The sequence below is a fragment of the Equus caballus genome, chromosome 26, assembly GCF_041296265.1.
Source record: "Equus caballus isolate H_3958 breed thoroughbred chromosome 26, TB-T2T, whole genome shotgun sequence".
Classification (NCBI taxonomy): domain Eukaryota; kingdom Metazoa; phylum Chordata; class Mammalia; order Perissodactyla; family Equidae; genus Equus; species Equus caballus.
In genome coordinates, this window is record NC_091709.1 from 47,151,501 (window position 1) to 47,414,556 (window position 263,056).

General features: G+C 52.0%; 2 protein-coding genes across 13 annotated transcripts; one reads left to right on the forward strand and one right to left on the reverse strand.

Moving 5' to 3' along the window:
• The first annotated feature begins 58,434 nt into the window (after positions 1-58,434).
• On the forward strand, positions 58,435-195,611 carry ADARB1 (adenosine deaminase RNA specific B1). 9 transcript variants are annotated; one of them, XM_023630298.2, is made up of 11 exons: positions 58,435-58,573; positions 112,126-112,268; positions 148,991-149,065; positions 152,749-153,680; positions 157,694-157,808; positions 158,662-158,830; positions 159,484-159,632; positions 160,726-160,894; positions 170,868-171,049; positions 190,242-190,420; positions 191,391-195,611. In XM_023630298.2, the coding sequence occupies exons 3-11, from the start codon at positions 149,038-149,040 to the stop codon at positions 191,568-191,570; spliced, it is 2,103 nt and encodes a 700-aa protein (XP_023486066.1). In that variant the 5' UTR covers positions 58,435-58,573; positions 112,126-112,268; positions 148,991-149,037; the 3' UTR covers positions 191,571-195,611. The 9 variants fall into 9 exon arrangements, with proteins under 9 accessions (XP_023486066.1, XP_070108565.1, XP_023486067.1 ...); XM_070252464.1 differs by having other exon boundaries at positions 190,242-190,376; XM_023630299.2 differs by having other exon boundaries at positions 58,482-58,621.
• A 32,191-nt stretch (positions 195,612-227,802) lies between these two features.
• POFUT2 (protein O-fucosyltransferase 2) lies at positions 227,803-243,063 on the reverse strand. 4 transcript variants are annotated; one of them, XM_023630300.2, is made up of 9 exons: positions 242,874-243,063; positions 241,393-241,643; positions 239,017-239,161; positions 238,199-238,309; positions 234,210-234,276; positions 232,131-232,256; positions 230,807-230,987; positions 230,434-230,557; positions 227,803-229,207 (listed from the first exon to the last, which is right to left on the reverse strand). In XM_023630300.2, the coding sequence occupies exons 1-9, from the start codon at positions 243,002-243,004 to the stop codon at positions 229,054-229,056; spliced, it is 1,290 nt and encodes a 429-aa protein (XP_023486068.1). In that variant the 5' UTR covers positions 243,005-243,063; the 3' UTR covers positions 227,803-229,053. The 4 variants fall into 4 exon arrangements, with proteins under 4 accessions (XP_023486068.1, XP_070108694.1, XP_070108696.1 ...); XM_070252593.1 differs by having other exon boundaries at positions 230,215-230,557; positions 242,874-243,050; XM_070252595.1 differs by lacking the exon at positions 238,199-238,309 and having other exon boundaries at positions 242,874-243,050.
• Positions 243,064-263,056: the final 19,993 nt, after the last annotated feature.

Genomic DNA, 263,056 nt, shown 5'->3' on the forward strand with positions numbered 1-263,056 from the left:
ATGAAGAGACCATGCGAGTACGTGCATTTCATGAAGCAAAGCTGGCTTTGCACTATGCACTTGCCATGTGACAGATGGCTTCATTTTCTCATGCGGCAATAGATAGAGCGTTTCTCCCAGGATCATCCTTGATTTCACCTGCCTCCTGGGCACTGGTGCAGAGGTCATCTGCAGGCAGCAGAGGCAGCCCCTTGCCTTCCCCCACTCACACCCAGGGGCTCTTTTAGCACCAGGGGTGTTAAACACATACAGAGAGAACTTCTATTTCTGGCAGCTCCGGGGACCTGGTTCCCTGCCCATCACTGCCACTCGAAGCAAAAGCTCTGAATAAAACATGAACAGTGTTTTCTCAGACACTTGAGCAAGCTGGCAGGTGAGGAATGAACACTTGGAGACTGAACCTGGAGTGTGTGCAGGAGCCTGGAGCTGAGCAGAGCTCCGTGCCTCGTGGGGGAAGCGGCATTTGCTGACTGCAGACTTGGACTTGAGCTTGTCCTGGAGGCCCAGGTGGAAGAGGACACAGCTCAGGACCGACTGGAGGCGTGCAGCCTGGTGGGAGACCCCTACGCCCTCTCTACAGGGATGAACCAGAACAGCGCCCAACCCCTGCCACCCTCTGGGGCTGCCTGTCTTAAATTTTGACCCTGAGCGGAGGAGAAAGCCTCTCCCCCGAGGTTTGTGACCACAAGAAGACCCTCATGGGGTTGGCAACCCAAATTCACACTGCCGGAGGGATCCAAAGCCCAGAATTTGACTGAAGCAGTTTCCGATGGGTGGTGACTGTGGGAGACCCAATCTCAACCTGACCTCAAGGGGCCCCTATAAGTAAAAGTCCAAGATGCATGAAATTGTAGTAAAAAACCACACAGACAGGCAGCAGGACACCACAATGAGCCAGACAGACCACAGGCAGCAGAGGGTGACTCACGGATACCCCAAATGCAGAATTTCAAGGCAGAGCATCCAATAGGTCAGGTATGCTAGGTAAATAAAAAGGAGATTTATTGTGAATAAAGAGCTTGTGACCATAAAAAAGTGATCAAGCCAAACTGAAAAACCAAATAGAATTTCTAGAAATGAAAAATATAATAAAGGGAGACAAAACTCCATAGATTAAAAAATAAATAAAATCTTAAAGATTTGGTAATCAGTGGATCAATTCATTGCAGTTAGATATGGTTAAAGAGCAAGCTAGTGGATTGGAAGGTGGAGCTGAAGAAATTACCACTAATTCAGCAGAAACAAAAGCTTGGAAAATGCAAAGAGTACATGATTAAGAGTAAAAAAATGTGGCAAATGTGTACAGTCAAACCTGAAAAAGGAGACTATCTGACACATCACATTCATTGTCTGTTGACCAAGACAAAACTAAAATAGAACACGAGTGTGCATAGAGCAGGGTGACGCTGACTTCCGGCCACGGTGAGTTGAGGAGACTAGTCACTAACCCATCAGACACCAGATGCAGGCGCTCAGCATCCACACTTGTTAAGGGAAAGGGTCAGCAGGGAGGGAGTGAGGACAGTAGAGTCTGTGCAGAGACGGCAAGAAAAAGAAACACAGAGACAGGGAGCAAATATCCAGTTTAAAACAAATGAGCAGTGGGGGATCAACAATGCCAAAAGCTGAGTCTGCAGATGCCTGTGAGATGGACGACCCCCTGGTAATCCTGATCGAGATATAAGAAGAGACAAAAATAAGTAGTGTTAGGAGAGAGGGCAGCAGACAAGCCACAGAAGCTCCAGTGACTGCAGAGGGGATGTTACGAATAATTTTATGCCGATATGTTTGAAAACTGGGATGAAGTGGACAAAATTCTACAAAAGTCTAACTTAAAAGCAAACCGAAAAGAAATAGCCTGAATAGCCCTATAAACATTAATTAAATTGGATCAGTAGATAAAAATCTTTCACAGAAAACCAGGTCTAGACGGTTTTACTGGCAAGTTTTACCAACATTTAAGAAAGAAATAATTCTAATGTAAAAGCAATTATTTCAGGGTATATAAAAAGGATATTTTTTTTTAAAGCTTGTATCATATGTCATATCTTAATAGTGAACTTTTAAAAACATTCCCTTTGAGATCAGGAACAAGGCAGAGATGCCCACGGTCACCCTTCTAGTCAACATTCTATGAGCCCTAGGAAAGGTTTGTAGGGAAGATAAGAAAAGACACAAAAGGTGACAAACAGGTGGAATTTTCATTTTCTCATGTAAATGTAGGCATTCCAAGGCTGAGATTGGGGCTCCATCCTTTTTTCATTCTGCTGCACAGTCATCCTCAACACTAGGTTGCTAACTCATAGTCCAAGATGGCTGCCCAAGTGCCAATCATCATATCTGTATTCCAGCCAACCAGAGAGAGGTGAGAAGGAAGTATGCCTGCTCTCTGGACAATACTTGAGAGGCATATCGACCACTTCCACTTCCACTCCACTGGCCAGAATATGTTGTCAGACTTAGCTGTCACCTTGATTCTGGATGGGTGTGAGTCCAGAATGACTGGAGAATGGGATGGGGGGCCCAGGGACAAACACTCAGAACTGGGAGGAAAGCCCAGGAAGGGGCCAGACAGGTGGCCCAGGCCAAGACCAAGACCCCCTCCACCCCCCACCAGGAGCCATGCCACACCACCACCATCCACAGCCTGCCCAGCCTCCAGCCCCTTTGGGAGATGAGGGAAAGAGGCAGGGGTGGCTGTTGGTCCTCCATGGCATCTGGAACAACGTGGGACAGAGTTCATGGGTGCAGGACCCTGGCCCTGTTTGCAAGACACCGAGTGACCTTGCTCTGTTCGATGTTTCTGAAGGAGAAGACGCTTCGAGCAGCTGTTTTGCTGCCTGGATCCGTGGATTGGCAGGAGTGCTTTTAGCAAATTTGCAGAGCACCATCGCGTTTGTCAGAATTTCAGCAAGCATTATTTTTAGCTTGAGGACTCAGGGGCAACCTGACTGTGCAGCCCCGGAGCCCAGGAGGTGCCGTCAGAGCCCGGCCCCAGCTGCAGGTCCCTCTCTGTCCAGACAGCAACACGCCAGGAGCGCCAAGACTAAAGGTCGTCCAGGTCACACACACTCTAGAGTGTTTTAAATGCCTGCCAGACAAGGGAACCGCCGAGTCACGCTGGAGTGCCGGCACTGCATTTAAGCAGGGAGCATGTGGCAGAAGGGCCGAGGGGCCCCGAGGTGCCATGTGGGGACTGGGGCTGCTCAGAGTGAAAGGGGCAGGCAGAGGGCAGAGGGGTGAGGTCCGGGCACTACGTGAGCCCCAGGTTTCATCATCTTTCATCCCCACTGCGGCTCCAGCTGGAAGGGCCTCTGCGACAGGGGAGCCCGTAGGTCCCGGCCTTGCCGATTCCTCCTCGAGGTCATTTCTAAGGACAGGTAGCTCTGAGGACGGGGACGCTTGTCAAGGTGTGATAAATGGGCAGCGTGTGCTAAGGGGAAAGTGGGGCCCCGTCAGCAAGACCCCACGAAGGCCTGGGTCTGAGTCACCTCTGCAGGTTGGGTCTGGGAGGGGCGTGAATGCCCCGCGGGCTGCTTGGTGTAGACTGGGGTGCTGGGGTGGCGGATTTGCGCTCCCTTCCACTGGATGCTCTGCAGGGCCGTCCCCTCCTGGTCCTTCTGGAAGGGGCCCAGCACCACCAGCCTGGCAAACAAGCCGGGGATACAGCATGAAGGCCCAAAGCCCAGAAGGTTAAAATAAGACCAGACGGGCACAGAGACAATCAGGTTGCTCAGAGCGTGAGTCTGACCGAGGCGGGAGGAGCCCGGCTCCTATTTCTGCCCCATCACCCATGGCCCGGCTCTCAGCCTCCCAGTGGGCACGGGGCAGCCCCCCACCTGCATTCATGGGTTGGCGAGACCAGAGTCCACCAGGGCCCACCAGCAGGACAGCCAGGGCGTGGGGACCATGGGTCTCACCGGGCAGGTGTGCCAGAATCCCCTGGGAGCCTCTTCAATTCGGGGGTCCCCCTCCCCCAGCAGGGCATATTAGATGAGGGGGCGGGGCCTGGGTGGGCCCTTGTTCAAGGCCCCCCAACTCCCCCACCCACGTTAGGATTTGCTCACGTGGATGGGGACTCTTCTTCCAGACACTGTCCTGGAGTCCTTATCCAGTAAGAAACGTGTCCCCAAGGACAGGTCCACCTTATGCCATCCTGGTGGAGGTCTCTGCCCGTCTCACGGGGGGGTGGGTCCCGTGGGGGATGGGGCTGGGCAGGTGGGTGCTCTGCCCACATTCTAGGCAGGTCCCTGCACCCAGCTCTGGGTGCTGACCCTTCTCCCCGTTAGCTGTTCAACAAGCCTGGAGACCATGGGGCACTACTGGCCTTGGGGGACCCCTGTGGCCCCTTCAATGCCCCGCCTCCGTCTTCCATCAGAGGCCCCGTCTCTGACCCTCAACCTCAGAGGGCTCGGTCCCCGTGGCAGGGCCCCGGGTCTGGAGGGAAGAGACCCCTGCACTCGCCGAGGGCAGCGTGGAGCCTCCGCAGTTCCGGGTGCTGGGTGTTTAGGGGGTGCACTGATTTCCCAGTGTCAGGACTTATATCAGAAAAGAGTCCAAGATTGACCAGCACAAGGTCGTGATGCCCTGCTGGCCAGGCTGCGTGTGGTTCCCTGTCGGGAACGCAGCTCTTGACCCCATGAATGGGTATGATGGGCAGCCCCTCATTGCAGAGTGCCACCTGGCGTGGGGCCCTCTTCATCACCGGCCCCCGAGCCCCTCTCTCCTGAATGGACGCGTTGAGTGTGTGCCCAGGCGGGGAGCTCGCCTCTGGCTTCCCTCGTCCCCACGGGGGTAATGAGGCCCCAGACGGGCAGAGAGTGGCTTGTATGACAGCTCAGAAAATGGAACTAATGAGCCGGCGTTGGCAGACAGAGGTGGCATTCAGCACGTCCTGGGACACCAGAGCCTTATCGGCCGCCCGGGGCAGGCAGTCCAGAGTCCCCAGCTTTGCGAGGTGGCCCGCCCTCCCCAAGCTTGCGTTTAATAAGTGGCTCCTCTGCGAGGGGCCACGTGGGCTCCTCCGCGGGCTCCTCACCGCCACCCGACCCAGGCTTGGCGGAGCTGGGCCCATTGTCTGAAGTCGCAGTTCCCATGAGGCTGTAAGCCCCAACCTGGCTGCGCCCCGGGGCCTCCCACTGCGGCAAAAGTTCCTCTTCTTTGTCTTTTCCTCATAAACTGGCCAAAGCTGGTAACTGGTGGGCTTCTGCGGGTTTCCAAGCTGCTGCTCCGTTTGAAGCAGTTTATGTGGCTGAGAACAGACTCAGAGGGTGAAACTGAAGTCAGTGTACAAACAGCGCGTACTTTCCAGTCAGTGCACGAACCGCGACAGTATTACGAGTAAAGCAGAGTGTGCGCCACACGATTCTATGTCCAGGGACTAACAGAGCTTCTTGTCCCCCGACGGCCTGCAGATCCCCCTGTTCCACGCCTGGTGTAACCGTGCACGTTCTCTGGCGAGGAGACGTGTGGGTGCCACAACTTCTCCCACTCTAGTGAGTGTACGAGCCTCTGCGATCCTGTCAAAATGCAGATTCTGATTCTCGGCCAGGGGCCCCGCGCTTCTGAGCCGCTCCCAGGGGCGCTGGTGCAGAGGAGTCTACAGCCAGGGACCTGACGCCCGCCCGCGCACCGTCGGCTCACAGGCGTTGGCGGGGTGGTCTGGAGGGCGGAGGAAGAAATCTGGGTGGAGAAGCTGCAGGCTGCCCGTGCAGGGGTGGTGTCCAGAGGTGAGGAGGCAGCAGGCAGGACCTGGGCAGGAGCGACGAGGCAGGACGCAGGAAACCGGGGTGTTCCTTCTATAGATTGTAAATATGGACGCTTGCTGCAGAAAAGATGGGAAATCCGTGTAAAGGTGAAAAAGGAGAAGTCACGCACACAGTTACCAGCCTTTATTTTCTTTGTGGCCTGATGCTTCCCAGTAGCGAGCCCACAACTTGTGCATGCTTACATAAACATGTTCCCAATTTATTTAACGTTCTGTCTGGGAGTTGGGGTCCTGCCTCAGCAGGTGCACCTGCAGCGGCTGGAGTGGGCCGAGTGTTCCCTGGGGTCAGCAACCCGGAGAGGCAGTGTTGGTGGAGGGGACCAGGGAGAGGAGTGGACAGGAAACAGCTGTTTCTCTGAACCCCTACAATAGGGGCCCCAAAAGACTGGCTCCTCAGTGTCCTCTGAACTCTGCAGGAAGCTCATCTGAGCACGAGCCCATAAAATCTGGGGTTCCTGCTGCCCCGAGACCCTGAAGGAGATGGGACCTGAAAACCAGGCTCCGCCCACCTCATAGTTATCAGCCACCTCAGAGGTCAGGGGTCAGAGGTCGGAGGTCAAGGATTCCCACGGAACCACTCCTTGTTACTGGACATCCTGGGGCTCCATTGTATTCTAGAGCTTGGAGGAAGGAGGAAGGGACAGGAAGGAAAGACCATGGTGGGGCGGGGTGGAGGGCCAAGGCCAGCTCAGTCCAGGCGGCCATCTGGGGTCTTGGCTGCAGCCTCCTGGAGATGGGCCTGCCACACTTCGTGTCCGATGGGCTTCTGATGGTGGGACCAAGACGCATCAAGACTCAACTGGTTTTTGTTGGAAGAACTTGATATTTGGAGGCAGGAAGGAAGGAAGCCGGGAGCAGACACCGGGGCCTCCAGGGGCCCACAGCTGGCTGTGCAGGGTCCTCTCTGGGAGACACGGCCCCGTGATGCTGGCCACCCCAGCCCTCTCAGTCCCAGCCAGGGTCGGGGAGCCCCAGTCCATAGGGCATGTGGTTCCCCTTGCCAGCCTGGTGGGAGCAAGAAGCAGAAATCCTTCGTTTGATAATTGTTCTCCATCTAAACTTCAAGTTGGCCTGGAAAGTAGGCCGCGGCCTGGCGGGGAAGGGGGCGGGGTGGGAGCGGGGTGGCGCCTGGACCCTCAGCCGGGCTGTGCAGAGCCGCCGGCAGGAAAGGCCAGCTGCCCGGCTGGAAGCTCTTTCTTTTCTGACTCACATAGATATTTATAGCAGAAGAGAGATGCTCCAAGGCCCAGCGCACGGGGTCGGAGTCGAGAGTGATTCAGTCTCGGCTCGCATCGCCTGGCCGTCTGTCCTCTTTGTCCGGCCAGGGTCTGGCAGCCTCTGATGAAGGGCAGTCATGGCAGCTTCCCGCCACTCGTTCCTGACACCACGCACCTGCCCGTCGCTGTGGCACGAGGATGCCAACCCCAAAGGGAGAAAACCAGTGTCAAGAAACCGAGCTGCCTGGACAAGGGGAGGCCGTCCTGTCTGCGCCCACCCCACGGCGATTAAACCTTGAGGCTCCCCCTCCCCACTTGCAGCAGGAGCTACAGCCCCTCGATGAGCGTCGCCTGGTACACCCCTAGGCTCAGAGGGACGTGTCCCACCAGGGGCCGTGTGTGTCCTGGGTAGAGCGGGCATGAGCGCCCCCGGGAAGGGCCCCTGGCCACAGTGGGGACGGACGGGAGTGGACGGCGGCCCAAGGAAGGGTTCTCTGGGCTCAGCTCTGGAAAGGAAGGAAGCCTGAGGAGGGGGTGACTGGTGTCACAGGTGTCACCAAGCCTGTAGGGACAGCGAAGTCTCAGTTTCTCCCCCACCCCCTGGGGTCTGGCTAGTTATAGACAAAGAGCAAAGAGCCGGCCAATGAGCTGAGGGCCCAGGAGTGTCCTGCTGTGCTGGAGAAGGACAGCCAAACTCCGGGCTCCCAGTCCCCCGTACAGCCTCCCCTCGCCCTCAGAGGGGCCGGGCCCCCACCTGCCCCACATCCTGCCAGAGAGAGAAGCTTCTGGGATGGGTCTGCTCCCCACCACACCCCGCAGCTCTGGTTCTCTCCCCATTAGGCTTGGGGTCAGCTGGCACCTGCCACCCGTGTTGGGGGGACCAGCCTCCAGCAGGACAGCCCTGCCCCCTTGGCGAGGCTGCCCCATCCCCAAGGCAGGAAGTCGTGGAGGGCGTGGGGCCTCCTTGATCTGATGAGAGTCTGAACTTTCTCTAGAGCAAAGGATTTAATACTGTCATCGGAAGGCAGTGTCGGCGGGGAGTGGGGTCACCCCATCTTTCCGCGGAGCTGCTGCTGAGCTGGGGGAGCCTCCTTTCCTGGGTCACCTGACTCGGCCCGGCTGGGGACGGCTCTGGGCTGTCCTCCCTCCATTTCCCAGGGGAGCTATTCGCAGGATTTTTCCTCATCAGGCTCGTCTGCAAGCTGCTGTGTGGGGACGGGCAGGAGGACCCCGCGCCTCCTCCCAAGTCCCTGCAGCAGCTCCCCAGGTCAGCTGGCACGGCCCTCTGGGGCTCGAGGAGAGCGGCTTCATCCTTTCTAACCAATCTCCATCACCGGCAACGTGCTTCTGGGTTTGTTCTGCACCTTAAGTCCTTAAAATAAAAATCTCTCTTCCTCTGTCTGTCTGTCTCTCCTCATTTTTCATAATCAGCTTTCCTGTGCACACAAGCCCTTCCAATCTAGAGACGTGTCTTTCTCTGACTTGCAGGAAAGGCCCCCTGTGTCTCTGTTCTTCTTCTCCTCTGCCCGCTCTGTTCCCTTCGCTCACGTCACGGTGTGTGCCCGGCCGTCCTGGTGCCGTCTCTAGGTCTGCAGCCCCCTCCGGCCACATCCATCTCTTTACCTCTGTCTTTTTAGTCCTGGGACGATTCCTGAACTCCTCTTCAAATTCCTGGGTGTGTTTTTCTGGGGGGCCAAGCTGCCCTTGGCTGTCCCTGCTGTGTTTCAGAGCCGGCAGCCCACATTTCTCTCCAGGACCCTGGCCTGCTCTCAGAGCCACTCCTGCCCACGGCCGTCGGCACTCGCTGTGTAGACGTGAGGCCCCTTTGGGATGTGTTGGGTGCACAGGTGGGATTCCAAGCCCGGGCCCCTCCTCTTCCACGCGAGGTTCTCTTGCCCACCACCCTCTCAAGAGGGGATGGCTCTCACAGAGTCCGTTCCTCGGGCAGGAGTTGGGATGTCAGACCCTTTAGGGCCCGTTGTTGGCTGGCCCTGCCACGGAGGGGGGACTCAACCTCCCGCCATTGGATGGCAGGGCAGGAGCTTCCCGGAAGATTCCTGTCTGCCTCTGGAGGTGGTGGTTGGGGTCAGCCATGGCTCCTCTGTGGGGCGACATCCCCCAGCACCTGCTGGGCCAAGGAAAGGGCTGGGACTATCTGTGGGAAGCGCCTCACCGCCTCCTAGTCCTCCCCACGGAGAGTGAACCTGGGGGCCTCCACTGGACCCCCTGCATCCCCGTGTGCGAGCAATTGTGGGGTCGTTTGTCGCGCTCCCTCCATTGCTCTGGGCCATCCACGTATTCTAGAAACTCTGGATACTTTCTCCCACGGGGGACGCACGGAGGTTCCTGTTCCTTGGGGCCATTTCCCTAAGACCCAGGAGAGGGTGGGAGGGTAGAGCCGAGGCAGGCGAGGCAGGCTGCACCCATTGGGAGCTGGAAGTCCTGTCTGTGTTTCCTGCTTCCGTGGTGAGGTTTGCACATGCTCTCCCCCGTGTGCAGGAGTCTCCCAGTTCCCGGGCTCAGGGTGGCCCGGGGCCTGCAGTGGGCGAGGACGGGACTCGGGTCCAGCCCAGGCTGGCCCAAGGCCTGAGCAGAGGAGCCTGCAGTGGCGGCCGTGGCCGCGTCCGGGACGTCCTGGCTGCGGAAGCGCTGTGAAGGGGAGCGGCTGGGTTTATGAGAGGTCACCGGCCCGTCTGCTCAGGAGCCCGGAGATTTATTTTCCCGTCTGAGTCTTGCTTTGCAGTGGGATTTGCAGCCACGAATGTTCTTGGCCAGGACATTTGTGTCTTAGGAAATGTTGGGTTGCACTTTTATTTTTAGCTTCAGGAATGCGATGCTTGATACTATTTGGCTTTTTTAAGATGGGCCAACTTTAAGATGAGAATTATGTGCCTGAAGCCCACACCAGTCCCGAACACTCTTGTCTAAAAGAAGGGGTCGGTGTGCACACTGGAGCACGCGAGCTGCCCGTGCCCGGTTACTGCAGGGAAGCGTCTGCGGAGGTCCCCCCCATGGGCGGGCCTGTAGCCCCGCGCCTCTGGCCAGGAGGAACCGGGCTCTGCTGCATCCAGGACTCTGCAGGCTGAGTGGGTGCCACGAGGGTGGGGGACCACAAGTTGGAGCCAGCACATCTCTTCCACATTCTGAATCGAGTTCCTGAGTCTCTGAGCATTTGCTCCTATAACAGCTTCATTTTTTTTCCATTTCACAGGGATTTTTTTTTTAATGGGAAGCAAAGACTTTTCCAACATTAAGTGGAGTGTGCGAGTCACGCCGGGCTCACGGAGGGACCCAGTGGGCTGGACAGGGAGGGTCTTCCCAGGCCCCAGCCCCGGCCCGAGCCCTGCAGAAACCATGGCCCTCTCTGTGACCTGCTATTCTCGTGCGTCAGTGGGCACCATCATCCCCACCAGGATGTCACATTGGTGTCACACGTCACATGTCACATTCCTCTCTGAGTCCCCATGCCTGGCGCAGGAGAAGTCTCATAAACACTGGTGAAATTGAGTGTGTGATGAGCTAATGAGCCAGTGAAACCCTGAGGTGCTCCAGGGGCAGGGGCTCAGCCCATGGAATCTGACCCCACTGGGGAGGACCTGCCTGATTCTCCAATGCTTCAGCTGCTGCCCGGGGAGGGCACGGCAGTGGGAGGCTGGGCCGCCTCGGGCACGGGGCAGTTTTAAGGGCATCAGACGGACTTCTCTCTGTTGAACAAGCTGCCGAGCCCAGGCAGCGGGTGCTCTGCTCCACGTCCCGGGCACTGGCGGGGCACCCCTTGGTCTTGAGGTGCTTTGAAAGCCAGCTGCTGCTTTTGGGGGGTAAGGCGAAGTTTGGGGATATTCTTCCTCTTCTTTCTACTCTTCTTTCTATTTCTCTGGGTTTTCCACATTTTCTATAACTTTTCCATAATTTAGAAAACTAATTTTTAAATGTCTGCAGTAATTTTGAAAGATTAGCGTTTCTAGGCTTGGATGTTGCTCCAGAAGGAGCCACAGTACACTTGGCGATGTGCTCCCCTCCCCAAGTGTCACGCCGGGACACGTGCTCGGTCGGAACTCAACCATCCCCTGTCCGTCGTAGGTCAGATGTCACCATGGCCACAAGCTCCCCTTCAAGGCCCCACCCTGGCCCCGAGTCCTCCCTCGCTCTCTGCCAGGCTCATCTTGGGCATTTCCCGTCCCCAACGTGAAGCAGCCATTTCTCTCGGAAGCCCCGGTTTCTCAGAGTGAGGAGGGTCTTTAGAGAACAAAGTTTGGGGCTGGGTATGCTCACTGCTACTGGATCACCATGGTTTCTAAGCCTTTTCAGTGGGCAGATTTAGGAAATATGCATATTTTTAAGAGGAATGAAAGCATCAGTCCTTACTACTATTTATTCAAATTTATTATTAAAGAGTTTATACTTGACTTCATTGACGATGTGTGGGCGTCTCTGGGTATCTCTCGTGTCTTATGCTCAAAGTCGTGGTTGTTAAAGCGCACTGAATTCTTCATTCGCTTACTCCTACAGTTTGTCTGCAATCGTTTCAAAATAACAGCACTAATAATACGGCCAACAACGTGACCGAATGCACGTTAAAGTTTCTACATGATTCTCTGAGCCCTTAGAATATTTCCCACTGAGGACGTACAGTCAAAATACTGGATTTTAGAGTCTCTTGAAATAATATATTTTGGAGTCATTTAATAGCCATAAATTTGTTTGCAGTTGTTTATATTTTTAGAGATTGATTTTCATTTTTAATTGCTTTAAAAACCCATGAGAGCCCATTGCGTGGCCCCAAGTCAATGCCACGGAACCAGGCACAGCAGAGTCTCGCTTCCATCCTCACGGCCCCTCCCTCTCCCTCCTCATCCCTCAGGAAACGTTCTGACTACGGTTTGGTTGACCTCCCATTGTTTCTTTTGGAAAATACAAGCAGAGACATGTATTCACACGCCCCCCTCCTTACCCCAAAGAGAGCGCCACGTGGACCCTGCTTTCCTCTTGTCTCTCCACCTCACAACGCAGGTGGACGTGCTTCTGGCTGGGCCCCGAGGTCCTCTCCTCCTTCCCAGCAGCTCCGCGGGTCTCTCCGGTGTCCACCATGAGCACACAGAGCCGCTGCCCTTTGGGATAGCCCCACAGCTGCCCCAGACCCTCTGAACAGGGCTTTTCCTTCCCTCGCAGCACTGGGTTCTAACCTCTGCAGGCCCAACCCCGTACGCACCCTTTGATTCTTACCCAATTTTAACATTTTTGGTCTACACTCCCAGGTCACCAAAAATCCTGCTGTCATCAGCAAGCAGGCCCAGGCTGCGGCTGCTCCAGGCCCCAAGCTGGGCCCCAGGCCCTACATTCTTTGGGGAAGTGGCCTTCAGCTGACTGCTCGATTCAGCCACGTGGGAGCCAGGGTCTCCTTGTGGAGAACAGAATTTGGGACACAAGCAGCCAGCCTTGTCTGATCAACCAAGACCCAATGTGGACACTGGAGTCACAGAAGGCAAGGCAGGTGCCAGTGCTGGCTCACTGGGACCCTGAGGGCAGCCAAGGTTGGTAATTGGACAGGGCACCTGAGAGGTGACCTCCAAGCCGGAGCCCGGGAGGGCCCTGTGACCTCACACTGGGGGGAGTGTGGTACCTCTCTGTCATGGAGGTTGGTTCCCTCCCACTCACTGGGACTGCTTCACATGTCCACACCGGGTAACTCAGGACACGCCTTAGTAACCTGCAACTCGCTCCCTGGGAGAAAGAGAGCATCCCACATCTCTGCGTCCATTCATTCTTTCATTCATTCGTTCATTCCACACGTGGGCCTGCCCTCCCTTCAACACTGACTATAAATGATGAACTTCTGAGTTTTCTCTGCCAATGCCCTCCTTAGCCCAGCAGACCCCAGGTCTCAGGCCACACCCTTCATCCAATCCAGGCCATTGGACAGTGACTCACAGAGTTCCCGTTGGGTGGGCAATGGTCTAGGTATCGGGGTCTCACGAGGCTTACAGTCTGGCGGACAGAGGACAAGCTCAGCAAATTGTACAGCAAAGTCGGGCTGGCTGGCGACAGGTGCGTGGGAGGAGTGAGGGGGGCTTTGACTGGGGTGGAGTGCTGAGGGGGGTGTGGCCGTGCCCAGCCAGGAGAGCACTGCAGGGCGGGCCGAGGGGCTGAGGGGACAAGGAGATGAGGGGACAAGGGGGCGAGGGGGCGAGGGGACTGAGGAACAGCAGGGAGGGCTGAGGGGAGAGCAGGAGCAGAGGGAATGCACAGGGCCCCATCTCTCTTCCTGTGCAGAGCACAGGCCCCAGGGAGGCAGGTGCAGGAGGGGCATCACAGGGTCCAGGTGGGTGTGGAGGGGGCCCTGAGGACGTGGGTCCCGGACACTTTGAAAGTAGAAGTGGGAGGATTTGCTGAGATTAGATGTGGTGTGTGAGAGAAAGAGACGGGTGGAGAGGGGCTCCAGGGATGTTGGCCTGAGTTACCGGGAGGATGGAGGGTCCTGAGCTGAGGTGGGAAGACGTGGGGAAGATGCAGACTGATCAGGGAGAGGTTCAGCCCCCTAGCACAGCCCGCAACACAGCCCCCCAACACAGCCCCCCAACAAAGCCCCCAACACAGCCCCCCAACACAACCCCCCCAACACAGCCCTGCAACACAGCCCCCAACACAGCCCCCCAACACAACCCCCCCAACAACAGCTCCCCAATGCAGCCCCCCAACACAGCCCCCCAATGCAGCCCCCCAACACAGCTCCCCAACACAGCCCCCCGACACAGACCCCCCAACAACAGCCCCCTAACACAGCCCCCTGACACAGTGCCCCAGGCCTTGTCCTCTGTGAGTTGTGGTCTTTGTGCACCTAGCACAGAGGCGGGCACGTAACAGGACCTCAGCACACGAGGAGAAGATTGCACAAGCTTAGCAAGAGGAAGGACCAGCTGTCTACGAAGGGACAGGAGCACACTGGCCTCAGCGTCACTGATTGCTGTGGAAGGGGCTTGGCGCTTCTGAGCCACAATGATTTGGAAGCTAGAATTCGATACCCAGCCAAACAGTCCATCAAGACGGACAGCGAAGCAGACACGTTCAGATGAGCAAGAGCTCAGCACACGCACTTCCCGTCTGACTTGAAACAAACCTTGAAAGAAGGAGGAAGACCTGGGATCTGAGAAAAAGTAGCCCCACCCCAAGAATACGAAGAGAGAGATCCGGGTGGTGGATGTGGCCCAGACGGCCACTGTCCGAGTCAGCAGGAGTCAGAGGCCCCTCAAAGCCATGTCTCATAACGCAGGTGGGGTCCTTTCAACAACAGAATAATTAAGAAGCAGATGAGCTGGGGGTGAAGACACATATTTCTGTCATCAAGAAAAAAGAAATATAATTAGAAACTGCAGGATAAACAGAACTTGTCCTAACGAGTCCACATCCAACTACGAAGGCCGGGGCGTGTGGCAAGAGTCTGCAGGCTGAGGAAGTGTGAGCCGAGGGAGCCCGTCTGCTCCGGGCCAGGAGCTCACGACTCGTGCTCCTCTGGTGGGCTTCCTCCCTTCTCTGCGACCCCAGTCAAAGCAGGACAGGGAGTGAGCCTACGTTTCGGCTGAGAGAAGACTGGAACCAGCCGTCTCTTTGACAGTGGAAATAGGACCCCAGAAATGCCAGCCCACTTTCAGAAGGCAGACGGCTTTAATTAAAGAAAAACTTGGAACGGATCCATTGGGTCTGGCGGCACTTTTGCTTTTTTCATTATTAAGTTGTGAATCTCTTTTCTGCGCTGAGCAGAGAAGCTAGAGGTTAGGTGACACTTTTGGCCCAGGAGCTACATACAGAACCCCTGAGAGAGGCGGCCGGCCCGCGAGGCTCTGATGGAATCTGAGATGCCGGCCTCCGCTCTCCATCGTGAGCCGCTCCCGGCAGTGCTCTCCCAGCTCCAGTTGCCCCCACAGGCTCCTGTCACAGGGCCACCTCCCTGTTGGTGACCCACTGGGGCAGGAGGTGCTGACTTCGGAGTCCTCCAGGTGCGACTGGTAAGAACGGGGTGTCTGTGTTGCATTCCCACACACCCTCCTTCTTGGCCTCGAGTCTACACTCGCTGTAGAAACCCTGGCACGCCTTTGGGCTCAGGACAGGGGCTGCTTTTCGTCTCCTGCCTGCCACAGCCGTTCGCACCGAGCTCTGAGCAGTAAAGATGCTGCTGGCAGCTCCCAAACCTGAACACAAAGCAGAGGTTTGTCACTCCTTGACATAAAAGGGAATGTGAGCAGTGTAGACCTCGGAAATGTAAAGTAACGCTGTAGTTAATGGAGAGGGGGCAGGAAGAGAGGGACAGGAGGAAGAGAGGGAGGAGGAAGAGAAAGGAGGAAGGAGAGAGGGAAGAGGAGGATGAGGAAGCTGGGGGGAGGAAGGGGAGAGGGAAGAGGCGGAGAGGGAGGAGGAAGCAGGGGGAGGAAGGGGAGGGGAGGAGGCGGAGAGGGAGGGGAGAGGAAGGAAGTGCAGTGAGCCGTTTCCTCCTTCAGCGCACCAGGAGCCAAGAAGACGTCCACAGTTGGCTGGATCTAGTCCCCCAGGTCCCACAGGGCTGGCAAAGCCAGTGTGTCCTTTTTCTCTTCCTAGACGTCACCCAAAAGGAACAAGGAGGAGAAACAAATACGCAAGCTCCAATTTCTGGAAACTGAGGAACAGGGAATCGCCCAGACCTCCCGATGGCTGGAAGCAAGGGTTGCTGAGTCATAGCGATGAGAAGGCGGGAGAGAAGACTGAGGAGCTGAAGGTGGCAGAGAGGGCCACACCTCACTGCTGGATGGCATCGTGGGCATCAGAGGACAGCGGGGTGGCTGAAAGCGAGGACCCACGTACAGGCGCGGCCCACGCTGAGGCAGGGAAGAGAGGAGCCTGCATTACCTGGGGCATTGGGAAAAAGGAATGTGCAGGAATGGCCAGGATAGTTCCTCAAAAGGAGAGTGTTCAAAACGCCTCATATAGGCTCAAGGTGCATGGTAGCACCGCTTGGTGCAACAGAACAGAAGGTCCAGAAGCAGAGCCAGCTCCAAATGGGAGCGTTGTCTGTGCTAAGATGGTACCTCACATCTACAGGGGAGATTAGTAAGTGAGGTGGGTCACCCGGTGGCTACCTGGAAAAAAAATGAGTTGGGTTTATACACCAGCCCATTGAGCAGGATAAATCCCAAATGGCTCAAATATTTCATAGTCAAAAAGTAAAATCTTAAAAGTGTTGTTTAAAGATGAGAAAATTCTTTAAAACTTCAGAAAGGGAGAAGGCTTTTTAAACGGTGACACGAAACCCAGAAGCTATGAACAGCTGAAAAATTCGACCACATAAAAATAAAACAATTTCTGCATCACCAAAGCTCTCGTAACCGAAGTCAAAAGACAAACTGGGTCGTGCAGCTGTAATATAGAAACAGCTCCTAGGAATCAAGAAGAAAAAGACTAACAATAGAAAAAGTGAGAAAGAAAATGTCAGAGAATTTGCACACACGCACAAAGTAAAATACACGGGTTCTAAACCCATGAAAAATGTGCTCCAGGAGAGAAATGCAGACGAGCCAGACGTGGGACCCCCTTGTTCGACCGACAGTTTGCTGACTCTGTGCTGTGGGCTGTGAGCTGGGCCTGTCACAGGGAGGTCATTCCACACCACAGGCCCTTGGACCTCACCTGTCCACTTGTAGGAGTTTTTCCTGTGGATACACTGGCGTCTGTATGCGAGGCTTCCCCTGCGGGGCCGTCGGTCAGATGCAAAGGCTGGAAACCACCTACCACCCACCAGGGGCAGCCGGGCTGAGGCCTGCCCCAGGCTGTTCATACAGCAGGTCGCCACCACACAGACACAAGGCAGGCAGACGCTCTTTCTGATCAGTGAGGTCCTGGTTCCTGAAAGAGACAGGACAAGGGCAGGTCCGTGGGCACAGCATCCATGAGAAGGAGGGAAGGGGTACCTGCTCACAACGTGCCTGGAAAGACGACAAAATCCTGTGATTGCTTGCAGGCCGCGGGCGGTGGGGAGGGGAGGAGAGGAAACCCCCGTGCTCCTTTATTTTGAACCTGTAAATGTATTCTCTATTCTAAAATGGAGCTATTATTTATTTAAAGAAATGGAAGGGCAAAGCTCTGAGTGGTGGGTGCCGCCAGAGCAGCGAGGCTGAGCTGCCCGCATCCCTCCCGGGCGGTGGACCTGAGGACGCGGGAGCGAGGGAGACGGTCCCCTTACATGCTGGTGTTCTTACAGTCTGAATGTTTACGATTACCTTTATAATTTTTAACCTCTCATTCTGGCTCTTATGTTTGTGATTTTAGAAAGTAAAAGAGGGAGAGCTAAACGTGGTGGAAGTAAGTTGCATCAGAAAATGGAGGTTTAGGAAAAGCATTTGAAATACTGTTGATGAACAGAAGAACTGAAAATAACAGCTGACAACCAAAACTTCCTAAGACAGAGAGGAGGAGTGGAAAACACTAAAATTTTCATCTTTTAGTGAAGGGGCTGAAGTAAGGGGAAAAAAATGTACACTTCACCAAAAGAAAACAAGAACAGAAAACAAATCTCTGCTTATTTTAAAGATTATTATTATTGTTTAAAATCACAACTTTCTTTTTTTAATTTAAGAGAGGATAAAAAGGGAGACCAGCCACTCAGGAGGGTCCTTCTCTGGCAGCCTTGTCAACCTGCCCCCAGGCAGCCCACCACCGGGACTCAAACCCTGTGCCCTCACCCGTGCCCGTGCCCGTGTCCCACTGACCCCTGCCCCCCCCCACCCCCGCAGGGCCGCCGCCTCCTGGGAGCCCTCCGGCCTGGGTCAAGTGGTGCTCGTGGAGGTTCCCAAGGCTCCAGGATACTGAGGTCACCTGTGCTTTAGGGGACAGGTGACCCAGGGGCCCTTCATGTGGGAGGAGGCCTACCAGAGAAGTTTCCTCTTACCTGATTTATATGTTGGGGTAAGATTTATTTGGGGTAAAAGAGATCCTGCCACTAAACGTAAAAAGGTTGAAACCCACTGTGTTCAGGGCAGTGAGTGAACCGGGCGCAAACAGCCCCGATGGACCCGGGAGAGTTCCCGGATTTTTGTTTTGAGGGTGAAGCCGTGGGGAGCGCGCCTGTGGCCTGTGCTCCGCGCCAGCACAGAGGTCTCTCTATTTATGGACGTGAAAGTGGTGATTAAGGTGGAAACCAGCCCTGGCTGCGCTGGCTCTTATTCTGAGGCTCTTCTACAAAGGTCTGTGTTCAGCCTGAAGTTTTCTGTCTAAATTCACATTTTACAGTTTAGCAGAATAACTTTCATGCGCTTGAAAATTTACATAAGGTGATGAATTCCCTGCTTGCCGCTTTGAAAGTGTTTTCAAGGGTTTTGTTATTTTGCCCACAGATAAATCAAAAACCGCTGAAACTTAAAAGTTGAGAAATTTCGTTTGTCTGGTCTTCTCTGAGAGTCCCCCGGGGTGATTCTGGGAAGAGAAAGAAAAAATAACAACATCATAAGAAATTGAAAAAATCTCTTGGCCCGGTGAGTCTGGATCCCAGCAGCATTCAGGGCTATTTTGCCAGAGAAGTTGGGTGGCGACTGTTGAGGCTCCTTCTGGAGGGTTACGTAAGGGTCCGGGCCGTCTCCCCGGTGACGGAGGAGAGGGTGGCATAACTTCAGGAGAAAGAAATGAGGAGAATTAGACCCTGCCCTGGGCCCCATTGAGATGCTGGACCGGCCGGGGCTGTTGTGGCCACTGTCTCAGCAGCCCTGAGGGACTGTGACGGCAGCATCTTGTCACCCAGAAATGAGCGGTGCAGAAGGCCGGGACCCAAGCCAGAGGTCACCACTCCTGCCTTTGTCTACCTGTTGGTCTTTTATTCATCACGGAGTCTTTACATCCGATCTGGTCTTGTAAAATATTGCATTAAATATTATTTATCCTGACGCCTACGTTGTTTGCTGCCCCCCCCCCCCCCCAGCATTTTGGGCCTTTGCCTCAGCCTAGTGTCGGCCCTAGTGGGTCAGGAGGCTGCACAGTGAACTTGCGTGTGTGCACAGTGTGTGTGGGGGGTGGTACGTGTGTGTGTGATGTGTGCATGTGTGTGTGTGTGGTGGCCACAGCTTTGGGGTGCGGAGGGGCTGGAAGTGTCAAAAGACAAAATCCGGAAAAACAGCCTGAGTCTGGCCTCTGTTTCCATGTCACCCTCACCAGCTGGGGCCTCAGACCCGGGGCAGGGTCCTGGGGAGCCCAGTGCACAGACGCCCCATGCGGGGCAGGCGTGCAGACAAACAGGGGGCTTGCCTGGCCCTTGGCATTCGCTTCCCCAGCTCCACCCTGAGGCCCCGGGCCGGAGAGTGGGTGAGGATGTCGGGGTGCCTGCTCAGGCCTGCTTCCAGTCCAAGGAGGAAAGGCGCCCTGAGGAAGAGGAAAGACAGCAGGGAGAGTGCAGCCCGTGTTGCTTCTGCATGTGGATGTAGAACCTTCAGTCCTGTTCCAGCCAACCCAGTCCAGCAGTGCGTCCAACGCTGGGCGCGCAGGGCAGCCATGGTGGGCGCTGCTGGGCTTCTGGTGGGAGGGCGCCCGGGTGAGGATGTGGAGTGTCTTGAGGGGGTGGCGGCCGCGGCTCTGCAGCACACATCTTTGCTCTCTGGGGACACACACTGTCGCCCCGAGAGGGAGTGTCACACTGTCTGCCTCTGACTTTGAAATAGTTTGCCAAACAAAAGGGGTGTGTGTGTGTGTGTGTGCATGTAGGAGAGAGAGAGAGCAAAATAGACAAAAATGTCTAAAACTGGTGAACCTAGGTGCAGTGTATACAGTTGTTCATTGTACTATTTTTTCAACTTTTCTGTGTTTGAAATTTTTTGAAGTAAAAAATTTATTAAAAAAAAATCCAACTAGGGGCTGGCCCCGTGGCCGAGTGGTTAAGTTCGCGCGCTCCGCTGCAGGCGACCCAGTGTTTCGTCAGTTCGAATCCTGGGCGCGGACATGGCACTGCTCGTCAGACCACGCTGAGGCAGCGTCCCACATGCCACAACTAGAAGAACCCACAACGAAGAATACACAACTATGTACCAGGGGGCTTTGGGGAGAAAAAGGAAAAAAAAAAAAAAAAAAAAAAAAAAAATCCAACTAAATTAAACCATATTTTTACTAATGTGATTCTAATGACCCCTAATTGGAAAAGGAAAGACAGTTTCCCTTCCTATTGTAGGAATACCGGTGACCCACGAGCTTCCTGGTCCACAGCTGAGTGCAAACTGCTGTCAGTGGGGAGCCCTGTCTCCGTCTGGGTGATGTCAGAACGTCCTGCCTCCGGGACCTGGAACCCAGGCTCCAAAGGCAACACAGTGATGTTGTCTGACCCATGGCTTTGAGCTCCTTTGTGTTATCCGGCAGGGCAGTTGCTAACTCCGGGACCTATAACAAGTCATTCTCCTTTTTGAATGGTCGTTTTTCCATCTGCATTTTAAAAATGAAAACATTATTACTTGCTTTGCCTATATCACAGATATTTTGTAAGACCACCAAAACTATATAATATACATAATGTTTTTATATGCATTGCATGTAGATGTATGTATGTACATACAATGTATGTAAAGAATGCACAGATTTTATCATTATTTTCATAGTCATCCATACATTTGTTATTCTGAAGAGTCAACCATAAAAAAAGATGATTTGTTTTTAGAAGAAGAGAGAGAGTCAATACTAAACACCTACTTTGTGTGTTAATGTATAAAAATAAATCTAGACCGTACTTTCATTTTTATTCAACATTATTATGATTTGAAAAAGTGTTTCTGCTGCTATCATCGTGGTCTGGGGAAATAAACAAAAGCCAAAATATCTAATGAGATTTACCATAGGAGTTCAAGGATGGTTCAACATCAGGAAAATGTACCAATATAATATCAACATGGCTTTCATAGACTAAAGGAGAAAAATCACATTATCATCCTAATAGTAACACAGCAGCATTTGACGAGGTCTCAGTGCCTGTTCATGATCAACGTTATTGTAAACTGGAAGCAGAAAGAAACTTTCTAACCTGATCAAGCGTACCTGCCTAACACCCACAGCAAATATTAAGCTAATGAGGAAACGCCTTCCCTCTCAGCCTGAGAAAAAGACAGGGATGCCCAAGGTCGCTGCTTCTGCGTCACAGGGTGCTAGAAGTCCTGGACAGCACTTGAAGAAAAAGAAAAGGAATTGAGATACGTAGGGATTGGGAAGTGAGGAATAAAACTCATTGTTCACAAGCAAATGGATCATCTCCAGTGGGAAACTGACAGAACAAATATATGACTATTAGAGCTAATAAGGGACTATAGCAAAGTTACCGGATATAAGATCAACTTGCAAAACTCAGTAGAATTTCTATCCACTAATGAACTGGAAGACACCCTAGGTAGGAAGGAATAAACTAGAAAATACAAGTTAGGAGATACCATTCAAAATAGCGGCAAAAATGATGATGACTCTAGGATCTACCTTGACGAAGAACACACAAGCCTTCGAAGGAGAAAAGAATTTTAATTTATTAATAAAAGACAGGAAAGATGTGAAGAAATGGAGTCATTTTACGCCCTCGCGTGGGGCGTTTAATAGTGTAATGCTGTCAATTCTCTGCAAATTGATCTATAGATGTCATGAATCCCAATCAGATTCTAGCTGAATTTCTTTTGGATAAAATGAGAGAGTAGAGATCTGTGCACACTGAAGTCGAGTTTGAAAGAGAAGAGCGAAGAGGGAAGACTCGCCCTGGCCGACACCGAGAAATAACGAGGGTCGCATCAGAAGGACATGGGGGTAAAACAGAAGACAAACCCAAACTGAGAGACGTCCTACACGACGCCTGCCGGTCCTCCTCAAACTGTCAAGGTCATCTAAAAGCAGGAAAGTCTGCCAAACTGTCACAGCCAAGAGGAGCCTAAGGAGGCGTAATGACAAAATGGAAGGTGGTGTCATGGGTGGGATCCTGGGACAGAAAAGGGACATTAAGGAAATCTAACGACTGCATGAACTTGTTAATAATAATGCGATAATATTGGTTCATTAATTGTGACAGATGCCCTGTGGTAATATGTCAACAATGGGAGAAACTGAGTGGAGGGTAGGTGGACACTCTCTGTACTATCTTTGCAACTTTTCTGCAAATCCAAAAGCACTCTAAAATCAAAAATTTATTTAAAAAAAAAGACTCAGGAGCCCATTTGAAAGACACTTTGAGATGCAACAATGATCATAGCAATGGTCTTACACCCATGAAATGCGCGTAACTCCACAAATTCATAGTGATATTAAACAAAAGGACTAGTCGTCTACAGAGGGATTGGGAACCAATCCATTCTCTGGAAAACTGGAGAGGAAAGGGGGAGTCAAGCACGTATGCTGCCTTTCTTATACGTGCTGCCCCACCAGGCAACCAGATAATAGAAGAGAGAAGTGTCCCTTTATGATAGTACTACAAGCAAAAAATGGAAAAGAAATAGTAAAATGAGAATATCACCATCTTGTAAACGCAGTGAATTCAGAGATCTGTGTGTTAAGAGTCAATGGCTGCTGACATCCCAGAGAAAGACGTCCTTCCTGGAGTCCTGGCAAAGGACGGGACCTGAGTCTGTTCTTGTCCCTGATCCACCTGCCAACCCTCAGGAGACAGAGGACAGAGGAACGTGCTGAGCCGCACCGTGAGGGCACTCAGGCACCAGGCTTCAGGAGCCGCTGCAGGTCAGTTGGCCCAGAAAGGACAAGACGGGATGGAGGGAGGCCCTACAGATTCAAAGAGACCTGAACGACACACCAAATTATCTAGAAGCTTGGGCGAGACCCAATTACAGCATCTAGAGACACATTGGGTGATGAAGCGAGACAGAGACAGAGAGCACACAGTGATTCCTATGAACGTCTGGGTCGTGGTTACTGTGGGAGGAGGGCAGATGGAGCCTGCGTGGCACACAGAGGGCTGCAGGGGGAGGATGGGCAATGTTCTCCTTCTTGACAGGTGGCCGCTTTACAATTCCTTCAGCTGTGCTCTTTTTGCGTGACTTTCTTGATCTGCATTTTATGTTACAATAAAAAGATTTTACAAACTAAAACATTAAGAAAACCTAAAAAAAAGAGCAAAGGTTCAGCAAATAATTTTTTCACGTTAGTCCTTTTAACCAGAATATTTCATTCACGCAGACAGAAGCCCCATCTGAACAATTTAATAGGTGGCCCCTGGTAAGGCAAGAGAGGGCACAGGTCCCGGTGAGGTTCACCAGAGGCCTCGTTACCATCTAGACACACTTGCGCGTTCACAGGACTCGTCCTGGCCATAAAAGGAAGTCGTGAGCTGGCTCTCGGCTTTTCACATCTCCTCACTTTGTAAGCATCCGGGAGGCCCTTTGCGGTAGGATTGCGCCACTGTGTAATACGTGTGAAGTTGACTTAGCTCTTAATGTAAATTACCCACTCAGACGCTTCTCTGGCCTGGTTCATCTTTCAGGGACCCTGCGTAGCCAGGGCCCCAGCGCCCGCCCCGTGGGAAGCTAACAAGGCTGGCCTCCAGCACGTGGAACTGCCTGAGAATTCTTCAAGGCCCGCTCCCTCCCCCAAGACTCCCAGTCAACCCAAAGCCAACCCCAAATCCTTCCCTGCATCCCTGGACACAGCAGCACACTGTGACTTTCTGAAGCGGACGCCATCTCTTCGGCCTGGAGAGAAGGTGGGACCTGGGATAGGATGGCGGGGAGATGCCAAAGGCTCCGCCCACAGCGATGGGTTTAGCGCAGCCCCGTGCCAGTGAGTCTGGGAGAAGCAGGCAGGACCAGAATGTGGACCTGCGACCCACAGAGCCGGGGCTCTAGGATAAGCATGGCGACGCTGAAGGTGAAGATGTCCAGCTTTGGATTTTTGTTAGTGAATTTAACACCCATCCAAAGGAAAATGGAAAATAGCATGACAGATTCCATCCATCCCAACAGGGCACGTGAGGCCACAAAGGCAGGTGATTCCCAAACGCCCTTTCAGGTCCCAGCGGTGGCCTCCCTGGGAACCCTGAGCCCTGAGAGGATGTGACAGAGCCCGAGGGAACCTACCGGGGCACCCAACACTCAGGCTGCAGAAAGGACTTTACTGATGTTTGCATAAAGACAATTTAGTTGTCAGTCTAAATGCAAATCAGTAAACTGTTTTCAACATTAAAAATAAAACAGGAGCTGCTTATTTGCATCTGAAGAAATTTTAACGTGGAGTTGTAAAGATTTGATCAGGGAATATGATTCTTCTCTGAGAGATTTCAGAATATTACTGATTTTCAGACTATGGTGATTTTTCCCCTGCTGTTTTTACCTCAATGTTTTAACAATATTTTTGTTGTGATCTCCTTGTGAACAAATGAACGAAATTTAGCAGATTCTGCTCCTGGTCACAGCCAGGTAGCTCCTAACCAGAGCATCCCTTTCGCAGATGACAACTGTCAACTCTGAGTGACAGATGACAGCTCTGGGTGGTGACCCAAAGCAGGCAGATGTGGAGGCGGGTAGGGGACACTTAGCGGAGGGGATCACTGGGTGGGTTTCCTGTATTTTACGGCCCCCGCCTCAGGGCAGGCGCCAGGTCACACAGGAACTCAGATAGATCATGTTATTGATCACTTTTTTATGTGCTTATCCAATCAGAAGAACAGAGAGAAAAAGAAAAGATGTAGAAAATGAAATGAGACTCAAGGACCTGTAGATAATGTTGAAAAGTCTAGTACACATTTAATTATAGTCTGAGAAGGAGGGGTGAGAAATAACAGCTGAAAAATTCCCAATTTTAGTGGAAAACATAAATTTAAGAAGCTCAGAAAACCCCAAGATAAACACAAAGGAAATCACACCTAAGGACATCATGGTCAAAGCACTGAAAACTAAAGATCAATAGAAAATTGTGACTACGACCATAGGAACACAGCACACTGATAACAATGATGCAAATAATTGCCTAGAAAAATGGAGCCTCCATGAGGCAGAAAATCAGTAAGGTTGTAGTTGAACTCAACAACACTGTCAATCAACTGGATACGATTGACATCTATAGACTGCTTTATCCAACAACAGTAGGGTACACGTTCTTCTCTAGCTCACATGGAACATTCACTAAGATAGACCACAATCTGGGCCATAAATACACTTTAAAAATTTTAAAAGGATAGAAATCATATAAGATATGCTTTCAGACCACAACGGAATTAAACCAGAAATTAATAACAGAAAGATGCTGGAAAATCTCAAAATATGTAAAGTTGAAACAACAGACTTCTAAAGAACACGAGTCAAAGAGGAAAGCTCAAAAGGAATTTAAAAATATTTTGAAATAAATGAAAATGAAAACACAACTTATCAGAATTTGTGGGACGCAGTGAAGGCAGTGCTTAGAGGGACACTCAGAGCACTGGATGCACGTATTAGAAAAGAAGAAAGATCCAAAACCAATCATCCAGGCTTCCACCTTAGGAAACTAGAAAAAGAAGAGCAAGTTAAATCCAAAGTAAGCAGAAGAAAAGGAATCATAAAAATTAGAACAGAAATCAATGAAATTGAATACAAGAAATCAATAGATAAAATCAACGACACCAAAAGCTGGTTCTTTGAAAAAATCAATAAAATCAAGAGTCAGGCTAACTAAGAAAAAAGAGACACAAATGACTAACATCAGAAATGAGAGAGGGGACATCATTACAGATCCCATAGGTGTCAAAATGATAATAAAAGAATACTATGAACAATTCTATGTTCACAAATTTGATATCCTAGGTGAAAAAGACCAATTCCTTGAAAGACGCAATCTGCAAAAACTCACAAAAGAAGAAGAGACAATCTGTATAGGCCTGTATCTATTAAAGAAATTGAATCAAAAATTAATCACCTGCCAAAACAGAAAGCTCCAGGCCCAGATGGGTTCACTTGTGAATTCTATCAAACATTTAAGAAAGAAATTATGCCAGTTCTCTACAATCTCTTTCAGAAGGTAGAAGCAGAGGGAATACTTCTTAAATTTAGTTTAGGAAGCCAGCGTGACTCTAATATCAAAACCAGGCAAAAACATTACAAGAAAAGAAAACTGCAGTCCAATATCTCTCATGAATATAGATGCAAAAATCCTCAACAAAATTTTAGCAAATCAAAGCCAACAATGTATAAAAAGAATTATACATCATGACCAAGTGGGATTTATCCCAGGTATGCAAGGATGATTTAACATTCAAAAACCTATTAATGTAATCCATCATATCAACAGGCTAAAAAAGAAATATTGTATCATCATATCAATAGATGAAGAAAAAGCATTTGACAAAATCTAACACCTATTCATAATAAACGCCCTTAGTAAACCAGGAATAAGAGAACTTCCTTAACTTGATAAAGAGCATCTACAAAAAACCTACAGCTAGCATCATACTTAATGGTGAGAAACTTGAAGCTTCCCACTAAGATCAGAAACAAGGCAAGGATGTCCCCTCTCACCTCTCCTTTTCAATATCATACTAGACATCCAAGTTAATTCAACAAGACAAGAAAAAGGAAATAAAAGATTTAAAGATTGGGAAATAAGAAATAAAACTATCTGTTCACAGATGACATGAGTGTCTATGTAGAAAACTATTTTGTGAAATAATTGACAAAAAGACCCTGCAAAAACTCCTGGAACTGTTAAGTGATTATAGGAAAGTTGCAGGACACAAGATTAATATACAAATTTCAATTGTTTTCCTATACACCAGCAATGAACAAGTGGAATTTGAAGTTAAAAACACAATACCATCTACATTGGCACCCTCAAAATGAAATATCTAGGTATAAATCTAATAAAATATGTAAAAGATCTATATGAGGAAAACTACAAAGCTCTGATGAAAGAAATCAAAGAACTAAATAAATGAAGAGATGTTCCATGTTCATGGATAGGAAAACTCAATATTGCCAAGATGTCATTTCTTTAAGAATAAGACAAGGGTGCCCGCTCTCACCACTCCTATTCAACACAGTACTGGTGGTTTGGCCAGAGCAATTAGGCAAGAAAAAGAAATAAAAGGAATCCAAGTTGGAAAGCAAGAAGTGAAACTCTCGCTGTTTGCAGACAACATCATCTTATATATAGAAAACCCTAAAGAATCCACCAAAAAACTATTAGAAATAATCAACAACTACAGCAAAGTTGCAGGGTACAAAATCAACTCACAAAAATCAGTTGCATTTCTATACACTAATAATGAACTAGCAGAAAGAGAACTCAAGAATACAATCCCATTTACAATCACAAAAAGAATAAATATCTAGGAATAAATTTAACCAAAGAGGTGAAAGACTTATACACTGAAAACTATAAGACATTATTGAAAGAAATCAAAGATGACATAAAGAAATGGAAAGATATTCCATGCACATGGATTGGAAGAATAAACGTAGTTAAAATGTCCATACTACCTAAAGCAATCTACAGATTCAGTGCAATCCCGATCAGAATCTCAACGACATTTTTCACAGAAATAGAACAAAGAATCCTAAAATTTATACAGAACAACAAAAGACCCCAAATGGCTAAAGCAATCCTGAGAAAAAAGAACAAAGCTGGAGGCATCACAGTCCTTGACTTCAAGATATACTACAAAGCTATAGTAATCAAGACAGCATGGTACTGGTAGAAAAACACACACACAGATCAATGGAACAGAATTGAAATCCCAGAAATAAAACCACACATCTACGGACAGCTAATCTTTGACAAAGGAGCCAAGAACATATAATGGAGAAAGGAAAGTCTCTTCAATAAATGGTGCTGGGAAAACTGGACAACCACAGTGAAAGAATGAAAGTAGACCATTATCTTATGCCATACACAAAAATTAACTCAAAATGGCTTAAAGACTTGAGTGTAAGACCTGAAACCATAAAACTCCTAGAAGAAAATATAGGCGGTACACTCTTTGACGTTGTTCTTAGTAGCATCTTTTCAAATACCATGTCTACTCAGGCATGGAAAGCAAAAGAAAAAATAAACAAATGGGACTACATCAGACTAAAAAGCTTCTGCAAGGCAGAGGAAATCATGAACAAAGTGAAAAGGCAACCCACCAACTGGGAGAAAATATTTACAAATCATATATCTGATAAGAGGTTAATCTCAAGAATATATAAAGAACTCATACAACTCAACAACAAAAAAACATACAACCTGATCAAAAACTGGTCAGAGGATATGAACAGACATTTTCCCAAAGAAGATATACAGATGGCTAAGAGGCATGTTCTTAATCTTTAAGAAAAGATGTTCAACATCTCTAATTATTAGGGGAATGCAAACAAAACTACAATGAGAGATCACCTTACACCTGTTAGAATGGCCATAATTACCAAGACAAAAAATAACAAATGTTGGAGAGGTTGTGGAGAAAAGGGAACCCTCATACATTGTTGGTGGGAATGCAAACTGGTACAGCCACTATGGAAAACAGTAGGGAGATTCCTCAAAAAACTAAAAATAGAAGTACCATATGACCCAGCTATCCCACTACTGGGTATCGACACAAAGAACTTGAAATCAACAACTCAAAGAGACTTGTGCAGCCCTATGTTCACTGCAGCATTATTCACAACAGCCAAGACGTGGAAGCAACCCAAGTGCCCATTGACTGATGAATGGGTAAAGAAGATGTGGTGTATATATACAATGGAATACTACTCAGCCATAAAAAAGACAAAATCGTCCCATTTGCAACAACCTGGGTGGAACTTGAGGGTATTGTGCTAAGCAAGATAAGCCAGGCAGAGAAAGGTAAACACACATGATTTCACTCATATGTGGAAGATTAACACATGGACAAAGAGGACAGGTTGGTGGTTATCAGAGAGGAAAGGGATTGGGGGTGGGTGAAAGGGGTACAGGGGCACATATATATGGTGACAGATAAAAATTAGACTATTGGTGGTGAGCACGACGCAGTCTATACAGAAACTGATAAATAATAATGTGTAACTGAAGTGACACAATGTTATAAACCATTACAATCTCAATAAAATAATTGAAAAAAAAGATGTCAATTCTTCCCAGCATGATCTACAGATTCAGTGCAATCCCGATCAAAATCCCAGCAAGTACTTTGTGGGTATCGACAAGCTGATTCTAAAGTTTATATGGAGAACAATAAGACCCAGAACAGCCAACACAACATTGAAGAAGAACAAAGTTGGAGGACTGACGCTACTCAACTTCAAGACTTACTGTAAATCTACAGTAATCCAAACAGTGTGATATTGGTGAAAAAATAGAGAAATAGGTCCACAGAACAGAATAGACAACCCAGAAATAGATCTGCATGAATACTGTCAACTGACCTTTGACAAAGGAGCAAAGGCAATACAATGGAGCAAAGACAGTCTTTTCAACAAATGGTGCTGGAACGACTGGAAATCACATGCAAAAAAAAATGAATTTAGACACAGACTTTACACCCTTTTACAAAAATTAACTCACAATGGATCATAGACCTAAATGTAAAATGTAAAACTCTGAAACTCCTAGAGGGTGATATAGGAGAAAATCTAGATGACTTTGGCTTGGTAATGACTTTTTAGATACACCACCAAAGGCACAATGCATGAAAGAAATAAATGACAAGCCAGACTTCATTAAAATTAAAATTTTCTGCTCTGTGAAAGACACCGTCAAGAGAATAAAAGGAAAAGCCACAGATTTGGAGAAAATATTTGCAAAACACACATCTGATAGAGGACTCATCCACAACATACAAAGAACTCTTAAAACTCAACAATAAAAAAATGAACAACCTGATGAAAAAATGGGCCAAAGACCTTAATGGACACCTCACCAGAGAAGATATACAGATGGCAGATAAGCATATGAAAAGATGCTCCACATCGTATGGCATCAGGGAAATGCAAATTAAAGCAGCAATGAGATGCCACTACACACCTACGAGAATGGCCAAAATCCAGAACACTGACAACACCCAAGGCTGACGAGGCTGTGGAGCAACAGGAGCTCTCACTCACTGCTGGTGGGAATGCAAAATGGTACAGCCACTCTGGAAGACAGTTTGGCGGTTTCTTACAAACCTAAGCATGCTCTTTGCATACAACCCAGACATCATACTCTTTGCTATTTACCCAAAGGAGCTGAAAACTTATGTCCACGCCAAAACCTGCATGGAGATGTTTATAGCAGCTTTATTCATAATTGCCAAAACGTGGCAGCAACCACGATGTCCTATACTAGGTGGGTGGATAAAATGTGCTCCATTCAGACAATGGAGTATTATTCTGCCCTAAAAAGAAATGAACTATTGTGGAAAGTAATAGCAGAAACCTTAACTAAACTGGAGTTGGGAAGGCCTGCAGGGGGAGCTCTCACTCCCATTACATTGTCGACTACTCCAAACAGGAAGAGAGGGATGTTCCCATCTCAGACAGGAAGTACAGCTACTTTACTACTGAAGGAAGACTTCTCTCCCCACCTGCCAACAGCCCAGCCAATGAGAAACGCCACAGCTCAGCCAATGAGAAACACCGCAGCTCAGCCAATGAGAAACGCCTCAGCCCAGCCAATGAGAAATACCGCAGCTCAGCCAATGAGAAACACCGCAGCTCAGCCAATGAGAAACGCCTCAGCTCAGCCAATGAGAAATACCGCAGCTCAGCCAATGAGAAACACCGCAGCTCAGCCAATGAGAAATACCGCAGCTCAGCCAATGAGAAATACCGCAGCTCAGCCAATGAAAAACGCCTCAGCTCAGCCAATGAGAAATGTCACAGTTCAGCCAATGAGAAATGCCTCAGCTCAGCCAATGAGAAATGCCTCAGCTCAGCCAATGAGAAGTGCTGCAGCTCAGCCAATGAGAAACACCACAGCTCAGCCAATGAGTAACACTGCAGCTCAACCAATGAGAAATGCCTCAGCTCAGCCAATGAGAAATGCTGCAGCTCAGCCAATGAGAAGCCTCAGCAGCTCAGCCAATGAGAAACCCTTCAGCTCAACCAATGAGAAGCATTGCCACCCTGAACTACTACTTTCCCCCAATGGAAACAGAACAGCCCCTCGCTCTCCCCCTTTCTCTATAAAAGCGGCTCCCCTCCTTGTTCCCTGGATTTGCCTATTGTTTGCATAGCATGCACATCCTGATTGGCAATTCTTTTGGCTATTCTCAAATAAACTCATTCTGAGGATAAAATAACAGATGAATTTGTTTCTAAGTTGGCACTATCAAGCCATGAAAAGACACTGAGGAAACAAATGCATATTACGAAGTGAAAGAAGACAATGTGAAGAGGCTACATACTATATGATTCCAACTATATGACGGTCTGGAAAAGGAAAGACTATGGAGACAGTAAAAGGATCAGTGGTTTCCAGGAGTTAGGGGGAAGGCAGGAATGAAGAGGTGGAGCACAGAGGATTTTTAGGGCAGTGAAACAATTCTGTATGATACCATGATGGTAGAGAAATATCACTATACACCTGTCAAAACAAATAGAAGGCACAGCACCAAGAGTGAACCCAGTGTAAACTGTGGACTTGGGTGATGATGACATGTCAGTGTAGGTCCATCAACAATAACAAGTGCATCGTGCTGGTGGGGGATGCTGATAGTGGGGGAGGCTGTGCATGTGGGGGTATATGGGAACTCTATATTTGTCACTCAGTTTTGCTGTGAAACTAAAACTGCTCTAAAAATAAGTTAATTAAAAATTGTACAACTAAGTTCATGGATTTCAGTGTACATAAATTTACACAAAAGAATAAAATAGTAATAATAACTGAGTGAGGAGTGAGGAATAAGTGAAAATACAGACTACACGAGAATGGAAGAATGGTAATAAGTATTGAAGTGGTGGATACGTAGAAGTGTGTTACATAACTCCGTACACTCACACATGTTTCAAGTCTTTCATAACACAACGTTTTCTTTAAAAAAGTGATTGAAGGGGCTGGCCCAGTGGCATAGTGGTTAAGTCTGCATGCTCCACTTCGGTGGCCCGGGGTTCGTGGTTTTGGATCCCAGGCATGGACCTAGCACCACTCATCATGCCACGCTGTGGCAGCGTCCCACATAAAATAGAGGAGGATTGGCACAGATGTTAGCTCAGGGTCAATCTTCCTCACAGACACACACAAAAAGCAATTGAAGAGAAAATGTTCAACATAGAAGACAGTCAAAAGAGATTCAACACATGCGCAATTGAAGCCCCAGAAGAAGAAAATTACACTAATGGAGCAGAACAAATATTTATTTATTTATATTTTTATTATTTTTATTTATTTTTTTATTATGATAACATTGGTTTATAACATTATATCAATTTCAGGTGTACATTGTTATATATTTTGATTTCTGCGTAGATTACATCATGTTCACCACCCAAAGACTCATCACAGTCCATCACCACACACATGTGCCTAATCACCCCTTTTGCCCTCCTGCCTCCCCTCTTCCCCTCTGGTAAGCACTAATCCAATCTCTGTTTCTATATGTGTGTTTGTCATTTTTATCTTCTGCTTATGAGTGAGATTATATGGTATTTGACTTCCCCCCTCTGACTTATTTCATTTAGCATAATACCCTCAAGGTCCATCCATGTTGTCACAAATGGCTGGATTTCATCATTTCTTATGGCTGACAGTATTCCATTATATATATGCCACATCTTCTTTATCCATTTGTCTCTTGATGGGCACCTAGGTTGCTTCCAAGTCTTGGCTACTGTGAATAATGCTGCAATAAACATAGAGTGCATGTATCTTTATGCATTTGTGTTTCCAAGCAGAACAGAACAAATATTTAATCATATAATTCAAGAATATTCTTCATAACAAAAGAAGCTTTAAACATATACTAAAAAAAATCACATGGAATCTCAAGAAAAATCAACACTCTACAGCATTGTCAACACTAAGACACCCAGAAATTTGCTAGACTTCAAATAATTAAAATATAAATCTATTTTTAGCAGCATAGCAAGAATATCAAGTTAGTTATAAAGAGAAAATTCAGTCTGGCCTCATATTTCTTCACCACAAAAATTGATGTCAGAAAACAGCAGTGCAATGCCCGAGAGATCCTCAGGGAAAGGCAGTACAAACACCTTTTTATATCCAGCTAAACTGTCATAAGTTAAAGCAACCAGCACACACTTCAACGTGCAAAAGCCCAGGGGACGTTACTCCTATGACTGAGAGGGTAACTTCCGCCAACCAAGAAGTGAGTTTTAAAACAGTAGCAAAATAACTGGCAGTGGGCTGTGAATCCGTCTCAACTTGGGACTAAGGCTAGGCCAAATGTGGCAAGGACAAATTTGTAAGAAGGTAAGATAGTAGATTTCTGACCACAGAGAAATGGTTACCCCAACAATAAGTGCAAAGGGGCGAGAAGGTGGGAGACAGGGAAAATCTGCTGATCTCCTCGTCTTTCCTGCAGGGGCTACAAGATATTATTTAAAATTGATAACACATTTACTATGGAGGAACAAGTCTATGTAACAGTGAGTCAGCACTAAAAATGGTAACAGGTGGTGGAAGAGAGCAGAGAGGCAAGGGCCCCCTGTGTCGCTCTATGTACTGCTCATCGTGGCACTCAGTGCGTGTTGCTTAAAGATGGGAGAATAGACTACTACAAAATGCAAAAATTAATCATTTAAATTTTGGAAATAGAATCAACATTTCTAAAGTTGTTTTTAAAACAGTAGATGTTTATTTTACACAAACTTTGTTGAGTGTAGGAAATATTGCCAATACATATATTATCCCTTTCATGCTGGTTTTTCTTACTTTGTATCCAGAAGCTCTGGCGGTTAAGACTGGGTAGCCAGAAGCTGTAACAAAAAAGCCACTTCCGTCGTGTGGTTGTGTAATTACATTCTCAGTGGAGCACAATAAAACAGAATTTTAGAATTGCTTTTATATCTTTGCTAAAGATTAAGTTTCATAGGCCAACATGAGGCTGGATGGCTAACTTTTAAGATTTTTCTGCAGAATACATTTTAACATTTTTAAAATCCTAACACTGAGGAATTGGCTGTCTGTTACACTGAAACCATGGTCGGGCTTTCTCGATCTGGTTGTGACTCCAGGCGTTCTGCTGTAAAAAGAAAGTAAACCCCTAAAATAGATTCCCACCACCAGATGATAGATTCTTTCAGGAAGAAATAATTTGCATGGAAAATTCCATAGTCATTAGCTGCAGTTTTAAATTTTATTTTGGGTTCTCTATATTAAAAATATGTTGAGTAGAAATTGTTATCAATTAATAAGGCGATTCTTATGCTTACAAGCTAAGTTTATCTTCTTCTGATCACGCTTTCCCATCTAAATTCCGTGAACTAAAAAGCAATTTAGATAAGAAGGATGGCTTCCTCTCTTTCCTTCACAATCTCTCCGTTTCTAGCTGTTGGCAGCATGAGGCACATGATCCACCCATCTTGCCCCCGCTCAGTCCGTTTTCAGGAAATATCATGACCATCTGGCAGGATTCGGATGTGTTCTGTGGAGAACGCCAGACACCAGCCCATCTGGTGAACATTAGTCTAGGGACCTCTTGGTCGAGGTAACTTTCACATAGTTTTGGTACAAACTGAAAATACAGTATTCGATTACAAAAGAATTTAGAAAAATAAGTGTGGTCAGAGCAAAGTTGTACAGGGATCAAAAAAAAAATACTGAAAAAAAAGACTCTGGAAGAAAAACAGGAAAATTTGTTTTAAAAAATTAAAAGCCATTCAGAGATATGCAATGTTTGCCACAAAAGTTCTTTCTCGAAACTAAATATTCAATTCAACATTTTTATGGTATTTACATTAATTTTGGTTGAACAGAACCACATAGATAAATATTTTCAGTAACTTGTGAGTTTAAAATCATTATGTTTCTCTGTGTGCTCATAAAATAACTATTCTACATATATTTGCTAATTTAAAGGAAAAAAATAGTTTATAAATGCCAGACTTGTGAACCCAGAAGTTTCCTTGTTTTTTGCTTCCAATGGCAGAGTTAGTGACCCAGGGAGTCTGTACGAGAGCACTTCTTGTGAAATTACAGACGTCATTGCCAAATTCGAAGTTTTCTTAATCATTTTTGTTCTAGAAAGCACTGTAACTTGTCAAGTGTCCAAATAGTCGACTATTACTATTAATGCACGCAGATGCTGCCCACTGCTTCGCAGACCCTTTTCGTCCTCTCCCTGCTCCACCATCTGATGACGTCTCCCAGCGTCCTCGTGGGCGGTGGGCTGTGACTGGAGTTCTAGCCAGCAGAGCCTGAGCAGAAGTAACACCACTTCCAGAAGGACTCACACCCCGGCCCGCTCCCTTCCTGGAGGCAGGAAGTCCCTGTGGAAGACGGCAGAGCCCCCAGCAGCCCGGCCCCTGAATGGCTGAGCGGAGGATGGACCCTCTCTGGTATTCGGACCTCGCCGCCTCCCCCTCCCCACCCGCCCCACCCACTGGAACCTCTTTCCACTGTTTACATGAGCAGTAAACACACTTCTCTCGTGTTTGAGCCATTAAACATTTTTATGTCTATTTGTCACAACAGTTGGCCTAACCCAATACACCCAGTAAACTGTAAGATTTCCTTTCACTCCTTTCTCCTCAAATATCCCTAAACGTTTCTGTGTTTTCTCAGGATCTCAGCTTCTGTTCCGTAACTGGGACTGCCTGACGAATATTATTCCCAGACCCTGAGTTTTTGCTCCAAACACCATGTCGTTCTAGTTTTTCCCCCCAGCGGCAGACGATTTACACGGCCTCGCTCACACTTTCCATGTCGTGCATCCATCCTGGGATCTGGACAGTGGGTGTCTGGGCCGGAGCTCCCGTTCTGACCTGCTGCTGCTGTTCCAGAACATTCTGTCCCCGGGGGTGTCTGAGCACACAGCAGGTGCTCAATGGGGCTGAGTGACCAGCTCGGACTCAGTCGGATGTGCTCGGAGAGGAGCCTTTAATTAACTGGAGACTCTTCAGCACAGACAGCTTGAAGCCCTTTCCTTCCAGAAGGATCTTTAGTGGAGCTTGAGCAGGTGATGGATGGGCAGGAGCAAGACTGCAGAAGCTCTGCTGTTCCAACCTGTGTGTTCCAGGGAACTGAGGCCTGAAAAAGGGAATACAGATTCTGCTTAGCCAGAGGGAAAGAGTTTTTATCACTTCTGCTCTATGTCACACATATTCATTGCAGAAAAATATAAAATTAATAAGCCCGCCGGTTCCTATGAGCGTGTGACGTGTGCTCTGTCGTCGGCAACTTTTCCTGTGACAATTGTAGCACCGGCAGTTTTCAAGGTCAATCAGTGTAGATCTGCTGGCTCACTTACTATTTGCATAGAATGACATTGTTTGAATAAATACAATTTATTGACTAATCCTTTCTTGTTGACCATTTAAATTGTTCAGATATCAGCTACTATAAGAATGATGTGGAACACTGCTGTACATATATTTGGGGGCACATTTCCTATCATATCCTCAGGATAAATTCTAAGAATTGTACACATTTTTAAGGTTTTAGTAGCAAACAATCCCAGAGACACGAGTGACCAAAGCTTCCCCAGCCCCGGCTCCCTGCCTGCGGGGGACGACCTTCTGTTTGCTCATCTGATAACTGAACTGTGGCTATTGTCAGTCTTTTAATTTACAATTATCAGTGGTGTTGACCTATTTTCATGTAATTGGCCGTTTGCTGTTCCTCTTGTTAGCTACCTGCTATCCTTTCATCAGTTTTTTTTAAGTTTGTCTTTGTTAAAATGGATACATGAAGGTTCTTTGAACATCAAGATATTAACCCTTGTTTGCCGCATATGTTGCAAATGTTTCTCCCAGTTTGTCACATGCCTTGTCACTGTGTTGCTAGGGCTTCACTATTACTGTTGTTTCGTTTCAATCTATCAAGTTTTCTTCAGTTATGATTTATGCCTGTGCCCTCAGTTATTTCCATAAGGGTATGTTATTCTGTGCATGTGCATATTTGCTTTTCACACTCAGCTCTCTAAAACATTGGGCGCTTATTTTCGCGCACGGTGCGAGGTGAGTTCTCCGTCCACAGGTAACACGTGCCCGATCCTCCGAAGCGCGTAGACTCCGGAGAGCCTGTGATCCCTGCCCGTGAGGAGAGGGCACGTGCCCCGGCTGCAGTGACAGGACCAGTGCATGGTGCGTCCGCTGGCTGCGTGACCCCAGGTAAGACTGCCTCCCGGGACAATCTACTCACCCATGAGTGGGAATCGTCACCGTAGCAACCTCGTGGCTTGTTTCGAGCATCAAATAAACGAATATCTGTAAAGTTTCTTATATTAGCATCTGGCACTTAGTAAGCACTATAGAAATCTTATGGTTGTAGCGTTTGACCTTAATTTTATGAAGCAATATGGTTGTTTCAATACATACAATCACAAATTAACATTTTATAAACTCTCCTGAAAATTTCTCCAAGTCAGCAGATTCAAACAGGCTGTTCCAGACACAACTGGAAGCCACATTTGTTAACCACCCCTCCCAGGGGAGACCCTGGGCCTGGATTGCGGGTCCACAGGAGGGGGACGTGCTGAGCTGCAGGTGAGCGGGGCCCCTGGGACGAGCTGCCTCATGGTAGGAAAATGACTGGCAAAGATGGTGTCCCGAGGAAGGAGAAACCTAGAAGGAGGATTGGAGCCCTCCAGAGACTGTCCATTAAACAGAGAAAGATCCTTCAGACGCCAACTTGGCTCTGCGGCCCCGACGGCGATAGACGGAAGCCTTAAGCCACCGCATGACGCTGAGCTGGCGGGGCTCCAGGAGCCTTAATGCAGCCGCAGCTCATCGACCCAGGGAACACAGGCAGCTCCAGAAGTTGTTAGGTTGTAAGAGTTTGCTCAACTTGTAATCTTAAAAGAAGGCGCTGAACTCCTGTACAGAGCCGGCCGGTGCAGGTTCACTCACCGTCACGCCCTTCCCTCCGCACACCTGCCTCTGGACAAACAGGAGAAAGGGCGTGAGGTCCCAGGTAACTCTCCGTTGTGCTGTGTGTAGTGAAAGCACTGGAAACACGAGCCTTTACCAGGAGTGGGGAAGTGTCGCCGTGTGCCTGCCACAGAGGCCACACGGCTCCCAGCACAGCATCTCCCTACCGGCTGCCCTCACTGCCCCTCAGTCTGCCCTGACCCGTCTGTGCACCCATCTCTTCTCTTACAGCAGCTCCTGTAGGATCTCACCTTGTCTGTGGTGTTAAACCAACACTCAGGTTTGCTGCGTCCACCTCTCCCTGGCACTCGAGGCCAGCACGCCTGTATCCCTCAGGGCTCTTCAGAGAAGCAGGACCAACACATGTGTATAGAGAAAGAAAGAGATTTATTACAAGGAATGGGTCCCGTAGTTAAGGAGGCTGACAAGTCTCAGGACCTGTGGGTCAAGCCAGCAAGCTGGAGACTCAGGAGAGCTGATGGTTTAGTTCACGTCAAAGGCAGGAAAAAGGTGATGTCCCAGTTCAAAGGCCATCAGGCAGCAGAATCCCTTCTAATTTGGGGAGGTCAGTCTTTTTCTCTATTGCGACCTTCACCTGATTGGATGAGGCCCACCCACACTGGGGACAGTAACCTGCTTACTCAGTCTATCGATTTAAATGTTAACTCATCCAGAATTACCCTCACAGGAACACCCAGAATAATGCTGAGCCAAATATCTGGGTACACCGTGGCCCAGTGAAGTTGACACATAAAATTAACCATCACAGCACCCAGCTGCCCACAAGTCTTCTCCCTCTAGATGGCTAGCAGGCACCTCAAGACAGTTAAGTCCAAAATAAACTTCTGCCCTTCCTTCCCAAGGCCACTGGAGGAAGGAGCAATCCCACAGGCCCCTCACTCAGGGACAAGCCTGGGACCCACTCTCCATGCCTCTTTCTTGGACGCCCAGCAGCCAGTCCATCAACACGTCTTATTGGTTCTGCCTTGGAAGCACAGCCAGAATCTGGCCCCTGCAGGTGAGCAGAGCCTGCACGTGGAGCCCGGCGGCCTCAGGCTCCAGGACAGGGATGGGTGGGTGTGGTGTTGGGAAGGACAGACGGTTCTAAAGGAACAGGCTGCCAGGGAGCAGCCGTGTGGGGAGGGCAGCCTCGCTTCTCCCTTCTTCATCCGAACCCCGTCAGTGGGCCCCAGCGAGGGCGCCATGCTCTGCAAGTGCTGTGAGCCCAAGTTGGCCCTCGGGTTGGGCAGGAAAGTGCACCTGTCTGGACTGCCCCAGAGCATCTTCCCCAGCAATGTGGGTGCCCCGAGTTCCCGGGAGATGCAGGGCAGGCACGGTGTGGAGATGGGTCGGCGTGGCAGAGCCCACAGCTCTGAAAAAGGGAGCTGCTGCAGAACTAAAATGGTGTCTGAAGAAGAATCCTGGGAGCAGAGGGCGGACGGGGAGGCCCTGACTTCCCAGCACAAGCTGCAAGGGCAGGAGCAGCCGCTGCCACGCTACACGGGCGTGTCCAGCGTCCTGTGCCCTGCAACCACCATGCCACGTGGGGCACGTGCCTGCCTTCCTTACCCAGATGCCGCAGCCTGAGGGCTCTGTGGGTTTTATTGAAGAAGAGCCGTTGTGAAGGGGAGAGTATTTTTAGACTCTATTTTCTGCCGAGTGGCTTGAGCAGGATTAGCAGAGCCAGCATGAAAGGCCCACATCGCAGGCAGCAGTGAGGACCTGCTCCACACGCCGAGAGGCCGGGAGGGCCCTCCTCCATCCCAGGCTTGAGGTATCCGTGTCCATCTCTGGGCTCCTTAAATAACCAGATCTCAAGTTAGCCACAAGAAGAAACAAAACAAAAAGCCATTTCTTTACTGTAAAAAGGAAAACCAGACCCGAACGCTGACCCATGGGGCCGAGAGGCTCCCTTTGTCCACGTTTCTCTCTCTTCTGCGCCTTCTATTCCTCCCTGTCGCGGAAGGCGGGACCAGGCTGCGCAGAATGGAAGGAAACGCAGAGGAACGGGCGGCCGGGCAGTGCGGGGCCATCAGCTGCTCCAGAAATCCTGAAATAAAAATGGCTTTCCCATAAACCATTTGCTGGTCAGAGATGCAAATTAGGGGTATTTTTAGGAAATATTAATGCACTGAGAGCTCATTTGCAGACTGCCACTGACTTCTCCCTCCCACCCCCATCTGAGTGTGTGGCGCCTTCCTTTTTTAAAGTCTTTTTTAGAATAATGACTTGGCTGGTTTTTATAGGAGGCATGTGTGCACATTGTAAAGACTCAAACAATTGCAAAAGTCACAGAAAAGAAAACAATAACAAACCAAAAACTTCACTGCCAGTCCCATGGGCAGGAATGCCCCTCATTCAGGCCAGGTGAGGCGGGGGGCAGACCACCAACAGGCAGCGGGGGAGGGAGCGAGGACTCTCCTGGAATTTAACAGAAGAAAAAGAAGAGTGAATGGAGGACTGCTAAATTTCACATAAAGGAATCTTTGCCACAAGAAATAATTTCTGAGCTATCCTTCAAAGATAACCAAGGAAAGCCCAAGAAAAAGCATCTGGGTTGGGCCCAGACCCTCCCCAGGGCCCAGCGACCCGCGTGGTGCTCAAATAGACAATTGGACCCTGGAGGAGAGAGAAGCTGGACACAGGCCCGAGGACGCGGGGAGTCCGTACGTGACCCTGGGGCAAAATCGGACTTTTAATAAACAGTTGGGCACACGGCCTGGCCTTGGGAAGGAGAACAAGCAGATCAGCCCTCAGACCAGAGATGAGACAGACTTCCCAGGGACCCTGGGTGGAACAGGAACCCACGCGGTCCTAGAAAACGACAGGGGGCAGCTGTCTATCACCCGGATGTAGGGGAAAGCTTTCTACCAGGACTCAGGGGAAAGTTGACAAATATGGTCCAAGAAATAAAATTTTGCACGCAAGAAACAGCAAAGTCAGAGACAACTGAAAAACCAGGAGACAATATTTGCACCGTGCACCGCAGATGGACCAAGACCCCTAGTCTACGAGGAACTCCCACAAATTGAGGGACAGAGGACCAAAAACCAGAAAGAAAAACTGGCAAAGGACATAAAGAGACTACTGATTCAAATGGGCCTTTAACATCTGAAAAATGTTCCCACTCTTGCCCCTCGACACCATGTCGGGCGCCATTTCTCACCTGTCAGCTTGGCGAGCCCGCGGGTGACAGCGCAGGCCGAGGGTGGGAACGAAGCTCGGTTCTCCCTTCCAGAGGAAGCTTTGGCAGCAGCACGTGAGGAACGGCACAGGCGCCCACATCTGCCGGGCTCTCCTACTTCCGGAATGGACCCTGAAGACCCCGCCAACAGACGGAAGTGCCCGTGCACCCAAATTCACTCCACTGTTGTCCTGCCTGAAACTGCAAAACCCCAGAGAGCCCTGAGGACCCACAGGCAGGACAGGGCCAGACGGACCACGGCCACCCATCTGGAGCAGGGGGCAGGGGGGCAGAGGGCAGGGGGCAGGGGGCAGGGGCCCAGCTTTCTGTCAAGGCTGTTTAGAGCACCGGGGGTTTTGCAGTTGGGTGGGTGGAGGGGAGATGGGGTCAGAAGCAGCATTCAGGACCCTGTGATCTGGCCGCAGCTTCTTCCTCTGCTCACCTCCTCAGCCCTCCCCTGCTACCCTCGCCCCCCTTCCAGGAAGCCTTGATTTCCCTGGAGACTTCCTGGCTCTCCTGGCTTTGGTACACCGTGCACTTCTCTCGCACCTTTGCCTCCAAGTTCTCCAAAGAGAAGTGTGCTCTGGTGACCTGCTATCCCCCAGGCCTCTCCTGGACTTGGCAAATGACTATCAGGCCTTTCAGACTCAGCTCAAATGTTGCCTCCTCCAGGAAGCCTTCCCTGATCTGACCAAGCACAAGAACCAGTACAGTCACCTGTGTGCCCACGGCACCTCATACATCTGCTAAGGATCTGCCACCCTGGGCTGACCAATAGGGATGGGGAGATGGGACGAGCGCAGGCTGCCGTGTTCCGACCACAGTGCCATCTCTTCCCAGCTATGTGACCCAGGGCAAGTTATGTGAACTCTGTGAGCCTAGTTTCACGTGTGGGATGCCCGGCCTGTAGCAAGTGCTATGTCAGTGGGAGAGGCTGGGTCCAGGAGTGGGGGGATCACGCGGGTTCTAGACCCCCGAGCAGAGCACAGTTCAAGTGGTCTGTGGTGCCATCTTCAAATTTTAATAGTTTTCTTGTTGAATTTGTGCCTTGAAAATAAAGTCTGTGCTGGGTTTAGATCACGAGTGGTCACACCTCCCACCACCCGCCCACGCTCGCCCAGTGGCCACTGCCGCCTCTGCTCTGTTGGGGGCCTGGGCACAGGTGTGGGAAGAGGTGGAGACGGGCAGCTGTGCCCTGAACACCGAGCAGTGGGGTGGGGCCACTGGTGCCCGTGGGGTCTGTATTTGCCCTGAAAGTATTTCCATGCCCCAGGGAATATGAGACTAAATAGTAAATAAATAACACCATAACCAGGGGAGAGACAGAGACGGAGAGACACACAGAGACAGAGAGTCTGAACAGAGAGAGAGGAGGGGAGAAGGAGAGAGAGAGAGAAGCACAGACAGAGAGACAGAGACACGGACCTCAGAAGAAACGAAGAGCTTTTCTCCTGCTCTTTGAACCAGGCGCCCACATTTCCATTTGTCACTGGGCCCTGCAGGTTACATAGCGCCCCTGCTCTCGAGTGTCACATCAATATGAGATGTCCTGGCAGGGTTTGCTCGCTAATGAAAATGGGAAGGCAGCCAGGCCCAAAGGAGAGTCAAGGACCTACTCTTGGGTTTCTGGGACCCTGGAGCCATCTGTGTCCCGCAGCAGCTCAGTGCCCGTGTGCAGCACTGTGTCCCAGGTCCCGGCCGGTGCGATAAGGCAAGAAAAAGAACGAGCAGGCACACAGACAGGAGGGGAGAAAGGGAATCTGTGACATTCACCAACGACGTGATCTAGACATCGATGTAGAAAATCCTGAAGAACCTACACAAAAGTAGCAGAGTTCATAATGAGCACAGCAAGGCCACAGGATCCCAAGGCGGGACCCGGGATCAGGCACGCCTCCACGTGTGAGCAAGAAAACGAAATTTAAAAAGACCATTTACAGTAGCAGCAAAAACGTAAAATACTGAGGCGTGAACTTAACCAAAAGATGTACGGGGTCTCTACACTGAAAACTCCAAAACACTGCCCAGAGAAAGGAAAGACAACCGAGAAAACCGAGACGCAGTCCATGACCGTGGGTGGAAGACCTGGCGTTGCTGGGCATCATTCTCCCGGAAATGACCTACTTCCAGAGCATCCTCATCAACACCCCAGCAGGCTCGCTGCAGAAATTGACGAGCTGATTCTCAAAGCGTGATGGAGCCGCAAAGGGCTTCCAGCGGCCCCACAGTCTGGCAGACCCCGGGCATGCACAGCAGCTCCATCGGCTGCAGAGCAGTGGGAGGCAAGGCAGCCAGGGGGGTGGTGCAGACAACAAACAGATCAATGGACAGAATGAGCCAGAAATAGACAGAACGGGTCCGAGAGCGCAAGAAGGGTCTCCTCACGGCTTGATTTGAAAGGGGCTTTCTGGGGAGGGGTGTCTGATGTGACAGGGTCTCTGCTTACAGAGCATGTGGATCTGTCCCAGGTCAGCGGCTGTGCAGTGGAGGTACGTGCATTTTCCCGTGTGTAAACTGTCCATCAGTGCAATGGGCTGATAATTGATGTGAGAGGGTCCGAGGGGCAGTGGGGGGAGGGGCAGATGCCCACCAGACATTGCTGAGAGGGAGGGAGGGGCTCCATTTGCCGGTAAACTTACTGCAGGCTCTTTTTTGCGGGGGGGGGGGGGGGGGGGGGGGGGGGGGGGGTGTGGATGTGGAGTAATTGCTGTTTTAACGAACGTGTTAACAAGTTTCTGTGACTTTTTAGAAACATTTTTAATAACTAAGCTCAAATCCTCCTGCCAATTAACGTGTTGTGGTGGAGGCTGACACACTGGGGAGAGTGAGCCAAGCTGGGCACAGCCTCTGCTCACTGCCCAGCAGGACGGAGGCTGAGGGTGTTCTGAACCAGCCGTGAAACGCCTATCTCCTTTCCTGGCAGGGGCGCCGTGCCCACCACACACACCTTCAGGGCAGTGCAAGGAGAAGGTGGGACTGCCTCCCCCACTTCTCTGCCCGCTCCCTCCCCCTCTGCCTGCTCCCTTCTTCTCCCTTCCCCCCTCCTCTCATCTCCCTCCTCCCCTCCCCTTCCCTCCTTTCCTCTCTCTTCCCTCCTCCACCCCGCCCCCTCCCCTCCCCTCCCCCGTTCCCCTCCCCTCTCCCTCCCTTCCCCTTTGCCTCTCTCTCCTCCTCCCCCTCCTCCCCTCTTCCTCCCTCCCCCGTTCCCCTCTCCTCTCCCTCCTTTTCCCTTTGCCTCTCTCTCCTCCTCCCCTCTCCTCCCCCTCCCTCCCCATTCCCCTCTCTCTTCTCCTCCCCTCCTCCTGGCTTCACAGCAACCCTGGGGCAGGCCTGGGGCCGGTGGCCTGGAACCCTCACAGAGGGTTTCCCTGGGATTCTGTTGCAGAATGGCGGGCTCGTCTGACGCCTCCTCCAAATGCACCTGTTGGGAAATGTGTTAACACTGAAGCCTAGAAAACCAAGCTGCAGAAGAGCCGGGCGGGGAAAGCCGTCTGCGTGGGGCACTCAGCCAATTCCGCTCGGGGAGCCGGGAAGGGGCCCACGGGCGCCCGTCCAGACGGAATGCACTTATCTAACGGGCAACGGAGATATTACAAGACAGTCGGGGAGAAAAATGTGTTTTTCCACTTTGGGAAACAGTCAAAGCTTTCATATTCCACCAAAAATAGAAGTGGAATTCTAGAAAGCAAAAATAGGTGGGCTTGTACATGTATGCATTCAAATGGATCTACACAGACGACAGTGCTCTCATCTTTCTGGAATGCGAGCCTGCTCTCCACGAGGTCGTGGACCGGCCGGGACAGGCGGGAGGCTGGGACCTGCTCCCAGGCCTGCACCGGCTCCACCACCCCGGACGCCTCTCCAGAACCTCATTTCTTTCCCTCGTGGCCCCACTCTGACGCCCCTGGTGTGGGCCCCTGTACCTCTCATGGGAGTGCTGTCCCTGCCTTGGTCCCCCAGGGGATAATGATGAACGTGAGATGCTTTCCCGAGACTTTTTGTCACTTGAACCCCTGTCCCCCAAAAATAGACTTGCTGAATTACTGATCAGTAACTGTCACAAGTCCCCACTGTGGCCGGCACAGGTGGGGGCAGATATTCATCCCCTTTAGGACCCTGGGATGTTTTCAAACACTAAATGTCACATCTTGTGTGTGGGGGGGGGGGGGGGGTCTCTGGATATACCTCACTGCAGGCGGCAACAATCCTTACTCCTGAAGGAAGCTTTAGGGGATATTAAGTATGTTTAGCTTATGTCTCGTTTTTACATAGCTTGTTGTTGCATGACTTACAGACAACCTCTCTGAGGAGGCCGCTGAGGCCCGGAGAGGCCCGCATCCCGCCCGAGGAGTGCCTGTCCACACACCAACTCTCTATAGAAAGCGAGGCCCAAGAGCCTCTCTTCCTCCAGGCGGGTCAGGTTATTAGGATGCAGCAAACAGGCAGGGCAGCCTTGGCAGGGCCAGGGGGAGGCCCGGAGCCCCAGCTTCAGCACCGCTCCAACTTTCGTGCCTTCCGCTCTTGTCCTTGGACAAAGACACCTGAGCAAAGACTGTGGGGGAGGGGTGGAACAGACATGGGCTCCTGGAGGGATGCTGGGGTGTCGGGGAACCCCAGGAAGTGTTGGGCACGCAAATCACAGAGGCACAGGGAGCAGGGTGGGGCCAGGCCCTCGGGCACCATCTCCCTGATGAGTTTTTCCACCAAAATGAGCCACGTTCCAGGGATGTCCACCTGTGCGTGGGGCCAGGAAGGCTTTGGCCAACCAGCCCGAGACATCAAACAGCACATCCTCTCAGGGATGCTTAAACTTCTGGGCTTAACACTGGACACTGGCTCCCGGCCCTGGCTGCAGAGTCTGATGTGGTTGGCCTGGGGGTCCATGGTGTGCGTTTGTGAGCAGCAGCCCAGGCGACCGCAACGTAGCTGGTCTGGAGGCTGCACGTGGAGGAAAACTCACCTATTCCATCCAATCGTAGCAGGCAGAGGTGGAAATATTCAGAGCTGCTTCCTCCACCCCACCTGGGGCTGAATTCCACTGAGCAATGGGGACAAACAGAGGAAATAAAAAGATTGAGACTGATTTAATTAATCACAATGAAAGGGCAAGACAGACGCTCTCTGAGAAGAAAAGAGCTGATCCAGAAGGTGACTGGGCAGGGGTGAGCTGCTGGAGCTCAGGAGAGCGCGGGGGCAGCGGCCACGCTGGGATGGGGGGTCTCAGGGGAGGTGCGGGCGAGGGAGGTGCAACGCCCTCCCCCCTTTGGCTTTCTCTGCTGGACTGGCATCAAGATTTAAATTGCTTTCAATTCTCTTTGTGTATCAGACTGGCATTTCTTCCAAAGGCAACATCATGCCAGGGCAGGCAACCAACTCCACCGCACCTCCCTCCCTCCCTCGGCCGATCCTCCAGGACAGTGGGGATTGGGCTTAGCAAGACCAGACTTTGATTCGTGCTCGAGATAGAAAATCTTAATGGTCCTGTGTCTAGTGAAGAATTGAATCCGTAATTGAGAACTATCTTACAAAGCAAGCACCAGGCTCAGAAGACTTCTGAATTCAACAAAGTTTAAGGAAGAATTAACACCAGTCTTACATAAACTCCTGCAGAGAAGAACAAGAAAGGGGAAGAGTTCTTAACTCATTTTATGACGTCCGGGATAACTTTTGATATTAAAACCTGATAAGGACATCATGAGAAAGAAACAGTATAGCCTCTCTCTCTCATAAGCATACATACAAAAGTCCTAACCAATATATTAGTGAACCAAATCTAATAATATATAAAAAAGGTAACATGTCATGACTGAGTTGAGCTTATTCCAGAAATGCAAGGTTGGTTTAACATTTAAACTTCAGTCAGCTCAGTTCCTCATCTTAATAGGACAAAGAAGAAAAAGCATACTGTTACCTCAACAGGTGCAGAAGAAAACATTTGACAAAATTCAACACATATTCACAAAAAGAAACTCTTCACAAAGCAGTGGAAGGGAACTTCCTTAATGTCATGGAGGACATCTATCTAAAAAATGTCCCTACAACAAATGTCACACTTACTGCTGAAGTACAGAATGCTTTCCCTCCGAGTTCAGGAATAAGATAAGGGGGTCCAGTATTCACACTTCTCATCAGCACCAGCAGAAGTGAGCCAAGAAAAAACCTATGAAGGATAAAATGATGGGAAAGGAAGAAATAAAAAAGTCAATATTCACAGACAAAAATGATTGCGTATGTAGAAAACCCAGTAGAACTTACACATCACTCTTAAAATTAAGTGAATCTGGAAAGATTGCCGGATACAAGATCAATACACAAAAATCAATCACATTCATATCAACCAGAAACCAGTGGTTACCAAAATAAAAATAGAGAACATTTAAAAATATCATCTGAAGCATCAAACACCTAGGAATGAACCTAATGGAATACGTGTGAAATATCTGCAGAGAAGATTATAAGATAATGAGAGCAAATGAAGAGCACAAATCAATATGGGAATAAACATGAATTGGAGCCCTCAATATTATGAGAACACTCATTCTCACCAAATTGATCTATCATTTCAAAGCAATTCTAGTGAAAAATCTAGCAGGACTTTAGGAGAAATTGATAAGCCAATTCAAAAAGTTAAATGAGGTCCTGCCTGGTGGTGCAGCAGTTAAATTCGCAGGTTCCGCTTCTCGCCCGGGGTTCACCGGTTTGGATCCCAGGTGGGGACATGGCACTGCTTGTCACGCCATGCTGTGGTAGGCGTCCCACATATAAGGTAGAGGAAGATGAGCATGGATGTTAGCTCAAGGCCAGTCTTCCTCAGCAAAAAGAGGAGGACTGGCAGTAGTTAGCTCAGGGCTAATCTTCCTCAAAAAAAAAAAAAAAGTTAAATGAATGTGTAGAATAGCAAGGATAGACAGAACACCCTGAAGAACAAAACTGGAAGATGGCTTTCCAGATAACAAGACTTGTAATAAACTTCAGTGATTAAGACAGCATGTGTTGGTGCAAGGACAGGCACAGCACCTAACGAGATCGTGAGTCCAGTGTAAAAACAACCCACAGATACTGGATTTATGATAAAGGTAGCACAGAGAAGCTGCAGAAAAAAGGGCGATCTTCTCAATAAACAGTGCTGGGTCAACCAGACACCAAATGCAAACCACAGCAACAGCAACAACAACCCGAATCTGGATCCCTACCTCACACTGCACAGAAAAAACCACCCCAGGTCAGTTGTTGCTATAAATTTGAAAATGTCAACCACAAACCTTGTAGAAGATAACAGGAGCACATCTTCATGACCACGGAGTTGTCAAGGTTTTCCACACAGGACACAAACAGCACTAACCATAGGAAACAGTTGATAAATTGGATCACATTGAAATTAAGAACTGCTGTTTGTCAAAAGACGCCATTGACATTAGGGAAAGGCAAGCCACGGAGTGGGAGAAGGTACGTGCAACACATGCCACTGACAACGGAGTTTATGCCCAGAACACACCAAGAACTTCTATAAATAAATAAGACAGAACTTGAGTAGCTTCTTCACCATGAAGGACACGCACGTGGACAATAAGGACGTGGAAAGATACTCAACCTCACCAGGCATTGGTGCAAACAACCGAGGCTGCCACTGCGCACCCTCCAGAATGGCCGAAATGAAAAGACTGCTGACGCCAAGGGTTAGGAAGGAGGAGGGGCGGCTGGAACGCTCACGGACCGCTGGTGGGAACGGAAAGTGGCTCAACACTTTGGAAGATTGGCATTACCTACTGAAGTGGGCCATACGTGTCCCTGTGACTTGATATACACCCAACAGAGACATGCGCACACGTGTACCGAAAGGCATGTATGAGATTGTTCACTGAAGCATTATGCATACAGCAAAACGTAGGAAACAACCAAAATCTCCGTCAACAGCAGAATAAATAAATACCCTGTGGAATGGTAACATTCTGGACTACCACGTGGCAATGAAAGTGTGTTCATTAGTGCTGCTTACACGGCAGGATGGATCTCCCAAATGTGGTGTTGAGCAAAAGAGGCAAGACCCAAAAGAGTGTATGCTGTAGAATTTAATTTACGCCAAGCAAAAATAGGCATAACGAATCTTCGATGCTAGAAGTCAGGGCAGAGGTTAACTTGGGGGTCTTGGAGAGAGTGGAGATTGGGAACACATGCAAAGGGGACTTGGGGTGGGGGTCACATTCTGTTTCTTGCCCTTGGAGGAGGTTCCATGTCCATTTTGGGTGAACACATCAAGCTATACACTTATGATCTGGGTACTTTTCTGTACCCACGTTACACCTCAACATAGACGTTTAGAAACATGCGTAGGATGGTCCCTTTTCACGGCACCGTTGACAGCTGCTGCACACCCTAGTAACTCAAATATAGCGGTCATCTGGAGCCCCGAGAATTCTAGTTTAAAGCTGTAAACTGCAGGGATCTTGGCTATGTGTGAGTTGAAAGTCCCCTACAGAGAAGGTTTTAAATACCCACAAGAGCCGTCTAATTTGTCATTGACTAAACTTTCATCAGGCAGGTGTTCAGTCTCCAGCCCTCCCTGGAAGGGCTCCTGGAGGACAGAGAGGAGCGAGCAGGGGTCCCTCCCACGGTCTCCACCCTCCTCCCTCCCGGGCCTGCTTCAGTTCCTAATCGCCTTTCTGCTTCTCAAGAAAGACTGCTAATGTAATAATTAACAGATAATTCAGCAAAAAAGAGAAAAGAAAAGCTCCTTTCAGTGGTTCTTGTCATTATTTTGGAGTATGAGTTCCCAGGAGGCATAGTGTTTTTGCATCTGACTTATTAAAAAAAAAATCCACGACCATTCAAAAGAAGTTGGTGCAGCTGTAATTTTGTTCGGTTCACATATTTATGTATACCCCTTTGTCCCAGAAAGAATCGGGGGTGTTTGGCAATGCCAATCCCTAACATTCACAGTCCTGTAGAGCTTACAGAGACGTTCATTTTATTTAATCCTCACGACCACGTCTGGTGCCATCGCCCCAACCTCCCCACTGAGAACTGCCTCCTGGCTCTCCGTACCCCACAGCCACCCTCACGCACCCTGACATTGCACACTCTGCTGCGACTTGTCCCCTGGGGAAGGTGTGCAAGCTTCTTCAGGGCATACGCTTGGGAAAGGGACCGCAGGCTCTTTGGGGACGTACATCTCTTTGCACGAAGATTCCAAATCGTTCCCATAGTGGCTTAGCCTTTTGCTTCCCAGCGCACGCTGGTCAGGACACCAGCTTGGTCAGTCTTGAGGCCTTGGCGGGGGGACTTCTCCTGCCTGGGTCTTCTGTCTCGCCCATCTTTCTTCTTCTTTTAAAATTTACATTTAAAAGTACTCTTAATACACTATTTGCTTTACCAAAGGGTTAGAGGTAACATACATGTGAGTTATAGAGCGTCATCCGTGACCCCTCACTCCTCAGCTCGCCCACGACTCAGCCTCTTTCCAGCACCTTCACCTGCATGCTCTTACCCCATCTATTCGACCCCACTGTCCCCGTGCTGCAGGCAGGCTCCGCCTGAAACGCTGTGCTAGTCACCGCCTCGCTAGGAGATGTATTATGTGTATGTGTGTGTGTGTATATACAGGTGTGCACATAGTAAATTATAGATGTATACACACAACACAATATATAGACATACATGTTGTGTGTGAATCTGTGCCTAAATCCTCCAATGCCTCGTTTCCTTGTTTTTAGGCTCTATAAAACAGCATGTTTCCATCCACATTTTACTTCCAAGATCCACCCAGGTTGGGTGCTCTGTGGTTCAGTCATTGGCCGTGTCGCCATTTCACAGAGGTGCACAGTGTGAGGGCTGACCCCGATGTTTGCTGTCTTGCCCCAGTAAACAGACGGTTGGATATTGAGAACACGGCCACCGTGCACGTCCTGTTGCCTGTGTCCTGACCACATGTGGAAGGATTTTCCTGGGTGTATACTTAGGACTGAGATCATTGGCTAGCGGGGTGTACAAATATTCAATTTTATGAGACAAGTGTTTTCCAAAGTGATTGCAAACGGTATTCCCGCTAGCAATGTTTCAGTTGTAGCGATCCACATCCTCTCAACACTTGATCTCGTCAGCCTTTCTGATTTTTGCCCATATGATGGGTGTAAAACAGTATTATCGTGATCTGAATCTGCCCTTCCTTGTGACTGACGACGTCGGGCATCTTTTCATAGGCTTATTGGCCATACGTGTTTCTTCGTCTGTTCATATCTGTTGTCCATTTTTTATTGTTTGCCTTTCCATATTGGATTTTAGTTCTTTATATATCTTGGATCCAAATCCTCTGACAGTTATGCGTGTTGTAAACATTTTCTCCCTATTTGTTGTGTCTTTTTACTTCACTGCATCTTCTGATGAACATACATTCTTAATTTTAATATGATCAAATTTCTCAATCTTGCTTTTTACCGTCAGCACTTTTTGCACCTTAAGAAATTCTTCCTTCCCAAGGTCATAAAGCTATTTGCCCATATTTTAAAAGTTTTATTTTCCTCAATCCACCTGGAACTGAGTTTTGGGTAGGGTGTAAGGTACATATCTAATTCCAGCTTTTCCCCAAATGGACAGACAAGTGTCCGAGTGTCATTTATTGAAGCCGTTCCTTTCCCCCCGATCTGTAACACCTCTTCTGTCGTATATCGAAATATGTGTGGGTCTATTTCCGGACTTTCCATTTTCTTTCAGTGGTCAGTGTGCCCGTCCATGGGCCAATAACAAACGGCTTGATTTATTATAACTCAATAGTATGTCTTGACATTTGCTGGTCTAAAGCCCCGCCTGTGGCTCTTCTTTAGGGGTCTTGGCTGTTCCAGGCCCTTTGCCTCCCCGTCATCTATTTTAGAGTCAGTCAAGTTGCATAAAAATCCCTGTTGGAATATATATCAGAATTCCATCGAGTCTATGGGTAATTTCGGGGAGAAGTGACATCTTAATGTACTGAGGTCTTCTTATTTATTAAAAGGCTGTGTCTCCACACTCACCTGCTCTTTCAATACTTTTAAAAAATATTTTTTTCTCCTTAAAGGTCATATAATTCTTTTGTTAGACTTATTCTCAACTCATACTTTTGTTGCTACTGTAAACAGGATCATTTTTCTAAATTACATGTTGTTTGTTGCTGATTTACAGAAATTGGTTTTTTTGGGGGGGCGGGTGTATTGATTTTATCCTCTGTCATCTTGCTAGATTTTACTAAATCTAACAATTTAGCCATGGATTATCTTTTATTTTCTGCTATGTAATCATATTGCCCGTGATTAAGTTTCCCCTCTTCCTCGCCAGTCTTCGTACATTTCACTGCACTTGATGTCGTGCTCTGTGGTTCGGGCTCTGTTACGTGCTGAATGGCAGTGGAAGGAGCAAGCATCTGGCTTTTGTTCCTGATTTAAAGAGAGTGCTCCTCACCTGTCACCACGGGGTTGATGTTTGTCTCAGGTGTTCACAGGCACCCTTCATCCGGTTGGGGAAGTTCCTTCCATTCCTGGTTTTCTAAGAATCTGTTTTTCTGAACACGAGTGTTGCTGAGTTTTATTATAAGCCTTTTCTGCCTCTGTTGAGATGATCACACAAGTGTTCTCCTCTGATCTCCTGACGCGATGATTTACATTAAAAGGCTTTATAGTGTTAAACCAGAGTGACATTCTTGGGTAAACCCAGTTGGTCATAATGGTCTTGTTTTCATTTTCATATTACTGGATTTTGTCTTGCGAGTATTCTTTTTAGATTTTGTGATGATTTATTTAGATCTTATGAGTGAGGTTGGTCCACACTTTTTCTCCCTCAGACACTCTTCTTAGGTTCTGAAGTCAAGGTGATGCTGGCCTCATAACATGAGATGGGGCGTGTTCCTTCTTCCAGTCAGTTCTGTCCCCAACACTCCACTGAGTTTTCAAAGTCACTGTGACCTCTGTGTTGTCACAGCCAATGGGTTTTCTGTCCTCGCTGTATTTGGACTCATCATTTTTCTGACTTACCTTACGGTCTTTTCTGGATGGTTCCTTGCACCTGTAGGGGTTCCCCAGTCCCTTCTGCTCACCCCTGCTGTACCCCACTCCAATGGGTGAAGTCCTCCGGGTCTGGCCCAGGGCCCCTCCTTGTCTCTCCTCTCTCTTAGGTGTCGCTGCCGTCCTCATGGCTCTCAGCTTCTATCTCAGCACAGTTATCTTCTCTGGACACAAGCCTCGTGTCTTCCTAACACAGCACCTTGACCTCTGACAGGCATCGCAAACTCAACAGCCAGAAGGGACTCCCGGCTTCTTCCCCAGGTGTTTCTTTCGGTTGTCACCTATCTCGGTGTTGCACCATCACCCTCCAACACGTGCAGCCGGAATCCTGGGCATGGGTTTGGTCTGTCTTCTCCACTCCCTTTCTCCCAATCTGTCGTCAAGGCTTGTCCAGTCTACTTCCAAAAATGACCTAACTCTTTCCACTTGCACTGTTCCCACTGGATCTAGGCTCTCAGCGTCTCCCGCGCATAGGGCATTAGCTTTAAAGCAGATACCCTGGGGGCCTAACAACCCACTGTCCCCCACTAACGCTGCCCTGATTTCGGTTTGCCCTTCTTCCCCTCCCCCAGACGGTCTGTGTACTCGGACGTGAGCGGGTCTAAGTCCCAGGTCCAGGGATGGCCCTACTTGGCTTCAGCCAGGGGTCAGCACACTTTTCCTGTAAAGGACCAGATGGCAAATATTTTAGGTTTTGTGGGCCACATATGTCTCTGTCACATATTCCTCCTTTCCCCCCAACGCTTTAGAAATGTAAAATTCACTCTGAGCTTGTGACTGTACACAAACAGGCCACAGGCCTGGGGCTGCCCACCTCTGGTCTTCGCGCCTCTGTCTGAAGTTTTGCTGCTGGTATAGGGAGGGTGGGAGGTCCTAGTGGCCCCGTTCGGATGACTTCCCTGGCTGAAAAGCTGACAGAGAAGTCCTCACGGGGTATGGAAACCTCCTCCCTCTGGCTCGGGCACCCTCACCACCAACGCCTCCTCGTCCTTGAAGGTCAGCTCGAAGGCCGCTGCTCTCGAAGCTTGTCCTCTCCTGGGCGGGGCAGGTGGAGCCCTCACATGCCTCTCCCCCCGTTACAGCACCGCGTTCTTCACATGGGAGCCGTCCACTCGCGGGGCATGGGCCAGCCTGTGAGGTGGGTATACCTGTCTCCTCTCACGGATGGAGAACAGGCTCAGAGAGGCTGGACGGCTTGGTCCAGTCACGCTGTGTGGTAGAGCGGGGTGCGAGCCCCGCCCGACCCTAGTGCCTGGCTCCTCTCACTGGACTGTCTCCCAGTTACCACACGGCACCACACCCTTTCCCCATCCACCACTAGACTGCGAACAACTCGAAAGCAATTCATCGTCCTAATCGTCTGTGTTCACTGACGCGCAATGCACACGGCCGGAGGCACCGAAAAGCTGTCAGAGTGTTCTCAGCGTCCGTGTCTGCTTGTCTCCCCATAATTCCCACTTCGGGCTGGCTTCCCCCGATGGGGTGCACGGCAAGCAATGAAGACCATCCTAACTGCCCTGGTTTCAACGTTTCAGGTCTTGGCACAGAGACTCAGGGTTGTCTCAGCGCCACCTCCACGTTCCCGGTGAAATGGGCTGGAGCTGGGCAGTGGGCGGTGCGTGCATGCTCCAGAGCACAGACGGCTGGCTCCTGGTCCATCTCACAACCAGGGGGCTCCCTGTGGGGGTTGGGGCCCCAGAGAAGGAGGCAGCTCGTGAGCTGGGCAGACTCCATGCAAGGCGTCCGCTCCCGTAAGAGCTGATTGAAGGTTTAGTACCATCTGGTTTTGTCACTCCAGTCTCATGCTTTTTAAAAATATAGGACAAAAATATGATGTCTCAAATAAAGGTCTCACAGTGTACGGGTTACCTCCAATTAGCAGTTTTATCTTTCACTTTTTTAGAAACCAAGAAATCAATAAGCTACTTTTAGACAGCAATCTAAACGTATCCGTGAGTGTCCTTTCCCAAACGGACTGGGCAGAATTAAATAAAGCAGACGGTGCACATTTTCTCAGACACGTTTTCAGTTGTGCACAGGGACCACAGTGAAACGGGCTTCAAAAGACCAAGGAAAAGGCTGTCCCTGGAGTTAGATGATGGAGATCCCCACTCAAGGTGCACGGCATGACTGTGACCTGGGTGCAGTCTCAGCAGGACAGCTCGGGGGTATGCTCACCACGCGGAGGCAGTAATGGGATGATGCGGTCACCCTGTGTGAGCAGAAGGGGTGGCAGGGCTTAGAAAGGGGCCAGAGAGCCAGGCTGGGACAGCCGTCCGTGGCTCAAGGCCACCAGTCTGTGCTCAGGTCCTGTGGTTCACCCTCTGGCAGCCATGCTCTGCTGGGCAGTGGTAAATGAGTGGTTTCTGTACCCGTGAGGCTTGAACACATCCTTCGTCTGAAAGCCTAGGATGTAAGTGAAGGCAGAGCCACCCCATCGCAGGCAGGCTGGGCACCTCACCTCTCCTCCAGCAGTGCCCCAACTGGCTCCCGACACCACAGTCTGAAATCATCTCCTGGTCCGCAGGCGGTCTATGTCCTAAGGTCGCTACTTTCACACCGTTCTGTCCTGAGGCATTGGCAGTGTCCGGAGTAATTTCTAACTCTGTCTGTGGGCTCCAGCTGCGTGGTCACGCGACGTAATGCAGCTGAAGCAAAAACGCGAGCAAGGCGGTTTCCTGGTGTTCTGTAGATGGCGTCCCCCCAGCAGCTGAAGTTTCATACCCTTGTGTAAAACCTAAGACCCCATCACTGGGGCAGACACAGGGGAGCAGCAAGATTCCTACAGGCGAACATTTGCGCGTCCTGTTTGATTTCTGGGACTCAAAGTGATGCTTTATTTTCACACTTGGCGTGAGTGAGGTAAACAACAGAGCCAGCGTCTGGGGGCGGGGCAGGGGCTTAGGCCTGTAGGCTGCTCTTTGCTCTGAGGGCCAGCTTGTGGCTGGCCAGTGGGGTCACAGTTGCCAGCACCTCTGTGGAGACCCGGGGCCCATGTCAGGCACCCAGGAGTCTGACATTGAAGGTGGACAGAGGGTGGATGGGCCTTCCTCAGGAGGCTACAGGATCGCTCATGGAAGCACCTGACCTCATAGATACGTGAGTGGGGTACTGGTGCTCTCTGGCACCTGGTAACACCCCACATCTTGGCTCCACACCAGCATAAAGAGGCACATTCTGCGGGCCATCCTGCCAGGTCAGGGAGGATGCTGCCATGAGCCTGTCTCTGGAGAGGACGCGTCTGAGGTCAACTAATAGCAAGGGGCCACCCCGGGCTCCTCGCCCGGCTCCAGAGCAGCCCAAGGGGCCCGCCGGCCAGCAGGAGCAGATGAAGGTCCTGGTCATGGCTGCATCCACTCTGCCCACTGCTGCTGAGGGACAGAGGACGACACCTACACCACCAGCTCCAAAGGAAAGGCAGTCACCTTGTTTTCCCTGGTAAAAGATACTAAACGAAGGCCCGTGGACGACGGCCCCCGTGAATCACATGTCCCTCTACCTCGCCCCTGTGCGGTCCCCCTCACACGGACTCAGGGCCTGGCCCTCTGACTTTGGCCAATGGGACTTTAGCAAACACGGTGCAGAGGCTGGAAAACCCGCGTGCACTGAGTTCTGCCTCCCCTCTTGCTCCTGACAGTCATGCCACCATGAGAAGCCCCAGACAGCCTGCTGACCGTGGGTGACACGTGGCTGGGCCCCGCAGCCCAGATGAGCCGGCCCAGCTCACAACCCACACACCAAACAGAGATGAGCCGTCCCTGCTGCTGGCCCATAGGATCACAAGCAACTGAACGATTGCTTTAAGCCACTTGGTTTTGGGGTGGTTTGTTACACAGAAATAGACGTGAGGTCCTCCTGCGCATGTTTATTTATTAAGGATGAATCCCTAGAGGGCACCCCAGGAGTCTTGACTTTTACTTAGTTGCCAGTAAGTGCCCCTTTGGACCCTGTGCCTGGCACGCGGCCCATAGGCAGGCTGATGGGCTGGCCTTGTTGGCTGGCCAGCCTCACAGCCAGGTTTCTCCTTTCCCCCAGACAGTAACCTGAAGCAGGGAGCTGGCTGTGCAGCACCGCCCGTGGTTAATTCCTGCTCGGATTTCTCAGGGGTGTTCGGCACAGTCGTAGGCCTTCAGGACTAAGAGCATCAGCTAACAAGGACGGAGTGCTGACCACGGACCAGGCTCTGCCTGGGCTCTTCACCTGTCTTAGTCTCTCCTTCCCCATTTTATATATGAGGAAACAGGCAGAGATCCCAAGAGGCAACAAAGGCCTTGCAGCTGAGAAGTGGCTGCAGCTGAACTTGACCTTGGAGTCTGGCCTCTGCCTCCAGGCCCGGAACAGGTGGACCCCAGGATTGCCAGGCGCCACCACCCTCTGCACTGGGGTTGTTCTCCTAGTAAATAACCAACAACCAAGTGCGCAGCCTGGCTTGTCCCCGCTCCTCTGCTCTCAGCACCTGCGTTCAAGCAGTATCGAGTTTTTCCTTATTAAATCTTATTTTCTGTGCTGAATAGAATTGCAGGCTTGAGTTGGTTATTTTGGTCTTGGGAAATGTTGCATTTCTACATAGCTTACCGTCATGAGTGTAAGCATTTCCTGGGATAATCATTGAAGAGTCAGTAAATATGGACAGCCGAGTAACTTTATTGCATATGCTGTAAAAAAGCATTAAAATGCCTTTCCTCTCAAACCCACCAACCTCCCCCCCACCCCCGGCGCCTTAACTTTGGTTATCTGGGCTTGCTTCTGATCCCACCGAGAGTTCTAGGCAGGAACGGGGTTGGATAGGGGGGCCGCTCTGGAGTCTGGGGACCGGGACCCCACGTTCTCCTCCAAACAGGGCCCGACTTCCACCGCCCAGGCTGGGCCTCAGCTCCTCGCCGCTCCCCGGGAAGGCGGCCGGCCTGGGCGCCACAGCCCGCCTCGCACCGGCCTCCAGGCGGGTCTCGGCCCCGCGCCGCCCGCCTCCCCAGCCCGCGGCTGCAGGCCGAGGGGGCCTCACCGTCCCCGACCACGATCGCCCGGTCCCCGTCCCGGTCAGGGCGGTCCCCGGGCCGTCCGCTGCGCCCCCGGCCACCATCGCCGGGTCTCGTCCCCTGCACCCCCGAACGCCATCGGCGGGCCCCCGCCCCGGGGCCATCCCCTCCGCCCGGACTCCCGGCCCGCGGACCCCGGGGAGGTCGGCACGGCGAGCGTGCGCGCTCACGTGCTGCGTGGCGGCGTCCCCGGCGTGCGCGCGGCCGGGCGGGGGCGGGCGGCGCGGCTCGGGCTCGGGCTCGGGCTGGGGCTGAGCGCTCGGGGCTGCGGGCGAGGCGCGGGCTGGGCGTCTCGGGCGCGCTCGGGGCCGCGCTCGGGGCCGCGCCAGGACACGGCCAGCGCGCCGCAGCCGGCGGCCCAGGCAGCCCGCGGACCGGCGGCCCGAGCCGGCGCGGCGTGCGGGGCGGCCCGCGGAGGTGAGGCGGGCGGCGGACACACGCCGGGCAGCGCCGGGCCGCGTTTATGTAAGCGCCGCGGGGCAGGTGGGGAGGCCGCCGGCCGTGCGGCACCAGCGGGACCCGGGCTGCCGGCCGCTGTGTCCGGAGGGCTGTCCGGAGGGGCCGCGGGCCGCCTGGGGAGGGCAGGCTGCGCCCGGACGCCCGCGTGTCCTCCCCGGGCGCCGCGTCTGCGCGGGATGCTCTGCGCCGCGGGAGAGGAGGCTGCGCCCCGGGATGGAGGGGGACTGCGCCCCGGGATGAGGCTGCGCCCTGGGATGGAGGGGGGGACCGCGCCCCGGGATGAGGCTGCGCCCCGGGGAGGGAGACTGCGCCTCGGGATGAAGCTGCGCCCGGGGGAGGGAGACTGCGCCCCGGGATGGAGGAGGACTATGCCCCGGGATGAAGCTGCGCCCCAGAGTGGGAGACTGCGCCCCAGGATGGAGGGGGGACTATGCCCCGGGATGAAGCCGTGCCCCGGGGAGGGAGGCTGCGCCCCGAGGAGGGAGTCCGCACCCCGGGATGGATGGGGGACTATGCCCCGGGATGAAGCTGCGCCCCGGGGAGGGAGGCTGCGCCCCGGGGAGGGAGTCTGCTCCCTGGGATGTAGCTGCGCCCGAGGGGTGGGGGGACTGCGCCCCAGGGTGAAGCTGCGCCAGGGGAGTTGGGAGACTGCGCCCCGGGGTGAAGCTGCGCCTCCGGGGAGGGGAGACGACGTCGGGGACAGCCTCGTCCCTTCCCTCGGAGTGCTGCGTCTTCTCCGGATGCCTTCTGCCCCAGGAAGGGAAGGCTGCGCCCGGGGATGAGGCTGCGCCCCGGACGGCCCTGCGTACCCTTCGAGAGGGCAGCGTGTCCGCGCGGAAGGCTCTGCGATCGCTCGGTGGAGGAGAGAGTGCGCCCCCGCGATGAGGCTGCACCACCGGGAAGGGGAGGCTGCCCCAAGGATGAGGCTGCGGCGCTGGGGGACGAGAGGCTGCGCCCCCAGGATGAGACTGCGCCGGGACGGCCTCGCGTCCCCTCCCGAGGGCGCCGTGTCCGCGTGGGATGCTCTGCGCCGCGGGCGGCCCGGGGCGGGGAAGTTCCCGCGGGTGCCCGGCGTCTGGAGCGATCCGGAACAATCTGGGGCGATTGGGGGACCGAGGTGAATTCTGACGTGTTCAAATCTGCAGTAGGAAAATTACCGGGTTGTGGATGGGTCCGAGGGAGGGCGTCAAATTGGGCCGTGGACGCTCAAACGTGTTGGAGTCCGGATACACATGCCGAGAACCTCGGATGTGTTCCAGTCCCGATTTATATGTCGGACACCCGCACGGTTGTGTTGGGCTCGCAGTTGGTATTTTGAGCCAGCAGGTTTGGGTTGCTGCTTCTGATAAGGGCGGGCGTTTGGTTTCCTTCTTAACACAAACCATAATCGTTAGCGTTCTATTCTCCAAGTATAACAAAAAGTGGTTTGATACCAAACTTGCTTCTTTACTCAGTGCCCTGATTAAGATGCTCCATCAGTGACTTTTGGAATGGAAATATTTATGTAATCCTCTTTGTTCCTTCTTAAATTTACCCGTGTGTTTTATACCTTTGAAAGTGGCCGCCCAGAACTGCATTTTCTGAAACACTATGTTGTCTTCCGAGCAGTTCCTGGACCGTCTTTTGCTGACCATCTTTTCTTTGGGGCTGAGAGTACTTCCCCCCCTGCTGCTAAGGGCTCCCCAGAAGGGAAAGGGAGAAGGAAAAAAAGGCAAAAGGGTGGCTGGTACGTCTCCGCCCTGGGTAGGAGAATTTGCAGGGTTCCTCCAGAGGCGAGATCCTCTCAGTGTGGACACCCACAACAGGGCTGGATCAATATTTGATGAGACACTCTGAGCTGGGTGCGTGATCCTGCTGGAGCTGGAGGCAAGGGACTCCCAGGGCTTTGAAAGGAATGCATTGTCTGTGAGTAATGCCCCGCTAGACGTCTGGGGTTCCTGAGACTGAATATGTTCAGCCACATCTTCAACAAATTTGAAGCTATAATTGGAAGGGAAAAATGGAGGCCTTTCTGCAGGGGGCAGTGGTGAAAAGAAAATTGGTCCAGCTCCGAGAGGTTGATGACACATGTATCTGGAGGTGCCATGTGCTTGTGAAGTCGGTGCTGGGAGGTGAGGAGAGAACTGGCTAATAGCATCCAAGACAAAAACTTCTTGCCTCACAGGCTGATTCACTCCTTTGTGAATTTACATGTCATAAAAGCATTTCAACTGATCTTGGCTTTTTGGAATAAGAAAATTCTTTAAACTTACATTTGTCTGGTGAATGAATAAAGAAAACTTAATGCATTTGATAAATACCTATCTGTGGCCTGGTATGTCTGGCCCTCCCTGCTTGAGGCCTGGGGGACGCAGTGCTGAAGAAGATAGGCAGAATTCAAAACAGGTCAAAAGCTGGCAGTTTGTTTTGTTAATCACTTTTATAGCATTATTTTTTTTAAAATAAGCTTTATAATTTTAGTTGTAAAATTATAAAGTTTAAAAATGTATAGCGTCAAAATTTTTATTTATAGATTAAAAAATATAAGCATGCACACAGTACATTCAAAAAGTACCAAAAAAATGATAAAACCTCATCTTACTCCATCCCCAGCTGCTCATTTCCCGTCCAAGTGCTGTGACCAGTTGATTGTATTCTCCCAGCAGGGGTCAAAATACACACGTGGTTTATGTGTTTTAATATGGTTTTTAGTATTTGCTGTAATAAACAGTGCTGCAATGAATTTTTTTAATATATGGATTCAAGCAAAACCTATTGATAATTTTTTATTAATCATCGAAATTCTTTAGCTGTGAGGTTTATGTAAGAACTGAGTTTTATTCCCTTGAACTCCGTGATGAGCTATGTAAGGACTTAGGAGATAGTTAGAAAGTACGCTTTGGAAGTTAATAGGTGAACTCATAGCTTTCCCAGCTGTAAAACACTTAAGAAAAGTTATCAATCTTAATATGAAACTGAAAAGCTTAGAGAGGTCCAGTTTTATTGCAAAACTTGATGGTTTTTTTGGTGTCACTTTTCTAAAATGTGTATTTCCAAATCTATAATTGGATGTGTTGGAAATGCAGGGTGTTCAAAAAGATCTTTTAAAAAATACGTTCATAATGTGAGGTAGGAAAGGCAAATAGTGAGAATTTCATTTAAAAATTGTAAATTGAAGTCATTAAGGTTTCCTTAATTCCTTGAGTGACTTTTCTCTCCAGGGTGACCTTTCGTTTGGAGTGTAGACAGGGCACATGGCAGTGCCAGCAGGGGTCTTCTTGTGGTCTTGGTGCCTGGCTTGACAGCTGTTGGGCCCACACCATTAGTGTCAGAGTGTCACATTTGTTTGCAGTCTGGTTATTGCTGCTCGCCACTCTTCTCCACCTGTGTGTGAGGTGTTCTAGGAGTGGATGAAGAAAAAAGACTGCTTTTCGGTTTCATGTCTTTGTGGTGGATTTAAAATGAATAAGAGGGGGCGGGGGTCGGGGGGGGGGGGACAGAAGTGGCCCAGAGGTGCCAGGTATTTTTAGTGGAAGTGTCGTGAAACTCTGCTTGTCTCTGCATTCCTTCTGTTTCACTCACAAGGTCACCTCACAGGTATTTACCGTGTTCCAGTACTGTTCTAGGCTGGAGATGTGGAGGTGAGCACAGCAAGGACAGTTGCTGCCCTCAGGGGATGCACATTATGGAGGAGGAGGGGACAGTAAACCCCGGCTTAAGTGCCAAGTGCTGGGCAGGTGGGCGGGGGTCTGAGAGGGGGCTCAAAGGACGCTGGGAGCTGGGCACTGCCAGGCCGCGGGAACCCTGGAGTCAAGCGTTGGGCCCGAGCCGCCTGGTCCTGTGCTGGTAAGAGCAGCGAGGCCAGTGTGGCCCGGAGAGTGAGAGGGCGGCCGGGAGTGGGAGTGGGACTGGAGACGCTGGTGGCTGTGTCTTGCTGAGCAGGGGCTGTAGTAAGGAATTCAGTTGTTAATCTCAGTGAGTTGGGAAGCCTTCCCCCCTCCCTTGTTTCTTTTTTCTAGTTAACTTTAGAGAGTTTTGAACAAGGTCTGGTCTATCTTTGAAAAGCATCACTCTGGCTGTCACGTACTGGATGCTTATTAGGAGCTAGTGACGTGCCAGGCTATTTGAGCACTTTGCATATATTATTTAATTCTCATGAGAGTCTGAAAGGTCGGTGTTACTGCTCGTCTTCCCGTGTTACATGTGGGTAAAAGCAGGCACAGAGAGGCCACGGATTAGTGGCGCAGGCAGGACTGCCCTAGCGCCCGCACGGCAGGGGCCTGCGGTGACCAGGCTGGGCCCGCGGACCAGGCCAGGACCTGGGCGGAGGCGGTGCCATCTGATCCGGCTTGCTGTATCTCAGCACGTGGCAGACGCCATTGATTGTAAGGCACAGCTTTATTTTTTGTACTATTAACAGGAAAGCGTTGCCGGTTAGCCTGTGACATGCTTTCTTGTCACTTAGGTTTCAGTTGGACTCACTGAGAGAGCCTTTAGACTTGAAGCATGGACTTTGAAGGTCAAATCACTGTGTGCTTTCGTAAACAAGGAGAATATGAGTGAAATAAAGTAAAGTAATTCTAAAATCCTTCACCATCAGAATCCGGTTCTTCCAAGTCATCCTTTGACTCAGCGCTGATGTGATGCTGTGTGGTGCACGGCGTGGTCACCGAGTGTGGCTGAGGTGGCTTTTCTTGAGACCACACCCCTGCTGTCTCTGGGGTGTTGTCCAGGCTGCCGACACCCAGTCTGCAAGCTTGGGTGCCCTCTTGATCTTACTGGCGGGTGTTCAGGAGGGGTTTCCGGTCCTCGAGTGATTTGTTGACTGACCTGTTGGTGGGTTACCTCCAAGAGTGACAGCTGAGTTTGAGTGTGCCGGAGCAGGACTGACACACCTGCCTCCTGCCCGTGAGTGAGACGGCGTCGGAGCCACCACCGGTGCCAGGCGCTGCTGATGTCGTGGTTGTTAGGATGGGGGAAAGGGTGGGTCTGAGAACTGATGGACTGGGGCCCCTTTTGCTGACGGGCCCATCAGGATTGCCCTAGTCTCTCTGAGGGTCTGAGCAGCTGGCCGGCGCTGGTTTGAGAGTAGCAGGAGTCTGGGAGGCGCGGGAGGCTTCAGACTCTCCGGAAGGCGGTTCCTTAGCACTCAAGCCCCAGGTCGACCCCGGGCCTGCGGGTTTCGTGTCGTTCCACCGTGGACCAGACGTGTGATCTTGAGGAGGCTGTTTAGTCTTTCTGTGCTTTAGTTTTCTCCTCCATAAATTAAGAAGAATGGTAGCAACTTGTCTCCCAGTGTTGTTGGGTCGATAAACACAGCTAATGTGAAGTGCCTGAAATAGTACCTCGTTGACAGTAGTTAAGAGGGTTTACTTTGCTTGTTATTTTTGTGATTAATCATCTGAGTAGAGATGTTTGGATCCCCTTGGAAATTGTGGTTGGGTTCAAACAGAGGTTGGGGCCAAATATGTAAATTCGGAGTCATTTGCATATCGCTCGTGTTTGAAACCTTAGGCGGGGCAGTGGGTGTGGATGCGGAAGAGCTGGAGGGTGAGGACGGAGGCTGGGGCTTCTGGCAAGGGGTCTGCAAGGGGAGGGGGCAGGAGGAGGAAACCAGGAGGTCCGGCGGCCAGAACCCAGGGCTGAGGCACTGCTTGGCTCCCTCTCCTTCTGCCGGGGAACTCCTGGATTTGATAAGAGGCAGGTGGCCTTGTGGTGGCGAGAGGCGGCTGCAGGGAGAGAGGGAGTGGAAGTGAGGAGGCGGAGAACATCAAGTATGGTGGAATTTAGAGCAGTTTTGTTAAAAGGGCACGGAGTAACGGGACGGTAGCTGGAGGGGTCGTGGGTTCAGGGGAGTTTTTAATTTTTATTTTTTAAATGAGAGCGATTATAGCGTGTTTATGGGCTAATAGGAACCATGCAGTAGAGAAGGGCAAATTTGTAATGCGTGGGAAAGGGGATGATATGCAGGAGCAAAGTCTTTGAGAAGGTGGGGGCGGTGGCTGGAGGAGCAGGGACAGGTCAGCCCAGGAGCGAGGCAGGACTCCGGTGAGTGGGAACCTTGATTCACTTCAAAAGTATTTCTAAGACGCGCTGCCCTTGGAGCTGGTTTCTCATTAGCTCACAGTGCTAAGCACACCTTGGGGCATCCTCATAGAAAGATACATGTGGAAATGGCTTTTTGCTTTATTAAGAAAATTCATTTGTCTCTAAAAGTATTGTTAATTTGATTAGAAGTTGGCACCTTTATTTACCAAATTTGGTACTACTCAGGGGACTAGCAGGACTTGGCTCCTGATTTATGCCTTATTTGTCTTAAAGACCTAGAGGGAGAGTTTCGCATCCAGGACGGCTCTGGCCCCTGGAGAGGGCGGGTGTTGCTTTGGGCCAGTGGAGGCTTAAGTGCCTCTGGGGCAGCCGCATTCCCTTACAGTGGCTGTTAAAATATCCTTCTTGCGTGTCGATTTGTATTATTTGTGGTTATCTGGTTTTTTTAGGTCTGGAGTTTTGAAATATCAACCTTCTCAGTAGTTCAGCGAATGGGATGAAACGGGAAGCCCTCCGCCGACTCCCTCGCGTTCCGTCCGTGTACGGTGGAGGGCTGGTTCCCATTGCTCTGGGCTGCTCTCACCCCTCTTCCCTTGGCTGGAGGTTTCACTGAGGCCTTGTCTCTGTGTGAGTCATCGCGGAAGGACGCCCTGGGAGGGAGAAGGGCTCTGCTCCTGGAGCCAGCATTCCAGCAGGGGAGACTAACCAGAGCACAAGGCAGATAGGGTACCTGGACATGAATCTATCTCTGAATGGCAGGAGAAACGGGGCTGAGGTGGGTGCCCCTGCTTGAGATGTGGTCTCTAGGAAGGCCTCTCTGAATAGGGGTGCTGTGCTGAGGCCCGAGGGAGAATGAGCTCTTCCTGCCAAAAGAGGGGACAAGGACATTCCAGGTGGAAGGGACAGCCTGTCAGAGCCCTGTTTGTTGGAGTGGACGAGAGGGGCCGGTAGCCTTTGTCGGGTCCTTGATGGGGAGCGGGGTGGACGGTGAGGTTGGGAGACAGTGCGGCCTGGCTTCACAGGCTCCTATGGGCAGGAGAAAGCCTGAAGCAGGGAGAACCGGTGCCAGAATGAGACGGGAGGCCCGGGGGGAGCACAGAGGTGGTGGGGCTGGAGAAAAGAGAGCAGTGTGGACTGTGTGTTGGCAGTCGAGTCAGCAGGGTTTGGGGACGGATTGGGTCCAGGAGCTGAGGGCACCGGAGGGAGTGGGAACGGATCATTACCCTCTTTGAGTCGTGATGCTAAGTACCAGAAGGGTCCGTGGTGAAGACTCCTCGTTACAGACACCATCTGACGTTGGATTCTGTGTGAATCTGAAAATCTCTCCTCCCCTAGGGTGCGATGTGCAGGGTATTTGCATATCCTTACATATGGTCTGTAAGGTCTGTAACATGTTTGTAAAACAGACACGTATGTTTACAGTTACCAGGCAGAGCCCTTGTACTTCCATCACTGGTTCCTCACAAGTCTTACTTGGAGGTGTCATTGCCTCTTTTTCAGATCGGGCACTGACATAAGAGGTCGAGTGACTTCTTGGGAAGGCTGGATAATGTTTGCTGACGTTTGTGAAGCTCTTCCTGTGTGTCAGGCATGGGGGCCGAGTTTACCTGGCTACTCCCCAGTGTCTTATTTTAGGAGGTTACCATCATGCAGGACCACCGTCACCCTCTTGCTGACGAGGAGACTTCCCGGCTCATCTGCGTAGCCTCCTTGTGGTCTCCTTTCGGCTCCCCTTGGTCCCCTCCAATCTGTTCTTCACCAGCAGCCAGACCAGAGCCTCAGGTGCAGGACGGATCAGTCACCCTCCTGCCCAGAACCCTGCCACTGCCCGCATCTCCGAGTCCTCCCAGGGGCCTCCTCCCCTGCCGTCCCTCGGTCACCCCACCAGCCCCGGGGCTTCCCCTCCAGCTGTCTCCTGGGCGTCACTGCTCTGCACCCTCACCTCCTCACCCCCTGCGTGCCCTGCTGCCTCTCTGCTTATCCCTGCCCGCCGTGCCCGCCCTCCTCCCTCCTGTCAGCCTGCCTGGCAGTGGGGGAGCCTTGGGGAGGCAGGGGTCTTGCTCTGTCCCTGTCCGGGGCCTCAGAACGATGCCTGGCCGCAGCAGGCACTTACCAGTGTTTGTTGAACGAATGAGTAAATGGTAGAAGCAGAGTCGAGGCTAAGTTTGTCTGCGTCTGAGAACGTGTGCTTTTTCTGCCTCCCCACCCTCCCCCCCATGCTCCTATTGTACTTGGTGAATCAGTCGTATATTTACGCCCCATATGTCTGTGTTATCTCCAGATTTCCGTGCTTTTCTTTGTGGAACAGAAACATTTACAAAACATTCAGAATTGTTCTAAAACCATAAAGTGTGATATAGTAAATTAATCTGTTGAGAACAGGGAGTCCTCAACCTGAGAAAACAGCACGGTGCTCCCACCATCATTTTAACGCCTTTTGGGCAACGTATAATTGAAATGCACTCTCCTAAGTAATGACAGCATCCGTAATAGTCAGAGAGGTCATAGCTGTAACTACATCTTGACAAAAATGAGAAAACTTTGAATAATTCTGGGAAGTTTCAGAAAAGCAGCCAAATAAAATGGAAAATACTTGATTAAACCGTGGAGGCTTAAAGGATTTAAAAGTTGAAGAGAATATGGCTTATAAGCTGTTTGGTGGAGGAGCGAACAGAAGAGTTTACCGGAGTTTCGGAAACGGGGGTTTAACCCCAGCCCTGCCTTTGGACTTCACGGCTGTTCCCAACGTCTCTCCGTCTCGGGTTCCTCGGGCGTCAAACGGGACGGTCGAGTCGGTGATTTCCGAGGTTCATTCCATTCCTAGAAGACCGTTGTAAATGGGAGTAAAATAATACATTCTGCGTGTTTCAGGGGTCATTCAGTCTGTTGTTCAGCAAATCCTCGTAGTAGAACCTGTGTGAGCGTGAAGAGTGGGCTGCGCCTCGCCACGGCAGGCCTCCTTCAGGTCCACCCGAGTCCGGCACTCGCACAGGTGTCCTGTCACCTCCCTGTGGTCCCGGCGGCTCTGCTGGGAGAGGTGGGGTGCAGGAAGGAAGGGGGAGGGGGCAGGGTCTGGGGCCCGAGTGATGGGTTCTCACTCCATGAGGAAACACGAGATTCCGGGGGAGTGCAGATGACCCATTTTCTTAGTCTTGGGGGGCTCCAGACTATGTCGGTTGTCGTGAGTTAGATTGAGCAAGGATTGTTTTCAGCTTTGTAAGTCTGGAGCGTGTCTTAGCTGACTGAAGGTAATTCGGTAGCGGGTCGTGTTACCTAGCCCCCTCTCCTGACGTGACACTTAGAGGCCCTGGTTGTTGACGTGTGTCGGTCAGGCTGGGGGCAAGTTTGGAAGTTGCTTCGTGTTCCTGTGCCTTCAGTCGCGGGCGGCGCACGTGGACCCAGCTCGTCGTGTTTCTCTGGTCAGTGGCGGTACGCACAGATTCTCTCGCTCTCCGAGTGGTAACTTTCTCGGATGGTTGGACTTCCTTGAGAAAAGGAGTTTACTCAAGGACGTAAGGCAGCGTGTCATCATCTGTGTGAGGCTGAGAGTCAGCCGCAACACCCTGTCACCCAGTGGGACCACGCACGCTGAGCATGGGTGCTGCTCGCGCGCACTCTGCCCACTGTTGCCTGCGAGCACCCAGGTCTCCTTCATCTCAGTTTCTTCCCGTTTGGGAGTCGACTCTGCTGGCACCTGCTTCCTCGCGTTTCTCTCTCGGGGCAGGGTTTGTCTGTGTCAGATTGGTACCCCTGCCTCTTGTGTGTGCTGGGGCTGCGTGAGGACAGGGAATTCAGTTTCTGGCTTCTGCCTCGGGAAGGGGGACCCATCCAGGGAGATGTCTCCAAGTAGAGAATGGAGGTCGTGAGACGCTGTGTGGCCACAGATGCAGCCCCCAGCCGCTGCATGAAGAATGACGGAAGAGGCTTAGCGATCACTGAGACGCGGCACGCGGTATGAGCACAAACAGCTCAGAGTTGATCTAAACAGGGGTAGCAGCTTCAAGAGACTTGGGTGCTCGGGCCACAGTTTCAATAGCAATGATTTGACTGTTTATATCCACTGTATTCTAGACGTGAATGAAATTAATCACATCGAATAAATTAGTCTTGATCATTTTGAATTTGATTCCTTTTCAGAATAGGAATCTACCCAAAATAATAGTCAAACAGAATTATTATCCTGGCATCGGTCGCCTGCATTAGGTTTTACAGGATACCTGTTAGAAGACAGCGTTCTTGGGCAGGTGGCTTCAGAGGATTATCTTTTCCTTCTTGATACATTAAAACTTAATTTTCATTAAAAAGCTATCTCAAAGTTTAAAGAGGCTTCTGCAATAATTTTTCAACTTAACAGTTCCAGGCGAGTTGTGGCACAAGGAGTGAGCAGGGAACTGTTTGCTGCAGGTGGAAGCTGGTTTGGGAGTTGAGGCTGAAAATTCTTAATCCAGGAAGATGTGGCCTTCATAGGAATGAGTCACAGGATTCAGACCTGCCGTAATTTGGGGTCAGAGAGTTCAACCGAGATTTGACCATCACCGAAACCCTACGGAACAGTCACTCCCATCAGGTTCCGGCTGGTTTTGGAAGTGGTAAGGTGGAAGCCTGGGCCAGGACTGCTGGCTTGTTGTCCGTCTGAATGCGTGGTGCCCTGTCACCCAGTGTTGATCCGGGTTTGTCTCTGTCCTCTGACTCCTCCTCTGGGCTTTTGTCCTCTTCGTATTTCTTGGTGTCACGTAGTAGATGGTTTCACCCACGTGCACGTGAGTGAGTGACATGTTTGATCATTTCACTGTGACGCTTTCCGTACTCTGACGCCCTTCCTCCAATGACACTGTGAGGGAACTGACGCTATTTCCATGGGAAGAGCAGGTGTGGCGTAAACCTGCAGGATGTTACTGGGCACGGACCATCGCCCGTCCCGCCCAGCTCCCCTTCAGTTCTCCCTCTCTGGGTCGGCTCCGGGCGTCCCCCGCCCGGGCGGAAAGGAGAAATGTGTGATGAGTTTGAGCGTTTCTCACTGAAGCCCTTGCTGCAGGAAAAGGAGGATTTTTCCTCATAGTCAACCAAGACTTTGAGCCGTGATGTTGTATGGGATTCGTCGGTCAGAGCCGCGCTGTGATGAAGCCGGGAAAGGGCAGTGGTGCGGGCAGCATGGTGCTTCACATACAAGAGTCCAAGGTGTTTCCCCCGTCTTACTGATAGTTGAAAGACACAGCGCAAGTGGCACGTGTGATGGAATTACGGGCTGAGTGGTCATCTTTTAGAGCGCTGTGGGAAGCCACGGGCTCTGGGGAGAATGGAAGTGGGGAAGGTATGCACAGAGCTTTTGTCTTCCTCTGTTTTACACAGCTGCCGTGAGATACACCCTCTGTAAGTGGACAGGTGTGTGATTTTTGTGGATTTCTAAGCAGTGTAGCCATAACCGTAGTCCAGTTTTAAAACACTTTGATCACCCCAGATGTGTCTTGTATTCATGGTTAATTCTCATTCCTCCCTCCAGCATAGTCCTCCTGTCTGCTTCCTGTCTCTCTAAATTTACCTTTTCTAGACATTTCATGTAAATGGAATCATGCAATATGCAGTCTTTTGTGTCAGTCTTTTTTCACTCACCATAGCGTTTTTGGGGTTCGCCCGTGTTGCAGAGTGGACCTGTGGTTTGTCCTCTTAGTTGCGGAACGGTGCTCCCTTGCACGGATGCAGCACGTCTCTTTTATCCCGTCACCACGGATGGACATGTGGCTTGTTTCTACTCTTTGACAGTTGTGAATAATGCTGCTCTGAACCTCACCAGACGCGTCTGTGTGTGGACGTGAGCTTATGTGGACCTGAGCTTTGTTTGGGATAAAAGCATGTGTTTGACGCCAACGGTGCTGGTAGGAGCCAGCTCTGAGAGTTCGGGTGGCTTGCTCTTGAGGGCTGTCTGTGGTGTGCATTGAGCTGCTTGAATAGTATAAGCCTGTTTCCTCCGGGATGAGATGTCCCGGTCCTACAATTGAGCGCAGGCCATTAGGGTTTCCTGGGATGACAGCCCCGTGTGTGATATACGCTATTAGGTCCCGAACAGATGGACTCTTTCCCAGTATTGGATTTTTTCTCTCACTCATCAGAGGAGGAAATCAATGAAGCACTACTGGGCATGTTAAAACCACACTCAGCCTACAGAGCTACACGTGCACGATGCGTTGACCCAGCAGTTCCACTTCTAGGAATCCAGGCTGAGCATGCTCTCTGACACAATGAAGACACCTGTGGAAACAGCCCGGTTCTCCCTACAGGAGATCTCCGAAGGGAGATCTCCTGTTGTTAAACATCTTTCTTTCTCAGCCCTGGCTGCCTGCACCACAGAGCACTGGGTGGAGGAGCCAGTCTCCGTGAACTGATTGGCGGCAATTTCCAGAACATGCAGGGAGCGAGCAAGGCAGAGTGCCTGAGATCATCTAGCGTGCTGCCCTGCACGTGGGAAGGGGGGGTGTGGGAACACGTGCGCGCCTGCCCGTTCATGCAGAAGGGGGGCAGGAGGGTAAGCCAGAGCCGGGGAGACTGGCTGAGGGGGTGGGGCGGGAAGGACGGGGAGGGGACGGGGCTGCAGGGATGGGCGCCGGGTTCTGAGCAGACCCCTCTGGACAGCCCCGCTCGGGGAACCACAGCAATATTTCACAGACCCCAGAATGAAAAGTGAACGTCACCCAGGATGTGGGCTGGAACACAAACAGAAACAAACCTCAGTGTAGGACAGAACAGTGAAGAGCCACAGCAGCGGCGGGGGTGGGGAGCAGTCTTTGCCTGAGTTGAGAAAACAGCGTGTGGACTAGTTCTGTGAGACGGGGGACACGAAGGACAGCACCCAGTGCTCCACTGTAGTGGTGCGTCTGTTTCTCGCGGGTCAGTTAGCGGTGTGAACCTGCTCTGTGCGTACATGAGGACTGAACAGATGATAAGTGTGGCGTGGATCCTGAGCGCCAGGAAGAAGAGACAGTGAGGAGCAGAGGAGGGCTAAGGGCCCCTCTGGGTTGGGTTGACCCAGGTGTCAATGTGAACCGGGGTTTTAATATGTGTCCATATGGATAGATAGGTACGGAGGTAAACAGAGAGGTATGCAGATGCATGGGTTGGTGTGCTCACGTACACATCTCCCAGCTCTGTGCCCTGGGAAGGCCCAGCAACAGTGAGCACACCCAGAGAGCATCCTCCTGGGACAGCTGGTGGAGCGGAGAACGAGGACATGCTCAGAAACCATGGGGCCTGTGGAAAGGACATGGGGGCCAAGCTGAAGGAGGAAAGGTGGCCAGAGCTGGATGGACCTCAGCAGGGAAATAAATAATGATAATGTTGCTTTATAATCCACAGAATAAAATAAGTAGCCATCACTCCATCCTGATATAGACAAGGAATGGAGTACATAAGTAGATAAATGGGGGAGAAGGGACAGCTCTTCCAGACAGAATCCCGGTTGATTAGTGTGGAAGGAATGAGGAAATGGCAGATCCCCGTGAGGCAGACACCACGGTAGTAATTATTGTAGGCGAGACCGGGGACTGGAGCTAGCATTAGTGGGCGAAAGTTTGAGGAGAAACAGGATATTTGCCTAGTCTCAAAGTATCTCTTCCCCAAGTTATTTATTTATCAGAAAGGGAAAAATAGTAACTTTAGAGTGGAGGAAGACAGCAGACACTGCCTCACCCAGGTGGCCTGTGATAAGACGGTCGCCATCACAGACTCCTGATGCCACATGGCACGTCATCTCTCAGGGCTCCTCGCTACAGACTCCTGGTCGCAGGGGGATGATGAGGAGACAGCAGACAATGACAGCTGACTAGTGCTCTCCAAGCGTCCAGATCCTGCAAGACAAGGACGGATGGAGGGACGGTCTCGGCTTTGCGGAGCTAAAGAAACACGACAGCGAAATGCAGCATGAGTTCCGGATGGGACCCTGGAACAGAAGGGATGTTAGTGGGAAAACTGGCAAAATTCACATATGGTGTGTAGTTGAGCTAATAGAATTGTGCCTGTGTTAATTTCCTAATTTTGATAATTGTTCAGTGATTCTGTAAGATGTGGACATTAGGAGAAGCTGGGTGAAGGATATATGGGAACTCTGTGCTGTTTTTCAACTTTCCTGTAAGTCTAAAATGTCAAAATAGAGAGTTGAAAAAGACAGCACCTGACAAGGTAGCTGGGAGCTGAGGGTGAGGATGGGGAGCCCGCGGCCTCGGTCTCCCCATCTGTCTGAGCTTTTGTTGACCCTGCCTCTGAAGAGGATTGAGCTGTCTTCAGTGGGAGATCCTTTCGTGCCTTCTTGCTGGACATTCCGGCTACCCTGGGCCCCGGTGAGGAGCGGTGGGGACCCGCGGCGGGGAGGGCACAGTTCTGTGAAAGGGGGCCTGTTCCAGGGGAAGAGGCTGTGCCCAGGAGGCGGTCAGGGCCCCGGCTGGCTGGATACCAGAGGCGCCACACTGGGGACCTCGCACGTGCCTACTCGTGTTCTCCTTAGTCTTTTTATTTTATTTTACTTTTTTCTAAAGAGAAATTTTAAATTTTCCTGTATTCAGGTTTATCGGCCTTTTCCCATGTGACTTTTGGGCTTGAGTCCTGTTAAGAACGTTTTCCCTGCCTCAAGAGTTACTCTTCTGTAACTTCTGGCAGTTCTATGTTCTGTTTTCCACATTTAGCTCATTAATCCACGTGAAGTCTGTCTTTACGCACTTGAGGTCGGCATCTCATATTTATTCCGCTGGGTCACCAGTCACCTCTGTCATTGAATAGTCTGCTCTCTGCCTGGTGTCAGAAACGCCAATTTTATCATCGACCGAGTGCTTTCTCGGTTGCATTTCTGATTGCCTGTGGCTGCTGCGTAGGACGCTGTCGAGGCTGCGTGTTGGTTACGAGCACAGCAGTCATTGGGGCCTCGTGTTTTCTAGGTGGAGGTCGCAGTGTGCAGACCGTCCCTCTTCCTCTTTGATCTCTGTGTTTCCCCGAGTTGTGGGCCAGAACTTCCGCGTGGTCCGTGCACTCCTGCTCTGGTTCAGTGCCGGCACCGCTCACGTTTCCTACCAGGTGTGGTTCCCTGTGGTTGTGTTGTGCGCACCCTTATCTAACTAAGCAAGTCACCTGCCTCCTTTGCTGAGCGTTTTTAATAAACTTCGTCGTGTGCTGCAGTGGCCCTTCAGTGCGTGCTTTTCCTGCGTCTGTTGAGCAGATCGCATGGCTTTCCCTCTGCTCTGTTAACGTAGTGAATGTCATCCGGAGATCTCCTGATGTTAAACATCTTTCTTTCTCAGGGAAAACCTTACTTTTCTCTTAACACACTGAAACTTAAGTGTGCTATTTACTACTTTCTCTCTCTTGAAAACAAGTCCCTCCTCTCTCTCCTCAGAGCCCAGCTTTTCTCTTTTTTCCTCCCAAAGCCGCAGTGCATAGTTGCATATCCTAGTTGGAGGTCCTTCCTTTTCTTCTATGTGGAATGTGCCTGAGCATGGCTTGATGAGCGGTGTGTAGGTCTGCGCCCAGGATCCGACCCAGCAAACCCCCCGGCCGCCAAAGCGGAGCGTGTGAACTTAACCAGCACGCCACCAGGCTCGCCCTGCTTTTCTCTGCTTTTGAGATACAGTTTACATACTGTAAGGTATACGCAGTGATGTGCTGATAAGTGTTTAAGAACTGGCTTTCTTGGGGAGGGGAGTGTAAAAAGCCCTGATTTGTAGCATTTGCCAATTTCTGTGGCATAAATATTCTCACCATTGCCTAGTTCATGCTACCAGTGAGCTGTCAGCTGGTTCACAAAATTCCTGAAAATGTACCATTCCTCTCTCATGAGCTGGTACGAGCTGGCACTGGTCACCACTGGAACCTGGTGTGCAGCCTGGTGACCTGTGTGCACTCACGTGGCCATCTCTGATGTCCATGCCTGGGCTGCCTCGTGCCTGTCCAAGTGAGCACTCCCCTCCTCCCCAGGGTGACAGTAGTCTGACCTCAGTCCCCGTTGTGTCCTTGCTCCTGGCTTGAAGGCTTATTTATTTTTCAAGTCATTCTTGTTTTCTGTGCATTTACATTCTGCATTTCCCCCCTAAAAAATACCTCAGCCACCTCCTTTTTAGAGAGTGAGATAGAGGGCCGGTAGTGATTTTTATTGACGAATGGAGCATCTGACCCGTGATTACCATTGTGGCACGAACTCTATTAGAGGAACAAGGCAGGTTCTGTGATGGAACTTTTTAAAAGCTGAGGAGTTGCTAGCATCTTATATTTGTGTAGATCTTCATCTTTCTTAGTATAAATTAAGCCTGTTTTCATTCATGTATTTATGCATTCACTTGATAAGTGCTTTTTAGCGCCTGTGGTGTGTCAGGCACTGTGGACGCCAGAGGTCTAGCAGTGGATGGAATGACTCAGTCCCTTCCTGCCTGGAGCACAGGTTCTGATCTGTCTTTCAGTTGTGTATTTTTTCAATTTGACTGTCCTTGCCAATTTTCTTCTTACTGAGACATCCACTTGTCTTTGCTCCTGGTATTATCTTAAATCAACCCTAAATTAATCCAATTTCTTCTACAGCTTCAATTTTGAAATTTCCTGCTTCGGTACTGGTCGATGTTTAGCTTAACTACTTATATAGTTATTTCTGCTTTTACTAAATTCTTACAAAGAAAAGGCAAAGGAATTGAATCTAGTGGTTTTTACATCAGGAAAGGTTAATGTTTTGAAAGGGCTGTGACAGTAGAGCAGTTGGAGACGTTGGGGGCAGCGACAGCCCTGTGATATGTGGGCTGTCATCTGGGGAGAGCCGTGGACGAGCCTGCAGTCTTCTGCTGCAGTCCTGGCTGTCGGCAGGGTTTATTCACCAGTGTGGCCCCTGTCCAGCTCCTGAGGGCCTTAGGGTATGTGGGGCTGTGCCTTTTGGCAGCTTGCTGGCTCCGAGGGGTGGTGGGAGCCTGGTCCCCGAGCACCCACAGCATTGCTACGCATTTGCTGCATGCTTCGGGATCAGCTGGCGTGGAGGAGGTGGGCGCTCAGGTCCATTCTCCTGTGGCCACGGTCCAGGGGGAGTGGCGGGTCTCCTGAGGGAGGAGGAGCGGGAGGACCATGGTCCTGTCTGGCCATTGTGGTGGGTGGGCTAGGAAACGTGCATGCAGGCTGGTGGACCTCAGACAGCCCCCTGCTCGTCTTCCTGCAGGTCTGACTCGGATTCTGCTTTTTCAATCCTTTGCAAAATTAATTTGTCTTTCCTTTAAAAGTCAGTATTTTATTTTGATAGGAGAAAATAGTTCTATTTATTTATTCAGACAATTTAAGAGACCTTAGAGATCAACTTTCTTCATCCGTCCGGGAGGGTGTTGGGGAACAGAAGTGTGAATAGTCTGGGTGGCTCTTGGCTCTCGGCCCTCCAGCATCCCATCTGCAGAGAGGGATCTTCTGGAAGGACAGGTCACTCTGCTGCTGGGCCTGGTTCTCAGCTGTGATCCAAAGCCAGCAACAGCTTCCCTTTGCTTACCCCGATCCTGCTCGACACCTTTCTCCACCTGCCGGCCTCTCTGTCGAGGATGGAGAGAAACCTCACTCAGGCCCTTCTGTTTGTCAGGTGACTGTGTCTCTCTCTGACCTCTCAGGAATGAATGATGGAGCGGGCCCTCCTTACTCCTTTGACCACATTGTAGCTGGCTGAAGAGAGAGATTTAAAAAACGGACATCAAAGAAGACAGTTTTCATGGGAATACATATTCTCTGTTTTTTTTGTTACACCTTGGAACCTCATCTTTGGAAGTAAGGGTTATGGGGATCAAGTCTTAATCTGAGAGGTGACTCCTCATAGATTACTTTTAAAGGTTAGGATCAGACTTCAGGAGCCCTCGTTAAAAGTAATTTTTCCATTGTTGTGTTCCTATTGGATTTAAAAAAAAAAAGGATATATCTTCTTTCTCTGTACTTAAGTTTTTAAGTCAGACTGATACTAATGGTATGACAAAATAGGAAAGACATCTTCCTATAGATATTAAAATAATGGACAAATTAGGGATTGTCCCGAAACACAGAGCAGATGAGGTGGAGGAAGTCTGTGAACTCTTAGGAGCTTAAATGTAGCTCTTGACCTGAATAATTATTTTAAAAAGTGTTCTAATAAGTACACCCTCCCAGTCCTATAAAACAGGATTAACTCATTCTCACGAGTGTTTGTATTTTTTACTTCTTTCTGTTGAAGATAGATCCTAAGGACACCAGAACTAGCGTCACATCTCATTTTCTGAGGCTGAGGAGGAAATCTTCATCCCGTTTTCTAGGGCTGACAAGGTGCGCCGTTACAAGCTGTGGAAGCCCGTTTGCTGAGTCTCACGTTCCCGCCCCCACCGTCCCCCATATGTACACAGCAGGCACAATGAAAACCAGGAAATCGAGGCTCTGAGTTGAGCTACGTCTCAGGGAAGGAAGCAGTGCGGCCACTGCCACACTGCGGGGGCCGCACGCCCACCTTCATGGGGCTCGGGCCACCCAGGAACCTGGCTTGGGCCACGGCTAGGGGGGCACTGAGGTGCTGAGCGGCTGCTGGGCTCCTCCTGGCTCTCCGCAGCACTTCCGAAGCGGCTCTGAGCCTCTGGTGGGAGAGTGTGGCTGGGACTGGAGCTGGAGCTGGGCTGCAGGAGCCCTGTGGCGGTTCCAGGCCCCGTGCACCAGCTCTGGCTCTTGCAGGTCTGCTGTCCACTGCCCTTGGCAGCTTTCCAGAAGCCCCCCTCGGACATCCCTGGCGACCGGAAGAGAGAGGCGGGCCCCTGTGGGTGCTGAGCCCTCAGAGCCACGCTTCTGGTGTTTCTGGCGTTTCCCTGCTGCCTCTTGCATTTTCCTCTGCAGTTCTGGAGCTGGGTCTGTCCTGCGTGCGAGGGTTCAGGGTGTTCTTGATCCGTGGCTGGAGTCTGTTCTTGTGCGTAACAGCGGTGTCTGGGAGAACCTTGACTCACATCCTTCACTGCACTCTTCTCTTGGGAAGAGGCCCTCGTAGGTGGGGCCTGGAGGAGGTACAGGCTGGATCTGGGGGTGTGGTGGGACGGGTCTGCTGCAGCCCCAAGGACTCGGATGGGGCAAGGAAGCCCAGGGGGAGGCTGCTGCCTCGCAAGGCCTCCTGGATTTTAAAATTACAGTCCAGGACTTGATTGCTGTGTGTCCTCCTGGCTCTAGTTGTGGGCATATGTCTCTTATTTGCCCTGTTACAGGCACCTTAGCATTGGGCTTCGTGTCCCTGCATAGCCGCAGCTCTGTGGGCGCCCAGAAAATGCTTGATAAAATCGAATTCAGTAACTTCCCGAAGGGGGCATTCATTTTTACTGGTGATTTGTTAGTCATCTTCTCAACTCGTGACTCATCTGGTTATTTGTATGGCTCTACATGATTGTAACCTGTTTATTCCTAGAATTTCTAGAGGTGGTTTCTTGATGTTAATTAATGGAAAATGTTCTCTTTCATAAGATGGGTTTCCGGTGATTTTGTGTTTAAAAAGTGAGGGTCTTTTGAGAAATAAATCACATCAAATGATTTGTTGAGAAACCTCCAGAAGCATTTTGAATATAGGGATTTGGGGGAAAATGTGTTTTTGATGTTTTGGCCCCACCACCATCAGGCCCACGCATTGCTGCCTGGGTGTTGGTGCAGTCGCCTGTCGGGACACGCCCTCTGTGCACAGAGGAGCAGCACCCCGGTGCTCCTGTCTGTTCACGTCTCGGCTCCCCATCTGTGGGCCCTGTCTCCGCCCTGTGCCCATGGGAACTCACGGGGCCCTCGGGATGCCCTCCTGGTGGGCCGCCTGTTCACACTGCTCTGCTTGCCTCCCTCCCTCCCAGCTGGTCTCCTGAGTGTCCAGTGCATGTGGGGCTCTGGGACAGGCGCTGGGTGGGGAGAGGGTGAAAGCAGGTGAGAATGGACCTTGCTGTCCTGGAAGTGCCTGCTGGCACAGACCTGTGTGTATCAGTGATCACGTACACTCATGGAGAATGAGGACGCCCGGAGCTGACCCCGGACCTTGACCTAGGGTGGCAGCACGGTCCATGAGAAGGCGGGTGGTGCCCTGCAGTCTCCCAGCTTGGACTCCTGTCCCCACTGTCACCACCTCCTCAGCTGTTCTGGTCGGGTTTCGGCCCCACCGTCCCTCTGAAATGGCTCTTCCAGGTGACACTAGTGATCTGTCTTTGTCAAGGGCAGTGGCCACTGTCTTGTCCCCGTCTTGCTCAGCCCTGAGCAGCATCTGACAGAACTGAGCCTGCCAACCCGATTTCCGCCTCCTCCCCACCCCGCCTGCCTTCAGCCCGAGGGCCAGGCTCCAGCCCGCTCTGGGTGCCGATGCCTCTCAGCCGCTCCTCCTCAGCCCCAGCCCCTGCCCTCAGCTCTGGAGGTGTTGCAGGACGCGTCTGCCCGCAGCTGCATTCGCTGTCCCCCGCCATCCTGTGGCTGTCCCTGCCTCCTGGAGTGGCCTGCCGCCATTCTCATTCCTCCTGTCACCCTCTCTCCAGCGTCTCCGTGAGGCCTGCCAGCTCCTCCTCCCACACCTGTTTCCTCTTTTCCCTCTAGGACCCCACTCTAAGCCACGGAGCTCCTCATTGGCCTTTCTGGGTCCAGACTTGCTCCCGTGCAGCCTGCCTGCATATAGTCCCTGCGGGCGTCTTGCTAGGGGCACATCCCATCAGGCAGCCTCTGCTGGACCCCTTCCAGTGACTTCCCATCACAGGGGGCAGTGAGTTCCCCCTGGGAGAACGCTCACAGGCTACTCCCTGGCTGTTTCTCTCTGTTCTCCGTGTTCGCTGCTCTGTACTAACCCGGCCCCACCTCACGGCCCGAGCGTCTCTTCCTCCCGTGGGGATGGATGTCCTCCAGGTGTTCATAAGGCTGCCGCCTGCTCGTTGTTGAGCCATCAGCTCAAATGCCGTCTGCCTGGGGAGGCTGTCTCTCCCTGGGCTCCCCCCGTGTCGTTCTTGTCCACGTGCCCCTGTTCTGTGGGCACTCGAGATGGCCCTGTTTGTCTGTCTGCATGTGTGGTGTCTGTGCCTCTGCCCTGGCCCTGCTCACGGCGGCGGCTCCAGGTCTGTGGCGGGCCGTTCACAGTCCCTGTGCTCAGGCCTTCTCTGGGTCGGGCTGGTCTGGCAGCATGTAGCAGAGAACAGGCTGGTGTGGCTGTCACCTCCTTGGCCCCTTGCACCGAGAGGTGGGCGGTCTGGGGCCGGGGCTGTGGTGCTGCACCCTTTCGTCTCTGCACTCTGCTATGTCATCCTCGTGCTGGGCTCCTCGGGTCTCATGGTGGCTGTTCTGACTCCAGCAGAAAGGAGGGGAAGCAGGAAGGGGCGTTGTCTCCACCAGGAAGGCACTTCAGGAAACCCCAGCTTCCGTCTCCTGGGCCGGGGGAGTGTCCACACCGCCTCTGGTCCCCGGGACGCCTGGGGCAGAGTGTGTGCTCTGTGAGGCAGGGGTGAAATGGATTGTGGGCAGTGGCCAAGTCGGGCCCCCACGGCCATGTCAGCAGGAGCCCTGGTGCCTGGCTGCTGCAGGCTTTGACAGTGTTGGGGTTCTGTGTTTAGCACCCATTTCTTACCGTCTCAAGCTCTGGACCAGTTGGGAGTGAACACACCCCTCAGACAGGTGAGTGGAGACCAGATGCGCGCTCTGTGTTATGTAAGACCATTGGAGAATGGAGTGTCTGTGGCCAGGTGGGCTTGCTCATCTTTTATCTCAGGTTAGACAGCTTTACCCACCTGGTGACCAGCATGGCTGGGGACAAGTGCGGGGTGCCCTCAGCTGGGACAAGCCCCTTCCATTCAGTGACCTGAGTACACGGTGCTGTGGGTGGGCCCAGTGTGCGCCAAGGGTGAGGAGCGAGCAGAGGCTGGAGAGGCAGGCCAGGCCTTCCTCCAGATGCATCAGTAACTGACCCAAGCCCCCTCTGAAGGGAAGAGTGAATGAGCTGGATTCTCTCCAGGGCACGAGAGGAGCAGGAATGTGTGCCCCCCTCACCTTCCCACCACCCCTGGTGGGTTTTGCTGTATCTCTTGGAGGACCTCAGGAGCAGGGCAGTCTAAGGGCTGGGCTGCATCAGGAATGCGGGCCCGCCCATCTCTGCCCTGGGGGTGGCTGCCACGGCATCCTCACCAACCCCCCCCAGAGGCAGTGGAGCGCTGGCCCTCCGTGCACGGCCCCCGGGAGTTCCTTCTGGTGAGCCAGCCTCCGGAAAGAACTGCAGATGTAGTCACCCACTTCCTTGCAGCCTCTTTCATGGCTTCTGACGTCGATTACGCTGGAGAGAAACCCCACCCAGGGTCATACCCAGAGCAGACCGTGAGAGCTGGGCAAGCCTGCGGAGGCCCGTCTGGGGTCTGGGAGGAGCCTCGCTCCTCCGTGGTGCTCCCACGTGGTGGTCTCTCCACGTTCCCCTCTTTCCCCAGAGTTCTTGGCAGCGAGCTAGCTGTGGGTAGGGGTTTCCCCACCTTCTCAGCAGTGCCTGGGGGTCAGGAAGAGTGGGGTGCGGGCCCCTTCACCCCTTACGGAGTATTTTCCACTGGGAGGTGCTCACAATACCTTCTTTTGTTGACTGAGAACAAAAGAGCAACGCTTTGCTGGGAGAGCTAGGGCGAACTTCTGAGCTTGGCTAGCGGTCTAGTATGCAGATGGGGGAGCCAGAGAAGGGCCTGTGGGCCCGGCAGGTAATTGAGTCCCATCCTGGGAATGGGACGGCCAGCGGGTGGGGGTCTGACCCCAGAGTTGTGGTTTGGAAGGTCCTCTGTGGTGCCCGCTGGAGAACAGGTGCGAGTGGGGGCGGGGAGTCCGCTGTCAGGCGAGCGGTGATGGGTTAGAGTAGGATCAGGGCGCATGCGTTTGGGGTGGTGCAGGGGTTTGGTGGGCGCAGCGGGATGGAAGGTGGAGCCTTTGCCCGGCGGAGCTTGCAGGGGACTGGCTTTGGTGGCAGGTGCACAGAGGCGGCGCAGACAGGCCTGCCTTGGACGTGCCGATGTGGACGTGTAGGCAGCTGGGCTGGTCACTCGCTTCGCTTTTCTGTCTCAGCTCCCTGTGGGGCCTGGGCCCCGGGCTGCCAGGTGGCGTGGCGCCCCTCCCTCTCCAGGATGGCATCTCACAGGCTCCAAAACTGAACATCCAAAACCGGCCATGTCCTTTTCCTGAATTCCCTACCCTTTTCCTCAAGGTGAATGTCACCAACACCCCCCCCGTTGCTAGAAACCTGGCAGTCCTCCTAGACCCCTCGCTGTCACATCGATCCCCAGCACAGTTTGGGCCTGCTGTCCCTGTGTCGATCCTCCGCCCAGGATGCTGCTTCTCCATGTGGCCTCCTGCCCAGCGGCCTCAGGCCACCACCGTCTCTCCTTTGGCTTTGACAGGAGCCTCCTAACTGGGCCCTGATCTCCCCTAGTGATCTCAGTGCCCCCCACACAGCGGCCAGAGCTCATTGTCTTACCCCTGGGCTTGGTGGCCTACTTTTGTGTCTGCAGTAAAGCTGTAACTTACTTCTTAGCCACCAACGCCCTGGCTGACCTGGCTGCCACCTGTCTCCAGTCTCCCTCTGTCCCTCTGTCCCTGTCTGCCCCAGGCCCACTGCCTCCTCCCTCTGACCACTCTCCCCTTGTCAGCCCCAGGCCCACTGCCTCCTCCCTCTGACCACTCTGTCCCTGTCTGCCCCAGGCGCACTGCCTCCTCCCTCTGACCACTCTCCTGTCTGCTTGGGTCCAGCCCCGCCCTCAGCTCTGACACGTGCTTCTCTTGTTCCCACCTCTTGGCCTTCCCTCTGCTGCTCTCCATCAGGTGACTGCCCTGTCTCTGTGATGGTCCTGACCTGCCTGTCTGTGGAGGTGTCCTCCAGTTTTCATTTGAGAGGCAGCTGAGGGACATGATTTGTCTGGTTTCCAGAACCAGACTGTTGGGTTTGAGTCATCCTGACCCTGCCTCTTACGAGCTGTGTGAACTTGATGTGTTATTTAACCTTCTGGGCCTCAGTTTCCCCATCTGAAAAATAAGGATGCTGATATCCTACTACCATGAGACTGAATGATGATGGGAAGCGTCTGTGACAACGTCTGTGGACAGCAAGTGCTGGGTGAGAGCTGGCCTGGCGCCTGGCAGGGCTCGTCAAGGGGCGTGCTCAGGAAGGCAGGGGCTGGTCCCCTTGCCTTGCAAGTGGAGGCACAGCTAGGGGATTCTCAGTATTTCAGGCTGATGGGCCAGACGGGGCGTCTTCCCTGTAGAGCGGAAATGGTTGATCCCCAATATGGGGACGTAGCTGCAGCCAACAAGACAAACACTTGTGTCACTGCACCAGTGGGCGGGGGAGGCGGAAACGCTTCTCAAGCTTTAGCAGTGAAATCTGCGAGATGCTTGCGATTGAAGCTAAGCCTTGGAGCATCTAACAGGAATTAGGTGTCTTCTCTTAAGGGTCATTAATTCAACGTTGCTCCTTGAGAGATGGGTGGTAGAAATTAGACCAAGAAAGGCTAATTTCTAGTGGGAGAGCAGCATTTTCATTATTATTTTATGTCAAATAAAGCTACGGTGGGTCATCCTTTAACACATAGAGTAAAACCTAGCTGTTAAATTAGGATTTTTTTTCTTTAGATTGCTCTGTGAGCCTTTAAAGAAATAATTTGCCATTTATGTTAAGTGCAAATCAGCACTGTCTTATCTTATGTAAATAGAAGCATAATGACTAACACAGTGTACAGCCCAGAACACGCTCGGTGTGTGTTCACACACGCCGTTCTGGTTCTCAGGATCGGATCTGGTGTTTCTGGAATGTTCTCTGAGGCTGGCGTGTCTGGTTACGAGGCCCCGAAGCCTGCTCGACACTGGGGCGTCCTCGTGTGGCTGTGAGCCTGAGTTCAGAGAGCGTGTCAGTGTGCTGTTGCTTGTGTTGGATTTACCTTCCAGAAGCTACTTTAGGCTTCGTCCCGGGTACTGTCTACAAACATGGATAGGAAGTCGTCCAAATGTGGATTTTTAAAGGTGAAAACACTTGAATAAAAATAGCATAAAGCTTGTGTGAACTTAATTCAAGCGAGCTGCTCATCTCCCCTTTCCAAATACTTGATTAACCTTTTTCCCCAAATCTTATGTTCAAGATTTAAAAACGTTTAAAAAAGTTACCTTTAAATTGTAAATTCTATTCAACATATGCAGAAATAAAACAGCATTTGAAGGTCTTAGACTCTTTGGAGTGTAATCTCCCGTGTTGAGCGTGTGAGGAAAGGGGAGCGCACAGCTGCGTGTACTCACTGGACCTGGGTCTGGGGATGAGCCATCACGGCGCTGGCCCCTGTCACTTCTGTCCCCAAGTCAAATGCAGCCACCAGCTCCCAGGAGAACTGCCAGCCTGACGAGCTGGGGCTGGTGGGAGGCCGGGCTGCTGCCCACTTCCCACAAAACAGAGGGACACTTGGCACACCACCCAGTCACTTTTAGACTTTAAAAATTTAATGAACCAAAGTAGAGATAAAGTATCTTTTGATTCCCAGGGTAGGGTTGTGGGTACCCAAAGTTCGGAAGCCCCATCTTGAACTCGTTGTGATGGCTCATCTTTCAGTCTGTTTGTGGAATCGCAGGAAGTGTGTGACCTTCGCATCCACGTGCTGCAAACCAGTCGCGGTGGGATTCTCGGTTTTCTGGATCCGTTTCCATCAGTGAAGTCCAGGAGTGGAGGCTGGCGAGCCGCCGCGCGCTGTGTCCACTCTGGGCAGGCCGGGACGTGCGGCGGGCGCTCCTACCCGAGGCCCAGCCGCAGGGCGAGCGGGGCGAGCGGGGCCAGCAGGGCGAGCGGGCCGGGCGCGGGGCGCGGGCCGCGGCCTTTGAGCTCGGTGCCGGGCGGGGGCCGGCTCGCCGACGAGCTCCCTCCCGGGGCCGGGGTGGGCGGGGTGGCCGTGGGCGCCGAGTCCGCGGGCTCCGTGCGGGTCTGCGCGGGCAGGAGCAGGAGCAGGAGCAGGGGCAGCAGCAGCAGCAGCGCCGGCGCGGCTCGGGCCGCCATGGCTGTGCGCTCGGGCGCGTCCCTCCTGGGGGCCGGCGTCTGGCGAGCCTGCCCTGCGGAGTCCTCTCGGGGTCCTGTCTGGAGACGTCCGGGCGGCTCCGCTCCGCTGACCCCCGCCGGCGGCTGTTAACGGTTGGGGGCCGCCCCGCGCCCCGCGCCCCAGGGCCGGCCGTGCGCACCTGTCCGCGCTGCGCCCCGCGCGCCGCCCGCGGCTCCATGTCGCTCCCTGGGACTCCGCGCCCGCGAGACGCCGGCGGCAGTTCCCGCCCGTCCGCAGGTGCTCAGGTTGTTGTTTTAGGGGACATCGGAAAACCTTACCTCCTGAAGTGTGACACGGAGGTCACAATAGTTTATAACATTGTGAAATTTCAGTCCCCATATAAATGCGCCCCTTCAACTCTTGTGCCCACCCCCCACCCCCTCCCCCCTCGTAACCACTAAATTGTTCTCTTTGTCCCTGTGTTTGCTTATCTTCCACATTTGAGTGAAAGCATCTGTGTTTGTCTCTCTCTGCCTGGCTTATTTCGCTCAGCATCATACCCTCAAGGTCCACCCATGTTGCTGCGAATGGGACAATTTTATGACATGGTTTTTATTTTAAAAACCTTGAAATTATGATACCTTTTTCTGAAGTGTACCTGTGATGGATTGTGATACTTTTTTCTGAAGTATTCCTGTGACGGAACTGAACCGTTTTTTGGTTAATGCTTCTCCAAGGTTATGCGGACATGTAACATTTACTTCCTGGGCTCGGGTGTAAAGGAAAGCGTTTTTCTCAAGTAAATCGGGGACCCTTTTGCTTTTGGAAGTTATCATGAACTTCTCCATCTCCAGAGCTCTGGAAGTTTTCTCCCCAAGCAGAACGTGTGTGAAAATTTCCAAAGACTGCATGCCCAATACGCAAACACTTGAATATTTTGAATGCCTGTTATGTTAGCAAACCGGAGTCTTTCCTGATTATTCAATGGGAAAAAAGAGCAACTTAGACTTGTATGAGGGCAGATGAGTAGTCACATAGTGTCCATACCTTTGCAGACGTGTTTCTTCCCAAGCGGGCTTCGTGTTTATTTTTATTCTAAGTCGGAGTTGTGTTCGTGTTATTTTTCTTCCTCGGACTTGGTCTCTACTTGTTATCAACATGAGGGTTTGAAACATTTTACATATTTTTAAATTATGGAAGTAACACATATCCTTGGAAATTATTGTGCCAGCAGTTTAAGATGAAGAGTTTGGGCTTCCTCCCCCATCCCCCATCTGGCTCCCTGCAGGCAGCTCTTCCCACAGGACCACCCAGTCAGTACCCAATGGGACAAGTCCATCTCCTCGAAACAGATTTGGGGTGCTGTTAGCAGAAGGAGGAGGGTGGATTCAGGGTAGGCAAAACTAGCTGTCTACCACAAGTATATTTTTCAAACGTGTAACTGCATGCTCCATATAGGAACACATAAAAAATAAAGAGTGAGGCGTTTTTCCAGGACCCGCCAGGAAATGCCCACGATGAGCCTGGATGGTGAGGATGAGCCAAGCTGAGCCTGAGCACCTGGTTGTGCCAGGAAGGAAGGAGGTGCTCAAACCACACCCCATGGGTGGGGTGCATCAGAGGGACCCAGGAGCTGGCCCGAGAGGTCCCAGGGGCCGGAGCCGGAGCAGTTTCAGCACCAGAGTAACGTCGTGCTGGGTTATGGCCCTAAGGGTGAGAGAATGTCCAGGAGTCTGGCTGACGTAATGACTGGTGAGTAAACGGGGGAAGAGTCCATCTCTGAGGAGGGTGCAGATGGCTTACGTGGCTCCTCCGTCCTCAGGGAGGGAGCCCGCCTGCGCTCTCCCTAGGGGTGGGCTGTGCGGGCGCCTCCTCCCACAGAGGACAGTGGGGGGACGGAGGGATGTCGAGTGGAGACACCTGACAGACGCCCCTCCGCCAAGGGTCACGCCCACACCCACGGTGACAGGCCACGTGGACGGCACGCCCCCTGGGTGTGAGGTGGTGAGAGGGCACCTCACCTCTGTGGTCTTCCTCCCACCACCCACGACCCCAGTCCCACCAGGAGAAACCATCATACAAATCCTAACTGAGGGGCACCCCAAAAATGCCTGACTAGTGCTCCCAAAACTGTCACAGTCATCAAAAGCAAGAAAAGTCTGAGACACTGTCACAGCCCAGGGGCGAGCGGAGGGGACGTGATGACTGAATGTCATGTAAAGTCCTGCATGGAGTCCCCGACAGAAAAGGACATTAGGAAAAACCGAGGCAATCTGAATAAAACATAGCTTATTAGTTTAGTTAATAATAATGCGTTAACGTTGCTTCGTTAATTGTAACAAGTGTACCCTACTAATGTAGGATGTTAATAACGGGGGATCTGGGTGTGGATGTGTGGAAAATCTGTACTGTCATCTCAGTTTTTCTTTAAAATGGTTCTGAAAAACAGAGTCTATTTAAAAACATAGTGTTTTTAAAACGCTAGTGATGCTGTAGAAGCTCCTTTTGTGTCCTCACCCTCTGCCCTCAGTACGTATCATCTGACTTTCGTGTTCATTGTCCCCCTGGTTTCCTGGGTCATTCATCAGCTTGCTTTGTTACCCTAAACAGCAGGTCCTGTGGTTTTGCCAGCACAAAGTCGCTCAGCAGGAAAGGGTCATGTTGCCAGTGAGAGCTCCTGGGCGAGGCGGGGGTCTTAGTGACTTGGGTCTCTAGGAGCTTCACCTGCAGGAGTCCCTGCTGGGCACTGTCTTCACCAGGTGACAGCATTTAGACATTTTTCCACAGTGAGGTCTTTAACATCAGTTGTTCAGGGCTGTGCCGGCTCCTTCCTCTCGCTTCCCCCCTCACCCGTCTCCTGTGCCGGAGACCTTGGCATCTTTGCATCCAGCCAAGAGGAGGTGGCGCTGGGGATGCATTTGGTTTGGGTTTAATGGGATACACGTGTGTGAGTATGGTGGTGGAGAGTTGGTGCCGTGCGGGTGTTGTAAGCTGGGTTCTGGAGTCGCCTTGTGCAGCTCGGGCACAAGGGAGCAGGGCCAAGGAGAGGTGCCCACTGTACCCATTTGCCTCAGGGCCCCTGGGGCGGAGAGAGATTTCAGAGAGAAGAGGAAAGATTGGAGCAGTGGAGGCACAGCTGGGGTCAGGGTGGGGACCAGCCCGACTACCACTTGGAGACATGAGGGAGGGTGGGGGGTGACCAGGACTGGAGGTGTTAGTGTGAAGATGAAGTGAGGTGATGTGCGGTTGTGGGGTTTACTTCCGAAGAGATTTTTCTGTTATGTTTTAGATGCATCCTTTGCATTTTAATTTTTTTATTTAATTTTTTTTTTTTTTTTGCTAAGGAAGATTAGCCCTGAGCTAATATCTGAGCCAGTCTTCCTCTGTTTTTTTGTATGTGGGACATTGCTGGCTGGTGAGCAGAGTAGGTCTGCCCCTGGGATCTGAACCCACAAACCCAGGCTGCCAAAGCTGAGCGCGGAACTTTAACCACTCGGCCACAGGGCCAGGCCAGATCCTTTGCATTTTTAATATTCAACTGTGTCATTTGTGATTTTTTAGAGGAGCATTTGGTTTCATTTTGGCCTTTTAAGTATGGTAAAAGAGATGGAAGGTCTGGTTTCTCTGCTTTCTTCAGCTGCTCCTGACTGGCCACTCATCTGCTCCCTTGCAGCCTCAGCGGTTCTCAGATCACGATCAATGGATTATGTTTTAAATGAGACACCCCATAAGAGCCCTAAGGAAGTATTGACTTATTTTGAACGTTGTTCAGATAAAAGCGTGCCAGCGCAGTGCTGTTCCTATGCTATTCAACTCACTTCATATGAGTATACGTAAGTGGGTATATTTCGAGAACTGGCCTCCTTTATGAAAACGTCCGTGGCTTGTGGGGAAATGTGGGACTTGAGGATGTGATTCACCGGTCTTCAGAAACTCAGCACTGTCCAGGCCTTCTGATCTTGGAGGAGTTTTCTTTTTATAGTGTGCCCATGTCTAGGAATTTTGGCTGAAATCGGCTTCTTTGCTTTTTCGGTCCGTTTTGCTGGTGATGCTATTGTCTCTGTTCCCTAAAGCGACTGTGGGGGAATATCAACAATCTGGTGTAGAAATCCTTCTGTGGGGACAAAGCCACCTTGGTGTCCTTTCATGTTTTAGGATGCTTCACCTCTCCACCCGTTGACAGAGTTGTTCTTGGACTCTCGGTTATTGGCAGTGGGATTTCAAGCTTTTGAAGCTGTTTCTTTCTTTTCCACGTGGTATTAGTTCCTTTCTTTGTCTGTACTGCAATGGCACCCTGTAACAAGGCATTAACCCTGGGCGCTCCCTCCTCCACTTGGCCTCGATGCCTGCTGAGGGTCCAACCCTGATGAGATATTTGACAGAGCTCTCTGTGTCCAGCGTGGGTTGTGGTCATGGTTAATGTTTACCTGGACTCCTATATTAAATGCAAATAGTCTGTCAACTAACATATTGTTCTAAGTGTGCTCATCGTCATTTGTCGAAAGCCGTCCTAACCACATGAACTGGAGACTGAGGGGGGTGTGGATGTGAGCACTGCCGTGCGTGAACTGAGTTTCCTGGGGTGTCTCCATGGTGAACCCGCGGAGAGCACTGGGGAGCCACAGATGTTGGTGTATTTGCTGTCCTTGTTTTCTCTTATTCTCCTAATAGTGAGGGACTTGGGAATTAGTCAAAACAACAAATTAATAAAAATGAATTTTCCCAGCAACATAAAAAAAGTTTAGCCTACTTTGCTTTTACAAACCGTGTTTAGTGCTGTCTGTGGCAGGTTAGGGTCCTTCCCGTGGAAGGTGCACCACACCAGAGATTAGCAAGATGAAGGACTCGTGTGTGGATGAAAACTCTGCACCTGGCTAAAGATGTCGTTTGTAAGATAAGTGATTATTAGAATACTAAAGAAATCAAACTATTCAGAAGTGTGTCTTCTATTTATTTCAAATTCTAATAAAAAGTAACATTTAGAAGTCTAAAAACATCTTTTTCAGGACCCACAAATGTCAGTCATTCTGTTTGTCCTAGATGGAAATTTTGTTTTTCTCTGTGAAAGAAGTCTTATTAAAGGTTTAAACAAGAGCCAGAGGGTAAGGAAGGTGTTGTTGGAAATGGATATGTCAGAATAAATCTTGGATGCTGGTTTGTCCTTCCCCACTCCGTCTGCGCCCCAACAGCAGGAGTAGGTGCTGGACTTGTGGACCTCAGGGGAGGCCAGGAAGGAGACAGCGCACAAAACACAGATGCGCAGTTTATTTCAAAATTAGAAAGGGGATCCTAGGGCTCCCACCAGCCAGGCTGAGAAAAGGACGAGAGAAAACAAAGGCATAAAATTTGGAATAGGGGAGGTAAAATGAGCTGTTTCCAGTTTACCCAGAAAACCCTGGAGCAGTACTGTCCAGTGGAACTCTCTGTGGTGGTGGGATGGTCTCCATCTGCCGTGGCCATGAGGTGGGAGAGCACGGCCTCAGAGAATCAGTGATGAAAACAACTCAAATAATCAGAGAAGTTGCCTAGGTAGCAGAAATGCAAAATTAATATGCAAACATCAATAATAACATTCATATACACAAAAATAACCAGTTAGAAGATGTTATGGAGGAGACAGCCCCAAGTACAGTAGCAAGAATAAAGATACAGTACTTAGGAATGAATGTAGTAAGAACTGTTCAAAACCTAAGTGATGAAGAAAATTCTAAAAATGCCCAAGAAAGACACAAAAGTAGCCTTGAACAGATGGAAGGACATGCCTCGTTCTTGGTTAGGATGTTGCATTAAGATGGCAGTTCTCTCTATGTAAATTTACAAATTTAATGTGATTGCAATAGAAATACAAGCACAGCGAGCCTGATTTTTTCCCCTGGGGCTGGACTTGTTGATTCTGAGATTGACATAGAAAATCAAGCATGCGCGAATACCTAGAAAGCTCAGAAGAGAAAGGGCTAGCAAGGCAAGAATGGCCCGCCAGCCAGGAAGCATCTCAAAGGCTCTGTATGCACATGGTGTGGTGAGGATGCCTGACCAGCACACTCGGGAGCTCAGAATGAGCCCAAATGCAGACGGAAATCTCATCTGTGGTTAAGGTGGGACCTCAAACTGCTGGGTCCTGATGGACGTTTTAATAAGTGATCTGGGGACAATTGGATACCCCCTTGTAAATGACAGCTCACTGATGGCTCAGTGGGGGACCTGTTATTAAGGTCAAAAGACAGAGAGATGAATTCTAAGAAAAATCTTTGCTACATATCATAAATATTTTAAAAATTACAGGAAAAAAACCAAAATCCTGTAGGAAAACAGACAACATGCACACACACACACACACACACACGCATGCACATATATAAAAATGGCCCTTCAACCTCCCAGAGAGGACATTTCTCGCACATCAGATTGGCAGAAACTCCACAGCTCTTGTGAAAGCTGTCACCACTGCACACGCTTGGTTGGCAGTGACGTGTTAAGTAATGACGGAGGGGCCTCTCCAGCTCTGCGGAGAGTGTTGAAGTTTATGGATGTTGATTTCTGAGCTTCCTCAGCGATGCTGTGAAACAGACTTTGTAATGAACGCAGCGACCCCACCCTGGATTTCTCAGGTCGGAGGTCCGATCACGCAGGGTCAGTGGGTGTCTGGGGACCTGTGTGCACAAGCTGCTGGGATGCCCTCTGAGCCCCTCGCTGGCTTCTGTGGATCACTCCACGCTGTTTCTCCTTCCCTCCACACCCCATGCCTCAGCCCCACAGCTGGGGGTTGTTCCCTTCTGAGGTTTCTGCTACTGCCTTTGCTCTTAGGGTGGCTCCGTGTTCCCTGGATTTCAGACTCTGTGTGGCTGGGAGGTCCAAGGTGGAGGAGGGAGTCCAGTGGGAGGGCAGGGCTGTCTGTGCAGGCTGTGTGGTCGTGGCCCCGCCGAGCCGTTGGTGAGCTGGGTCACCCTCGGGGCCTGCCCTTCAGTGGCAAGATGCGCCCCGTGTGGCTGAGTGTCATCCTCACTCGGCCAGAGTCCCTCTCGGGAATTTTAACTGAAGAAGTCAGGTGGAGCCGAGGAGATAGAGACCAGCCAACCCTCACGCTCATCCCTGAGCCACAGGCCTGGCCCTCCGGCCGCCATCTTACAACAGACGCCCTCTGCTGACAGTAGACTGTTCTCTGCTCCTGCACTTTTGTTAGAGGCTGAATTGTGATTTTGAGTAAGAAACGAATGTTCTGGTTCCAGATGTGGACCTGAGCACACAGTCTTTCCCTCTGCCGAGTGCCTTCTGCGCAGGGAACCGTGAGGTGGACAAAGCGCTGGTGCCCCTGCAGCCCTCCTGGGCCTTGGTGGGGGGGTGCAGAATGCAGAGGTCCTGGGCTGAGGCCCCGTCCAGGCCCAGACCTGCTCACCCTCTGGGTGACGGGTGGACAGGAGGGCCAGTGTGGGTCCTGCCCGTGCGCTCCCGAGGCCCTGGTTCTCACTTGGATGGGGGGCCAGCTTTGCCTCACACAGGCCTCAGCAGTGGGACAGCAGCCATCCTGCGTGTTGAGACAACACCAGGCTGTCAGTGGTGGGGGCGTGTGACAGTGCCCGCCACCCCTGGGGCCTGCTGTCTCACTGGCTGCTCTCAAAGTACCAGGTTCCATGTTCCTCCCTGTCGAGTACCATGCCTCTCAGCCCTGTGTCCTGACTGCCACACGCCCCCTCCTCTGCTGACTGCGGCCGGCCCGTCCTGTAGGCTATGCTTGTGCATAAGAGCAAGCCCCTGGTTTAGATATGGTAGGGGCCTGGCGGGTGAGCGCGTGCCTCCATGCTTCCCCCACCGCGTCCCTTACAGACAGCAGACTGTTTAGAAGGTGGCTGTGAGTCTGAGGGCACGCTCCCTGGTGTGGCGCTCACCCCATGGCCCCGGGCTGCCCTGGAGAGATGGCCGTGGCGCTTTGGGCCGTGCTGTGGCTGGACTGCCCTGAGTCTGGCCATGTAGGCCTGCACGGCGGGGCTGCCCAGGCACGAGTGGCCCACTGTCCTTTGAAGACTGTGCTGGCACAAGCTGGTCGGAAGCTGATCAGAAGTATTGTGCTCTCATGGACTGGCATCTTCCTGCTCTGTGTAAGGCTCTCACCTTCGTTTAATCTGGGGGGCCGTGTGGAGGTCGGAGAGAGAACATCTCTTTATGAAGTGACCCCACAGCCGGGAGGCCTGGAGACCCTACTCCTGCGACGCCATCACCACCTCCCCGAGGTGCTTTAAGAATTAAAGTAACATTTAAAGCCTGCCACCAGCCACACCTGGCTATTTACATTTAAATTAAAAGAAAGAAAGTTGCCAAAGAAGTGGCTGTGATGGGACAGCACAGGGGAGGGCAGCAGGAAGGTGCTGGCGCCCTGATGGAAGCCTTCGCGCACAGGTCCTGGGCAGAGTGGTGCCCGCGGCCCACTTGCTCCGTACCGCCTGCCGTTCCTGTGCGTGGAATTGCTTCTCTCACCTCTTTTTCTCTTATTAAAATCATATGCTTCATCATAGAAAATTCAGACAATAGAAACAAGAAAAAGAAAAGTCATATGATCACTCAGATAACGTCTGTAACTGTCTCGGGTGGTGCCTTCACGCGTGCACACGCATTCAGGCGTGCACGCAGGCTGGTATTTGAGTGTTGTGGGTGCCGCTGTCGCTGCAACCACTTTATTCCTGTTTTCTGTTCACTTCTGCACAGCCACGGGGAGTGAGGGTCGCTGAGGCTCTCCTGCTGTTGATAGAGGCGAGAACTGAGGCAAAGAGACTGCAAGCAACTGCCCAGGGTGGCACAGCTCTCGCTGCAGAGCTGGGACCTGGCCAGTCGCTGGGCTCTGGGGTTGATGTGTGAGTCACTAGTCTGCACAGCCGCCTCCCCTGTGCATGTGTGTGCATGCATGTGTTTGCATGTGCGCACGTGCGTGTGTGCATGCATGTGCATGTGTGGGTGTGTGCGTGTGCACACAGGTGAAGAATGCAGCCCCGCTGATTTGTCCTGAGCTGTTTCATTGAACGTCGTGAGCAGTTTCCCATTTGGAAAGCTGCTTTCATGGCTGTGCAGGACTCACCCTTGCTTGTCACCTCTGGGCGCTGGTTGGTTTTCTACGTGGCACCATCACCACCACCTGGCATGGCATCAGCAGCATTGTTCACTCTTCCCCCCACCAGACTGGGGCGTCCTCCTGGCATGGAGAAGCCACGCAGTTTGTTGAGTGAATGGCTGCACTCTAGTATTTTTAGCTTAACGGTGCACCTTTGGTTGTTTTCAGGTTTGCTGTTCAGACGAGTGTCCTGGTGTACCTCTTCCTTAGTGTGGTTTTGGCAACAGGTGATAGAAAAGCCAACTCAAACTGGTTTTAAGCAAAAATAGCTTATTTACTCCTGAAATTTTCCTTTGGAATTCTACAAGAGATGTTCCATGTATGTGGTTGTTTGTCAACATGGAGTTTCTAGCTCCGTTGTGAGGGGTTTCTCTCTCGATTTCTCTGCCTTCAAAGATGCTGAGAGGAGCCGAGTGTCTGTGGTGGTTCTCGCCGGTCACGTTTCAGCGAGAAGTCAGATGCGAGTGTGTATTTTTACCCCCCAGCCTTTCTCCGCGAAGCTCAGACCTGTTTTATTTTTAACTCCAACTTTCTGCTCTATTAGCTAGCGCAGGGAGAAAAGAGGCTCAAATTAGTCAGTTTGCTTTGTATTTATTTTTACTTGACCTTTTCACTTCCAAATTCTGAGAAGAAAATGTGGGATTCTTTTCTCTGCCTAATTTTCTTCCTCGATAAGAAGCTGCTTCCCATAATAAACCCTCTGACAGTGCGGGGATTGACCTCAGGGTAGCGTGCTTAGCATTTTCCATTCATGAAACAAACTTTAAAATATTAATCTGTTTATTCTCTGCGGTAATCATCAATTCCCCTTCCAGCTCGCTTGGAAAGCAGTCCACATCTGTCCCAAGTAAGGTTGTGTTTCCCGGGCCGTCGGGCAGGTTTCCAAGACAGAGGGACGTGGGGCGGGGTGCGAGTGAGGACCGTGTTGTGAAAGGGCCAAATGAGGCAAGAGTGGGGAGAATTTGTTCCCTGTTTGGTTTTTATTTATTTTTTTCTTCAGGAATTGAACTTGATACTTGTCACCGACGGGAATCTGTTTTAATTCCTGGTGGTGAAGCTCCTTACCCCTAGGAGTTTGGGGAACAACCCTACTATGTGTAAGCATGTACCCCTCCCTTTGGAAAGCCTCGTAGGCAAGGAGTTGCTGGCATTTGTTGTACCTTTATTATTTCTAGTTACACTTCTGTCAGCGTTTGTTTTATTTTGAATAGATAATTTTTTGCCGTTATTTTAAAGAGGTAGTAAACACACTAAGTCAAATCTCATGGAGAGTGTTATGAAGACAGAGACTCCTATCCTGCTTCATTAAAGTGAGCCGTGCATCTCAGCTTTTGTTCTTCTGGAAGATTCTTGTCCACTGTGCTGAGATGTCTGCTTCTCCGTCTAGCATCTCGAGACCCTCGTCTGCTTTCCTACACCCTCCTGTGAGGTCATGGTGCTCCTGCCTCTTCAGGATCCAACTTTTTAGAACGGTTATGAGCATTTGAACTGTCGCTGAGAAGCATCGCACACACGGGAAGGTCACAGGGCATGAGCATGCTGCTCAGTGAATTCTCGCAAAGCAGACTTTGGGCAACTTCCATCCGGCTCAGGACGCAGAGCGCTGGGCCCCGCAACCGCCCGGCAGCCTCCCTCTCCCGCAGGGTGGGAGCCCGCAGGCCGGCCTGCGTCTGTCCCGCAGCTCTGGGCTGCAGGTCTGCCTGCCCGCTGCGTGCTTGTTTAACGTTACATGTGTGCGGTCAGAGTGCATTTTTGTGTCTGTTTTCTTTTGTTCAGTGTTATATCTGAGGCTCCTCATGGTGTTGGAGTTTATTTTACCGCTGTACATAATATTCCACTGTTTGACCACACCACGTATTTATCCATTCTACTGATGATGGCTATTTAGGCTTTTTTTTGCGATTATGAGTAAGACTGCTGACTATTCTGATCCCTAGTTTTTGATAAAGAAGCACAAGCCTTCCTAGGGTGGGCCAGAGGTGTCCGTATGGGCTTCCGAGGTCCTCACGGAACCGCGGCCCTGGGGTGTCCCACCCCCTCCACCCCGCCTTAGGTATGGACTTCTGGTTTCCGTCTCTCTGATCTGTACCTTCTGGCGGGTGAACGTCCCTGATTGCCGGTGAGATGGAGCACTTCTGCGTGTTTGCGGACCATTTGGACTTCCTCTGTTGAAGGGCCCTTTACAGGGCCAGTGGCAACTCTGTCACAGGGAAGAAATGGATACAGGGACAGTGCTCTCTGCCACAGCTCGTGTCACACCTGCGTCTTTCCTTTAAAAAACAAACCTTTTCCCGTGTAAGCTGTAGAAATTGGCTCATCCTTTTTGAGTTCTGTCTCGAGTGTCCTCTCTGGAGTTGCCTGGTTACTTAGCTGTGTAAAAGGTGTAAATACTCCAGAACCTTAATAAGTGTGCGGCGGGCTCCCTGGAGGTGCATCGAGGCTTCTGGCTGCGTCTCCTGCTCCGTGCCTCTGGGACTCCTTATAGCCCAGCTTCTCCTCTCCCTCCCTGGGCCTGCTGGGCGGGGGCCAGGACCGCGGGCAGCCATCCCTCTCTCCGGTCATCTCCTGAGGAGCTGCTCTGTGAGATACTAGGTCTGTTCTCAGTGCAGTGGGCAGAAATGAGGGGCAAGGGGACGTGGGTCGCCCACATTCGTCTCGGTGGTTCTGGCTGGTGTGAGGTGCGAAAGCTGAGTAGCTGGCCGGCCTCTGCAGACCGTCCCTCCAGTTTGAGGTCGCAGGCTTGTGTTAAAGGAGGGGACCATGCAATTTACTGCTCCAAAGGGGACATTTCGGAGAGTCACTGTGATGCGTAATTACTGCGAGATGACACGGTAAACTGGATGTCCTGGGCACACTGGGTCGTGGTCCCAGAGTTACAGGACCAGAGGCTGAGAGGCTCATGGGGGCATGAAGGATGAGCTGTGAGTTGTAAGGGTCCGTGTGTGTCGCCTGTGCCACAGCCCAGAGAGGGCCCTCGGGGGACCACATGTGTCCTCTGAGCCACAGCCCAGACGGGGCCTGCAGGGGCCCCAGGAAGATGGCTGCAGTTGGAGGCAGAATGTCTTAAGTATTTTATGCATCTTTTTACTCTGTTTAGTTTTATTTGTCTGTGAAAAAGAGACTCCACTTGCCTTGTTTGAATGCCTTCTTTATGGCTATTTGGGGGACTAAAACGTGATAATAAAATTTAACAATAGTTTGTAAAATGTTAATTATTCACCTTGCCCTCAACTCGTCCGTGTCTCTTTTTTAATGGTCACTGAAAGGAAGTGCCTGGAGAGCTGCATCTCTTAAAGCTGCTGCCCTGAATTCTGCCAGGTGGCTGCCCAGGACGTTGTGTTTTTCTAAGAGACCTCTGATGCGCGGTTGGTGGATCTTGCCTGGGGGCGCATCGGAACCCCCCCAGAGTCTCTGTTTAAAGGAGCTCCCACAGTTGGCACCGTTACCGACCCTGCGTGGACAAGTGCCAGGGTCAGTTTAGCTTAGCCACTTCATAAATTTTTCAGAGATTTCAAATTGGGAGTGACGATTGGCCTTTACTTTTGTAAGCAATCCACTGTTATCGTTAGTCACGTATGTACATATCACATGTTAGCAGACTCATATTTCGCTAGTAAAAATACTCGTAAACACCTGCTAAAGCACCAGAATTCTTTTATAAATAGGGGGAAACCATGTGGTCTACACGAGTGCGGCATAACGTTTTCCTCCGGTGAACGTCAGAGTTGGTAGACAGATCCGACGTAGCAGTCAGAGGTTGCCACCTAAACACAGAATACTTACTGGGCACATTCTTATCAGGCCGTGGCTCGGGCCTGAGAGTACTTGGAGGTTTTCTTGGTTCTTACCCTTAAAAGGCGCACAGCCCTTTGGATGGAACACAGATAAAACATAAATAGAAATAGGAAGGAAGCTGGCCTCTGAGGTCTGCGGAGAGGATGGCGTGTGAACTGCTGCGTGCACTGCTGTCCCCGTGGCAGATCCTGGAGCCCCATTGTGCCCTGCTGTGCCTCAGAGGCCTCAGACTCCCTGGAATGCGTCTCAGGGCCACGCGCCTTTTGCTCCCCGAGGCTGAGGGGTGAGGCCCCTGCCATGCATGGCGGATGGGCCTTCTGGGCCTGGAGAGTCCTCGCCCCGACGGAGGCTTCCTGTCGCAGCCTCTTCACGGAGCAGGTGGGGCTTGAGCTAGACATTGTCTCAAGGGTTTGATGGTACTGAAACAAGCATTAAAATGGTTCCATATCACTTAATTCTCGTCGATTAAGAGCCTGTCTGGGTTCTCTCGCGGCTCAGTCACTTGGTTGTTGGTGACACTGTAGATGCCATCGTCACCTTGTCATCCTGGCTTACTGAGCACTTACTCTGTGCCGGGAGCAGTGTGGAGCCCTTCGCCTGGACTGTTCTGTTCACTCTTTGCTGCAGCCCCTTGTGGTGCGCGCTGTTACGAACCCCGGTTTCCAGGAGGGACGCCCGAGGCTCCACGGGCCAGGGAGCTGGGTTCTCAGGCAGATGAGCTTCCTGCTCCGTCCGTAAGCCCTGGCCTGCGGGTCTCACTGCTCTGAGCAGAGGCCGGCGTGTGGCTCACCGGGTGGGGGTCCTCAAGCTTTTCTTCAAAATCACAGCACCAGGCAGCACGATCTTTCTGGAGGGGTGCTTCTTCCAGCCCTGAGTCCCTTATCCGCGTGCAGACAAGCTTGGTGAGGGCCCGGGAGAGGGTTAAGGTCACCGATCATCTGGGGACAGTGTTTTGAACTTACTTCTATTTCTTCATCTCAGAAATGCAAAAGTACTTGTTTTTGGACACTTGATCTCATCTGTTGGTCCGGAGGAGAGAGCCCGCTTTAGTCCTCATGGCTGTCTGTCACCACAGAGTGAGTGGTGGCTGGGCGCCTCTTGTCACGTCTCAAAGCTCTGCGGCACGCTGGTGTCCTCGCTGGGCATCCGATAGGCCGGGCGATTGACAGCTTTGCTGGGGCCCTGGGCCTCCGTCTCCTGCCCGACAGCGAGCACAGGGCCACCCGCAGTTCATGGTCGGGCTGTTCGTCTTCTCACGTGCTGTGTACACCTGGGCTGTCATTATTAAGGGCGCCGACTTCCTGTGGGTTTACATCTTTGACTTCAACATGGTCTCCCCCCCTTTTCCTGCATCTCTGGGTTTTGAACTTCATGTTCACTGTGTCGGTTTAATAGTTGACATGTGTTTTTTTGTTTGTCAGTTAACCCCAAGGATTCTTGCGGAAGTCAAATGCTTTTTCTGCTTTCGTCTGTACTGCACGTGAGGAATTATTCACTTGCTATAAATCTCCAGGGGATTGTCTGAGTGCCGTTCTGTCATCCACGGTGTCACCATGGTGAGCCAGGAGCCGTGGCCTTGTTCAAGGGGGCTCAGTGTCTCACCTAAAACCTGGGGCAAGGGTATTCACCAAGCTGACTGTTATCCTTTAAGGGACCTTATTCTTTTCTGCAAAGCCAGAAGCTGAAGGGCTAGGTGTTTGCTAATTAAACGGTTCCACTCTTATCGCCTCTGTGCATGAGGAGCCGTGCACTGCATCTTCACTGCTGGAGCCTGAGCCCTTTGCATGAGGGCGGACACTAGGGGAAGAGACGTGTCTTTTCAGGGATGCTGGTTAATTAAGATGCCACTTCTGCGTCTCAGTGTCCCCTGGACAGAGTTCCTCGGGGTCCAGCACAGGAACTGCTGCTCGTTGGAGCTAGTTTTATCTCATAAACAGCATCGGTCTGGGAATTGGCCAGTTTGGGGCCGGGGGGTGGACCTGTGGGGACCTGTGCCTGAGCTTCCCGGCGGCAACTGTCTCCACTGAATCTACCCTTTGCCTCGACTGCTAAGACTTTGAAGAATACTTCTTGCATTACCCAGTTTCTTTTAAGAGATTTTATATTTTATTCAAAAACAAAATATGCTCATTGTGGTCTGTGTGTACTTTGCAGAGAAGCAAAACCAGGAAGAAGGAGGCACCGTTATTGGTCACATTTTGATTGTTTCCTTTGAGTCCTTGCTCATGTATATATTTTGTTCTTTCCCCTGAACACAGTTGATGCACTGCTGGTACTCTGTATCTCTGGAGGCCTCTTGAGATCACCAGCACAAGCCCGGTACAAATTAGCGAGTAACAACTGGCTCATGGAGAAACAGTGTATATTTTAATTTTCACTATATAATAACATTTCAGTAAGGATTTTGCCGAAGGTGTCTTCTGTCCGCCCTTTTGATACCACGTGCCGCAGACAGTGTGGCTGTGTTCCTTGGATTTCTTCCTCTAAGGATAAAGGGTCCGGGATGAAGGAGGGGCTCTGCTGAAGGGCTGTTGCTAGTACTTTCTTCTCTGAGGGATCTCGCCTGCTGCCCTTTTGAGTTTCCAGGGCGGTCGTCTCCAACACTCTGGCTTGTTCCTGTGACGTCTGTGTTCACTTTCTAGGCCAGCTTTTTTGGCATATAAAAGTGTATGTGGGGGCCGGTCCAGTGGCCTAGTGGTGAAGTTCGCAGGCTCCGCTTTAGCAGCCCAGGGTTCGCAGGTTCCGATCCTGGACCCTGACCTATGCACCACTCATCAAGCCGTGCTGTGGCGGCATCCCACATACGAAATAGAGGAAGATTGGCACAGATGTTAGCTCAGGGCCAGTCTTCCTCACCAAAAAAAATGTGTAGTATACACAGGAAAAACATGGACAGGCGCATGTTAACACAGATTTCTGTGATGTATTTGGAATGTCTGTTATAGAAAGGGGTTTTCTGTGATATAGATGGGATTTCTGTGATGTATGTGGGATTTCTGTTTATATATGAGTTTCCTGTGATATATATGTATGGGGTTTCTGTTGTACATATGGGATTCCTCATATATGTATGGGATTTCCCTGCTATATTTGGGATTCCTCATATATGTATGGGATTTCTGTGATATATATGGGGTTTCTGTGATATAGATGGGATTTCTGTGATGTATGTGGGTTTTCCGTTTATATATGAGTTTCCTGTGATATATGTTAGGGATTTCTGTTATGCATGTGGGATTCCTCATATATGTATGGGATTTCTGTTGTGTATATGGGATTCCTGATATTTGTACGGGATTTCTCTGATATACATGGGGTTTCTGTGGTATTTATGGAGTTCCTGATACATATATGGGACTTCTGTTGTGTATATGGGATTCCTGATATTTGTATGGGATTTCTGTGATATACATGGGGTTTCTGTGATATTTATGGAGCTCCTGATGCATATACGGGACTTCTGTTGTGTATATGGGATTCCTGATATTTGTATGGGATTTCTGTGATGTACATGGGGTTTCTGTGATATTTATGGAGCTCCTGATGCATATATGGGACTTCTGTTGTATATATGGGTTTAGTCTTTGCATCATTCTGTGCTGCACCTTTGTCATTACCCCATGGACATGCTAGTACAGATGGTACCTCCCTCTCCATAGGCCTGATACGTTTAATCTTTTTTCTTTCACAGTAAAAAAAATAGTTTTTTTAAAAATTCTGATTTTATGTAACTAATATAATGCTCGTCACTACTTCACAAGAGCATATTCTTATGTCCCATAGATACACTGCAATTACTTAAGAAATCCCTGATTGATGAGGGTGCCCTTTTAATTTAAATATTAAAAAAGAACCTTGATGTGATCCCAGCACATGGTATAAAAACATCTTCCGGCCTATCACTGGATATAAATTCAGTTAAAGATCCCCTCCTTCTCTCGCCTCTCCCCGGAGGTAAACCCTTCCTGGTTGGTGTCTCCCCTCTGGTTCTGCGTCCTTCTGAGGTCACCGTCGTGGCTCTAGGTCGTGCTTCTGTCTGTGGGCTCATGTGGGAGTCAACAGACGGTGCCTCTGCTCTCTAGGTGTTGATCGTTGTATTTTTAGGTGAACGTTGACAAGGCTGAAACGTCGGTAGTCTGTTTCTCCTCTGTCATTAGGCTCCACTGCCTTTTCTACAGGTTTAGTCTAAAAATGTTAACATAAGGAAAGCAACCCTTACAGTGTTATGATAATGTAAATATATTTCACTGCAGAATCAAGCAGTTTGAGTGGAGAAGGCAGAAAATGTAATTCTGCATCAGAAAACTCTTGCCGGGGAGAAGAGTGCTGAACGGGAGCCTCTTGGTTCCTTTCCAGGTTTCTGTGCTTCTGGCTGCTTCAGGGGCTGTGCTTTCTCGTATCCACGGTGTTTGTTTCTTGGACTCTGTTTTTGTTTTGCTGGAGCGCATCCTTAATCCACTCCTTGTGGAACGTGTGGCTGAGAGACTTCTTGGCTTCTTGCATGCAGTGTTCAAACACGCGGTTATTTTGTTCCCATGATGGCTGGGTCCAGAATTCCAGGTTCATCTCATCTTCCCTTCGAACTCAGAAAGTCTTCTCTGTGATTTTCCAGAGTCTAGTGTTGCTGGTGAGAAGCCGCCTGACAGCTTGATCCTTGCTCTTTCACGGGTGACTCTCTTTCCCTTTCTCCTCTCCCCTCCCCAGGGCATCCTGCCATGATTGCTTCTCCTCCAGGGCCAAGTGCCCATACATGGGTCCTCCCTGGGAAACCTCAGCTTGTCTTTGGAGAGTCATCCTCAGGTTTCAGCCTCAGGGCAGAGGGACTGCCCCAGGCTCCCTATTCTTGGGAAGAGTGTCATAGTTAACACCCCCCTAAGTAATTGCATGCATGACTTCATCTTTGTGCTTCAATGACTTACTGGAGGAGGGGTTGTCTGTTGCTGAGCCCCCCCTTGCAATTTTTCAGCACTCTGGTTCATTCATTGCCAGAAAGTACCTCTTCTGACATTTCGATGGGGTCTTGGGAAGAAAGGAAAGGAGATATTACTTTATCACCATTTTCAATTAAAAACTTTTTAGCTCACACTTGGTGGCAAGATTCCATAACTAGAACAGAATAGGGGTTCTTTCTTCCCACTGGAGAAATAGCTTAACATTATCAGAGAATTGGGAAGGAATTAAATAAGCCAGTTGCAGTAAATTTGTCAGCAGCATATAAGAATCCTTTATGAGACATGTTGTACTTTTGCGTGTCATTTTATATTATGTAAGAGCACTTCATAAACTTAAAAATAGCCAGGTAATTTTGTCATACTTACGTTGATAGTGTATTGCAAGATAGTTAAATTTCACATACTCTGAGTCAGCACATTGCCAGTAAATAATGTCATTACCTCATTGACACTTGGGGGAGGGGTTCTATACATCTGTTTTGTAAAAAATTGGAGATGATTTATGATACCGGTAAGTTTAGTTATTGAAAAATTATGGTTCAAAAAAAAACTGATGAAGTTTTCATCACCATACACACGAGCAACCCCTATAAAACAAAAGCTTCGTTATAATTATACGAACAGGAATGGTGGTGATTGAGATCCACGATGAATCAAAGCTGTCGGTGATAACGGGCTGCCCTCCGTGCAGCTGCAGGCGCCGGGCCCTCTGCGTGCGGACGTGCTGTGCAGCTCTGCGGCTGTGCAGCTCTGCGGCAGTGCAGGGGACCACGCTTCTGGAACCGAATTGCACCTCTCTAAACTCTAGCGACACCCCAAGTTTAGCTTGTGAATTCCAAATTTTAGCGCCCCTCAATAACTCACTTCATAGGTCGCCACGGACGAGCCGTAGTTGTATTGGAAAAAGAAAGGCTATGAAACGTTGCTGCGTGAGTGCCGAAGAGAGGAATGGGTTTTGGGTCAGTTCACAGCCCAGGAGAGGGCTGGCTTTGGGCTCCTCTGCTCAAACCAGGATGCAGGCCGGACGCTCTGTTGAGCATCTGATGAAAGCTGTGTGCATTTCCCTGGAAGGCCGCGCCTGGGCCTGTAAACACACTGTTTTGTGTATAAGCTGACCGTTCTCCTGGGCCTCACTGCATCCCTGCTCTGCATACAAGTTCCTCTCCTCACGACACTCACCCAGGGGGGCTTCCCAGATGTGGAAAACTAACTGGCAGAGGCCGTAGAGGCTGCGTGCCCCGGTCTCGTCCTGGTCTTTGGCTCGCCTCATGATGGACATACTAGCGTCTTCGAGGACACAGCCCGCCAGCCCCGTTGCTCTGCCTGCCTCTTCTCAGCTCTGCTGCCCGTCCTCCCCCCATGGGAAGGAATGTGTAGGGACTTCTATGTGCTTGGTCTTTATTTTCATGATTGCCGGAAACATGTGTTTTCATTTTATCACTCTGTTTTTAGTTATTTTCCACAGGTAGAGCATATTTTTTGAGAAAAGCGTCAGGTTCGTTGTACTAATGGAAATCTGGGAAGATGCCAGTTTGAATTATTGAGGCGTCTAAGTTACAGCAGTCCTGGGGAGAAATGTCCCTCTGGGCCTGGCACGTCGATTACTTCCAGTCCTCAGCCAGCTGTGCGTTCTTGGTCTGTACATAGTCCACTTGGTCCCAATGTGCTGTCTTTTGCAGTCGGTGGATTTCAATGTGCTAATATTTTGGTTATAATTTTTATGTCTGTTTGTAAGAGAAGTTGGCCGCTTGTCTTTAATTCCTGTGACAGCCGTGACAGGTTCACTGCCCGGGCTGTACCCGTCTTGTAAGGAGAGTTGGGAGATGTTCCCTCTTTTCCCTCCTCTGAACGGTGGGCGGTCCTCGGGGTCTCTGCTCTCACTCACTCTGCCCGCATTTGGGTCCTGACGCGCTTTTCTGTTGGCCTTGTTTGTTTGTTAGCTATGACTGTGTGAAACTAGCCTTCACTTTTAGAAAAATTGCTCCCTAGAAGCAAGGGGAGGAAAGTCATATAAAGTAAGGTGGCCCATCATGTCTTTTAGGGTGGAGGCGCTCGACACGATAACTTCGTTAAGTTTGGGAGACAAGAGCCCAGTAAGATGTGCTGACCTCTGTTAGTGCAGACCGCCACCACCACAGCCCGGAGAAGTGAAGCCGGCCTGCAAGGATGTGCCCCAGGACAAGGACAGAAAGCCCCCGTGGGGCCGGGCCTCCACACCTCCTGCTCCCTGTAATGAAGGCACCTCTTCTGCTCACCTGTTGGCCTTTCTAGTTGGTTCGGTCGTGTGTGGCCAAACGGTGGGCAGGTGGCCTGAAGGGAACACGAGCTGAGGCTGGGGAGGGCTCGGAGCACGTCTTATCTGTCTCCCGTCTTCCCTGCCAGCACTTCAGGCAGTGTCCCTGAGCCCTGAGCAGAGATGGTGCTCCTCCGGGGGGGGGTGATGCGGGCGTTGCATTCAGGGTCCCATGCCCCTCCCCACCGGAAAGAAGGACAGGCAGAGCTGGCTCCTCAGCACTGGCTCCAGCACACTGGAGTACTCCCTCCTGTCTCCCCTCTCTTCCTATCCCTCCATCCCTCTCTCTCCCATCTCTTCCTCTCTTCTCCCTCTGTCTTCCCCCCTCACCCCCAACCCTCATCACATTTCTTTCTGTGCCTATGCAGAGCTCATTCCTAGTCTTGGGAGCCTTGGTTCCCCCTGGAAATGATCACAAAACAATAAAATGTAGCAGGATAGGGAAAAATCCCCACCTATTTAATGACTTGTTTTACTGTTTGCAACAGGCGTTTAATTTCCCATGAAGCATTTGATTGTTGAAAGTTTAAAAAAATAACGTTTCTCCCTCAGGTCATAGAAATATTTCCAATAATGTTCACTCATTCTCTTCAAAAAATAAGATGAGGTGTTTTAAAACATAAAACAAAGCAGTCTTTTTTAAAACCAGCTTTATTGAAGTATAATTGATACGAAAACCTGCAGGTATTTAAAGTGTACTTGCTGAGGTTTGAGACACCTGTGAGCCCACAATGTGTGGACACTCCTGTCACCTGCAGAAGCCGCCCGAGCCCCTGGGGGGTCTCTCCCACCCTACCCCCGGCCCCCGACAGCCGCTTGTCTGCCTCCTGTCACAGGAGATCCCTTTGCATTTCTAGAGTCTTATATACACGGTATCAGACAGGTGCACTCTTTTTTGTCTGGCTTGTTTCGCTCAGCATAATTGCTTGAAGATTCACTCAGGTTGTGCCTATCCATAGTTCGTTCTAAAGTAATCTTTCTCATGAGGGAAAACATATTACCCTTATTTACTAAGGACGTGGAACATATTCAATCCAGTAAGTAGAATGAATGACAAAGTGTGTTTCGGTTGGTCTGTTCAGACCAAAATGTAGGGAGATAAAAGATAGGTAAACCGAGGCCTAGGCAGTGTCAGTGGGGGTCCCAGGCTCACAGGAGGACACTGTGGATGGAGTGGAGTCTTCAAGATGGAGGTGACTCAGTGTTCTCGACCTGGTGCAGTCCGCTTGCTCCAACTGAGGTTCACCCTGCTCGGGGGCAGCGAGGGGGCCCTGGGTCTCCGACCCCACAGGACAAAAGGTGCTCGGCAAACCGTTTCCCAAGTTGAATTCAAATAATACCGAAAATGTTCAGATTAAATCAAGACCTCTGCACTGGAGAGTTGTTTCTTCCTGCGTCTCTTTGTAGAAACAGCAGATGAAAGAAGGCTGCAGCCCCCCTCCCCGCCATGCATTCGGCCCTGAGTACGTGACCGCACGCCCAGCGGCCGGCTCGCCTCCTCTCGGCATTTGTCGTCTCGTATTCGAATGTTCTTGTGTCTAAGTGTTCAGTATGATTTTGTCATGTGCAGATTTTACTTCTCTGCATAGCAGCTCATAAACTGGAACTGACTCTGTCCCTGCGCAGCCTCAGTGTGCCAGGGAGGGTCCTGTCGGGGGTGAAGTTGAAATGTCAGCGACCATAGTTAACTATACGCTGGAGGTTTTCACAGTTCAGAACAATTGAAAAACACCCGTCTTCCAGAATTCCCTCTTTCCTTTTGGTTTTCTTGTGTTGGTTATTGGAAATTCCATCCACCCTTTGGTGGAGCCAGGATCCTCAGAGTCTCGGCTTTGGTGTTTCACTCCTCCCTGTGTGCTGCTCATCACTAAGTCCTGCCCATCCCTCCTCTGAGATGGTGCTGACGTTCTCCATCTCTGTCATGCCTCTGTCCCCTATCTGTCCTCCAGCCTCCGGTCTCAACCCCCCAGCGCTCGCCCACAGTGCTGTCAGAATGATCTTTAAAACAAGCTGGGTTGCTCTTTCTTACATAAAGTTTGTCCTTGGTGCCTTCTGCCCAGAGGCCTTCCACCTCCTCTCACCAAAAGCATCCTGACAGGCCCTCTTACGTGTCCGTCCCAGCTCAGGGGTGTCTCTGCCCTTCCTGTGCCCCGGGCTCTGTGACTCAGCCCCCACATGCATCCTTGCCCCTCAGTGTCACCCGCTTTCAGTCCTTCTCTGTTGGGTACCAAATCTTAGGACTAATTAAACACTTAAAATAGAAGCCATTATCAAAAATTGGGAAGAATGTCTCCTGGCCTTAGCATCCTGCAGTTGATTCATTATTTACCTGTTGTTCACTTGCCTTCTGCGTATCAAACCTTTGTCCCTTGAAATAGTTGGTTTTGCTAAACCTCGGGGAATCTGCTCAGTGGAGCATCTTTGTTTAACTGTGCCCTCACATCATGGTTTTATGCATCGACAAGGTAGAAAATGAGAGTACTTATTTTTTGGCAGAGCAAAGCCCTAATTTCACAGTCTAATTAAATTATAATGATAAATATCACTTTAAAAGGAAACACATTTGCTTCGTTTAATCAATATGATTATTACTGGCACAGCAAATCCGTCAAGTGCCAAGTGATACATTTATGTTCCTACAGCTCGTTCCGTGCTTGCTGTTGGTCCGAGGCCTGTTAAAGCCTCCGCGGTCCCTGTTTTGTCAGCACTGACGTGGCATTTTGAGTTTTCTTTTGTTAGCACATAGTCAGCTATGAACCTGTGGTGGAAACCCATCCAGGTTGACTAATGTGGGGTCACTCTATTTTCAGAAGAGGACGCCCTGAGCCCAGGAGCAGTCACCAGGAGAAGGTTCTGGAAAGGCGGTGGTGCCGGGGCTGCAGCGGGTCTGCCTGCCCTGAGCGTGTCAGGAGCTGGAAGCCACAGAACTGCTGTAGCTGTTGGGGCTGTGTGCCCGCAGGACTTCCAGCGCCCCGTTTGGAGTTGAGGTTGCCTCGTTGCCTGCCCATTCCATGTGGTGGATCCAGGCACACTGAGAAGCAGCCGGATTGTAACAGCCCCGCCTTGCTAACCTGCTTTCTCGCCCCCAGACAACATCTCCCTGTGCTCCTTTCTCCTGTTCCTCTCTTCTTCTCTTTTGCAGGAAACCTAAGACCTCTAGCTGCCCTTCCTGCCTTTCTCATAGCTTGAGACCATTTGCCTCTGTGGTTCATCAGCTCATCTTTTCTGTTGCACGTAGTTGGGAGTTTCGCGTGGTTCATCGTGTGGCCCCTACTCGGTTCCATCGTTATTGATAATACTCTGTGAAACCAGCGGTCCCGCTGCCCGCTGTTTTCTCATGCATTTTCGTTGTGAGCTGTATTGTTCCTACAGAAGAGTGCATATGTGAAAGAATGATTTTAATTACACATCCGTGTAACCATCACCCAGGTTTAAAAAAGCAGCCATGTGTGTCAGAGTCCACCTCACGCTCCCCCTGATGACAGCCGCCCCTCACTGTGGATGTGTCCGTCCTGTGTTCCCATGTCAGACTGTCCTCACAGTATCGCTTCGTTTTGCCTGTGGTTGGACTTCATGGCGTCGCGGGTGTGTTCTCTCATGTCCCTGTGGGTTTATTAACGTGGTGGGTTAACACACTAAATCATCGTTTTCCCAGCACAAATACAGCTTGATCCTGCTGTGCTAAAAGTATCGTTGGACCGACTGTGCTGACATTTGTTTGGGGTTTGACATCTGTACTCGTGAGTTTGGCTGACACGTTTCCCTCCTCCTCTCCGTGACAGGAGCGTCCTTGTTGAACGTCAGGCGGGGCTTTCTGGAGAAGCCCTCTAGGCATGGAATGCTCTTTGTACAATGATTTTTGTTTCCTGATTCTAGTTCTTTAATGTTTGTACTTTAGTCAGATTTTCTGTTACTTCCTGAGTCAGTTTTGACAAGTTGTATTTTTCTTGGAATTGACTCATTTTGCCTAAGTTTACAAAATTTTTGGAATAAAGTTCCTAATACCCTGTTATTGTATTTCTGGTGTTGTCAGAGTTTGAAGCAATGATTCTGTTTTGGTTATGTCTTGCTGCCTAATGTACCCACCCCAGAACTCTGTGGCCTGAACACCCACCATTCTCTTGTGCTCATGGCCTCGAGGGTCAGGGCACAGAGGGGACGGTGTGTCTGTGCCGCACGGTGACTGGGACCTCAGCAGGGTCGTTTGAGTGGCTGGAGGGGGCGGTGTGTCTGCAGCATCCATTCTGGTTGTTGGCCGGATTCCTTAGTTCTCGTCAACGTCCTGTCCAAGGAGGCTTCTGGAGTGACACAGCCGGCACCTGTCTGGGGCCAGCCTTGCTCTTTCTCTCTATGTGGCCTCTTGGACCTCCTCCTGGCAGGGTGGTCTTGGGGCCTTCAATGGCTGAGCGAACTGGCTCCCCCAGAGACAGCCTCCCTCGGAGGCACGGCCCAGCACCACACTGCTGCTTCAGCTTCCCTTTCCCGTCCCTGTGGTCCCTTCACCGATGGCAGGAGTGTCCCATGATGGCGGCCCCCTGGTCCTCACTGTCCTTTCTCCAGTTCTCAGCTGGCTGATGTGGGCCTTTCTCTTTTGTTCTCTGTGTGTTTGGTTAGCCTGGCCGGAGCCGGGTCCACGGTGCTGTCTGCTCAGAGAGCCGGCGTGCATCTTTGTGGACCTGCTGTGACGCACGGTTAATGCAGGTCGATTTCTCATTATTTTCTCCCCCCCGCCCCCCGCCCTGTTTTCTTTGGGCTTCTTTCGTTCCTCTTTGCCCGCCTTCCTCAGGTGGGCTCCTTGAGGTTTCCACCCCTTTTCCAGCGTGAGCACCAAGGCTAGGCGTTCCCCGAGGTCCTGCTTTATCTGTGCCGCACCTTCCCATGTGTCATCTTTTCTGTTTTTAAGTCCTAAGCACTTTCTGTTTTCTACTGTGGTTGTTTCCTTTAGTCTGTGGATTGTTCGGAGGAATTCTGCTGAGCTTCCAGATGTCAGGGCATTTTCCTGGCTTTCCTCCGGTTCTGAGTTCCTGGGTTCCTGCGTCACAGTTGTGCTGAGACCTGCCTGAGGGCTCGGGGCCGGTGTGTCTGTCTGTCTGTCTGTCTGTCTGTCGGTCGGTGTTTCCTGAGCTCCGAGGGCCCGTGTGCGGTGCCCTGGGGAGGCAGGGCGTCTCAGGTGTCCCTGCGGTGCGCCTGGCTCGCTGTGTTGCTCGCTTGCTTTGTCACTTGCTCTCTGCCAGCCGCTCCTCTCCCGCCTCCTGGACAGACGCCCCCTCCGCCGGGCCCACCTTCTCTCGCGCTGTCTGTGGTTGTCGTCAGTGACCAAGCGCTCTGCGTCTGTTGCTCCCTTTTATCCGTGCCGCGCTGTTTGTGGTGCTTACTCTCTGCTTCCTCGGACCAGGGGCCTGGAGGGGCTGCCTCCCTCCTGCAAGCACTCGGCTGCGAAGCTGCAGATCCAGGGGGCAGCCGGGGCCTCTTTCTTAAGGTCTGCACGTGCTGCCGCTCCCAGTTCCCCAGGGAATATGGCAGCTTTGACCACCCTGTCCAGGATTTTTTTTTTGAGGAAGGTTAGCCCTCAGCTAACAGCTGCTGCCAATCCTCCTCTTTTTGCTGAGGAAGACTGGCCCTGAGCTAACATCCGTGTCCATCTTCCTCTACTTTATATGTGGGACGCCTACTACAGCATGGCTTGCCAGCGGTGCCATGTCCGCACCCGGGATCCGAACTGGCAAACCGCGGGCTGCCGAAGCAGAATGTGCGCACTTAACCGCTGTGCCACCAGGCTGGCCCCCTGCCCAGGATTTTATGTTCAAACTTTGCAGTTTTCAAAAGCCATCCGCGTGAGTCCGGTTCCCCCATGGCAGCTGCTGGGTTGTCCTGGGCACACTCCCTCTAGCAGACGCCCGGGAGCTCAGCCTTCCGCCCCGCTCCAGAGTCGGGGGTTGCAGTGTGGGCCCTGGAACCCAGTTCTGAGAGCCGTGGCCGCATTCTTCCTGCTGGGTTTCCCTTTGTCTGCGGAGTCCGTGGCCTCTGGGTTTGTGCAGCTTGCAGACTGGCGTTTCACCTCTTCCTGGTTCACACGTGGTCCTTCCTCTTCTCCTCGGGTTGCAGCAGGGTCCGCGTCCTGTTCTTGCTTAGAGGGGCTTGCTGTGACACACTCACACTGCTGCCTATACTGGGTTATTGATTAGGTGCAGGTCCGCTGAGGAATGGGGGCCACATGGCGCCACTTCCTGTACCCTCTTCACCTGGGGGTGGAGGGAGATGGGACCCATGGCGTGATGGGGGGGGGCAGTGATGTGTGCATGGTTCTGGGTACTTGGTCCAGAATCCTCTGTGCTGGACAGGACAGCTGTGTGACCTGTAATCCCAGGCTAATAGGTGTTGCAGTAATTGCCGAATAGACCTGGTGACAGTGGCACAGGACACGGGAGCTGTGTCTCAGACCTGTCTGAGCAGATCTGCCAACACGTGCTACAGATGAATCTAAGCAGGTCACAGCAGAGAGATGTGGAAGGGGCTCAGAAACCAGTCGGTTCTCACCCCTGGGGCATTGCAGCTGTGCCTGGTGGCCCCGGGTGACCCCAGGGAAAGTCCCTGGTGACTGGATTGAGTCTGCAGAGTTAGGGGCTGCTGCACCCTCAGACGCACCTTGTCTGCACTCCCGCCTCAGTCTGCCGGGTGCCAGCTCAGGGCCCTGCTGAATCCTTCCCATAGGCGTTAGCTGGGAGCTCTGCCCTGGAGAAGCCCCACTGCGGACTTTCCCTTCAGTTGGACATCGGTTTGTTTTTCAGAAAGAAAATATTAACACTACATATTTAGCTTTTGTAAGTCTATTAGCATGTTGAAATACTCTCTTTAATGACTTGCTAGTTGAAAACATTTTCGGGCAGAGAGCAAGCAATAAGGAGATGTTGTTCCACAGTCTTCTGCCTCCAGGCATGTGGACGGCCTGTAGCTTCTAAGCCTGGGCGGAAAGGGGCAGTGAGATGCCTGTCTGTGCCTTCTTCTGTCTGTTGTACTCACGCCTATGCTTGGGTACACGGTGCACGCGGCGTTTTACTTTACAGAAGGGAAGTGCACGCAGGGCTGTGCCCAAGGCCTCGTCCCTTAGCGCGTGGGCTGGTGCTTGTCCGTGCTGGTGTGTCAGCGGGTGGAGAGCCACTGTGGACGGTCTGTGTGCGTCTGCCTGGCGTGGCCGGTGCGGTGAAGGTGTGGTCGATGATCAGGTATCCACTTTAAAAAATCATAAGAATGTGTTAAAAATTTAAACTCGTATTTAGGAAGAGAATTTTTAGTTGAGTATTTATTAGAGTTCACATCTGAGTTGGTGAAAGAGCATCTAATGCTGAGTCAAATTAATGTAAAGTAATTGAATCTTTTTATTACAGAGTGAAGCCTTTCGAGCTGGGCAGGGAGAGCTTGCGACGCGACTGAAGAGGACGCACAGAGGGAGCGCCCGTGCTATGGTCGCCCCGCTTCTCCTCGCCCTGACCGAGGCCTCGCCCTGACGTCAGAGCAAGCAGATTTCAGGGTAAGAGGAAAAACCTGGGGAAACCTGCCGACGTTTGACTGATGAAAGATGACTTTTGCATGATGTAAACTAATTGATTAAGCCTTTTAAAACGTGCTGTGTTGAGTGACTTTCAGCACAGTCTGTGTTCCTCTGGATTCCTTTCTGTTCCGCCAGCCTCAGCTCGCCTCTGTCCCCGCAGCCCCTCGCGGTCGGCGCTCTGCTGCCCCCCAGCGGCTCGAGTGCGGAGCGCGGCCTCTGGCCTTGGTCGCTGTGGAGCGTCAGTGCGTGGGCCAGGCGGCTTGGCTGGACTTGCTGTGAAGCCTCTTAGCCTAGATTATCTTCTTTGAGCTGATTAAAAGAAATTTCTTTAGTCCTCATTTTTGGTGACCGTTACATGGTTCAGCATCTGCTTTTGAGAGAAGTCGAGACAGATATTAGAATCTCGGTAAAGTTAATGTGCCGTGAGGTTAACTTATGGCCTGCGGAGGGACTAGCTCAAGGAGGCCGAATTTTAAACCTTCGGGGAAGTTTTTTTCCTGGGGAAGCAGTCTAAGGAGGTGACCGTCAGAGGCTGCTGGGCGCCAAGAGGGCGCTGGCGTGTCCCCTGTTCGTTCGTTCATTCATTCAGTGGATGCTGGTGAGCAGGCAGTCATCATGGCTGGGCACCCCTGGCCTGGGCAGAGACGGAGGAGGGGTCTGGGGGCGGGGGATCACTGTCTGGGCAGTAGAGACGCGCCCACGTTGACCACCGGGTTTTGAGTTGGTGTCTGGTGAGGCCCCGCTCGTTGTTGCTGTGTCTGTAAATGTCGGGGACAAAAGGTCACTGGTTCCCAGGGAGACTTGTAAAGGGGTGCCGCTTGTCCTTTCACTGATGGGTGTTTTTTCTCTTTTGGCACCGGGAGTGACGATGTGGGAAGGGCTCCATCAGGTGACACTTGCGTGGCTGTGCCAGTGGGGTAGAGCTGTGTTTTAGCCACAGCTCTTCGTTCAGCTCGATTAGTGCTAGGAAATCAGTGTTCCTGTCACCAGACCTCACTGAGAGAGAGTGAGAGCCCCAGAGCCCGGGCGAGTGCAAAGGAGACCTCGTGCCTCGGTGCTGCCAGCTGAAGCGCAGCCCGCCACCACCTGCGTGCACAGGCCCCGGAAGGACACTCGTCATGAAGCGCGCTGTTTGTGTGAAGCAGCAAGTATTTTTATACGATGTATGCATGCCCTGGAGAAATGAGTTATTTATAATCTTTTGCACAAATAAATGGTCCTTAAAGAAACAGAAAAAATGGTCAGGCCGAAGGACATCTCTAAAGCATGTGCTGAGAAAGCGGAGCAAAGGGCTGGGCGCGGGATCTCACAGCGGCGTGATCATCCCCCGGGATCCCGGGCTGATGTAGCTGCATTGTAGACAATTTGTATCTCTTTCCTTTCATAAAAGAGCTAATTTTGGCAACAAATAGTCCGATGTATTATTCTTTTCCTTTTTCAGGGTGGTTTGAAGAAGAAAAATAAATAAAGCTGAGAGTTCTTGGCTGAGCAGCGTCTTTCTTGGTTGCAGCGCGCCTTGTCGTCAGGGCGGCCGCGCTCTGCTCTCCCTCTGGGAGCCCGCGGCCCCGGCCGGGCGCCTTAGGTGGGGACTTTATATTTAGTGGCAGGCACAGCAGCTGCCTTTGCCTGGATTGTTCCTTAAAAAGACTGGAGTTGTTTCTTCAGTCTGAACACACGAGAAGGTCTCCTGGGAGCAGGCACCTCGGGGGGCAGGCCGTGGAGCTCCGCTGTGGTCCCCACGTGCTCAGCCACTGAGAGGGGCCCCGAGGAAGCCTTGACTCTTGTTTGAACGTCACGGCTCTTCTCCGTGTTTCTCACTGCCACCACACCCCAAACATCCTCTTACAACAAATATTTATTCACTCCTCCTTTTTATTCTGAAATGAAATTCATAGAAGATACTACTTTATGTAATTATAACCGTATAATTTTAAAAGGAGATGTAATGCCCAATGTAATAAAAGAGAGATTAAGAACGTGTAATAAAATAATTTTATCTCAATATGTAAATTCTCGGGCGCCACCGCCTGCAGAAAAGCCGCTGTGATGTCACCTGTGATCGCGGGCAGACGCGGGTGCTGACTTGGTACCCCCAAACCACATCTGCGGGGCTGGGCGGCCTCATTCCCTGAGACGGTGGCGGCTCCTGCATGGGCTCTGGAGGACACGGTCCCGACTGTCCTGTCTTCGCCTGTGGCTACGGTTCAGGCAGTGGCGTGCGTGTTAAGACACCTCGTCCTTGTGCAGAAACAGAGTCAGGAGGGGAAGCCGCTGGTTGCCTTCAGTACAGGATGGTTCTTTGTTCCTGGGACGATCCTGCCTGTCCCATGCTGTGCCCTCTGCCCACAGAGTGCCGGGAGCACCCCGGTACTGCAGTGAGAGACCGCTTCCACACGTGGCCAATACTGGTACCACTGCCAGCCCGTGTGGCCACCTGCTGGGCGGGTCGGGGGTTGGGTTCTCTAGAAGCCTCGGCCGGCCGAGAGGGGACAGTGGCAGCGGGCGGAGCTGGGAGTAGGGTGGGAGGGGAGGGGGCGTGATTGAGGTTCACACAGGCACCCTACCCGGGCATCCTGGGCTGTCGCTGCAGCTCAAGGCTGAGACAGCGGGAGGCCCTGGAGAGTGAGCCACGCAGCCTCTTGCAGGGCCCGCTCGCTGAGCGACAGTGACCCAGGCTACTGTAATATGGACAAAGGCCTTCGGAGTGAAGTGCACTGCTGCAATGACGCTGAGTTCTGAAGACTTATATGTTGTGGCAAAAACTGGGAAGTTCCTCTGAAGTGGTTTATTGGCCAAAATAACCAGTTGAGCACAGGTGATGCTTCAGCGTGTAAGTGTTCCCGAAGGTCGCTGAAACATGGTGACATCTGACTGAGGCGGGAAAGTGACTCTCGGTGTGTTCCGGCATTAGTCACTGTCTCCAGGAAGGCATCCTGCGTCCTCTGGCCCGACTCGTCAGCATTGGTTCCACAAGAGGCGTTGACGTGTCAGTGTCTGTTTACTGAGGTCACAGCTCTCCAGCAGCCGCCGAGGTCGAGAACGTGTGTCTGTCTGAAGCTGTATGGGAACCGGGGGCTCTCCCAGCAGACTCTGCTGTTCCAGAGCGTAAACTGCCCTCGTTTGCTCCTGTTTTCTGGAGCTAGGAAGCAAACAGAAGGAGGCTCCCACAGGGACGAAGTTCTCTGTCTCTGGGTTTGCTCACCTCGATGGCCCCTCGGGAAGGGCGTGTCCTGCCCTGTGAGGCGCAGGACTGGGGCACCTGGCGGTCCCACAGACGGAGCCCGCCTTCCGACTCCTGGGAGGCCCACAGGGAGCGAGGGACGTTGTCAAAGTAGGTGCTCCAGAGGAGGGCTGTTGGCACGGCCATTTGTCCAGTGCGTCCAGGAGGCACGCAGGCCGGTTCTCTCCATCGGCTGCAGTGAGGGCTGGAGGTGGGTAAGGAGGGGATGGGCGTCCCGTGCCCACGGGGAAATAAGGCATTAGAAGAATGCCAGCAGCGCTCCACACAGCCGTGCTGCGTGGTGCTCCAGTCGCCTCCCCACCCAGCCCACTCCTGCCTGCTGGGTGTGGATGCCCCTGATGCGCACAGGCACAGCCTATGGGCACCCGGCTGGCGACCCTGACTGCCTCCCCTGGTGCCTTTGGACAGCTGTCCGGGCTGTCAGCTTGTGCTCAGAGGCGCGAGCCCCTGATTCTGTCCCTTGACGTGTCAGTAGTTAATGTGCCCATGGATTCATTTTCTGTCGCTCTGTAACAGTCGCCACACACTTAGGCTCTCACGTGTCCAGGAGTCAGGAATCAGGGCACAGGCCTCACCTGGCCGCAGTGTCCTCTGAGGTACGGGGCCCCCTCCCAGCTCACTACTGTTGGCAGAATTCAGTTCCTTGTGATTGTGGGGCTGAGGCCCTGAACCCCAGGAACCGCTCAATGTTCCCTGCCACGTGGCCCTCCCCACAGCATTGCAACTTGCTTCTTCAGAGCCCACAGGAGAATGTCTCTCCTGCTCCTTCTTGCTCTGATTTCTCCCGTCCTTTAAGGGCCAACCTGATTAGGGCAGGCCCACCCAGAATAATCTCCCTTTTGATTAACTCAAAGTCAACTGATGAGGGACCTTAATTTCAACTGGAAAAATCCTTTCATGGGGCTGGCCCGGTGGGGTAATGGTTAAGTTTGGCACACTCTCCCTTGGTGGCCTGGGTTTGCAGGTTTAGATCTTGGGTGCAGACCTACACCACTCATCAAGCCGTGCTGTTTAGGCATCCCACATACAAAACAGAGGAAGACTGGAACAGATGTCAGCTCAGGGCCGATCTTCCTCACAAAAAAAAAAAATCCTTTCACCTTTGCCTTATACGGCAGTGTATCCATTATATTCACAGTTCCACCCACCATCAAGGAGAGGAAGTTATACAAGGCAGGGACACTAGAGTGTGGTGTGCCAACACCACACAGACTGCAAAAAGAATTTGCTACACCTGTGCCTGGCAGAGGTGTGTACCGACAGAGGTGCCCACTGGGCAGAGGTATGGACCTGACAGACAGAGGCCTGGCTTGGTTTCCAGAATCTGTAATATGTGAAGATTCCTACAAATCAATAAGGACAAGACAGTGTGCTGGAATTAGGGGCTAAAGCCTTGCACATGTTTTTCACAAAATATGGAATGTAAGTGGCCCCTGAACATGTCAGCGGTGCTCATTCATTCAGCAAATCTGAGAACCTGCTGGAGCCGGACCCCATGCGCCCGGCCTGGAGACGCAAAGATGAATAAGTCAGCCTCCTTGCCCTCAAGGCCGCCTACACCAAGGCACTGTGCCAAGGAGCTGAGTCCCAGACCCTGAGGTGGCAGCTGTGCACCCAGAAACCTGGGGCAGAGACCTCCCCAGCACGTGCCGGGTGGAGCCTAAGCCAGGGGTCTGGAGCTAAGGATGGCTTTGCATTTTTAGGAAGGTGTAAAACAGAGACTCGAATCCCCATGTTCCTGCCCTTCCCAGAAGTGTGTGCCGACCTCCCCAAGGGCGCGCCTGCTGCACGGGGCCGTCTGGCTGCCGTTCCACCGCCCTGGGAGGCCTCAGGAGCACCATGCAGGGGACAGAACTGCAGGCCCTGAGTGCCTCGGCCACGCTGCGTGTGGGCCCAGAGGTGGGGAGGCTTGTCCTCTGTGCTTTACTGGCACTTGGTACCTAGGCTCGGCTCAGTGGGAGCCCGGCAGTGTGGCTGCGTCCCGAGGGCACGACCACCGTGAATGGGCAAAGAAACGTCAGGGATCTCGAGAGCTCAGTGACTGAGGGGAAGAGGCCCAACTGAAGAACCCGGAGAATGTGGCTCCTGGTGAGGCAAGGAGGCTGGGAGACAGGCGCTAGCTCAGACCCAGAGCACAGAGATGTCTCAAGATGTCGGCCGAGACCGCAGAGACCTTCTGGCACTGCCGAGCCTGCTCCCACACTTCCGTTTATTAGGCAGATCAGAAGAAAGAAGAGCAGGCTGAGCAGGACGTGAGTCTGCTGGGAGCTCAGGTGAAGGCCCGGGAGACAGAGCGAGGATGTGAGCTGAGGGCCTCGGGCACATCCCCACCCCCGGGAGGGTGCTGCGGGTGGGACCGGATGCAGACTCTGCCACCCTCGTGCTGCGGCGGGGTCCATGGTGACATCGGGGTTGGGCTGAGCCGAGCGCCCTCCTGAGAGCCTGACCGTGCACAGCTGCTCCCCGAGGCCCCCTCACTCTAGAGCCAGCAGCACAGCGCAGCTGGGCGGGAGTGGAGTCGGGACTGGGCGTCTGCAGGCCGTGACAGGTCACCAGCACAGCCTCCGGCCACTGTTCCTCCTGTAGCTGCCCCGGGTCCAGGCTGGAGCCCTGAGTGGGGGGCGCGTAAAACCAGCCCACCCCCGGGTGGAAGGAGTGAAGGACAGGAGGGGAAGGGAGGACGGAGGAGGACGCGCTCCTCGGGGGAGACGGGCACCAGTGTCCCCACAGTCCTGGCTCTGGCCTCCTTCTGTCGGCCTGGGTGGGTGACGGTTAAGGACCGTGGAGCAGTTTCACATAAATGGGGTACCTCTCTTTCGGAGGTGCGGGTCCCTAACGCTTTCCCTCAGCTCGGGGGCCTCAGCCAGGCTGAGCCGCAGGGACCCCCAGTTGAAGCTGCAGATGCCAGATTTAGGGGTGGCAATGTGGAGTCTCGCATGCACAGTGGGCTCCAGGGCGTCGCGGTCTGTCACGCTGGGGACCACAGTTCATGGAACCCACAGTGGCGTTCAAGAAAGGTCTGTACTCCCCTGGGACCTGCACTTTGTCTATCCAGCAGCAGCTGAGTGCCCTGGGCCGGCCCTGACCGAGGCCCCCGGACCTGTGCTGTGGGGCTGGCAGCTGGTGGAGCAGAGAGCAGTGTCGGAGGAGGGGACCGAGGCGGGTGGGGGGGCCTCCCCAGGGGGTGGTGTTTGAGCGGACGCCAGGAGGGGTTCCCACGGCGCCAGGATGCCCTGCCTCGTCTGCCTCCTCATTTCCAGACCCCCTGGGGGCCCTGTCGCCGGGCAGTGGCAGGCCTGAGGGCACCGGGAGACGCAGCCGCCTGCTGGCGGCCACGGGGGCCCGGGACACTGGTGGACGTGGGACAACAGAGAGTTAGCGGTTTTGGATTGTTTTCCATTCAGAAAATTGAAAAATGATCTGAGTAACTCGATTTAAAGAGCCTTAGGTTTGAAAAATTTCTGAAAAGTGGTTGGATTCCCAGTTCTAAAGTGTCGTGGCTTTAAGTTCCCAGAGAGAAAGACGTGCACAGTTCACACTGAAGCGTGACTTGAGTGAGTAAAACCCCAGAGCCTCGCGGGGCTGGGTGGGGACTGTGGGCCCCTCCTCTTCTGAGGTTGGCTGGTGACCGTCTTCCAGCTGTTTCGTGCTCTGTTCGAGATGAAATATAGAATAATGGCCCAATGCCTGAGCCCCTGTGCAAGAGCCGGTCAGAGGGGCCACGGGCGGAGGCGGGAGAGCAGGTGCCCCCCGTATTCCTTCTTTCAAGTCTCCCCCTGACCCCCAAGGCTCTATGGAAGGGACTCTAGAAGCACAGACTGCCCTCCCGTGGATGCATCATTGTCTGGGTTCCCCTCCCTAAGACGCTGCCTCCCTAGTTCACCTGCCTCCTGAGCCCCCAGCACAGACCCCGGCCCCTGATGTGGGGACAGAGGATCTGGAAGACGGTGACTCCCGACCGCCTCGTTGGCCCGTTGCTGTGCCCAGGCAGCTGTGCACTGTTGCTGGCCGCTGGTGTGCCTCCTGGTTGTGTGACCCACGGCCTTCTGGACATGGGCTGGAGCGTTCCACGTGGTCTTCCCGTCACGCCCTTGCGTTCATGCTTTAGTGGCCGCAGCGGGGAGAGGTCCCTGGGCCCCATTGCCCTAGGGGAGGGATGGGACCTCTTCCTTCACCGTGGAATGGGGCCTCTGTGCCACTTCCCCAGGGGCACTGGGGATAGGATGCAGCCTTGATGTGTGGACGGTCCCGTGGGCTCAGGTCGTGGTGTAAGCAGGGGACAGCCATGGCGTCTGCTGGTGCTGTGACAGAGTGGGGGCGGAGGGAGGCGGCCTGTCCTGCAGGAGGGTGGTGAGCTTCCCGGGGGAGGGTGGGGTGGAACCGAGTCTCGGCAGGTGAGCGGGTTTTCCAGCTGGGCTGGGGAGGGGGGCTCGGGCGGGGGCTGTGGAGCAGGGGTGGGAAGCGACTCCGGCAGCCTCGTGGGCCCAGAAGGGCTACGCCTGTTGGGGCGGCGAGGCAGGGCCTTGGTGGGTGTGCGTGGGGCGGGGGGAGAGGAGACCAGACCTCTGTTCATTTCGTTTTCTATCAAAGTGGTGCCTTCAAAGTCAGAGCGGGTAATTTAGGGGCTTCTGATGAGAAGCAGTCGGCCACAGCCCTCGCCCTCCTCAGAGGCAGCAGGCACGCTTTTGAAGGGTTGCAGACATCTGTGCTTCTGGATTGGACAGTGTTAGGATGGCTACAGGTGACACAGACGCAGCGTAAGGGACCTTGCCCGGGGAGGGGCTGCCCCCCCACAGCAGCGTCTGCACATTGGACAGGCTGCATGGCCCCAGACCCTTTCTGTGCTGGTGTTCGGTCTGCTGTGCTCCCGTGAACTCACCCACAGCGGGGTGTGTGCTGGAGAAAGGGTGACAAGGGCGCGTGCATGCTGTCTCCTGAGAAGGTCCCCAGAGCTGCCACGTGACACTTTCACCCCAGTGGACATAACTGTAGTCACGTGACCACGACCCGTTGCAAGGGGGCTGGGAAAGTTGTTCTCCGTGGCTGGCCGTGTGGGTGCGCTGCCTCACCGGGGAAGCGGGAGTGGCTGCTGGGCACAGATGGCAGTCCCTGCTGTGCTTCCTGTTTCTACAGAATACACTGTCCGGTTTTTAATTTATAAATTTTAGATGTGTATGTTATCTGTTGACTTTCCATTCAGATAGAGGATTCAGCTCACTTACGCTTCTCTTGCTGTGTCAGTTAGGAGTGCTTTTAGCTGAAAGTAACAGAAAACACAATCTCTGATGTCTTAAACAACTAGGTATTTATTTGTTTACTTATTTCATAATAAGTAATGCAGAGGTAGGCTTTTGCTAGAGTTGGTTAAGACCACAACCACGACAGAAGTCTGGTTCAGTGTCTCTGCAGATGTGGTTGTCTGTGGCTGCCGCAGCTCCGGCCTTCACATCTACGATCAAGGCAGGAACAACTGGAAAGGGGAAAGCAGTGCACCCATTTCCGTCCTTTTCATCAGGGGGATTCCAGAATCCTCCAGCCTACTTTCACTTATATTTCATTGGCCAGAACTGTGTTCTGTGGCCAGCTGAGAAAACGAGTGTTTAAGTCTTGCATCGTCCCTGTCACGGGGGCAGGGCAAGGGGCTTGGGGAGGGGGTGCTGGGTCAGCAGCCGGGTTGGCAGCCATGCCCCTCCACTGGTTATCTTAGCAGCTGTGGGTGCCTGTCTGCTCCTTGTTCCTTGCTCCCTGGACCGTGTCCTAGCTCCCACCGTGTCGGGTGTGGATGGGGACTTACCCTGCCCCTCTCCTCCTCCCCCGCCTGGTGTCCTCCTCTAGAGCGGGGCTGATGGCTAATGGTGACATAGTCCGTGTCAGTGGATCCGGCAGGTCAGCGTCCTTCACTTTCTGGTGGAGAGAGGAACCACGGGCTTGCTTCATCTCCAGTCTCCTCCAGCTTGTTCGTCCTGTTTTGTGGAATCCATTCATTCATTCTTCTTGAAATCCACGTATTTTCTACTTTGTTTCAAGTTAAGACTATGACTTTCTTGTACAATTTCCTTTTTTTCCGTGGTCTTTGTTAAGTTGGATTCATCGAGATATAATTTACATACCGTAAAAATCACCCGTTTTGAGTGTGTTAGTTTGATGGGTTCTGACAAATGTGCGCACAAGCACACAGCCACCCAGTCAGGACAAGACGTGTCCTCACCGCCGAGCTCCCCTCCTGCCCTCTCAGGTGTCCCGCTCATCCTGGCCCCAGAGAGGGCTTGTCGGATGTTGATGTGCTTGACGTCGTTTGTGGCCCACAGGACCCCCAGACCAAGCGACGAGGGGCAGGCCTGGCTGGGAACGGCCATGGGTTCCCCGCGTGGACAACTTCAGCCGGTGGGTGGCGCTGGAGGAACGCTCCAAGACGAGGAGCAGGCGGCTGCTGAGAAAAAGCTCGTCTTCTCGTCCTTGTTACAGTTCTCGGTGTCTTCCCGCCTGAGCCCAGATACCTCTCTCCTTCAGAAGAGTTTCTGTCCGCTGGCTTTGTGTTAACTCTGAGAGGACCCAGGGGCAGACGTGTGGAACACTTACGGCTGGTTTGGTTCAGTGAGTGACCTGATTTGTAAGTTAATTTTATCAAATAATTTATATATTTAACTGTACTAAATTGAGTTCGAAGAGGGGGCTTCCTGTGTTAACAGAATTCAAAGTACAGTTTCCAAGGTACATCTGCTCCAGTCTTTAAAAAATGATTACTTTGCTTGTATAGTTCACGTGTAACATGATTTTACTTTACTTTGCTATTTCAAATAGGTAGTAATTAAGATAAAATGAAAACCAGAAAAAAACCCAGAGCAACAGCCAGGCTGTACTGTCAAGTTCTAAATGTGTGGTGACAGAGTGCCAATTTCAATAAGACTGAATTACCCGGGATTTGTGTGTGTGTGTGTGATCTTTAGAGAAAAGTTGCCGTGTACAGTGAAGACGTGACACAGTGTTTCAGCTCTCCGCTTTCTCTTCTCTTGCGCTTGCTTCTCCTTTTCTGGCCACGTTGCCTCGTTCGTCCCCTGTGTTTGCACTCTTCTCAGCCTCCGTGTTGGGGGGACAGGGTTCACGGGGGTCGGGTCTGGCCAGGCAGCTGCCCAGATCAATGCTGTGGTCCAGGGGCTCACGTTCCGCCGCCGGGCCCAGGATGCCAGAATTTTAGGGTGGAGGGAGACTCCAGCCAGTAGAGGTGTCTCTGGCCGGAGCGAATGAGGGACCTCCCTCTCAGTGTTGGCCCAGGATGGCACCCAGCTCTCCTGGGAGCCTCGGGTGATCGTACCCTCCTGCCCCCCACAGACCTGCCGGCAGTTTGTGGGGGTACAGGTCTGGGGGTGGGGTGGATCCTCAGGTGCCTGTGCACTCGGTCTCTAGAGATGCTGCCCCACACCAGGACTCAGGATTTCGAGGACCCCCCCCCACCTTTGTGGTTGAGCGACAGCTTGGCGGGAGCCCGGGTTGGGAGTCACACTTTCCTCTCTGGACTCGGTAGTAACCTGCCTCGCCGTCCCCCAGCCTGGCTCTGTCTCAGTGATTAGACTGCTTTGGTCTAGACTCCCTGAGAATTCTTTATTCACGATTTGCAGTAATACTGCTGAGAAACATCTGGGCGTTCATTGCTTTTCATCACCTTTTCTGTGCACACGAGTGTCTGTTTGGTGGCAGATTCCGATCTTTGTTTCTGGGACGTTTTCTTCATCATAACCTTGAGTGTATTCCTGTTGGCGTGTTCTGGTCTTTAGACCACGGACTGTGTGCTCTCGACTTTCCACCCTGTGGGTCCAGCCTGTCACACCTCTAATCTCTTTAGCTTTTTTGTTTTCTATTTTGCCTCCTTTGAGTTTTTAGTCAGATCTGATCATTTTTGTCCTTTCTGTACATTCCTTGCACATATGTATGTTTACGTCATTTCTTTCATCTACAAATATGCAATTTAAAAAACCCCTGAAATCATTTACTAATAGATTAACTTGGCTGGAGGTTTTCTATGCTGGATGAGCAAAGTCACTTCGTTTTCTTTGAAGAATCAACCAGTTTTGCTTTATATTTCAAAAGGTTGGTGTTCTATTTTGTTTTTAATAATCAGTAATAGAAAGCATTGTTTTTAAAAGATGCTTCCAAAACTAATCTTTAAAGAAATACCTGTTTGAAGTGTGGCTGTCAATTGTATACCCAGTTGGGTTTCAAATTTGTGTGAGATAACAGTGTTTCTTTCAAACTTTCTCTCAATCTGTAATAGGAATCAGAGCTTTCTAACTAGGAGTCAGGCCCACGTAGCTTGAGTCCTTGCAGATTTGAGATGTTCCCCTATGGCCATCATTCACCCATGCGCCACCTTAGCCAACCTGGGCCACCTTCATCATCTGTGGGCCACCTTAGCCAACCTGGGCCACCTTCATCATCTGTGGGCCACCTTAGCCAACCTGTGCCACCTTAGTCATCCATGGGCCACCTCAGCCATCCGTGGGCCACCTCAGCCGTCCGTGGGCCACCTCAGTTATCCATGGGCCACCTTTGCCATCCGTGGACCACCTTAGCCATGCATAGGCCACCTTAGTCATCCATGGGCCACCTGATCCCTCTGCCTGTCGCCTGAGCCATCTATGGGCCCCCTTTGCTGTCTACATGCCACTATCTCTGGCTGCTTCCTGGCTTTAGGTCACTTTAACCTGTTGGAGCTAATTATAGAGGCTTCCACTCAGTGCTTTATTTCCCCCTTTTTTGGTTTCAAATCCAATGGCTGCTATACCTATTTGAGAAATGTAGATTTTAGTGTTAATCCAAAATTCTTTGGTAAGGTCACCTTAAAAGAAAACGAAAAAAATCTAATTGAATTCATGATCTTAATTGAGTGGAGGAATGTTGCAAGTAGACTGACTGAAAACTACGTATCCTAATCTATTTGAAACCATTTTAATAAAGAAAATAGAAATGTGTCCATTTAAAGAAACACGTGCATTCATGCGTTGCTTAATGACAGCGTTGGAACATTCAGAGCAATGGCCATCAGGCATTTGGTCGTTGTGTGAGCATCGCAGAGTGTACTTATGCAAACCTAGACAGTACAGCCCACTGCACTCCTAGGCTGTATGGGACTAATCTCATGGCACCACTGTCGTATACGCGGTCTTTGTTGACCGAACGTCGTTGCGTGGCGCGTGACTGTATGTGTTATTTTGACTTAATATTGTAAGGAATTTTAGCATATTTAAAAAAAGACTTGAGTAGTCGTGTTCCTGCTTTGATTGGGCAACGTCGTAGAGGAGGGAAGAGCTTGGCTCCTGGATTCTGAACAGTGTTCTGCCGCCTACCCTGTGTGTGAGCTTGAACAAGCCGCTCAGCCTCTCCACCTGCCAGGCTCCTCTTTATAAAGTGGTGGCACTGATGAGGCAACAGCAGCTAAAGCTGAGGTGGGCACCACATCCTGCCCTGCCCTCGTTTGGTCCTCCCAGTGAGCCTAGGGTGTGTGCCGTCACTGTCATCCGTGTTGTACAGATGAGGAATTCGAGGAACCAACAGGGTGAGATCTTGCCCAAGGCCCCCTGGCTAGTAGATGGTAGAGCGCATCTTCAACCAGGGGGACCACTGTGCTGTCATCATGGCCACACTGTACAGCCGTGCAGGTTGTACACTGCACAGTTCCACCCACAAAGACTTGAAGGGCATCCCAGATGGTTGTAAAAGAAACGTTGGCCTCGTCCAGGCTGCCCCTGCTGCGCTCGTTCAGAGTCTCCTTCACTGAGGTTTGGTGAAGCGGAAGTGAGCTAATACATATGTGGTGACTGGCAGGTGATGGTCCCTTGATAGACTCATCCTGCGCACTCTGCCTCAGTGGCTGCTCCCTGTCCGTCCTTCCCGTCTCGTAACCTCCCGCAGCAGTGCCCTTGCCAGCTCAGTCCTGGTCTCCCCGCTCTGTCTATGCTCCTTACTTGGGAATCTCATCCACTCCCGCCTCTGTGCATGTGAGTCCCACACCGGAGTCTCCAGCCCAGGCCTGCCCCCTGCTCTCCAGACTCACACCCGGGTCCACACACATCTTCTCCTGGGGCTCACCTCCTCTCCTCCTTCAGACGTCAGACGAACTCCCGACTCCTCAACCTGCTGCCGTCTTCCTGTCTCTCAGGCCAAAAGCCGGGGCCATCCTTGCTTTTCCACACCACATCCAAGCCGTTGGGAGAGCCTGTCCCCTGTGCGGTTAACATGCACCCAGAGCCTCGTTCTCATCACCTCGTCCACCGCTGTCACACGCTCCGAGCCAGCAGTCTGTCTGTTTGCGCTCGTCTCCCAGCCGGTCCCTGCATCAGCGCTCCCCGCGTGCCTTCTCCGCACGGCCGCAGGCCGGGACCAGGCAAACTCCTGGGCACAGTGACTGCAGCTCCACGCTCTGGCCCACGAGGCCCCACCAGCTGACCCTCCAGGACCTCGTGGCCGCCCCCTGTGCCGGTCCGGCCTCCTGGCTGTTCCTGGGCTGTGCCGGGCTCTGCCCATGGGTGTTTGTCCTTCTCTTTTCTGGTGACACTTCCCCAGGTGCTCAGTGGCTCCCTCACCACCCCAGTCCTTGCTCGGTGGCAGTCTCCTCAGAGCAGCCGGTGCACCCGCCGCAGCCCTCCCGCCCCAGTCGTCTGCCCAGAGCAGCACCCTGTCTTCCGACGTGCTGGGTCATTTAGTTGTTGACAGTCGTCTTGTCCTCCTCAGAACGTCGGCCCCACAGAGGCAGTTGTCACTGTCCTTTCATTCACAACGTGTCCCCAGCTCTTGGGGCAGTCCCAGCACATGGGAGCCGCTCACTATTTCTTGGGTCAATGAATGAATATTTGCTATTTTTCTTATTAACAGATATTTCTGAGATGCTTTAATATTGTTAGGTAATGTTATAATTTCCCATGTGTTGATTATACGTGAATAATTAATGAGTGACTCATGTAGGGAGTTTAAAATTTTAATGGAATCAACTCTTTTTTTTTTCCTTCTAAGAGTAGAAGTAGAGTTTTAACTAAATTAATATTCTAGGAACATTAAATTTTGGAGTTTTTACTCTAGGACACAGATAAAAATAAACTCAATTAGATACCAGGAGTGTCAGGTGCTAAATGGTGTATGGCTATTTATGACATTCTCCTAGAATTCAATGGTTATTAACTTGCAGAGATGTGGCAGCTGAAGTTAGGAATCGATGTACTTTTAAAGTGGAAAAAAAGAGCTTTGAAGTATTTTTTTACATTATAAACTGTCAATTTAATGGTTATAGAAACCGTATCTGATGCAGCAAATCGTTGCCATTCTGCTGTGAATTTCTTGACGCTCATGAATGCGGAATTCTATTTTTATGTTTCTCTTAAGTAATCCTAAAGGTGGAAGGGAGAAACAGGAAGAAAAAGGAGAAAACGGTAGATACAGAGTTAGGACATCACCTCGGCTCTGGTGACTTCGTGTGGAATGACTCTGAAGTGAATTAATAGGCAGTAAAAACGGCTGACGCGCCTCTCCAGTCCACGGCACCCAGATGCACCACAATTAGGGCGCCATTTGCCTTGTCATGCCCGTGGATTCCAAATCACTCTGACTTTCAAGAAAGCGAAAAATACGACATTTATGATGTTGGGAGGGGTCACTGTGCACTGGGTTGTGTCATTTGATGAGGAAAAAACCAAATTATCACTTTATGAAATGAAGGTAAAATGTATGGAACTGCCGTTTCTATCTAACTTTTTGCATGAATGTGGAGCAAGTGTCAAACAGGATTGTGTAAGGTGACAGTCAGGACGCCATCTCATCCTTGTGTTTGGAGACTGTGATTTGCCCTTTGTTAAAAGGAGCCTAAGTGGCTGTGGTGTTGTCAGACCAGGCAGGTCTCGGGAGCTCTCCTACTGCCTCCTTGGTGCCTGCGGGATGGCACGGAGAGGCCAGTGCCGTTGAAGAAGGCTTGATTACTTAGGTTTCCCTAGGGGAGAGACACGCCACACCATGCCATGCCACGCCACACCACTTGGGAGTACCAGGTTTGGGGAAGAGGCGGAAAGGAGTGAGGGGAAGGCCCAGGCCAGAGCCTGTCTTGGGGTTTCCACAGGGGGCAAGGCCAGGCAGGGTAAACAGCTTAGAATTGGCCACTTTTACTAATTCTGGTGGGCTTTGGGCAGTAGGGGTGGTCTCTCTGTGCTTGGTGCCTGGCCCTGGGTTGATTCAGGGTAGGGGAGCAACACTGGCTCATGAGAGTTGGAGGAGGAGGGGCGGTTTGCATAAGGATGCCTTCCTGGCCCAGCCCTCGGCCGTCTCTGAGACCCGATCAGCCCTGGGAGGGGCCATCTCTCCCTGGGGCTGTGAGACCCCCACCCCAAGTGCCAGACTATCCAGCAAAAGAAAATAAGGTGAATATAATTTGCCCTGTGATGAGTGGACACCAAATAGACAAATACGGGATCCAGAAAGCGCAGTTAGAACAGCTGCCTCCATTGACAGCATGGCCCACATAACCCAGGACAGACACACAGACGTCAGGATGACCCAGCAGAGGGTCTCTGACAGCCTCACCTTCTGTCTTTCACGAGATCAGCTGGAATCCTCCATCAGTTTCTGGTGACCGCGTGTCTCCTGGCTTGTGTTTTCTGTGTATTTCCCCTTCTCGCGGTGCCTCATTCGTAGATTCCGGAGAAGCTGCCATCGGCTGGGTGTTTGCTGATTGCACCGTGGAGGCTGTGAGCACTGGGGCGGTGTGCTTCTGACAGGGCCCTAGCCGGGAGCCTTTGAATCAGTGCACACAGGCCTCGTCACTGCCCCTCAGCTTTCAGGTTTATCTGATTCATTCTGCAGGAATTTTAAATATGAGAGTCTGTGCACATTTTGCAAGTTTTTCTTTTTATGAATGTATTTTTTATAAATTGTGATATGTCTCGATATAAATATTTTGTCTCCTTTGGGTTAGAGTTATGATGGAGATGGAGAAATCACAATTTCTCATTTTAAGAAAGAGGATAAGAAATGTGACAGGAAGCCACCAGGGCAACTTGGTCTCAGCTTGTGGTGGCCCCACCCAGGGTTGTACCTGTGGGGCCACGGGCTCAGAGAGCACAGCCCACCCCCGTAACGGCTGGCGTCTTTGCCGCCTCTTCCCACATGGGGGGCAGACTAGAGACTGGAGCCCACCACTGTGCTCAGCTTCCCTCCAAACCCAAATGAAGACCCTGATGCAGAGAGAGACTGTAGACATTTATTTTTCAAAAACGTGTCTCCAGCAGCTGGGGAGACGTTCCTTGTGTTTACCTGACTTCTTTAAGCATTATTTCTCCAGAATAATTTCATTGCAAAGAATCCAGAATCCAGACAGCTTTTTACCATCTACCTTTTTAAAAACATCTGTTTGGTTTGACCTGGACTGCTCGAGACTCTGGTGGCATTAAGCTCTTTCTCCATGAGGGATCTGGGCGTTCTGCTTCCGCGTCTCAGATTGTTTCCTCCTTGCTTCGGTCCCCATTAGGAGACCCCTGGGGCCAGTCCTAGTGGCTGTGTGTGCCAGCCTGTGCCGGCGTCTCCTCGGTGGGGCTGGAGACTGCAACGTTTGCCCGGTTCTCCTCTCCTGGATCGCGTCACACGCTCCGGTGTTGGAGTTTCAGCCCGTCCCGTCTCTCCCGCCTGGTTCATCACAGGGTGTGGGCGTCTTCCCGGTGAGGTCCCTAACTTGGTTTGATGCACGGCAAGGGAATAATTAATAAAGAAACCCATGGAAACCCCCAAGCACAGTTTTGGAATACAATAAGTGACTTTGTGTCATAAAACAGGCCCACAGAGATTTTCTTGTTTCTTATTGGAAATAATTGCAGAATAATAATCGAAGTTTATATTCTCCTTTTGAATAGTCTCCTCTGTGGTTTCTCGGTTCTAATTCCTGTGGGTTGCTTTTGATTTCCTCTGTTGGGGATATACTGTGCATCGGAACTTGACAGAGATTCCAGACTCCCGGGTCCCCACAGCAGCCGGCAGGGGATGCTAGCACAGATGCTGTTGACAAGGATTTTGTCCAAGGTGACTTGTGACGTGAAGCTGTAAAGTGTGCTAGTCAGACCGGAGAGAGAAGAAGGGGTTATTCGGTGTTGTCCAAATGCTTCTATACAAAATAGGGCATCTTGTAGCTCTCAGGCCAGGCCTCTGGGGCACAGTGGCAGCCCAGCAACAGCAGAAGAGGGTGACTCCAGCCCCACGGCCAGAGCTGTGGGAGCCCCTCCCCCCTGCAGCATTGGTCCCCCTCGCTCAGCACGAGGACTGCCCGGGCTGTGGACATGGACGGTGCCTGACCTGTGTCCCAGGGCCTGGCTTGCTCCCTCCCGCCTCTTCAGGCCATCCTGTCTTAGTCCTGTTCCCGGCTCCTCCTGGGTCTCCTGGGAGCTAGTCCAGCAGCTCCTCTGCCCTGCGCCTTGCTTCTCCCTGGGGGTGGACCCAGGGTTCCTCCCCACATTGCAGACCCGCCCAGAGGCTTTACAGGGAGGTGTGCGCAGCCCCCCAGCGCAGCCCTGAGGGCACTCGCTGCAGGTCTACCTGGCACCGTGGAGGGCCACTGTCAGAAATAGTCCCCCCACCGCACCCCGAGCCCAGGCCATAAGCTAGACGTCTGCAAGAAAGAAGGAGTTCTCTGGTTGCTGGAGGAATGCGCCCCAGTCAAGGAGGACGGCCTCTGGGGAAGCTGCTTCCTGGCCCCAGCCCCACGGCTGACAGCCTTCTTGAGTTTGTAAGCAACAGAGATATATGACCACAAAGTCTGAAATACTTACTCTCTGGCCCTTGATCCAAAGGATTAAAAATAAAATATGTGGGGGCTGGCCTTGCGGCGTAGTGGTTAAGTTCCCACGCTCCCCTTTGGCCCTGGGTTTGCAGGTTTGGATCCCAGGCGTGGACCAACATGGCTCGTCAGCCATGCTGTGGCGACAGCCCACACACGAAGTAGAGGAAGATGGGCATGGATGTACACGCAGAGAGAATCTTCCTCAACAATAACAAAAAAATAAAATATGTAATTGAACTTAAAGTGTACAAAAGTTGAATGTGTTTCAGTCAAAAATGGGAATTTAAGTAAACAAAGCAAATTTTTTGCTTTGTTTTAATAATTTTTTTATGTTTTCAGAAAATGTTTTTTCAAAATTATTAACAGTGAGCTACGAAATATGTTACCGTTAATATCCAGTGTTTAAATCAAAATTACTTAAAGAAAGCTGAATTTTTAATTTAACGCTTTGAATGTGTAGTTAACTCATATTAATAATTTTATAAAAAATAAAACTCCTGGTAATCCTGGGGTCCGACGTCCGTCTGGTTGCGGCATAGAGCGCGGCTCTGCTCTGTGCGGAGCCTGTCGGCCACGAACACACCAAGTTGGGAGTAATCAGAGTTGCTTAACATGGCACAGCATTCCTCTGGGGCCACATGTGGTTATGGTGAATCCCGCGTGCGTTTGTGTGCTTTTGGAGCAATAAATCGGAGAGTGGATGCTGGGAATTACTGGAAAAGGAACTCGTTACCCAGTACAGTTGCATCGTGTTGAAGGGTGTTTACTTTGTCTCCTCTGTTACTGAGTGCTTCTCCCCTCCCTCCTGCCCAGATCCCCTCCTCCCCAGGCAGCCTGCAGTCCCCGGGGCTTTGGCTGCAGCCGCCTTGTTCCAAGAGTGCTGAGATGTGGGTCTCCCTGGGGCCTGAACGGTGTTCGTCTGGACAAGAGGATGTTGAGGGCTGTGGGCTGTGCTGTGCCGACCCTCAATGCTGGATCCCCAGTGACAGGACCGCGCACCGTGAGAAGCGTGTGCATGCGTGCGTGTGAGTGTGTGTGTGTGACGTGTGGGCCCTGCTGTCCTGGGCTGGTCACCGCACTGTGCTGGTCGGGCCAGCTGCCTCAGGGTGCGCCAGGCTCAGTAGACATGTGGAGGGTTAGTGTCTGCCCCGCCCCTGGGTGCTTGCCATGCAGTTGGGGGGCAGGCCATTCCCCTGGACCCCAGTGAAGAAGGCAGCGACGTGTGGACCGTCACACGGGAATCCAGGCAGGAGGAGGCGCGATCCCGGGAGGAGTGGGGCAAGTGGGGTGCGGGTCCCTGTCTGGGGCTCCTTCCCGATGCCCCCACTGTTCGTGGGCACTCCTGTGGAGTCCTGCATCAGGTGCTCGTGAGCCCGTGCGCTGGGTCACGTGGGAGCCCATCACTTTCTGCAGGTCGTCTTGTAAACCATACTCTCTTATGACACTTTCACTTCGTTATCTTAAGAACTCTCTAAAGACCGGAGAAGGCTTTCCTTAGACAGGACTGTGTGTTTGCTGTGGAGATTCCTGTTTCCCGGGCTCCTCTCTCCTCCCTCCCTGTGGTGTCGTGTCCGTGGCTGCATTGAAGGGTTAACTGTCACATGTCGCTCCTGGGCGGTGTGCTGGGGAGTCATTGTGGTCCGGGTGACCGCCCTGATTCGGTGATTTGGTGAATGAGCCGGGTGGAGGAGGAGCGGCTCCCACGTGCAGGCGGGGGCTGGCCATTGTCGCAGCTGCCGCACGGCTGAAGTGATTCCACCCCAGCGACGGGCGGCACCGAGTGGGGCCGGGGCTGGCTGGGGCCGCGTCGGCTTGACTGGATGGCGTCGCTCGTCACTGGGACTTTGACCACAGGGACCTTCTTCAGCATCATGGGGCGTCGATATAAAAGAAGACGCAAGAAACGCTCCGAGAGGAAAGGTAATTCCTTTGGCTTTGATTCTAAAGTGTCAAGTACAGACTTTGGATGCAATATGGGAGCGTTTCCTGGGGCGACTGCTCTGTGAATTAATCTCGTGGACCCCAGTTGCTTTCCCTTTGGAAGTGCCTCTCTTTCTTCTCTTTGTGGCGTTTGATGGAATTCTAGATAGGGACTAGCTTAAAAAAGGTAGATTTAAAAAATATGTCTCTAAACAGGTATAGCAATCTAAAATGATTTCTGTGTTTTTAGATATTTATGAAATGTTAGAAGTGTGTAGCTTTGAGTGTTAGAAGATTTTCCCTCTAGAGAGAGATGCTTTATAATGATTTATCCTTTGCTGTCACCTCATCAATGACTTTTCTTGCACTAAAACTACTCTTCATGCTGTAGAAAGAAAGACCGTGACAACCGTTGTTAAAATATTTTCCTGCTAAAAACACGAGAGCAAATTCTTTCCGTTCAACACTCCAGGTAATTTCAGTCTTTAATTCAACTTGATGTTTTAAGACATTAAAATAAATCTATGTTTTTTCTTAACACCAGATTCAAAAGTTGTCCGTGACTATAAAAATCACAAACTCTCGGCTTTGGGGTGAATTGTTGCCTTAAAAGGTGTTGAGAGTTAGCTGCCTTGGTATAACATGCCCAACCTGATAGGACACGTCTCAGGTGAGAAGATGCTCCAGCGAGGGGACCAGCCCGGTGGATAGTGAGCCTCTTCTGCGCGTCACCTCATTACCCACCAACTGAGGGGACTACAACAGTCTTTCCCCAGCACCGCGTCTTTGGGGTGTTCTGTGGCACAGGACAGTCCTCCCTGCAGGAAACAAAATGAGCCACAATTTTTGGTGTGGCTTCCTGAAGAAAGGAAGAAGCCAGTTGCAGATTTAGCAGTCTTACGATCATATAACAAAGACGGGTTGTGCCTGTGGAGTTCTGTCTGGGAGTGGCGGGGGCATCGTGGTCTGCAGACCTGTCTGACTGCAGACTGTGCCTGCTGTGCGTGTCCAGGACAAAGGGCACTGTCCCAGGGGGACACAGAGCTCGGCACAGCCCCCTGGGTGTCCAGGCTCCTCCCACAGTGCCTCTCTGTTGTTCTCTCGACTCACATCTCAGCTTCCAGTGCTGGCATCTTTTATTTCCTTAGTTAAGCATTAAAAAGCAAGATGTCCTTAAGACCGGCGACAGAGTAAAACAAAGGCAAAAGCAGAAACTGCAAGAATTTGATCAAATACCCTAAATTTAGAATTGCATTATTTTTTCCATGGCCCTCCCCCCCCCCCCCCCCACTAAACATTTAAGTTGGGGAAGAGATTGAGAAGTATACGAATAATTCTCTCGTCATTCTTGTGGAACTTGCAGTAATTCAGATGATTTGTATCAGCCCCTCTATAAGGCTCCTTCATGCATTGTAGACTCTCATTCTTCATAGGAAAACTGTTCTAAAACAACGTTGCGTTTTCAGACCAGTCTTGCGAAACTGGAAACTGCAAGTGTTACAGGATGTAGCAGTTAAGTCCATGTGATAAATGCGTCGTGTTTGCTCGACGTTCCTCTGTGTGTAAGTTCACCGTGAATGCTATTAACCGCGTAATGTGAGTGTTAGTGCCCGTTCTCATTTATAATATGCACTATATTTGAAACTAGTAAAAATGCCTTTAAAAATTATGAGTACTATTAAGACTGGCCATCCTGTTTATACCAAATTGGCAAAGTTTTGCAAGATGTATAATTGCAAGGTGCTATAAATCATGTGTATTGGATTTTTACCTAAGACTGGCATAATGTGAGCCTTTTCAAATTTAATGATTTGTTGAGGACCATGTAGCAGCAGGTTGCTTGTCGGCTTCAGTAGCAATACAATTTCAGCGATTTTCATCGCTCGCTTCCCCTGGGCAGGTCATTGGCTGTTGATCGTGTATGAGACTCAGATGGATTAGCTTAGTCATCAGAAAATTATGGTTGAAAGAGGATAATGTACCATTTAAATACTGACCAGGACCTCCGTGAAGTGGACATTGCTGCTCTGCAGGTACTGCCAGCCTGAGAGCTGAGGCCGGCCAGGAGCCCAGGTCATACTACTGGGGACAGTCAGACCCCCACACAGGACTTCCCGGGCCCTGACCAGTCCCAGTGACTGCCACTGTTGCCTTCTTTCCACTCATGGCACTGCTGCTGAGTAAAGAAACAGTGGGAAAGGAGAGGGCTGGAGGAGACGCAAAGACACTCCTTTGCTCCCCCCACCCCATGTTGTATGAATAAGGTTCTGTGTTTCCAAACTAAGGGCTTTCTCATTGAGTCCTTTGTTTCAAATATGATAGCACCTTCATCTGTGCCCAGGCATTCTGCATGCCATGTGATGACCACTCATGTGAGCAGCAGCTCTGGACTGGGCTGCAGTCTGAGGCTGGAGTCCCCCGCGTTTCCAGGATGGACAAGTGAAGAGGGTGTAGAAATGGGAACCTAGACCCTTGGTGGTGTGCTACCTCCCAGCTCCGCTAGAGGACGGGACACTAAAGATTTTGTGCCGTCTGGTCTTCGGAGAGTGAGGAGATGCAGCTGGCTTTGGGCTGATGCAGGCAGCACCTGAGGGAGCAGGCGGCTGTCATGCCAGCCTTCTGCCCTGGTTTCAGCCCTGGTTTCACCTTGCTGAGAGAGTGCCTGTTTGTGAGGTGCAGAGCACTGTGACCACTGGAGGTGCAGAGTGGGATGGCATTTATCCACCCATCAGTCATCCATCCATTCAGCCTTCCATCCATCCTTCATCCCTCCATCCATCCATCATCCATCCACCCATCCACCCATCATCCCATCATCCCATCATCCCTCTAACCATCCAACCATCCGTCCAGCCTTCCATCCATCCTTTATCCCTCCATCCATTCAGCCTTCCATCCTTCATCCCTCCATCCATCATCCGTTCATCCTTCATCCATCCATCCATCATCCAGACAGCCATCCACCTGTCATCCCTCTAACCATCCAACCATCCGTCCATCCTTCCATCCATCCATCCATCCATCCAGCCTTCCATCCATCCTTCATCCCTCCATCCCTCCATCCTTCATCCCTCCATCCATCCATCCTTCATCCATCCATCCTTCATCCATCCATCCATCCACCCATCATCCCTCTAACCATCCAACCATCTGTCTAGCCTTCCATACATCCATCTATTCACCCAACAAGTACCCAGTAGATCCTTCTGTGTGCCGGCACTAGAGATTTGGGCACGCACAGGACAGCTGTGGGTGACGGGATGGCATTGGCAGAGAGACAGCCCCAGCTTTCAGGCTTGGAATTTGCTCTGGAATGGCCACCTCAAGTACCGTTCAGGGGATGAGGAGGGTGGATTTGTGTGACGTGTTGCTGCTGTGCTGTGTCAGGGAGGGAGGGACCTTCCCCAGTCCCTGGCAAGAATGGAAGACACCATATCTGCCTGGTGTGGGGCTCAAGTAGGGCAAGTTGCTGGCCCCCTGGCAAACAGCAGCAGCTATGGATAGAGGGCCTGGGTTTTCTAGGACCCGTTGTGATAGAGACGTGGGTATGTTTCATTGCATTTGTACTGGTGGGCTTCACAGCACAAGTGTGGACTCTGCTCCCTGGGAAGGGGTCCTTCAGTTAGGGGCGCATTCTAGGGACACACAGAGCCACTCCAGGTTAAGTGTCCCTCCAGGTTAACAGCTGAAATCCTAAAGCAAACGTGTAGAATTAGATTCGTGAAATTGTACTCGAAATACTAGGGAAATTGGATCAAATCTTAACAGTGCCTATTCTTAGTGTAATTACTAGTGTTCATATTAAAAACACAATTCACATTATCATCTTTTTTCTTTGATTCCAGAAAATAAAGTATAATTGTCAAATAAATGGGATTTTAGTGAGATGGTGTTACGTAGAGCAAGCATGGACAGTATTTCAAATGCGTTGTTCCTGTGGGCCCATCTTGAAGGACAAAGTATGGTTATAAAAATAATGTTTCGTGAAGTTTTTTCTTCTCCCGTAGGTGGCTCTGCGTTGCTGATGCTACTTTGTTGCCCTGGTCAGGCTTCAACCACCTGTGTACATTTCTAAAGATTGCTGTTGCTCACACGTGCTGTGCTGAGGAGCAGGAGGTGGAGCAAGGAGGAGAGAGAGCATGTGCACACGTGTGGGTCTTTGTGCACACGCACACTCAGGGGGTGGGGGAGGGGACAGGACGAGAGGGGCAGTGACCGTGGGAGGAGCAAGCCCAGTGCTGTGACTGACCCTGCGGGCACTCAAGGACCCGGGCTTCTTTCGTCTTCTCTTTAACAGAAGGCTCTGGGGTCCCCCTGGGGACTTCTTGCAGAAGAAAGGCGAGAGAGGATGCAGAGCGGCAGGCAGGAGGTGGTGTGTCCAGGCGTGGAAGAACACAGCCCCGTCTTGGACGGGGAGATGAACCCACGTCTCTGCCCGTCACTCCACCCAGCCTGAAGTCCAGATCTCTGGGTGGTCCTCGTTGTCTCGTGTGGCTCTCCCTGGGCGGCAGCCTGCGAACTGCATGGGGACAGGACAACCACGATAAAAACACCTCAGCAAGGGGTAGAGGAATGCCCAGAGGTCCTGGCCCTTCGCGGTGATGAAGCCCTGCCATCTGGCGTGGCGCACCCCCCTTGATGCAGGGCCTCTTCCTTGGTTACAACCCAGGTCTTCTCTTGGGGGCTCTCTTGTCCATTGCTCTCCCTCCTTGGGGTTCTTTCTGTACCCCGGAGCCCCATCTGAGGTAGGGTTGGGCAGAACAGAGAACAGAGGGCATTCTGAGAGCTTGGCTGTGGGCCTTACCAATCACATAATTTGCTTTTAGGCGACACTTGTTTCTCTGTATTTGTTAGGTGAAAATGTACATGTTTAGAGCAGTATCTGTAATAGTGATAATTGAATGGAGTAAGTGCCTCAAATTTTCCAAGCCGTGTCAGAGAGTTTAGAGTCCCCTGGTCCCCTTGTACCAATGACATCATCTTATGGAGGCTTGTGGGGGTCGGGGTGCCTGCTGAGGTCGCCGTGCAGCAGCCTCAGACAGGACTAGACTCAGGTCCCCGCTGTGCCCTGGTGCCCTGAGCTGGTGCGCCTTCCTCACCCGTCCCACGTCAGCTTGTGTGTCCTCTGCCTGGCGGGTATTCAATTCTGACCGTGATTCGGCTGGTCGCAGTGTCTCTGGGATCTGAGGTCAGGCTGAGGTCCACAGGGCATCCAGAGTTTGCTGTAGCATTGCCGAGGAGGATGCACTTCTCCCGGTCAGTGGTGCCCGCGGACGAGACTGCACAGGTGGGGCCGCTGGGTCATGTGGCTCGTTTGTACGAAGGCCTCTCTTTCCAGGCGGCTCGCAGAGTCTGGGGCAGGGCGTGTGGGTGTGTGGGAGGATGGCCCAAAATAAAAGGTCATGTCTTCCCGTTATGGAAGCAATTTTATTGTAAGAATCAGGAAATACAGATACAGAATACCCGTTATGAACAAGCAAAGGTGCTAATCCTTGCCGCTAATGCTTTGAATATGAGCGAAGTCTTGATAGTGTTCTTCTGATTCTAAGAACTGGAATGAGAGCTACAAGTTTGGCGACTGTTTCAGGCTTTGCATTTGGGCATCATGGCCAGGAACCCAGTGATGCCTGACTTGTGCCTTGGTCCTCACGGGGTCCCCCGGGGGAGGAGCACACACAGGAGAGGAGCGGCTGTGACACCCCCTCCACTGCTCATTGCTCAGAGCCCTGGTGCCCATGGGAGCTTTGCCTGAAAGCCAGGCGACGGGCCCATCCACACCTCTCACAGCCCCAGCCAGCCCGGCCCCCCTCAATCTCAGGATTCTTTACCGTCTGCGCAGCAGCCTGGAGAAGGCAGGTCAGGCCAAGGGCGCTCCCTGCAAGAGGCGGGGCCTTGGCCTTGTGGGGGGCCGCTGAGTTCTGTTCACTGTAAAGAGGGACCACCCTGCACCTCAGCTGGCCTTGCCTTTCGCTCTGTCAGCCGGATAACCGACATCTTTCTTTGCTTACCAGCGAATGAGGTGAAACTTTAAAAAATAAGCTTATTGAAGATCGTTGGCATTTATTCTGTTATGAAATTGGTTCATCTTCATCTGCCATTTTCTAGATTGGGGATCTGTCTTTACCTTATTGACTGCAGTAGGCTCTTGAGAGGTTGGCTGGGGAGAGTGGTTCTTACTTCCAGATGGACTCGGCACGGGGGTCACCGAGCCCCTGGGCCAGGCCTGCCCAGCAAGGGGCTGCCGGGCCTGGATGCACAGGGACGTGCGTGGTCGTCTGTCGTGGGCTCAGGGAGAGTCAGCCCCACCTCACTGGCGGCTCCCCTTCTCGCCGAAGCCCCCAGCCTTCTCGCAGGGTTGCGGTGGGAGTGAGGGGCCAGGGCCCAGGCAGAGCCCAGTCGTGTGGTTGTTGTCATCCCAGAGAAGGGGCTTTCTGTGCTGTCATCACTCCCTGTGTTGTTGTGTCCAGATCTGTGGCCCTCCCAGCATCCCCCCGATCCAGGCTTCGTCCTTACGGTTCCGTACTCAGCTGTGCTGTGCTGGTTGCGCTCTGTGAACGTTCCAGCAGCTCGATTCCATTCAGTTATCTCGACGCTAAGCATAGTTAATTAATTACATATGCGCAGAAGAGTCTAGATTTGGTGTGTCTAGACCTCTCATTTACTGAGAATTTTCTCTGGACGTGACTAACTCAGAATATTATGGGCTTTTATCGTTAAGTAAGATAGAATTTTGTTTGCTGCCTAATCATTTGGTTACGGTGAATGTTCTGCCTAGAGAGAATATACTCAATTTGGATTTTACTCCTTTGGAATTAATTTCCACAGGTAGAACTCTGCTTATTATCCCAGGTCTGTTGTAGTCATTGTGCTGTTGAGTACAGAGTCCACAGGCAGTGTGCACCTGGAAGGTTAGCGGTTAGAGCACAAGTAGCGACAGGGCTTTGAAAATATATTTCTTTAAGAATTACTTTAACTCTCCTGAGAGAATAAATAACCAGGGTTTCTAATGTCTCCTCTGGAATTGATACTGCAGACAGTTTGGCAGAATTAGTCAGCCTGGGGCTGTCCCCGGCCTCCACACCAAGAAGTGCCCTGCTGAGTGCTGTGGACATGGAGGATGAGCTCCCGGCCGCCCTGGTTGGGCTCATGCCCTGGCTGTAGCCACAGACTCTGGGACAGGTGGGAGCTGGAGGCCGGGACACCTGCTCACTAGGTGTGGTGGTTGTCTGGGAGAGCTGCGCGTGAGCCCCGTGTGTCTGACACAGGGACAGGGGCCGCCAGGAGGGAGCCAGAGGCAGAAGAGCTCGAGGTCACCCATTCGGCCCATCCTCACAGTCACAGGGTGGGCACCAGGTGCCTGGAGGCCAAGGAGACCGAGCCGCCCGCCCTCATGGCCCTGCGGGGAGACAGACGGCAGGTTGTAGACCGCACCGTGCAGGGAGGGAGGCAGAGGGTGGCGCGCCTGCCGAGGATGATGACAGCCTCTCTGAGAGTGAAGAGGCTCAGCCCTACAGTGACCTGGGAGGGGACCCGCAGATTGGGCGGCCCGAGGACACGAAGGCCTCGATGCAGAAGAGAAGGCTGCATGTCCAGGGCGCTGAGGACGCCCCGTGGATTGGGGCGTGGTGAGGAAGGACGATGGCGGCCCCGTGTGGGAGAGAGGCGGCCGCTCTCCGGGCTCCGGTGGGCCCTGGCACGGCCCGTGGGTGTGGTTCCCAGTGTGGTGAGCACGCTGTGTGGGCTGGAGGACGTTTCTGGTGACCTTTGCGAGACCACCCTGCTGCTGTATGGGGGGATGATCAGGTTCCAAGAGCAGGCAGAGCCACATCCCGTGGAGGACGTTCGGGGGCCCAGGCCCAAGATGCCTGGCGCTGGGGGTGGGGCAGGGGGGAGTCTAGTGCATTTGGTGCTCACTTTAGCGGGTCATCAGATGCTCTGGGATGTGGGGGGAGAAAGAAGAAAGAATCAGAGTGGGCTCTAGGTGTCCGAGGTGACGCACATTTACACATGTTTGCGTTGGCACAGTCACCACCAAAGATGCCACAGGCCCCAAGCCAGGGAGGCGGAGAGTGCTTTACTGCAGGTCGTCCCCTGTGAGCCAGGCCTCAGGGGGCCACTCCAGCCCTGCCGCCTCCCGTGGGCGCTGCCTGCAGTTACTGCCACCGTCACATGTGGTTTCTTCATGATCTTTTCCTTTAATAAGGGGAACCATACCCACAACCTGATGATGTTGCCAGCTCACCCCATTTGTCTGATGGCAAGAGTGTGAGAGTATAAGCCGTCTGCGCTTCGCTCCCCGTAGTCTCTCTCTTTACCAGGCGTCAGTGACCTGGGCTCATGGCCCTGAACTGACTGACTCTGCGTATTTGCTTTCTGCTAACTGTCCTCCATACATTTCCCTCTTCTGACTCAGTAGGTTCCCCTTCTCATCAATATTTCCCACTTAATATCTGAATGTTATTATGCATTGTTATGCTTTTTTTAATTAAAACAATTTTTTTAGAGCAGTTCAAGGTTCGGAGCAAAATTGAGAAGTACAGAGAGTTCCCATATACTGCCTCTCCCGACACATGCTTGCCTCCCCCACTGTCAACATCCCACATCGGAGAGGTCAGTCGATGAACCTACACTGGCACATCACAGTCACCCACCGTCCACAGTTTACATTAGGTTCACTCTTGGTGGGGTCCGGTCGGTGGTTTGGAGAAATGTATAGTGACATGTGTCCACCATTGTAGAATCATAGTTTATTTTCATTGCCCTAAAAATGCTCTGTGCTTTTCCTATTCGTCCCCCATCCCGATTTCTAGAAACGACTGATCTTTTTACTGTCGCCATAGTTTTGCCTATTCCAGAATGTCCTATAGTTGGAATCCTACAGTATGTGGCCTCAGGTTGGTTTCTTTCACTTAGTAATATGCATTTAAAGTTCCTCTGTTTCTTTTCATGACTGATAGCTCACTGCTTTTTAGTGGTGAATAGCATTCTGTTGTCTGAATGTTCCACAGTTTGTTTATCCATTCACCTACCGAAGTACATCTTAGTTGCTTTGTTTCCAAGTTTTGGTATTTATGAATAAAACTGCTATAAACATCCGTGTGCAAGTTTTTGTGTGGACATAAGTCTTCACCTCCTTTGGGTAAATACCAAGGAGCACATCTGCTGCCTCGTATGGGAAAAGTATGTTTAGCTTTGTAAGACGCCGCCAGACTGTCTTCCAGGGTGGCGGCACCATTTTGCGTTCCCACCAGCAGTGAGTGAGGGTTCCTGTTGCTCCACATGCTTGTCAGTCTTTGGTGTTGTCTGTGTTCTGGATTTTGGCCGTTTTATTAGGTGTGTCTTGATATCTCATTGTTGTTTTAATTTGCATTTTCCTGATGACATCTGATGTGGAGCATCTTTACTTATTTGCCATCTGTATATCTTTGGCGAGGTGTCCATTAAGGTCTTTAGCTTATTTTTTAATCGGATTGTCTGTTTTCTTAGTGTTGAGTTTTAAGAGTTCTTTGTATGTTTTGAATAATAGTCCTTTATCAGATGTGTCTTTTTCAAATATTTTTTCCCAGTCTGTGGCTCATCTTCTCCTTTTCTTCACATTATCTTTCGCAGAGCAGAACTTTTTAATTTTTTTTTAACTTTTTGTTAAGATTATGATAGTTTACAACCTTGTGAAATTTCAGTTGTACATTATTGTTAGTCATGCTGTAGGTGCACCACTTCACCCTTTGTGCCCTCCCTCCACCCCCCCTTTCCCCTGGTAACCACCAATCAGTTGTCTTTGTCTCTGTATTTAACTTCCGCCTATGAGTGGAGTCATCCAGAGTTCATCTTTCTCTATCTGGCTTATTTCACTCAACATAATACCTTCAAGGAGAACTTTGTAATTTTAGTTAAGTCCAGCTTATCAATTCTTTCCTTCATGCATTGTGCCTTTGGTGTTGTATCTAAAAAGTCATTGCCACATCCAAGATCGTCTATGTTATCTTGTAGGAATTTTATATTTTGCATTTTACGTTTAGGTCTGTGGTCCATTTTGAGTTGATTTTTGTGAAGAGTGTCAAGTCTGTGTCTAGAGTGGTTTTTTTGCATGTGATGTCTAGTTGTTCCAGCACCATTTGTTGGAAAGACCATCTTTGCTCTGTTATCACCTTCCCTTCTTTGTCAAAGATCAGTTGACTGTATTTATGCAGGTCTGTTTCTGGGCTCTTTATTGTGTTCCATTGATCTATTTGTTTATGCTTTCACCACTGTCACACTGTCTTAATTACTGTAGCTTTATGGAAAGTCTTGACGTTGAGTAGTGTCAGCCTTCCACCTTTGTTCTTCTCCTTCAATATTGAATGGGCTATTCTGGGTCTTTTGCCTCTACCCCTAAACTTTAGAATCGGTTTGTTGTTATCCACAAAATAACTTGCTGGGATTTTTATTGGGATTGCATTGAATCTATGGATCAAGTTAGGAAGAGCTGACATCAACACTGTTGAGTTTTCCTGTCCATAAACATGGAATAGCTCTCCATTTATTTAGTTCTTGGATTTTGTTCATCAGAGTTTTGTACTTTTCCTCATATAGATCTTGTACATATTTTGTTAGATTTATATCCAAGTATTTCAACTTTTGGGGTGCTAATGTAAAGGGTATTGTGTTTTTTTATTTCAAAATCTACTTGTTCATTGCTCATACATAGGAAAGCAATTGACTTCTGTATATTAACTTTGTATTCTGCAACGTTGCTATAAATGCTTCTTAGTTCCAGGAGTCTTTTTGTTGATTGCTATGCTTATTTTAATTATTGCATGTTGCATTTCCCTAGAAAAAATGTGTTTGCTAAAAGTAATGCGTGAATCTTGTTTGCTATGCACAGTATGCTGTATCTTGTTCAATGTGTACAAAATCTCTAAAGGGTGACGGGCTGAACATCCATTACATGGATGGTTTCCCAGAAAGGAAAATATTTATTGTAAAATATTATTAATTGAATGTTTTGAACACTTTAGCGATCTTATTTTGTTTAGATAATATTGAAAGCAAAATACAGATCATGAAGTGTATTCTCTAAATATGCATGATTAAGTTGTTGAGTTTCAGATTATTTTCCTTCAAATAACATAAGAATCTTTATAGACCTTTGTTAAATAAATAATCAAATCATCATTCAATTTTTTGCTATAGCTACAAAATCAGTCTAGCCTTTAGCAAGTTGTTTGATTTGCAGTAAAGAATCAACACAAATATTCTCCATTTTAACACTTCTCTTTTTTTTTTTTTAATTTGCAGTTTATGGCTATTAAAGATAAAACCCATAACAGTCATAAAGAATATGTAAAGCTTTTCTCAAAACCATCCTTTTTGGAGAGTAAAGTGGATTAAATCCAGGAATAATTGCTAATAACTTTAATCAGATTTACTGTTTATCTTAAACATTTTTTAATCTATAAGTTTCTAGTGAATTCCTAAAGATAGCATTTTTCACCAGCACAATAGAAAATATTCAAGTTCTGATGCATCTTTAATATCAATAAGCCATGTTCCTTATATTTTCTTCTGGATTATCTTCTTTCACTGAGGGAAGAGGAGGTGAGAGGAGGGGAAGTGCGTGCAGCTTCCCCTCCACCGTGGAGAGAGGAGTCCTCTCAGAAGTCAGTAGGGACGTTATGTATATATTTTTATATTTTGTCTTACAACATCAGTATCCACAGAGGTATAAAGATTAATACAATGGATAACTATCTACTCACTACCTGGCTTAGAAAATAAAATGTTGCCAATTGAATTGTGTTATTTGAAATCAAAAGTTAACCCACAGTGAACCAAAGCTGACACTAAGTGAGTGAGTTTGGTGGCTCCAGCCGCCTCCTCTTCCACTTGGTTGCCCGGCATTCAGTCCCACTTACTAGAAAGCGTGTTTGTGTGTCAGGGACCTGGGGTGCCACCTTCACCAGTTTACTTCTGAATGTGTTCTGTTCTCATTCTGGGCTCGGCATCTGTCACCTTGATCCTCAGTCCGTGACCCACGTGTGTTGCTTTGTGTGTTGACAGCTCGCCCCACCTAATTGCTCGTTTGGCTCAGAGTTTTCCTGACTATTCGAACCTGTTTATTTTTCCATATAAACTTTAGAATCAGCTTGTCTAGTTCCATTAAGAAAAGAAAAGTTGGAATTATAACTGGAACCAAGTTAAGCTTAAATCCCAGGGCTTTTGATGGCAAGTCTAATGGTCTTTTCAAACCTCAGTGCCTCCCAAGTTTGAGGCACTTCTTACTGTTTTAGGGGCATCTGAAAAATGAAGAGATTATGTGAATATTGCTGTCAAATAAAGCTTTTCTGTAATTGGCCATTCCTGGAATTTTATTCCTTATGGGATTTTTGATAGGGTTTTAATACTTATGTGTTCATAGTTCAGGCCATAAGAGGTGCTTTTCAGAGTGAAAGAGAAATGGTTACGTGAAATGCTCTAAAGTGCTTGTGTTTGCTGTTTTGCTTTGTTTTATAACCTTTGGTACAAGAGTTGGCATTTGTAGAAGCTGAAAATGTTGGCTTCTGCTCCACAAGAGATTTCTGGCTTCCATTCTTAATGTGCATGCACCACCCACCACTGTGCACAGCCTGATTATTTCCTACCGTGAGACATTTTCCACGTCCCTTTTTAGAATTTAAATATGTAAGAGAAGGAAAACGGTGAGCTCTACGAATCAGGTGAACCCCCTTCAAGCTGGGCTTTTCTTGTGGCTCAGACTCACCGTCATTGCAAGCATGTTCCTCCTCGTCCCAAATGTCCAGGGAAGCTGTCTCAGCACCCCAGTCATTGATGTATTCTGTGTCTTCTGCCTACTTTTTAATTAAACGTTTTATTTTGAGATAATGTAGATTCACATGTAGCTGTACGAAATAATACAGAGAGAACCCACGTTCATTTTACACAGTGCACTGTCACAACCAGGACGTCAATCTTGATACAGTCAAGATCCAGAACATTCCATCACCCCCAGGATCCCTCCTGTTGTGCTTTTTAGCCACACCCACGCCCTCGCCTGGCAACCACTAATCCGTTCTCCATATCTGCAGTTTTCCCATTGTAAGAATGTTGTGTATAGGTGGACCGTACAGTAAGTAAGCTTTTGGGGTTGGCATTTTTCACTCAGCGCAATTCCCTGGAGATGCATCTAGATTGTTCTGTGTCAATAGCTCGTTCCTTTTTATTGGCACATAGTATTCGGCGGTGTGGATGGACCACAGTTTGTTTAACCACTCACCTGGTCAGGGACATCTGGGTTGTTTCTGGGTTGGGGCTATTATGAAGAAAGTTGCTATAAACATTCCTGTGCCCATTTTTTATGTGAATGTAAGTATTCATTTCTATGGGATAAATACCTATGTTTAGTTTTTAACAAACTAGCAAACCGTTTTCCAGAGTGGCTGCACCATTTTGCATCCCCACCAGCAGCATCTGAGGGATCCAGTTTTTCCGCATCCTCCGAGCGTTTGGGGTGGTCACTATTTTTATTTCAGCTGTTCTCAGAGGTGTGTGGTGGCGTCTCACGTGGTTTTAAGTTGCATTTCCCTAATGGCTCATGATGTTGAGCATCTTTTCATGTGTTTCTTTCCGTCTGTGTGTCCTCTTCAGTGAGCTATCTCTTCATGTCTTCTGCCTATTTACTCATTGGACTGTTTGTTGTTTTACTGTTGAGTTTTGAGCATTCCTTATATATTCTGTTTGTCGGATATGTGATTTTTTAAATATTTTCTCCCGGTCTGTAGCTTATCTTTTCGGCGTCTTTAGCAGAGTGGAAGTTTTTAGTTTTGACTGGGTCCAGTTTATCAGTTTTCCTTTCAGGGGCCGCGCTCATGGTGTCCAGTGTGCGGAACCCTTTGCCCAGCTCTGGGTCCCGAGGGCTCGCTCCTGCGATCTCCCTGAAGTGTTACGGTTTTACGTGTCACTTTTAAGCCCATAGTCCATTTCAAGTGAATCTTTGTGTAGGGCGTGAGGCTTGGCTGTGAAACAGGCCAGCACCGTTTGCTGACAGGTTCCCTCCACCATCGCCTTGCTCCTTGTTGTCCACCAGCTGGGCACGTTTGTGTGGGCCTGTCTCTGGGTTCTCCGTCTGTTCCCTGTGATCTGCCCGTTTACCCCTCGTAATACCATGCTGTCTCGATGGCTAAAGCTATAGAGTGAGCATTGAAATCAGTTAGACTGATTCCTCCTGCTTTCTTCTTCGTTTTCATGGTGGCTGCCTTAATCTTTCTCGGGTGATTCTGACATTTCTGGGTTGGCGTCAGTTGATTTTCTTTTCTCATTTAGTTTGAAGTCTTCCTGGCTCTCAGTGTGATGAGTGATTTTGTTATTGAAACCTGGACGTTTTATGTTACGAGACTCTAAATCTTACTTAACGCTTCTGTTTCACTGACTTTCTCTCCCACCGCTGTTAGGACAAGGAGGAGGCCGCCTCCTTATGGCCAGGCGGGGCTGTGGGTCCAGGTGCCCCACAAGGCCGCTGCTGACAACTCCCAGGGTGCTGCTCCTCCACGGCCTCCACTGACACCGCTGGGTCGGGGAGAAAGTGCTGACTCCGCTGGGCGTCCTCTGATACCCAGCAGGGAGGGGACGGGCACCTCCTTACCTCGTTAGCTCGTCACTGGTGGGGGTGGGAGTCCAGGCTCCCCCGTGTTCTCCCTGACTCTGCATTATGGGGTGGGGGGCACAGGGTCAGTGGAAATGAGAGTCGAGGCTCCCCCCTCATCCTTGCTGGCTGGGAGAGTGGGGTCTGGCTGTTCCTGCCTGTCAGTTCCCTGTCCTGCTGGGCTTTTCCTCTCCTGGTCCTTTGGCCAGAGAGAGCAGCTTTTGTTGGAATTTTCTTTGTCTCTGCCCGTTGGTGTTTCCAGGTTACCAGCTTCTTCAGCTCCACGTCTGGGATAACGATGCAAAAAGAAGGCCAGGGGACTCAGTTCCGTGTGGGTCCTCAGGTCCCTGGCTGGTCTGCCTTCTTGCGACCAGCCTTCAGAGCCTCCTTGGGTTTGCTTCACATGCATGTCCAGGGTTTTCAGGGTACTCAGTGGAGGAAAAGGACGTGCACTCCATCTCCCACCATTCAGGTCCTTCCTGCCTGTTTTAAAGCCAGGTTTCAACTCATAAGAACAGAGTGTTTTGGACGGTTTGTGCGTTGTTTCCAGAATTGATGGTTTGGGTTACTCAGAAGTCCTTGTGATTGCCTTCCTCGTACAACTTCTGTGCTGTCCTACATGCCACCTGTGTCCCGTCTTCATGGTGTGCCCCACCTGACCTCTCCGCCAGGCTCGTTTAACTGTCGCGCCCGTCTTCCCGACCTGAACCTCTAGACCTCAAGGAAACTAGTTTTTATTAAAACTTTCCATAATGGAAATATTAAAACATATTGAGATACAGATTGCATAGTGAACCCCACGTGCCCGTCAGCCAGCATCAGCAATTACCAGCCGTGCACTGTCTGCTTTTCTCCCCACCACGCAGGATTGGTTTGAACTAAGTCCCTGATATTATCATTCCATTTGTAAATACTCAGTCTATGTCACTAAAAGAGAAGTGCTGTTTCCACACCTAAAATGATTAACAATAATTCCTTAATGTAAGCACCTGTCCAGACAATATTTACATTGAAATTTCTCAATTGCAGAGTCTGTCTGATTTATTTTAGGTTTTTGCAGTATCTGGCACTGAGCTGTGCACATAATAGATTTTCAGAAAACATTATCTTGAAGTAATTAGTGAATATAAAATAATCATGCTTTTAAAACTGTCTGGAGCACTTTCTTGAATAAAGGATTCTAAACAGAAACTCATTTAACTTTTAGCAACAAATTTGCCAGATTTTCAGTGAGATTCAAAGTTATTAACAAATGTCGTGAAAACTCTGTATAGTTTAGATATATGGTATGTGAGATATATATATATAAGATATGTGCATTTTTTACCACATTTTAGTCCCCATTTTCCTAAAAGCAATGAATTTGCCTTTTTGTGGTTTATAATATGAATTTTATTTATATACAAAGCAACGTGTGGCTACAAAACTTGCAAATCTTCTTTTTCCTCAATGGCAATTTGGTGGGATTCTTTATTGCAGATTATATATTAGTACAATCTTGCAAAGTATAGCCAAAATATTTAGAAAGAGGAAACTCTTCAATTTGTTGATAATTGAATAATTGGAGTAATTGTTCTTTGAGGATTTCCTGTGGTTTCTCCTGCCAACAAAATAATGTTATACATGGCTAAGAAATTAGATCAGATTTTAACCATTACATGCTTTTTAGTTTCATCTATGTGAGCTGCTATTCAAGATGAAAGAGTGGTGGTGAAGCAAAATACTGTGGGGTGTTTGTTCTTGCATTAAAGCTCTATTTTATAATCCAAACCAAAAGTCCACCCAGAGCAAAGATCAAATGGCAAATGCGTTAGAGTCCTGTCATTGCGTGTCCTAGTGTGGTGTGTCTTCAGTCCGTCCTACAGGAGAGGTCTTTCTAAGACATAAATGTCATCACCTTCTCCCAAATTCAGAGCTCTCCACGGCCTCCCACCCCGGGAATCCTCTGGAGAAGAGGTGGACGCATCAGAATGTTGTTTCCTGCTTGGCAGATCCAACTGTCCTTGTTTTATGACTTTTTTCTTTAGTTTGAAATAATGTTGTAATCATTTCCATAGAGTAGACTTAGCTTCTATTTCTCATACAGTGAACACACTGAATGTTATTTTCTTGCTGTCTTTCAGACAGAAACAGTCTCCGCCAGTCAAGAAACCCTCAAAAGTATTTTGCCATGGATTTAGAAGACGAAGAAAACATGAGTAAGATCTAGGCCTATCGTAGCATGTGGTATCAAGTAGCTAAGTTTTCATTAAAAGTGTTTTTGTAAATTTAGTTAGTGAGACCAATTCGGGGAAAGTGACTTTCCCTGTGATATGGGCTCTTAACAGTGGCGTGTTTCTAACTTTTGATACATTCTCTACAATAGGTATCAGCATTTACCGTGGACATTTTCCTTACAGCTGCATGTCCAGATTCTTCATCCCTCGTTCTTGTCCTGGGCCGTCACGCGTGTATCTACCTGGATATAGGTCTCAGGCCTCTAGATGTGTAGGTCGTAAAGTGCAGGGTTTCATGCTAAGTCACCGTGTGCTCCTCATACTAACGGTCCAGATTTTCATCCGTGCAAATGTAAGACAGCCTCCGAGAAGGATTTAAACACCTGCTCATTGGGAGAACGGTGCATAAGTTTTTCCTTCACATACAGTGTGTTCTCCCTCCATTTTGAGGGAAGGGGGCTCACGTGAGGCTGTTGATCTTAAGTTTCCAAAGACTTGAATGAGCCTTTGGGCTGAGGTGGACTGAAACTCACCCCTGGGTGCTCTCCCGTCCACGCTGTCTCTCTGTGGAGGGACGGAGAGCCCGGGGTAAGCCAGCTCCCCCCTCGCAGCCTTGTTCTCCAGGAAAAGTTCAATGATCATACTTCCCTCTGCTGTTTTATCTTTAATCCCAGAGAGCACTGCATCTGGATAAGGTGCACATGCTCCCACAGAAGTTGGCAGCCTTTAGCAGAGCAATGATAAGAGGGACATCGTTTTTCTGATATATGTATATATGTACCTTCTTACTCGTCCCTGCTCGCTTGTTCCCAAGGAGGAACACAAGGATCTGAATGATGAGTGACGTTTTGTTGAGCGTGGTCATCGATGGCTAGAACACAGTACAGTCCGTTTCCCCGTGACTTCCCCCAGAACCGAGCAGCGAGGCCTTGGAGCCGGCTTGCCTCCACATGTGGCCTGGAAGTCCATCCAGTGCACACTCCTGACCCGCAGGCTGCTCCATGAGTGTTGCTGTGGGGAGCAAGGAGCGGGCTGGTCTTTGTTACGAACCTCCCAGGAAGTGTTCTCTTGCGTCGAAGTCAGTCCCTGAGGGATGCAGGCATAAAGGAATGTGACCAGTTGCCGTTTCAGAACCGTGTGCCCTCCCTCCCACCGGACGAGCACGGCCCTGGCTGCCTGGCGGGAGCTCTCTGCAGGCTGGCGCCCCATCAGAGCCGACTCTGGAGGTCTTTGTAGAACCCAGCCTTATGTTTTCACTGGCCACTTCCAGCTTTGCCCTGCAGTAGTCCACGTGACGAGGGTGCCTGAGGTGTCCCCCACGCCTCCTTTTTGTTGGGGCTGTGGGCTGTCATTCGGGTTGTAGCTTACACGGCTCTACCCAGACTGATCCTGCGGTAACCTCCCAGGACAAAGAGTCCTGCTGGATGACTTCTCGGGGGAGATAAGCCACTGGTGCTAGTGCTGAAACTTTGAAATGCCAGCCCTGTATTTTCTATCATTTCAAACTCAATGAAAAATTTAATCATGATTAATATTCACATTTATGAAATAAAGTAGCACGATGTGTAAAGAGAGCATCTATCTAAGAAGAATTGTGATAGTGGGGGTCTCTCTCTAACTTGAATATTCTATGTTCCTGTCCATAGTAGTGTTTTTAATAAGACAAAATTTGAGAAGTATTTCAGTGCTTCTGAAGGAAGTAAGAACTTAGAATTTATGTGAACTACCCTGTAGAAAGTGTATTTTCCTTATAACCTCAGGATTAGTTGTCAGAGCAATACTGATGATTTTTATTTCTTAAAGGAAAGTATTTAGTTGTTTCAGAGGTTATAGATATTGCATTACATGCATGTCCCAATGTGTTTTAATGATGCGGTTTTCTCTGTTGATAATTCTGTTTAGCAGCAACGTCAGAATGCCAGCTGTCGCCCGGTGCCTGATGCTGTCGCTCACCTGTTAACCTCTGTTCTCTCTTGCTCTGCCCTCTTTAACCGTCTGCTTCCTTTGAGCACCGAAAGGAGTAACCTATCGAGCTTTTGCTGGAGGATGTTATAAATGAAAATTTAGTGTCCATTCCATCGGCTTTGTCAACTGGGCGAAGTGGTGTGTGTGTCAGGAGCACTTGGGAGAGCGGACGTGTGTAGAGGAAGCTTGTCAGCCTCCTAACCTCCCCACAGGCAGAATCAGCTTTCCCACGGGCGGTGCTTAAGCCAGGCTCGCTCTTTATGTCTGGGCCGCGTGACAACCGCCCGGGAGATTCGGGGACTTCAGCTGTGGGGACGGGCAGCCCACGCCCCCGACCTTCTGTCCCATTGAGCCCTCTGTGGGTAGAGCTGATGAACGTTGCCACAGGTTTTTCAGTTTGCTAGCCTTGAGAATCTAGTCTCACATTATGTGCTAGACATAGACCCTGGGGCCACCATGTTGGGGGAACTTTAAAGTGGCTTACATTGCAAAAAATATTTTGATTCCTTAAAAGACTTACTGTGGATTTTCCAGAGCTAGTGGTGGGTCTTTAAATACAGTCGTGCCCACAGCATCGCAGAGCCCCGTGGTGGTTCCTCCTGCCCTTCCTGCAGCAGGTGGCCTGTGAAACTAACCAGGAAAATAGAGAGCTGTTTCTTTTTCTCACTTTTAAAAACCTTGATAAACTTAAAGGGAAGAGTCAAGACTTTCTTATTCTCCTTTTTGAAATTAAAATTGTATTTATTTTGCCATGAACTTTTAGAGTTCTAAAATTATCCTTATTAATTTTACTTATAAACTACCTTTGAAAGGAAGCATAACCAAATTATTCTGTAAACCCGTCAAATATTTGTTTTAAAAAAAAGACAAAATTGCCTGCTTTGGTGAGGAAGTTAGAAGTTGTAACCTGCCTGCAGCTTCGATTTCGTATCGTGTCCTCATATATTTTTTTCTATCATGAAATGTATTAAGAATTCAGAGGTAAATCAATTCCCCATATATAATGAAAAAATTTTAAATGAATGCTAGAAGTGAAGCGTTATCCTTCAAAAATAATTTCTAAAAGGCCAGGATATTTTTCATAATCACATAAGCAGTTTTCTAAGATTGATTTATGAACTAAATCAAATAACTACATACATTGATTGAATATTCTAAACCTGAAAAACTAATGAACTTATGAATGCATGTTTTAAATAATGTCCCCTCTCCTGGGAGAGGCTGCAGTTTCAAGCCCATAGTGAGTATAGCCTGAGAGTCATTGACATCGGAAAGGAGGAAGATGCTAAACTAAGATGTATATTTGTCAGTCCTGATATTAGACTTATTAATGTAAGGTCTTTCTGGATTAATTTATCATCCCACATTTAGTGAGCTTGAATAAAGTATTTCTGAATGCTTCTGAATATTCTTGTGGGAAAAAGTATTTTAAAAATTCACCTTTTAATGCAAAAGCAGCTGGTGATGCCAACTAGAAAGGGGATTGGCCACCATTTAGCAAAACGCCAAATTACTCGTTTCAGTTTAGGCTGACAGCTCTTTGGTTAAATGTGTAGTTCTTCGTGTCTACAGCAAGGAATAAGATATATAAGCACACATCACTTAACCAGTTACAAAGAGAGATAAAGGAATCTATAAATTTTGCATTTACAAGATCCTGCAACGAAGGCGTTGTAAGTTACTCTTTCTGGGCACCGCAGGTTCAGGCAGCACAGATGTTAAGGAAAACTGCAATCTGGACAACGTGCCCCCCAAGGACAGCAGCACACCGGGGCCTGGCGAGGGCGCCCCGCTCTCCAATGGGGGCGGCGGTGCCAGCAGGAAGCGGCCCCTGGAGGAGGGCAGCAACGGCCACGCCAAGTTCCGCCTGAAGAAGAGAAGGAGGACGCCGGGGCCCGCCCTGCCCAAGAACGCGCTGATGCAGCTGAACGAGATCAAGCCTGGCCTGCAGTACATGCTGCTGTCCCAGACGGGGCCCGTGCATGCGCCGCTGTTCGTCATGTCCGTGGAGGTGAATGGGCAGGTGTTCGAGGGCTCGGGCCCCACGAAGAAGAAGGCCAAGCTGCACGCCGCCGAGAAGGCCCTGCGGTCCTTTGTGCAGTTCCCCAACGCCTCCGAGGCCCACCTGGCCATGGGGAGGACCCTGTCCGCCAACACGGACTTCACGTCCGACCAGGCCGACTTCCCCGACACGCTCTTCAACGGCTTCGAGACCCCGGACAGGTCGGACGTGCCCTTCTACCTGGGTTCCAACGGTGATGACTCCTTCAGCTCCAGCGGGGACCTCAGCCTGTCGGCGTCCCCAGTGCCTGCGAGCCTGGTGCAGCCTCCCCTCCCGGTCCCACCACCCTTCCCACCCCCGAGCGGGAAGAACCCCGTGATGATCTTGAATGAGCTGCGCCCAGGACTGAAGTACGACTTCCTCTCAGAGAGCGGGGAGAGCCACGCCAAGAACTTTGTCATGTCCGTGGTCGTGGACGGGCAGTTCTTTGAAGGCTCGGGGAGGAACAAAAAGCTGGCCAAGGCCCGGGCCGCGCAGTCTGCCCTGGCAACCATTTTCAATTTGCACTTGGACCAGACGCCATCTCGCCAGCCCATCCCCAGCGAAGGCCTCCAATTGCACTTACCACAGGTGAGGATGCACACGGCCGCCTTAGGGTGGGGTCACGTCCCCGTGACGCTCTTAGACGGGGCTTGGTTTCCATTGTCACTGCTGACTTCCCATCTTACGTCACTGTTGTCACATGAATAGTTACCCTACCTCTGGCTCCAGGCAGCCTTTCCTGCTTGCGCTGGTCAGGTGGTCACTGGGAAGCCCGTCCATGGCCATCACACGCAGGGTGGGGACACCTGAGGCCCGGGCCCCGGAGCAGTGCTGTCAGTGCTCTCTGTGCTGACCCTCACTCCACACGGCAGTCCACGGTTCCCTTCCCGTGCAGCCCGCCCCTACCATGACAGTGACCCACATCCCACGTCCCAGAGCAGCCTTGGTCAGAGGAGAGGGGAGGGTGGACTGGAGCACTGGGGCCTCACCCCAGCTCAGCGGTGTTTCCCCTCAAAGTCTCGTCTGGGGATCCTGGCACAAGATAAGGGAGGCTGGCTGGTCAGCCGCTGAAACCTGAATCTGGTCAGGGCGTCAGGGCCTCGTGGCTCCAGCAAGACTGGCTGTGGCTGCATTCCTGAGGCTGAGGAGCGTGTCCAAGCAGAGTGGGCACGTGTCAGGGAGGGGAGGGGCATGAGGGGGCCTTCAGCTTGCTCCGGGGTCCACTGTGTACCTGGGAGTCTCTGTACCTGCAGTTTCCCACGTGGGATCCTTGCCTGCTTCCCCCTGCCTGGCCAGAGGCAGGCGGCCACTCTTTAGTGTGACCTTGGACAACTTCCCTCCGTAAAATCAGGGTGGAGAGAGAGGGAATCTCAGGATGGGCTCAGATTGGCTCACGTGGAAGAGGAGTGAAGGAGAGATAGCGTGGCTGTCATCTCCAGATCCTAGAGTTTTGATTGTGTGTTGCTTCTTTTCTTGGAAATCCAAAAACCTTCTAGTCTATTGTAAAAGTTATTCTTTTAGGGAGAAAAATCTGGCCTTCTTCTCAGTTTATTCCTTTTTGTCAAAATATTGTTGAATTTGGAGATAAAACATATCCTGGTTTGATCAGAACACCAGAAGCCTCCAAGTGGTGGGTGGCCACCTGTGTCCTCCCGGAAGGGTCCAGCAGGGCTGCAGCCCCTCTTGTGCTGCTGGGGACAGTGAGAGGAGCCTCTGTGCACTGTCACCTCGCCTGAGATGCCGTGGTTCTCAGTTTTGAAAGAAAGAAATTTATTTTATTTTGCCTAAAGCAACCAAATACAATATCAGTATAAAGTAATACATTCAAAGCATTTTACTGATTTTTTTTTTACTAACCTAATAATTGCTTCCTATAATAACCTCTTGTCGACATTATTCATAAGAACTTTAGTCCATTTATAATTTTACAAACCGGTGGCACTGGTTCCCAAGTGATTTTTTTATTTTCAGTTTTAGCATTTGCTAAAATATTTCGGCCTGAGTTCAAAATAGCATCGGATGTGACCTGTCTTCCCTTAGCGCCAACAGAGTTGTGAGTGAGACGATCGGAATCAGATCGAATGCTGTGAATCCCAGATGCCCGAGTTTCTAGGTGTAGATGGGTAACGCCGGGGAGAGGAGGGAGACGGAGGTCTGTGTGTGCACGTGTACACGTGTGTGCGTGTGTGTGCATGCACGTGTGTGTCAGCACTTGCAACCCACTCCCCAGGCCTGGCCCTGTGACTTCAGTGTGGAGCAGTGACCAGAGCTCCTTGGTTGAGGGGCCGTGTGGAGCCTGGCTGGGAAGGGATGTCTGTTGGAATTCAGCGTAAGGGGAGGGGTGGGTGGGCAGGGGCCGTCTCAGCCCCACCCCATGCCGCTTGCCCTCGTTCTGCAGGTGCCGAGCAGCAGTTTCTGGACCTCTGTGGTCCAGGGCCAGCGAGGCCTGGGAGGGGGAGCTGTGTCTGCCCCACGTCTGCTCACAGTGGCCCCCACCACGGTGTCTCCCGAGCCCCCATTGTAGCTCAGGATGTAACCACGTCTTCCTTGGGGGACCTAGGGGTGGCCTTTGCAGAATCAGTCCCTGCAGCTTTATTTTTGGGCTCCATTGTCTCCCCACTGGGAACTTCCAGATGTACATTTCAGGATGGTGGAAACCCTCACCGTTTTCCTAGAGTAACCCTTACAGGACTTGGTTGCCTTCATGCTGTTCACAGTGACATTTGAGGCTTTAAAACTCAGATGACGCAGCCATATGATGAGCGCAAGCCCTCTGTCAGCAGTGAGTTCTGCCCCTCACCGGGCGTCAGCAGCCCAGAGCCGGCCTCTCAGCTTCTGTGTCCTTCAGGAAGTGGGCAGCCTGGGGCTGGGCGGGGCTTGACTTTTGACAGCATGTTACTGTTGTTGTTATATCTGCCCCTAAAGTTTAGAGGGAGAGTCACCTCATTGCCCACAGGAATGAGATAGTGATCTGTTTAGGGGATGGAAGAGCCATCCAGGGGGCCAGACGCTGCTTCTGGCAGGTAAGTGTCAGCGTGAGTGCCCGACCTCCACCCGGGCGTCTCTGAGCTCCGGGGATAAGCTCATCGGCTTCTCTAGGAAGCTGGAGATGCGCCTGACCTTAGTGAGGCGGGAGCTTCCACTTCCTCTGCTTGTCCTCACCCCCTCCTCTTATTTTCCTTCTGTATCATTGGGACGTGTTTTATCTTTGATGCTCCGGCCGCTGTGCTGGTCCTGCATCCTGTGTTTCTGTCTGCAGCCTCACTCCCTTTCCTGGGCTCGCCCCCGGGGCATCGATGCCTCTGTCAGGGGCGCAGAGTGAGGGCCATGGCCCCCGAGTCTGGATCTTCTGCCCACGTTCCAGGTATCTGGTCCAGAGCACTGTCTTCCAGGGCTCGTTGGTGTTTGCTGGTGCAGTGACAGGAGGAGCACTTCCTGACAACTATGTTTTTCCCCAATAAGTCATCATTTAGGATGAGTGACTTTTCTGTTCATTTTAGGAGTATGTTATTAGGGGCCAACCTGGAGACACTGTATTTGGCTGTTTGTCATGACGAGTGTGAGACTGGTGGGACGTCGGTCTGACATGGCTCCTTGCACACGTCTCCCGTGAGGCATTGTTTCCAGAGCACTGTGGAGTCGTTATATCTGAGGGGAATCATAAGACTGTGTCCAGACTCCAGCGTCTATGTCTGCCCCTGAGAAGCGCCCCCTTCCGTCTAGGTGGCTGTCTGGGCTGGTGACACGCCGATCGAATGTTCCAAACATCACCTTCAATACCTTCGCTTTGAGTGTAGCCTTTAGTACGTTCTGACATCATTTGGTCTCAGTGATGAATGCCCTGTCACGCTCTAATCAGCGCGAGTTTCTGAAAGAGAGGCTGAGCCAGGCTACTCTGTTTTAGATGTTAACACGACTGAGAGACACGTCTGATGGGTGTCTCTGAGAGGGAGGTGCTGTGCAGAGCGCACTGGTTCTCCAGGCTCCCCCTCTCTGTCTGTGATGTTGCGTGTCACACCAAGGGCGTGCTCCCCAGACCTGCCAGCCCCTGAGCTGACCGGGCAGCACCTCCTGGGGTCGGGAAGAGGAGCACCCTCACTTCCTCCAAAAGCCCCGTCACTCGAGGGAGTGTGGCCATGGGCCGCTTGGGAGGGCCCCTGGGAGACACCGAGCAGTGGGAGTGGGAGGCAGGTGACCCTCGGGGGCACTCTCCCGGCTCTACGGAGGGCAGGCTGGTGCTGTCAGGACCGGAGGGATGGCACGGGTGTGCCTCCCGCTGCAGGAGCGCTGGCCCTCGTGGCCGGGCACTGGACTGTCCCTGACCTCGACTCCCAGCCAGAGGATGCCAGCCAGAGCCTCACATGCTCCTTGGGCGGCTGTTTCCGAGGAATATTTTGGAGGAAAAAAATCCACGCATGCGCACATGCACACACACGTGCGCACGCGCACACACACGTACACACACACACACATCTGCCAGATTTACCTGTGTGATTTCCAGAAGAGAAGCCATCTGTCTCGACACTGAGACGGGGAGGAGCACGTGTTGACATTCACGGCAGGTGCGGGCTGCGCCCCTAACCCGCTGCTGTGGTCCTCAGGTGTTAGCGGATGCTGTGGCCCGCCTGGTTCTGGATAAGTTTGGTGACCTGACGGACAACTTCTCCTCCCCTCACGCGCGCAGGAAAGTTCTTGCCGGAGTCGTCATGACAACAGGTAAACGGGTTGACCTGTAAAAATCTCTGTGACGCTAACAGGTCATTTCTTTCCTTCTGCAAAATGTCTACCATATGCAAACTTAGGAACTTCGCTTACAAACAGTTTTTCCCTAAATGTACATCTTTTTAACCTAAGTTATTTTCATTTGGAGAAAGCAAACCATACTGATATTCGATTCCTATAATCTTATGTGAATGGTCTTGATCTACTCTGGAAAACTGTGCTGTTTAATTCTCACTTCATTTGAAAGTAGGACATATCTGATTTATCGATTAATGTTAATGCTGCCAGATAAGTTTCTGTGTGACTTTATAGGGGTGAGGGGAAGCCCTAAGAAGACTAGAAAACCCGTGGGGAAGAGCACACTTTGGGATGGCAGAAGAAACGGTTCGGCAGTGACAGATCCCTAACCAGCACACTGGGGGTGGCTTCCTGCTTCCCTGGGTGTGTGAGGCCGTTTCTCCGGCCTCTTGAGTACTTCGTTATTAATTTCAGGATCAATTACCAGATCCGTTAGTCTACCTTTCCTCCCTGTATCCACTGGGGGACGTTCAAGAAAAGACTATTGCATTCTGGATGGAATAGCTTTCTTAAGTTTAGAATCTTTACGCTAAGTGGTGAGAAGGGTGAATTCCCAGAAATGTCGCAAAGCGAGTCCTCTGTAGCAGGCTATTTGCAGCGCGTCAGCCTGTGCAGGCGGGAATTAGGCGGTGAGGGTGCGTGAAGAGTTGCTGAGCAGTCTACTGGCCCCTCAGAAGTCAAGTCCCTGAGCATGCCTGCAAACCCTGGGAGCACAGTAAGGCGCACGTCGCTGGAAATTACAAGGAGTAATTTCTCTTTTGTTTTTCAGGCACAGATGTTAAAGATGCCAAAGTGATAAGTATTTCAACAGGAACAAAATGTATTAATGGCGAATACATGAGTGATCGTGGCCTTGCATTGAACGACTGCCATGCAGAAATAATAGCTCGAAGATCCTTGCTTAGATTTCTTTATACACAACTTGAGCTGTACTTAAAGTAAGTTTAGAAGTAAATAAGTAAAAGAAGCTTTTTAAAAAAAATATTCCCTTCCTGTCAGAAAATATTGAGAAACCTTTTATTGTTTGGTAATCACTGAAAAACCCTCAAAATAGTAAGTTTATCAGTAACAATGCGGTTGGTTCCCATTTTCCCATGATGCTCAACCAACAAGATAAGAGTTGGCTAAACTATAAGACACACACATACGTGTGTACATATGCATAACATAGTCGTGGATTCAAAGTCTGTGTTCAAGATGGTGTGCTCTTGTCGTATGCCATATAAATATAAATAGAACTGAGCTGCCTGGTAAAAATGGTCCTTTTTATTCTGGTCACTGTGCCTGAGAAGAATATCATGTTTCTAGACCGCTTGTCTTCACAAAGCCATTTCTCACGCACGGTCCTTCTGCTCTAAAGTCATAAATGAAGAGAAGGAAGGGTTACTCGCATCTCCATGACACGGCCGTTATTAAGTGGACGAGAACGATGTTAATTATCCTAATCACGTAGAATAAATGTTCCTGTTCAAGCTTATCTTGACCCTGTTGAAAATACTGGCCTTTGAAAACCCGTGTGGACTATGACCGACTAAATTTTGACAAACGTGTACAGCTTTTACGTTTATTTTTGCAACTTGTTTCCTTTCAGTAACAAAGATGATCAAAAGAGGTCCATCTTTCAGAAATCCGAGCGAGGGGGGTTTAGGCTGAAGGAGAATGTGCAGTTCCATCTCTACATCAGCACGTCTCCCTGTGGAGACGCCAGGATTTTCTCGCCACACGAGCCGATCCTGGAAGGTAGGAGACCGGGTTTCCAACAGGCGACGGTTTCTTGAGAAAATTCCTGAGTGTGCAGTGACAGATGAAACAGTAAACCTACAGGATATCCTTTGTTTCTTTTTCCTTGAATTTCAGCCTCGAATGTGGATCTGATAGAAATATATAAAAGCATGAGATTTTTCTTCTCGATTAATCATTTAATTACAAAATTTTAATGAATGAAAAATGTTGATTCAAATAAACTGAGTAATTAGAATAGAGTGAGGATATTAGATCTGAATTTTTTCCTGGATGTATTTAAATTTGGATGATATTTATCTCTAAATCAGAGAGGTACGTCCTTGTCCGTGTCTCTGATGACCTGTAATATAATAGATGTGTGACTGAAGTATTTGACATCTCAGAAGCGGGAACAGACTGATGACAAGGCAGACCCCTTTGCTGTCACATTTTTCTCCATCCTTCTGTGCATATGGCTTAGTGCTTCTGTTTATAGTAACTTGTACCCACATCCCTTCTCCCAAGCTTGAGCATTATTTATTCCAAATAAAATGTTCGATTAGATTATTTTCCTTGATTTCAAAAGCAACGCATCCCCACTGTGGAAAATTGCTGAATGTTTTTAAAATATCAGAAAGGAAATTTAAATCATCCATATTTTTATAACCCAGAGACAAACTCTGGACATTTGTGCACGCTTCCTATGGATTTCCCTCCATGTCCCTATAGGTTTATTTTTGAAAATCTAAAAATACAAGGAAAAAATATAACAAACACCCAAATATCCATCACCTAGAGTTAGCAAATTAGCATCTTGTTTTGTTTGCTTCAGCTCATTTTTAATGATAGAAATAAACCATTTTGGTTAAAACGGAAGCCCTGTTTCTCCCCGGCCCCTAAGGAGACAGTTTCTCGAATTTGGTTTGTATTAATCCTTCCTGTCCAATGTTACTGCTTGTGTTGTACGTACATCTGATGCGTGTAGAATAAACAGATGCACATGTAAGCACAAACAATGCGTTACATTTATAGGGAGTTGTTAGATGTGCTTCTCAGTGAGTTAAATAGATGGTTTCCTGCCTGAGGGTCCTTCGCCTGTTTTCTCTTGTAGAACCAGCAGACAGACACCCGAACCGTAAAGCCAGAGGGCAGCTGCGGACAAAAATAGAGTCTGGCGAGGGGACGATCCCAGTCCGGTCGAATGCGAGCATCCAGACGTGGGACGGGGTCCTGCAGGGGGAGAGGCTGCTCACCATGTCCTGTAGCGACAAGATGGCGCGGTAAGGCCCGGCCCCTGAACACCGCCTTGCTCACGCGGGCTCCACTCCTGTTCTTCAGAAACCGTTGGGTTTTGTCCCATCTCCTCTCCAGGTGCTCCACAGCGTCTCTGAAGGACTTGGGTTCTAACAAGTGTTGCAGGACCACTTGAGGGGTGAGCTGGGGCCTTGACACGGGAGGCCCCGGGCTTCCTGCACCGCTGTCCTTCAAAACACACCTCAGCTTTCTGTACATTTTTATATATGGGCGTCTAGGGTGAGCTGTTGTATTTCATGTGCTACAGACTGGGGCGTTTGACACGATTTGCTCCAGAGAAAACAAAGAGTTTCCTGCTTTCATGGTCACAGTTCAGTTAACATTTTGGGAAATTGATATTTGCGTTTTAAAACCAATGTGGTCTGTGATCCATTTTGAGTTAATTTTTGTGAAGAGTGTAAGGTCTGTGTCTGGGTTCCTTTTTTCGCATGCGGATGTCCAGTTGTTCCAGCATCATTTATTGAAATGACTGTCTTTGTGCTGTTGTGCTATCTGTGTGCCTTTGTACTATCTGTATATAGTTGACTATATCTGTGCGGGTCTATTTCTAGGCTTTCTGTTCTCTGTTCTCTTCCATTGATCTGTTTGTCTGTTGTTTTGCAAGACCACACTGTCTTGATTACTTTTCGGGTTCTGGACCCAATGCCACCGTGTATGTGACAAGGGGGATTTCCCCACACATCCAACAAGCAAGTCTCAGACACCAGCTGGGTATCCTGCAATTTAACTCAATTCTGACACTGTCTACCCAGAGTTAGCGCCAGATCCTACAGGGTAAAGGCTCAATCCCACAGGAACCCCCCATCCCCACTTCAGATGATAAAAGTCCAGGTTGTCACCTGTGCTTCTGGCCGACCGACTGTAGATCAGAGGTTCCCATGACCCCCTCCTTAGGTTCGATTAATTTGCTAGAGCAGCTCACAGACCCCAGAGAAACACTTTACTTACTAGATCACTGGTTTAGTATAAAAGGACATAACTCAGGAACAGCCAGATAAAAGAGACGCATAGGGCAGGGGATGTGGGAAGGGCACAGAGCTTCCACGCCCTGTCCAGGTGCACCGCTCTCTTTGCCTCTCTACCTGTGTTCTCCAACCCGGAGCCTCTGTGAATCCTTTCCTTCTGGGTTTTTACGGAGGCTTCATTACAAAGGCCTGGTTGATTAAATCATTGACCATCGCTGTTTGAGCTCCATCTCCAGCCCCTCTCCCCTCCCTGGAGGTCAGGGGCCGAGACACTGAAAGTTCCATCCTCCGTCACGTGGTCAGTCACCTGCACTGGCAGCAGCCCCCATCCTGACGTGCTTATGAAAGTCGTCTCATTAACATAACAGAAGGCACCTTTATGGCTCTCATCACTTAGAAATTCCAAGGCTATTAGGAGCTGTGAGCCAGAAACTGGACAATGACCAAATACATATGAGAAATATATGTATTTGATTATCTGAATGACCAAATACACATTTTTTGTAAATCATCATATCACAATTACTGTAGCTTTATAGTAAGCCTTGGTCAGGTGGCATCAGTCCTCCAACTTTGTTCTTCTCCTTCGACACCATGTTGGCTGCTCTTTGTCTTTCGCCTCTCCATGTGAACTTTAGGGTCAGTTTGTCAGTATCCACAACACAACTTGCTGGGGTTTTGAGTGGATTTGCACTGAATCCATGGATCAGCTGGGGAAGAACTGACGTGTCCTGCCAGTGTCGAGTCCTCCCACCCATCAACATGGAATAGCTCTCCACTTATTTAGTTCTTTGATTTCTTTCATCCCTTTTGTAGTTTTCCTCACATAGGTCTTGTTTGTATTTTGTTAGATTTATACCTACGTATTTAATTTTTGGAGGTGTTAATGTAAACAGTATTGTGTTTTTAATTTCAAATTCTGTTTGTTCATTGTCAGTCACAACTGATTTTTGACCAAGGCTCAAAGCCGACTCAGTGAAGGAGATAGTCTCCTTAATAAGTGCTGCTGGGACAATTGGATGTCCCTGTGTGAAAAACAAACAAACGAACTTCATATTTTGCACCACATACAAAAATCAACTCAAAATGGGTCATAGACCTCAATGTGTAAACGTTCTAGAAGAAAACAAAAGAAAATCCTGGCAATTGGGGTAGACAGTTTCTTAGATACAACACCAAAAGCACTCTCCATAAAAGGAGAAATTGATAAATTGGACCTCATCAAATTAAAAATTACTTCCTTGAAAGATACTGTTAAAAGAATGAGAAATAAAGTCACCAACTGGGAGAAAATATTTGCAAATCATATACCTGATAAAGGACCTGTATCCACAGTATATAAAGACTCTCAAAACTCAACAAGAAGGAAAAGCAATTCTTTTAAATGGGCAAAGTATTTGAATGGATCCTTCACCAAAAAAGATGTCAACTATGCACAGAGAAAGATGCTCAACACTACTACTCACTAGGGGGATGCAAATGAGAAGGCTGGGCACAGCCGTCAGGGTGCTAAGGTGGGCAGGGCGGCCATGCAGTGTCGGCAGTGCTGCGGGGGGTGAAGCCGTGCCCTCTGAGGGCGTGCAGGCAGTGCAGTCACTTCTGAGGACAGTTGGGCAGTTTCTGAGCAAGTCAAAGATGTGTCTGCCAGCTGCCCTGGCCATTCTACTCCAGGATGTTTCCCAAGAGAATTGAAAGCATGTGTCCACACAGACACATCCGTGAGAGCTCAGGGAAGCCTTCTTTGTAGTCATCAAAAACCCAAAGCAATCCAAACGGCCATCAGTAGGTACGTGGATAAACAAGGGCGGTACCTCTGTATAGTGGAATACTATTCAGACAGAGAAAAGCAGGGAGGCAGCCCAGTGGCGTAGTAGTTAAGTTCACACGCTCTGCTTCGGCTGTCTCCAGGGTTCACAGGTTTGGATCCCAGGCACGGACCTACACACTGCTCATCAAGCCATGCTGTGGAGGCATCCCACATACAAAATAAAGGAAGGTGGGCACAGATGTTAGCTCAGAGACAATCTTCCTCAAGCAAAAAGGAGGATTGGCAATGGATGTCAGCTCAGGGCCAGTCCTCCTCACAAAAAAAAAAGGAACCGTGATATGCAATACAACATGGATAAATCTCAAAATAAGTGTGCAGAGTAAAAGAAACCTGACAAAAAAGAGTGCTTACCCTGTGACTCCATTTCTACAAATTTCTAGAAAATACAAACCGATCTGCATGACAGGAAGCAGACCAGCGAGCGGTTGCCCAGAGGTGGGGGCCTCAGCAAGAAGGGACACTGGGAACAAGGTGTGAGGAAACCTCTGTGGGGGGCTCATGGGCATGTGCATAGTTCACGACTTACCAAGTTGTGTGCTTTACATCCATGCAGTGTGTCCTGTGTCTTTTGTACCCCAGTGATGCCCAGGAGAAGGGCTCACAGTGGCCACTAGGAAGTGGTCAAAGGTAAACGGCGGGAAGCAACCCAGCTGGTGAGTTAGGATGAGGATGAAGAGAAACCCAGAGAAGTAGCAGAAGGACACAGCATGGAGCAGTCATTATGTTCAAAGGCAGCAGAGACACAGCGAGTAGTGGCAAAACTAGGGTTAGTTCTTTGAAACGGATCGTGAGATTGACGAACGCTGGCGAGTGTGACCAGGAACACAGAGAAGGCACGGCCAAGCCTTATGAGGAGTGGCAAAGAGGATGGTTAAAATGGAGAATTGTAGACAACTTTGCTACCAACATGTTTTAAAACCAGATGAAATTAAGAATTTTCTAGAAAAATGTACATTCCTAAAATTGACTCAAGTATAGGTAGAAACTTTGAATAGAATTATAGTCATTAAAAATATTAAGCCAATCACCCCACTCCCAGGAGAGAAATAATTGGAGGAAATTGAAAGAAAGGAGGTGGCTGTGGAGGAGGAGTCTTTTCCACAGCTCGCTCAGATGGCTTTCATGTGAGTTCTCTGCATCTTTGGGGGCCAGTAACCCGTTTTTATGATCTTTTCTACAGATCAGAAAAGTAGGGAAATTTCCTCTGCTCGTTTTGTGGGATTTCTGCCACCTTTCTCCCCAGACCAGACAAGGACAGTGAAGGAAGGCCAGCGACAAGCCATCCTCAATTATGAAATGACATGCTCACACCAAATCCTGGAGTGTGCTTTTAATGGTTTGATCCAGTCCTTCTAAATCTATAATTTTAATGTAACTTTAACCAAAATCTCATTTTTCACAGCACTTGGAGATCTAATCCAGCACTCAAATGGAAAAGTATCAATAGAAACCTGAGTGGTGATTGGTAGGAGGGTAGCGAAACAGGGTCCCTATCTGGAAAGAGACTGACGACGTATGGTGCCCACTTGAGGTTAGGTGTGCCTGGATCCAAGAGGAAACATGAGCTGGAAGGGAGTTCACGTCTCTCCCAAGGAGGAGTGAGTTCACACGCAGGTCGTCCAGAGCTGCTGGGGCGGGTCCACGGTCACCCAAAACCCAGGCTCCATCTCCCCGCACCCTCCGGGAAGTTTCCTCTGTCCTCCAGCTCTCCACAGCACCTGGAGACGGCCACATCCCAGGTGTCAGGTCTGGATTCGCGGCAGCAGCAGGACCAGGCGGGCGTGCCTCCCAGCCGGCTTCATCACATGGTGTCATCATCAGAGCCTGGCGCAGGGCCGCCTCTTGCCATGAAGGGAGCCGGGCTGGCCGGCCTGCACGTTGCCGTCTGGAGTAGGATGGAGGCTCGGTTGCTCAGAAGAAGGAAAGGAACGTGGGGCTGCAGCCGACAGTTTGCCGTGTGAGACTCCGGGCCAGCGAGCGGCCCTGGAACCGTGGGCTGTCTGTGGGCCCGTCTCCACAGTGTCCAACAGCACCTTCCCGAGCAGGGAGGACGTGAATGTGGCGAGTGGTCCCTGCTGTTTCTGTGGCCTACATTTAAGCAGTTGTCTTAAACTAGGCACAGAAAGCCCAAATTATAAAGGAAAACATGAATAAATTTGACTAAATCGAAATTTTAAAACTTACTTGCCAAAACCCCCATAGATATAGTGGGAAGAAAAGCTGCATACTGGGGAGCGAGATTCTGACTCGTAATCACCAAGAGGTGAGGACCTGGGCTGTAAAGCGAATGCCTGTTTTCGCACGACGCAGAGGCAGGAACCGGCAGGGGCTTTGCCGGGGGCGGTGGGATGGTCTGTGTCTCCTTGAAATGGGGCTTTGCGCACATCAGGACTCACGGCCGCCAGCCCTCTGACTCATGCCTTTCCCTGTGTGCTGGCGTGTTATCTCAAGGAAAAAGCAAAGATGCGCCAGGAGGAAAGGAGCAACGGTCGCTCCTGGAAGGGACGACACTGGGGACAGCCCCCTGGCCCACGCCCACCCTCCACGTTCCCAGCCACACAGCTCTCCAGTTGTCCGCGACCCCAGCCCGTGTCCCACAGTCAAGGCACACAGACCCCGCAGCTGGAAGCTCAGTCCCTCATGACTGCCCCCACTTCAGATGCCAGCTGCCCAGATTGGGTGCCCAGAGTCCCCACGCTTCTCCCTGACGTGGCTACAAGTCAAGGGTTCCCACAACCCCTCCTTGGATTCAGTAATTTACTAGAACAGCTCACAGAACTCGGGAAGAACAGTCTACATACATTTACCAGGTTATTATAAAGGCCACGACCCGGGAACAGCTGGCTGGAACAGGTGCACAGGGAAGGTATGGGGTGTGGAGCTTCGTGCCCTCTCCGGACACGCCGCCCTCCCAGCATCGTGATGTGCTCACCGCCCCAAAGCCCCGGAGCCCTTGGGTCAGGGGTCGTTGCGCAGGTTTCCGTCATGGAGGCATGGTTCAGTCCTTGGTCGTGGTGATTGACTTGTCCCCAGGCCCCCTCCTCCCCGAGTCAGGTGGGACTGAACTCTCCATCCTCTGGTCACAGGGTTGATTCCCCAGCTACCAGCCCCCGTCCTCCAAGAGTCACCTCAGCATAAACCAGGTGTGGTGAAAGGGCTTGTCACCCGGTGTCCCGCCACAGTGGCCATATGGCCAGAAAAGCTGAGCTCTAGGAATAGCATTGGTGGCCAGAGCACTGCCCGCTGGCTGCAGGCCCCTGCCCGCCCGGGCATGAAGAGTCCTGCATGGCCCCCAGAGAAGGCCAGGGGGCAGGTGCCGGGCGAGGCTGGCCTGGGTCCCTCAGAGGGACAGAGCCTCGTCCACAGACTGCCCAGCTGGAGGGGCCCGGGATAGGGGCAGGGGCAGGCTTAGGAGGGAGGGTCATGGTGGACTGGGGGGGCAGGGACCCTCTGCTGCCGGGTCACCAGGTGCTGTCTGTCTGACTGGTGAGCAGTTTGGTGGCAAAGGCAGCTCCAGAAGGCTGCGTGGGGACAGTGATGAGGGCATGGCCGAGTGGGGAGCAGTGAGGGCGCTGGGCCGCGGGCGGAGCAGGGGCCTTAGTTCCAATGACCGCAGCCTCTGTGCTTTCTGCGTGGGGCTGTGGGAGGAAGCAGAGACCACCCCCCACCCCGAGGACAGATGTTTTGTTTATTCAGAGCTGTGTAGTGGGGTCCACCACCTCACTGTGTAGGCAGAGACTCAGACGGCGGGAGGGGGCAGCTCGCAGTGGGAAGGGAGGCTCAGGTGCGCCCCCATGGAGGCTGTGGCCGGTGAGGGACGCTGGATCAGGGGACGTGGTGTGACGCTGCTCTGAACCCTGTGCTCCAAGAAATAACACATGAGGAAGAGGAGAGAGAAAGTGGCCGGGTGCCGAGCACAGCGCATGAGATGAGCCCGCCCGGCTCCTGTGTGGTTCTTTCTGGGGTCTCCAGCCCGCTTTCCCAGGGAGACTGCTGTGGACCCCTGTACCCTCCCCCGGAGCCAGGGCCAGGCAGGGAGACAGGAGTGGACAGTGGCGGCACCTGTGCCGGGTATCCTGTCTCCGCAGAGGTTCACTGGGGGCATTGGCTGCATCAGCACAGCCCCTCACCATCAGCCGTCATTTCCCATCCTGTGAAGTTCGGTCCTCACGCTCCCTGTGAGGCTCGCTGGCTGGAGCCCATCAGCAGAAGTGGCGGCATGCCAGTCCCTTGCCCACCCAGGGCCTCCGCAGAGCAATCGCGGCTGCTGGAATTCTCTTACGAAGCATGTGTTCAGAATTAACGACTCGTCACAAATATGGGTTTCTGCAAGATCACTGTTTTAAAGTTGGCCCCAGGAGGCTGACTGCAGCTGAAAGACAGGCTACACCGCAGACTGGCTTCTGAATTTGCATAAGAAGGGTGCCCTGTGGTTCCGTAGGCCCTGAATCGTTTCAAGCTTTTTTTCCTAAGATAGGAAAACCTATTTTATTCCCTTTTGACGGGGAGGGAAGGGCCTGTTGTAGGAATTGGAGGGTCTGTCGTTCGGCAGGTTTATTGATCTGTGTGTACCCGGTTCGTGGTGTAATTTCTGGGGTGTATCATGAATAAACAGAGTCTCTGCTCGTGGGGGCTGCATGCTGCTGGGGGACAGGTAATGACAAATAGACGCATAAGTTATGTAGGAAGTTAGCACGGGGGACTTGGTGGGGTACCAAGAGGGACATCCACAGAGACAGAGGGCTGGGGGCTGTGGCCAGGGGCCGCCTGGGGACCCTGTTCCAGGCTGCAGGGGCTGAGGGGAGAGGCTGTGGGGGAGCAGCAAGGGGCCCCCATGGCCCGGACGTGGGGGGGTTGCAGGGAGGAGTGACCAGGCCAGACAGGCCAGCCGGCCCTTGGGATGATGTCTCTTTCTCGAGAGAAGATGGGCAGCGTTGGAGGGTGTGCGCAGAGGGAGCTGGCCTGGCCTGTGCTCACAGGTCACTTAGCGGCCATCCAGGGATATGCCGCTGGGAGTGGGGGCCGGGTCTCCTAGCGAGGGGCCATGAAGCGGGTGGGGAGGCACTAGCAAGAAGCAGTTCCTGGATCTGTTCTGAAAGGCAGTCCCACAGGTGTGCTGACCACTGGTCGGCGACAGGGAGCAAGGAAGCAAGCGTGACTCTGCGGGTTTGACCTGAGCAACAGAAGACAGAGCTGGGTGGGTCAGGGGTCTGGGCCGGGTACATGTGGATGCTGTTTGCTCTGCCCTACCCCGTTTACCAGCACTGGCCCCCTGGGCACCACCTTCCACCCCCTTCCACGAGATCCCGAGATACAATTGAGGGCGCCATGGTGGAGCCGGTGGCCAGTGCAGAGAGAGTGGGTACCAGGAGGGGGCTCTGAGGCCGGAACCTGGGCCTCACCCTACCCACCCTACAGTCCTCTCCCAAGTCCTGCCAGCCCCCCAGACCTCAGCCCGGAATGCTACTGAAGTCGGCCTCTCCCCCTGTCCCTGCCGACGTCTGCCCGGGGCTGCTGCTGCGGGGGCTCTCTCGGGCCCTGCCTGTGCTCCCTGCCTCCACACAAGGCTGCACCATCATCGGTTCACTGCCGACAGGGCGGACCTGGTCAGTCCCCCTCCTGAGGACACCTTCATTCACTGAGGCGGGCCACTGCCCTGCCGGACGCCCCCAGCAGCTCCTGCTGCCCCCGAGGACAGCCAGCCCCTGCCTCCTCTGGCTTCGTCCCCCACCTCCCGCTGCACCCCCTCCTGGGTCTGGGCTGGGCCTGCCTCCCTCCGTCTGCCTCACAGCCGCCTTCTGGGGCTCAGCATCAGGGTGACCCCCAAAGAGCCTTCTAGAAGCTGGCACCCCTCGTTGTTTTTCATGGAACCCTGCTTTCCCTCAAATTGGTTTCTCCTCAATTTATAATCCTTGATTCATGTGTTCGCCTTTTTCCTGCACGTCCTGCATCCAGACTGCAGGCTGGCTCCAGGGGTGCGGGGACTGTGTCTTCCCTGCCCCATGGACTTAGCGCCAGCGCTGTGGGCGCTTGGATGCAGACCCCCCAAGCTGTGCAGAGCGTGTCTCCTGCCATTCGTGGGGCTCAGAAAGAGAGCAGTGGCTGTGAGACGGCGTCTGTGTTAGAGTTGAAACGACCCCAGATGGTCAGTGGTGTGAGTGGTTAGTGTAATAAACATGGCTGAGCAGATGCTGTCGCCTCCCACCCCCGCCCAGTGCAGTCAGGGCCGGGTCACCGCTGCCAGCCCCCCAAGGGGCGGGGCGGGGGCACGGCCCTGGCATCCAGGCTGATTCTCACCTCCACGTGGTCCGCTCAGCTGGATGCAGACTTGTCACACAGGAGAGGAAACAGCCAGGTCACTGTTTCAAGGACGCTTTTAGAGCTGCCATTTTTATTAGAAGTCATAAAATATTTGCTGTCCCTTTTGCTTTTTCTCACAAGAAACGTGGCTCATTGATACCTTTTTAGAACTAATCTTCAGTAAATGTGTCATCGTAGGAAACATAATGGTGAAGATTGTCCCACAGCTTAAAATGTTTAAATAGATTTTTCTCTTTAAAATTCTAAACTGCTAAGTCAGATATTTTTGTTTTGTTCTGTTTTGTTTTGTTTTGAGGAGGATTAACTCTGAGCTAACATCCACCACCAATCCTCCTCTTTTTGCTGAGGAAGACTGGCCCTGAGCTAACATCTGTGCCCATCTTCCTCTGTTCTATGTGGGTCGCCTGCCACAGCATGGCTTGATGAGCAGTGCATAGGTCTGTGCCTGGAATCTGAACCGGTAAACCCCCGGCCGCAGAAGTAGAACCTGCGGACTTAACCACTGCACCACCAGGCCGGCCCCCTAAGTCAGTTATTTTTAATCACTCTCTTTTTCAGTTGGTCGACATAAGCAGGCTGTTGGGTGCTGTGCCAGTTGGTGTTAGGCTCAAGATGGGCGCTCCTCCCCCACTGAAGGGGCGTCCCCTCTCCTCCCCCGCTGAAGGGGCATCCCCTCTCCTCCCCCGCTGAAGGGGCGTCCCCTCTCCTCCCCCGCTGAAGGGGGGTCCCCTCTCCTCCCCCACTGAAGGGGCATCCCCTCTCCTCCCCCACTGAAGGGGCGTTCTCTCTCCTCCCTCACTGAAGGGCGTGTCTCCTCTCCTCCAGGTGGAATGTGGTGGGCATCCAGGGATCCCTGCTCAGCATCTTCGTGGAGCCAATTTACTTCTCGAGCATCATCCTGGGCAGCCTCTACCACGGGGACCATCTCTCCAGGGCCATGTACCAGCGCATCTCGAACATCGAGGACCTGCCCCCTCTCTACACCCTCAACAAGCCCCTGCTCAGCGGCAAGTATCTCTGAGTTGCTTGCTCCGTCTCTTGTGGGAACCTTGTCCTGCGACCTCCAGGTTCGCGAGTGAAGTGCGGTGGGGGAGCTGCCCTGAGAAGTCTGGGCCCTTCTCACAGGATGAAAAGCGCAGCCTCGGGGCCTGAGGGCTTTTCAGTGAGTGCCTCGCAGGATGGCTCTCTGACTGGCTGAAAACCTTGCTCTTCACGGAGAAACTACAGCCCAGACTGGGCGCCTCCGTGTTTTATTTCACTCATGCTAACGTGTGCAAGTCCTGCCGCAGCCACAGAGACCGACAGCTAGCAGGCGTGGCCTGGGCTGCCCAGCCTGCTGTCACAGTGCTGGGCAGCCACCACAGAGCCTGCCCGCTGCAGGCACGGGACGCCACACTCCTGGGGGAGCCTAGGATGCTCCTAGGTTGTTGGCAAGGTAACCGAAATGTGCCCGTGACGGTGGGCGACGTTTCAGTGGTATGAGCGTGTGTGCCCGGGACAGGTAGATGACGTTTCAGTGGTTTGAGCATGTGTGCGTGTAACGGGTAGATGACGTTTCAGTGGTGTGAGCTTGTGTGCCCGTCATGGGCGGGCGACGTTTCAGTGGTGTGAGCGTGTGTGCCCATGACGGGCGGGCGACGTTTCAGCGGTGTGAGCGTGTGTGCCCGTGACGGGCCGGCGACGTTTCAGCGGTGTGAGCGTGTGTGCCCGTCACAAGCAGGTGAGCTTCCAGCGGTGTCTTGCACTCGCCCTGTGTTACTGGTTTGTTTGCTGTTTCCTTTTAGAATTTCATGGCCAACAGTAAAGGGAACAAGAGCTTTGAATTCAAAAGTCCCAACTTCTCAGTTCACCCTTATTTAAAAGGACAGAGTTAAGGTATTTTTATCCTTTTGAAAATATCGTTTTACTTCTTTTAAGCTCAGAACTAAAACCATAATCCCACACTAACACGCGTGCCTTGGGTGTGCGTGTGCTCTGCCTTGTCCTGTGGTGCTTGGGTACTCGCACGTCTTAACTGGAGAAAAGCAGTGTGGAATTGTATTTGAAAGCATGTCTCTTAGAGTACATAAATCAAGTAGGAATGGGGAAAAACAGAAGTTGTTTCAGATCAAAATTTACAACTCCCTAACCTTAACGCATTGTTTTTTAAGAAAAAAAACCATAGCCTCTGATAAAACTTGATGGTGGGTAAGTTGCAATTATAGCATCCACGTCTTTTGAACTTCCACTGGAAGATACAAGATAAGCATGAGATTTTTGTTGTGTGTTGGCTTATGAATTTCTCATGACTAGGAAAATAGTTTCCCCTATTTGGTCTCTGTGTTCTACGTTTGAGAGAAGAGTGCTGTGTTTAATTTCAGCTGTCACCTGGCTTTTATAGTTTCAGACACTGAAAACACTGAATGAGAAATACGTGGCACATGGGAGATGCTCCAAAATAGTGCTGATCAGTGCCTTGTTGAATGGTACGGTCTAAGCTGCATTGCACCCATAACTAAAGTCTGAAAAGAGAGGATCATTTTGCTAAAGGAATATTCTAAGATACTGAAAAGAGAGCTCATTTATAGGGCAAACTATTTTTTATTATATCATGTGTATATGAAGTGCATGGATAGCTATAAGAAGATACTGAAAAACAGCATTTGCAAGATAAAAACCTCAAAGTCGTCGATGCCAATATAAGTTTGTTGAAAATGTGAAGTCTATAACAAAATAAAAGGATCTACTCTTCGTTCTCCCTCCCTAATACCGCTCTCATCCCAAAAGCCACAGCACACAACCATGCGGTTTTGGCAGCGTGCCTGCCCCTGGCCATCTGTGCCAACCGGTGGGCAGCCAAGAGCCTGGGTCAGAGCCGGGAGGCCAGGCCGTGCTGTAGCTCCACCTGACTGGCAGCTTCTGTGCCACGGTTTCTTTGTCTGCCTCGTGAGGGGGAGCGGACCCGGTGCCCTGCTTGGTCCTTCTGGACGAGTGTGTTAGAATTCTACGAAATACAGCACAGCACTCGAGTTTCAGGAAGCGGAGTGTTCCTTGCATGCTCAGCCAGTAGACAGCGCCACTCTGCCATCAAAGTCTATTTCCAAACGCAAACTACTTGAAATATCTTACTGTGGATCAATGGTTTGTTTTGGAAACCGTGGGGTTTTGTTGTTGTTTTTCCTGGAAGAGTGTTCACATCGACACAGCCAGTATCTTTGGAGAAGACGTGGGAGGGCGCTCCCACGAGGTCAGCAGGGCACAGCACAGAGGGACGCGGGCGAGCCACGGGGCCGAGTGGAGGGAGGCTGGATGCTCTCCCTCGGTGGACCAGCCCAAAGTCGGGCTGCCCAGAGAGCTGAAGTCTAAGGGAGATACTCTCGAGGATTACCAGAGAAAAGGAATCAATCGGGACAAGTCTGGAGGGGAGAGAGTGATGTCTTAATAGACTTGGGAGCTCACACTCCTTTCGAGTGGGCCCAGGGCACAGCCCTCAAACTTTCTTAAAACAGAGGTCTTCTGTCTAACAAGTGACCCCGACTGTGGAGCAGCCAGGACATTGGGTGTTTCCTTCTGGTCCTCTTGCTGTGCGTGCGTGGCGTGTTTATCACAGTTCAATGCACAATTGTCACAGATCGTTCCCGTGTTAAAGAGAAGGATGTGTGACAGCACCAAGAGAACCATGGTACCCTAAGGGAGGAACAAAAATGGACATGAATGCAGCACAGAGAATGACGGAATTAACTAAAACAAGATTACCCCGAACTGAAGCAACTCGAGACAGACTTTAGTAAAAGACTGAGCAATGTTAACGCTCTCAAAGTTAAGATGAGAACAATCGCATGTTCATTTCAGCGTAAAAAGTGTGTTTTTACTGTAAGGAAGGCTCTTGGTGGCGAGCTGTGAGAGGTTTGAGCCTTGGCCGTGAGCGCCCCCGTGACGCCCTCGCTGGCCCTGGGAGGGGGCCCCTCGAGCTCGGTCCCGTCCTCTTTCCAGCTGAGTTTCAGAGTCGGCACCTGCAGGGTTCAGAACAGTTCCCGCTCTGATTCACGTCCACTGGCCCCGGAGTCTGCGTCTCTCCGTGGCCCAGCTTGCTGTGCAGTCACCCGAGAGAACTCAGGGAGAGAGACGGTGCTCGCCTGTCCCCACACCCTGGCTCTAGGCCCATGTGGCACCGGCTGCCCTGGGGTGAGGCCCCCACTCTGCTGGTTCCACGCCAGCAGGGGAGCAGATCCTGATGGATCCAGGCTGAGGGGGGCTCTCCGGGAAGATGGTACAGGACTCAGAGACGCGCGGTGAGGGGATGCTGCTGGCATGCCAGCACAGGACACCCATACGCCCTGCGCGTGGAGAGCACCTGCCTGTTTGTAATAGTTGGTAAAGAGCTGGCTCTGGTGTCAAGATTGCGAAGCCTTAAATGAGAGGGAGAGAGGACTGTGGATGAGGGTGAGCTGTGTGTTTTCCAGGTCAGACTAGGCATCGGGGACACGGGGAGAGGAGCCAAGGGGTAAAGTCGGTTCTCTCCTGCCCAGGGTCTGAAGAGGGAGTGACCGTGCCACATGTCCTTCTGGAGCAAAACGGCCACCCGAGGGCAAGAGGGCTGGGTTGGAGCCAGTGTACAAAGTCGTCTTCCTTTCGTCTCCTCCACTTTTTGCCCATTACGACTTCTGTTTTTCCTCCGCTTACTCTTGTTGACTAAATTGTCTCTTTCTCTTTTCCTCTCGGGTGGTTTGGGAGTCCTGTGTCTTGCTGCTACTTTACCAGGTAGTTACGCTTAATTTCTGAACAAATATATTTAAACCACTTGAAAAAACATTTCAGCATCAAGAATTAATCGGTATTCATAAAGATCCCCACCCAAGAAAAGCTAAAACCTCAGGCTGGTTTTTCCTCTACTTTCTTTCCACTCTCATCCTTCTAGATTCTGGCGTCATCGTGTTAGAAACTCTTTCAAAAATCCCTTTAATAGCCCCTCAGCCCCAGGATCAGCGGTTGTTCAGACAGACGGAGGGGCCAGCCGTTTCCCTGTCGTCCTCCGTGTCACAGGCACCCCTCTCATTCTGTGTCCGGATTTGTTTTCCATTTTGCTGGAATGCATCCTTAATTTAGGAGGCAGAGTAGAGCTGTCTGTTGGTTGGGTTTTTGTTTGGCTTTTGGGAGAAAGCTCTGTGTCTCGACGCTGCCTCCTCGGGCACCGTGTCTGACGGCCCGCACGCGTCCAGCTCTGTCCCCCTCAGACTCCGGGCACCCTCGTCGCCTTCTGTCGTCAGGGCCGCCTCGATTTTCTCTCCTGTCTAGGGACCCCATTTTTGTTCTCTCTCCGGTAGCATTAAATTTGTCGCTTTCCCTTAAAATTTGGAAATTTCAATGGAGGAAGCCCAAGTGTGTGGCTGGTTTTCCTTTTTTCCTGCTTATTACTGTGAACGCTTTGATGTGGATAACTGAGTCTTCATCAGAGATTTTCCTCAGTTTTAGCCTTTATTGTGCGTTTTCTCCATCGTCTCAGGAAGTTCTGAGCAGAGCCCAGAGGTCTCAGTTGGTGTTTTCAAACCCCGAGTTCTTGTCTAAGGAGGAAGTCTTCGTTGGCTGAGGGTTCTGCGTGCAAGGCCTGGGAACCCTGTCCGGGATGATGAGCAAGCAGGATGGGGCAGGTCTGAGCCTGCGGGAGGCTGTGACCCCTGGGGGTCCCTGCTGCCTCCTCGGTCCTCGCCAATGCCCCTCTCGCTCCACTGGTGCCCTTTATTCTCAGCTCCCTGGTGGCCTCTTTTAACAAAAATCAGAATGACCATCTCAAAGGCTGTCTTCTCTCAGCTTAAATGACAGGTTGTTCACAGCTTTTTGGAGCCTGGGGGGGGCATCCACAGACACGGAGGGGCCCCCGAGGCCTGGGCTGCCCTCACCATCTGGACCAGGCTGCCTCCCACGTCACCTCCTCCTCACATCTTTGTTCACCTGCAGAGGAAGCGCCGGTTGAGTTGAGGTTGTAAACTACACCTTTTCCTGGTCAACTGGCAAATGACTCATAGCTTCTGTGATGGGTAAATAGCTGTTACCGTTCGTTGTGTGTCTACTTCATGAATGGCGAGGAAACGCAGAAATGTCTTTCAGAGGGAAACGGGAGAAACTGAGCGCCGGCTGAGTTTGCTGCATTCTTTGCTCGCGTCAGTTGTTGGGCCAATTCACAGTTCCTCCGCCTTTTGCTCTAAAAGCTCTGATGGAGCGCACTTAATTCACCACAGCAGACGGACTCTCGGTGCCAGCCAGGCTGCTCCTGCTCTCATCGGGTTCTGCTCCACGGCCTGTGATTGTCTCGTTGCCCTAGTTCTTGTTTTGCAATCCCGGAAAGATAATGTCCTCACTGTGCCAGCCCCACAGCAGTGTGGGCTCACAGAACTGTGCTCTCGGGACCATTCGGGGCTTTCTGCCCCAGAAAAAGCAGATGGTTAGTTTGGAACCTCAGGCTAGCAATTTTCTTTTTGCTTTATTTTCTCCATTTTTGCTAAAGATGGCACTTCAGCTTAAAATATAAAATATATTTGTACTATTAGTGTCTTATTTTTTCAGCTAGTTAATTGACCGTTTCTAGTTTTAATGCAAAATGTTGCAATTTTGAATTGTAAGTACCCTTCAACAGTAATCCTCTTTTTGACCTCATTGTAGAGAAGTAATGGGATTGCAAAGGCCGATAACGTGATATCAACATTATCCATTTACTCATGAAAGATTCAGTCCCATTACGGTCAGAGATTCCCCACCGGTTGTGCCTGAACAGGTCCCCTCCTTCTGCCCCCAAAACCCTGGCTCTGGCTGCTTGAAACACAGTGGCCTTGAACGAGCTCAGTGACAGCTCGGTGACCTGCAGGGGCTCACTGCAGCCCAGGCAGGGGCCGGAGGGAGAGGAGGCGAGCTAGTGACAGCCACCGCAGACCCTGACGGAACCAGTGCAGAAACCTCAGAGCGTAATGTAAGAGCATAAGGCCCTGGCCGCACGCGGAGAATCAGTAACACGAGAAAATGGTGCTGCCAGGGGTATGTTGAACTCCTCATAATGCCATGGCGTCCCATGACCCTGTGACATCTAGGGAGAAGCCAACTGTTTCCTCTGCAGGGGTCTCACCAGGGCGAGGCTGGCTTAGCCCTGTGTGTGGTTAGGGCCCCCTGCCTGTCCCGACGGCCGGGCAAGGACCCAGCTGCACCTCTGGACTCTTTGTCTAGAAGGGCATCTGAGTCCTGGCTGGACAGGGCTCTCCCTCCAGGCTCTCCCGGAATCAGAGGCGCAGCCAAGGAACAGGCAGGAGAAACCATACAACCTGCCTGTATTAATCAACCGAGCTTTTTATTCTCAAACTTGAGTGAACAACCGTTATCAAACTTTTGAGGGAAATAAATAAACAGCATAAAAGAGAATAATCTATATGAGAAAATAAAGCAACTGAGAGAAAGTAAAAATGCGGAGAACATAAGAGGATATAAATAATAAGCTTTATTAATACGTGTAGAGTATTCAGTAAGTGCAAAATCAAATATTAACTTGAAGGTCTAGAAAATATTCACTCAACAAACGTTGTTTGAGTGTGTAAAGGCACTGTTCTGGGTGTTGGGATGTGGAGTGAACAGAACCCCTCCCCACCATGGAATTTTTATCCAACCAAATATTAATGAAGCATTAGGACAAAGTGATAGTTTTCCGATATTCAAGGATTCAGAGGATTTATCTCCAACGTATGTTTCTGGAGAGGAAAAAAAAAATATGAGGCTACTCTAGCAAAATGGGAAAAACATCTAAGAAAGAGAAAAACAAGGGATCTAAGAAAAAAATACCTTGTAAATCCAAGAATACAGTAGTCCATCCTTATCTGGAGTTTCACTTTCCACAGTTTGAGTTACCCACGGTCAACCACGGTCCAGAAATATTAAATGGAAAATTCCAGAAATAATTCTTGTTTTGAATCGCATGCCATTCCAAGTAGCATGATGAAATCTCACGCCGTGCCGCTCTGCCCCACCTGGGACGTGAATTACCTCTTGTTGGATCCCCAGCCATCAACACAGTCTGCCCCTGACATCCAGCCACGGACATCGTCGCGGCTACAGGACCCGCCTCCTGAACTATCGTCAGAAGGTCGGTAGTAGCCTCACGCTGTGTCCTCCCCTGGCTTCATCTCGTCACGTGGGCATTGCGTATCTCACCATCACGAGAAGAAGGGCGAGTGCAGTGCAGTAGGACATTTAGAGAGGCCGCTTTCACATCACCTTTATTACAGTATTTGTTATCATTGTCCTGTCTTACTATTAGTTACTGTTGTTAATCTCTTACTGTGCCTGATTTATGAGTGAAGCTTTATCGTAGGTGTGTGCGTACAGGAAAAACCACCGTGTCTGTAGGGTCCATACTGTCTGTCCACGGTTTCAGGCCTCCACTGGGGGTCTTGGAACGTGTCCCCCACAAATAAGGGGGGACAACTGTGTGATGAAAAGGACCACTCAGCGGCAAGCCTCAAAAGTAGCCGCTCCCAATTAGAGTGGAGGCTCATTCCAGAGAGCTCGAAGAAGAATGCTTTCAGGAGAAAATCGCCAGAGAAGTTGGATGCTCTTTATGAAAAGGTGGAGGTAAATGCTGCTTTTGTGAACAACAACAAAAAGGAAAGGGAAGTGGAAACTCCAGGAAACCTAAACCTATTCAGGAAAGGGACGGTTCACTTCGAACGCAAACAAAACTAAGACGTGCTGGCCAGCTTGACGTGTCAGCTCGACTGGCCGTGCGGGCCCCAGGTTGAACATCCTCCCTGGCTGCCTGTGAGAGGTGTTTCCAGAGGAGGTCGCATCTGAGTCGGCGGGCTCAGTGAGGCGGATGCTCTCCCCAGCGCGGTGGGCACCGCTGAGCCCACTGAGGGCCTGAATGGAACAAAAGGGGAGGCACGGGGAACTGATCCCGTTTCTCCTGCCTCGCTGATGGGACCAAGGCGTCATCTCTCCTTCTCCTCCTGGCAGACAGGGACTTGCATCCCGGCGTCCCTGGTTCTCAGCCTTCAGACTCGGACTGGACCACACCTCCGGCCTCCCCCATGGGATGGTCTCGAGCAGCGGCTGGGAGACGGGCAGAGGCTCCGCTGTGGGTGCTCAGACATTGGCCTTTGGGTAACTCACTGAATGATGCGGTGAACGCCTTGCCTTGAGGTCTGTCACACTGCCCTGCCCTGCGTCACCTGTCGCTGTCGTGAGCCGTTAAATCCAGACACATCAACGCTACGGGTTACTGTCTCTGCCCACAAGGCACTGGAACTACAAGACAGCTGGGAAGGGTTGAAATGAAAAGCAAACGCCTCAGCCACTTGGAAGGTAGACTCTCTTCAGGAATTCTTACATCAGAGGAGAAACCAGACCTTTACCTGCTGACCGTTTAGAGTACACATGTCAAAAGTGATGAGATGAGGGGCTGGCCCCCTGGCCTAGTGGTAAAGTTTGATGCGCTCCACTTCAGCAGCCTGGGTTCTTGGGTTTGGATCCCGGGTGCAGACCTACGCCGCCTGTCAGCCATGCTGAGGTGGCAACTCACATAGAAAGTGGAGGAAGATTGGGACAGATGTTAGTTCAGGGCTAATCTTCCTCAGCAAAAAAAAAAAAAAAAAAAGAGACGGGGTCACAGTTATACTTAGCAGAATCGTGGCCTTGAATAAATGAATGACAATAAGTGAACTGAGCATTTGGTCCCCGAAATTGGGAGGGAAACTACAGCAAATCTAAATAGGAAATACAGGAAGAAGAAAATAGAGAAAACAAGACAGAGGAAGGGAGGGAACAATTCAGGAAACAGGAGAAAAGATTAAAACCAGTGAGTGAAAGGAAGAGGTGTTGATATGAAAGGACATTAAACAGATATCCTGCTGTCACGGGTGAGCAATGTGAGCTCAGACAAGATGACGAACAAAGGGGTGGGGCATATCTCCAGAGAAGCAGGTATCGAAATTTCAAGAGAATTCTCTGTTCGAATTGAATGCTCATAAATTTGAAAATCTCAACAACAACAACAAAAGGATCAGTAAGAGGATGTAAATTATCAAAAATTAACCCAAAAAGACATACAAAAATCTGGCATAGGAAATTTCCAGGGAAGACATTGAAAACGTTTGCAACAAATTACCTTCCACATTCACAGACAGTTTGGCCAGCCTGTCAAAGAGCCCGGATCCCCACCTCCAGGCAGACTTTCCGGAGAAGAGGCAGTTGGCCCCATCCTGATTCTAACACTGGACGAAGAGGCTCGAATGGAGAGAAAACCACAGAACAGCGTCACCTCTGACTGCAGATGCGAAACTCCTCGATGAAAACCTAGAAAATCAAATTAAGCAAATACCGGGCTCTAAGGACAGTTAGTTTCCTACCTGTTAACATAGCTCACCATGAACAGGTTGTGAGACAAGGTCCCTGACGCCCCAGCACGTCACGGAAGTCCGCATTCAGAGCGTGTGTGCGTGCGTGTGCTCAAGCGTGCCCGCACGTGTGTGCGCTGGGGGACGTGCATTAAGATGGCGGCTCTCGTCTGGGAAGGAAGAATTACGTGGGGAGGATTTGAGAATTCTTATAGGGGCTTTTAAGTCCTTAAGAATTACTTGCCAAGAGGCTTTTTTTTTTTTAAGACAGCAGCTAGGGCCCCACCCCAAACCTCCCCAGTCAGAACCTCAGATGCAGGACACACGTGTGCTTACTCTTTAAACTTCGTGTCTGATTCCATCTGCTCGGAACCACCGAATTCATCACGGTGGCTGTCTCTGGGGTTGTAGCTTTAATTTTCTTCTCTGAGGTTTTTGTGAATTTTTGCAACTTTCCTCAATGAGCAAGTATTACTTCTTTTTTTTGAGGAAGATTAGCCCTGAGCTAACATCTGCTGCCAATCCTCATCTTTTTTGCTGAGGAAGACTGGCCCTGGGCTAACATCCGTGCCCATCCTCCTCTACTTTATATGTGGGACACCTACCACAGCATGGCGTGCCAAGCAGTACCCTGTCCACAGCCGGGATGCGAACCCGCGAACCCCAGGCCGCCGAGAAGCAGAACGTGCAAACTTAACTTTTGCGCCACCAGGCCAGCCCCACAAGTGTCACTTCTTGATGAGAACAATATTTTTTCTTTTTAAATTATCCTGTCATGTTCTTTCAAAGCTTTGCTGAGGTGTGTATAATTGACATGTAATAAACTGTGTATTTAAAGGATACAATTCGATACGTGTTGATCTGTGCAGCCGGCACCACAGTGAAGATAATGAACCTGTCCGTCACCCCCAAGGTTTCCTAGTGCCCCTTGGGAACTTCTCCACCATCCCACCCCCAGGCAACCACTGATGTGCTTTCTGCCAATGTAGATGTTTGCATTTTCTAGGATTTTACAAAAATCTCAGATTTTACAAAAATGATGTGTACTGTGTACTTTTTTATCTGGCTTATTTCATTCAGCATAATTATTTTGAGATCTGTCCATGTTGGTTGTGTTTATCAATAGTTCATTCCTTTTCATTGCTGAATAGTATTCCACTGTGTGGATAAACTATAACTTGTTTATCCACCAACTGTCAATGGCATTTGGGTTGTTTCCAGTCTTACAATCACAGATAAAGCTGCTAAGAACATTCTTGCAGGCGTGCCTCATTTTATTGCGCTTTGCTTTTTTTGCACTTTGCAAATATTGCATTTTTTACAAAACTTTTCTCCAGCAAAAAGATTTCAACTCAGATGATGGTTAGCATTTTTTTTTAGCAATAAAGCAATAATTAACGAAGGTGGATGTACGCTGTTTTTTAGACCTAATGCTATTGCACGCTTAGTAGACTAAAGTGTAATGTAAGCATAACTTTAATATGCACTGGGAAACCAAAAGATTCTTGTAACTCACTTTATTGCAATATTCGCTTTATGGCGGTGGTCTGGAAGTGAACCTGCAAATATCTCCGAGGTCTGCCTGTACAAGCCTTTGTCTGGACATTTACTTACATTTCTCTTGGGTGAATACCTAGGAGTGGAAAGTCTGGGTTATGAGATAGGTGTATGTTGAACTTTTTAGAACATTGTCACACTTTTCCAAAGTGGTTATGCCGTTTTACGTCCCCACCAGCAGTGTGTGAGAATTTTAGTCCTTCACGTCCTGTGGACACCTGGTATGTGCGGTGGCTGAGACATTCTAACAGGTACAAATGCTGTTACATTGTGGTTTTAATGTACATTTCCCTAACGACTAATGAAGTTGAGCATCTTTTCATGTGCTAATTTGCCATCATACGTCTTCTTTAGTAACTGTTTAAAACTTTTGCACATTTCTTATTGAGTTGTTTAATTTCTTACTACTGAGTTTTGAGAGTTATATATTCTGGATACGAGTCCTTTATCAGATATATAATATTAAAATGTTTGTCTTTTCATTCTATTAACAGCGTCTTTCAGAGACGGAATAATTTCAGTTTTGATAAAATCCTGTTTTTCTTTGATGGATCGTGCTTTTGATACTGTATCACAGAAATGTTAGCCTAAGTCAGCGTCACAAAGATTTTCTCCTATATTGTGTTCTTAGAAATTTTACATTTAGGGCTATATTCCATTTTGAGTTAATACTTGTACAGGATGTGAGGTATGAATTGAATTTCGTTTTTTAACATATAGGATATCCAGTTGATATAGCACATTTGTTGAAAAGTGCATCCTTTCTCCGTTGAATGGCTTAGTCAAAAACCCATTGGCGTATATAAGCACAGGTCTGTTTCTGGGCCCTGGTGTTTTCATCTCTTCGTCTTGGTGCCGGTGTCACTCTGTCACGATTACTGTGGTTTTACCCTAAGTTCTGGGGTCAGGTAGAGTTAGTGCTCCAACTTTGTACTTCTTTCTCAGAGTTGGTTTGGCTGCTTAGGTCCTTTCTGAATTTCCATAATTTTATAATCAGCGTATCAATTTCTACATAAAAGCCTGTTGGATTTTGATCTATCCAGATGCCTTTGATTTCTGTCTTCCCTCGTTGTCCCTGGACAGGCCCCCAACGCAGTGTTGAGCAGAAGTGAGAGCAGCCGGCTGGTCTCGTGTGTGGTCTCAGGGGAAAGCTTTCAGGCTTCCACTGTTAAGTATGATGTTAGCAATAGGTTTTCTCATAGATGCCTTTATCAGTTTAGGGAAGTTTCTTTCTATTCCTAGTTTGATAAGAGTTTTTAATCAGGAATGAATGTCGGATTTTGTCAAATGCTTATTTCTACTTTATTGAAGTGATCATTTGGTTCTTTTTTTGGTGTGTTAATATGGTGACATTGATTGATTTCTTTAAATATTAAACCAACCTTGCATTCCTGGGACAAACCTTATGTGGTCATTATGTATTATTCTTTTTATCTATTTATGGATTTGACTTGCTAAAATTTTGTTTAGAACTTTTACATCTGTGATATACTGGTCTGTAGTTTTCTTTTAATGTCTTTGTCAGGTTTGGGTGTCAGGGTGATGCTGGCCTCATGAAATGAGTGGAGAAGCATTTTGTCCTCTTCACTTTTATGGAGGAATTTGTTTAGATTTGATGTCAGTTTTTCCTTAGACAGTGGGTAGAATTCACCAGTGAGGCCATCTGGGCCTGAGGTTTTCTTTGTGAGGAAGTATCTAGAAATTCAATTTCTATGATAAATATAGGACTACTCGTGTTATCTAGTCTTCCCTGAGTGAGCTTTGGTCATTTATGTTTTTCAGAGGATGTATCCATTTCATCTCAGTTGTCGAATTAGTGGCATAGAAGTGTTCATGACGGTCCTTTATCGTCCTTTCACTCTCCGTGGGATCTCTGGTGATATCAGCTCTTTTTCATTCCATATGTTGGTGTTTGTGTCTTCTCTATTTTTTCCTGATCAGTCTCGCTAGAGGCTTACCAATTTTATTGATTGTCCTCTAAGAACTGACTTTTGGTTTCGTTGATTTTTTTCTGTTGTTTTCTGCTTTATATTTAAACAATTTCTGCTCTGAGCTTTATTGTTTTCTTTTTTCTGCTTGCTTTATGTTTCAATTGCTCTTCTCTTTCTAGTTTTTTAAGCTGCTAACACAGGTCATTGTTTTGAGACCTTTCTTTACTGCCTTCCCAGCATTTCACAAATTTTGCTAAGTTATCATTTTCACTCATTTTTAAATACTCTGTCCCAGGGGTTATTTAGAAGTCTGCTATTTAGTTTCAAAATATTAGGGGATTTACAGAGATCTTTCTGTTATTGATTTCTATTTAGTTTCACTTTATGACTTGAATCTTTTTACCTTTATTGAGATTTGTTGTATGGACCAGGATAAAATCTTTGTAAATGTTTCATGAAAACTTGAAAAAAATGTGTGTCTGCTCTTTCTGGGCAGAGTATCTGTGGATGTCAATTAGGCAGAGTTTGGTTGTATTGTCTCTTTTATGTCCTTACTAATCTTCAGCTTGATCCATCAGTTATTAATAAAGGAACATTGAAGATCTCTTAACTATGATTGTGCTTTTGTCTACTTCTCCTTCTAATTTTTTTCATTTTTTACTTCATGTAGTTTGTAGCTCTGTGATTGGGTACATAAAAATGTAGAATTGTGGATTTCTCTTATAAGTTGGCCTCCTTTATCATTATAGAGTGATCTTCTTTATCTCTGGTAATACTCTTCATTTTGGAATCTGCTTTGTCTGGCATTGCTGTAGCTTCTCCAACTTTCTTTCTGTTAGTGGTGGCACAGTACATCTTTTCCCACCCTTTTATTTTAAACTATTTTATATTGAAAGTATGTTTCTTGTAAGCAGCATATATCTGGATCTTGCTACCCCCCGCCACTCCTGACAGTCTCTGCCTTTTCTTGGGGTGCTTAGACCATTTATGTTTATTGTGATGACTGACATGGTTATGTTTAGATCTGTCATCTTGGGACTTATTTTCTATTTGTTCCATATGTTGTTTTTTCCCTTTTCCTCTTTTTCTTCTTTTGCATTAATTATATTTTATGATTCCATTTTAACTCCTTCTTTACTTTTTGGCTATAACTTTTTATTTTGTTGATTTAGGGTTTGTTTTGTTGTTTTAGGGTTTACAGTATGCATCCTTAACTTATCACAATCTGCCTTCAACTGGTAAACAGCTTCACGTGCAGGATAAGAACCTTACAATAGTGTACCTCTGTTTCTCCTCTTCTCGCCTTTGTGTGGTGTTGTCATGGATTTAACTTTGCATCTATTAAAAAATCCCACACTGCAGTATTATTTTTGTTTCAACAGTCAGTTCACTTTGAAGGAGATTTACAGTTTCTGGTGCTTAAATTAGTCCAACAGCTTGCTGATTTTCAGGGGTTTTATTTTTTCCAATCTCTTTCTCTGTGTTTCGTTCTGGATGGTTTCTGTTGCTGTGTCTTCAAGTTCGCTAATCTTCTGCAGTCTCTATTCTGTGGTAATGCCATCACGGGTGCTTCTCCTCTTAGACATTGTAGTTTTCATCTCTAGAAGTTTGTATCTAACCTTTTATATCTTCATACGTTTGTTGTGTCTTCTTGTGTTCTGTGTGTGGGTGTTAGGCCCATTCCTTCCAATCCTTGCAGGTGGTTCTCCCCAGCCTCGAGCGCTGTGTGCGCTCCGCTCAGCCCTTGCTGGTCTCCAGGGCCCCTCTGTGCCACTCTCTCACCTCTGCTCCTCTGTCCTGTGGGCACTCCATTCGAGGAGTCTGCAGGCTCTGCCGGGCTCCCCTTCCATGCACTGCTGCCTGGAGACCTCCAAGGGACTCACCTGGTGTATCCCATCCCTCAGGAGTGGCTGTCCTCCGTTGCTTGATGTCCAGGGTCTTGAAGACCAGTGTTTCATGTGTTATGTCTGGTTTTCTGGATTTTTTAGGCAGGAGGGTATCTAGAAGCTGTTACTCCATCTTACCCAGAAGCAGAAGTCTGGACTTATTTTTGACTCACAGTAACACACTGATCCTTGCTGCTTTACCCTCCAAGATAAACTACTTTTACAACATACGCTTGGTCATCCAGGGCAGCTGGTTTTATGGGACTGTGACTGAGTGAACGCTGGGTCAACATCTCCACGTCTTAGTCAGATTCCCTGGAAGGCAGAGACTGAGGTGGATTTAAGGTGCCTGGCTGGGGAAGGGCATTCAGGGCAGCAGCGTGGACGACTGGAAGGGAGGCAGGAGAGATGTGAGAGGAAAGGGTCCTGCATCCGCTGCTGCATCAGGACAACGCAGCCTGTGTCTGCTCGACGGGCGGGCCGAGCTTCAGGGGGCGGCTGCCGCACGCGTCGTGGGGAGCCATACTCCCAGAGAAGCTGCCCAGCGCCTCTGGCTGGTCATCCTGCCCTTCACGCCCCCATCCCTCACCTGTGCTGCCATGTTCCGTCGAGGCAGATGTGTGGGAGGCTGGCCTGCCTGGCTGCGCGGTGGTAGCCCCAGGGAGGGAGCGCCTGGCAGCAGGGATGTGACTCTGGAGAGGAGTGGGACACCCCAGAACCATGGTGCCCACCGGCCGCCTGTCACTGCCTACCGTGACGAGATGGCGGCATTAGGGACCCGTGCCATGGAGATTCACCACCCCGCGACGGCAAGGTTGGAGCCCTCTGTCCCGCACAGGGGAGGACGGCCACACTGGCTGCAGGATTCCCACGCAGGGTCTCGTGCAGCCACATGGTCTGCACTGACTCCTCAGGTCTCATCCAGAGATGCCGTCACACAGCTCATCTTGTTTACATCAGCACCATCAGAACTCAGTGAAGGTGTGAAGCCTTTTAAGGAAACATTACAGCCGCCTCTTCCCAGTTCTTTTCATCTGCAGGGAGTGGAGCCGTAGGTGGGCTGCCCTCTGGCTCCAGGTGCCCAAGTCTGGCTCCCTTGGGGGCGGTTAAGCCGTCGGCTCTACCTGCTCTGCTGGGTCAGTTCCCTACTCCTTGCTGCCGTGTGGTTCTGGAACGAACACAGTTTTATCAAAATGAGGTGACAGCTAGAGAAAAAGGAGACACTTTGTCTTGGAGATTGTGCAAAAATTCAATTTTTAAAGGACGAAATTTAACCTAGGAGTCGTGACTATTAACTTTTTACCCAGATCCTTTAGAACTATTTAATCCTTACAAACTGAAGAAGAAAAACCTTTTCTGTGATCCGGGGCCTCTCGTGAACAGCGTTCGGGCACCCTGTGGCCTCTGGGTTCACGAGAACGTTCCAGCTGTGCTTTTATCGAAGATGCTCTTAGGAAGGTAAGTTGTCGAATGCGTTTGTGCTTTCAGTTTGATTTTCTGCTTTTTAAGTGTTTCCTGAGCTATATGGTAAATGAGTTTGCTAATTGGCCTGTTATTCCCTGCTTCTCAGCCGACGCGTAGTGGTGTGTTTGTTTGGTGGTTTACGGTGACATTTTCACAGGATTAAGTAGGAAAACTCTTTCAGCCAACTGAGCCTGGTTTGCCTGATATTTTCAGTGCTTGTGTACAACACAGCACACACACGCAGCCCTGCCACCCGCTGTGTGTACCCATCGGGAGTATGTGCATGGGTCACCAGAACACACGGTCAGAAACACTCCCGTGCTCACCCTTCAAAAAAGCCAAGTACTAGGAAAAAGCCAAGCGAGGAAGCGTGCTGTGGCGTCTTCCCACCGGGAACCTGTGCGGCTGCGGGACGAGGCGGCCGCCATGCTGTGCGGAACGGGGGTGTGTCTCACTCACGTAATCTCGACTGAAAGATGGCAGACAAAGAGGAGCACCCGGATATGAGCATCCGTTTACATCAAGTCCAGGGTGGCAGCGCGAGTCCACGTTGCTGGAGGGCGGCGTGGCGGCTCCGTGGGGCAGGGGCGGTGACCACAGAGCCAGGGGCCCCGGCCGCCAGGGGCTTTGTTCATGTACCAGATGCTGGTTACGGGCATGCACACTCTGTGAGGAGCCATCAAGCTGTACACTTGCTATTTGTTATGCTTCAATTGAGATACTTAGGAAAAGTGAAATGATTAAATGCCCACGTCTTAGAATGAAAAAGTGATTCAGCAGCTTAACGGGAAAGGCAGACACCTTGGACGCACCCTGAGGCTTTTCTCAGAATCCGGTCTCTTTCATATCGGGAAGGACCTACAGGTTTCTGAGCTTTAAGCTGGGTGGATGGAAGGGCCCTGTGTTGAGACTGAGGCTGGCGACATTGGAGGGGGGCAGGCAGGGGGCGCGGGTGAGCCGAGCCAGAACCGACCGTCGAGGTTGGGGACATTGGAAGGGGCAGGCGGGGGGCGTGGGTGGGCTGAGCCATTTGAGAGGACAGTGGCTAGATGAGTCTGACATTAGAGGACAGGTCTGGCTGGAGGCAGAGTTCGGGAGCTCATGTCTTTGTAAACGTTAGCAGGTCAGTCCTGTGACCTGAGGGACAGTGGGATGGTCTGTACCGTCTGCTCCATCTCTGGCGCGTGTCTGCCTCACACCAGCCTCGTCAGTGTCATGGACCGGGACCTCCCTGAGCTGGGATCTAAGTCATTTAACTTCCAGACTCTTCACTGGGTCTTTGAGAAGGATTGTGTAGAGCAGACGGTCCCAGAGCCCGTGGCTGGGCAGCTAGACTGCGCCCCATGGCGCTCAGAAAGATCTCAGAGGCGGCCACTGTGGCCTGTAGAGCAAAAGATTATAGTGGAAACCAGGCAGCGTTGTGGGTGGATGGACAGAGGACGTGCACCTTTTAATCTGCGCCCTTCCTGTAAACAGATAATTATTTTTCAAGCATCCATTTAGTGCGTGGTAACCCTGAGTCACATTCTGACTCACTGTGAAGTCTCTGGGTTAGAGACAATGTAATACCTGGGGACACTGGCTGCTGACGAGCGTGAGTCCTCTCGGGACCGGCAGCAGCTTCTGGTACCCTTAGGTGTTTCCTCCACGTGGGAGACGAGCATCCCGCTGCCTCTTTCCCTCCTGGAAGCAGCAGTCGGTGCGGCGATGCTTGGGAACCAGTTCCTGCTCGGGGAGGAGCTCCCCGCCACCGTCCACAGGGTTTGTGTTAAATGCCACGGCAGCCCTTTGAGAAGCCCCAGCAAATGCTTATTACACTTTCTGGTTTTTTAAGGAACAGCCCCTACTCGCCCTGAGTGCTGAGGCTTCGAGTTCACACACGCACCAGCCTGAGACCATGGAGGTGCAGGCGGGCCGGCCTATCTGAGACCAACCGCTCCCCTGACCGCCCTCCGCGCTCACCCTCCGGGTGGGGTTCCGTCCGCCTTACAAGCGCACGGACTTCACATTAAGCACACATTGTCCCTTTTAGTAAATGTCCCAGACCTCCGTGGCACATAGATGTGAATTTCCTCCCTTTGCTGCCTCATCCTACCTTCAGATGACCCGCAGGGCTGCCCTGGAGAAGTGAGGCCTCTTTTCATGCGGAAGCTTGAGATGAGATCTCCACACTCTGAGCCAGGCCTGGTGGCCAACCTGAGCCAGCCAGACCTGCTCGTCTCGGCTTTAATCTCCTGTACGAGAGAGGGGTAAATGGCCACTGGAGCAGATGAAGAGCAAGGGGGCGGGAGCGGAAGCCCCGTGGAGCTGGGTTAGCGCCCCGAGCTGTGGAGAGCGCGTGCGGCCGTGCCCAGACCTGGGCCAGCTCCTCTTGTAGGCATGTTGTAAAGACTCTCATCCTTAGTCTCTTCCGATTGGGGTGACCCATATCATCCATGTGAATGGATTATCAAGTCCGATATACGGATGGGGTTGTCTGCGTTAATTCTCAGTTATCTGAGTGTCTTTTCAAAAACTTTCAACCCCACGAAACGAGCCTTAGAGCAGTTAAGACAGGACAGTTTAAATGTGGTAAGAAAACGCGTGTAGGCTTTTGTGAGGAATTCAGATTTCTTGTATCTTGGGTGTAGCACCTGCGGGGCGGGGTGGCCCAAAGGCGCCTGGCCCCTGGCGTGCAGGGCGTGAGCAGCAGAGCGGGTGTGGTGCACTAGGAGCAGCCCCGCCAGCACGACTTTGTGGGATCGCGAGTTAATCCCAGTAGTGTCTCACCCATGTATGCATGGACCATCAGATTTCTGGCTCCGCTGGCCTGAGTGACCTCAGAAGTGCTGTGAATTTGCACGGTTTTAGGTTTCTGTGGACCTTCTGCCCGCCTCCCCAGCACAGAGAAGCATGTTTCTGAGCAGCAGAAGGTGGCAGGGGCCCGACGTGAGCCCGCCTGGGCCGTGTGCACTTTTTGGGCACCGAGCGCTATGCTGGGCTCCGCGTCACCTCGCCCGTGTCTCTCTGTTCCAGGCATCAGCAACGCAGAAGCGCGGCAGCCGGGGAAGGCACCCAACTTCAGCGTCAATTGGACGGTGGGCGACGCGGCCATCGAGGTCATCAATGCCACAACCGGGAAGGATGAGCTGGGCCGCGCCTCCCGCCTGTGTAAGCACGCGTTGTACTGTCGCTGGATGCGTGTGCACGGCAAGGTACTGAGGTGCCCTCGCGGCCTGCGCCGGCCCCACCTCCCCACAGCTTGTCCGTCCTCTCTCTACCGCTCCCGTCCGCCCCGCCGCTGTCGTCCCCATGGCCCTCCTGAAACCTCTCTGTTTCTTGGTGGTTTTCAGCTTAGAGTCTGGCCTGGCCCTCCAGATCCTAAAGCAGCCTCGGCCGCGGGGGCAGTGTCTTCCTTCCCCCCACCCTGGAATCTGACCCGCCTCCCCTGCCCCTCACGCCTCCTGGGGGAGCGTCTCGCCTCAGACCTGAGCATCCCAGGAAAGCAGAGCCGGGCCCAGCAGCTGGGTAGACCCGGGTTCAGTTCAGCCCTCCGGGAAGGCTGTTGACATCCTTTTGTCGGAGCAGAAGCTTCAGGGCCCTTTTTACCCCCAAGTGAGATCTTCTGTAGTCGATCAGTGTGTTGCCAGTTTTCGTTTATTTGTAAGCCAGTCGATGGCATTTGTTTATCTTGAAGCTGGCGCTGAACTTGGCATGGGAGGACAGACAGAAGGTGCCGTGTTCGGAGGCCCTGTCCGCACAGGTGCTCGCACGGGCCGGTGGACTCACGTGTCACAGACACGGGTTCGCCAGCCCTGGGAGGCAGCGCCGCGGGGTTCTTAGTGTGGTAAAATGTGCAAACGTCAGAGGTGTTGCTTTTTAAATAGCTGAAAACGTTAAGATGAAATCTGGCTCGACTGTTTGTGGGTTGCCAGAAGCACTTCCTAGGACCCGGGGTCTCCAGCTGCCTGCTTAGCCACAACCCGCTCCTCGGGGACGAGGAGCAGACCCTGAGAGAGGGGTTCCCGCCCGGTCTGCGGGTGGCCGTCCCTCGGGGGCAGGCTCCTTCTGCTGGGTGGCTTCCCCCCAGAAGCCTACGAACACCGTTTTCTGAACATCTTACTTGAGGTTTATTTCCTGCTCTTATTGCTTAAACAGTTGTACTTGTGTTTTCTCTTTTCACAGGTTCCCTCCAACTTATTACGCTCCAAGATCACTAAACCCAACATGTACCACGAGTCCAAACTGGCAGCGAAGGAGTACCAGGCTGCCAAGGCCTGTCTGTTCAAAGCCTTCATCAAAGCCGGCCTGGGCGCCTGGGTGGAGAAGCCCACCGAGCAGGACCAGTTCTCTCTCACACCCTGACCGGGCCTGGCGCAGGGCTGCCGGCCATCCAGCTCTGTCCGGGAACCTTACATCTGACCTTGGGGACAGGCCCGGGGCAGGGCTGCCGGGCGTCCAGCTCTGTCCCGGAACCTCACATCTGACCTTGGGGACGGGCCCGGGGCAGGGCTGCCGGGCGTCCAGCACTGTCCCTGGAACCTCACATCTGACCCTGGGGACAGGCCCGGGGCAGGGCTGCCGGGCGCCCAGCACTGTCCCTGGAACCTCACATCTGACCTGGGGGCAGGCGGGGGGATGTGGGGTGCCAGACGTCCAACACTGACCGCCAGAACCTCACATCTGACCTGGGGGCAGGCACGCGCTCCGAGGAGGGTGTGGAGAGGTGTTGGGGTCTCTCCATGGCAGCATTTCCCCTTTCGAATTATCCAGTGACTGCTTCAATCTCAGTTTACGTTTAGAAATTGAGTTCTACTGAGTAGGACTTCCTTAAGTTTAGGAAAATAGAAATTCCTTTGTGTGAAATTCTTGAATAATTTATTCAGAGCTAGGAACCTGGTTTGTAAAATAAGAAGAAATTACGTCAGGTCACTCTTACGCCACATTATTTTAACTGCAAAGAAGCATTTCTAGGTGGAGGAGGCGAGGACGTGGAGGGGGAAGCAGTAACCTGGAGAGACTGTCGAGCGTGTGTGCACGCAGGTCCCTTCTCCCTGCTGGCCCTTCCGTGACCCAGCTCCCAGCGCGGGGGTCAGGGCCCGCCGAGGGAGGAGGCGCCCACAGGATGGGGCCCGACCCTCCACGCACACAAGTCCACGTCGCGGCAGCCTGGCGGGCTGTCCCGTGGAGTCGCAGCCCAGCTCCCTCGGCTTCAGCCTCCTCTAGATGCTTCCGTGCCCCTCGTAGGATCATGTCATGGGAAACTTTTCTTGGTTTACTTCTAAATGATCAAAGGTAAAACATGGCCAGCAGTCCTGGCCAGTCATTTGGGTTTTTAAGCAGTAGTTTGCTCTTAGAGACTAGAAGGCATCATGGGGGCCCCTGCACGTAGCCCTGAGCGCCCGCCGCCTCCCTCTGAGCCCCGCGGGCAGGAGCGGCCGTCCCCGGATCTTCACAGGATGGAGGTAGAGTTCGCTAAGTAGATGTTCATTCTTGGAAAATAACACTTAAGGTATATTTTTAAATTATTCTTTCCAGCTTTATCAAAGACGTGTTTGAAAAATAAGACGTATGCAGGCTGACAGCTGGGGGGGGCGGCGTGCCGCGGGCGTGGTCTCCACCAGGGTCCAGATGGTGATTGTCACGGCAGGGAACGGGGTGCTGCTGGCGTCTGGGGGACCCTAGGACGCTGCTTCACGCCCGACAGCACACAAGAAGGCCCCGGGCAGGCTAAGCCAGCCAGCAGGCCGGCCGTGGTCGAGGGCCCTGGGTGGCCCGCCTCGGCCCGGGCTCCGAGGTCTGCACCATTTGCCTTGTGCTTCCACTCAGGATCGGGGGAACCAGACAGAGCGCTTCCTGCCCTTTGCCCATTCAGTGCCAAGTCGTGGCTCCAGAGGGGGTCTCGTGGGTGCTGCAGGCAGAGACGAGGGCAGACCCCGCCCCACAGCAAAATCCAGGATGTCGACACCTGTGAGGCATTGAGCTGTGTCCTGTGTCCTTTACGGGCTCAGAAAATGTGGAACAGGAGCAGAGCGGCCTGCTGTCATTCTGGCCCAGACCTCGTGTGCTCAGAGCAGGAGGTTTAGACCCAGAGCGCCATGCCTCTTGATGCCTCCACCTGTCTGCACCCAGCGGCGAGGGTGACGCGTTGCCGGGGACTGACCAGGTTCAGAGGACGAGGGGCGCCCACACCAGCCTTCTCCCCTTCTGCAGGGTAGCTGCTCGTCCCGAACCAGTCAGAGCGCGGGCCTCAGCCCCGTTGCCACAGCAGGGTCTGGCTTGGTTAGGATGTGCTGGAGTTTCCTTTGCACAAAATGAAGGGGGTCTGGTGGGTTGCTGCCCCTGCCCAGAGCAGGCTCTTGCACACTCAGAAAAACATCTTGTGAGTCCCTGCGTTTTTATTCTTGTCTCTCTAAATGGTATTTTTTCTAATGGGGATTGGGAGATGGACTTAGTTTTTAAAAAAAAATGTGGGTTTTGATTACAAAGTGGAGTGGAAATATATTCCGTATACATACAGACGAACGGTATGTCTAGAGTGTCCCTTCTGTCAGATCATAGCTGGAATCAGCCTGAGGCCCCCGTCCCCACCCCAGGGAAACGAATGCCTTACTGTAAGTGTGCGGGTCCCAGCGGACCCCCCAGCTGTGCGCTGCCGCCGTTCCCAGGTGGGGTTTCTGGACTGTCCAGGACAGGCCGATGCAGGGCTGGCACCCGAGAAAGCCCAGGCTGAGCCTGTGGGCCTGGGGAGGAAGGTGGCAGAGGGGGAGCCCCAGGCCGGAGGGAGCAGAGCCTCCGTCTGTGAGTCAGGCCACGGGCGGGGCAGGAGGCCGCACAGCCCCCACCCCTGGGACAGGACTGCTGGAGCGACTCGTCTGCAGAGCAGAAAAGAGAAGGAAATGTTGGCTCCTCCGTGAGACAAACCAGGAAGCTTAACACTTTAAACTCCCCCCAAGTGCGTGTTGTGAGATATCCAGCGGCTGTATCCTTGAGGTCTTATTTGGCATCCAGTGTCCTTAATCTGGTTTTTAGAGACTTATCAGAAAATTCAACACAATAAAGAACTTGATTTTTTAAGAAAAATCTTAAATTTTGAGGACATTTTGACCAGTGTGGGTCGGGAGGGTTTCTATTCTGTTTTGTTAGCCAAACCTGAAGTGTTAATTCCGCAAAGCCTCTGGCCCTTCTGTGGTTCTCAGGCCCATGGGCAGCTGTCCCGACCGCGGGAAGGCGCGAGTGCTGTGGGGCCGAGTGGGGGGACGTTGTCGCATCAGCCCTGATGCCTGCGCAGGGTCGGGAGCTTTCCCCTCTTGCAGGCACGGATGCCAAAGAACTGTGATTTTGATTCTGGGTCTTAACTGAACTTTTTCTGCTGGAGAGTTTCTTTGTAATCGAAACTGACTTTATGTTAAAATGTACAAGCCAACATCTCAGAAGGCGTTGATGTCTCTGGAATTTATTTTCATTCAGATAATCTTGTTGATCTCCAGACGGTAGCATCACTGCTTTCGCTGTGAAGACAGCGTCCTCGTGCCCTCAGGGAGTGGATGAGGGGTGGCGGGCGCCGTCCTCCCCTCCAGGTGCAGGTCCGAGAACAGAATCCGAGTTGCCTTGGAGAGGGCTGTGTCCCTGTCCGGCCACTTTTCTCAGAAAAAGAAAAAAAATACAACACGGATAGATCCTTTTCATTTCTAAAATATCTTACACCAAAATATAAGTCTGCCTCGACTGTAAATTTGATCCCGTGTGAGAAGTGAAATTAGCTAGGTTTCCCACCTCTAAATTCTATTAAATTAGGGAATCTCAAAACGTTTCTTTTCATCAATCCCAAACTATATAAATGAAAAGCGCAGTCTTTGTGATCATGTGTGTCCAGTTTTGTGTGTCCTTGTCCCCTGGCGCGTCCTTTGACTGCCTCTCCCCATCCAGCGGCCGACCCACGGGCTCTGTGTCCACACCGGGGAGGGCAGGCGGGGCGGGCCTGCTCTGTGCTGACGGCAGCGAGCCTGCACTTGTGTCCCTTGTTGGGAGGACGAGCCCCCAGCCTGGGAGCACTTAGTTTGGCCACAGCAAGGGCTGAGCCGAGGGCTGTCCTTCTGGACGCGAGGGTCAGTCTGTGGCATGTTCGCAGAAGGAGCCCCAAATGCTGTTTGCTTCTCCAGACTTTGAGTTATCGTGCTTTTGAGTTTGTTCAGAATTTGGACACTTTGTATGAATGTAATTCCGCCGAGGGACCTGTCCCCAGACACAGTCCTCAGTGTCCTCTGTATGTATATTGATGTATATACCACACAGTGCAACCTGCATGAGCTTCCTTGCACCGAGACCAGCCAGAACCGAGCATGAGACGCCGTCGCATAGACAAAGGATTTGAGATGTTCTCAATAAAAACAAAGTGTTTCACTACTGCAGTGTTGCTGAGATTTTCTCTCCTTCCTAATTTCTTCTCCCCTTGATCCACGGAGAGGTGGGATCAGTCCCAAGGCACATATTTGGGAGGGTGTGGATAAATGCCGGCTGACTCTGGTCCTGTCGTCTGTGTGTGGCACCGTTTGGGGACAGGGTCTCTGAGTCCTCTCCCCCTTGGATTCTTGGCCTCTTCACCATCTTTCTGAGCGTGTTGGCCACTCCCACAGGTAAGGCGGCCTAGAGGACCGTTAGGGCTGCCCTTGCACCTGTCCTGTCTATGGAAAGGGATGATGACGTGCGCCCACATGACCTCTGGGGCATGTGAGGGCGTTGTGGATGGGAGAACACGGGAAGAGCCGGACACCACAGTGAGGCATCGGCCAGACAGGCTGGGCATTTGAGGACGGGAGCAACACAGCTACCAAGTTAGGGAGAGCTCCGTTCTTTAGGACTGACATTTCAGAAGGACGTTCATGATGGGCTCGGGAAAACTGGCTGCAAAGCAGTGTTTATGTTCCTGATCGTAAGGAATTGCAGATGCCCTGTGTGAGTGTCAGGCCGCCCAGAACAGTCTGGAAGGGGCCAAGTCTGGTCTTCGTGTATGGATGGTGGGATTTGGGTAATTTTAATTTTGTTTTCCCTTTTTAAAGCTTTTTTGTTTAATGTTCCTACAATTAAATGAAAAACAAACAGGAAAATGTTTTGAAAAGTCCAAAGCTCCATACAAATAAAAAGCATTGTTATAGACAAATAATTCGCGCTCTTTTGCATTAATTTTGATTCTGTTCTTTCATTTCTTTTCCCACGATGAAAGCAACATTAAAATGAAAGTACGTTGCATCAAAACAAAAAAGATTAAGCTTCTGAGAAAAGATTAGGGGTGACGTCCCCTCACGAGTTCCATCCGTGGACAAGGACTCCCCGTGGACGTCTTCTGTGGCACATGCGTGAGCATCAGGGCTCCCTCTCTGATGGGACTGACCTGGTGCTGGGGACAGGTCCCTGAGCGCGACAAGGGCCACAGCCCTCAGGGAAACATAACCCCACTGGACAGTTGGTGTCATGGTAGAATGCTCCGGAAAGAAGGACAAGGTGAGGGAGGGGAGGTGGCAGCTTGCCGTATTCAGTGCCGAGACTGGGTGGGCCTCGCTGGGAAGACTTTGAGGCCGATGGACTGTCCGAAAAAACAATTACTTAATAAATTATTAAATTAATAGCATTAATATTAAAATGTAAAATTGAACATTAAAACTTAATTATTTAATAATTATTAATATTATCAATAAATTAATAAAAGCAGAGGGGACAGCCCAAGTGAGCCTGGCAAGTTGTGAGCGCTGGTCCAGCAGCAGAGTGCTGTTGCCCAAGGCTGAAGTTGAGGAATCTGGGGAGGCAGGAGTCAAACAGCCAGGATTAAATCACATTCTATAAACTCGCAGTTCCTTGTAAACCGGTAACGAGTACTCAGAGCGTCACTTGCTAGTTACTGCGCTTGCTGCCCTCCGTGCTGTGCACGTCCTGCGTGTGGCACAGCCGCCCCAGCCGCTCGGGGCCCTCACGTCGGCAGCCTGGAGGCAGCCCTGGTGGGAGTGTGCACCCACGGATGCCGCAGACCCACAGCTCGGGGCGTGCCCTCTTGTTGGTCTCCCTCGACCTGAGAAAGTGTTGCAGAAAAGGCACATCACACAAAATGCACCTCTTATACTGTGAATGGCACAAGAATAGAGGACGTGTTCTTGCAGCATCGGAGAACCACCTCCCACTCGAGCAGAGGACCCCCCGGTGACCGCGTGAGGCTCCGACGTGTGTTTGTGGTTTCACCTTCATCTGACTCGCACATGGAGGCGTCCGCCGGCGTTCTGGTCAGAACCACACTCGTTCATCAGTCGCGGCCGCGTGTTGGCTGTGGATGCAGCGGTTCAGCAAAAACCTGCAGCAGCGTTCTGGGAGGATCACCAGCTCTGCGGGATACTCAAGAGTCTATTTTATCGTTGTTTGTAAAGTGTGCACTGCAGTCTGCACACCCGTGAAGTTGACGCGAGGCGTAGGTACCCGCATAGACGCCGGGAGAGAGGGCGCGTGGTGAAGCAGCCACTAGCACACCCCGGGGCTGGGTGCCTCCAGAGCAAAACCATCTGGGGCAAAGGCTGTGCTGGTGAGGGGCCTCGTGTGGGGGATAATCAGCCTCTGGCAGTTGCTTCCCCACCTGACCCCACCACCCCGACAGGTGAGTGACAGTCTCCTCCTACAGAGCCAGGGGGTGACACGGGGCCTGAAGGATGAGTGACTGGACAGCTGACATCAGGGGCTCGTCCTTCTCTTCTTACCCTTCAGCTCCCTGCGGCCCTGAGGTCTCGCCTCCCCATACACACCACTGACCAAGTGGCCAATACCCCCGGGGAACATGACCTCATAAGGAGATAAAAGACACTTGAAAAGTACAGCTAAATGAAAATGGTAATATCGAAAGAGAGATTCCATCAATATATTCTAATATTTTAGAACAGTCCAAGAATTTAAAATGAATTTGGTAAAATTCTGTAAGAGAGAAAGAAAACAAGAGAACCAAGCAGAATTTGAAATAGTGAACGCAACAGGTGAGCTAAATAATAGAATGAATTTACAACTGGAAGCCCAGATAGGAAAAGGCAGGGAGGAGGGAAAAGAGAATAGAAGAAATGCTGGACCGTCTGGATGCCAGCCGTGGGAGAGCCGACGTGTGGCTGATAGGGTCTCCGGGTCATTGTCAGCTGTGCCCCCTGGAGCCGCTGCGGATGGAGCCACACGTCTGGGACTCCTGACAAGAAAAAGACAAAAAACAAAACTAAATGGAGGAGAAAAGGTCGAAAGGAAACGATCTTGGCCACGTGCAGACAACTCTTGGAGCTGGTGCCTGGGAATTCATCATACTGTTCTCTCCACTTTCATGTATTTAAAATTTTTCAGAAGGAATTTTGAAAGTTTGAGCATAGACTTTTTAAAATACCACTTTACGGGACTCTAAAAGTGCTCATGGGATTTTTTTTTTTTTTTACACAAAATGCACATAGAAAAAAAATTTAATGCTGTAAAATGTAAATTTTCCAAGTTAAAAAAATAAGGGAGATATCAGGAAGGTTTTTAAATTGCAATCCTGTCCTTCCTTAGAGAGTCATTTAAATGCGTCTTCGTGGAAGTGAGTGCGTCAGACATCTGGATCTTGCGCTCCGGCTCCTGCTTGGTTCCTCAGAACGCCTGTCACTCTGGCGTGGCTTGCGTTTGCTTATTTGTCCGCCTCAGAATGTAAACACAGAGGTCAGACACCGGCTTGTTCACGCTGTTCCCCGTCACCTGGCGCAAGCCTGCTGTGCTGCAGACACTTAGTAAATGTATACGGAAATAATAAAAATGACCCACAGGCATGCAGAGCCTCAGAGCTTTGCCCCATGAAGACCTACATTGAAAGCAGGTTGGGTGAGATGCTTAAATGGAGAAGCAAAATGTACGAACTCTTACAAGAGGCTTATGGAGTAAAAATGATCCATATGTTGGTAAGTTTGTGGTGGTTTTTAAAAAGCTAAGTTCAAAGTAAAAGAGAACACATAGCCTTAATAACCCAGAATTTAAGGCCTAGGTAACATCAAAGTGACAGAAGCTGGAGTGATGGGGACACTATAGGATCTGAGAATATATTTAGGTTTTTATCTTACTGGGGCGGAATTATGAACATGTATTATTTTCATAATGAATACCTGTCAAAGATTTTACTTAACTCTAGTTAATGAGGAAACTAATAAGATCTTGAAACCCATTCCATTGAGAATTTGACTTACTCTGCTGGATTAAATGCATTTGACCTTTTTTCTGCTTTGCTTGGGCAGAAAATAGTAGGGCCAAAATGGAAGTCAACACCTGGAGGATCATTTCTGACCTCGTGAACATGGAGTGTCTCCGGTTGCTCCCTCCCCTCCGCGCTCAGCTGACTGACATTTAATTTCACCTGTCAGTAGGCTACTTACTTCTCTACTCGTTTCTAATTTTCTGTAGACGAATTGAATATTCTTAAATAATACTGCAAACACACATTGCCGTGTGCCAGCTACCAGACTGATTAGTTTTTAGCAATATATACCTTTCTTTTTTCATTAAACACAAAGAAGACTTTGATAGTGATGTTAACAGAGTTAACGGCGGAGGGCTTTTTGAAAATGATTTTTATACTTAATTCTTATTTACTCTTTGGGTCCCACGAGTAATGTTCAATATGCCCATATACACAAATCTTTTACCATTTTTCTCACTTACTGCATAACCTGAACAGTAACTACGTGTTTCATTAAATTGGTATAAATTAAGAAAAGCCGCATACAGATTCATTTTCATTTAATGGCATGTTATAAAGTGGGTCAATTAATTAAATCTACATGTCTTAAATGTTGACTTCACTACCTTCAGTAATTTATCTTATAAGGTGTGTTTTATAATTTTTCACTGGTTTGCTTTATGAATATCCCTGAAAAGCACATTAACACTTTTATTTCACTTGAGAAAGTGGGTCAGACCTTTTCTGCAGAAAATAAGTCTAATGTGGGTCATTGGTTTGACAGGGAGGAGTATGTTACGTGGAGGACTTTGGCCATAAATAGAATGAACTAAATCTGCGTCTCCAAGGTTTGATGCAAATGCATTTAATATAGAGGTATGATAAAAAGCCTTTTATTGCAAAGTATTGGATTGGCAAAAAAAGCTATGAAATTAACAACACTTCAGTGTTCCCAACCCAATCAGAATATATCAGGTTACACAAGGTGCACCTAGGTGACAGGATCATGCATAAATGACGGTCCCTTGATAAGTTGAGGTGAGGACTCCCCAGTAAGTGCTCCAGAAATCGAGAACCCGGATAACAAATCCTTTTACAAGTCAAACACTTTCTGATCCTTTGCCTCGAAAGGATTTGAATGAAAGCCCAATTGAATTGACAATGGATAAAGGATTAAGATAATTTTTAATTTTTTGTTTCAGATCACCTTGTGATTTGAGGGATATAACTTAGGAGTTCAAGAACAACTGAGGGACATTGCTATAATGTGCCTCCCTATCTACATATTGCTGCAAGGTGTCCTAGAATTTACAGCTATAAAAACAAGATTAGAAATAGAACGGCGGCTGAAGTGTGTCTCACTGTGGCCAAGTGCTCCTGAGTCTTGCGTATGGACCCATCAGGTTGGAAAAACAGCCTTACTAATCTCATTGAGAGATGTATTTTCACTGAAATTTTGCTCTCCTGTGTAATAGTTACCTATCAATGTTTGTTGCATATTTATTTTGTTAGAAAAATTGTAAACCGAGAGTACTTGAGAAAATAAGTAATTCAGGAGATATTATTAGTAATTAAAGACTTGATCACAGAGGAATGTAGAAGGGGAATGAGTGAAGAAAGAGGGAAGAAAGTGGAAGGTGGATGGTGGAAGGTGGAAGGTGGATGGTGGATGGTGGAAGGTGGATGGTGGAAGGTGGATGGTGGAAGGTGGATGGTGGATGGTGGAAGGTGGAAGGTGGATGGTGGATGGTGGAAGGTGGAAGGTGGATGGTGGATGGTGGAAGGTGGAAGGTGGATGGTAGAAGGTGGAAGGTAGATGGTGGAAGGTGGATGGTGGAAGGTGGATGGTGGATGGTGGAAAGTGGAAGGCGGATGGTGGAAGGTGGAAGGCGGAAGGTGGAAGGCGGATGGTGGAAGGTGGAAGGCGGATGGTGGAAGGTGGAAGGTGGAAGGTGGATGGTGGATGGTGGAAAGTGGAAGGCGGATGGTGGAAGGTGGAAGGCGGAAGGTGGAAGGCGGATGGTGGAAGGTGGAAGGCGGATGGTGGAAGGTGGAAGGTGGCTGGTGGATGGTGGAAGGCGGAAGGTGGAAGGCGGATGGTGGAAGGTGGAAGGTGGAAGGCGGATGGCGGATGGCGGAAGGCAGAAGGCAGAAGGCGGATGGTGGATGGTGGAAGGTGGATGGTGGAAGGTGGAAGGTGGAAGGTGGATGGTGGAAGGTGGATGGTGGATGGTGGAAGGTGGATGGTGGAAGGTGGAAGGCGGATGGTGGAAGGCGGATGGTGGATGGTGGAAGGTGGAAGGCGGATGGTGGAAGGTGGATGGTGGATGGTGGAAGGTGGATGGTGGATGGTGGAAGGTGGAAGGTGGATGGTGGATGGTGGAAGGTGGATGGTGGATGGTGGAAGGTGGATGGTGGAAGGTGGATGGTGGAAGGTGGATGGTGGAAGGTGGATGGTGGAAGGTGGATGGTGGATGGTGGAAGGTAGATGGTGGAAGGTGGATGGTGCCACCTGGAAGGTGGAGGTATCCATCCATCTTTCCAGCACTGGATCCTGGTGAACTCAGAGTTCTTCCATGCCTGGAGGAGGACTCAGGTGGCTCTGGCATTGGGGTGCAGGGTGGGGTGGGCTGCGAGACACATTTCATGGGGTCTGTGGGGACACGGGGAAACCTGGGAGCATGGGATGCGTGGGGTGCAGGCACTTGGGGAGCGGACAGGGGTGTGTGGCACAGGTGCCCTGGGAGGCTGGAGCCAACACTGACCACGTTGCCACTGCGTGCGTGTAAAGGAAGAATGCGAGGGTTTATTTTAAAACTTCAGTGTTCACAATAGACCAGAAATGGAATCCTTTGTAAAAGCATAAATTCAAAACATTTAGTTCTAGACTAAAAGTATATGAGGAGATACAGGTTTTCAGAAATCTCTCAGCAATTAAGAGCGAAACCAAAAACTGCAAGGGCTTCTCTTCCAGCCCCTTCCCAGCCCCTCCCTAGGCCAGCCGGGTGCCTTCTGCACCAGCTCCGTGTGCAGAGGGGCTGGTGACCACAGCCCCAGTGCCCAGGGTGACGTCCAGCCAAGCCTGCCAGTCCCAGCTCCCCAGGCCCTCCCTGGGCTGCCCGGGTCAGGGCTGGCGGGGCAGGGCGTCCTGCTGTGTGTCCTGTATCCATGCCCCCGGCCTCATTCTGGGGAGAGACCCGCTTGCTGGCAGCGGGTGGAGGGAGCAGGCGGAGGCAGCAGAGGCGGAGGGCTTGTCTGGAGCTGGAACATTTGTGAGCAGTCAGATGAGGGCGACCTTCAAACCAGTGTTTGTCTTTCTTCTTTGCCCAGAGCTAATCAGCTTAGCGTGGACGCCTCGCTGACCCGGGCAAACAGCATCCGTCGCATTCGGGTTTATCTTTTATAAAAGAAAAGGCCCGTTTCTCCCCAGTGCTGCTGTTTACTCCCAAGCTGCCAGCACTTCATCATTGAAAGGACAAAGGAGAGACACTCGTGCCTGGAGTATGCTGAATCACTTTACACCTCCCTATTCTCAGGCAGAAGTGTTCACTGTGGGCCAAGCATCGTCACCTGCCAAGCAGACAGGTGCCGCCGTCAGCTCCCCGTGGGCCTGTGGTCGGGGTGCAGTGCGTCTGGGGACGTGCTGCGCTTCATATGAGCTGCCATCGCCTGTGCCGGTGAGCCGAGGGGCAGTAATCTCTTTCGGATTATCTGTCTGTTCAAACTGAAGACATCACGGGACACAGTTGATTCCTGGTGGCAAAAAGGATGACCTGGCCCCTGACGATCAGAAGGACGAGGCTGCAGTTCCAAATTCATTATTGTCCCTCGGTTAGCTGTGCTCGCCTGCATGGCCCCCTCTCCCCACAAGACTAGGAAAGAATAGGTTGGAGAGGGCTCTGCTGTAGACACTGCTAAGTGGGCCAAACTCCCCTCTGTTTATTATTATTATTTTTTGCTGAGGAAGATTGTCCCTGAGCTCACATCTGTGCCAGTCTTCCTCTATTTTGTCTGAGGGATGCTGCCACAGCATGGCTTGATGAGTGGTGTGTAGGTCTGCGCCCGGGATCCAAAGCCACAAACCCTGGGCCACCAAAGCAGAACATGTGAACGTAACCACTATACTACCAGGCCAGCCCCAAACTCCCCTCTGTTTAAAGAACAGCGAATTCGTTTGTACCCTGAAGATCAAAGTGTTCTCGGTAATTTGCTCATAAAACAGTCGCGTGTCTGGAGGGACTGGTGGGCGTGGCTTCAGCCACCAGGAGCCACCCAGTTCTCCCTGCGTCGTCACATCTCTCCCCTTGGTGGGCCAGGTCACCTCCTGCATCCCTGGGTCAGGCCCCTGCCCAGACACGCAGGGGTGGGTGTCACAAGGATGGCATTGTGACAGAGGCCTGGCGCCCAGACCCCCAACCACAGGCCTCCTGAAAAGTGACAGGGTCAGGGAAGGGGACATTTGGTAGGAAAGGAGGGACAATCTACAGGGAGCCTGCACCAGGTCCGCCTCTCGAGGGGAACTAGGTGGCGTTGGAAGGGCCCTGGTCTGGGGGTCTGGGGGTGGAAGGACATGGCTCCAACCTTTGCTCCACGTGCCTCTCCACCTCCTAGTCTGCTCCAGGCAGTGGCCCGGCCAGCGCCTCCTGCTTTTCTGTGTCTGGTGGAGCTCAGGCCTCGAGAGGAGAGGCAATGGGCCAAGATGAAGAGACACAAGCGGCCGCCTGGAGGAACAGGGCCTGCGGGGGCTTCGCTGCCAGGCGCCCCTCACGCTGGACGGGAACCGCTGAGACAGAGAGGAGGGGTCCCAGCGGGGAGGCACAGAGGACCAGGCCAGGTGTGCAGCCCAGGGAGAGCCGACAGGGGCCCTGCCTCCCACGCTGTTCTCGGGAAACGGCTGGACGGGGAAGTGACCCCACTCAAAGAGGGGTGACCTCCAGGAGACCCGTTCACAGACTCTGCCAGAAATAAACAGGCACATGGAGGAGACAGTTTTCAAAGAATGAAAAGGACAGAATAAGAGAAGGCGGGCAAATCCATGAGACGTTTCAGAAACGTGAGGACGTGGAAACTGAGCCACTCGAGGGTCTCTGGAGGTCACCCAGGGCCTGTTAGAGCAACGTGGGCAAGCCCTGGGGAACAGAAAGTGGGGCTGGAGAGACCATGGTGACCAAAGATGTGGTGAGAGTTACAGTGAGGTCTGACCACGGCTGACCACTCGTGTGACCCATGGTTCAGAGCCACAAATCCGAGTGTGGACAGTGGGACCGTCATGGGCCCGATTCCTCCGGGTGGGGACACGAGCACTGGTCAATTCTGGCTGTTGAGAGAAAACGACGACTAAACGTGCATCTAATAACATTAAGGTCATCAGCAGTGAGGCAGAAGTGGAGCCTGTGACCTTCAAACCAAGAAAACATACAAATAAAAACCCAACCAGGAGGGCGGGCCCCATGGCTGAGTGGTTAAGTTCGCACGCTCCACTTCAGTGGCCTAAGGTTTTGCTGGTTCGGATCCTGGGCGCGGACATGGCACTGCTCGTCAGGTCATGCTGAGGGTGGCGTCCCACATGCCACAACTAGAAGGACCCACAACTAAAAATATACAACTGTGTACCAGGGGGCTTTGGGGAGAAGAAGAAGGAAAAAAAAGATGAGCAACAGATGTTAGCTTAGCTGCCAATCTTTAAAAACTAGCAACAAAAAACCCAGCCAGGGGCCGGCCCCATGGCCTAGTGGTTAAAGTTCAGCACACTCTGCTTTGATGGCCCGGGTTCATGGGTTCAGATCCCAGGTGTGGACCCACACTACTGGTCAGCCATGCAGTGGTGGCGACCTACACATAAAGTGGAGGAAGGGCGCTGGCCCAGTGGCGCAGTGGTTAAGCGAGCACGTTCTGCTTCAGCGGCCCAGGGTTCGCTGGTTCAGATCCCCAGTGTGGACATGACATTGCTTGGCAGGCCATGCTGTGGTAGGCATCCCATATATAAAGTAGATGAAGATGAGCACGGATGTTAGCTCAGGGCCAGTCTTCCTCAGCAAAAAGAGGAGGATTGACAGCAGATGTTGGCTCAGGGCTAATCTTCCTCACACACACACAAAAAAGTAGAGGAAGATTGGCATGGATGTCAGCTCAGCATCAATCTTCCTCAAGCAAAAAACCCCCCAAAATCAAGAAAACAAAAACCAACCATTTTGCTTCCCACAACAGAGTTCACAGGGATGAGCTGGCAACCCTGCCCCTCCGGACCCCCAGATGCTGGGGAAAGTGCAACGGGCATCTTCGGAAATCTTGGAGACATTTTCCACCCAGGGATGCAGACAGGTGTCACTCCCACCTTCGCAACAACAAAGATTCCGGACAAACTCATGCCTGAGTCTTCCTAAACTCCCAGAATGCTGAGGTCATGTGTGACCAGTGGTCTGAGGTCAAAGGAGAGATGGGTGCCCTCGGGGAGGCGGTGGGATGGCAGATGCAGCCGGCACAGTCGGAAGAGGTCAGATAGAGACACGGCAAGAACGTGGGCCCTGAGCCGAGGGGAGCTTGCTGCTCGTGGGCCTTCCCTCCACAGACTTGGAGAGAGGCCCGAGACACCTGGGAGGGGACCAACAGCAGCCCCTGAGGGGGGCACATGGCAAGGCTGGGCCCTTCTCCCCTTTAATCCATGGGAGAAATGCAACAAACACTGCCACCCTAAGGGCACTGTGGAAGGCGTTTTGGGGTTGGGGGACATAAAGACAATCTCTGTCCCTGGGCAAGAGGCGGGAGGGCGCTCTGGGCCCGGACAGCAGAGACCCCTGCTCCTGGGGGAGGCACAGCATCACTGAGCAGACCCCACCCCAAGACGCAGGGACATCCCACCTGCTGGGAGTGCAGGAGTTTTGGTCATAAATCATATCTCAATAAAACTGATTAGGAGAAAATGATGAATGGAGATGACAGGCAAAGGAAAGGTAACATACACACAATTGTAATCCCCAAAGGAAAAAACTAGAAAAATGGACAAGAATAAGTACTGAAAAAGGTGAGTCAGAAGTACCTTTCAGGAAGCCAGCTCTGGGCTATCACTGTGAGGAGGTCCACAGGCCCATTCTCCAGCAGAACAACAATAACTGGAGGAAAAAAATTTTAAGTCCCTGGGAATATTCTAAGGGCATAGAGCACATGAAGCCGGGGGCTTCGTTCCTCCATCCAGCCCAGCCACAGGGTGGAGACCCTCCCTGGGCACAGCAGGCCGGGCACACGCAGCCCGTCTCACCTTTGCTCCACTCACCTGTGGGGTCGGGCTCCACGAGAGGCAGGTGGAGATGCCCAGAGGTGCCTGCCCCTGCCCAGGCCCTGCTCACAAAGTAAGAACGTACCTCTGAGGGGAGTGGGCCACTGCCCCGCCCGCCTGCAGAGTGACAGGCCCTCCCAGGGAAAGGCAGTCTGTGAGAAGGGAGCTCCCAGGCCCTCCCCAGAGGAACCGGCTTTATCTGAACCAGAGTGTGGGGAGGTTCGAGCCTGTGGGTGCTCTTGAAATCAATGGGGGATTTGGTGACAAGCAACTGAGAGGAGACTGTAGCTTCTTTGGAGAAACTAGCTCAACCATAGACCAGCTGGTTTCCTAGAGAGGACACGGGAAAGAGGTAAATAAGAAGAGATCTCCTGGGGTCGGAACAAGCCGCAAGGACTTGCATCAAAAAATGACCCCTGCAAAGGAGCCCAAATTTAATAGGATCAGACTGGGGGTAAAGTTGTATCCCAGGCATTGTCAACAATAACAGAGCAACCTGCTGGCCATTAGCGGACACCCAGAGCTAGGTGTCAGATAGCTCAGCAGAGAGACCAGGGACAGAGAGCCCCAGAGGGCCCTGCTGAAATCACTGTCACCCCAGGGTGGCATGTCCTCTGAGGATTGACACCACAGGCTTCACACTGCAGCAGGAATAGAGTTCGCTTGCTCTCTTTTCTTGTCTCTCTTTCCTTAAAAGACATAAAATTACAGGAAGCAATAATTTAACAATGTACTGTTGGGTTTGTAACATGTGTAATATATATATTGCAACAATATCACAAAAGGGAGAAGAGGGGAGAGTGCTATATAGGAGGAATGTTTCTATATCTCACTGGAATTAAGTTACTATAAGTCTGAAGTAGATTCTGATAAAATGTGTATGGTGAGCCTGAGAGTCAATACGGAGAAAATAGCAAAAAAAAAAAAAAAAAAATACTGAAGAAAGGAAGTAAAATGTTACATTAGAAAATATTGACTAAATGCAAAAGAAAGCAGCAAAGTAGGAAGGAATAAAGGAAGTAAAAAATAAAGTGACAGATGAACTTCCAGCTATATTAATAATAACATTAAATATGAATGGATTAAATACAGTCAAAAGGCACATATCTGGAAAAAAAAAGAATTCACTATATACTGTCTACAGGAGACACACTTTAGAGTCAAAGATACAAGTAGACTGAAAATAAAGGATGGAGAAAGATATGCCACAGAAATAGCAACCATAAGAGAGCGGAGCGACCATACTAATATCAAACAAAATAGAGTTTAAAAGAAATGGTTACTAGAGATAAAGGGATGATCTATAATGATAAAAGGGTCAGTACACGAGAAAGATATAAAAGTTTTAATCACATATGTGCACCTAAGAACAGGGCACCAAAATACGTGAAGCAGAAAATAGCGGAATTGAAGGAAGAAATAGACAATTCAACAGTAGTAGTTGGAGACTTCAAAACCCCACTTTCAGTAATGGATAGAATGAATAGGCAGAGCAACAATAAGTACACAAAAGGCTTGAACAACACTCCAACCAACTAGACCCAACACACACACATCCATAGAGCGCTCCACCCCACAAAGCTGAGCACGTGTTCTTCTCAAGGGTACGTGGATCAGTCTGCAGAACAGACCACGTGCTAGGCCATAAAACAAGATTCAATAGATTTAAAAAGATTGAAATAATACAAAATATGTTCTCTGATGACAGACAAATGAAATTAGAAATCAACCACAAAAGGAAGTTTAGGAAATTCTCCACTAAGTGGAAATTACACAACATGCTCCTAAATAACCAACAATTCAAAGAAAAAACCATGGAGGATATTAGAAAATACTTTGAGATGAATTAAAATGAAGACACAACATACCCAAACTTATGAGGTGCAGCTAAAGTAGGTCCGAGGTGGAAATTTATAGCTGTAAATGCCTGTATTGAAAATAAAGATCTCCCGTTAATTTGATGGATTTAGAGATTTCTTTTTGTGCGTCTATAGATCTTTGCTTTGTGTATTTTGAGGCTATATTTTTATTATTATTGTTTAAGATTAAAATTAAAAATTTTCAGATGAATTGAACTTTTAAAAAATCACTAGATGGTAATTCCCTTTTTCACTAATAACCTTTGTCATCTATTTCATCTGATTAATATTAGCAGGTTCACCCTTCTTTTGGTCTTTGGTTTGTCTTTTTCTAACTTTTGACCTCGGTCTTTTTATGCCCTTATTTTTGAGGTTGATCTCTTACAAAAGAGGGAGCCACATTTCCTGGTTTGCCCTGGACAGTCATGTCTTAGGCCTGTTCTCCTCTGCTTAGCACTTCCTTTCACTTTCTAAAGTGCCCTGGTTTGGACAATATAGTCTGTGGCACCCCCCCCCCCCCCCACACACACACACACACAACTTATAAACAGTAGATATCTAGAATTCTAAAAACTATCCAGTCCAATACTATTTCTCTTTTAATAGGGTAATTTAGTCCATTTTTATGCACTGTAACTGCTGACATAGCGGGGTTTATTTTCCCCATATTATTACCCTATTCCATCAATTCCATCAATTCTAAGATGTACATTTGTCACATATTTAAATATGTAAAATCAGAATGTCCCACAATTGGTAGGGGAAGGAAATATTATCATAGTTTTTCCGTGCTTTTTCTTCCTTAATTGTGCATAAAATAACGGCAAGACTCACAGTAGACAGCATTTCAAATCTAACATCCGTGTTTTTCTTCCCTTCTTTCTTGTCTTCCTTTATACGGATTGACATGCTTTTAAAATCCTTTCTGTTTTTCTCTTTTTTCCTCTGCTTATCTGACAGTTGTGTTCTCTGTGACCAATGTTGTAGTAATTGCCCTATTGTAAATGCACATTTACGTAACAAAGTCTATGTTAAATGGACACATTTTCCTCTCCCAGAACAGCACGAGAAGCAGCATACTCAAACAGACAATTTATGTGACTCTTGTCCTGTTTGGTTTTCGCACAAATTAGACATTACACTGTTGTTTATACCATCAATACTTGTTTTCTCTCCAACATTCACCCAAGTCTTTACCCACCAATCCTACCATTTAGAACAACTTTCCCTCTGTTTAAAGTAGCACTAATCAAATAGAGCTTTCCATGGTGTTGGAAATGTTCTATATCTGGGCTGTCCAACATGGTAGCCACCAGCCATGAGCGGCTAGTGAGCAACTGAAATGTGACTATTATAATTGAGGAGTTGAAATTTTAGTTTTATTTAAATTTAAAGAGCCACTTGTAGAGCTAATGGCTACCATATTGGACAATACAGATCTAAAATATACTTTTCACTTTTAATAAATGTATTTGGGTATTAAACTCTCATATTTATTGTTTGAAAAAAATTTACTCTCATTATAGTAAGATATTCTAGAATTCTAGGTTTTTATTTTCTCTCAGTATATGAAGGTACACTGAATGGTATTATTATACAATTTTCTGGCTTCCATTGATACTGATGAGATGTCAACAGTCTAAGTGGTGTTCCTTTGTAAATAATCTATTTTTTCTTTTCTGGCTATTATAAAAGATCTTCTCTTTTTCCTTGGTTTGTGCAGTTTCACAATTTGTTTCACTATTATAGATTTAGATATACATTTATTTTTATTTATCCTCCTTTGGATTTATTGGGCTTACTGAATCTTTCAGGTATCTTTAAACTATCTGAAAACTTCTCAGCCACTGTCTCTTCGGATATTACCGCTCCTCCATTCTCTCTCTCTCATTTCCTTTAAAAATCTTATTAGATATATGGTTGATCCCCTATTTGGATCTGCCATGGTTTTCAGCTCCTTTTAAGTTTCCCATCTTTGCTTCTCTGGACTGCATTCTGGTGTACTTTCTTTGTATCTGTTTTCTAGTTCACTGTTTCTCTCCTCAGCTGCGTCTACTCTGTTGTTTAGACATTGAACTTTATGATGACTTCTTTCCTTTATTCTTATGACTTTTGATCACGAGGGACCTGTTTGCTTTGGAAGTGTCTGTGGTTAGAATCCTTTGAGTCCTTGAGTTGATTGTCCCCAAAACAGTTTTGTGTTTGCTTCTGTCACCTGGGGTGCCACCAATATGGGACCGTTTTTGTAAATAATCAGCTTGAAATTTGGACCACACAGCATGAGTTTAGATCACCAACTTCTTTGAGGTCTGGCTGGAGTTTATGACTTTTTTTTCCTCCCTCCTCAATGTCAGGGCTGATATAGGAGCATTTCCTGTGTGTCTGTCTACTTCTGCATGCAGGTTTTCACTCGCCCTTTGAATCTCAGCTTTTTGAAGTGTCCTCGTCTGTCTTTCCCACCTTGAGAAGACCCCCAGCCTTATTGCCCCCTCCAAGGCCTGAGTGGTGGTCAGAGTGGCTCCAGCTCTGCAGGGCACTGCAGAAACCCCAGATCTATAAGTCAGTTTTGACCTAGCTTGCCTCCTTGGGTTCCTACTTCCTTCTTTTTGGTGCCTTGCGATTTCTTGGTTTTCATGAAGGATCTGTAGTGTTTTTCATAAGTTTTCTTTTAATTCAGCTATTCAGTTATTTTCTTCAGAAGGGTGGTTCGGGGCATCTAATCTGCCATGCATAAGAAGCAGGAGTCTGCATGGCTGTTCTTCACTGTCTGTGTCCCTGTGGTGCGGGTCTGTCTTAGGCAGGCTTCCCTACAAAACAGAGCCTGAGGCAAGGATGAAAGAACTGGTGTATAGTTGCCAGGGAGGAACGGGGAATTGACACAAGGGGAGGTATGCTCAATGCTGAGCGGCTACTGGTTCAGGAGGAGCTGAAATGCCCCAGCTTGGCAGCTGTGTCCACTGGGCACGTAGGACTTCTCAGGACAGGCTTCATGGAGAAACAGCCCTGGGCAGCCCACGGGGGGCGGAGGGGAAATGTGTCTGCCCGGGCCCTCCTGGCTCCGTGCTGTGGTGCAGTGTCTCACTCAGACCCAGAAGTGCAGGAGGAGCGTGTGCTGGTCCGCCCGGCTGTCCCGAGGTGCGGGAGGTTTGTGCTGATGCAGGACTGGGCACTGGGCCCTGTGCGCTTCTGTGCCACATCTGCTAAACTGAGGTGTCAGTGCCGTTACAGCACATCGATTTCTGGATGAGAGTAAACTCTCAAGTTTTCCCAAGCGCCGTGAACTGATTTCCAACCCCCTGGCCCCTAGAACTCTTGAAATCTTCTGCCTTTCATCCCCAGCCTGGCCCTGGTCAGCCCAGGACAAAGTCACGTGAGGCTCTGGGTGCAGGTCGTGGGGCAGAGGAGGGGGGATGGGCTCCGCCCCTTTGAAGGTTGGGAGACGCCCGACATGCCTGCCCCAGGCCCCAGCAGGCCATCTGATGGGTGAGTTCAGCTCAGGGGTAGCTGCAGGAAGCTGGTTTTGGTGGCGGGTCCACGCCTGTCCCCAGGCCAGCATCATCACTCTCCACTGGTTTTCAACCCTCTCTGACCCTCAGTCCTTCCAGCGCAGAATGACGACCCTCACAGGGGTGTGCTGGGGGCCCCTGGGCATGCCCTCCACACATCCTCCTCCTCCTTCCCACCCTCCAGGACACTGCCCGGACCCTTTAGAGTCCCGCAGAGCCTCCTTGCGTGATGCGGTCACTAACACCGCAGAGCATTGGTCACATGGGGCACAAAGAAAGGACCCCTCGGCCAGATCCACAGGTCTCCTGTGCCGTTGCTCCAAGGGTCTTTGACAGTGGAGCCAGCCTCCCTGGACGTGAGCTTGGGCAGTGTGGCCAGACCGTGTCCCTCCCCCACCCTGTGAATGTCTTGTCAGCATGACCCTCAGCCAGAACGAGAGGGGGCGGGAGGGACCAACGGCCATGCTGACATTGGGGTGAACCAGGTGCCTCCTCTGGCCCCATACCCCATCCACCCACTGACCCCCAACTCAGGGTCATTTTGAGGACAAGGGGCAAGGCGGTGTCAAGTCCAGCCTGCCGACAAGCGGGATGGGTGGGAGTTAACTCGCCGGGCAGAATTGCTGGTGCGCATGGTATGACCGCTGTGAATGGATGGTGGGGCATCCGCTTCAAACGGGAGGTTGGTATTTGGGACCGTGCTGTGCGGTCGTGTCCCGATGGTGGAGTGGTGGGGCAGACAGGGTGGCGCGGCCCCTGGTGTTGTCCTCTGGTGCTGGAGTTTACTGCGTGGCGCTGCAGTGGCAGCGTTCCTGCCTTCGGCTCTCTCAGGCCAACAGCACCGAGTGCCTGTCCTGGGCGCCCTTCTGCTCCGCGTGGGGAGGAGGTGGTCATGGCGGCCACTGGCCAGGGAGCAGGAACCAGGCCCACACAGGTCTCCACAGATGAGCCCCCGGGGTCATGAGGGCCATGGGTCACGGTCACGGTCACGGGGTGTCCACGTCCTTCCAGCCACATGTGGCTTTGCTGTTGTGTGGAAGGGCACCAGCAGCGGCTCAGAGCTGAGAACAGTGCTATCTCGTGGACGTGTCGCCACAAACAGCAACGCGACCATCGGAAAGCGGTATTTACATTTCTTGAAACAGGAAACCAGAAATATTGAAGGCAAGTCTAAAAATAAGCTGGTCAGCCAAAACCCACCCAAACAAACCCGTTCTTTGCACTTTTGCGCTCGTCCGATAAAATACTGACTCTTGTTACAAAGACGTCGCTTGTGCTGTTTGGGCTCCTCCTGCCTCACTTGTCGACGGGCCTCATAATCTTACTATACTTTTCACTGGCGCCCACTTGTCTGTTTAGGGGAAGCAGGAATTTGCCAAAACCTCTCTCCGTTATTCACATTTAGTCGATCACCCTTTTTGCGTAGGTAACGCTGCGTGAAGGTCTTCGTGCTGTTTGAGGTGGGCTGTCTCCCTACGCTGCGTCCCCACAGGCGGGATTGCTGGGTCGAAGCACCCACACGGCTTTGTGAGCTTTGCTGCGTGTCCAAAACTGACAATAATAATAATTGATTAAGCGCTGTTTGCAAAGGGCTTGTGTTTGAGGTGGTTCAAAAAGAATCAGGACTTTTAGGCCATCCAGAAGTTTGTAAAGAAAAACCACCACCTCCGAGGCCGACAAATTAGGGATCTTATAAAAGACAGATGTATGCAGTTGAGCAGAGACAACATGGTCTATTGTGTCCACTATGTTATTCACTAATTAACCATAATGTTTCTTTTTACCACAGTTGACTGTTTCAAAAGCTTAATTTCAGAAGCTTCGTTATTTTGTATCAATATGACTCACCCACTGACATTTGTTGAACATCCTTGATGCTCCTGTAAGTGCGCCTAGTAAGCACCTTACACGAGTTCTCACATTTAGTCCTTACAACAACCCGAGAGAGAGGCCCTATTTTATTTTATAGGTTTGGGAACCAGGGCCCTAAGTTACGCAGCAGCCGGCGGGATTCCCCTCAGGCAGCCGGAGGGTAAGGCTGTGCTGGGCTGTCAGTCAGCTGCGCTCCAGCTCTGATTAAAGCATCGCCCCGGGCCGTGGGCGCCATCACCTGTGCCCTGGCTCCGTCCCGCCCACGCGTGAGAACAGGCGCAATGGAGGAGACCCCAGGAGGGGAACTGAGCTTGGAAATAGCATTTTCCTACATGTTTAGAACCAAACCCGCACATGGCCCCGCTGCTCCTGTGGGTGACGGGCAATAACACTCGCTTTCTGGGTGAGAATCTGACCACAGGGCAGCAAGCCTGCTCTGTTCTTCTGGAAACTGACCAGGATGCCGTGTCAGCTGAGTTCCTAGGTGTGGTCGGCAGAATTGGGGCCCCCATGATCTCCGTCCCAGAGTCAGACGCCCGTGAATATGTAACTTCACGACAAGAGGGACAGCACAGATGTAGGTAAGTAACCAAGCCTCTAACCTGAAAATAGGAGGCCATCCTGGGTTATCCAGGTGGGCCTGGTGTACTCAGGTGAGTCCCTAAAAGGAGAAGAGAGAAGCAGGAGAGGAGGCAGCGACTGGAAGTGTGGGAGGACTCTGACATATTTGGGTCCCTTTAGAGCTTTCTATAATGTGTTTCTAATTTGTCCTTTTTCCACGTTTTTCTCCTTTCTTGCCTTCTTCAGGTTTGGTTCACTCTTTCCCATTCCACTTTCTCCCCTTAATGACTTTGAGAATTAGACTCTCGATTCCTATCCTTTGGCAGGGAATCAAAAACCTCTAGTCTACTATTTACCTTAAAAAGTCCAAAGTTGTCACATCTCTTTCGATTCTTTTCCAACATCCTGTCACCTCTGGGCACCACCTCCCTGGCTACAGGCGACCCCTGACCACCGTCTGTCCATCTGGTGTTTTCAACCCCAAAGTTGCCATCACCACTGCTGAGGTTGCTCATCGGGTCTGCTTGTCTAATGTCACTTGGGTTTGTGGTTTCCTTGCTTCCATTTCTCTTCTTGCATCTTAGACTTCGCTCTGGGATTGCTTCCCATCGCCGGATTCTTCACAATGCTCAGCAGCTCTTCAGCGAGGTCCGTTGCTGGTTTTTCTTTGCCTGGAAATGATCCACATTTTGCTCTGATTCTTGGGAGCGAGTTTTGCTCCTAACAGAAATCCAGGCTGACGGTCGCTTCCTCCAGAGCTCTGAGCGCATCACCCCGTCTCCTGGCCTCTGGCGTGAAGGTGTCAGCTGTCGGCCTCGTGTGCTTTCGTGGGTCATCACTGACTCGCAGCTCCTCCGTCTGTCTTCCTGCCGTCTCGCCGTCGCTGTCCAGGTGTGGGTCTCTGGGTTTAATGCGTTGGGATTCATCAGATCTGCTGAACGTGAGGATGGGCGTCTGGAGAATCCTGTGAAGACGCCTGTCCTGCGTCCCCTATTCTCTTTCTAGAAGGTCCGTTAGACGATGGTGAGGCTGTGCATCCTCCCTTCTGCTCCCCTCATGTCTCCCTCACTCTCTGTGCCTCGGTCCCCTGTGCTGCGTCTGGGTAACGTTGCCCTGTTTCTCATTCAGCTCTCCAGTCACCTTTTAGGTGTGTTGAATTTGCTATACTTAACTTTCGCATTTCTAATTTCAATCATTATAGGTTCATTTCTAGAACTTAAATTTCATTGTCAATAGTGTCTTGTTCCCTTGTCATAGGTCAGTAGCCTCTTTCATTTCTGTAAATGTATTGATCACAGTTACTTTATACCCCATAGCGGATTATTCCGACGTCCGTGCGGCGTGGCCTGGTTGTGTGTGTCGGTTCTGCTGGCCCGTGTGTGGCAGGTTGCCTCCTTATGTGTCGTGATCTTGTGAAATCAGGTTCATGCAGGTGGGGATTCCCGGAGGCATTTGAGGTTGAATTCCTCCAGAGGATTTGTGTGTGTGTGTGTGTGTGTGTGTGTGTGCGTGTGCGTGTACATCAAGCTCTGCACTGCGTGAGGGCAGCTTGTGGTTATAAATTCTCAGGGGAGACCTTTCTTTTCTTTGCTCCCATGGCAATGTCTCCACCACTTTCCCGTGACCAGCAGTCTCCCTGACACCCCAAGGGCACCTCGTCCTGGGGCTCCTGGCTGAACACAGGATTTCCGTGTGACTTGCTGCCCAGCGCGTGTCTCCCGCTGCTTGTCCCGGGCTCGTAAAGCCCAGGATCCTGATCGGCAGGGATCACAGGTACTGGACAGATGCTCAGCCGTCGTGGCCCCGTGGATTCACGCTCCTCCACGGTCTCTGGCCTCTGGGGGTTCCCCCAATACACTCCCCGGCTCAGCCTTGAATCCAGAAGGTTTCCAGAGCTCTCAGTGGGGCGTCTTCAGCTTCAGAAGCTCTCTGCTGGGAGGGCCCCCGACATTCCCCTCGCTGTGTCACTGGAAAGTCACCAAAGTGTCCCCGAGTCCCCTGCCAGCTCAGCCCCACCCAGGACTCGTAGCCCTCAGAACGGTCCGGCCCCCCCCGCCCCCGGTCCACCCTCTTCTCTCCCGCCCTTGCCAAGCCCCTGCCAACTGCCCGTGTGTCCCCTCACTGCTCACCAGGACTGTCCTCCCCACTAGTCCTTGCAGCAAAACATCATTGTTCCACGAAAACTGCCATCTCCGCAAGACTTCAGGTCCTTCTCCAACAATCCTCACGTCACTGTCACTGCAGCCACCGTGTGCTGGCTTACTCGTCCTCACCATCCCCCAGGGAGCTGAGGCCCTGGGAGGGCAGCCGAGGGGCATTCCTACCCTGACCCGCCTTCCAGCCCTGGGGGGCCAGCCCGGTGGGCTCCATAAACCGACTCTGCACCTGCTCACTGGGCTTGTGCACGACCCAGCGCTCATGTCCTTCCAGAGATACGGGCTGGAGGCGTGGTCAGGGAACAAGGGACGGCACGGCGGCGTCTGCGTGCTTGTCCACCATGCACGCGACCGCACTGGCCGCCATGGCCCGGCCGAGAGGAGAGCGGCCCGAGGGACACGGAGCTGCCCAGTCTGTCCTGAAAAAGCCTTCAAACAGAAACGAGAGGTCTCATTTGTCACAGGCCGTTTCCTCAGCACGCAGCCTTCATTAGTTGGCTAATGTGGCAGCGAGAGGTAATGGACGGCGGCCGGGAGCCAGATGGCGCTGGGCCCGCAGGAAGGCGTGACTTCACGGCGCTCGTCCCTCTGACCCCCAGGACGGTAGTGACCGGCTTGTGGATCCACTAGCCACCTCAGCTGACTTCGGAGGGGAGGCGCTGGCCCCAGGGGGAGGATGCCGAGTCCCAGCAGCAGGCTCTCGGAAGTCTCCCTGTCACCCTCTTTGGGGGCCTCCTTCACTCCCACCGCATCCTCTCACAGGCTCCGCGTCCGCCACAAACTCCGCTCCGGGTGAGCCACCCGTGTCACAGCTTGGCTCTGGGGCCGGGGCTGGCTGTGGTTCTCTCTGCCCCTCCCCCCGAGGACAGGGGACGGGATCGACAAGACAGACGGCGCCGGGATGGCCGGATCCAGGGCTGAATCTGTCCGTGTGACCGGGGTGGACGGGGCTCCTGGGGGTTCTCTGCTGCCCACTTTCAGGGGTGCCGAGAATGTTCCGAGCTTCAGGATGGAAGACACCGTGCTCTGTGGTGAGGCCTGCGGGGCTGCGATGTCACCCTCGACCCGGAGGACGTTGTCTCTCCCCCACCTGCCCCCTGCGGTGGCTCCTCGTCCGCATGAACTCAGCCTGTCCTCATCGCTGCCTCCTGGGGCGTCTGTCCCTTCCCCTCGGTTTGTCTGCACCCTTGTGCTCATGTTCAGAGCGGGCCGTCCCTGTAAACAGCACACATGGTCCTCGGGTGCCTGTTATCCAGTCCGACAGGCTGTGTCGTAACTAGAGTATGTGGTAGGTTGAAAATGGCCCCCAAAGAAGGCGGAGGGAGGCTGTGCTGCAGAAGGGGAGAAGCCACATGGCCAGAGAGGCAGCGACTGGGGTGAAGTGGCCCCCAGAGCTAGGGGAGGCAAGAGGATCCCCCGCAGCCACCGACACCTTGACCCTGGACTTCTGGCCTCGGATGAGGGAACAGATGTCTGTTGTTCCAGGCCCCGTGTGTCCTGCCTTGTTAAGAGGCCCCAGGACACTGACCCATGGTGTCTCATCCGTGGAGTCGACATCATGACCAGTCTGGGCGGGTCGATCCAGCCCTGGGAGATCGCTCCCTGTCTGCCCCTCTGTCTGTTCTTGTCCGGCTGCCCCCGTCTCCTGCCCCTTTAGGATCAAGCAGGAGGCAGCGCAGCCAGGCCACCACGGCCCCTTCCAACCAGAATGAGACAACCAGCCCAGCAGCGTCTCTAACCTAGAAAGGCAGCCCTGGGCCAGGCAGGGACCCCAGGGCCCCAGTGCTGGAGCCAAACCCTGCCCAGGGCCCCCTGGGGGCGGGATATCCTGGGCCTGGACCTTCCTTGGACCTGGCCCCAGCGTCCTCTGTCCCGGGCTCTTGGCTGGCCCCCTTGGCCCCCAAGTCAGCTCCAGGTCTCCTGCCTGCCCCCTCCCTTCCTCGTCTGTGCCTGCACTCCCCACCCCTCCCCACGGCCGCTGCCCTGTCAGCACCAGACTGGACCCGGGGGAAGGATGCCTCCCATCCTCTCTTTGCCCCGAACGGGCTTCCCAGTGAACAGGGCTTCTCTGCACGACTCGTGACGTGCTCGCCGCCGCAGGCACAGCGTTGGGTTCTCAGACCTGGAGGGAGCCCTTGCTGGCATCTCTCTCGCCATAAACGAGACACTGAAAAGCAAAACGGGCCGCAGTTCAGGCCAGTGAACGAGGGCAGGAGGGCCCGGGACACGGGGGCCATGTCTGACCAGGCCCTTCCCCGGCCAGGCTCTGTAGGGGACGTGCCACGGCCCATCAGTCGTGGCCCTGGAAGGGGCGGGGGCCGTGCTGAGCTGTCCTAGAGCAGACGGATGAAGAGACCAGGGACCATTCTGCCCTTGGATCCTCCTCCTCGATGTCCTGGGTCCCCTCCTTGTGCAGGAAGTTCTGGGCCCCGTTTCCTCCTTAGTCTTCACTGAAAACAACGTCGCCCCTTTTGTGGGATCAGGGGGTCGGGCAGTCCGCTGGGGACCATCCTCAGTCTGGGAAGTTCCTGCCCCCGGGATATGCCGGGCCGTGAGTTGCCCTGCAGAGGGGGTGCCCCGGCAGCAGACCTGCTGTCCTGCAGGGAGACACCGAATCCTGTCCCCGCCGCCTGCAGGAGGAGGGGCAGCTGCCCTGCGCCAGCTCCCGATTCCCAGCGGGGAGGAGGGACGGGCTGTGCGGGGGGCTGCCTCAGGGCCCAGCGCAATGTCCGTTGGGCGATGTCACTTCCCTGCAGGTTGTTGGGGTGCACGGAGCCCCGCTTTTGGGAATGGGTTCGTCTGGTGGTTTCCTGAACCACCGTGTCAGCTCTGATTGAGGGGAAGTGTTGGTCGGATTGGGGGCCGTTGCCCCGGCTGGGGCTGCTCCCCCTGCGGTTAGTTCGAGGAGGGGCCCTCAGGAGCAGAGGGAGGAAAGGAACCATGGGCTTCGCAGGGGCGAGAGGGGCGTGAACTCACACAGCTTGCCATTTTCTGGCCGGCACTGCCAGAGCTGGGGTCACTCAGGCAGCTCCCGGGGCCACCACGAGGTGCTGCAGCCAGGCGGCTCCAACCACGGACATTACCCTCTCGGTTCTGAGGCAGATGTCCTAAATCCAGGTGTCACAGGGCCTGCCCCCTCCTCAGCTCTGGGGAGGGTCCTTCTCACTCCCTCCAGCCCCTGTGGCCCCAGGCGTCTCTGGCTCGTGGCCGCAGCCTCCAGTCTCTGTATCTGCCACGTGGTCTCCTCCCTGTGTCTGTGTGTCCATCTCCCTCTTCTTACAAGGACACTGGTCATGGGATTTGGGGCCCCTCCGAGTCCAGTAAGATTCATTTTACATAATTACATCTGCAGAGACACTGCTGCCAGACAAGGCTACATTCGTGGGCATGGGCGTTAGGACGTGGACATGTCTTTTTGGGACACAATTCCACCTGCAACAGCCGTGGACCTGCCCGGTCAGCACCTCTGACCGTGTGACCCCACGGCCAAGAGGAACAGCCTGGCAAGGAAGTGCCTGGGACGTGACAGCAGGAGCCAGAGCACTTCTGGGCGGGTGGTGTGGTCAGGGGAACAAGGACCCCCCCGGTTCTTTGCTCTGCTGTCTTGGACTTAGCTCCTAGTCACAGGCAGGCGGCCGCATTCCAAGCTCACTGGGCGGTCCTGGCAGGAGACCTGGGCTGATGGATGACTGTGGGGGGCCAAGGAAGGACGACACCCAGGGCTGTATCTGCAGCAACAGGAGCAGCGAGGGCAGGTGGGCAGCTGGGGTGTCCACGGGGGGCATGGGGGCTGTGAAAAGGCGGCCACTTACCCCCACCCTGCGGTAGACGACCTGGGAGCTTGCTGGGACTCAGAGCCTGGCCGGGGCACTTGAGGAGGCCCTCATGCAAGGGGGCGGGGGCAGCTGACCACAGGTCCATGATGGGGTGGAGGGCGGCACCTCATCATCCCTCCTGACCCCTCCCTGGTTCTCCAGGACCTGGTAGGCGCCGCGGCCATCTGCTGGGCCGTCTGCAGGCCTGGTCATACCAGAGCAGCCAAGCAGCCAGGGTGGGGAACCAGGGAGGCAGAGAGGCCAGGCTGCCTGGTGCCCTGGGCAGCCTCCGAGGCGGAGGTAGGGGGGGAGTGGAGGCTCTGGATGGCCGCCCCCCAGGGCCCCGAGGACTGATATCGTCTGAGCATCTGGGGGACTTGTCCCTTTGCCCCACTGGCCTGGTGACCCAGGGCAACAGCTCAGGTGTCCCACGGGAGAGCTCAGGTGTGTCCCACGAGAGAGCTCAGATGTGTCCCAGGTGAGGGCTCAGGTGTGTCCCGGGGGAGGGCTCAGGTGTGTCCCAGGGGAGGGCTCAAGGGGAGGGCTCAGGTGTGCTCCAGGGGAGGACGGAGGTGTGTGGGGCCCTCCTGTGACTCTCCTGTGCTTCTCTGGACACTCAGGGGTCAGCGAGCACTGCTGGTTGTCCCAGTGGAGCCTGCCCTGAGGTGGGCTCAGGAAGGCACTGCCACAGCTCCCATTGAGGAGGTGTCTGCATTTCCGACTGGCTCCCTACGTCCCGTTTCGCAGCTTGACCTCCCTCCTGGTGGCCTTGGGAGCAAACTGGCTCCCTGGGTGAGGGAGGACGTAATCTCCCACAGCAAAATCGGGACCTTCTGGGCAGCCGAGGCGTCTCACCCCCAGGACAGGACGAGCGCACGGGGTGCTCTCTGGGCAGCCCTGTCACTGTCTGACACTGTCCGGGCACAGCCTGGATCGATCTGAGCCTCAAACAACATCTTTGCATTTTCCCATCATTTCCCTTCCCCTCTCGGCTGTGAGGACCTCAGGACCGTTGTGGTTTCTTGCAGCGCTGGCCACAGGACAGCGAGAGTTAACTGGTCATGTGATTGCCTCCCTGAACAAGGACCCGATTTAATCACAGAGATGCCGCAGGCGGGAGGGTGGGGGTCACCAGGCGGCCGGAAACGTTATCTCCTGGTCAGGCCTTGGCTCACGTGGAGCTCAGCCTTCCTCTGAGGTCGGGGGAACAATTAGAACATCAAACCGCCGTCCGCCACCGTGGCAGGCCGCTCCGTGACCTCCTCCAGAGATTGTGGCTCCTGTCCTCGCAGCAGGTCCAAGGCGGGCAGAAGAGATGAGTCCTTGAAGGTTCAAACGTCTGCATTTGATGCTTCCCCCATTGTTTCTAGATTAAATGGAAAAGGTTACAAATGAATGGTTGTGTGTTTTTCAGAAGTCAACTGGGACGGTTGCGGGCACCAGATGAGCTGGGGAGGGCGTCCTCCCTTTGGTGAGGCCCCTCCTTGTGTGTGAGTCCCCCCAGGGAAGGGGCACCCGGTCCCCAGCTCTGATGGTCTCCCCACCTGCTCCGCCCCAGACCCCAGCTCAGGAAAGTGCCCAGAGTCTGACTGGGGACCTCGGGGCGTCTGGGCTCCTGCAATGGCTGTTCCCTCTCCTCGAACGCTCTTCTGCCAGGTCGGGCTCAGCTTCCTCATTGTTCAGACCTTGCGGTGCCGACGCAGAGTGACCCACCTCGGCTCACCCTCTTGCACTTCTCCTGCCCTGGGAGCAAGGCGTGTGCCAAGTTCCCTTTGTGCCCGGCCCTGCAGGTGCGGGTTGGCCCTGCTCGCCCATGCCTCCCTGACCGTCCACCGGAGGACGGCTCTCGCTGACCAGCATGGAGTCTCTTCCTGACACCCACACCCTTGATTCTGTTTCTGACGTGCTGCCTCGTGCATCTCCCCCACGAGAACACTTGCTCCTGGAGGGTCACCCCACGCCTGGCCTGCTGCCTGGCCCACTTCAGCCCTCAGGACCAGGGTGGGGTGGGGGGCCCCGAGGGGGAGTTGTTTTGGGGTGCAGACTGGCGTGGATGAGGGGATGGAGATTGGGGGCCCTCCCTGCAGCCTGAGGGCATCTCGGGTTTAACTCAGCGCCTGTTGTCTTCGTGTAAATGTGTGCTGGTTCATGCCCAGACCCACCCTGTGAAGTAGAAAACATGGATGACAGCACCCCGCCCAGAGACACCAGCCCCAGATGAAACTGGACGGCCTGGAATGCTCCGTGACTGCTTTTTTGACTTAAAACGTGCTGTGACGACACCCACCTCATCACGGATGGGTCAAGGGCACAGTGCTGAGTGGCGAAAGCCATCTCCCAAGGTTACAGATGGCACGGTGCCTCCCAACGGGGTTCCTGAGACAACATGGCTCCAGAGATGGGCCAGGGTGTGGCTGCCAGCCATGCGAGGGCCCCCACCACAAAGGGCAACACGAGGGGGCCTCGGGACGGGACTGCTCACCCTCTCGACCAGGCAGTGGCCACACGAACCTGCACACGTGACAGAGTCGCACAGAACTGTGCACATGCACACACATGCACATGTACACACACTCAGGCATGCATACAGGCACACGTGCACATACACACGCACACACATGCATGCACATTCACACAGGTATGCATACAGGCACATGTGTACATGCACAAGCACACACGCACACATGCACACACACTCACAGGTATGCATACAGGTACACATGCACAGGCACACACACATGCAGACACACTCACACAGGTATGCATACAGGCACATGTGCACGTGCACAAGTGCACACATGCATGGATACACACATGCATGGGCACACACAGTGCACATGCACACATTCACACAGTTATGCATACATGCACAAGCACACACATGCAAATACAAGCACAGGCACACATGCATGGGCACACACAGTGCACACGCACACATATTCACACAGATATGCATACATGCACAAGCACAAGCACACACATGCACATACAAGCACAGGCACACAGGCATGGGCACACACATGCATGGTACACATGCAAGCACAGGCACACATGCAAGTGCACACACTTACACAGGCACACACGAGTGCAGGTGGCACTGGGGCATTGGAGCAGGGCTGCAGTGTCAACACGGACACTGGGGCTGTGTGAGGTGCCGCCTGGAGACCCTGGGGGAGGCAGCACCATCGTTCCTCACAGCTGCATGCGGCTCCACTCTCTCTCGAGAGCTACCCCTTCGTCAGTTGACACGTCCGCCTGTCGTCCAGTGAGGCCTGAGGCACGACCCGCCGCTGGACGTCCACTCAGGGCTGCCAGCCCGTCTCTGAGACAAAGGTCTCTGCTACCCATGCCCCTGAAGCCATGTCTCTGAGGACACGCTCCGCTCCCTCCGGGGCTCAGGCTGGACTGGGCACACGGAATAAGGCATCTGAGAGGGAATAATGTCACCGTCAGAAGGGCCTAGAGCGGGAGCGGGAAGTCGGGGCTGGCGGGAGGGAAGGGACGTGCTGCTGCCCGGGGTCCTGGCGAGCCGGTGGCCGGTGGAGAGGGGCTCTGGCTGCAATCGGACGGCCAGCAGCAGTTCCGGCCGTACCAGGCGACTGCCCTCGAGGGAAGTGTCCAGCTCAGGCCACACGGACCTCCTGGAGGGACTATCTTCACAGGGGACAGCTGCCACAGAGAAACCTGCTCACTAGCGGGCCACCGTAGGAACTTTCTAACGCGCATCCTGTGGGATCGGATAATGCGCCCTGACTCCCCACCAGGACTTTCTCAGGATTCAATTGTGTCCGGGGCACCTCTGAGGGCTAACTGGACTTCAATTGGCACTGCGGGCTCAGGGCTCCTGCTGTGGCACTTGGGGAATCCAGATGAGTGGCTCTGGCTGGAGGGAACGGAACCTGGGGGAATGGAGGGTCAGCCAGGCTCTTGTGTCCTCAGGGACGCGAGGGACACGCCTTCATGACCCTCTGTCCACAGGGGCGAGTGTGTAGGAGGCTGCGCTGGCCCGGGGCCTGTGGTCCCCTCTCCCAGTGTCCTCGCTCAGACTTGGGGACAAGCTCTGCCTGCTCCTCTTTCGGCTCCATCCCAGGGAAGGAAGGCACTGCTCCCTCAGCTCCGGGCCCCAGTGGGGTTCAAGGACCTCCCAGAGGCTGAGGCTGAGCACCCAGGCCTGGGGCAGAGGTGGGGCGTTGTTCCCCCAGGAGAGCGTCAGTTACCAGAAGAAAAGGACACGGGAGGTGCCACCCACCCTGGTGCCAGGTCCTCCCCTCCCTCCCCCACCGAGGTGGGACCCAGATCCAAATTTGGCTCAGGCTCCTGCTTGCAGCACAGTGCTCTTGGCCATTCGTTTTGCCCAAGGCTCAGTTTCCCCATCTGTAAATGGAAGAGGAAGTGATTGTGTACAGACATACTCTGTGGCCTGCACTGTTCCGGCATTTTCCATGGACCAGCCTGTCCTGCTGGGGGCACAGGGCCATGGTAAGAGGAGCGCCTCCCAAGGAGGGGGCGTGAAAGGCGCCAGTCGTGCGTGGCGGTCAGCAGGACGCCAGCAGTGGTGGGGCAGGGTGGGGCGGTTCTGCCAGGTTCCGAGGCCTCCAGGGGCCGGGGTGTCTGGCCACAGCTAGTGGAGCCCAGGATTTGCTGGGCAGGGGCCTTGGGGAGCCAGAGCTCCAGGTGCAGGGAGGTCCCTGGTGTAGATGGGAGGGGCCTGCCCAGGGTCTCCATTGGACCCACTCCCACTGCTCTTGACTCCTGGCCTGACCCCTGGGCCTCAGCGTGGACCCCACGTGGACATCCCAGCCATCCCAGCATGGCTGCTGTGGGCTCTGTGGTGCCCTAGAAGCCTCCGGTGCTCCAGGCTGGGGATGGTGGTGACACTGGCTTGGACCCCCAGGCCCAACAGCAGCTGGTCTGAGTGACCTTCCCTGGGCGCGATGCCTGGCGTCCACCCACAAGGTGGGGGCTCTGCTGTCTCCCCACCATCAACCTCCCAGCCAGGGCCTCGGGAGTGAGCTCGATGCACTGGTGGAAACCGCCCATCCACGCTCTTCCTTCTGCCCAGTCCTTGTCCAAACGTGCCGTCTCGTCTCAACCCACAGAACAAGCCGGGAGGTGTGCAGAGGGGGCGCTGGCAGCGTCTGTGGGCACCTACAGCGGTATCCCTGTTTGGAGGAAGAGGAAGGGGCTGAGATTGACAGAGAGGGCAGGCGGGGGTCCCACCAACGCAAGGCCGAGCCACTGGTGTTAGGACAAGGCACGTGTGACAGAGAAGAGCCGGCTGACACGGGGAGCTGGCCTGTGTCCCCAGGACCGTAAGTGAGCAGGCGTTCTCCACATGTGGCGAGTGCCAGCGACCTCCATCTGGGGGGGCCCGGCTGGGGCGCAGGATCCCCAGTGGTCCTCTGGCCGATCCATTGTCCTTGGCTGTCCCGTGTGCAGGGGACACTCCCAATGCCTCACACACGGTCAGGAGTCAACCAGACCCAGCTTGACGGGGGCGTGAAGCTCACAGGAAGCGGACGGCAATTAACAGTCATTTTTTGACAAAGCAACGGTATGCTTCACCTTCAGCTGGAAGGAAAGGTTATCTGCGGAGACGCAGGTCCCTGGAGGCCCGGCTGGGCTTGAGAGCCGGGCAGACTGATTATCATAAGAAAATAATCTTGGAGACACACTCCCCCTCGCAGGAACGGGGCACAAGGCGCAATTTCAGATAATCTTGAGAACGTCGTCCCAGCCGGGCCTGCCGCCTGCCCCGGGGGAGCGCCTGTGCGCCCGGACAGCCGTGCCCCACGCTAGAGGAGAGCCTCCTTTCCGAGGCACAGCCAGGGCCCCCTGAGTGCCACGTTTCACACCAGCAAACCCATAGGTCAGCTGGACTTGACGCCCTTAGAGCGGGAGTTCACTGAGCCTGCGTGGGTGGACGCCTGTCTGTGACCAGGAGGTTAACCACCGTCTGCCAGCTCCGGGAGCCCTCGGGGGCGGCCACGTCCCGGTCCCTGCAGGCTGCGTCCTTGGCTCCCGAGCTCCCACGCGCAGCGCTGACCTGGTGACTTAGAGTCGGGCGCTAATACGCAGTGCAGGGTGAAGGCACCAGACGTAAAGGGGATGGTTCCGTGTCCGGGAGCCCCGGGCCCACTGAGGGTGCCGCTGTCCCTGGGGGGGGGCCCTCTGGGAGCCCACCCTCGGGGGACACGCACCCACTTGCAGGCTGAGATGGCAAGGACCTTACTGAGGGGTGGCTTCCGCGGGAAGAGGACGGAAGCCTCAGGCCCTCAGGCCGTCATCTCTTTTCACCTGTGATGTTTCTTAAATTCAACCATCGTGGGGAAGCTTTCGACAGGCTCAGTGACGCCTCTTCTGAGACTGCAAAAGTGCACCATCGCAAGCGGCAAAGAGCAATGGTGCCCCGAGAGATCTGTGGCAGAGGCCTGGGAGGCCACGGAGGGGGCCGCTCACGCCGCCTCCCTGGCCACGTCCTCGCTGCGCCCCATGGTTTGGACTGCCCGCCCCCTCGACGACTCCACTTGGCCAAGACTTCGGGCTCTGACTCCACGGGACAGACGCCGCGTCCTTCAGCAGCTGAGACCCACCTCGCGTCCCTCCCTTCCCCTGGACCCCGGCTTTCTCTCTGCTCAGACCTCCAGCGGCCCCCACCCCACCCTTGGGCCCTGCCCCCTCCCCACTGCTCCTCCTCCTGCATCCTGTCTAGCGTCTCCACTCGTCAGGCACGTGCCTCCCACGCCTCTCAGTGCCTCTGCCCCCTATCTTCCTGCAGCGTCTCCCACCCTGTGAGACGGGGCCTCTCTGGTCTTTCCCCCACGACACCGACCTCAGGACGGCTGTGTTGTTGCCTCCTCAGTGCCCAAGGCCCAGACCCGCAGTCTCAAACTTACTATGACTGCAGATTCACAGGCCTGGCAGCAGACGTCCAATGGACAGAGCAGCCGGACGCGGCGGGCAGTGGCTGCTCCACCTCCACGTCCCTGCTCCAGTCACGCTGCCACCACCCTCCCCCACGAGACTGCACATGGACAACAAAGCAGTTTATTGTCCTTAAAAAGGAAGGTGATGGTGCTGGCACAGTAATGCAGTGGTTAAGTTTGCTGCTCCGCTTTGGTGGCCCGGGTTTCACTGGTTTGGATCCCGGGTGCAGACATGGCACCACTTGTCAAGCCATGCTGAGGTGGCATCCCACATATAAAGCAGAGGAAAATGGGCACAGACAGTTGCTCAGGGCCAATCTTCCTCAGCAAAAAAAAGGAGGTAACGGTCATGGTCCAAATCACACAGAGCTTGCTTTCAAACAAAATAAAATTCAAGAGCAGGAAAAGGCACCATCTCTAGGATCCCAGCTTTTTAGAAAATTTATTTTATTAATGTTTGAATGTACAAATGGAAAAAGAATAAATATTTTGTCATTTCACCCCGAACAGCCACAAGTGACGCCATGGGGCTACCACGTGCGCAGGATCTGTTTCGACAGCGTGGGAGGAGAGGCGGGAAGAACCAGGTGGCCTGGACCACCAGGCGGCTAGACACCTGGACGTTTGTGGAAGTTGGGGCTTTGGGTCGGCAGGGACGGGGCAGGACCACCGAGGCAGTGCTGCTCCGCGGCTGACCTGCGAGCCCTCGTGGCACCCCTGGGGGCGGCAGTGCTAAAGGTCTAGAGGGACCCTGTGAGGCGGCACCACGAGCCCCGAGCACCGCAGCCTGTCCCCCGGGGCTGGGACGACTCTGCCCACACTCGTGTGAGCCCCACCCCCACCCTGATGGAGCGCAGCGTCGCAGGGCTCGCGGACAGGTGCCGGCCACCCCTCCCACTGTGGCGGCCACAGGTTGCGGGGGTGGCCAGCCTGGACTCGGTGTGCGGACTGACCACTAACTTCCTACCGCCACAGAGGGCTTCTCTGCACGTGGCAAGGACACATCACTGAAGACCCGATGAAGAACTTTCCAGCACTCTGACCCACGGAGGAGAGAGCCCACCTCACGGGGCCTGGGAACCGGCTCTGCAAGGCAGCAGTGCACCGTCCCTCCAGCTCACACAGGAGCCCATGGGGGAAAGGGCAGAAAGGAGGACTCCGCTCTGGCGGCCACAGCAGGAGTCAGGACGAGCGACCAGGAGACGCAGGCCACACCAAGTCCAAAGGGGTCACCAGCCCGCATCCCTGTGTGAGGAGGCCGCCCACAGGCCACGTCTGGCCCCGATATGCCGCCGGAAGCCCTCCAGGCTGAGCCCTCCACGGCATCACGGGGCCTGGCTGGCAGCAGAGACAGTTCAGGTCCCAGTGGACACACCACCACAGCCCCGGGGAGCAGAGGCGCCTCTCACAGGCGGGCGAGGCCAGAGGAAACAGCCAGGACGGCGCTGCTCCGGGCACAGCGCAGCTTCCTGCCGTGGCTCACGCAGCCTTGGGCTGTGCCCGCATTGTGTGTGACCTACTCTGGGCCCAAGAAAAGGAGAAGGGACGATCTGACCGCTCAGCCCGCCGGCCACGGGCAGGAGTGACCCCGCAGTGCCACATGTCGTCAGAGAGCACCTGCGAGTCCGCCGCCTGCACAACAGGCCCGGGCGGAGCGGCAGGAGGCGGCTCAGTACGCGATCTTCCAGTGCGTGGGCTGCTCGCACGCGGCCTCCTGGTCTCCACAGAACCGGTTGTACGTCGTCTTGGGGTCCAACCCCAGAATCTCTCTTTCCTCGTGAATCCGAAAAGAAAACGTCGAGACTGAGGTGCCGATGAAAAACCTGCCAAGAAAGCCCAGAGGTGAGCAGAGCCGCCCAGGACTAGCTGCTTCACGAGCCCCGCCAGACGCCCCCTGGCCTCTCTACCCTGGGGTTCCCTGTGGCCGATCGCCACCACCGAGTGGCCTGGGCTGGCAGGACAGATCAGAAACTGGAGGCGGCCAAGGCCAGGCTGGTGGGGCCCGGCTAAGAAGCCTGCCCAGGCCCGGCACGGGGCAGACCTGAGACCTCTGCCTGGGTTGGGGGCTCAGGGCCAAGCTTGGGCCTCCGAGGGGAAGTACTTCCGGGCTAAGGGACAGAGCCACAGCCAGGCCGGGCAGTGGGAAGAAACTCCCTCCAGCCACCAGCCCCTCCGGGACCACAGTCTCGGACAAACACGCCAGAGGTCTGCCCTGACATCCGCCAGATCCGAGGCTGCGAAAGACGGGTGAGGAAGAGCAAAGCTCAAAACTTCCTGCAGCAGAACCCCGGGGGCCGAGGGACAGAGCTGCTGGGGGCCCGGCCCGCCCTGCCTGCCCGGTGGAGGAAGAGGCCCCCGCGTTGGAGGCAGCCCTGAGCCCTGCACGCACCACGCCCAGACAGGACAGATGCACGTGTCGACCTGCTAAAACCAAACACGCGAGCATGCAGCGACTCTGGGAACGACCTATGCACTTGGATTTTCCGTTTTACTTGGAGTGTTCTGACCTCGCCCTGGCCCTGGTCTCCCAAGGGTGTCGGGCAGACCAGTCCTTACAGAAATCCACCCGGAGACCCAGGCCCAACGCCCTCCTGGGCGGGACAGAATCCAGGAGAACAGTCCACAAAAACAAGGAAATAAAGGGCCTGTACCTCCAGACTCCCAGGCACCCTGTGCACGTGCTCCAATGACAGGCGACAGGTGATCAAGGATGGGGTGGGGACCCCTCGGGGTGGGGTAGGAGCTGGGAACAATGGTGGGCCCCCCACCAACCCCTCCCGATGCGACAAGATAAAGGAGGGGTTTCTGGTGAGTAATGAGGACAGTGTACCATGGAGGACGTCTGCAAGCTGGGACCAAACGACTGGAATGAATAAGTCACACCGCCCAAGAAGCCTCAACTCCATCACAAGAGACACCGGCATGACCAGGAAGCAGACGAGGGCACGTGACCCCATGCGGACAAACAGACCGCCATGTGCTTTCACAATCGGGCGCCTGAGACTCAAGAACTCTTGGAAAACCACCCGGTGCGGTGGCTGACAGGCACCTGGCGTGCGAGCAGATCCACTGGTCGATGATGGCCACGCCCCCGTCCTTGTACAGCTCCAGCTCTTCCCACGTGGGCTCGAACCTCACCATCTCGGGCAGCAGCTGTTTCAGCTGTTCATACTCTGCAAAGCAAAGCACAGGCCCGCTGAACCGGGACCTGCAGGATGGACAGACGGGCCTGTGCTGAACAGGACGACACGCATGCTCTGCTACGTGCTAGCTCTCCAGGAACTGGCTATAGGGCACGGAAGGACAAAACACAAAGTTCAGGGTGACCCTCCCGGGAACCACGCTGAGGGTTGGGATGTGCGCCAGGGCTGCCCAGAGCTTCACGGGGCGGGGAGAGGCAGCCGGACGCCAGAGCCGCGCACCCGCTCTGACGGCGTCTGTGGCCACGAACACCTTGCCCAGCTGGTAGGTCTTCATGAGGCTGCGGATCTTCTTCACGGCGCCGTCCAGACTGGGCACATCCTCTCTGTGGCCCCAGATGAAGTCTTTTCTTCTCAGGTGAACTCCGAGGTACGGGCCCCCGAGCGAGGAGCCTAGCTTGACCTGGCAAAGGACAGGACACATTGGGGCTGGCCCCGTGGCCGAGCGGTTAAGTTCGCGCGCTCCGCTGCAGGCGGCCCAGTGTTTCGTTGGTTCGAATCCTGGGCGCGGACATGGCACTGCTCATCAGACCACGCTGAGGCAGCGTCCCACATGCCACAACTAGAAGAACCCACAACGAAGAATATACAACTATGTACCGGGGGGCTTTGGGGAGAAAAAGGAAAAAATAAAATCTTTAAAAAAAAAAAAAAAAAAAAGGACAGGACACATCGAGACGGACCCATGGGCTGGGGGGGGGCGTCCTAGTGCCGACCTGAGCAGGAGCGGCTCATGACACAGAGGGGACCCGGCAGCGTCCTGCCCGGGGGGGTCTGCCTTCGGGGTCCTCAAGGTGCAGTCTCGGGAGAGGGGCACTGGACATCTTTCTAAGACCGGTAAGTGACTGAATTACCACAGACCCTTTTATCTGAGTGAAACCAAAAAGGTAAATACAACGCTGGAGAAAACACAAATTAGATAAAAGAGAAGAACCTCCTACTTAATACTGTATTTTTCCAGTAAAGACAAACGACTGGACAATTACCACCGGGACAAGACGTTCCACCTGGAAACATCTAAAGGTCTGTAAAACAGCAGCGAAACAGCATTCATCTCCAGGAAATCATTTGCTGCTAGAAACTACACCAAAGGAGAGCACTAAACAACCAGATTATACTCAAAACGCTTAAAGCAACGTCCCTATGAGAAAGCAGCACATTATCTGTTGAAGTTACGTTACACGGAAACCCAACCTTCCAGAGAAAACTGAAAAAGTGTGATGCTGGACCCCAGGATTGAGGGGCGCCTGGGGGCTGGGGTGAGCCCTGCTTTCCTTTCCTTTATGGCTCTCGGACCATAATGACAAAACACTGACAGTGACCCCAGCCACCTGTCACCTCCCTCCACTCCAGGAACCGTCCCTGGGCAGCTGGAGAGCAGCCCACCCCCATTTCACCGAATGGAGGGCTGTGCCCGTGGCCCCCCCGGGTCTGCACAGGAGGAGCTCCCTTCCCATGAGTGGACAAGTGGCCAAAGGAGCCCAAGCCCCAGGACGGGGACCAACACACGGCCCAGGCACCACGCGGCTGAGGCGGCAGTGACTACCTTCATGCGCGTCCAGTCTTCCTCGAAGGGCGTCCTGTCTGCCGCGTCCGTGGAGTTCAGGTACCGGCTCCGGAACTCGTCCCCCACGGCCCGCAGGTGCTTGGCGAACACCATGCTCCGCCGCGTCTGTGGGCGCAGACGACAGCACTGCTGAGCCCCCCCCGCCCAGCCCATGGGCCCGAGGAGCCAACGGAATCGCAGAAGACGAGAAGCTGGCGCTTGGGTGTCCTGAACAAGGTGGTGAGGCAGCCCAGCAGAGCAACAAGCGGCCAGCCGCCAAACCATCGAGCGACCCGGTGTGCCCAGGAGGCGTGTCAGCATGCGCTGCGTCTGTGACCCCAGGAGGCTCTGAGGCTGCGTGCTGACCCCGTCCCCTCCTGAGGGTCCCCTCAGCCCGAGGCCCAGCTGAGAGAACATGGCTGGCAGGGTGGGGGGTGTGCTGAGCGGGTCACCACCTAGATAGGGTGGTGGGGGACCATGACACTGACGAGAGCACAGATCTGCTGTCTGCGATGACAAGGGCACTTCTGTGTCACCCTGGACGACCTGCCCAAGGGGTGCCTGGGTCACATGTTCAGGGAACAGGGTTCTCCCCTGGGTCCTCTGCCTGGCCCAGCTCCCCACAGGAGGCTCCGCAACCCCGGACGGGGCAGCCTGAGAGCGGGCAGCCAGCATGGCAGAGGGGACCTGAAACCCTGTCCTCAGGCTCTGCCTGAGCCACAGCAACAGGAGGGAGTGCACTCCTGGCCGCGGACAGGCTGGCCACTTCATGGTTAACCAGCAACGGGGCCCCTCCCCTCCCCATGGGTCAGGTGCAGAGATGACAGAGTGAATACTAACTGCATCCTCACGAAAGCAAAACATTGGCTTTTTCCTCTTCAAAGCCCAGCTGCCACAGATCACAGCCCTGCAGCTCAGTCGACAAGCCTGCGAACCTGAGCAGACCAGGGGGAGCTGTGCTGCCCGGGGACATCCACTCCCAAGCGCCAGGGCGCAGAGTCCCACAGAGGGGCCTTCTGGGGGTGAGCAGCCACTGGGCGCGTCCATGGGGGTGCCCCAGGCGGGAAAGGGCACAAAGGACAATCTACTGCAGACACAGGAGGCCTGCAGGTGGGAGGAGAGGACGAGTTGGGGAGATATCGCCTCAGGGGCAAGCTCAGGGTTTGTTCTTTGCAAGAAAGCCGGAATTTACCCAAAAACTTCTATTTCACTCCAGCAGCAGCAAATGACGCATCTTCTGAGAATCAGTTTCTCTCCACATACCAGGGTCTGGGGGATATGGGCTGATTCTGAGGGGGCAGCTGCCACCCGGTCCAACGTCCCCCCGTGGCCCTGTGGCCCCCGCCCCGGATCCTTCCGGAGGCCTGGCGCAAGGCTCCTGCAGGCGGCTCACTACAGGGACACTGCTCCCCTACCCAGCAGACCCCGACTCGGAACGCAGCTCCTCCACCTGGGCCCCAGCCACGGGCTTCGGCTCTTCTCAGATGCTTTCCGCCTTTGCCACACTGGACCAGATGGGACTGGACTGCAGAGCCCCCGGCCGCAAGGACCACGACTCTTCTCCAGACCCTGGCGGATCAGCCTCGCCAATGCCAACAACAGCAGAACGCGGCTGCCGGCACGAGAGACGCCGCCCTCTGCCCTAGTTCCTCTGCCGTGGCGCCAAACCACCAGAGCAGCTCCTCCCATCAGAGCGGAGACGGCGCCGAGACGCAGCGCCGGTGGCAGACACAGCCCACCTTCCCGGGCTGGGGAGAGGGCAGAAAGCTCTGGTTCTAGCCACTGAACGCGTTAATGGGAAGGGACAGCGCAACTCAGAGGCAGGGGAGGGCTGGGGGCCGGCAGCCACCCAGGGCCTGCAGTGTCGGGGCCTCAGGACCCTCACCTCCCGAGTCCTCTCCTGCGGTGCCTGCGTGCGGGTGGGGCGATGCCATGGCTGCACCCACCCCTGTGACCACTGAGAGCCTGCCTACCGTCAGCATAGCTGAAGACAAGAGCCGTCGACTGTCCTGGACTTGCAAAAACTAAACACTGAAATGACACAAGCAAACGCAGACAGACGCTCGCGGCGACACTCACATCCCAGTACTCCTTCCCTCCATAGTGGTCATGCAGCAGGTTTTCGGCTCTGTCTAACATCACGGACCTATTTTTAAACAACAGGAAAAGAAAGAGTTTAAAAGCAATGAATCCACACACTCCAGAGGCCCTGTCCTTGAGGCCTGTGCAGGGCACAATCAGGGTGACTTCTGAGAGGGCACTAACCATGCTGGGCCACCAGTGTGCATCTGGGCAAGCTACTGCGGACCCTGTAAGAGGCAGCTATCTGGCTCTCACCCCATGATTCTGAGAGTCTAATTCCTAAGTGCTTCTAAGCATTCGCAGCATCTCTCCTGTCCCAGCCACTGAACCGGCTGTTACCACGCTTGCTTGTGACTACTGATGCAAAAAAGACAAACACATCAGCACACAGAACCCAGCAGTACGTTAAAAGAGTAACACACGTGACAAATGGGGCTGCTACTCAGAACACAGAGATGGGTCGATATCAGAAAATCTATTACTTAACTCCACACATTAACAGGTAAGGGGCAAAGCCATGTAACGACGACAATATATAAAAACTAAAAACTTCTGCAGAGAAAGAAATTGGCAAAGATTTCAACAGGTGCATAAGTCAACAGACCAGGAGCTTTTCACCTCCCAGCACCAGAGAGACCAGAGCTCTCTGCCCCGGGGGCCGCGTGGGGACGATGCCCCAGTGGCTATCCCTTAGAGGGCGCATCCCCACAGCCCGGCCATTTCCGTTCTGGGTGTGAGCCTCCAGTTTTACTCCCCACACTTCTGCATGTTTCCTGTCTGTAACAGCAGAAACCTGGAACCCGCCAGAGGCCACGACCTTGGGCAGTCCAAGCCACTCCCTGACCTCTGTGCAGAGATGACTGCAGAGGAACACGGTGACCTCTGTGGTCTTTAACATCCAAGACGTGGTCAAGGGGAAAAGGTAAATGAAAACCTTGTAGTGAACATGAATATGGCAGGACTGCTGTGCTTAACAAGGAAGACGAACACAAATATTTAATATGAATAGAAAGTTCTGGAAAGAAACGGGAGTGGCTGGATACAGTGGCAGCCTCTGGGGTCAGGGTAAGAACCAAGACGGTTTCTTAAGGGTCTGTTTTATTATAAAATGCAGTATCGCCTGCAGAAATGAGCATTCTGTCACACGCACGGTGGAACAGCTCGACAACGGACACTGCAGCCGAGGCCGCAAAGTGGAGCTCCCACACAGCTAGCCCTGCCCCAGGGCCCCTGCACGTCCTCCCGTCTCCACCTCCCAGGCAGGCGTCCCCAGGCTGCAGGTGAGCCGGGCCTGCCTTTGAACTTTATGCAAATAGACTTGACTGGATTTACCTTTTGCACTTTTTTCACTCAACATCACCTCCACGCTTTATCCTTGGGGAGTGCAGCAATGGCTTTTCATTTTCTTGGGTGGAATGTTTGAGTTCTGAACACAGCACAACCTCTGCACCCAATCGACTTCTGAAGGACGTGAGTTTCCTGCCTGGGGCCGTCAGGAACACCCTGGAATGTGCTGGGTGCATGCACACCCGCATGCGCATAGGGCTGGGTTTGCCGGGTCACAGGTCTGCCACCTTCAACCTGACGGCCAGCTGTGCCCCCAGCACGGTCCCCAATTCTCCTGCCGGCAGCAGTGTGCTCGCCCCCCGCTGCTGCCTGTCCTTCCAACAGCATCAGCGGCCCATAGCTGTGGTCCCTGGAGGCAGAGCGCGTCCTCTCGGGGTAAGGTTGCCTGGCCGCACGCATCTCCTCTGGCCGCGCACCTGGTAACATCCTCTGCTGACCTGACCATGAGGCTGCCGGTCCTTTACTGCCCACTTTCAGGAACCTTATCCACACCCAGGACTGAGTCGTTCATGGCTCAAGTATGCTGAGAGTATCTTCTCTCTCTCTCCAGTTTGTCTTGTCACTTTTGTGGTATCTTTCGATGGACAGAAAGTCTAAATGTCAACGTAAGTGAGTTACCATCTTTCCTTTTTGTTGAGTGCTGTTCACACTTTAAGGACTCCTTCCCTGCCCCATGGTCACGGGCTATTTCCTAACAGCTTCCCGGTCTGGTCTCTCGCATTTTCCCACCTGGAGCTGAGCGCCTGAGTGGTGGGCTGGCTCCCACAGCCATGCAGCCTCACAGTTCCTCCGAGGGGCGGCCCCCTCACCCAAGGGCCTCTGGGCTCCGCTCCACTCCGACCCACAGATGGCACTCGGAAAAACAACTGGCAAGACGACATGGGCTACAGGTCCAAAGCTTCAGCCAGATCTGCTTTTGAAACCCAACGTTCTGAGGGAGGACCGCGCCTCAGGACATGGGCAAACCTGCTCAGCACCACGCGCCCTGGGCAGTCTCCTGGCTCTGCCTTTCTGTTAAGCGAGAACCCATCTGCCGAGCAGCAGACCTTTATGGTTTGTTTACAAAGGCCCAGCATGCCCCACAGTGGTCCTGACACGGAGAAGATGGGCTGAAAGGGACCAGGAGGGGCCCTGGGGCAGCTCTGTGATTCTGCTGGTGATGTGCAGTCCCGGCACACCCAGGGCGTGAGGTGTGCGTGAGAGCACCCGAAGAAAGGCTGCCCTGGGCGCCAGGCCAGCTCACGGTCCCCAGGGCTCCAGGGGCATCAGAAGTGCTGTCCTGGGAGGTGTGCCCCCGTGCGCCAGCGCTTGCGTCAGGCTCGAGGGGAACTGAAGACAGTTCATGGAGGGGCTGTGTTGGGGTCCCCACGTCCCCAGCAACTCGACCCACAGTGAAACTCCTGAGCATGGGCTGCCTGGCCAGCAGACGCATCCTCCTCTGGAGGAGCTGACCACACACACCAGGTTGCTGCTCACCTGCAGTCCTGTCCCACGTCCCTTCCTGCTGACCCCTCAGCACCACCCAGCAGTGAGGGAGCACAGTGGCGAGGCCAGATTTCTGCGTTTGAGGGGGGACGGGGCACCAGGGAGAGGACAGCCCGTGGTGGCACTTCGACAGGAGAGGCTGCGAGCACCCGCCCACAGCAGTATTTCCGGAAGAGAAACAGCCACTCCTCTGACACTCAGAGGTCGGGCTTTGAGGAGGCTGAGCGGAGGGCCTAACCTCAGACGTGACACCAGACAGACAGCATGGTGCTCTTCTACAAGGGAGCCGTGGGAAACCAGCCCCAGGCCGCAGCTGCCCCCGCCCCCCGTCACCCTGGCTGCTCAGTTTAAAACCCCTCAGGCCTGAAACAAGCAAAGACGTAAAACCTGCAGTCCCTTCAGTCCAGCCAGCCTCCTGCATCCCCGGCACCCCCTTCACTGCCCTCTTCCCCCACGTCCCCCTTCATGCCCAGTGCACCCAGCTAGGCCCCAGCTTGTCACCAACACTTCAGACAGGGACCCTGCAGTGGAGTCCAGGTGGTGGATCCACCCCACCACCCCAGGTGCGAACCCATCTCCACCGCCCACCAGTGGTGTGAAGACCCACTTGGCAAAGTTCGAAAGAACAGGAGCTCCAAAGGGCGCCTCAAGGGGACAGTGGGCCGTACCAGCCACACAGAGCCCCAGAGCATGGGAGCAGCTGATCCAAACCTGGCTGTCTCCCGGCGCGAGGACACATGCGGCCTGTCTGAGACCCCAGTCCCCGTCCCCGCCCCACTATGGAGAGCGGGTGTGGGGAGGACAAGGCCTAACTGCCCCCTTCCCACAGGCCACGGCCAGGAGGGGCTCCAGGGCCGGCAGGACAGAGTGAGCAAACATGCACACACATCCGCATGCATGCACACACACACGCATGCACGCTCGCACAGATGCACGCACATATACGCACACACGCACAAGCATGCACGCAGATATATGCCTGCAGACACGCTCGCAAAGACACGCATGCACACAGACACAAGAACACACAGATGCACACTCGCACACATACACTTACAGACGTACTTGCACACATATGCACACTTGTGCACGCACACACACGCACATACACACGCTTGCAGGCCAGTCCCAAGGCAGGGAGTCCAGGCGCTCACCGTGCTGACGTGTTTCTCAGAAGCACAGGTGCGACGACAGAAGCTGATCCTTGAACGGACAGACAGGACACGTTTAAACCCCTCGTTTCTTCATAACCCCAAAACCATCCTCTGGAAAATAAGATCCCAGGACCCTGAGTGGGTTAGTCTGTTTTCACCCGGACAACAAGGAAAACCTAGTGCACACGTAGAGCTCGCCCTTGATAACCCGGCTGCTCCAGAGACAACACAGCGGTCGTGATTACAGGAAAAAGATTCTTTTGAAAACTGCCAAAGAAACCACGAATTTCGCTTGATTTCATGACACCAGTGACGCTCTTTTCAGGCCTCTAGACGGTACGTCGACGGGAAAGCAGGCAGCCAGAAGGACAGAAGTGACACCTCACTGTGAGCCAGAGCTGCGAGGTAACTGTCCTTACAGCTAGATGCTCCTCGGGAGGGCCGCTGCGTCACGGGGGTCGTCGGAGCCCAGCTCTGGCGCTCTGCCCTTGGACGCTGCTCAGGGGACAGCCCTCCACAGGGCGCTCTGCTGGTGGCATGCTGTGTTTGGGGGGCAGGACCGCAGGTCCACAGCCTCGTTCAAGTGCATCAGATGATGTGGGAAAAGGCAACCAGAGGGTAACCAGCTGTTCTTAGAACAGGCCATGCCAGCGTCTGTAAGCAGGGGACGAGGACGTGCTGACGGGCCGGGCAGGGGACCGAGACCTTCCCCCAGGAACAGAGCACTCACAGCCGTAGTACTCAGGACCCTTCCCCAGGAACCAAGCGCACACACCTGTAGTACTCAGGACCCTTCCCCAGGACCTGAGCACACGCACCTGTAGTACTCGTGCTTGTCCTGTGAGTACAGCAGTGGGTCGATGCATGGCCGGTCATCCACCTTCTCCTCCCAGCTCCCCTCTTTCCACCCTTCTGCATAACCTTGCAGGACGTACACCTGGTCAATAAAGGGCCCACCGGACTCTGAAAAGACAAAGAATCAACAGAGTAACAGGAACCAGAAGCATGTCTGTGGCACGTATCACACCACCACGGACACAAACAGAGAATTATCACTTTATTTAACACTACCTTCATCCCAAAAAGGACCAGGGGAAGCTTACAAAAGCAGAGACAGGACCAAACAAATGACTTCAGGGCACCGGGTCCCTAAAGAGGATGAGAGGGGCTGTCCGAGGGTGGTGAAGCTTGTCCAGGCCTGGCTGCTCCCAGGGGCTCCTCACGTCCCTCCCGACTTCTTACGGCCTCTGGGCTTGCCCCCAGCCCTCTTCTCTCCTCTACGGCACCCCACTGCACTGTGGGCAGGGCCGGTCCTCAGCACGGCCACAGGCCCCACAGGCTCCTCCTCCATCAGCTGCTGGCCTCCCTGCTGTGCCCTGAGTGCATCCACATGCTCCCTCCCCAGGGCCTCTGCACGGCTGTGCCCACCTGAACCGTCCCCTCCAGGGCTCATTCTTGACCCATGAGGCCATTCAAACCACAGCTCCCAGGGATGCCTTCCTCTGCCACAGCCACCGGCGCCCTCCAACACTCCGTACCCCTTACCGCTTTCTTCTTCTCTGTGGCACTTGCCACCATCCCCAACACTGCAAGATTCAATTACTTACATTCTTTACTTTCTGGCTCCCTACCCTCCACAGGAGCCCCAGAGAGCAGGGGTCTGCGTCCCTCACACCCACTGCTCCCACCCACACCCAGAACACGCCAGCCACACCCACGATGGTCAATGATTTCTTCCTAGATGGAACGAATGAGGACACTACCGTAGTGTCGCTGAGGGGACTGACACCAGAGCGCCAGGGGCTCCTCCTACATGACAGGAAGGGGCTGGGTGCCAAGACGCTGAGATGCACGCACCCCAGCAGGCTGTCCGAGGACAGGAACCCCTCCTCCCCCTCTGCAGGGGGACACAGCTGAGCAGAGTCAAGGCTGGTGGGCAGGGCAGAGGCAAAGTGCATCGCCCGGGGCCTCCGTCTTCCCTGCCCCGGCTACCCTGGCTCCAGGGATGGGGCCCGCAGGGAGGTGACCCGTCTCCCGTCCCCGCACCCCCGCAGTCTCCTGTCACCAGGCACAACCTCAAAGCGCTGAGGCCCATTCTCGACCTGTGTCCACCAGGAGGTGAAGGGCAAGTTCCCTGGGAGGCTCCATCAGCCACGGTTCAGAGCAAGTCTGAGACCGTCCCACGGGCCAAGTCAGGCGGGACTGAACACCAGGCTCCAGCTCTCACCTCCTTCAGGAAGGATGCGTCCGCAGGACGCTTTCACATGGCCCAGAGTTTTCTTTTCTAGCAAGAGAGAGACGTCAGAAACATACCTGTGCCGCCCCATGCCTGCGGCATTCACAGGCTGGATGACACTGAACCTGTCGAAGTGACAGCGTCCAGGGGGCGAGAAGGGAACGTGAAAACCAAGATGTGCGAGGCCCGTCCTCACGGCGAGCCCTGACCTCAGCAGGAGCCCCATCCTCAGGGGGAGCCCTGACCTCAGCGGGAGACCCGACCTCAGCGGGAGACCCGACCCCAGCGGGAGCCCCATCCTCAGGGGGAGCCCTGTCCTCAGCGGGAGACCCGACCTCAGTGGGAGCCCCGTCCTCACAGCGAGCCCTGACTCTAAGCATCAGCCCCTTCAGGGTGGAGCCTCACCCCTCTAGGCCTCTCTGGGGAAGGGGAAGAGAAGGACGCTCAGTCCAGGTTGACGTCCTCTAAACAGAGCAACGGTAAGCTCTAAACAGCCTTATTCTAAGAAAATCCTCCACTCTTCTCACTAGAAACAGTGCTGCGTGGTGACAAGTCCTCACGAGTGTGCGGTGAGACTCCGTGAGACAAAGGCTACACGCGGCATGCTTCCCTTCAGGGGGACAGGCCTTCCAGCTGAGTCCCGCCAGGCCCTCTCCCGGCCTCCACGGTGGCCTTCTCATCCTCACGGCTCTAACCACACTCCCCAACTCAGCGGGCTGCCTCGATTTTCAGAGGCCAGGGGGCACATATGGGTCACTTGCTTCAGGTCTCTCCCCGGGAAAATGACGGAAAGACCAAGATCACTGGTAGTGCAGGAAGTGGAAGCTGCACCCTACACAGAGCGAGGGTGACAAGAGGCCTGCACTAGACGGCCTCCTGGCCGACGTCTCAGGCCTGGCCTGATGTTCCCACCAGAACCAACGACCGCCTGGCCCCAGGTAAAGGACCCTTGTCTCACCTGCAATGAACTGCTCGTACTCAATGACGGGGATGTTTCTGTTGAGGCTTGGAAGATCAAAGAAGTCGGACCAGGGAATCCGGACCTGGAGGATGTCGGGGCTCTGCCAGTGGTAGAGGCGGCCCCATGGAGGCAGCACCAGCACCCACTCCTCCGTCTTCAGCAGAGTCTTCAGGAGGGAGGCCACGCGGATGTAGACGTCCCTGCGGAGGTTGAAGCCCTCCGGGGGGTTGACGTCGTACAGAAGGTACCTGGGCAGGCAGGGGCAGGAGAGCAGCTGGTCAGCGCCAAGGCCTCTGGAGAAAACCCAGGCGCTCCCACAGCCCACTGCCTGTCACCCCGACTCCGGGAGCTCAACTTCCGTGGCTCTACTTTGTAAGGTGCAGGCAGCTGCGCACCCATTTCTATACGGCTCGTCACTCACAGGGCCCCCAGGAAGGGGCGCTAGGCACCTGGGCCTCCGTGTGACCACCAGCAATAATCCACAGCCAGACCAGCAGTCTCAGCGCTGAGACCTCGGAATTGGCTCTCCACTGCTTCTCACGCTTTCTGGTTATAGACCCCTTTATACTTATAATTATTAAGGACCCCAGTGGTCTCTGGAAACCCCACAGAGAGCTCATGAAAGAACGAGTGTGGAAAGGCAGCTGACATCCTGGTGTGACCACGAAAACAGTGCTAGCAGCTCAGGTCGCACTAGACACACTTTGAGAAGTGCTGCTCTCCCCAAAGCTAGCCTCCCCACACAAGACCCAGGCAGGGGCCCTCTCCTCAGCCCTCCCTCTGCCATAGCTTCTTCCACAACTTCTGGGACCACAGATGAGGCTGTGCTGTCTTGCCTGCCTGGGGCCTCCAAATGCCCCCAAGGCCACCAACACCAGAGCATGGCCTGTCCAGCTCTCAGCAGCCCGCACCCGCATGGTCTGCTCTGCACCGGGCCCTCCATAACCACAGGACAGCACCCACACCTGTTTTTCACCCCAAGACTCGTTTAGGGAGCATCCGACTTCTGGATGAAACGGAAGGATCCCGCGCAAATAAGCAGGCCGTGCCTTCCTAAGAACCTGCCCTCCGAACATCGGATTCGGGGGCTCCTGGACGCCGGGCGAGAACCCCCATCTTCTCACAGGTCCGACTGCCCCTTACGGTGACCCGCGGCCAGCCCTTCCTGGGGCTCCGGGGCCGCGTCCAGCCGGGCGCCCGCGTGGGGCGGGAAGGCTCCGCTCAGAGTCCACCCGGCTCCCCGCCCGGTCCCCTTCTGCCCCCGGAGCCCCGCCGACCCCAGCACCCCGATTCCCCGGTCCTCGGCCTCTCAGACCCCGGCCATACCCGGCTCCCGGCCGTCCCCCGTCTCCCCGCGCCCATAGCCCCTCCCCACCGGCCCCGGCCAACTCCCCCGGCCCTCGGACCCTCGACCCCGGCCCTGCCCGCTCCCCGCCGCCCCCTCCCGCCCCGGGGCCCGCCGACGGCGCGGGCGTTACCGTCTCCGGGACGCCGCCCCCGACAGGATGTCGGCCGCCGACTGGCCGGGCCAGAACTCCTCGCCCGAGGCCGAGGCCGGCCGCCAGCACGCCGCCGCGAGCAGCAGGCAGACGACGCCCAGCGCCGCCATGGCCCCGGGCGGCCACGCACTTCCGGCGGCCGCGCCCCGCCCCGGAAGTACCGCCCGCCTGTCCCGGCGGAGCGCGTCGGCTGTAGCCACGGCAACGCCGCGGGGCCCGCCTCGCGCATGCGTCCTGCGTCGTCCGAGGCTGGCTGTCTCCCCGGCCTGGCGGGGAAACTGGGGGCGGGGCCGGGCCGGTGGGAGAAGCATCCCCACCTGCGGCCGCGATGACTGGAGGCCTGGTTGGAGGCTGGCGTGGGGGTCGGATGCGGGGGGCGCCGGTGGAAGGGGTGCTGGGAGGCAGGATGCCGGCCCGGTGGGGCGCTCTCTGCGGAGAACCACAGTGCGAGGGCGGCAGAGCGGCCCCTCCGCGTTAGGGGTCATAGGACATTTTGAGGGGGACGTGCGTCACGCTCTGTGGTCGGGCGGTCAGAGGGATCACCTCAGGACCCCCATTCTGGAGCAGGGCCTTGCTCCCGGTCTCTCACGGCAGCCCCCTCCTTCGCCGGCATCGCCGTCCCTGCCCCTGGACGCCGGCCCAGGCCTCCCCCACGGGCACTGTCTTAGAAGGACTTAGCTCCTGCCCGCGGGAGGTGGACCGCGTCCGGCCCCACTGGAGCCTTTGCAGTTCCTGGTATGAAGCTGTGGGAGATCAGAACTGGCCACCCCAAAACATGTCTCTTTGGTTAAGGACAGAAGACTCTGAAAGAAACTCTGACCTCCCCCCAACTGCCTGAAAGAAATTTAAGGTAGAAGCACTGTCCCCAGGACAGGCCATCACCACAGATAACAATGGGGATCGTAGACTGGGAGGGTCCTTGCTAAGCCCACTCTGATCAAAGTTCTATCTAGCAAACATTTGCTTTTCCATTTCCTTGTGAATTGCCTTCCTCCCCTTTGAAGTCCCAAACCACTACCCCCAACATCCTCCTCAGCTAAAGATGATATTTAAGGTGACAGCTTCAGTCATTCTGAGAGTTACTGCGCTTTCCCCGGTTTCCTCCCATGTATACATGTTATAAAGCTTGGTTTGATTTTCTCCTGCTATTGTCTCATGTCACTTTAATTCTCAGCACAGCCAGAAGGGCCTAGAGGGTAGAGGCATTGTCTTCCTCCCCTGCAAAGTGCACCCTGCATTCCCAGGGGGAGGGCCGACCTCAGTCCATGACGTAGGGCCTGGCTGGACCCGGCCTCTCCAGCCATGGAGGGACCCTGAGGAGGGCAGCGAGGGAAGTGGAATCATGAACTTATTGTCTGGGCCACTTTCACCTGGAGGCACTTACAACCAGGTGTGTTTGCCGCTGTCCCTCTGCAAAGCACACACCAGTGGACCCTGATTTCTGTCTGCTCCAGGGGGGCCAGCAGGTACCTGAACACTGCTGGGCTTCCTCTCAGGCAAGCCACTCCAGGGCTGGCCAAATGTGGGCACACCCCTTTGTCTCCCGAGGGGACCCGTGCTAACAGTGCCCAATTTCTGACTTGAAGGCAGGCGGCCCCCAGAGCAATACAATGAACACCTGGAAGCCCGACCAAGGCAGACAGGGCTCTATTCCAGGCATGGCCATCACAGTTGGCAGGAAGGTAGCCAGGCAGGGCTTGGATGTAAGGCAGGATGCTCAGCTAGTGGCTGGGGGCCCAGGGCGGGCATCAGGGGCCCTGGCTGTCTGGTGGCTGCACCTTCTGCGTGCTGCACTCACACTTAATCCACAAATGAACAGTCTTCACCGGGGCTTGAGTTGTTCTTTCTTCTTTTTTGTCTCTGTCTTAGTAAAGTCATCTCAGAACATACTTTTAAAACTTTATCATGCATTTTCCAGCATTCACAGAAGCAGAGGGAATCTGAGCACCTCCATGCCCACCCCCAGGCTCAGCAACTTCAGCATTTGCAAACTTGTTCTTCCATCTCTTTCTTCTTCTTTTCTTTTCTTTTTAAAATAATATTTTAAAGCAAATGATTGACATCAAGTTGTTTCACCCTATCTAAGAAATAGGACATTTTCTTACACAGCCACAATGTCATTATCCCACCTACAAAATCTATTACTTATGCTGTAATATCATCAGATTCACTGTCTGCATGCAAGCGTCCCTGGTTGTTTCAAAATGTCCTTTATTGCAGCAGATTTGTTCGAATCCAAACAAGATCCATGTTATGTTAGATTGTTATAAAACTTCCAAAGAAGAGTGCATGAGGCTTAAGAACTAGGTAAGTGGAAGTGAACCAGCAAACACAATATGTCCACGTTACGTGATGGAGATCAACTAGAGAAATTTACAGCTACAAAGTCTTACACTGGAAAAGAAGAGGGGCTGGCCCGGTGGTGCAGCGGTTAAGTTTGCACGTTCTGCTTTGGCAGCCCAGGCTCCGCCCGTTCAGATCCCAGGAGTGGACCTAAGTGTCACCTGTCAAGCCATGCTGTGGCAGGCATCCTACATATAAAGTCGAGGAAGATGGGCACAGATGTTTGCTCAGGGCCAGTCTTCCTCAGCAAGAAGAGGAGGATTGGCAGTAGTTAGCTCAGGGCTAATCTTCCTAAAAAAAAACAGAAAAGAAAAAAAAGGAATAAAAAAAAAAGGAGAAATGGTGTAAAAATCAATGACATCAATGACCTAAGTATTCAGCATGGGAAGTGAGAAAAGAGAGCAAATTTAACCCAAGGTAAGTACAGAGAAGGAAAAATAAAGATGAGAAAACAATGAAATGGGAAACACCATGGAGGAAATCAGTGAAACCAAAAGCTGGTTCCTTGACAGATGGATAAAGTTGCTAAGCTGCTCGCGGGACTGATCGTGAACAAAGATCTGTGATGTTTGTTTGATGATCGTCCTCAAGAAGACAAAAATCACCAAAATCACAAATGAAAGAGGGAGCACCACTACAGATCCTACAGACACTAGGAGGATAAGGAGCAGGACCGGCCCTGTGGCCGAGTGGTTAAAGTTCCGTGCACTCCACTTTGGTGGCCCAGGTTCATGGGTTTGGATCCCAGGTACAGACCTACTGTATTCATCAGGCATGCTGTGGAGGCATCCCACATGCAAAGTAGAGGAAGATTGGAAGAGATGTTAGCTCAGGGGGAATCTTCCTCACCAAAAAAAAAAAAAAAAAAGATAATGGGTAATTATTAACTATCTTGTGCCAATTAATTGGACAACTTAGCTGAACTAGGCAAATTCCTTGAAGGACACAGTTACCAAAACTGACACCAAAAAAAAAAAGAGAGAGAGAGAAAATATAAATTTCTCTTTATCTGTTAAAGACATTGAATTTGTAATCTATCATCTTCCCACAAAGACAATTCCAGGCCCAGAGGGCTAACCTGATGAACTCTATTTAAGGAGGAAATAACAGCAATCCCACACAGACCCATTCAGAAAGTGGAGGAGGAGGGAGTATTTCCCAGCTTGCTTTATGAGGCCAGAATCACCCTCATATGAAACCAAAGCCATCACAAGAAAAGACAACTACGGCCCAGTATCCTTCAGGAACATAGACACAGAGAGCCCTACAAAAATTAGCAGCCAAGACATGGAAATAACGTAGGTGTCCATCATGGGATGAGTGGATAAAAAAAATGTGGTGGATACATACAATGGAATACTACTCAGCCATAAAAAAGGAAATCTTGCCATTTGCATCAACATGGATGGACTTGGAGGGCATTATGCCAAGTGATTAAGTCAGACGGAGAACAACAAATACCATATGAGCTCACTTATATCTGGAATGTAAAACAAACAAAGGAAAAACCAACCCCAAAACAGAACTCACAGAGAACAGATTGGTGGTTCCAGTGGCAGGGGGTGGGGGGTGGGCGAAATGGGTGAAGGGGGTCAAAATGTACAAACTTCCAGTTATAAAGTAAATAAGACATGGGCATGTCATGGACAGCATGGTGACTATAGTTAGTAATACCGTAGTGTATATTTGAAAGCTGCTAAGAGAGTAGATCTTAAAAGTCCTTATCACACACACAAAATGTGTAACTGTGTGGAGACGGATGTTAACTAGACCTGTTGTGGTAATCATTTCACAATATATACATTTACCAAATCATCATGTTGTACACTAACACTAATACAATGTTATATGTCAATTATATCTCAATTTAAAAAAAATAAAGAAAAAATAAAGAAAAATAGAAAAAAATAGCAGATGGTATATATATATATATATATATTTTTTTTTCTGGGCTCTCTATCCTGTTACACAAATCTTTATGTCCGTTCTTTCACCAATATCACGTTGCCTGGATTACCGTAGTTTTAGTAAGTCTATAAATTAGGAATTTATTAAGTATTTTAATTTTTGCTCCTATTTTTTTTACCCTCGAAATCTGGTTGGAAAAAAATATAACCACAAAAACTTAATCGAGAAATACAAAGAATGACAAAACTAAAGGATTTACACTACCTAATTCATAGACTTATTTTAAAGCCACGTGACCAGGGAAGATATGTATTGGTGAAAGGACTGATATACGGATCCATGGAACAGAATGGAGAGCCCAGAAACACACCCGCACATATACGGTCACTTGATTTTCAATAAAGGTGCCTGGGTAACTCACCAGGGAAAGCATAGTCCTTACAACAAATGAGGAGAGAGGAACTCGGTCACTGCCTCCCATAACACGCACAAACGTAACTCACAGAGCTCAGAATGGACTGTGGACCTAAGCCAAGAGATAAAACCATAGCACTTCTAAAAGAAAACATAGGAGAAAATCTTTGTGATCTTGGGCTAAGCAAAGATTTCCTAAATAAGACACAAAAACATGAACCATAAAAGAAAACAAGGCTGAGTTGAACTTCATCAAAATTAAAACCTTCTGGTCTTTGAAAGACACTTAAGAAAACGAAAAGGTAAGCCACAGACTGGGAGAAAATATTCAGAATGTTCTAGCTAACAAACAACTTGATCCAGAATGTATAAAGATCTTAAAATTCAAGAATTTTACAGTAAGATGCCAGACAACTCCATACCAAAAGGGCAAAAGATTTGAAGACGTGCTTAACAGAAGAGGCCAATGGCCCCGTGAAAAGATGCTCAGTGTCCTCAGATATTAGGGAGGGGAAATTGAAATCTCATTGGGGCCCCATCGTTCTGCCGCTGGAGAGGTAAAGGTGGAAACACCGGCAGTACCAAGTGAGGCAAGGATGCGGAATGGCGGAGCTCTCACAACGCCGAGAGGCATGTAAAATGGTACGCCACTTCGGAAACCATTTTGATAGTTTCTTGTAAAGTTAAACGTACACCCACCATATGACCCAGCCATTCCATTCCTGAGTCCTCACCTAAGGGAAATAATCAAATCACGGGTACTCATGAAGACTCCACCTTCCGTGGGGAAAATGGACACTGAGGGGGCAGCGCTTTCTCCTGCTCTTCATCTTGCTTATAACGTCCCAGTCAGTGATTGAAGTCCAGATAGACACTTTCCTTTTGGCTCCATGTTGGTCGGCATTCTCCAGAGAAACAGAAGCAGCAGGCTATATCTAGATAAACGTAAGGGGAGATTTATGATAAGAATCGGCTCACCCGCTTATGGAGGCCAAGGGGCACAGCCCGCGTCTGCAAGCTACAGACCCAGGAAAGCTGGTGGTGTGGTTCAGTCCAAGTCCGAAGGCCTGAGAGTGAGAGGCTGATGTTGTCAATCGTGGAGTCCAAAGGCCTGAGGACCGGGAGCGCCGACGTCCGGGGGCAGCAGCAGGTGGATGTCCCGGCTCAGGAAGAGAGAGCGAATTCACCCTTCCTCTCCCGTCTTGTTCTATTCAGGCCCTCGACAGACTGGTGAGGCCCACCCATGCTGGTGAGGGCCGTCTTTCCTCAGTCCACTGATTCAAGTGCTGGTCTCTTCCAGAAGCATCCCCACTCAAACACTCAGAAACAGTGTTTTACCAGCTATTTGGGGCATCCCCTTAGCCCAGTCAGCTTGACACATGAAATCGACCATGACAGGCTCCTTGTCTTAACTGACCACCTGGACACCTGGCAGCTCAGCTCTGCGGAGTCCCTGCAGATCCACCCCAGCACTCCAGCCAGTGTGGCTGCCCCGCCCGCCCAGGGCTTCACTCTGCATTGGGGGGGCCCTCTGCAGAGGGGGCCCAGCCTCCACACCTACTCCATCACCACAGACCAGGCCTGGTCCTAAGGTCCCCACAGCCCCCCGGCCAGGGGGGGACCAGCAGGAGAGGCTCTGGGAAGACCAGGATGTCTCTGTGGTCCATGTGCAGCCACTGCCGCCTGAGTCCCCCTCTTCAGGAACGCAAACAACCCACCTTCTCCCCTTGGACAAGGCACCTTCTGGCTAAAGATACCCCCTTGGAGACCCACACGTTATCCCCAGGATGGGTACCTGCGTGCAGCCGTGAGGGAGCATGATGCCCCCCCACGGGAGGGTTCTTTCCTCGGCCCTCCCCGCCAGGCACCCACAGCCCTGAAGCGACACCTGGGCCTCCGCCCAGCCAAGGACAGCTGGTCCCACTCCGCAGGCCTCCTGTCACTCCCCAGGCGTGCACCACCCCACACTGCTGGGCGTGTATGTTCCAGCCACTTCGGAAGAGCAGCTGCTGTTTTTGTGAGCAAATACTCGCTCTTTTGAAAAGATTTGGGATGTGGGGTACACTTTTTCTGTTGCCCTGGAACTGGTGGCTGGGGGCCAAGACTGAAGCCAACTCACTTTTGAAAGAGAGCCAGGAAACACACCACAAACAAAGGTCAGTACTCCACACAAAGACAACAAACAAGGGAGCGCGGGCCTCGTCCTTCCCACCAGGGCCTCCAGTCTGGGGGACCTGCAGGCGGGTGCTTGTGGGCACGGCCCTGCTCCAGCTCTAACAGAGCCCCCGGCCCCCAAACAAGCCCGGAGTCGTTTCTCAGAAGACTGGTCTGCACTGTGGGGGGCTCGGCCTTGCTCCAGACCCGGGGGCTGACTTGGTGACTCACCCTGCCGGTCCAGGAGGTCTGGGTGCCTTCTGCAGCCCCTCCCAGTTGTTTCCTCCAGGAACACCTGCGGGATGAAAGAGGCTGGAGAACAGGTGAGCCACTCAGGGTCCAGCGGCCCTTGGCTCTCGATGCTGGGCACCCGCTGCCCAGTTCATTACCCGAGGGGGCGCCTGCTCTCCGTGGGCTCTGCCCTCCCCTCCTTTCCCTCCCCTCCTACCTCTGCTCATTGATCCCTGGACTATGGTCCTTACCAGGAATGACCCGGGAGAGGTTTTATGCATCTTTCATTAAAAGACAAAAAGAAATCTTTCTACAAGTAACTGGAAACAGCTTCCTTCCTCTGCACAACAGTCTCTCCAAGGAGCGACGGCTGCGGGTTGTTGACTGGGTGTAGTCTCGAAACCCCTCCAGCCTGAGAAGGCGCTCACTCTGACTCCATGGCCCAGCAGCGTCCACCGCGGTGATGTGGCCACAAGAGGGCAAGAGAGCCCTGTCCCCCAGTGCTTCCCTCTTCAGTCCGAAGGGAATGGAGGGAGGGAGGGAGGAGGGATGGAGAGAGTCCCACCCCGAAGCGTTTTGGCCACCCGTGGGTCCACCAGCCTCAGATGGAAGGAGCTAGGGGTCCTCGGACGCAAGGCCGGGCAGGGAAGCCAAGTCATTCCTGCCCAGTGAGGCCTCGAGAGCCACTCAAGGCCCCCTCGCCTGGTCCAGCACCTGCAAAGAGGCGCCGTCAGAGCCTCACCTGAGGAGGCAGGAGGAGGCCCACCGGCTGGGTCCAGGCAGGTGCGGCGTGGAAGTCCTGGGGCCGCACCTGTTGAAGTCCCTGCTGGGCCCTGGGGGCTCCTCCCTCCCCACAGGTCTCAGAAGGGTCAGTACTGGCACCCCAGATCCTCACCTGGGTGGCGGAGACATGGGTATGGCGATCACTCCCACTCCCAGCCAAGGGGTCTCCGAAGAGGGACAGATTCTTCTGGAAGCTGGGATTCCAGGGTGAGGCCCAGCCCGGGCTGGGAGGGCTGTGTCCTGAGCAGACCGCGGGGAGGGAGGGTGGGACACAGACTCACAGGGGCCAGGCCTGTGGGGTGGGATGTCCTCTCCAGAGAGGGGAGCAGACGCTGTTTCGAGGGGGACCCCAGTGCTCTAACCCCCTCAGCTTGGTCCAGGCACATCCCCAGGTTGGAGCCGTGTCACAAACACCTCCCAGCCCACCTAGGGGCAGCCCCGGGGTCGGGGTGGAGGAGCAGAGGGGAGGAGAGGGGCAGCCTTAGGTCTGCCTGGCCCGCCAAGTGCACCAAGGGTCAGCAGTAACAACGCAGGGCCGGGGGGCAGGAAGGAGATGGGTAGCCAGCTGGAGGACATCACCACCTGCCCTCTGAGGCCACAACAAAGTTGCAATAAAGTGGCACAAAACTGTGAACCCTTGACCACAAGACACGGCGGCTGCCCAGCTGTGGAGGGAGACCGGTCAGGGGAGAGGATGCAGGTATGGCCGGGGGCCGAGACGGCCTGAGTCCAGGTCTCTGAGGAGTGGCTCCCCTGGGGAGAGCAGGCACCCCAATACACACACTGCTCACAATGTACACCCCGCTCTCCAGGGTACAGAGTGACCAAGATCCGTGTGTTAGAAGCTTCTGGACTTAGCACACCGTGCTGCCCCTGCTCCTTGCATCTGCAGCAATAACGTCCTGCTTTTGTCCCTGGAAACGCACAGGGGAGCGTTTCCTGATGGCAGGGGACTCAGTCTGTGGACGCACCAGAAGAATTTCTTAACGGGAGCACCTGGGGGCCACCTTCCAGGATCACCCTCAAGGGATGGCCGAGGTGCCCGTGGGACCCAGGCCACCAAATGACCAAGACGCGAAGGCTGCCTGGGGTTTCCTGGGGGCATGTGGTCAGCACGTGGGTCCAGCACCCACAGGTGACCTCCCACAGTGGGGTCTGCCCTCTAGGGTGATGGCTCGCCAGGCCCTGCAGGAGGGCCCTTCCCAGAGGTTCCGGGGTCTGCAGGAGAGCGCCACTAGCTGGTGTCCCAAAGGCCCCTCAGGGCCACCTTGCCCTGAAGCAGAACAGGAGCTCTCCCTGTCGAGGCGCCTGTGGGCACCTGCCTCTGGTCCCACCTGCCCTGCACACATCCTTGAGGCTGCACGTGGGGGAAGCCACCCATCACCCCCAAAGCTCGGGGTCTGGGTGGCATGGGGCCAGGGAAGGCCCCGGGTGGAGCTTGTTCAGAGCGGGCAACTCTGCAGGGACGCTGTTCCCGGGGGTGGTGACTGTGCCTCGGAACTCTCCCTGCACCGGGTTCCCCTACCCAACCTCCCTGTGGGATGTAAGGGCCTCCCCTTCCTCGGGTACGATGGGGGAAGCTAGACCTTCAGGGAAAAGGCCAGCCCACGCACACACATGTGCCCTGATGGTTGTTAGCCAGCTCCTAAAACGGAAGCTCCAGCAAGGCGTCCACGCTGCATCCGTGATGAAAGCACAGTTTGGGCCACCCTACAGCTGGGGACTCAGAGAGCCATATGAAAACGTCCTGGGTCCCCAGTTCTGGCTCTAGTTAAGATGTGAGCGGCTCACGGGGAGGACAGCTGCTCGTCTTTGCTTCCAGGGGTGTTTTCTGCTTGGGGCGGCTTTTCCGACAACAGGAACCTCGCAAACATCTGTGTCTGTGGAGGACTCTCCCCGGTGCCAGCAGGAGGCGAGCTCAGCTGCCGCTGTGGGAAAGCCCGAGTGTGAGCCGAGCGAGGCCCGGCTGGTGGGGAGGAGCCGGACTGTGAGAATTTGTCCCACAGCCTTTCTGGGACCGAAACATGGGCGAACGTCAAGAAGTGCATAACATGTTTTATTAACCAGGCTGCTCATTTGCGTTTGGAGGGCGGGTTCCAAGGCCTCTCTCCCCCGCCGCAGATGGTAGCGTGAACAGAAGCACACAGAGAGCCAGAGGGGGTCTGGGGTCCTGTCTGGAATGAGCGCAGAACGGGACTTCTGATGATCCACCACGAGACCCACCCCCTGAGCACAGGGTAACAACTCCACGTGACCCCTGCTCTCTCCAGTCTCAGGCTCTGGATCTGCCCGGGATTGCAAATTCTTCAGCTGAGTTCCAGAAACAGTGGAGGGTGGACTTCTTCGGGGGCTGTGTTTAGACCCAGCCCATGAGAACACGGAGAGGGGTGGAGGGTCCTTTATGCGGGTCCCCTCAGCCTGATACAGTGTAGCTGAGGCACAGTGCCCCCCAAGGCCCCCACAGACAGCAGCCCCGATGGGGACTCGGCATCACCTTCGAGGGGGAGCAGCTTGCCCTTCACGGGCTCAGAGAGAAGTGGTGGCTGTGTTGGTGGAATGTCACGTTTTCTTTTTCAAACGCACGGCCAGTTGTCGCATCATCTTTTATTGAGAGAAGTATCTCTTCTGCACTGACACGAAGGGCCAGCTTCCTCCTAAATTAAATCCCCACGAGCACGTGGTTCTGTCTCTGGTCTTTCAGTCCTGACCGCGGAGCCATTTGTCGACATCTGCACAACTACACTGTGCGCTGATCACGCTGGCTCCACAGCGAGCTCCTTCTCCCAGGCCTCTTAAAAACACTGCTCAACTCATCCGGCGAATTTTCTGTCCCGCACGAAGCGTAGAATCGCGTGTTTCAAATCGGCCCTGTTGGGGATTCTCTCGGGCGTGCTCTGAGTGTGTGGGCGCAGTTTGGAAAACCGACACTTATGTGCGTGGAGTCCTCTGCTCAGGGACGGGCGTGTCTCCGCTTACTCAGAGCTTCAGCACAGTTTTCTGGTTTTCTTTTATGTCAGATCCACCCACTTCTTGGTCTACTCCTGGGTCTTATTGCTGTCAGCAATGAGACACTTTTCCTCACGAAAGGTTATAATTACACGTTGCTGTTTTAATAAATGCTGTTGTTTTTGCATGTTGACCTCAAAATTGGCCACTTCTCATTTTAATAGTTTGTCGGTTGGTTGGTTTGGATTTTCTGGACAGTCATATAATTAAACAAATAATTGCACTTTTATCTCTGCCTTTCCAATATTTGTACTTGATAAATATTTTCTCGTGTTGTCACATTCACAAGGACTCAAATGCAAAACCAGGCATCTTCCTCTTGTTTCTGACTATAATGTGAGTGGTTCTAAGGCAGGGGTCTGTGAACTACAGCCAGGGGGCCAAATCCAGCCCACGGTCGTGTCTCTTTGTAAATAAAGTTTTATTGGCACACAGCCTGTCCCGTTCGTTCACATGCTGTCTCATTGCTCCTTTCATGCTGCCACTGCAGGGTTAGGAGGTTAGGATAGAAACCATATGGCCTGAAACTCCTAAAATATTTGCTCTCTGCCCCTTTGCGGAACTTTGCTGACCCCTGTTCTAGTGTGTTAAGTACACTGTTTGTTAGAGGTCGAGGAATTTTCCTACCGGTCTTAGCTTCCTGAAGATCTTGTGGTTGTGCATGCTCGAAATTCAGTCGTGAATGTTAGATTTCACCAAATGATTTTTGGGACACAATCTTCTGAGATGATCGAGGACTTTTCCTCTCTTTCATCTCTTGATATAGTGAATTGCACTAACAGATTTTATGATGTTGACTCATGGCTGCATTCCTGAGATTAGTTTTTCTTGCTCCTCATGTATAGGATTCTGTTTGTCAGTGCTTCCATTTAGGGTCATTATGTCCCTATAAAAAAAGTCCTATCTTCATACCATAAATACTATGTCCCTATCAGCGTGTGTGGGGGTGTTATTCCCACCATTGGTTTCTCAGGTTTTTGACTAGCTTTATAGAATGAATTGTGATGCTTTTGCCTTCACTGTGCTTGGGCGTAATAGCAACTCTTCGTAACAGTCCATCTGTATCAAGTAGTTACTATGTAACAGGCACAGTTCCATATATTTTACTTGAGTTAAGTCTTTAACCTTCAAATCAACTCTGTGAACTAGGTACTATTTTCATATCCATTTGACAGATGAGGAAACTGAGGCACAGAGAGCTTAAGCAGCCGCCCAGGATCACCCTGCTGGTGGAGGTGGAGATGGGGTTTGAGCTCAACAGTCGGCCTCCAGAGCTCGTGTTCCCAGACGCAGGTGGTGGTGTCTCTCTGTCGCAGAGATTATTCCACAAAGGAGGTGGAAACACACATACAGCTGCCTGTGCCTGGTGCCTTTTTAAGGACGGACTTTTGGCTACTTCTTTTTCTGTGACCCCCACCATTGGACCAATCAGAGGGCACTAATCTCCTACTTCTACTTGAGTCAATTTCGTACTCTATATTTTCCAAGAAAATCATCTGTTTAATCAGCTTTTAAAATTTATCGCTATAGGGGCTGGCCCCGTGGCCAAGTGGTTAAGTTTGTGCACTCCGCTGTGGTGGCCCAGGGTTGTGCCGGTTTGGACCCTGGGCATGGACATGGCACCGCTCGTCAGGCCACGTTGAGGCAGTGTCTCATATGCCACAACTAGAGGGACCTGCAACTAAGATATACAACTATGTACTGCGGGGATTTGGGGAGATAAAGCAGAAAACAAAAAAAAAGATTGGCAACAGTTGTTAGCTCAGGTGCCAATCTTTAAAAAAAAATTTATTGCTATAAACTAGAACATGATGATTTCACAATTTTTCAGATCCCCTCAATCTATTTTCTCCTTTTTCCCTTTGTTGTGGGGGATAGAGTGTGTGTCCCAGGTGTGGCCGAGTGCCATCCCCGGGTCTTCTGGGTGCACACGGGGTGGCAGGCAGCGCGTGGTCGACTGTGAATGGCAGGCGGTGGGTGTGCTCTGTGGGTGCTCTTGGGTGAACACCTGCCCCGCAGAACTTGAAAGGAAAACTGCTGTAATTATGGAATCTCTTTGGTTCTCAACATTTATCCCAGTTACCTCTGTTCCAGAGGTTAGCTCACAGCTTGGTTTTCATACATCCGGTCGAGAGTGTCTCTGTTGGCGGAGAGGAAAACAAATGTCGACATGAAGTTACTGAACATTTTAGAAGGATGACACAGACGCATTTTTAAGAATAACCCATCCAAAATTACTTGAAATGTCCCCTTCTCCGAGTTTTGTTAATTGGTGGACATGTGCTGAGAAAAGTTCTTTCCATAAAAGGCATGTCATAGAGTTACGTCTATTAATACCAGTTCGAAATCTGGGGAACATCTGGTCAAGTGGGTGACATTAACAGGCTGTAAAACTATGACACAGACAAGGCCTCAGAGGATGAAAGGGCCAGCGATGCAAGCTAGTGGGGAGCGTGGTCCGAGCGCGCCTGGGGGAGACGCAGGTTTGCAGACCACGTGGTTTGGGCCGTTTCCCTTGGAAAAGATAACGTGCTTCTGGGAGTTGCTGCTGGAGCAGTGGGAGCCGGAGAGGTCAGCCCGGGCTCTTATCACAACCTTTTCTGTGGGAACCTTCCGGACCAGACAGTCACATCTGGGCAAACGTCTGCAAAAGGGCTTATAATCAGAGCCCCAAACAGAGCCCGAGGACATGGGGTGCTGGGGCGACTTCACCATCAAATGGAGTTTGTGTCAAGTATCGAATTTAAAACACAGTGGTTAAGGACAGCACACGCCGAAGGCATGCCAAATGCCGGGCTGGGCTGGTGCCCAAGTGTGGGGGCTCTTTGCACTTCTTCCGACCCCTTGCCTGCGTGCACCCCCTCCACGTGGTGGTGGGGCGCTTGGGCTGCAGCCACAGAACAGAACACGCAAGGGCTTGGGCTAAGAGGAGAATGTTCTGGGTTTTAGAGGCAAACAGCCAGAGTGGGAGAGACAAATGAAAGCTGGGGGCCCCTTGGGTGCTCCCCAGTCCTCAATATCTCTGTCTCCCTCTTCTCTCTGTTCCTCTCCCCCCCCATTTCTCCCCCCACCGCATCTCTGTCTCTCTCTCTGTCTCTCATTGTCTCTCTCTTTCTCCATCTCTCTCTCTTCTCTGCACCTGGGCACTCGCTGTTCAAGGGGGCGGCCACATAAGAAGTTTCCAGAGCACACTTCTAGAAAGATGGGCTGAGCACAGAGCAGATGAGGGGCCAGGGAATTCCTGGGAGCCATATGTTTGGGGCTGCTGTTTGCCTCAGGTGGTAGAGGTCATAGAATTGGGTGGCCTTTAGAAATTGCCTGAAAGGGGACCGGCCCCATGGCCAAGTGGTTAAGTTCACGGCTCCATTTTGGGGGCCCAGGGCTTGCCGGTTCAGATCCTGGGTGTGGACCTATGCACCACTCATCAAGCCACATTGTGGCAGCACCCCACAAGGAAGAACTAGAATGACTTACAACTATGTACTGGGGCTTCGGGGAGGGAAAAAAAAGAGGAAGATTGGCAACACATATTAGCTCAGGGCCAATCTTCCTCAGCAAAAAAAAAAAAAGAAGGAAAGAAAGAAAGAAAGAAAAAAAGAAAGAAAGAAAGAAAAAGGAAGGAAGGAAGAAAGAAAGAAAGAAAAATCTCCTGGTTTTACAGATACAAAAAACTGTGGAATAATCAGACACTTTTGCACTGACCCCAGCCCTGCACCCTGGGTACCAGGCTCCTGAACAAGGTGCACGTTACCTGAACACAGGAAGTTCCCTAGGGTCGGGTCTGGTCCCCAACTCCTCAGAGGTGTGAATCCACCACTTATGCTTGCTCCACCACCACCCCACTGAGTTTCCTGGGACCCCATAGCCCCCTGGAATGGTGACATTCCAGGTCTGGAGAGATTTCCCAGAGCTGGCTGTCCGTCGAAAGCCCTGGAGGCCTTTGAGAATTATCCTGTCGAAGTGCAAGGATGGAATGTCCGTTGTCTAAGTGGACGGCTTACTGCAAACCACAACTTTCCATCTTAATCTCACGAAACTGGGAAGATCATGAGAACATCAGAAAAATTCCTTTGAAAGCCAGCAGGCACTGTGCTGGTAGCCGAGGGGCTGTTAGCGCCCTGGGAACCTTCTCTGCCTCAGAATTCACCCCCCAGGCATCTAACCTGCCCCCACTCCCCTGGATGGGACCCCTTGAGCCCCATCCATCAGCCCCTCTCTCTCTGTCCAAGGCCCAGATTCCTCCTCCTCCTCCCCCCACCCCGGGGAGCCACTGGCCTGAACGTCCCCCGCCCCATCACGCAGCCGAGGCCCCTGGAGAGTCTGGGAACAGCTGGTGAGGACACCCACCGCACCCCGCCTGTCTCAGACGCTCCCTCCTGGGGTCCCGCTCCTTCTGCTGACCCTTCCCTGCTGATCATGCTGTCAGCACAAGAGTGCCCCTTGCTTCTCACCCTAAACCGAAGCAGAGAAAGCAAGAAGCCGTCCGCGGGGCACACCCCTCCTTGCTCTTCCTCACGCCCTCCTGACCCCGAGCCCACCACCCCGGACAAGGTCCGTGGCCACCTCCCAGATTTAAGGCTGGCCCGCCTGTGACTTCGCCACCCCACACTCGACAGTTTCCTTCATCTCTGCTGTTTTGTTTGCTTTTGGGGGTGGGGGTCTTCTTTGCCCCCCATGTCAGGCTCCTTCCCTGTGGCCTCCCTCTTGTGTCACATGCCATGTCCTCGGCGGATTCTGTTCAACAGTCGAGGGAGGGAGCGCCCCGGCCCGAGTGTCCAGAGGGAGCTGTGGGTGTTGCCTCCCGGGGACCCAGCGCTCTGCCTCGTAGCAGGGGATGGCAGGGACGGCACCTGGGCTGTCCCCGAGAGAGTGCGCTCCTTCAGTCCCACAGAAGCCTGGCAGGTGGCATCGCTCCACCCCGAGGTCACTGGGACCCGTGCACATGGGAAGAGACCCAGCCTTTGCCATGGTCCTGGGCCCACTGCCCTGCCTCCCTGCAAGCAGTGCCCGCTCTCACGGGGGTCCCCAGACCTGCCTCCCTGCCTGCACGGTCCTAGGGGCAAACAGTGGCCTGAGTCTGGCTGACCAGCTGAAACGGCTTTCTCTGGGTCCTGGGAGGCTCGGCTCTGGCCAGAAGCTGGGCCTGGTCAGGGTCTGCAGTGGTCCTGATTCTGCCTCTCACGAGTGTGCAGCTTTGGGTGAGCTGTGTACCTTCTCCAGGCCTCAGTTTCCCCTCCCCAACACCAGGCGGTTGGACCAAGCCAGCAGGTCCCAACGTGGCTGCTCACCGTTGTGCCCGAGGGAGCTTGGACAAAAGGCAGAGTCCCCGGCCTGGCCCAGGCCTCCCCACATGAGGTAGCTGACAGCGGCAGCCGGACAGCACTGACCTTTGGGGAGTGGGTCCTGGCCCGAGTGGGCCACCATACCTGCGGTGGCCGTGGACGCAGGCACAGGGCCTGTGGCAGTGGGAGCTGAGCCCTGTGGTGGGTGGGAGGGTGCCCTGATTCACGTCTGTGTGTGCGCTTCCAGGAACAAGGCTGCCCAAGCACCAGGGGCAGGCCCGTGGACCCTGATCGGCCTTTCGTGTGGCTGGGACCCATCATGGGTGCTGCCACTGATACTCTGGATCACAGCATCGTCCAGTGCCCTGGGGCCATGACACTCACTCAGCTCAGAGGCACCAGGGTCCTCTGACCTGCCCCCAGGGCTGTGGCCCCCAGGCTGGGCCCCACTGACCATCAACCCAGGGTGTGCCCAGCCCCTCCAGTCCTGCACGAGGATGTGACGGGGCTGGCCAGACCTCCTCCGGGGTGACTGGTGTCTGCCAAGGAGAAGGAGTGCAGGCAAGACTCTGACCATCACAGGGAGGTGGGAATCTGGGAATTTGACAGGAATTCTAATGAATCCCAGCAGTGCATCCTGCACTTAGAAGTTAAAATATTTACTTGGCCATGCTGAAGATTTTAAGCTGAGCCTCACAGCAGCCAGGCGCAGGGGCGGGGGAGGGGCTGGAGCATTTCCAGGTGCTTTTACCCCAAAATATGCGGCTGAGCAGCCACCCTCCCACTCAGAGGAAGTGGCTCAGCCCTTGGCCTGGGAACTGTCCCCCCCCAAGCCTCGCCTGGAGCCATGATGTGGCCCCAGGGACCATCCCCCAGCACTGGCCTCACACCCTGGAGCGTGGTCAGGCCCCTCCGGCCCGTCCCGAGGGAAAGGGCTATCGCTCTGATCAGAGAAGGACGGCAGAGCAGCACTGACCTGCGCCAGAGCCAGCACATCCTCTGTCGCCCGGGGCGTGTGGGGAAGCCATCAGCATCTGCTGTGGAGCCTGGAGGCCGGACTGCTTTTCTTTCCGGTCCTGGAAGCCTGAAGCAGCCCCAAATGTGCTCATGTCCGCGGGTTGGCCGGCAGACGCCGGAGGCGGCCAGCTGCATCGGCTCACACACAGGCTGCATGGGGGTCCGGGCCCAGCCTGCCACCCCGGGACGGGCAGACTGCTAGCGCAAAGCGGCGGTGGGGCCTGGAGCGAGGGCACCACCCTGAGCCGCGAAGCTGGGCATGAACCCACCTCTGCCTGTCACCGTGCTGTTGGCCAGCTTCACCCGACTCCTCAGGGCCTCGGGAATTCTCACCCCGAGTGGGAGGATGCAGTAGGGCTTCCCTCCTGGTGTTCTCGGGCAGCTGGCATGAAATTACAGGTGCGCCCCACAGAAGGCAGCCTTAGGGGCACACAGAGGTCCTGTTCCTAAGGGCTTTGCAAGCCACTCTCTCATATTCAGTCTCAGAACCATTCCTTCTGGCTGCAGAGGGCTTCGCGCAGCATCACGCAATTCCACATCTGCAGGCAGGCTTCCCACCAACTCTGGTGCCGCAGACGGTACCAGGGTGGCCCATGCCGGTTCCTAGAATGACGTCGCCGGTGAGCTCACCCCAAGAAGGTATGCTGGGAGTCTTAGGGTACTCCCCAAATCCTTGGGGAGTCTTTCTCCCCATGTGCTCCTGGTTCCTGGGTCACACACAAACCCCAAGCAGCCCTCTGGGCCGGTTCGCACGACCTCGTCCTTGAAACCTGGGCAGGTCAGGTGGCCGTGTTAACTGTCCTGCCTCAGAACCGAGAACGTGTCCTGTCTCCACACTTTAAAATTAGTGTGTACGCAGCAGTTCAAAATTAATGTAATAGGATCAGGGCCAGTTCCAATCATTCCTCCCGGCAGGGAGCTCCCCGCCAACTCCAGTTCCCACAGACAACATGGAGATGGCCAGCGACTCCGGCACTGCAGCAGGTGCCTGTGTCACAGGATCAGGGGCCTGGCTCTTGTAGAGGGGCGGACCTGCTGCTCCTGGGCCCATGACAGCCTTGAAAAGGTTGTCTGGAACAGAGGGTCGTCAGTGCCACTCATACGACATGGCATGTGGATCCCGAGAGGCCCCTGCCGCTCTGGGCAGTGTCTGCAGCGTGTCAGCGTGGACGGTGGAACCGGCCAGCATCAGCTGCAGCACCGGGCTCCTTGCACTGGGCGTGTTGGCTGCCACAACTGGCAGACCCGAGTCTTCCAGGTCCTGGGCTCCCGCCGTCCATCCCACGAACAACTCCCATGGAATTCCTCACCGTGGGCACCCCGCCCCGTGTGTCACGCCCAAACGCACAAACCACAGCAGGAGCATCTCGGCCTCAGTTCAGCGACCATTGTAGCCGTGCAGCCCCTCCATGCACTGTCCCCATGTCAGCCGACCCCGGGGCTTCCTGCCTGTCCACGCAGCTCCTGTCCCCCCTCTGGGTCACGAACTCTCTCAGTGGGGACGGGAAAACAGACTGCTTTAAAACGGCAAGGATGTGAGCAGGTTTATGCGTTTAAAAAATCACGTGAGCATACGTGTGTGTACGTATATACAGGCATGTGTGTATATACGTACAGTGTATGTATAGTTCAAACTTAGATTTGTGTGTTTGTGTGTTGGGGGAAGACTGGCCCTGAGCTAACATCTGTGCCCATCTTCCTTTATTTTGTGTGTGGGACGCTGCCACAGCATGACTGATGAGCGATGTGTAGGTCCACACCCAGGATCCAAACCCGCAAACCCCAGGCCGCCGAAGCAGAGCGTGTGAACTTAACCACTGTGCCACCGGGCCAGCTCCTAAAACTTAGACTTTTTGTGATTAAGGAATAACAGAGTCTGCGTGGTTGGCCCTTCACTTCCCCAATCACCAGCTCACATCCCAGTTTCTGTCAAGCCAGACGGGTTTCAGCCGCACGTCTGCCTTGGAGCCTCTCTTCTTCCCGCTGTCACGGGTGTGCTGCGGGTCACCTCTGTCCCAGCCGACCCTTGGCTTTGGCGCCGACTCTGCACCCCAGTGTCCCTCACCACAGTGGCCCAGTCTGACCGCCCTCCAGGACGTGTGCTGGGGCCCCCGGGGAAGGTTAGGAAGGAAGGTCCAAGGGTCTGGATCCACACCCCAGAGACGGCGGATCCTGCAGGAGGACGTTCTGAGTTTGAACTTTCTCAGCGACAGCGCTGAAATTTACCAAGATTGTGTTTTGATTAAGTGTCTGGAAAGCAGACCGAGCAAGCCTGTGACAGGATCTCGTGCTCTTTTCTTTCTTTTTATTTCTAAAGAGTATTATTTGTACATCACAAAATACATGTATTCATTTTAGAAAATTCCAGTAAGCAAACAAATAGAGAAAATCAAAACCAGGTATGATCATCCCAGTGACGGGAGGACACTTTCGATGGTTCTTTTTAATTTTTTTTTTTGGTGAGGAAGATTGACCCTGAGCTAACATCTGTGCTGACCTTCCTCTATTTTATATGTGAGACATCACCACAGCCTGGCCTGATGAGCAGTGTCCAAGTCTGTACCCGGGATCCGAACCCACAAACCCTGGGCCTCCAATGCGGAGCGCATGAACTTAACCACTATGCCACCAGGCTGGCCCCCTTTGACGGTTCTTGAGTTCATCTTTCCAGGCTTGTCTGCATGTGTGTGTGTGTGTGAGTGAGCATGTGTTTATGTGTGTGTACATGTGTGCTTGTGCATATGTGCGTATGCGTGTGTGTATATGCATGTGCATGCGCGTGTCCATTTCTGCACCTGGTGGCTCAGATTCCGTGCTGAGCACACTCTGGCCTGCTCCTGTCATCTGACACTGTGTCACACCCCAGCCCCCCGGGGCCCTCACTCTTCTCTGGGAGGGCCTTTCTTTCTCTTATCAATCTACGAGCTCTTGCTTTTTTATGGCTTCTATGTTTTTTACAGTTTCCCATTTTTAAAATTAAAAACCAGCCACTTAATCTCCTAGCGATGTTGATTGAATTCGTAA

What these genes read in the sequence shown, in the direction of transcription:
- ADARB1 (XM_001489891.6), top strand. Translation starts at nt 132,151, where the DNA reads ATGGCGTCGCTCGTCACTGGGACTTTGACCACAGGGACCTTCTTCAGC. An exon ending in TGTAGCGACAAGATGGCGCG is followed by an intron (nt 160,895 to 170,867) that starts GTAAGGCCCGGC and finishes CCTCTCCTCCAG; the next exon opens with GTGGAATGTGGTGGGCATCC. An exon ending in CAACAAGCCCCTGCTCAGCG is followed by an intron (nt 171,050 to 190,241) that starts GCAAGTATCTCT and finishes TCTCTGTTCCAG; the next exon opens with GCATCAGCAACGCAGAAGCG.
- POFUT2 (XM_070252593.1), bottom strand. Translation starts at nt 243,004, where the DNA reads ATGGCGGCGCTGGGCGTCGTCTGCCTGCTGCTCGCGGCGGCGTGCTGG. An exon ending in GGGGCGGCGTCCCGGAGACG is followed by an intron (nt 241,644 to 242,873) that starts GTAACGCCCGCG and finishes CTGCCTGCCCAG; the next exon opens with GTACCTTCTGTACGACGTCA. An exon ending in AAGACTGGACGCGCATGAAG is followed by an intron (nt 230,988 to 232,130) that starts GTAGTCACTGCC and finishes GTCCTTTGCCAG; the next exon opens with GTCAAGCTAGGCTCCTCGCT.